Genomic DNA, 288,358 nt, shown 5'->3' with positions numbered 1-288,358 from the left:
TATCTTGGAAACAATGGAATAACTGCACAATTGTAGTTCCAGATTAATGCTTGGCTTGCAAAGAAACTTTAAAGAAATTATTAGAAAGTGAATTAGAGCCAACATTGGGACCCTAAGAAATGAAAAAGTTATTGAAGTTAGGAAATAAGTTTTACATAACATTTGAGAGTGGTTCCTAGATAAGAAAGTATAGAATATATAAAATTATATACTAGTAAACTAAGTCAAAATTCTGGGACTGTTATGAGAGTTATGGTGTGCAAGGAACAGAAAGCTAGCAGAACCACTGAGGTAAGGTTAACTTGATTCTTTATGGCCACTGCCTGACAGCTTTGCCTATGTCATTTATCAGTAGAGCTTCACAGGAAATGCAAGTAGCTGACCTCAGAGCTTTGAGCTCTGAAGTATAATAAGTCAAAAGTTAAAGTTAAAGATCCCATTTGAACAACAATGCCAACCAACCAGAGCTTCCAGGGACTTAGCCACTACTGAAAGACTATGCATGGACTGACCCTGGGCTCCAACCTCATAGGTAGCAATGGATAGTCTAGTAAGAGCACCAGTGGAAGGGGAAGCCCTTGGTCCTGCCAAGACTGAACCCTCAGTGAATGTGATTGTTGGGGGGAGGGCGGTAATGGGGGGAGGATGGGAAGAGGAAGCCCATATAGAAGGGGAGGGGTAGGTGTGAGGGGGATGTTGGCCTGGAACCGGGAAGAGGAATAACAATTGAAATGTAAATAAGAAATACTCAAGTTAATAAAGATGGGAAAAAAAAAAAAAAAAAGAAGTGCACTCAGACAGGAACAGAATGTAGATCTCTCCTGAGAGACACAGCCAGAACACAGAAAATACATAAGCGAATGCCATCATTAAACCACTGAACTGAGATCGGGACCCCCACTGAAGGAATCAGAGAAAGGACTGGAATATCTTGAAGGGGCTTGAGATCCCATATGAACAACAATGCCCACCAACCAGAGCTTCCAGGGACTAAGACACTACCCAAAGATTATACATGGACCGACCCTGGGCTCCAACCTCATAGGTAGCAATGAATAGCCTAGTAAGAGCACGAGTGGAAGGGGAAGCCCTTGGTCCTGGCAAGACTGAACCCCCCAGTGAACGGGATTGTTGTGGGGAGGGCGGTAATGGGGGGAGGATGGGAAGGGGAACACCCATAGAGAAGGGGAGGGGGATGTTGGCCCGGAAACCGGGAAAAGGAATAACAATCGAAATGTAAATAAGAAATACCCGTTAATAAAGATAGAAAAAAAAAACAACTTAAATTTTAGACAAATGACTTTAGTATATAAATTTGATTTTGTTTTTATACAGAATATAAAGATTTTCCTCATTAATCTCTCATGTGAATTGGATTACAGGCCAGAAGGAAGACACATTTGGCGCACAAAATACACCTCCTATGTGTGGCACTGGTGACAAATGGTGTCCTGCCCTGCATGTAGATTAAAGGGCTGCCCCCACTGTCTGCGGTTTGGTCACGTGAACCTTAAGGAATTTGCTGGGCGGGTAGGCTTCATTCTGGTTCTGGGACTTGGCTATGAGCCTCCTTCATCCTCTAAGGATTTCACCCTTTACCTACTTCAGTTGTAGGCGTGGGCTTCTCTTTACCTTTGATACCTTCTCCACCTCAGCCGCAGCCACTTTCTGTCCGCTGCTTCAGGCCGCCGCTGTCGACCTTCACTCTGGACTGGTCATTTTGTTTCTTTACCCTGTGCCCAAGGAACCCTGAGGGCGCAGCTGCAGGTGAGTGAGATGAAGGGGTGGCCAATGCGAAAGTCCTGAAAAAGTAGGCTTAGTATTCAGGTCACAGTAGCAAACTCCACGGGACCTCGGGGACCTCAGGGACCTCTGCATGTGCGACTGAGGACCAGAGCTACCAGGTCCTATAGGGATTCCCAGAAACAAGTAGGAAAAGGTGCACTAGGAGCCTGCAAGGCTGGAGCATGGAAAGCCCAGAGTTCACAGTCCAGGTGCCTGGAACTTTCCCAGTTCTGTGCGCTGGGTCCTGTGCGGTGCGGTACTGAGGATTCCTGATTTTCTCAGCAGCTCTGGTCACACCCTAGGTCGCCTGGGCTCAGAAAGGACCATGGCAAAGAGAGTCACCACCAAGTGCAATCTTTCTCTGAGTCTGGGCCTTTTTGTGCTCCTGAATTTTCTGGGGACCGCGATGCTAGAAGGTGAGTTCCTAGGGTCTACACGGAGGGGGTCTACGTGGAGGGGGTTGGGGCACTGAACAAGGACCTGGCTAAGTCAGGAAGTTCCCTCAGTCCTGAGCTACCAGGAATCTCCTAGGCTTCTTCTCCACTTCATCAACTCAGCAACTGGGGACCCTGGTTCTGCCTGCCTCTACTCCCCTCCCCCACGCTGCACATAGAAGTTCTGAAAAAAAAAAAAACGTTATGGCAGGAGGGCATAGCGGGACTACAGGGTTGAAGGTTACATCTGACAGAAAAGAGTACTTGGTGATGTCCTCAGCACCACTGGGGTCCTTAGGAAGGAAGTCTAAAAACCGGTCTCTGGGACTGGATATGCTGGGCACAGTGCTGAGCCCTCCAAGGGAAAGGCTCAGACAGCTGACCTGGATCTAAGGCAGGCTGTGCTCTGAAGACTGCCTTCCTGGGGATTCCTCACAAGCTCTGCACCATTTCAGAATCTGTTTGTACTTGAGCTTTCTTTCCTACCTTCCCATCCACTGTCTCATGGTATCTCCCAGAATAGTGGGAAAGAAAGGTTTAAGGAGATACATTGGGCCTTCACCAGACAGACAGGTATCTCTCCTTGTGAATGGATTAGGTGTGTGGTTTAATGTGGGGGAATCTGAGTTCTGATGGCCAACAGTGCTGTGTGACAGAGCCCAGTGGGAGCAGGGATGAGCACTGAAGTCATAGCTGGCAGCTGCCCTCTCCAGGACAACTGGGGCATTGCCTCAGGAGCTTCCCTCAACACCAGGCTCCATGTTGAATTTCCATGTGTTCTATGATGCCTCCCTTCCCCCTGTGTGTTCAGATAGATTTTCATCCCCAGGAACATGGATGTTATCTGACAGATTTTATACTTCAGTATTGATGTAGACAATAAATGAACTTGCAAGATAAATCTCCCTGGTGACATGTATGCCTTTGAGGAGTTCTAAGACAGTTAACTATGGCATAGAATTAGTATCCAGAAGCTGCTGAAACTCTTGATTAGAGGCTTCTCCCCCTGATCCATCAGAGAGATTCTGAGTGCTAGAAAAGCATGACTCCTATGGACCCCTGCTCCTACTGTGGACCTCACCTGCCTGTTTCTCTCACAGGTACAGACTCTCTAAGTTGTACCTTCACTGTCAAGTACAGATCCTCACCTGGACAGTGCTCAGTGAATGGAAAGACTCTCCTTCTTTTTGATGATGAAAGACAGAATTCACCTGTGGGTAAACCTGAAAAGAAGGGAAATGCCACTAAGGTGTGCAATGATTTGAACCAAAGCCTGAAAGACATTTTTCAGAAGATGACGAACCTGGTGTCAGGGCTGTTTGATCAGTCCAAGGGTGAGTATGAGACAGAATGCAAAGACAGAGATTATGAATGAGGAAGAGGAAGAACAGAGCATATGCAGGAAGGGGCTGTGGATGTGTCTGCATGTAAGAGCTGAATATTGACCCAACCTTCAGGTACATGGCACCCAATGTGTAAGAAACAGCAAGTCAGTGAGGAAAGAATACAGACCCCTAAGCATGTACAGAGCGACGGGACCACTGAGGGAGGATGATTGTATAAAGGGTGGAAGATGATGGTGTTTGGTGTCATTTGCAGGTAATCACACCTTGCAGGTCACTGTACAATCTCAATATAATCAAGGAATATTCATGGATGGATGCTGGGCCTTCACGATTGATAGACAGTATCCCTTCTACTTTTACCCAAAAAACCTGATCTGGAGAGAGAGTCATCCTGATGCCAGCAGGACCATGAGTCAATGGCAGAATAACAGGCAAGTAGCCCAGAGTCTCAGGACGTGCTCCATGGGGGATTTCAGCCAGTGCCTCAGGAAATTGTTGACAGACTCCAGAGAAGTGCCAAGTAAGTAGTTATGTAGATGATCACGAGGAAACACCCACAGAGTGGGGAAGGCAAGACTATTCTCCTGAAAACTGTGATGATTTCCCTGTATGGATATCAGAATATGTGTATGATCAGCCTAAAGCTTTTCTCATTTTTCTCAGGATCAACAATAACGACCTTGGATACCACCCAGCCTTCATCTGCCATCCAGATTCCACCCACAGTGGACAGTGCCTCATCTGTGTTCACCACCTGGAGTCAATATATATTTGTATTGATTCTATGTTTAGCAATATTAATCATCAATGCATTGATGCCTTAGGTGCCTTTGTGGTTGCTACGATGGTAAAGAAAAAAGTAAGGAAGGGGCTGGGCTCACTCTTCTTCTTGGTATATTAATCAGGTAAGGACACAGGAGAGGGGTCCCAATGGTCTAACGCAAGCCACTCTCTATCTGAGTACTAGAATGAAGTCTCAGTTTAGTCTTCAACCTCCTCTCCAGAGTAATGTTGGAGATGATGATTGTTGGGCACAGGAGGAAGGCAGAGTCAGCATAACTCTACAGTCAGCAGAGGATGAACCAGGAATGTCCTCGTGAGGGGACAGAGAATCCATAGTCCAAGGTTCCAAATGAGATACAAGGAAACCCTAAATGAGATGCTCCCTCCTCATAACAAACAAAAGTTACCATTAGACTGTGATTAAAGGTCTGTTTTTTTTTTTCTGGGGTGGACATGATCCAGTGCAGTAATTCTTATGCCCAGGGCCACGTGTGTACATCAACAGCTCCTGATTTAGGCCAGCCCTTAATACAGAAGGATCAGATTGAGCAGAGCATTCAAGAAGTCGGTTGACCTGTAATCTGAGCACTCAGGCAGCTCAGTGAGAACGACCACCAAATTCAGGGCCAGCCTGGGCTGCATAGTTGAATCTTGTCCAAAGAATGAAGAAAACTGCAAAGTCCACTCATTTAACTTGGTCCCTCTACCTAGGCACAATTCCATGCAGGTGAAACTGTGACTCCAAGTCTCTGTCCTCTGAAGTTGAAGCCAAGTTCAGTCAGGGAATGTGGGCCGAGTGCTCACCACTGACATTCTTGGCTTTTTCCAAATACATAAGAAAGTAAACATATAATTTGTGTAGAAAATGTCAATGTTCTTAGTATTTTAATGTGTTCTAAAAATTTTTCCATATACTCATAGGTTGATAATTCAATGTCAGGTGATCTTTCACATATTTAAGTCAATATAATTATTTTTAATAACTTATGTTGCATAAAAATTTTAAATTCACTTGTATACATCTGCAGACCTACATTTCCTTTGTGTGGGAACCTGAGGCAGGAGGATTGCCACAAGATTTCAAGCTTGTTGTCAATTACATTCTAAGCTTGGGTTTGGCTTGAGGGATATAGAGAAGCCTTGACTCCTAAGAATTAAAAAAAAAGATAGAAAGAAGGAAAGAAAAGTAAAAGTCCAGCAAATACAGACAGAGTTATATTTTGCTGGCTTCCTATATTTTCTGATATTTCATGTTTCCTGACTTTTTTTATATTTCCTTTTTATTCACAATTTTTGGTGTATTCGACTTTCAGCTCCAGAAAATCTTAAGCCCCATCTTACCTGAGCTTGTGGTGGGAAAAAATATCTAGAAAAAAAATAACGGAGAAAAGGATTGGGAACTGAGTCTGGTCTGTGATGAGGGCGAGTGTCTGGGAGAGGGACGTAGAGTGGGTGCTGCAGCTGATGCCCAGGAACTCACTGTAAGCCTTATCCCTTTTTGTCACAGGTGCTCCCTGCTGTAGTCTGATCCGCAGTCTTCATCATCAGCTGTGTCAGGTGACACTTGAACATTGCCTGTGGCTTCTTCCTCAAAGTCTCAAACATAAGTATGTCTGATGGCATCTCTGAAATCTGTGCTGTTGACTTTGGACCAAACTGTTGGGAACCCAGGAGACTGATGGCGGTCAGTGCCTCACTCCCCAGAGCATCAGGGTGCCCTAGGCCATCGCTTTAAGCACTTTCTCTTGCTCTGTTCATTCTGCTTTCTTATTCTTGGATGGAGGCGTCATGGAGATCAAGGCAGCTCTAGCTCTAAATTATTGGTTGCTGTACAGAACAGGGGCTTGCCCTGGTGATTTCATTTTACCAGGAGAAGTTGGCTCCCTTCTGAGTGCAGAGCAGATGTTGGGTGACAGGACACCTTCCTGTTAGCACAGACACATGCCAGGCAAATACCACCCACGAGGCAAAGGCTGGTAGTTAATGTAATCCTAAAGGTAAAAGTGCGTCACCTCTACTCTTATCAAAATTGGTTGGAAGCAGTGAGCACAAGTGCATCTCAATCTACATCAGAGAATCAGGTCTGAGGATTTATCCCACCCTCACGTGGAGCCCTACAGGGTCACCTAACCCTGCAATAGTTATGTCACCACAGGCTTGCCCCCTGGCTGTTTGTGTCAGGGAACCTGCAGGCTGGGAACTCCTGGCCATATTAAGCCCTCAGCTCTGTCCACACTGCTAATGTCTCCTCCTTGAATCACTGTCTGACAGCTCATCTGCTGCTCATGCAAATGTGGGTCTGCATCTCACCTGCTGGATCCTCAGTCCTGCACCTCACCTGTGCAGTTCACTCAGTGCTGAGGCCTGGTGCAGCCCTGCAGCCCTGCAGCTCTCCATGAGCTTCGTTCGTAGCTCCTCTAACCACCTGCATTGAGTCTGTCTGTGTGTCTGTTATCCCTCTGTCTCTGCCTCCAGTCTGGTCTCTTTAAACTCCAATGGCAACTCTTTCACTCTTCTGCAGTCATTCTGTGACCTAAGGCCATAAGAAAACTGTGTGGTGTTCAATGTGTGATGTGAGAGTCTACCTCATAATTAAGACTGGAATAAGAGCGCTAGGGGCTGGCTAGTTGCCAGTGGTAAATAGGACTACCTGGCAATTACAGCCAGCGAATTGGATGGAGCTGGTAAATTAAGACATAGATGTGAACACCTATTTTTCCTGGCATAGCTCACTCTTGATTTCCTCACAATATTATAAACATCCAGTGAATAAACAGACCATTGGCAAAGAAATTGGAAACACACAACCTTTGTTCAAAGAAATGCATTGTCTGGTGATAGAAATCAAATTCAGCATCCCTACCAAACCCTGGCCAACAGAGACTAAGCTTGCTCCACTGATCCAATGCCTGCCTCACAGTTCAGTGCAACCTCACACTGTTCAGGGTGAGATCTGACCAAGGTAAGTGGATTAGGGGCGCCTTCCATCAGCTTCTCAGGATGAACGGGTTAGCAAAAATAAATAAATAAACAGTAAGAGAAGTGAGCAAACCTCAGATCACACATGTATGACCATTTATATCTAGGGTGGTCATAAAATTTTATGATATTATGAATTTATGGTGTGTAAAAGAAAACTAAGAAAATTGGTAGCTAGGGTAAGAAACATGAGTATCAGAGTAAAGGAAGATAAATCCCCAAGCAGTGTTGGGTCCAGGGCCGCACAGGGCCACAGATGATGGTCACAGTCTTAGACTATATGGCTCTACCATGCCAGGAACTCAGAGGGGCCTGGCACAGGCATCCAAATGTTTCAACCACAGTGGACAAGGATATAAACATTTTAGTGAGGAACAAGGGACAATGAGACAGCTTAGTCCTACAGTCCTTACAAACATGAGGACCTGAGATTCCTCCTCAGAACCCATGCACTCTGTGATGGCACATGCTTGTAATCCCAGTGTAGGGAACAGAGAGAGACAAGTGCATCTCTGGGGATTCCTCCTCAGCCAGAGTAGTTGAATTGGTGAGTTTCAGTAGAGAAGAGCGCAAGATACAGTGTGCATGGCATCCTGGGAACTGACATCCTAAGGTAATGAGTATTCTCTGAAGTATGAGTATATGAACAAGCATAGGCACATGTGTATACACACACACAGACACACACACACACACTCACACAGAGAGAGAGAGAGAGAGAGACAGACAGACAGACAGACAGACACACACACACACACACACACACAGAGAGAGAGAGAGAGAGAGAGAGAGAGAGAGAGAGAGAGAGAGAGATACAGATTCTGAACTCAAACACAGGTAGTCACTTCTACAGAGGCAATATCCTGACGAGAAAGAAGTGTTTTCATACTAGTTATGAGATATCACCTGGGCTTGTCTTCTTGGCCATTTGTATGTTTGTATTTGAATACATAAGAAGGGAATCGGTCTGGTCTTCTTAAATAGCAAGTTTCATAGAACCTTTTTCAACCACTGATCTTTGTTTCCTGGGGTGGGCAGGATTTACCTTTTAATTGTGTAAGGAATCAGGAAGAACTGAATCAGAGTCCAAACATTGGAATGTGGTTATTAAAAGAGAATATTTTGATTTTATTTTTGAGGGAGGGACACTTTGTCTGCATAGCTGCCCTGACAATGGGTAGATCATGCCATGAAAATGAGGCAGACCACTTTTTATTGGAAGGGCTGTATTGCTGAGAACAGTGCATTGAGAGCCCTGTGTGGGGTCGCTGAGCTCTCAAGGGGTCCTAGGACCATAAATCTTAAGAAGGGATTGACCTACGTTTTGCAGAGGGAAAGGTTGGTTGTTGCATGAGTTTGAAGGCCAGACTCTGACATCACTCAGAGATCCAGTGGTCCTTGCTGCTGACAGTAGGTGTTGGCGCAGACGGTAGTGATGTATGGCACTATCTACATTTTAGTGACTTCTAATCTAGACGACAGACACCATACTGGAGGGTTAAGTGAGACCAGCCAAAGTCAGCACAGAGTCAAAGACACCACAGACATAGACTGTGAGAAGGAATAGTGAACTGTCACGGAAAGAATGTGTAAACATGTCCACAACACTCCCAGGAACCCAATTGATTGCAGGTGGGGAGCTCTTTCCTCAGCGGATCCCTCAGGGGCAGGCCTTATCATGACTACAGTTGGAGGGATGAGCAGGACCTGACAGGAGCTGGTTCAGACATCTCCCATGGTCTTGCACCTCATGGGAGAAATTTCAGAGAAATTTAACACACTACTTTAATTTAAACTGGAGAATACTGGGCAAATATGGGGTCAGAGTGTGAACTGCACTTTTCGTAGTATTCAGTGTCAGGCGTGGGCATCTGTCCCAAACATTATTGACACTCAAGGGTCTCATCATCTAGGGAGAGGTGGGTGTGGAGGAAATGTATATTGTGCAAACATCAAATGGGTGATAGACTTAGAATTGGGAATAATTTAGGATTGTAGAAGAGGATAAATTAGAAGGGGAGGGAGTTAAGATCTTCAGTTCTCTCAGTTGAACCAGGTCCTGGTGAGAATCCGGGATGCAGCTGGTACACTTTTAAGTTTATATTATTTGTAGCTGTAGTTTTGGACAAGTCTATGAGACCATGTAGATAGCACCAGCTTCGTTGTGTAGTTCACAGATGTATTTTTATAGTGGTTACTTTCAGGGGTGTAGGAGAGTTTCAAGGAAACTTTGTCCTTATTTCTCATCCACAGATCCTATTCTGGATAATGGTATTTCTCTGTGAAATGACCCTAAAATTGAACGCTGGGATCTCCACATCCTCTCTGTAGTTCTCATATCCTTTTAGAGCTATCCCCCTGTCAGCTATGCTGGGACATAGACAACCTGGTGGTGAAGGTGAAAATCACTGCTGTCAGCCCAGCCCTTGATCCTCATTGCTTTAGGCCTCTAGCTGTGGCCATTGCAAACTCAGAAAGTCAGTTACACCAGACTTGAAGAACAGGTAGTGGTTTTAGTCTGTTGCATAGCTTTTAGGAGTGACCAGCTCACAGCTCAAGACACCTATGAATGTGGCCAAATTAAATGCAGAGACTTCTAAAAGTTATTTTGAGGCAGTTTTGCAAATATATTTTGGGAACTGGATTGTCTCTTCCTCAAGCCTGAATTAGGACATCACTTTGTGTTACAACATTGAAAGATTAGACCCTTCTGAGGAATAATTATGAACAAAATCAGATTCTAAATCAATGTTGACTATGACAAAATTGTATTGTGAATTTGAATGCCCGATAAACTGAGAAAAAAATTACAAGCAATAATTTTGCCACACTATAAATGTAATTAAAGATGTTTTACTTTTTAAATCATACAGTTTGGAATAAACTGCAACAAGCCCACAGACCTACTTTTTTACAGTCCCTTAGAAGGGCTTTATTATAAACTTACCTTCCAAATCTTTCATAGCAATAAGCACATTCTATTCATCAGAAATTTGTACTCTCACTAGGATTATTTTTTGTGGTAGGTGGGGGTCTGATTCCTTCTTTGTAAGTTGTAATTTAGTCTTCTCTTCCTAGAGATATAAACCCTGAACACAGCAAACCTCCCCATGTTTTGCCTTTTACAAATTGGTCTTAGATGCACAGTGCTACCAAGTATTCCATTGTCATTGGTTAATATGCATTTTTGCACCAAGGTTCAAAACCTGGTGGCATTGCTTGTGTAATGCTGATGTTTCCTTTTTTCTTCACAAACTGAAAATAATCTAGTGTGTTAGATTTGTTTGTATCATATGCATTAAAAGAAATTTGAACTAAGCTTGTGTATTCCATTGCTTCCTTAGCAGCCACTTTAAGTTATACCCTTTGAGGGACATTATCATGTAAAGACATCTCACAACACCTACCTGTAGGTGGAGAAGAGTTATAACAAATCAGAGACACAGACACACAGCTAGGCCTGGCCTAGAAACGATGGAAAGCCTTGCATGTGTGGACAGGAGTTCCTGGACAGACATGAACCCACAAAAGCTAACTGAGCAATCCTCAGTGATGTGAGATGCTGAGGAGCCCAGATCCTGAGACATATTTTCAAGGGCCATCTTCAGTCCCCTTAGGAACCAATTACTGTCTATGTCCTTTTGTGTCCTAACTTTTTTGTGACTCTTAGAAATGTCTTTAAAATACACGGAGAAACGCTCTTATTTCACCAACCTAAAAGCTTAGAATTTTATCAGACGTGATATGGGCACAGAGCTGAGGTTCGACAAAATTGATACAACACATCTTCCTGCTGTGTATACAGATTCATTTGAGAGATTATTGATTCATGACTTTCCTTGTCTCTTCACTACAGAAAGTTCATAAATAGAGAAGTATCATGTAAAAATATGGGTAACCTAAATCTGTGGTCACTTTGGCAACCACATGATGGTCATGGTCTTTCATATTTGTCTCCAGAATAAAGTGGCTCTTACCCTTTGAAAGAAGGGTTCTTTTTCTAAGACATGGACGTTATTGGCTATTTTGCCTCTCAAGTGTAGTGGAAATCTTTCCCTGGGTTCGACTCTGCTTGTAAGCTTGGTGTATGTTGTAAACTTTGGACTACTTCATATCTTTGTAAATCTTTAGGGCCAGAAACTGCCCCGGCCCCCTTCTGAGGAGCTCCAGCAGCCAGATCCCTCCCCCCAGACCTCCCTAATTGTTGTAAGGGTGCTCCAGCCTCTATAAGAGTCACAGAGTTTATCTCTAGCTCCTCAACATGAGAGTACCCAGGTTACGCTCACTTTAGGAGGAAAATTTGAACAAAGGACAATTCCTGAATAGAAAAACACATGAATCCCTGAACCTCCCACAGAATCAGACAATTCATGCATAATCCCTGAGCTTTCCCAAGATCAGGACTTGAAATCCCTCCAATCTTCACCCTGGACACCTCCAACCTAGGAAGCTCTGTCCTCAGGCAACCATATATAACCCCTTCCCTTGGTCAAACCAGGCTGCCCACTCCCTCTCAGGAGCTGTGGCAGCCACTCCTGGAATTGTAACTCAGTGCCCTGGATTGCTAATAAATCTCTTTCATGAAATTTGCTGCCTGTGACTCTATTGTCAGAGGATGGCAAGAACCAATGAAGACAAGAAGGGAAGAATTGAGGAAGAGGAGAAGGCTGAGGCTTTGTGTGGAAATTTAATGTTTCCAACTTTTATTTTTAATGCTGGTTCCTAAATGTTTTAATCTCTCTTGCACCCTATGACCTACTGGAGGTAGTGGGAAAGAAATGATATGGGGGACATGGGGGGGAAGTAGACCTGTTTAGAAAGGTTCTTTAGAGCAACTCCTGTCTGTGTTGTCTGGAAGTCATCAGTTCTGTTCACAGGTTAGGGCAGCAGCCTGATGCACTCGCAAACACTTTACAGATGCACCAGCAGTCTAGTTCCATAGAGCCAGGAGAGCAAACAGGAATTAGCAGCAGTGGCACTACCTAGCAGAGACAACCAGGCCTCAGCCTTGGCTCAAGCAGGAGGATGGACCAGGAGGGACGCCAGGAGATGTTTTGGCTGTGACTCTCTTGGGGAATGGAAAATCAGTGAAGGTGTGAGACGCAAACATTATATAGCTAGCTGTACCAGCAAGCCAAGGTTTGTCCCCTTCACTCTGTCACATGTCCTGTATGTGTCTTGCTTTAGCACAGCTCTTGTCTTAGTATGTGATCTAATCAGCCCAAGTTGACAGTGTCAACAAATTGGAGCTCAACTATGGATGCTGTAAGGATAACCAATCCATGTGTGTTGTTAGTAAAGACTCTTTTACCATGTGTCCTGTCATGTGTGTGCTATAGCAGAGCATCTACTCTCCTTTGTCTGCCCTAGAGAAATGTTTCTTTATGAGTCTGTCTTGGTCTTTCACCTGAGTTCACTTCGGGATACTCCACTCCTTCAAGTGTTTGCCCCAGCAAAACAGCACCTAACACAATTGACTTTCCAAAGAAGCGTTAAGTTTCCACTTCACCTGAGATCCTCAGCTATTGGGGGATATCCTCCACTGGGAGCTGCAATGCCTCTGCTGAGGAGGCTTCATCTCGAAGCTGTGTGGTTCCTGAGCTCCAGTGTCTCAGGATATCCTTCTGTTAGGACACTGTGCCACCTCAGAGCTATGTGCTGCCTTGGCTCCCCTATCTCAGGATACCTTTCCATTGGGTACCTTCTCCTTTCAGAGCTGTGTGGTTCTTGAACTTCTGAGTCTGAAGACATCATCCCATCCAAGCAGAAACTCCAACAGAAGAAATGCCCAGCACTGTAATAGCAATCACAAAGAGCATGTACCAGAATCAGTTTTCATCAAAGTGCATACTTACTAGACACAAAGGTGCCTCAGGAACAGAGCTCATGCAGCACCTGGATAGGTACCCAGAGAAGTCAGGAATGAACAGTAAAGCCTCGTAGGGAGCCTTAGGTTAGAAACAAAAGCTTCTGTAGCTTAAGGAAATGTTTTGAGGGAGAGGGGCAGCTCCCTAATGTTCTGGTTAAATGTTCTGCAGCAAGAGTGAGGGAAAGGCCACACTTAGGTAAAAGAAGTGCATGAGAGAACCCTGCAGGCTGAGACAGGGGAGAAAAACAAAGGGAGGTCAGAGGGTGGGAAAGTGGAAAGCAGTGTCAGGCAGAGGGAGACTGGTGGCGAAAGAGCCAGAGTTTGAGCAGGGTTTAGTGAGAGGATTTGCTGGGGTGCACAGGGCAACTCTCTCACACATGAGGATCCTGTCACATAGCCATGAAGGCTTAGCTATAGTAATCACAGAATGCTTGTCTGAATCATCACCAGAGAGGTGATTGAGAATAGAGCTGATATGCCATCAGTAAGGTAGTGCTCTCTGTTAGAGAATGTGTCCTAAGGAACAATGGTTACAATGAAATAAGTGTTTTCTTTGGGAAGTACTGAACATCAGATCTAGCCAGATTTTGAGAATACTTCATAGAGTGAATTGGAAGGCACTATGCCTAAGAGACAGCGTTAGTCCTACCTAACACAACACTGAGTCTGAAAGTGCCCACTAGGTTGTCAGACCCAAGCTCTCCACAGTTACTCACAAGCCATGTCTCCTTTCTGGACATCCTAAGAGAAGAACTCTTCTGAAATGTGGGGCTGGAACTTAGCTTCATGGCAGAGAAACTGCACAGATAGTTTTCCTAGATCAACCCCAAAGAGAGAGTCTGAACACTTGCAACCTGAAACTGACTTCAAGTCAGCTCTGAGAGTGTGCTGGCTATTTATATGTGGACTTCACACAGCATGGAGTTATCATAGTGTAAGGGGTCCCCACAAGACTGGACTGTAGGCAATTCTCCACGACATTTATTACTTTAATGATTCATAGGGGAGGGCTCTAACCCTTGTGGGTGCGGCCACCCTTGGGCTGGTAGTCCTATGTTCAACAAGTAGGCAGAATGAGCAAGCCATGGGGAGCAAGCATTAAGCAGTTCCCTCCACAGCATCTGATTCACTTCCTGCTAAGGACGGTGTCCTGAGTTCCTTCAGTGACAGACTAAGATGTACAACTCTAAGCCAAATAAACCTTTTCATCACAAATAGGATTTCCTCATGGTCACACAGCAGTAGTAACCCTAACTAAGACAGAAATTGGTACAGGATTATAGAGGACTGCTGTCAAGACCTCATGATGCATTGTGGGAAGGACTTGTTATATATATATATATATGGTCTAGAAATGTCACCAAGTGTAGAGAGCTCAGTGGGCTGCTCTATAATAGGATGGATGGGAAAATATTAAGAGCAATGCAGATGATGGAGGCCTCACTTGCCAATTTTCAAAGGGAAGCAAAGACCCAACCAAGCCATTAGTGCTAACAGTCTGTGGTGTCTGCTCAGCTATAGCTCAAGAACCTGGATTTTCTTGAAGAGGTCCAGGATTCAAGTCATTCCCAGCCCCCACAGGTGGCTCACAACCACACGTAATGACAGCACAGAGGATCCTCTCTACTTGATGGGCACCAGCCTTTAAGACACAAGCTAATCACCTGGTAACACTGTTTGTTTGTAAGACTTGTATTAGGTCAAGGTTGCATAACATCACATTTATAATAACCAATTTGAGGCATTTTTAAATGTCTCATGAATTGAAAGCAGAAACAAACTTACATAGTCTCTTGTTTGCATACAATCAACTTAAATGAACTCTCTTTGGGGGACTTTATCATGTAAACATGTATAGCACAATATTGAATGCAAAAGAGGAAGACAAACGTATCAATTCATAGTCAGGGGTCACAGCTGCACCCGAAGACCAAATGGCACACGAGCAATTTCCTGAAAACACTTATGAGAACTCTACTGTGATACTCACAGGACACAGGGATGGTATTGTTTAATAGTTGTTTGACTGGAGAAAAAACCAAGACAATATTCAAAGCACACACCAGAACTTGATAGGACATGGGAGGGGAGTCACATTTAGATTTTTTCTGAGTTCCAGGCAGCAGGTTTCCAAGCCAGTGTGTAATGAGAGGGCCCTGGGGTGACTCAGATGCCACAAACACTAGGTGTGACATTTCACTGCTGCAAACTCTAAGCACCATTTGGCATCAAGCAGTAGGACAGTGGGGAGAGGAAGGATGCGTGAGGGATCCACACACCTTGTATTATCTTTCGTCTATGGAACCTTGTTGCATGGAGCAGGCATCCCTTACTCTTTGTCTTTTTCTATTTACACTTCTGTCCTCCTTCAGAAGGGACAAATATCTTACAAACTCTACAAGGCCATAGATACCACCACAGAGTACTATAACCACCAAAACTTTCCTTCAGCGCATGTCGAAAATACAAGCTATCCCATGACTAAGTGAACTTTCAAAATAATTGATCCAGAAACCAAAGGTATAATAGATATTACAATTAATCCTCAAACAACATGAGGTTAACTACACCCATGAAAACGCATGAAATAAATAATCTCACTACAGGAAATCAAAAGATAGGAAACACACACACACAAACACACACACACACACACACACACACACACAACAAAATAACAGGAATTAGCAAGCATTGGTGTTTACTGTCTCTAAATATCAATGGACTAAACTCCCCAATAAAATGACGCAGGCTAACAGAATGGATGTGAAAACACTCTTCTGCTGTATACCTCAACATTAAAGAGAGACTTTACCTCAGAGTAAAGTGTTGGAAGTAGATATTCTCAGAAAATGGATCTAAGAAGCCAGCTGGTATTAAACAAAATAGACTTTCAACCAAAATGAATCAACAGAGATGAGGAAGGACGCTTCATATTCACCACAGCAAAAATCCACCAAGTTGGCATTTTGATTTTTAACATGGTCCTATGTGAAGAAATGCACATCTGTAAAAGAAACATGACTATACAGCTTAAACCACATAATGAACCTCGCATGTGAATAGTGGGAGACTTCAACACTCCATTCTCACCAATGGACAGTTCTAAACTATAGACAGAAATAATGGAGCTAACAGATGTTATGAAACAACTGGACCTAACAGATATCTACAGAACAGTTCATCCAAACACAAACAAAAACACCTTCTTCTCACCACCTCACAGAACCTTCTGCAAAAGTGTATACATATTAAGTCAGAAAGCAAGTCTCAACAGATACAAGGAAAATGAAGTAACACCCTCTGTCCTATCAGACCACCACTGATTAAAGCTGGTTTTCAACAACAGTAACAACAGAAGGCCTACCAACTCATGAACACTGGCCACCTCTCTGCTGAATGAACATTGGGTCAAGGCAAAAATGAGGAAATTTAACTTTCTAGAATTCAATATAAATGAACTTGCAACATACCCAGACTTCTGGGAGTCAAAGAAAGTGACGACATCAAAGTTCCACCATTCTTGGCTCTCCTGGAGACAGCCCGACATGAGGGCACAACAATTACAGCACAACTGCTCACTGTCCATGGGACCGAAGAGACGACAGCATACTTTGGTCCTGTGTGGAACAGGTCAGACATCACCAGGACTGGACATGGTACTTGTGGCTGAAACACAAGATAGACCCAGGTCAGTATGGAAACGACAACATCCATCACAATCTTCCAGCTCCCTCTGGTCCTCCTCCTAGGTGCTTTTCCACCACACCAAGAGACTAAGGTGGGTGTTGAGTTCAGATACACTGCCCCCTAGGTCACAGCTGATGTCTGCAGAAGCCAATATGTTGAAGAAGGTAGGGTCACAGCCCTGTTTACACTAAGAATATTACCAACTAACATCAATGATCTGTGCTAAAGTGTCCTTCATGGGTGTGAACATCCGGAATGCGTGTGAATTGCCTAGGTCCAGGTGTTTCCCACCAGTCCCCTGTTCTGTTGTCCTTGGGTGTAACTCCATCCTGCCAATTAGAAGTACCCTGGACTTCAGGATACGACACATACTCTATAGCCTTGGTGTTGCACGAGCTTTTAAAAAATGGATCCATGCCTCTGGTCTCAATTTCTTAGCCAGTGTGGCTATGGTAGCATACTCGGGCATCTGGCATGGTGTCTGGGGGAGAGAGGAGAACAGCAGAGCTAGGCTGCCTAAATCAGAATCAAGGCTTTGCTGGGTGACCCCTCATATGTACCTTAACATCTCTGAGCTCCCTATTTAAGGATAAAATAAATTAGTGTAGGGGACCCTGGGAAATGGGAGCTGTAGGCATGCCTGTCTGCCACCAATTCTGACAGAGCCTCCTTCCCCCCCTCCTCTGCAAGACTCCCACTGACAGGTACTACATGCTGGAGGTCCTTCTTAAGGATGCCAGTAGGCAGGAGCCTGGGAGGAAAGGAAAGCCTGAAGGGGTGGAGCAGGGTTGTGGCTCTCCCAGGGCTAAGAGGAAAAGTCACAGCACTCAGGGCTTTCATGAAGAAACTGGAGAGATCTCCTACTAGTGACTTGACAGCACAACTGAAAGTTCTAGAACATCTCCTGTAGCCAGGCAAGACTTCTAATGGAGGTATTGGGACACCATCCCAGACACAAAGCCTGTGACCTGTAATTTGTTTTTCCTACGAGATAGGCTGGGGAGAAGATGGAGCAGAAATTGAGGGAGTGGCCAGCCCATGCCTGTACCAGCTTGAGACCCATACCCTGATAGGGCATCCACCCCTGAGACCTCTCATGATCGTTGGCTGTACTTGCAGACAAGAGCCTTGCATTACCATCAGCAGAGAGGCCTCAGCCAGCAATTGATGGAAAGAGATGCAGAAACTCACAGCCAAATATTAGGCAGGCCTTGGGCGATCCTGTGGAAGAGTGAGGAATGAGTGCATGGTCCAGGGATGTGAAGGACACAAGAAAACCCACAGAATCAACTACTCAGGTCTTACAGGGGGACATCGAAACAATCACGGAGCATGTGCTCATATGACATAAGGCAACACCAGCTGATTAATATACACCCAGTAATCCCAGTGCTTGGTTACAGTTGACATATTCTTAGAATCACAGGTTTGGATTTGCCTTTTCTTTAATGAATGTTTGTACTATGGAAATAATAGCTGGTGTGGATTAAACCAACTTTCCCTAGTCCATGTGGATCTGTTCCTCAGGAGAAGATGATCTCCCATTGGCTTTATCTCCCACCCAAAGGTTGGATAGAAGCTTATGCATGATTTTAATTCATGTTTTGTGACATTATGTATAAGTACCGCATTTACATCAGTTTCTCCTGATCTCTTCTGTCCATGTACTTCCTTATCCTCCTGCTCTTTCCTCTCAAATCCGAGATTTCCTTTGCTTCACTTTAGTTGGATAATGTATAATGGATATCTACACACGTCATATGTACATTTCTGCTCCCAAGTTTAACCATTTAAGCATGACTGCTTGGACCTAGATAATCTTTCGGGTGATGACACCCCTGAAAAGACTGATTGGACATTTCTCTGCAACCATTGCTTGCCTGTAACTCCTCATCTAGGGATGGATTCTTCTGAGATTCCTGCTGAGATTTGAATAAGCTTGATGATACTACAACAATGTAACCCTGAGCAGACCTCTCTACAGCATGGCATATCAATATTTTTTCCAGCAACCAATACTTACACTCCAATTCTGAGGATATCTGTGTACCTCACACAGTATGTGGCTGCGTTCTTGTGTATTTCCCCCTTTCCATTACTTAGCACGAGTTTCTCACTAAATACCCCGGCTTAAAGAATAAGGATACACAATAAGCAATATGTAGTCCTGAAGTTTAATATGGGAGAGTGATTCAGTCACTCTTCTGTTAGACGCACCAATATGAAGACCTGAATATTATCCAGAAATCCCACATAACTAATGTCCAGGATGGGGGATTGTACCCGGAATCCTAGTGCTGGTGAGACAGTCGAGTCCCTGGGGTCACTAGGCAGCCAGCCAATCCTGATTAGTAAGCCCCAGAGCAGAAGGAGATTGTCTCAAAAATAAAATGAGCAGAATATGAGTAACATCATTCCCCTGCCTCAGCCTCTGACATGGCATTGAATGAATGGCCAAAGTAGTTAGGGGTTGTTTTTTTTATTGTTTTTTTTTTTTTGAGTTTGTCCCTCTGGAATAAACCACCTAGAGGTGTTTCTGCTACATCCCATTCTGCCTGTCCTTACTGAATTGCTTCATGCAGCTGCTGTCCTGTATTTGGATTTCTTAGGTAATGTCTCAGCTTCCTATGGCTTATTTAACAACTGACTAAAAGCAGCCTGGCTTAAAACAGCAGAAATGAATTCTCTTACTGTTCTGGAGGCAGGGACCTGAAATCCAGGAGTCAGCAGGAACATGGTCCTTTAAGGCTTCGGGAAATACTGGCTTGCCTTTGCCTCTTTCCAGGGGTAGCAAGCAATCCTTGGCATGTCTCCGTTTATAGCCACCAAACTCACATCTTTGTTGTTTTAAGATACATGTGTGCTGCTTTTCTCTCTCTTCAAAGGACATGTCTCTCACCCTGGTTTTTGATCACCTCTTCAAATATCAGAATCATAATTCCAGAGCCTGATTTCCATACAAAGAAACATTCTGATACTCTAGGGAGTACTTCAATGTATTTTTAAGGGTACACAACTATGAAAGTAGCCAGAAAGTATTAACACATGTGTGTATGTGTGTATTAGTAAGGAGAGTATATAGTTAGTACTATGTAGTCCTGTATTTGAGAAATGTGCAGAAAAAATGATAACTTGAAGTTTAACAAGAAGGATCACAACAACAACAGTCAAGTGAAACAAAAAATCAGACAGCAAAATTAATCACACCCAAAGTCTACAAACATTCTAATCAAACACTCAAAAGACGTATGAAAAAAACTTAGTCCTCTACACAGTTAGAAGATCCATCCTGATTAATAATTTCTTAATGTAGTTAACAAATGCTGTTACCAGTTTATTCATTTCACCTGGTAACTTAGGGGCTGGAGAGATGGCTCAGCACTTAAGGGCACTGACTGCTCTTGCAGAGGACCAGGATTCAATGAGTTGCCAGTGCCCACAGGTGGCTCCCAACACCACAGGTGGTAACTGCAGGTGCAGAGTATTGCCTGGACTTGGGGGGCACCTGCATTTAACATGAACTTAAGTCATCCAGGGACAATGTATGTATGAGTTTTGTGTTGGGTGAAGGTTGTATAAGGTCCAATTTATAGTAACAATTTTGTGACATTCGTTAATGTCTTATGAATTCATTAATGTCTTAATGTCTAATGAACAAAATTCAGGTGGTCTGCTGTTTTCATATACTCTGTTTAAATTAACCCCTTTGGGAAATTTTATCATGCGAACATATATTACACAGCACAAAATTGTCTCCAAAGGGGGAAGACAAATCTCTCATATCATAGTTGCAACTAACAGCTGGACCTGAAGCCTGAAGGACACACAAGCAATTACTCAAAAACAATCAGGACAACTCTAGCAGCAAACTCAAAGGACACAGGAGACGATTGTGCTTACGTGGTGTTTGGGGACATGACGAAAACAAAGAACCAAAACTTTACTTTCACTAGGATTTCATGAAGCTGGAGAAGCAAGGGCACCAGAGAAACTCAGAGCCAACAAACTTTAGGCTATCATTTCACTGCATTCAAGCTGTGTTTCATCTGAAACTGGAAGACCGGATGCAGGGAATGAATTCACGCAACCTCCCTTATCTCCTCTCTGCTTGGGCACAGGACTTGTGCAGCAGCCATCCTCTTCTAAGCATTTCAGGTGTCTTTATACATTTGTCCTGCTCCAGGCCTGAGCGTGAGTGCAGAGAAATGACCACGGCAGAAAGAAGACCAGGGTCTCACTGAATGGGTACCAGAGACAGGTGGAGAGCAGTGGCCTTGTTAGAGTTAGAAAGACAAACTGAAACTCCTGCTAGGGATGCCAAGGACATTGTTTGGGGCAGAAGTGGGGAGTGTCTAGGTGGAAATGGGTGTGTGTGGAGGTGGGGTCTGTTGTGGGACAAGCCAAATACTTTGAATGGGCAGAAAGTTTCTCTTTGAGTCTGAGCTATTTGATCCTTGCTCTCTCTTGGTAGCTCAAGTCAGCTCAGATGTCAGTGCAAGCTGTAGAGAAGAGCCATGGCCTGGGCAGGAGGCCCCAAACTCAGACATTACCTCAGGCTGTGCTACTCCACTTAGTTGTTCTCCTGTTTGGCCTGCGTGGATGCCTGGCAGTGAACAGAGGTGATCTGACTCTGGGAGCCTGAACACAGGGACCAGAAAGGATGAACCTGATTCCTGCTTGGTCATAATGGTCCCAATTACAGCCCTTTCCCCCCAGGGCAGAGGTCTATGTATAGAATGCCTCTGGGCAATAGACAATAGCCTGCATTTCCCCTCCTTGGGCAGTCAGAGGTAAACACACAGAAAAAAATCATCCCTGTAGAATATGCAGGATCTAGAGAAAAGCAGGTCATTATAGTAGGCTTGGATCCTAGACTACTGTACAGGTATCTAACCCTTCCCACCCTGCAGATCCACAACCTCTCCTGCTCTCCCTGATGACTCAGCCCCTAACTTCCCTTTCCATCTTCCAGAGGGTCTACACACACACAGACACACAGACACACACACAATACATGCTGGCTTTTAAATTCTTTTCAGTTGCTATGACTGAATGACTGACTCAGTGGAAGGATCACATTCTGTAACCCAGGCTGGCTTTAAATCTCACCTGGTGCTTCTTGATAGATTTTTATATTTCAACACTCGGTAAAGGTGCCTAAAAGTCCTTATATGGTAAATCATCCTGCTAACGCAGGTAGAATCTATGGCATCCTACAAACTTAGGACAGTCAGAGATGACACAGAATTGAGGATGCAGAGCTGGGGGACATCTTGAATAGAGACTTGTCTTCCTGTCCTTTTGCGTGTCAGATAGATACATGGGTGGGGCAGAAACATGGTCTGCTCCCATGTTGGAACTTGCCTGCATGTTTCTCTCACAGATTCACATGCTCTTAGTTACATCTTCATTGTCAGGCTCATAGAACCCCTGGCCATCCTTGGTGTGAAGGACAGTGCTCAGTGCTCAGACGCAATGCCCTTTTAGGTCGATAATGAAAACAAGGCGACACACACCTTTGGGTAACCTGGGAAAGATGGTAAATGCCACATAAGTGTGCATGTTTAGCCCAATGTTTAGCTGGAACACTTGTGGCAGGAGTTCAGAAAGAAGCTGGCTAACATCCAAGTGGGCATTTTCAAGACTAGTGGGAAGGATGCGATAGATTACAGTAGGAAGAGACAGTTGGCAAGAGAGAGAAAAGGGAGAGCGCATGTAGGCATGCGATGGTGAATGTCTTTGTGTGAAGGAGCTGAGCATTTGTGGTACTGAGCAGACCCAGGGTACACAATGGATAACAACAGCAAGTTGTGTGTCAACAAGATTGACAACCAAACCTGGAGAGAAAGTCTTGACCTTTGAGGAGGTGACAGATGGATCAGAAGTGAAGGATGACTGAGTTGTATGTGACTTGCAGGTCATTCCACTTTACAGACCGCCATGCTTTCTCAGCACAGCAAAGGACCAATCGTTGGTACCTCCTGGCTATTCCATATCAGGGGAAATTATACTTCATCTTGAACACTATGACTTTGACCCATTCTTCTCTACATTTACAAAGCATCTTTTATTTTTTAAGATTTATTTATTTATTATACATTACATTGTAGCTGTCTTCAGACACACCAGAAGAGGGCATCAGATCTCATTACAGATGGTTGTGAGCCACCATGTGGTTGCTGGTATTTGAACTCAGGACCTCTGTAAGAGCATTCAGTGCTCTTAAACACTGAGCCATCACTCGAGCCCACGGAGCATCTTTTAAAAAGCCAGCATCCACACACCAGAGGTCAACAGCCATGCAGACAATGCCTCTCATACACTTCCACTCTCTCTGAGAGCAAAACTAACACACACACACACACACACACACACACACACACACACACACACACAAACACACACACCAGAAGTAGAACTTATGACATCTGAAAGTACCGATTACAGAAACATCCAATTTCAGGATTCACTGAGAGTTTTTGGGCTTGCTAATAAGAGTGGGGTGAGGAGTTACTCACATGAGCTGGGGTGACTTCAAAACAGCTGTGCCACTGCACATACCGCCTCAACACATGACTCTAGAAACAGCACAGCAGTAACCTCAGGGACAGTTTGGAGTTTTCTCTGTAGCTGGTTTGGCCAGAGTCTCCTCAGCAGCTTGGAGGGTCTCCTTTCTTAGACCCAGGAAGTTTGTTCATTTCCTGAGGGCGAGAACCCTCCCCCATCCTCTCACAGAGTGCTGCAGTCAGAGTTAAGCAGGTAAAAACATCAAATGACATTTACATGAAGGCAGAGCACTTTGTCTCACAGACAGATCAATGCTTACAGCAAGCCCAAAGGGACAATCTGCAGAGGACCCAGGCTAGCTGATTTCCAGCCCCGTTCTTGTCTGTAATACACTGAGATCCTAGTTCAGGTCTCAGAGAAGCAACAGGTAAAAGCTTTACTAATGCTTTAAGATGTCTTCTCTTTCCTTAGGAGGGTGTTCCTCAGCAAAAACCACATGAGAACTTAACAGTAACATTACTGTCTGCAACCAATAAAAAGGGCAGAAAGTAGGGTGGGGTTATGTTTAGAAAGTATCAATTTCAGTCATCTCTGATATCAGTCAGAAGTCATGTGGGGTGTTCCAGAGTAACCTCGGTGCTTCAGACACATGGGAGCTTCATACATTCAAATCTCAGAACTAAAATCAAGTTCTGCTTCTTAAGGCTCTGAGGAGTAGTGGTTCTCAGCTTGTCTAATTCTGTGACCCTTAAACACAGATCCTCATTGAGGTGAATCACAACTATAAAATTTATTCCACCCAACTTAAACAATTACTAGAAAACAGCTGTGAGCAGTCTAGCAAGCTCAAAGGACAGAGAAGCTGAGTGGCTGTGATTCATCAGAGTGTTCCACAGGAGAGACCTGCACACCTCAGCCAGGGAGATCAGCCTCAGCACCCAGGAGAGGCAGCTGTTCTGAGTTCCCTCCACTGAAGCTCCCAAGCCAGTGTGAGGGAGACTCAGTGCACAGAGGGTCTGTCAGACTCAACAGTGAGTGTCATTAGCTGTGGCTTATCTCACACAGACAAGCACTGAGCACCTCAAGTTCTTTATCTCAGTAACCCACAGGTTGGAGGTACCAGTGAATCTTCACCTAAACTTAATCTCTGTCCTGTATATACATTCACTCACTGACAACCCCCTATGCACATACCAGCACCTTCTAAATATACAATGCACCTGCAAACACACACACACACAAACACACACACACACACACACACACACACACACACACACACACACACACAGATTTGTCCCCAGCTGCCTCATGTAACACTGGTGAAGAAATGCATGGGACTGATGTGAGACCTGTGGAAAAATGTGTGTGCAAATGATTTCAAAGTCTGGAAAGAAGAACTTCTCAGGGAAAAGAAACCTCTTGGGAAATGGTTTCAGAATGAGGTCAAGCACATTTAGGATTCAGAGCCGGGCAGAGCTGGTGGTCTCTGGGAAGACATGTGGAGCCTGTAAATCCACACACAAGGTTAATCTCGGTCCTGTGAACACACACACACACACACACACACACACACACACACACTCACACACACACACACACACACACACACAGACACACACACACAAAAGCCCCTTAACAAACATGTAGTTCCCAGCCAAAAACACACTAAAAAATCGATTCATATGTAGTCTGTCAGGGATTTGGACATTTCTTATGCAGAAGCCTGTTCTACAACAGAAAGAAAAGGGTTCATTCATTTTTGACTCATTTACATGAATGTTTTACCAGTGTGTGACCACATTATGGTTGTGCAGTAACCATGATGAAGAGAAATGTGAATCTAATTCCCTGCAGCCACAGTTATAGAAGGTTTTGATCAGCCAGACATTGTGGCACAAGCTTTTAATCCCAGCACTCGAGAGGCACAGGCAGGAAATCTGTGATTTTGAGGCCACCTTGATCTACAGAGAATGTTCCAGAACAGCCAGGGCTATACAGAGAAACCAAACAAAAGAGAAGAAAACCTGAGGAGGGGAGCTGTTGTGTGAGTGCTGGGAATCCAGTCTGGGTACCCGAAAAGAGCAGCAGGTTCTCTTAACCTCTGGGTATCTGTTCACCCCCCAGAAGATGCTTTTAATTAGAAAACAGTTTTTGATTGCAGAACTTCCCAGAAGCTCTTTAGTTCTAGTGTCACAGAGCTAAGGGGAAAGCTCAACCATCCTTCCCCACACCATTGTAATTGTCTTCAGTACAGAGAAAGTAGAAGGAAGGAAATGAGGCCGTGAAGGGGGCGATGACCATGGAGCATCATGGAGGGGCGACAGTGACAAGCAGTGGGACAGGAAAGAACTTGTACCTGAGCCAGGGGATGATGCTGAAGGGACCTGGAGGGGCAAAGAAGGAGTCTGAGATGGAGAGGAAAAGAGGAAGTGAGGGAGAGGAGGCCGGAAGCCTGAGGGAGACTGAGGGAAGGTCTCAAGCTAGAGGAGAAGCACAGGAAACCAGTACAGCCAATATTTAGGCCCACCTACTTTAATGATCTCATGTGGAGGACCGCCCAGAGTGACACTGCATGTGTGCATGGGCGTGCCACCTCACTGGGTAGGGACTGGCCCGGTATAAATTTCTCTGACTCTGGTGGCAGGCTGCATCAGATCAAGGTGAAGGTACCGATTTTATTCTGTTTCTTTACTCTGTTCCCAAGGGACTCTGGGGACCCAGTTACTGGTGAGTGGGATGAAGGGACTGGGAGAAGAGTGGGGTGTGGGAGCCCTGAAAAAAGTGTCAAGGCCTCCAGGCACCCAGGAGTGACATGGATCTTGGTCCTTGGGAGGGATGATCAGAGCCACAGGGCCCTGGAGGGATTTCCTTAGATAAGGACTAGGAACTTGCATGACTGGACCAGGAAAAGTCCTGAATTCACAGACTGAATTTATTCTGAGCGGTGTCCTCTGTGTACTGGGGTTTTGGAGGGGTTTGGGGGTGAAGGCAGGGGTGGTGGTTGGGGTAATACAGCAGATTTTCTCATTCTCTCTGCAGCTCCTGTCACACCATAGGCAGCAGGGTCTCAGGAAGGTCCATGGCAAAGGGAGCAACCAGCAAGTGCAATCATTCTCTCACTCTGAGCCTTTTGGTTCTGCTGAGCTCTCTGGGCACCATGCAGGTAGATGGTGAGTTCTCGGGGTCTGCATGGAGTGGGGTTGGGTTACAGAATATGGACATGGTTTAAGTCAGGAAGCTCACAACTGGGTTATGGGGAGGGAAGCTACAGGGCTTCTCTTTCTCTCCTTCAAGGACCAGGGGTCTTGGGCTCTCCCTGGCTGCACTCCACCCAGCCTTCACTGGTTTGAAGAAGTCAGGAAAAAGTTATGGTGGGGAGGGTGTGGGACAAGCTACATGGACAAATAGCACATCAGGCAGAAGGGAACATCTGGTAATGCCCTCAGCATCATTGCAGTCTTCAGGGAGCCTAAAACCAATCACCAGGCTGGCTATGCTGGGAACATTTCTGGGTTAAACATTTTGAGATGTGTGGGTGGCCCCACCCATCAACTGGGGGCCATGCTTCTCTACTGGTGGGGGTCACTACAGGTTGTATCTCCCCTTTGTTGGATATTTCGGCTAAAGTCATCACCATTTGGTCCTGGGAGCCTCTTGCTTCCCTGGAGTCTGGGACTTTCTTGTGGCTACACCTAGTTCCCCATCCTCCACTGCTCCGTGTGTCTACTCAATTTCCTGACCCTCTGTACTTCTCTCCTGTCCCTTCCATTGCCTGCTCCTGCTCCCTGTTTTCCCTCCCTCTCTGCTCTCTCTCCCAGACCCCTCCCTCCCTCTCCCTCCAGTTATTGTTTTGTTCCCTGTTCTATGTAGGAGTGAAACAGTTATACTTTGGTCTTCTTACTTCTTAAGCTCTGGGAGTTTTCTTTAAACTACCACTATACACATTCACAGTGGCACCGAGGCATTGTTCCTGAGTGACAGTCAATAATGAAGCTAGAGAGAAAGAATCACACTGCCCTTGCCGTGGTGATGAGTGGTCTCTACTTGTTGTGACCTGATTGACCCTCCTAGGAAGTCAATCTGGGTCTGTCTTTGAGCTGGCTCAGTTTTAAATTGTTTTAGGTATATTTTGATTTTATGTGCATAATATCTTAACTTCATTATGCATGTGTACCATGTGTTTGCTTCTTGCCCTTGGAAACTACAACAGGGCACAGGACCCCCCCCCAAAATAGAGTTACAGGCAGTTGTGAACAATCACGTGGTTTCAGGGAATAAATCTAGATCTTTGTCAAGAGCAACCAGTGCCCCATCCTCTGTGCCATCTCTCTAGCCTCACTGGTCTGGCTTTACAAGCTGGGACATTGCCTCAGGAGCTTCCCTGAACATCAGGCTCCATGTCGAATTTCCATGTGTACTATGATGCCTCCCTTCCCCCTGTGTGCTCAGATAGATTTTCATCCCAGGAACATGGATGCTATCTGACACACTTTATTCTTTACTACCTGATAATAGTCACTAAAAGTACTTCCAAGACAAATCACATTGGTAACATATATGCCTTTCAGGAATAATAAGACAGTTAAATATGGGGTAGAATTAAGATACAGAAGCTGCTGGACTTCTTCATTAGAGGCTTCTTTTCCTGATCCATCAGAGAGATTCGGAGTACAAGGAAACTGTGACTCCTATGGACCTCTGCTCCCACTTTGGACCTCACCTGCATGTTTCTCTCACAGGTGCAGACTCTCTAAGTTGTAACTTTACTGTCAAGTACAGATCCTCACCTGGACAGTGCTCAGTGAATGGAAAGATTGTCCTTTTTTTTGATGATGTAAGACAGAACTCACCTGTGTGTAAACCTGAAAAGAAGGGAAATGGCACTAAGGTGTGTGCTGATTTGAACCAAAGACTGAAAGACATTTTTCAGAAGATGACGAACCTGGAGTCAGGGCTATTTGATCAGTCCAAGGGTGAGTATGAGACAGAATGCAAAGATAGAGATTATGAATAAGGAAGAGGAAGAACAGAGCTTATGCAGGAAGAGATTGTGTATGCATCTGCATGTAAGAGCTGAATATTGACCAAACCTTCAGGTACATGGCACCGAATGTGTAAGAAGCAGCAAGCCAGGAAGGAAAGAATACAGACCCTAAGCATGCAGAGAGCGACTGGACCACTGAGGGAGGATGATTCTGTAAAGGGTGGAAGATGATGGTGTTTGGTGTCATTTGCAGGTAATCACACCTTGCAGATCAATGTACAATGTCAATATAATCAAGGAGAATTCATGGATGGATGCTTGACCTTCATGATTGATAGACAGTATCCCTTCTACTTTTATCCAAAAAATATGACCTGGAAAGGAAATCAGTCTAATGTCAGCAAGACCATGAGTCAATGGGGGAATAACAGGGAACTAGGCCAAAGTCTCAAGTTCCTCTCCACGGGAGATTTCAGTCAGTGCCTCAAGAAATTGTTGACAGACTCCAGAGAGTTGACAAGTACGTAATTAATAAGATGACAACAAGGAAGCATCCACATGGGGATTGGGGTATATGAAAATTCTAATGACTTCTCTATTTACTTGTAAGGATTTATGCACAATGGAAAGTTTGATAGTCTGCATGAGTCATTTCAGGTGGTCTTCCTCTGTAGGGAGTCAGTGATGGCCACTAGGATTTCTCTTCCCCATCTCACCTCCCTGTAGTAGGAAATTTAAATCCTGGCCTGAGTCTTCCACTCTGACTTGATCATAGTATTATCACAGAGACACACTGAAAGGCTTTATCGTTTTAACTACCCTCATGTAGCACAATAGCTGGGCAGCTGCCTACCCTCCAGGCTGTTAGAATCTGTTTCATATCGATAACCCCGAGCTATTGCTTACTATTTAATATGTTCCTTCTGGTCTCCAAATGTGCATGCTCTTTTGACCATTATCCCATCGCTGCTTCTCCTTACTCCCTCTAGCACTTTCCTCTAGCCCAGGGTAGCTTCTTCTTTTTAACTCCTCCTTGTAATCCTCTCTCTTCAAGGTCCTCAAAACCTCTACCCCACCTATGTCTCTTCTGCCCAGCTATTGGTTGTTGGTATCTTTATTTATCAATCACAATTAACTGGGGGTAGAGTGCAATTAATCAGTTTCGGGGTCTCAAATTAACATTTGAATACAAGCAGCTTCAAGCCCATCCACTACACCCCTCAATGTTTCTCCTTCCCAGTTGAGCAGTGGCCCAGGCTCTAAATGGCCTGCTAGTGAGCTCCCACGTCTGTGTGCATCACTGTAAACTTCCAGCCTTTTCTTGCTTCAGAATAGCTGCCCTTCCACCAGCTTTAACATCACTTTTGAAGGTTTCATTATTTTTCTCGGCACAATTAAACACCCCCAATTATGCCATCAACCAGAAAGTTCTAACCACAGGAAAAATGTTACATTTTTGATGATTCAGTAGACATTTGCTTTCTTTGATAATGGAACAAACTCTGTAAGGACATCTTAAATACACACTCTACTCCAGGGTTTGGGAAAATATTTACCGCATTTGAATTCTCTGGGCTGCCCAGAGAGAAGTTACTGATCCAGGGGTGTTTTTAGCTTCGTTACTATTTTTTCCTGATGTTTTTTTAGGACCAACAATAAAGGTACCAGATACCACCCAACCTACATCTACCAACCAGAGTACATCTACAGGGAATAGCACCCAGCCTACAGCTACCACCCATTATCTAATTATATTTGGGATTCCAGCAATCTTCCTTGCATTGATCGTGGTTGCTATGAAAAAAAAAAGGTAAGGAAAGGGCTGTGTTCTCACTCTTCTTGATTTATAAATCAGGTAAGCACTTTGGAGACAGGTCCCAGTGGTTTGTTTAATCCAAGCCACTAACTATTTCAGTGTCTGTCTGTCTATTAGAATGAAGTCTCAGCTTAGTCTTCAGCCCCTACTTCATGGTAATGTTGGAGATGATGATGGTTGGGTACAGGAGGCAACAGAGTCAGTTTAACTCTGCAGTCAGAGGAGGATGAAACAGTAAAGTCCTGCTGAGGGAACAGAAAATCCAAGGATCCAAATAAGATTCAAGGAAAACGGAAATGAGGGGATTTCTCTTCATATCCAAGAAATGGTTCTCTCAAGACTGTGAATAAAGTCTGTTTGCTTTCTGTGGATGACAGGATCCAACATCACACAATAATTCTAATAAGTAGGGCCAAGTCTATACCTTAATAGCTCCTAGCTTAGGCCAACATTTAAGACAGAAGGATCCCAATGAGCAGATCTTTTTTTTTTTTTTTTTTTTTTTTTTTTTTTTTTTTTTTTTATTAACTTGAGTATTTCTTATATACATTTCGAATGTTATTCCCTTTCCCGGTTTCCGGGCAAACATCCCCCTCCCCCCTCCCCTTCCTTATGGGTGTTCCCCTCCCAACCCTCCCCCCATTGCCGCCCTCCCCCCATAGACTAGTTCACTGGGGGTTCAGTCTTAGCAGGACCCAGGGCTTCCCCTTCCACTGGTGCTCTTACTAGGATATTCATTGCTACCTATGGGGTCAGAGTCCAGGGTCAGTCCATGTATAGTCTTTAGGTAGTGGCTTAGTCCCTGGAAGCTCTGGTTGCTTGGCATTGTTGTACTTTTGGGGTCTCGAGCCCCTTCAAGCTCTTCCAGTTCTTTCTCTGATTCCTTCAATAGGGGACCTATTCTCAGTTCAGTGGTTTGCTGCTGGCATTCGCCTCTATATTTGCTGTATTCTGGCTGTGTCTCTCAGGAGCGATCTACATCCAGCTCCTGTCGGTCTGCACTTCTTTGCTTCATCCATCTTGTCTAATTGGGTGGCTGTATATGTATGGGCCACATGTGGGGCAGGCTCTGAATGGGTGTTCCTTCAGTCTCTGTTTTAATCTTTGCCTCTCCCTTCCCTGCCAAGGGTATTCTTTTTCCTCATTTAAAGAAGGAGTGAAGCATTCACATTTTGATCATCCGTCTTGAGTTTCGTTTGTTCTAGGGATCTAGGGTAATTCAAGCATTTGGGCTAATAGCCACTTATCAATGAGTGCATACCATGTATGTCTTTCTGTGATTGGGTTAGCTCACTCAGGATGATATTTTCCAGTTCCAACCATTTGCCTACGAATTTCATAAACTCGTTGTTTTTGATAGCTGAGTAATATTCCATTGTGTAGATGTACCACATTTTCTGTATCCATTCCTCTGTTGAAGGGCATCTGGGTTCTTTCCATTTTCTGGCTATTATAAATAAGGCTGCGATGAACATAGTGGAGCACGTGTCTCTTTTATATGTTGAGGCATCTTTTGGGTATATGCCCAAGAGAGGTATAGCTGGATCCTCAGGCAGTTCAATGTCCAATTTTCTGAGGAACCTCCAGACTGATTTCCAGAATGGTTTTACCAGTCTGCAATCCCACCAACAATGGAGGAGTGTTCCTCTTTCTCCACATCCTCGCCAGCATCTGCTGTCACCTGAGTTTTTGATCTTAGCCAATCGCACTGGTGTGAGGTGAAATCTCAGGGTTGTTTTGATTTGCATTTCCCTTATGACTAAAGATGTTGAACATTTCTTTAGGTGTTTCTCAGCCATTCGGCATTCCTCAGCTGTGAATTCTTTGTTTAGCTCTGAACCCCATTTTTTAATAGGGTTATTTGTTTCCCTGCGGTCTAACCTCTTGAGTTCTTTGTATATTTTGGAAATAAGGCCTCTATCTGTTGTAGGATTGGTAAAGATCTTTTCCCAATCTGTTGGTTGCCGTTTTGTCCTAACCACAGTGTCCTTTGCCTTACAGAAGCCTTGCAGTTTTATGAGATCCCATTTGTCGATTCTTGATCTTAGAGCATAAGCCATTGGTGTTTTGTTCAGGAAATTTTTTCCAGTGCCCATGTGTTCCAGATGCTTCCCTAGTTTTTCTTCTATTAGTTTGAGTGTGTCTGGTTTGATGTGGAGGTCCTTGATCCACTTGGACTTAAGCTTTGTACAGGGTGATAAGGATGGATCGATCTGCATTCTTCTACATGTTGCCCTCCAGTTGAACCAGCACCATTTGCTGAAAATGCTATCTTTTTTCCATTGGATGGTTTTGGCTCCTTTGTCAAAAATCAAGTGACCATAGGTGTGTGGGTTCATTTCTGGGTCTTCAATTCTATTCCATTGGTCTATCTGTCTGTCTCTGTACCAATACCATGCAGTTTTTATCACTATTGCTCTGTAATACTGCTTGAGTTCAGGGATAGTGATTCCCCCTGAAGTCCTTTTATTGTTGAGGATAGCTTTAGCTATCCTGGGTTTTTTGTTATTCCAGATGAATTTGCAAATTGTTCTGTCTAACTCTTTGAAGAATTGGATTGGTATTTTGATGGGGATTGCATTGAATCTGTAGATTGCTTTTGGTAAAATGGCCATTTTTACCATATTAATCCTGCCAATCCATGAGCATGGGAGATCTTTCCATCTTCTGAGGTCTTCTTCAATTTCTTTCCTCAGTGTCTTGAAGTTCTTATTGTACAGATCTTTTACTTGCTTGGTTAAAGTCACACCGAGGTACTTTATATTATTTGGGTCTATTATGAAGGGTGTCGTTTCCCTAATTTCTTTCTCGGCTTGTTTCTCTTTTGTATAGAGGAAGGCAACTGATTTATTTGAGTTAATTTTATACCCAGCCACTTTGCTGAAGTTGTTTATCAGCTTTAGTAGTTCTCTGGTGGAACTTTTGGGATCACTTAAATATACTATCATGTCATCTGCAAATAGTGATATTTTGACCTCTTCTTTTCCGATCTGTATCCCTTTGATCTCCTTTTGTTGTCTGATTGCTCTGGCTAGAACTTCAAGAACTATATTGAATAAGTAGGGAGAGAGTGGGCAGCCTTGTCTAGTCCCTGATTTTAGTGGGATTGCTTCAAGTTTCTCTCCATTTAGTTTAATGTTAGCAACTGGTTTGCTGTATATGGCTTTTACTATGTTTAGGTATGGGCCTTGAATTCCTATTCTTTCCAGGACTTTTATCATGAAGGGGTGTTGAATTTTGTCAGATGCTTTCTCAGCATCTAATGAAATGATCATGTGGTTCTGTTCTTTCAGTTTGTTTATATAATGGATCACGTTGATGGTTTTCCGTATATTAAACCATCCCTGCATGCCTGGGATGAAGCCTACTTGATCATGGTGGATGATTGTTTTGATGTGCTCTTGAATTCGGTTTGCCAGAATTTTATTGTGTATTTTTGCGTCGATATTCATAAGGGAAATTGGTCTGAAGTTCTCTTTCTTTGTTGTGTCTTTGTGTGGTTTAGGTATAAGAGTAATTGTGGCTTCATAGAAGGAATTCGGTAGGGCTCCATCTGTTTCCATTTTGTGGAATAGTTTGGATAATATTGGTATGAGGTCTTCTATGAAGGTTTGATAGAATTCTGCACTAAACCCGTCTGGACCTGGGCTCTTTTTGGTTGGGAGACCTTTAATGACTGCTTCTATTTCCTTAGGAGTTATGGGGTTGTTTAACTGGTTTATCTGTTCCTGATTTAACTTCGATACCTGGTATCTGTCTAGGAAATTGTCCATTTCCTGAAGATTTTCAAATTTTGTTGAATATAGGTTTTTATAGTAAGATCTGATGATTTTTTGAATTTCCTCCGAATCTGTAGTTATGTCTCCCTTTTCATTTCTGATTTTGTTAATTTGGACACACTCTCTGTGTCCTCTCGTTAGTCTGGCTAAGGGTTTATCTATCTTGTTGATTTTCTCAAAGAACCAACTTTTGGTTCTGTTGATTCTTTCTATGGTCCTTTTTGTTTCTACTTGGTTGATTTCAGCTCTGAGTTTGATTATTTCCTGCCTTCTACTCCTCCTGGGTGTATTTGCTTCTTTTTGTTCTAGAGCTTTTAGGTGTGCTGTCAAGCTGCTGACATATGCTCTTTCCTGTTTCTTTCTGCAGGCACTCAGCGCTATGAGTTTTCCTCTTAGCACAGCTTTCATTGTGTCCCATAAGTTTGAGTATGTTGTATCTTCATTTTCATTAAATTCTAAAAAGTTTTTAATTTCTTTCTTTATTTCTTCCTTGACCAGGTTATCATTGAGTAGAGCATTGTTCAATTTCCACGTATATGTGGGCATTCTTCCCTTATTGTTATTGAAGACCAGTTTTAGGCCGTGGTGGTCCGATAGCACGCATGGGATTATTTCTATCTTTCTGTACCTGTTGAGGCCCGTTTTTTGACCAATTATATGGTCAATTTTGGAGAAAGTACCATGAGGAGCTGAGAAGAAGGTATATCCTTTTGCTTTAGGATAGAATGTTCTACAAATATCCGTTAAGTCCATTTGGCTCATGACTTCTCTTAGTCTGTCTACATCACTGTTTAATTTCTGTTTCCATGATCTGTCCATTGATGAGAGTGGGGTGTTGAAATCTCCCACTATTATTGTGTGAGGTGCAATGTGTGTTTTGAGCTTTAGTAAGGTTTCTTTTACAAATGTAGGTGCCCTTGTATTTGGGGCATAGATATTTAGGATTGAGAGTTCATCTTGGTTGATTTTTCCTTTGATGAATATGAAGTGTCCTTCCTTATCTTTTTTGATGACTTTTAGTTGGAAATTGATTTTATTTGATATTAGAATGGCTACTCCAGCTTGCTTCTTCTGACCATTTGCTTGGAAAGTTGTTTTCCAGCCTTTCACTCTGAGATAGTGTCTGTCTTTGTCTCTGAGGTGTGTTTCCTGTAGGCAGCAGAATGCAGGGTCCTCGTTGCGTATCCAGTTTGTTAATCTATGTCTTTTTATTGGGGAGTTGAGGCCATTGATATTGAGAGATATTAAGGAATAGTGATTATTGCTTCCCGTTATATTCATATTTGATGTGAGGTTATGTTTGTGTGCTTTCATTCTCTTTGTTTTGTTGCCAAGACGATTAGTTTCTTGCTTCTTCTAGGGTATAGCTTGCCTCCTTATGTTGGGCTTTACCATTTATTATCCTTTGTAGTGCTGGATTTGTAGAAAGATATTGTGTAAATTTGGTTTTGTCATGGAATATCTTGGTTTCTCCATCAATGTTAATTGAGAGTTTTGCTGGATACAGTAATCTGGGCTGGCATTTGTGTTCTCTTAGGGTCTGTATAATATCAGTCCAGGATCTTCTGGCCTTCATAGTTTCTGGCGAGAAGTCTGGTGTGATTCTGATAGGTCTCCCTTTATATGTTACTTGACCTTTTTCCCTTACTGCTTTTAATATTCTTTCTTTATTTTGTGCGTTTGGTGTTTTGACAATTATGTGACGGGAGGTGTTTCTTTTCTGGTCCAATCTATTTGGAGTTCTGTAGGCTTCCTGTATGTCTATGGGTATCTCTTTTTTTAGGTTAGGGAAGTTTTCTTCTATGATTTTGTTGAAGATATTTACTGGTCCTTTGAGCTGGGAGTCTTCACTCTCTTCTATACCTATTATCCTTAGGTTTGATCTTCTCATTGAGTCCTGGATTTCCTGTATGTTTTGGACCAGTAGCTTTTTCCGCTTTACATTATCTTTGACAGTTGAGTCAATGATTTCTATGGAATCTTCTGCTCCTGAGATTCTCTCTTCCATCTCTTGTATTCTGTTGGTGAAGCTTGTATCTACAGCTCCTTGTCTCTTCTTTTGGTTTTCTATATCCAGGGTTGTTTCCATGTGTTCTTTCTTGATTGCTTCTATTTCCATTTTTAATTCCTTCAACTGTTTGATTGTGTTTTCCTGGAATTCTTTCAGGGATTTTTGCGATTCCTCTCTGTAGGCTTTTACTTGTTTATTAATGTTTTCCTGTGCTTCCCTAAGTGTGTTCATGTCTTTCTTGAAGTCCTCCAGCATCATGATCAAATATGATTTTGAAACTAGATCTTGCTTTTCTAGTGTGTTTGGATATTCCATGTTTGTTTTGGTGGGAGAATTGGGCTCCGATGATGGCATGTAGTCTTGGTTTCTGTTGCTTGGGTTCCTGCGCTTGCCTCTCGCCATCAGATTATCTCTAGTGTTACTTTGTTCTGCTATTTCTGACAGTGGCTAGACTGTCCTATAAGCCTGTGTGTCAGGAGTGCTGTAGACCTGTTTTCCTCTCTTTCAGTCAGTTATGGGGACAGAGTGTTCTGCTTTCGGCCGTGTAGTTTTTCCTCTCTACAGGTCTTCAGCTGTTCCTGTGGGCCTGTGTCTTGAGTTCACCAGGCAGCTTTCTTGCAGCAGAAAATTTGGTCTTACCTGTGGTCCCGAGGCTCAGGTTTGCTCGTGGGGTGCTGTCCAGGGGCTCTCTGCAGCGGCAGTAACCAGGAAGACCTGTGCCGCCCCTTCCGGGAGCTTCAGTGCACCAGGGTTCCAGATGGTCTTTGGCTTTTTCCTCTGGCGTCCGAGATGTGTGTGCAGGGAGCAGTCTCTTCTGGTTTCCCAGGCCTGTCTGCCTCTCTGAAGGTTTAGCTCTCCCTCCCACGGGATTTGGGTGCAGAGAACTGTTTATCCGGTCTGTTTCCTTCAGGGTCCGGCGGTGTCTGTGGCAGGGGTCCTGCCGCTCCTGGGCCCTCCCCCACGGGAGCCCAGAGGCCTTATACAGTTTCCTCTTGGGCCAGGGATGTGGGCAGGGGTGAGCAGTGTTGGTGGTCTCTTCCGCTCTGCAGCCTCAGGAGTGCCCACCTGACCAGGCGGTTGGGTCTCTCTCTCACCGGGTCTGGGAGCAGAGAGCTGCTGCGGGCCGGGATCCGCGGGTGTGGGGAGCAGATCTTTTAAGGAGTTGACATTGTGGGACAGACCTGTAATCCCTGCACTCAGGAGGCCCACAAAGAGGTCACCAAGTTCAAGGCCAACCTGGGCTGCTTGGTTACATCTGTATTAAGAACAAAGAGAACAAGAAAACCAATTCATTTATTTAACTTGGCCACTCTACTTAGCCACAGTTCAGTGCACATGGTACCATGATTCCAATGTCTCTGTCCTCTGAAGTTGAAGTCACCGGTGTTTATGCAGTTAATGTGAATCAAGTGTCCACCACTGTTGTTGTTAGCCTCTGCCACACAGTCTAGAGCTGATGTACAGGATTGTGATGAAGATTCCAATGTTCTAATTATTCGATATGATCTAAAATATTTTCCCTATAGGCATATGGAGGTAAAAGATTTACATCTAACATCAGGTGACATCCCATATTTAAGTCAATATAATTATTTTTGAATAACATGTTGTCTGAAAATTTTTACCTCAAATGTATATATTTGGTCAGTCTTACAATTCCCATATGTGGAAAGCTGAGACAGGAGGATTGCCACAAGAATCCAGGAATGTAGTAGATTGTGCACTAAGCTCAAGTCCAGCTTGGGGGATAAAGTGAAGCTTTTTCAACATCTAACGTGAAATTAAAAAGACCAGCAAACACAAAATCTCTGCTATATTTTGCAGACCTTTCATATTTGCTGAGTTTTTCATATTTCTTTTTATTTTGTTTTATTTACTATCTTTGTTTCACTACACTTACAACTCCAGAAACATCTGCAGTCTTATCATAGTGGAGCTCACAGTGGCAGAAAGTTCTAGAAGGAAAAGTGAGAGAGAGAAGGATTGGGTAACTGATTCCCTGGTCTGTGATGTGGGGGAGTAGAGTGGGGGCTGCAGCTGATGCCCAGGCTCACACTCTAAGCCACACCCCTTTTGTCCTAGGTGCTTCCTGCTGCTCCCCTTCCTCTTCAGTATGAACTTCAGTCCCCATCACCAGCTGTATTGGAGGAATCTTGAACATATTTCTGTGGCTTCTCCAGCAAAGGCACATATTTCTCATGACATCTCAGAAAACCTTGCTGCTGACTTTGAACCAGACTGGTAGGAACTCAGGTGACTGATGGCTGTCAGAGCCTCACCAACCAGGGCATCAGGGTGCACTAGGCTGTTGCTATGATGACTTTCTCTTGCTCTGATCTTCTTCTGTCTGACACTCACCTGATAGCACTGCAGAGATAAAGCTCGGCTCAGCTCTCAATTACTCCTCACTGCCTAAAGCAAGGGCTTGCCCTGGGTGACTCCATTTTACAAGCTGCAGGTGGCTCCCTCCTGAGTGCAACGCAGACATTGGAGGACATGACACCTCACTGTACACAGAGACACATGCCCACCCAGTTCCCTCTCTGGTGCAGAGGCTGATAATTTCCTTACTCCACAAAGTAAAAATATGTCACCTCCACAGCTATCAAAATAGGTGGGAAGCAGTGCGCACAAGTGCTTCTCAAACCACATCAGAAACCAGCTCTGAGGATTTATCTCACCCTCGCCTGGAGCCCTGAGGAGGCCACCTGATCCTGCAATAGTTATGTCACCACAAACTTGTCCCCTGGCTGTCTGTGTGTCAGGGAACCTGCAGGCAGAGAACTCCTGACCATCTTAAGCCCTCAGCTCCAACCACACTGCTAATGTCTCCTCCTTGAATCACTGTCTGACAGCTCATCTGCTGCTCATGCTAATGTGGGTCTGCATCTCACCTGCTGTATCCTCAGTCCTGCACCTCACCTGTGCAGTTCACTCAGTGCTGAGGCCTGGTGCAGCCCTGCAGCTCTCCATGAGCTCCCTTCACAGCTCCTCTAACCTTCTGCATTGAGTCTGTCTGTGTGTCTGTTATTCCTCTGTCTCTGCCTCCTGTCTGGTCACTTTACACTCTAATGGCTAATCGTTCACTCTTTAAAGTAATTCTGTGACCTAAGTCCATAAGAAAACTGTGTGGTGTTCAATGTGTGATCTGAGAGTTTATATTAGTAATTTTCTCTGCAGTCAAAAAGCCCATGTGGCCAGGAGCCAGTTGTCAAAGATAATTAGGACTTCTTGGCAATCACAGCCAGCGAATTGGATGGAGCTGGTAAATTAAGACATAGATGTGAGTACCTGTTTTCCTACCATAACTCACTTATTCCGGATTTCATTCATAATATTATAACCATTTAATGAGTAAATTGTCCATTGGGAGAGAAATTAGGAATACCCAACATTTTCAAACAAATGAAATGCTCAAAGGAATTCATCATCCCTTTGAAACCCTCGTCAACAGGGACTAAGCTTGCTCCCCTGACCCAGTGCCTGCCTCACAGCACAGTGAAAACTCACACTGTGCAGCGTGAGATCTGATCTGTGTTTAAGAACAGAGGTGCATTCCCTCAGCCTCTCAGGAGGAGTGTGTCAGCAAAAATAAAAAACAAAGTGGAAAAGAAAGTAAGCAAACCTCAGATCACACATCAACGATAATTAATGTATATGATGGGCATATCGATATACTGTACTTAGAATTTATACTGTGTGAAAGGAAGCAAGGGGAAATGCTCACATCTGTAAGAAAGATGAATAACAGACCACGAGATGCTAAATCCTCAAATAGTGACGTCTCTAGGGACACATAGGACCACAGACTGGAGTACGAGCACATGACTATAACCGTCCTAGGCTAGACTGCACTGACATGCCAGGAACTACCAGGGGACATGGAATAGGCATAACAGTGTCACATTCAGTGACTGAACATTCTACACACGTTTTACTAGGGAACAAGGGACAAAGAGCGAACTCAGTCATTTAGTTCTTGCTCTTTCCACCCATGAGGACCTGGGTTCCCACCTCAGAACTCATGCACACTGTGGTGGCACATGCTTCTAATCACAGTGCAGGGGACAGCAAGAGAGAAATGCATCTCTGGGGCTTCCTCCTCAGCCAGTGTAGTTGAATTGGTGAGTTCCAGTAGGACTGACTCAAAACACAGTACATTGCATCCCTGGCATTCTGAGAAGTGATGTCCAGAGGTAAAGTGTAGTCTCCGTGAGTATATGACCGAGCATGCCCACATGTGTATATACACATGCGAAAATGATGGACACTGTGGACACAAATACAGCTAGAGACTTCTCCAGAGTCAATTCTCCGGAGAGGGAATGGGTGTTTTATATACTAGTTATGCGATATTACCTGGCCTTTTTATAAGAGGCAAACAGCTGATAATTTCTTTGGTAATAATTTTCATAGACTATCATTCAACTACTGGCCTTTGGTTCTAGGGTTGGGTAGGATTCACCCTCTCGTTGTATGAGGTATCATGAGAAACTGAGTCAGAATCTAAGCATTAGACTCTGGTTATTAAAAGAGGATGTTATAATTTTACTTTTGACGGGAGAACTCTTTGCATCTGCATTGCTGTCCTGAAAGCTGGGCAGATCATGTCATGAATAGATGATACAGATGCTTTTGGAAGGGGCGTATGCTGAGAATGGTATATTGAGAGCCTGGTCTGGGGTTGTTGAACTCTCCTGGGTTCATACGACCATAAAACTTATGAAGGATAACCCTACATTTAGGAGAGGGGATGGGTGATTGTTACATGATGTTAACATCACTCAGAGGTCAAGTGGTCCTCGGTGCTTACTGTAGGTGTCGGTGTAGATGGTGGTGATGGACAGCCCTGCCACAGCACTAACTCCATCGCAGTGACTTCTAATCTAGACGGTGGAGGGTTAAGTGAGACCGGACAAAGTCACCAAAGAGTTAAAACCAGAAATAGGCTGTGAGCAGGAATAAATAATTGTAACCCACAGTGATCAAAGGGGCAACTACCTTTTTTTTTGGTTTCAAGACAGGCAGGAAGTATGACAATAGAAACTGACAAGGAGCAGAAATCCCAGAAATGGAGAAATAAGGGCTTCATAACCTGATATAAGGGCCTCGGATTATATCCTGTTGTAATTTTGGCTTCTTCTTTTTCTGGAAGGTTTAAAACTCTGCACACAGAAAACCAGTCCATGCTTTGTGTTTTGCAAAATAGGTTTAGATGCACAACATTATCAAGTCTCACACTGTCGTTGGTTAATGTGCCTTTTCACACCCAGCTTCAAAACCCTGGTGACATATATATGGTGGTTGTATAATGCAATATTTCCTGTTTTCCCCACAAATTTAAATTATGTAATGTGTCAAATTTGCTTGCATTTGATGAATTAAAAAAAGTGAACTAAGTTTGTATATTCTCTAGCTTTTTTATCAGTCAATTTTCATTAAACACTTTGGGGGAAGGACATTATATCATGTAAACATTTCCACATACCATCTATTTGAAGGCAGAAAACAGATACTTCAAATCACATACTCAGGGGTCAACTCTGCCACACCACAAAACAACACACACACACACACACACACACACACACACACACACACACACACACACACTAGATTACATATGTGAACAGGAGTTCACAGAAAAACCTCGACATACACAAGTTAGTCAACTAAGTCATCCTCAAAGATGTGAAATGCTGGAATGCCACAGGTCCCAAGTTATATTGTCTTGGGCCACCTTTAGTCTGCTTAGGTCCCTTGTGGCTATTAGATACAGCCTTAGAATTTATGAATGACCCTCAAGATTTTACCAATGCAGTAGCTAAGAATTTTATCAGACAGACATGTTATAGTATGACTAGGACTCTGACTGTGGGCCTCAGATATTCCCACCTATGTACTTTAAAGATAATTGATTTGTGACTTCCATGTTTCTTTCTATATAAAGTTTATAAAATTGTTGGCAGGTAAAATTGAGGGTAACCTAAATCTGTGGTCACCCTGATAGGTTGGCCATGATCTTTTAATTTTGTCTCCAGAAAAAGTACCTTTTACCCATTTGAGGGATGGTTTTCCGTTTTTACACATGGAAGCAACTCTCGGCAGTGTAATAGGAAACATGAAGACCATATACCATGATTAGATATATTAGAGTGCACCCTGAGTATGGATAAGGTGGAAGATGGGGGACTTGGGCCCATAGGTCATGCAGAACCTTGAAAAGGGGCACAGTGGAGCCAAGGAATGAAGTGAAGCCTCTTAGGGTAACTTGGGTTGGAGACAGAAGCTTCATTTGGAGGGAGTTGTTTGAGGGAGGAAGGACAGTTTCTAACTGTCCCATAAATTCCTGTACAATGTTCTGCAGGGGAATGCCTACATCTAAGCAAGGGAAGGAGTATATGAGGCAGCCTAGTATTCTGAGGTTGAGAGGGAGGGAAGGGGAGAAGGAAAAACAAAGGGAGCTCAGAGGGAAGAAATGTCAAGCCAAGGGATGCTGGTGTCAAAGAAGCCAGAGTTTGAGCAGGGTTTAGTGAGAGGATCTGCTGGGGTACATGGGGCAACTCTCTCAAACATGAGGATCCTGTCACACAGCCGTGATGGCTTAGCTATAGTGATCACAGAATGCTTGTCTGAATCATCACAGAGAGGTGATTGAGAATAGAGCTGATATGCCATCAGTAAGGTAGTGCTCTCTGTTAGAGAATGTGTCCTAAGGAACAATGGTTACAAATGAAATAAGTGTTTTCTTTGGGAAGTACTGAACATCAGATCTAGCCAGATTTTGAGAATACTTCATAGAGTGAATTGGAAGGCACTATGCCTAAGAGACAGCGTTAGTCCTACCTAACACGACACTGAGTCTGAAAGTGCCCATTAGGTTGCCAGACCCAGGCTCTCCACTGTTACTCACAAGCCTCCTTTCTGGACTTTCAAAGAGAACTCTTCTGAACCATGGGGCTAGAGCTTAGCTTCGTGGCAGAGAAACTGCACAGATAGTTTTCCTAGATCAACCCCAAAGAGAAAGTCTGAACACTTGCAACCTGAAACTGACTGCAAGTCAGCTCTGAGTGTATGCTGGTTATTTATATGTGAATTTCACACAGCATGGAGTTATCATAGTGTAAGGGGTCCCCACCAGACTGGACTGTAGGCAATTCTCCACGACATTTATTACTTTAATGATTCATAGGGGAGGGCTCTAACCCTTGTGGGTGGGGCCACCCTTGGGCTGGTAGTCCTATGTTCAACAAGTAGGCAGACTGAGCAAGCCATGGGGAGCAAGCATTAAGCAGTTCCCTCCAGAGCATCTGATTCAGTTCCTGCTAAGGACGGTGTCCTGAGTCCTTCAGTGATAGACTAAGATGTACAACTCTAAGCCAAATAAACCTTTTCATCACAAATAGGATTTCCTCATGGTCACACAGCAGTAGTAACCCTAACTAAGACAGAAATTGGTACAGGATTATAGAGGATTGCTGCCAAGACCTCATGATGCATTGTGGGAAGGACTTGTTATATATACATGGTGTAGACATGTCACTGAGTGTAGAGAGCTCAGTGGGCGACTCTATAATAGGATGGAAGGGAAATTATTAAGAGCAATGCAGATGATGGAGGCCTCACTTGCCAATTTTCAAAGGGAAGCAAAGACCCAACCAAGCCATTAGTGCTAAGAGTCTGTGGTGTCTGCTCATCTATAGCTCAAGAACCTGGATTCTCTTGCAGAGGTCCAGGATTCAAGTCATTCCCAGCCCCCACAGGTGGCTCACAACCACATGTAATGACAGCACAGAGGATCCTCTCTACTTGATGGGCACCTGCCTTTAAGACACAAGCTAATCACCTGGTAACACTGTTTGTTTGTAAGACTTGTATTAGGTCAAGGTTGCATAACATCACATTTATAATGACCAATTTGTGGCATTTGTTAAATGTCTCATGAATTGAAAGCAGAAACAATCTTACATAGTCTCTTGTTTTCATACAATCAACTTAAATGAACTCTCTTTGGGGGACTTCATCATGTAAACACGTATAGCACAATATTGAATGCAAAAGAGGAAGACAAACATCTCAATTCATAGTCATGGGTCACAGCTGCACCCGAAGACCAAATGGCACACGAGCAATTTCCTGAAAACACATATGAGAACTCGACTGTGAGACTCACAGGACACAGGGATGGTAGTGTTTAATAGTTGTTTTGCTGGAGAAAAAACCAAGATAATATTCAAAGCACACACCAGAACGTGATAGAACATGGGAGGGGAGTCACATTTAGCTTTTTTCTGAGTCCCAGGCAGCAAGTTTCCAAGCCAGTTTTTAATGAGAGTGCCCTGGGGTGACTCAGATGCCACAAACACTAGGTGTGACATTTCACTGCTGCAAATTCTAAGCACCATTTGGCATCAAGCAATAGGACAGTGGGGAGAGGAAGGATGTGTGAGGGCTCCACACACCCTATATTATCTTTCGTCTATGGAACCTTGTTGCATGGAGTAGGCATCCCCTTACTCTTTGTCTTTTTGTATTGACACTTCTGTCCTCCTTGAGAAGGGACAGATATCTTACAATCTCTACAAGGCCATAGACACCACCACAGAGTACTACACCCACCAAAACTTTCCTTCAGCGCATGTCGAAAATACAAGCTATCCCATGACTAAGTGAACTTTCAAAATAATTGATCCAGAAACCAAAGGTACAATAGATATTACAAAAAATCCTCCAAGAACATGAGGTTAACTGCACCCATGAAAACGCATGAAATAAATAATCTCATTACAGGAAATCAAAAGATAGGAAACACACACACACACACACACACACACACACACACACACACACAACCAAAATAACAGGAATTAGCAATCATTGGTGTTTACTGTCTCTAAATATCAGTGGACTAAACTCCCCAATAAAAAGACACAGGCTAACAGAATGGATGTGAAAACAGTCTTCTGCTGTATACCTCAACATTAAAGAGAGACATTACCTCAGAGTAAAGTGTTGGAAGTAGATATTCTCAGGAAATGGATCTATTAAGCCAGCTGGTATTATATAAAATGGACTTCCAACCAAAATTAATCAACTGAGATGACAAAGGACACTTCATATTCACCACAGGAAAAATCCACCAAGTTGGAATTTTGATTTTTAACATGCTCCTGTATGAAGAAATGCACATCTGTAAAAGAAACATGACTATAAAGCTTAAACCACACAATGATCCTTGCATGTGAATAGTGGGAGACTTAAACACTGTAGTCTCACCAATGGACAGTTCTAAACTATACAGAGAAATAACGGAGCTAACAGATGTTATGAAACATCTGGACCTAACGGATACCTACAGAACAGCTCAACCAAACACAAACAAAATCACCTTCTTCTCAGCACTTCACAGAATCTTCTGAAACAGTGTCTACATATTAAGTCACAAAGCAAGTCTCAACAGACACAAGAAAAATGGAGTAACACCCTCTATCCTATCAGACCACCACTAATTAAAGCTGGTTTTCAACAACAGTAACAACAGAAGGACTACCAACTCATCAACACTGACCAACTCTCTGCTGAATGAACATTGGGTCAAGGCAAAAATGAGGAAATTAAAGTTTCTAGAACTCAATGAAAATGAACACACTACATACCCAGACTTCTGGGAGTCAAAGAAAGTGATGAAGTCAAAGTTCCACCATTCTCGGGGCTCCTGGAGACAGCCCCACATGAGGGCACCACAACACAGCACAACTGCTCACTGTCCATGCGTCTGAAGAGACGACAGCATACTTTACTCCTGTGTGGAACAGGTCAGACATCACCAGGATTGGACATGGTGCCTGTGACTGAAACACAAATGGACCCAGGTCAATACAGAAATGACAACATTCGTCCCAATCTTCCAGCTCCCTCTGGTTCTCCTAGGGCTTTTCCACCACACCAAGAGACTAAGGTGGGTGTTGAGTTCAGATGCCCTGCACCCTAGGTCACAGCCGATGTCTGCAGAAGCCAATATATTGCAGAAGGTAGGGTCACAGCCCTGTTTACACCAAGAATATTATCAGCTAACATCAATGATTTGTGCTAAAGTGTCCTTCATGGGTGTGAACATCCGGAATGAGTGTGAATTGCCAAGGTCCAGATGTGAATTCCCATCAGTCCCCTGTTTTGCTGTCCTTGGGTGTACCTCCATCCTGCCAATCAGAGTGCCCTGGTCTTCAGGATAAGACACATAATCTATAGCCTTGGTGTTGCACGAGTTTTTAAAAGTGACTCCATGCCTCTGATCTCAATTTATTAGCCAGTGTGGCTATGGTAGCATACTCGGGCAGCTGTCATGGTGTCTGGGGGAGAGAGGAGAACAGCAGAGCCAGGCTGCCTAGATCAGAATCAAGGCTTTGCTGGGTGACCCCTCATATGTACCTTAACATCTCTGTGCTCCCTACTTGAGGATGAACTAAATTAGTGTAGGGGACCGTGGAAAATGGGAGCTGTGAGCATGCCTGTCTGCCACTAATTCTGACAGAGCCTCCTTCCTGCCCCTCCCTCCAGACTGCCACTGACAGGTACTACATGCTGGAGGCCTTTCTTTAGGATGCCAGTAGGCAGGAGCCTGGGAGGAAAGGAGAGTCTGAAGGGGTGGAGCAGGGTTGTGGCTCTCCCAGGGCTAAGAGGAAAAGTCACAGCACTAAGTGCTGTCATGAAGAAACTGGAGAGATCTCCTACTAGTGACTTGACAGCACACCTGAAAGTTCTAGAACATCACCTGTAGCCAGGCAAGACTTCTAGTTAAGGTATTGGGACATCATCCCAGCCACAAAGCCTGTGACCTGTAATTTGTTTTGCCTACAGGGACACTCAGGATAAGATGGAGCAGAAATTGAGGGAGTGGCCAGCCCATGCCTGGACCAGCTTGACATCCATGCCCTGAGAGGGCGTCCACCCCTGAGACTTCTGGTCATAGTCGGCTGTACTTGCAGACAAGAGCCTTGCATTATCATCAGCAGAGAGCCTGTAATTGGTGGAAAGAGATGCAGAGACTCACAGCCAAATATTAGGCAGGCCTTGGGCGATCCTGTGGAAGAGTGAGGAATGAGTGCATGGTCCAGCGATGTGAAGGACACAAGAAAACCCACAGAATCAACTACTCAGGTCTTACAGGGGCTCATTGAGACAATCACGGAGCATGTGCTCATATGACATAAGGCAACACCAGCTGATTAATATACACCCAGTAATCCCAGTGCTTGGTTACAGTTGACATATTCTTAGAAACACAGGTTTGGATTTGCCTTTTCTTAAATGAATGTTTATACTATGGAAATAATAGCTGGTGTGGAATAAAGCAACTTTCCCTAGTCCATGTGGATCTGATCCTCAAGAGAAGATGATCTCCCATTGACTGTTATCTCCCAACCAAAGGTTGAATAGAAGCTTATGCATGATTTTAATTCATGCTTTGGACGTTATTTATAAGTACCACATTTACATCAGTTTCTTCTTATCTAGACTGTCCACGTACTTCTTTATCCTCCTGCTCCTTCCTCTCAAATCCATGATTTCCTTCTCTTTACTTTAGTTGGTGTATGTGTGTGTGTGTGTGTGTGTGTGTGTGTGTGTGTGTGTGTATTATAGATATCTACACACATCATATATATATATATATATATATATATATATATATATATATATATATATATATATATTTGTTCCCAAGTGTAACCATTTAAGCATGACTGCTTGGAACTAGATAATCTTTCAGGTGCTGACACCCCTGAGAAGACTGATTGGACATTTCTCTGCAACCATTGCTTGCCTGTAACTCCTCATCTAGGGATGGGTTCTTCTGAGATTCCTGCTGAGATTTGAATAACCTTGATGACACTACAACAATGTAACACTGAGCAGACCTCTCTACAGCATGGCGTTTCACTTTTTTTTTCCAGCAACCAATATTTATGCTCCAATTCTGAGGACATCTGTGTACCTCACACACTATGTGACTGCTTTCTTGTGTATTTCCCCCTTTCCATTTCTTAGCACGAGTTTCTCATAAATACCCCCATCTTAAAGGCTAAGGATACACAATAAGCAATACGTAGTCCTGAGGTTTAAGATGGGAGGGTGACTCAGTCACTATTCTGTTTCTTATCTGTAAAATCAGGTGAAGGGCAGCGCAGGCAGCACTGGAGCGGTTTGTGATGTTGGACGGTCTGGGGCTGGTTGCTTTGGAGCTGCCTAGGATGGAGATTCTGAAGGAACATCTGGGGCTGGCAAGTTGCTGGAGCATTTTTTAGTTGATTTGAGGCTCATGGTCCTGGCACTTGGGGAAGGGGAGTTCAAAGACCAGGGAAAGGGGGAGAGGATCAGGGAGAGGGGGAGAGATCCCAGGGAAAGGAGGAGAATTCCCTCCCATAGGAATGGACAGGTAGGGGAGTTCAGGATGTTGGGGAGCAAGGTTTACACAGCAAAAGATAGTGTATGTGAGAATTCTCTCACTGGAAACAACCAGATCTTGCGGTTCAGAATTTAGGATTTGTAAACGCAACACCAGACCAACCCCCAACAAGAGAGTTAATGGTGGAGTGTGGAGGGGTTTGGAACACTGGCCGTGTATTCTGACTGTGGGTGAGGGAAAGGAGTGAGTGGGGGAGAGTGACCGGTGTGTGCTTAGGGTGGTCAGTCAATATCATCAGAGATCTGGGGATGAATTATAGGAGGAGGTGTCATCTAAATGGCCTCTGTATCAGTTAAAATAGCATAGACTTTTTCATTACCTAGACAATATCCCTAGGTTCCTGTGGTCTTGACGGCCGGGCAGCAATGGTAAGCCTTCAGCTGTCATCAGGGCAGTGGCCTTGAGCTGTCAGATCCACATCTGAGATGTATTTTTATTACTGAACTTGGGAAATTGACATCAGTTTGACAAGGCAGTGCAATTAACCCAAAAGTGTTTTCAAGTGGAGCAGAGTCCTGGCAGTGTGTGAGGCCTGGGCAATTTCCCCAGTGGTTAGTGTTACCACAGTCCAGGTGGAGTCACTGTCATCATTGTGCTCTGTCTGTCTCCATTAAAGAAAGCAGGGTTTATGCTCATCGTGAATATGTCTGGAAGGACATGTCTAATAGTCACAAGAACGCTAGCTCACATTCTGAGACAGGCAGTAAGTGGATCCTAAGCAAGCTAAACATGGACCAAGACAATATGTCTTAGGACCTGTGGCATTCCAGCATCTCACATCTTGAGGATCTACCCAGTCAGTTACATTTCGTGGGTGAGCATCTTTCTGGGAACTCCTGTTCCCATAAGCAATGCTTCTTATTTCATTCTGTGGCCTGATCCAGGTGCTGCCTGCATCTTCCATTCAATGTATCTGTTCTACACCTTCAGATATATGCTAAGTGGTTATCTTTATATGACAGCATCCTTCCCTCAAAGGCTTAACATAAATTGATGGATAAGCAAACAAGAAAATGCAATATGCAAACTTAGTTCAAATTTCCTTTAATTCATGAAATACAAGCAAATCTAACATCCTGAATTATTTTAAATTTGTTAAGCAAAAGGAGATATCAGCATTTAACAAAGAATGTCACATGGTTATTAAAGCCAGATAGTAAAAAGCACATTAACAAGTAACAGTGTAACACTTGATAATAATGTGGATCTAATTCCATTTTGTAAAAGACAAAACATGATATTTGCTGTTTCATGGTTTTATACCTTCCAGGAAAACAAGACACCTGAAGTACATCTGGATTTAACAAAGGAAGGAAGCAGCCCATAAACAGATGCAAGCAAAGAAATGCATTTCTGATGGCGAGAATAAGCTCATGGGAAGAGGGATTCATACAAAAAGTTCATTTCACTCTACACGATGGGTAAGAGATGTTGAAAATGCAGACGTTTTTGTATGTCACAAGGCTTAGGACACTCAATGTAAAGTGGTATGGGTTTCTAAAACAGCTTTTTAATTACATGTTTGGTTTACTAAGATAACTGAGTGGGTCACAACTTTAACTTCCTAACAATGGAGTCTTCTCAGAGTTAAGATTGATTTAATATGTGTTTTTACGATATGTATTCATCTGAAGTATCTAACCTTTTGATGTTATGATACAAAGTGATCTTCTAATTCATGCTTGAGGACCACACAATCAAGTTCCTAAAATATATTTGCAAAACTCCCTCCTGATGTTTTAAGGAAATCCTTGAATTTAATTTGGTGATATTCATATGTATCCTTGGCTGTGAACTGGTCACACATGAAGCTATGAAACAGATTAAAACCACTATTTGTTCTTCAAGTCTGGTGTAACTGTCTTTCTGAGATTGCAATGGCTACCACTAGAGGGCTAAAGCAATGAGAATGAAAGGGCTAGGCTGAGGGCAAGGATTTTTCACCTTCACCTCCAGGTTGGCCATGTCCTAGCATCGAGGACAGTGGGGTAGCTCTAAAACAATATGACAGCTTCAGAGAGGATATGGAGACCCCAGAGTCCCAGATTCACAGAGAAATATCCTTGTCCAGAAAATGATGAGTATAAGAAACTAAAGAGAAAGGGCCCCCAAATGTCTCCAACACCCCTGAAAATAACCTTCAAAGAGAAACTGCCAGCAACAAAAGAAAGCTGTTGGCATCTACATGGTCTTAAAATCCCAGCAGAGTACAGACAGGAATAATATAAAATTATAAATCTACCAGCTACAACCAGGATTCTCAAGAGTACCAGGTTCAACTGGAAGAACTGAAGTTCCAATGCCCTCATGTTCTAATTAATTCTCATCTATGATCTTGAATTATTCCAAACTCTGTATCAACCCTTTTGCAGCAACTAGTCGTCATTTAATTGTAAATTATTCCCATCTCTATGTCTGTCAACACCCATGATGTCTGTACAGAAGATTTTTCTCCACACTGAGCTCTCCCTAAGGGAAGAGACTCTTGTGTTTTTGTATATGACTGGACAGCTACTCAAGACTGCCACGGAACAATAGGATAAGCACAGCTCAAACTGTGACTCCACGATTTTAGGATAATCTCCAGTTATTAAACCAGTGCATTAAGTTTATCTTAAATTTGTTCCACAGGTCACAAAGGAAGCCATGGGTGATGTCTGAAACAGTCCTAACAGGTCCTGCTCGTCTCTCCAACTGTAGTTGTTACAAGGCCTGTCACTGAGGGTTCATCTGAAGAGTTAATAGGACTCAACCTGCAAAGGCTCAACCAGCTAGTTCCTGGGAGCATCGTGGAGACTCGTGTTCATTATTTCAGTGAAGGTTTGGTACAATATACATCAAACACCCCCTGACTCTAATTTGCAACAATAACCTGAGGACTGTATGTCAAGTTATGAACCCCTTATCTCTGCATTTCTAGGATTTCTCCTCCTCAGTCACAATGGTCATACCTCCTGCCTATGCTGAAAGCACCAAAGGTAGTTCCCCCTTTAATCACTGTGGGCTACAATTATTTATTCCTGCTCACAGCCTATTTCTGGTTTTAACTCTTTGGTGACTTTGGCTGGTCTCACTTAACCCTCCAGTATGATGTCTATGGTCTAGATTAGAAGTCACTGTGATGGAGTTAGTGCTGTGGCAGGGCTGTCCATCACGGCCATCTACACCGACACCTACAGTAAGCACCGAGGACCACTTGACCTCTGAGTGATGTTACAGTCTGACCTTCAACTCAGGCAACAACAGTCCTTTCCCTCTCCAAAATGTTGGTCGATCACTCTTAAGTTCTATGGTCTTAGGACCCGATAAGAGCTCAGCATCCCCACATAGGGCTCTCAATGTCCTATCCTCAGCAGTAAAGCCCTTCCAAGAGAAAGTGGTCTGCATCATTTGTCCACAATATAATCTGCTCATCTTTCAGGGCAGCAATGCAGATTCAAAGAGTTCCTCTGTCAAAAATAAAATCAAAATACACTCTCTTAATAATCAGGGTCTAGTGCTTGGAGTCTAAGTTTCCCATGATACCTCCTACGATTAGAGGGTGAATCCTACCCCCTCCGGCACCTTGAGCCAGTGGTTGAACAATGGTGTGACGACCCTTATCATCTAAGAAGACACAAGCAGGGCCCCTTTTATCTATTATAATACAAATATGAAATGGCCCAGAAACCAAGAATGGGTAAGATCTTGTGACTAGTTTTAAAAAGCCCCATTCCATCTCCCAAGTAATGCATATCGGGAAGTCATCAGCTGTGTTTTGGTCCATAGTGTGTATCTTTTCCTGTGTGTATGTTTGTTCATATACTAGTACATGTGGGTACTACACATTACCTTTTGCTGTCACTACTCAGGACGCCATGTGCACGGTGTCTTGAGGCAGTGTGTACTGGAACTCACCAAACTCACCAATTGAACTATTCCTTCTGATGACGAAGCCCCAGAGATGCAATATTCTACCCCCACCCCCTCTGTCCCACTTTCTCTCTCTCTTTCCCTCTGTCCTCTATGCTGAGATTGCAAGCATGTATCACGACAGTGTTCACGTATTCTGGGGAGGGAACTCAGGTTCTCAAAAAGCATGAGCGCTGTATGACTGAGTTGTCTCTTTGTCCCTCATTCCTCACTGAAACGTATGTATAATTTTCAGTTGCTGAATGTAACGTGTCTATGCCTTTGCTATGCTCCCGTATGCTACTGTCAAGATAGTGACAATTAGTCTAGGACTGTTACTGTCACATGTTTATTCGTGCTCTGTAGATCGATGATGCTGCATCAGAGGCAGCATCGTCTGAGGATTTGTCTATTACGTAGTCTGTTACCCATCTTTCTCACCGACACTAATATTTCTCTTAGTTTTCTTTCGAACAGTATGAATTCGTAGTATGGTATACTTCTATATCCATCGTATACATTAATAATCATAGATGTGTGAGCTGAGGTTTGCTCACTTCTATTTCTGCTTCGTTATTTATTTTGCTAACGCACTCCTCTTGGGAGACAGATGCAAGGCTCTCCCCTTCCTAACACACCATTCAGATGTCACACTGAAGAGGGCGAAGTTTCACTGGGCTGTGAGGCAGGCATTGGGTCAATGGAGCAAGTTTAGTCTCTGTTGACCAGGGTTTGGTAGGGATGCTGAAGTTTCTGAATCAGATACTACATTCATTTGAAAAGAAATGTATTTCTAATTTCTTTGCTAATGGACTATTTACTCACTGGATTGTTATACTATGAAGTATGAAATCCCAAATCAGTGAGCTATGCCAGGAAAATATATGTGCCTTAACTTACAACCTCCATCCAATTCACAGCCTGTAATTAACAAGTAGTCCTAATTACCTTTGACAACTGGCTCCTGGCCATCCTGGGCTCTCTGTCCAGTCGTAATTACTAATACAAACTCTCAGATCACACATTGAACACCACAGAGTTATCTTATGGCCTTAGATCACAGAATGGCTGCAGAAGAGTGAACAAGTTGCCATTGGAGTTTAAAGAGACCAGAGTAGAGCCTGAGACAGAGGGATAACAGACACACAGACAGATTGAATGCAGGTGGTTAGAGGAGCTGTGAAGGAAGCTCATGGAGAGCTGCAGGGCTGCACCAGGCCTCAGCACTGAGTGAACTGCACAGGTGAGGTGCAAGACTGAGGATCCAGCAGGTGAGATGCAGACCCACATTAGCATGAGCAGCAGATGAGCTGTCAGACAGTGATTCAAGGAGGAGACATTAGCAGGGTGGGTGGAGCTGAGGGCTTCTTAAGATGGACAAGACTTCTGGGCCTGCAGGTTCCCTGACACCAGCTAGCCAGGTGGCAAGTCTGTGTTGACATAACCATTGCGAGTTAGGTGGCTTCTTCTAGGGTCTAGGTGAGGGTGAGATAAATCCTTGAGCTGGTTCTCTGATATAATTTGATATGTACATGTGATTCTCACTGCTTCCAACTCATTTTGATAAGTGTACAGGTGACTTATTCTTACTTTTGAGATTATGGTAATTTTCACTTTCTCAGTCATCAATGGCCCTGGGCTGAAATGTGTCTGAGTATAAAGTGAGGTGTCATGTCCTCCGTTGTCTGCGTTGCACTCAGGAGACAGCCACCCGCAGCTTGTAAAATGGAGTCACTTAGGGCAAGCCCTGTTTTGCAGAGTGAGGTGTAATTTAGAGCCATGCCCAGTTTTATCCCCACAATGATAAGGCAAGAGTGAGAAAGGAAAAGGATTAGAGCAAGAGGAAGGCGCCAATGGCAACAGCCTAGTGCACCCTGATGCCCTCATGCATGAGGCTCTGACAGCCACCAGTCTCCTGGGATCCCACCAGTTTGGTCCGTAGTCAACAGGTCAGATTTCGGAGATGCCATCAGAAATGTGTTTGCTTCCTTTGCTGAAGAAGTCACAGTCAATGTTCAAGTGTCACCCGACAGCTGGTGATGAAGATCAGACTGCAGAGGAAGAGGAGCAGCAGGGAGCACCTATGACAAAAGCAGGTGTGGATTACAGTGAGCTCCTGGGCATCAGCTGCAGCACCCACTCTCCTTCCTCTCTCAGACACTCGCCCACACCACAGACCACAGAGTCAGTGGACCAATTCTTTTCTCTTTCCTCTTTCCTTCTAGACCTTTCTGCCATTCTAACCTCTGATATGCTAAGACCTCAGATGCTGCTGGAGTTGTAAGTGTACTGAAACAATCATTGTGAATAAAAATATTAAAATAATTTAGGAAACATGAAAAAATCAGCCTACATGAAAGGCTAGAAAATTATACCAGTGTTTCTGTCTTTTCTGGGCTTTTAGCTTTCATCTTTTGGGGGTGGGCCAAGGCTTCACTTTATTGCCTAGGCTGGCCTTCAGCTTAGTATATAGTCCACAACAGGCTTGAATTCTTCCAGCAACCCTCCTGCCTCAGCCTTCCAGCTACTGGAATTGTAGGTCGAACCAAATATACAGGTGGATTTAAGTTTTTTGTGGAATAAAAGTTATTCAAAATAATTATATTGGCTGAAGTATCTGAGGGACCTGATATTAGATGTAAATGTTCTACCAGCCTGTGCATATAGTAAACGTTTTGAGTTCATATTAAAATAGTTAGACCATTTGCTTTTTCATCACTGGCCTCTATTTTGACTCTAGACAATATTTGGCAAATCTAACAATGACAGCAGTGAGCACTTGGTTCATGTTACCTGCATGGACACAGTGACTTCAACTTCAGAGGACAGGGACCTTGAAATCTTAATTCCACATGCACGGAATTGTGGCTCAGTAGAGTGAGCAAGATAAATGAATGGATTTTCTTTTCTTTGTTCTTTTGACAAGGATTGACTATGCAGCCTAGGCTTATCTTGAACTTGGTGATCCTTATACCTTGGCCTCTTGAGTGGTGGAATTACAGGTTGGTCCCCCAATACCAACTCCTTGAATAGTCTGCTCATTCTGATCACTTGTTATCCCTTAATAAGCTGGGTGCTACTAATGTACAGACTTGGCCCTAGGTATAAGAATTATTGCGTTGGAGCACATCATGCTCAGAAGAAAAACAGACTTTAATCACAGTCTTAGGGGAACCTCTTTTGATTTTGAGGAGGGAATACCTCATTTCAGTTTTTCTTGATCTTATATGGATATTTGGTTCTCGGGTTCTCTGTCCACTCAGGAGGACTTTCATGTTTCATTCTCTTCTGACTGCAGAGTTATGCTGACCCTGAGAGCCTCCTGTACCCAACAATTTTTATCTCCAACACTACTGTGGAGTAGGGTCTGAAGACTAAGCTGAGATTTCATTCTAGTAGACAGGGATCCACTGTGATGGAGAGTGACTTTGATGAAACCCCTGGACACCTTTTCTATGTTGTTACCCGACAAATATGACCAAGAAAAAGAGTGAGGACCTAGTATGTTCCTTACCCGTATTTTTGTCCAGTCTCTTGGCCAACTAGATGATAAAACGAATTAATATCAATAATATAAACAGACTCCAGTTTGCCTTTAAATGCTGACTGTCAGATACAGAAGAGGTACCATTCCCTGTAATTGAAGTGGTGTTGGCAGATGTAAGCTGGGCTATATCCTGGGCTGTTATTGTTGATCCTGTTAAAAGAAATCAGAAAACATATGCATGAAGATTAAAACCACACCTCCATCTGTAACTTTCCCCTCTAGGAGGTCCAAGGAACTCCTGTGCGACAACTATTTTCCATACCCTGGATAAAAAGATGACTAGGACGTGTGTGTAAGAGGTCCTTAGAGTTTGTTTCACTATCAAAGAAAGCGAATGTCTACTGAACCATCAAGCAATGTGACATATTTACTGTGGTTGACACAACTGGTGGTGCTTAATTGTGCCAGACAAAAACAGTGACACCTTCAAAAGTGATGCTGGGGCTGATGGAAGGGCAGCTATAACGGAGGATGAGAAAAACCTGGATGTTTAGAGTGATGCATACAGACTGTTGGTCCAGGAGAGTCCATTTAATGTCATGTCATTGGTTAATAGGGAATGAGAAACGGTGAGAAATGAGATGGGAAAGAGGAACCCTGGTGATCACCAGGAATCTCCAGAGAAGAAGACCACCAGATAATCACTGCCAAAGTCTATCAGATTTTTCCATTATGCACACATACTGGCATCCACACAGGAAGTCATCAGACTTTTCCGCAGAACTGCCATGCCTTTCCCACCCTGTGGACATTTCCTCATGGTAATCTACCTAAAGACTTACTTGGCACTTCCTTCCAGAGTTTTAAGAACATATTGTGACAGTTATTGAAATCTCCCATGGAGAACATAGAGAGATGGTCTTCAAGATCAATGCTATTCTCAAATTCCCTTATGATACTGTTGGCTTTATGTTGAGGTGGGTCCCATAACTTGTTTGTTGGATAAAAGTAGAAAGAATGTTGTCTATCAATGGTGAAGGTCCAGAAGCTATCACTGAGTCTTCCTTGTTCATATTGGAGTACCAGGGTGCCTTCTAGGATATGATTACCTGAAAATGACACACAACACCATCATTTCCCAAACGTTACAGAGTCATCACCCTCTGAATTGTCAAGTCTTCCCCTACACATTCTTTTCTTTCCTCCATGGGTTGCCATTTCTTACAGCTGAGGAGCCCTGTACTTCCAGGTTCAATCAATATTCAGGTTTTTTTTTATACAAATACATGTATAACCTTCTCTCTGCACCTGCTTATTCCTCTTTTTTCTTTCTTTTTTCTTTTTCTTTTCTTTTCAAGTCATGGTTTCTCAGTGTATCCCTATCTGTACTGGAACCTTCTCTGTAGACCAGCCTGACCTGGATTTCAGAGATCTGCCTGGCTCTGCCTCCTGGGTTCTGGGATTAAAAGGGCATTCCACCACCACCCAGCATGTTCTTCCTGTTTCTTGTTGATAGCCTCTGTCTTTGCTTCATGTCCTGGTCTTACCCTTGGTCTTGACTGGCCATGATTTCATGTTATGTAGATTTTTATTCAGCTCTTCTAAAAGGCCTTTTACGGTTTGGGTCAAATCTTCCCAAGCTTTGGTGGCATTGACCTCCATTCCCAGATTATCCAAAGGCTTGGTCTGGTTGTCTTTGTACTGAAGGAAAGGTTTTCCATTCACTGAACACAGTCCTTCATACCAGTGTAAAGAAAGATCCTTGACAGTGAAGTTGAAACGGATATAGTATGTATCTGTGAGAAAAATATGTAGATGAGTTACAAACAGGGAGAAGTACGTAGGATTCATGTTCTGTGAACTCAGCACTCTATGGATATACTGGTGGGGACAACTAGATCCTTAGCCTTGGGCTACCTTCACTGCCTTAGTCTGGTAAAACCCTCCGAGGCTACTCTAGAGCCTAGATCCTTAGCCTTGGGCTACCTTCACTGCCTTAGTCTGGTAAAACCCTCCGAGGCTACTCTAGAGCCCTCAGATTCACACAATGTTACCAGGAGGACCTACCTGGCAAACACTTGAAGTGACTTTTTCTCAAGTGTCTTTTTCTAAGTATGTAGGTAGAAAATGCCATCTATGCAACTGGTACTTCTACTCTTGCTGATGAGAGAACACCTTTTATAGAAAGGAAGATATCTCAAGGACGCATGGCAAATTTGCCTTGAGTCCTAAGTGTGCCAGAGAAGTTTTCTGGAGAAAACTGCAATTTGACACATATGTGAAGCTGCTGGCTATGGTCATATTACCTAGTGCCAATCCTGGTGATCCTAATCTGGGCACTGGATAAATAGGATCCTCTCTAGTTAAATCACAACTTTAAGAGATATGCATTTGGCTATTGAGCAGAAAATGTAGTAGAATTGTATATCTTCCACTGTTTACTGGAAGTATGTGATTTGCTTTTCTATTTCTAGTCTACATAGGATTACAGTAAAGAGATTGCATGAATCTCAGAGGAGACTTTTAACTTTTCACTTTTCGATAAGTTTGAGAGTGTTGGAGACTTTGGGGACTGTTAAAGTTGGACTGAATCTATTTCCATATTATGACATGGCTAAAAACCCTTTGAACGCCAGGACATGGAATTTAGTGGTTCAAAAGAAGATGGCCGCCATAGGCTCATAGAGAGCAGCACTATTAGGAGGTGGCCTTGTTGGAGAAAGTGTGTTTCATTCTTTTCCTGCTGCCTGCCAGTCAGGATATAGAAATCTCAGCTACATTTTTAGAACCCTGTCTGCTGTGCATTTCCATGCTTCCAGCCATGATGACATTCACCCAAACCTCTGAACCATTAGCCAGACCAACATGAATGCTTCCCTTTATAAGAGTTGCTGTGGTCATATTATCATATCAATAAAATTCTAAGACAGGCTATAACCTGCACAAGGACATCAGCACACAAGCCAGTTCTCATATCTCAGAACACTTATGGTCTGTGGTCTTTCAGCAGCAAGAGAAGACATACAGTACAATATGAAGGGGGCATTTGTACTAAGCAGAGTGAAGAGTGGCAAGCAGTAGCAAAATGCATCTGTACACATGCTCCCATGGATGGTTTAACACTGAGCCAAATCTACCACATGAAACTGAGAACCAGTCTACTAAAGGGACTTCTTAAAGGAGCGTTTATCCATAATGCAGTATACTTATTCATCATAAAATATAAAAGGAGGTATCAGAACAGAATCTCTCTAAGCCCTGCCTTCCCTGCTGAATATATACAGGCTCAACCACCTTTCACTCTGCTTCTCCCCACTGCTTCCCCTTCCTTTTCTAATTCTCATCTTCACATTTTCTTTCAACTCCTACACCTGAACTTTTGAGTTCATCCCTTTTGATTGCCTGAGGTTCTTGGTCACTTCATTAAAAAGATTGATGGACGTGAAAATGAACCCTCTGCAGCCCCAGAACTCTCAATTTGTTTGTGAACAAAAAGCGAACAAGGCCCCCACATTAAAGTAGATACGATAAGAAGAAGCACAAGTTTTCTCTAAGAAAAACTGCATTTAGGAGCTGGGTCAATAGATGGACTGCGTGTGGCTGAAGAAGAAGCAATGGACCATGAAGACGGTCCATCTAAAGCAACACTGGCAGCTTCAGATAACTTCTCCTTGGAGGGAGATGGAAGTCGAGCACAGTGATTGGGAGAAACTCTCTCGAGCCTTGAAAAGGGATTTGTGCCTAAAGATGACACCAGGTTCCACCAAGAAGAGAGAACCCAGTGCTGCAAATGAGGGTGGAGAAGGGAAGAACGGAGATCTGAAGGGCCCAGCCTAACATTTCAACAGCAGTGACTTTCCTAAGAACAGACACTTTACCCTTGGTAACAGACAATCGGCTCCTGAGAGGAAAACCTAATGTTCTAGAGGTTTTGAAATTGATTACTTAAGTTACTCATAATTGCTCATAGCAAGGTAAAATCATTAATAGCCCATTGGAATGCTCCAAGCTACAATTTTCAAATGTTAACAAATCCCAAAACTGGAAAGCATCTACACTGCTGTAACTGTGATAAAAAGGCAAGGCTTCCCCAGCTTGGGAACTCCCACACCCATGCACTATATTGGAGAGATTGGAGGGTACAAGCTCAAGCTTGAATAAAGACTCTTTGCTTCCGCATGTGAGTTGAATTCATGGTGGACTCTGGTGGTCTATGGGAACCTTGTGTTCTGGGCATAGCATCTGGGGACACGTTTGATACTTCCATGACCCCTACACAGGGTCTCCGACCTGTAAATCAAAGACTAGTTGGGAACTATTCTCTGGATATTGTTTCTCTGACTATCTGGCTATTTTCTCTCCAGCAAATCTGTAAACAGGTGAGTTAGCACAGCCACAGGAGACTAGAGAATATTGCTTGATACCCCTTTACCAAGATTCAGCAGCACTGAGAGACTTCCTAGACCCATTAGTAAGGAATTGGATCCCCTAATTTCTTTAGATAGACATTTCAGGTTGTACCCACTTCATCATCATCTAACTTTGCTTTTACTATTGTATACTAATTGGCATTCATACCTCTGTGTTCTTTGGCTATCTGTATTGTTTCTGATTTATTTTCTTGTGTTCAAGGTTAGAAGGATGGGACAGACCCAGATGCTCTGCCTCCCTGTAATGTTTTTCCTGGACAGGTATAAGGACTTTAGAACTAGGGTTAGAAGGTACAATGGAAAGACTAAACACTATTCGCAGGTTGGGAATTACCAGCATTCCATGTTGGCTGGGCACATGAAGGAACCTGGGACCCCTTATGTTAAGAAAGTCAAGGATGTCATCTATAGTCAGACCAGCCACTCAGAACAAGTCTGCTACATCACCACCTGGCAGGAACTCATATACCCCTGACCCATGCACCTGACAGAAACACATCCTAGTGGTTAGGAAGAAAAGACAGAAAACTAAACCAACTGCACCACTCTACCTTGTTTTGCAGGATAGTGAAGATGCAGATTTGCTTCTCTCCTCTTCTGCCCTCTACCAGTACTAGTGACTGGACCCACAACCCTACAACCAGTACTGCTCCACACAGGGACAGGTTGCTAGGGAACATGCTAGTCACAAGACACCAAACACCACTGTGACCCTCACTCCCCCTTAGGGCCACAGGGACCCCACATAATCAGAGTAAACTGATCCTTACAATAAGGCCTTTCTCTACTAGTTATCTGTATATTAGGAAGATCAGCACCTGAAATTTTCAGAGAGGCCAGGGCCCTTACAGAACTGCTGGATATGGTAATCTTTACCCACCAATCTACATGGGATGATTGTCAGCATCTGAGACAGATTCTCTTCACCACAGAAAAGAGGGAAAGATTTACCAGTGAGTCTCAGGAAGTAGTTCCAGGTGAAAACTAATCCATTGATAATTGACACATCTTTACCTTTGGCCAGGCACAACCTGGACTTACTTCACCATTGCTGAAGGTAAGGGAAAACTACAGATCTATCCTCAGACTCTAAGTATGGGGTGTGTCTCCTAGCAGTTGCTGGTCATTCCACTATGTTGGCTTGAATAGGTGATGTTAGACAAGAAGATAGGGAGTCCCCTGCAGCCTTTCTAGAGAGAATTATGGCAGCATTCCAGATCTACACATCAGTGAACACAGAGTCAACAGAGAACACATCAGCAGTGATGATGGCTTCCATCAATCAAGTAGCACCATAAATCATAATGTACACAAAGAAGATAGGATGAAGGAAAAGTCTGTACAGGAACTGTTAGCAATCTTAGAGAAACTGTACAATAACTCAGAGCCTCAAAGACAAACAGGCCTACTCCAATGCCCAACAAACACAGAACACGGCCAAAATCCTGCTGAAAGCCACAGTTGTCGCTCAGGAGGAAAAACAACAGCAGTTGCTACACCAGGCAGTAAACAATGGTAAGAGACTATCAACAAGGCACAAGCCCGGACTCCAAAAGAGCCAACATGCCTCGTGTAAGAAGATAGGGCATTGGATCAAGGATTGCCCCAAACAAATCCCCTTCCCCAAAATTACCAGAAGTGGGTCAAACCAAATTGGTGTAATTAGAATATTTGAGCAATTAGGAGAGACGGTGGTTGAACCACCTCCCTGAATCTTGAGTAACCATTAAAGTGGAGGGGTAACCCATCAAGTTTCAAGTAGATACAGGAACCCAACATTCAGTCCCCTCAACGGGTTATGGAAAACCAACAAGCAAAAAGTCATGGATACAGGAGGCCACAGGCATCAAATCAATATACACGGACTATTCAAAGTATAGTAGACCTCGGGATGGGATGGGTATCCCACCTTATCCTAGTCATGCCTGGATGCCCCTACCCCAACTAGGAAGTGACTTGCCATACATTATCCAGGCCCAAATCAAGTTCTACCCAGATTAGGATTCCTTCACAGGTCAAGATGGACCACCAATACAGGCCTCACATTATCTTTAGTAGATGACTGTAAACACACAAAACTAAAGCCTACTTGAGAAGGAGTCTCCACATGGCTGTCACAGTTCCCAGTCAGGGACTGGGGAAATGGGACAAGCAGGACACTGAGCCCCTATTAGGATAGAATTTAAACCAGGGTCCACCCCACCTCAGGTTAAACAATATCCAATGCCACAGAAAGCCCAGAAGGATGCTTTCTTCAGTCTCCCCCCAGCACCTAACAGCAAGCTGCTATTTATTTTAAATAGCATGCATGATCTTGATGAAGGATTCAATGGACAACTTTTGTGGACCTGGCTACCCAGTGATTAAGAATTTGCCCACTATCTTCAACAAGGCCCTACATGAGGACTGGGAATGGATACAGGCAAACATTAGTACCTGTAGATACTTTCTCAGAATGGACTGAGGCCTTTCTTCCGACACAAGAAAGGGCAAAACAGTGATCAAAATGTATTGGAAGATATCCTTCCTGGGTATGGTATGCCTTCAATGTTGAGCTCTGATAATGGCCCTGCCTTCGCATTTAGTGGCCTGTGTTCTTGGCTAATTATGTTGATCAAACCCTGTTTGCAGTGTCACACAGGTAGGCTAAAGGAAGCCTGACCTCAGTTGGCTCTGATTGGGAAATAAAGTTGCCATTAGTGAAGGGATCAGCAGGGTAACAGAGACAGGACATTCAGGATTTCTAGGCAAAAAAATGCAGGAGAGAGAGAGAGAAAGAGAGAGGGAGAGAGAGAGAGAGAGAGAGAGAGAGAGAGAGAGAGAGAGAGAGAGAAGAGACGAGTCCTCCAGGAGAGGGGTGTAGGATGGACCACACAGGGAAGGTTGAATTGAAGAAGATGAGACTGCCGAAATGTTGTTGTCAAGGGAAAAAGGCCCCATGGGAGGGCGGCCCAGATGGAACCAGGACAGGAAAGGTGAAATATAGACTTAGTAAGTGCTAACTTAGAAATATCAGAGAGAAGTGTGTTAGCCATGTGGAGGTTTGGGAGTGGCCCTGCCATTGAGCTAGCTAAGACATTGTAAAAATAAGTTAGTGTGCGTGTGTGTGTGTGTGTGTGTGCGTGTGTGTGTGTGTGTGTGTGTGTGTGTGTGTGTGTGTGAGAGAGAGAGAGAGAGAGAGAGAGAGAGAGAGAGAGAGAGAGAGAGATATTCATTTTTAAATGCAAAACACTTGGGTGGGTGGTGAACAGCAAGCACACATCCATGTCTGCATATATACATCAGTTTCAATATTTACTGCATCATTCATTACTTAGGTAACACAGGAAGTAGCTTGTACGTTTAGGCCACAAAGTTCAAAACAGTTATAAAGGATGAGTAGAACACTGAAGGAGACCCTTGCCAAATTAACAATGGAGACTGGCAGGGACTTGGTGGCTCTCCGTCGTCCATGATCCATACAGTCAGGAACACACCCTATATCTTGGGACTGACTGCAAGGTATGTATGGGAGAAACCTCCCTGCCCCCCATGATTCCTCAGCTCAAATCAGATGTATTAGCTGAAGTCACTTATATACATATATTTGACTCGCTCAGTGCCCCAGCTTATATCCCGAAGGAAATCTGGCATTAAGTGAGAGCCATCTCTCAGGCTGCTCTTCCACCTACTGCTCATAATGAATTACAGGCAACTGGGTGCTCTTCAATAGACATCAGAACCTGAGTCTTGAACCCTCCCGTAAAGGACCTTACAGATTTGTGCTGATTATACCCACCACACTTAAGGCAGACAGAATTGCCACCTCAATTATCCACATCCACTATTGCCTCACAAATCTTTCTTCAGACCCAGAGGACATCACAGGCAGATAGCAGGTCTTCAAGCACAAAGACAATCCCTTGAAACCGAACTGCAAATCTTAGAGTTCTAATAGCCTTGCTTTTAACCAATCACTGCTCCTCCTCTTACAACCCTCACCAGCCTTATAACCTGACTTGAATCATCTAAAATGCCACCACGGGAAACATCCTTCAGCAGGTACATAGGGTGGCCCCCAGAGGCACCTGGTATCACTACCCCATCTTTGACCTCCATGACTTTTAGTGGGTACCTGGCCTAGCGCCCACCTAAAGAAACATTAATTTTATGTTTGTCCACGCCATAAAAATGGAATCAAGAATTGGAGACCTCAGTGGGGAGGTGCTCGCTATTCCTATTGTGGATCATGGTAGTGCGTGAGTATGGGGGATAGTTGGTGGGCAAATCCAGTCAAGAACAATTTTATTCAGGTAACTAGACAGGACAACCATCCCAAACTTCACTTATGGATGGATTTGGCCTGGTAAGAAACTTGTTCATCCCACAATATCATAAACAACATAATGTAATCCCATCTTTATAAAATTTACCCAATCAGGAAAGCAGCTATGGCATAGGGACAAGAAAACACCTGGGTGCTAAGGACCCATTTTAACTCACTTTTAGGACCAGGGGACCTATTTTCCATGTGTCTTGTCAGAGAACCATTGTTCCTCCTAGACCATTGGGACCAAAACTAGCATTGTCCCCACACTAAGCCACACCACAAATGTGACCTCACCATCACCATAGGGTCTACCTGAATACCCAACAGGATTGCACACTCTGAGGTCCAGACACAGAACCTTCAGACTAGCAAGGACCTAGTCCCCTTCCCCTATTGGAACTCACATATGAGGTTTGAATGTTAGCCATAATGACCTCACTCGTGATTATTGGCTCTGCCTAATGTTAAACCCTCTTAATATGAAGGCATTTCTCTCAATGCTTCAGTCTCTTAATACACAAAAGCAAGCCACTGCAGATGGCAACAGACACAACCTACCTGGATCAGTTACAGTGCTAGGGCTATGTGTATGCCGAGAAATACCAGGGGAATACTCCCACAACCATTGTAACCAGACTAATCCCTGAGATAAAGTAATGGGTACTTCTTAGTCCTGCCAGATGTCTGGCAGGCCTGCTCTACTGGCCTAACTCCATGCATTCACACAGAAACACAAAAGGCTCCTCTGAGTTTTGGGTTCTGGTTCAATTGGTGACTTACTATTCAGGAAAAGATGTTCTCACCCACCTCACCCATGACCCTTGAAGAAATTTAACCAAGAACCCATTACCAACATCATTCTGTCTTCCCTCCTGGGCATCAGGAGAGCAGGAGCAATGGAAACAAGCCATATGAATAGCATTACAAGTCGCCCAGTACTGCACTACAATTTCAAAGGTTAACCAATCATGTAACTGCTAAGTTGGAAAGCACCCTGCTGTAATTGTGATACAAAGGCAATACTTCAACAACTATGGACCTCAGACACCCATCCACTGCATTAGAGGGGTTGGAAGGTCTGAGCTTCAGTTTGAATAAAGATTGTGCTTCTTCATATGAGCTGGATACCTGGTGGACTCTGGTTGTCTGTGGTACCTTGTGATTTTGGCTGTGGTGGTTTTCATATGCTTGGGCCAGCAAGTGGCACTATTAGGAGGTGTGGACTTATTGGAATAGGTGTGTCACTGTGGGTGTGGACTTTAATACCCTAGTCCTCTCTGCTTAGAGGTGACTCTTCCATTAGCCGCCTTCAGATGAAGATGTAAAACTCCTAGCTCTGCCTGTACTATGACTGCCTAGATGCTGCCATGCTCTCACTTTGGTGATAATGGACTGAATCTCTGAACGTATAAGCCAGCCCCAATTAAATGTTGCCTGCTATAAGACTTACGATGGTCATGGTGTGTGTTCAGAGCAGTAAAACCCTAACTAAGACAGAAGATCACACAGGAAGTAGGTTACTGCTGTGATAGAACTGACCATGCTATTGTTTGGAAGGATGGGTATTTGGGGTCTTTGGATTTGGAAAGCAGTGGAAAGTTTTAAATGGGGCTTAATGGGCCATCCTAGTAGGAATACGGAAGACTTTCTTGCTGAGAGTAATTTGAACTGTGCAGACCTGGCTCAAGTGGTTTCAAAGGAGAAGAATTTCAGTGTGTGGCCCAGAGAATGTGGGTGCCTTTTGCCCTTATCTGAAAAGTGTATGTTAGGCTAAGGAAAGAGATTTATATTAATTGCATTGACAAAGGAAGTCTCAGTCCCATCATAGAATTTGTTCTCTGGTTTAGTCTCATGCAGAACATTTTGAACAAGTGTAGAAAGCTTAGAAAAAAATATAAAATATATAAAATATATGATTAGAGTATTAATGGGGCACCAGGATGTGACATAGAGCCAATCAATTACTGTTTTCTAGGAAATAGATTAAGGGAATGAGATTTTGGAGCAGGGTCCTACCCAGCAGTGGTACACCCTTTTATCCCAAGGAGACAGGCAGACACATCTGAGTTCCAGGTCAATGTACAGAGCCAGAACCCGGACAACGAAGCATAGACAATGAAGAATTTGAAAAAGAGGAAGTTAATGATAATGCAGTAAGAATAAGAGGGCCATGTTTGAGCCCCTACAAGCAGTACAACTCAGCAGCTTTGCCCATGTGGCTCTGACTTTACAGTCAAGGGGAAACAGAGACCACTGGGACAATTGATGCTGATTAGCTGGAGCTAAGAAATTAGTAGTGATTAAGGAGAGACCAGCATCACTGAGTTGAAATCTTCTGGAAAGTGTTTTCTGGGAGTACAAAGAAGCTGTTTCCAGACATAGCCAAGCTTGCACTTTGTGCTGCAGCTGGACTTGGCAATGTGTAAGAGTCATGCAGGAGGTACTGGTTTTGAAAGCATGAAGGGGTCATGCGGAGCATCTGAGGTTTGTCACTGGGAGAGGCCATGGAAGGACACTGGGGAAGGTACAGCTTTAAATGCAGTTTATAACATCGGAATGACAGGGTCATGAAAAGTAGTTGAGGCTTGGCACCATAAAGAGAGCCTGAGAGAGGCTATTGGTGAAGCCTACTTGTAGAGGAAGACCACAATGCATTGGTGATGTCAGTACTATAGAATTATCACCAAGAAAACCAGCAGTGGCAGTGAGGGCATCAGCCTGAGCTTAGAGTGGTACAGAGGGCCTAGCTGGGGAAGTGATGCCAGCCATTTGGAGGAGCCCAGAGGATCATGTGTGGATCCCAGACACTGAAACAAGAAGCTGATAAAGTTGCCTTGGAGACCCTGAGGAATTTGAGATGCAGAGCCATGGACTGTCTGCTGGGGGAAGCTGCTAACCAGTAGTGGAACAAACTCAGGAGAAAGAGGATTGTTGCAGTCAAAAAAGGTGAAGAAGGAGTCAGATATCTAAGACTGCTTTGACATCAGACATGGAGATACAGAGTTTGGAATTTGCCCAGCTGGTCTCCTGTCTTGCTTTGGGAATTACAGCTAAGTGATTGGATGAATCTCAGAACAGACTTTTAACTTTGGACTTTTAACATGGTTGAGACCGCTATAGACTATGGGGATGCTGGAAGTTAGACTAACTGTATTTTGCATTATGCTATGTTTAGATGTGACTCCCTTAGACTCATATGCTTGAACAAGCTTAGGGTGGACAGGGAGTAGAATGTGATGATGTGTAAATGTTTGGGCTCTATAAGGTGTAGTCTGGCTGGAGTAGGTTTGTCACTGTGGGTCTGGGCCTTAACACTATATTCCTAGCTGACTGCAAGTGAATCATCCACTAGCAGCCTTCAGATGAAGATGTAGAACTCTCTGCCCTGTCTGCATCAAGTTTACCTAGATGCTGCCAAGTTCCCACATTGATGATAGTGAACTGGACATTTGAACTTGCAAGCCAGCCCCACGTAAATGTTGTCCTTTATGAGACCTGCCATGGTCAGGGTGTCTGTTCACAGCAGTAAAACCTGAAGACATGGACCTATCAAGTCCCAGTCAGTACATCAATAGGAGACATCTATAATGAGAACATTTACAGGAGACATTTACAGTGAGGACATTTACAGCCTGAAAGGCAGAGGTCACTAGCACAGGAAATACTAACAGTTCAACCTCAATTTAAGGTCATCAAAACTGCTCTGAGTGTAGGAGAGCAACCACAACTCACCAAAGGGACCCAAATCTTTAGAGGACATCAATGACAAAATGGAAGCAATAAACAAAAACGGTGCTTGTTTACCCAAAGTGAAGTTCATCAATTTTGAATATTTACAATTTCTTCCTGATGACAACTAAGATCCTACCTTTGGACAAAGCCTCTTTGTGAAAACAACATTGACAGGCCACACCTGCCAAAAGCGAGGTATGGAACTTACCTGCAGATTTCTCTCCCCTGTGTGTACCCTATGTCCAATACCCTGGTCACCTCCCTGGCTCTTTCTTTAGAACATCATTGGCAGCTCTCCCTTTCCCAACCACCGGCTCTCATCTCCAGTTGATCCCACAGTTGATCCCGGCTGACTACCTTACCCTATTAGTTGTTTATTTACAACCCCCAGCTCCATCAGTGCCCATGACCCTGCTAACATAAAGATCACTTTTCCTGGGGCAAGAAGTAGGGTGAAGGTGGACCTACCTTTCTCCTTTGCTCCTGACATCCAATCCCACACTCTCATTTCAACCTCTGTGGCTGGACACCAGCTCTGACCTCCCTTTCCTCTCTCACCCTATCCCCAAGGGATCAAAAAAGACATTCTCTTCCAACCCTTTTTTCTTCAGCTCCATCCACTATCCCACCTCCAATACCAGTAATCATTCATTGTGAACACACCAGATGAGCAGACCAGGGAAACAGACAATACACAAGTATCATACTCTCCAAAAATCCAGAGAGAAAAGAGAAACCTAGGAACAAAACACCCACTGGAAAAAACAGTCCAGACATCAGCACCTCCTCCTATAATTAATTATCCCACACCCAGATGCCAGGGCAACAACACGATCACTGAGAGCCAGTGCAATCAGTCGGTCTCCATGAGAGCCCAGCTACTGCACCACACCAGGTGCTGAACATCCCAGCACAGTTCACAGTGAAAGCACAAGACAAAGCCCTGAAAATCAACCCTGTGAGGATGACAGAGGTCCTTAAAGTGGACATAGATAAATTCCTTAAAGAGAATCAAGAAAACACAAATGGTTGGAGGAAACAAATAAAACTGTTCAAGACTCAAACATGGAAATATAACAATACAGAAAACAAAACCTGAAGGAATTCTGTGAGTGAAAAATTTAGGAATGTGAACAGAGGTAGCTTCACACACAGAATTCAAGCAATGGAAGGGAGATTCTCATGAGGGGCAATACCACAGAAGAGATGGATACATTGGGCGCAGAAAACATTAAATCCAAAAATTCCCAGACACAGAACATTCATAATTTTTCTCTCCAAAAAAAACTGAAGGGAAAAAATGGAGAAGAGCGAGGAAAAGGAGGTCCAGTGACAGGCCCACATTGGGATCCAGCTCAAGGGGAGGCCCCAAGGCCTGACACTATTACTGAGGCTGGAAAAAAAGGGGCCTATCATGACTGCCTGCTGAAACTCCCAACAAGCAGCTGAAAGAGTCAGATGCAGATATTTACACCCATCCAATGGATGGAAGCTGCTGACCCCTTGTGGTTGAATTAGGGAAAAGCTGGAAGAAGCTAAGGAAAAGGGCAACCCTGTAGGAGGACCAGCAGTCTCTATTAACCTGGACCTGCGAGATCTCCCAGATACTGGGCCACCAAACAGGCAGTGTACATAGGGTGACATGAGGCTCACAACACATATACAGCAGAGAACTGCTGGGTCTGGGTTCAGACAAGAGACAAGAGGCCCCAGGAAGTGAGGAGGTCTGGTTGGGTGAAGGGTGGGAGGTGGGGACCTCCTCCCGGGCTCGGTGCCAAGGACAGGGGAGGATGTGGGACAGAGAACACTCAGAGGGTGGACCAGGAGCAGGATAAAATCTGGAGTATAAAATAAGATTAACTAAAATTTTAAAACTGATAACACTATTTTACATATTATAATATAAATTAAGTTGCACAAATGGACATGTATTCTTGTCTAATAAGTGTTTGGGAACTGGAGGCCATCATCAGTGTTATGAAAGTAAAACATATGTTAATCTTTAAAAAAAGGAAAGAAAATCTGGCCTCCTAGTCATCGACTGAGTATCTGATACAGAGACACATATAATATGCTTGCCAATTTGGAAGTATTCCTGACCTGCCTTTTCCAGAAAAACTGACTTCTGTCTAAACAGACACCATTCTCTGACCTGCACCCAGTGGAAGGAGTCTAGACAGGCCCAGGGGCAGGGGCAGAAGCATCCTTATGCCCCACTAAGCACCATTTAACTGTGCTGTCACTCAGTGAAGGCAGGGCCTACAGCCCTCTGTGAGTGGGACAGTGGTGTGTGAATTTGGGGAGCAGCTGCTGGTTGCTTGTGCTGGGATCTAGCAAAGCACACTGAGAAGTTCAAAAGCAAAGGGGCCAGAGAACTCCTGAGGAGAGAGACAGTCTTGGTAGAGAGGGGGAGGGGTGGGGTGAGGACCTGAAGGAACTTGGGTCCTAGATTCTTCTGGAAAGAGGCTCTGGGCTGAGGAGGTCCTGTCCTCCCACACTGTGTCCCAGGATTCCCCTCAGGTTCCTGTCCCAGGAAGTCACTCACTGGCTAGCTCAAGACAGAGGCAGCTGTGCTCCCCAACCCCCACTCCAGGCTTTGGAAATTCACAGGGTAGCCTTGAACACTGACAAACTGTGTTTCCCCCTCCTCCCCATCGCTGCAGCCCTCCTATCTCCCCTCTCCCTCCAAGGGATCCCCGGAACTCACCTTCTGTCCCTGAACACAGACAGACAGACAGCAGGCACAGCAGGGCCAAGTAGCAGGAAAGGACTTTGGCAGCAGCAGCAGCAGCAGCAGCAGCAGCAGCAGCAGCAGCCCGCCTCATAGCTCCTCCTCTAGATGCTGGTGGCCCAAGGGAGGGAAAGACTTGATCACTTCCTGCTGATGGCCCGGACCACAGAAAGATTTGAAACTTGGCTATGTGTTCAAGACAATTCCTTCTCCTCCCTCCTTTGTCCTTAGTCCTTCAAAACCGGTTTCTAGTTTCCCTCTCTCCAGATCTTTTCACAGCCTAGCTGCAGCCCTGCAGGCTGGTCCCTGTGCCCAGCAGACTGAGATGTGGGCCAGTGCTTATCTCAAGTCTCAGCGCTTTGTAGGGTGGGGTCACGAAGGAGCACAGCTGCGCATGGCTTGTGTGAACTAGCATGTGACCTCCTGAGTCACCAGAAGAAGAAAAGCGCGGGAAGAGAACAGGAAAAGGAAAAGAGCGGGAACTGTCACTAAGTGACAGGAAGCTTTTGGTTGGCTGGCAGGTGGGGCGGGGTGAGTGACGTGAGCCAGGGTGGGGTGTAAGGGCAGAGTGTGCAGTAGGTAGGAGGGTGTGGTGAGCTACAGAGCAGCAGGATCTCCGGGCTTCTGAGTTCATTGTACAAAGATTCTTCAGCGAGCAACTCAGCAGCCTTAGTCCTCAGAGATCCTCAGCAGCAAACCTGGACAGAAGGCTCAGAAAGTCGCCACAGGGAGGTGCACCCAGAGAGTCAGTAACCCTGGATACAATATGCATAATTTTGTGGTGCCCCCTACAGGCACCCCAACATCTCTCATGCCTCCAGCTTCCTGCTGCCCTCTAGGGGTCTTCCAGCACTGATCTGGCTATAGCTATCCATCTCCCCACCCCCACTTCCTCTCTCTTCCCATCTGCACCTCTTAAAACTGTCCTAAAATGCCTGACAAGTTATGCCCCACCCTGGAAATCAGAGTTGTTCTCTGCCCAGCTTGCAAGCTGTGTTTTATTTATTTTTCTGCCTCCCCAAAGTCCTTGCCTTTTGAGGCCAGAGTGTCCAAAGGTCTCGAGGTGACCCTAGTTTTCTGAGGCAGGGTCTGCTATGAAGTTAGGAGTTCCTGGATTTGGCTAGACTGACCAGCTTTCAAAATCTTCCTGTGTCTGGGATTGCAGCACAGTCTGTTATGTCTAGAGTTCTTTGTGGGTTTATGGAGGATGAAATGTAGTTCCTTGTGATAATTAGGATGGAGTTTCAAAATGAAAGCAACTATTTAGATGATTGTGGTGGCACTTGCATTCCTCCCCAGCACTTTGGAGGTAGAGGTTGACAGGCAGATCCATGTTGAGTTAAAGGCCAGGCAGAGTTAAATGATGAGATACTGTCTCAAGAAACACACACACACACACACACACACACACACACACACACACAGGCAAACAACAGTTTCAGAGGAAATGTTACCACATGCAGGCGGTGGTTCTTTGCCTGTGCTGACATAGGTCCTTCTGTGTTCTTTTTTTGTGTATGGTGAAGGGGAGGGGTGACTGCTCATGGGTAGGGGTAGTGCGCACCCACAATGTGCTCAAGTCCCTGAAGGGCTGACAGAGAACTTACAATGCTGTGGTTCCTCAGCAGATGTGGAACTTTTGTTTGAGGCAGAGGGATTCACTGACTTAGGGAGTAGCAAGTCTGCAGACAAGGCTGGCTGAGCAGTGAGCCACAAGAATCCACTCGTCTCCATTTACCTCCACAGAGCTGAGATTTCCAGCATGCTCTACCACACCTCACTCTAAAACTTGGTCCTAGGGGTCAAACTGGACCTTCATGGAATGTCCAAGGCAAGCACTTTGTGACTCAGCTCTCTGTCTCTCTCCTCAGATTTTTTCCCACAAGGACTTTCTTCTTGGTCTGTGTCTCAATTGTAGCATCCATTCACTCACTCATGCAGCAACCCACCCACTGGCCAGCACCCTTTAGACCGCTCAAGGGAAGGCTTGAGGCTTCTGTGGAGATGAGCCAGAACGAGCAGTTCAATCTGAGACACTGCCCACCCAGTGCTCTCTCTACTCACACCGTCCTGGGAATCTCCTGCAGGGAGCACAGAGGAGAATTAAAGACGTGTGCACGTGCTGTTTGGGTTGAGGTCTACATGACTGAGATTTGAATGTCCACTATGGAAACAGTCTGTTGAATCATGGTCATCCACATGCTACTGATCCTTTCAGTTTCTATGTAGAGTTTTTGTAGTTGTTCTGAGTAGTGGCTTATGTGCCCTTTGCTATGTGGGTCCTGCTACCCACAGTGCTTGTTCATTGCCTTTGCACACATAGTGACACATGTTTTAATGTTGAGTTCCTCCTCCAGTGGGATTAATATACCCACGCCATATATGCCAATTTAGTCCTAAATCCTTTTAATTCACTGCATGTGAGTAAATGCAACAAATTAGTTACTTTAACTTTGATCTTACAAAGCCTATAAGACTATGCAATGCCAGCAGAAAGTTGAAGTTAGGCGCTGACACAATCAAGGGCACATCACCCTTTGATGCTGTCCTCTAGCTACATGTGTGCTGAGAGAACGTAGTGAGATGTAGCCTGTATCCAGGCTCTCAAGACTCCAAGAGAAGAGACATCCAAAATGTGAAGATTTATAGAAAGGAAAGTAAAAAAGAAGCAACCCAGTCACCATGAGAAAAGAACATGGAGTATTTACATATATAAACACAGGCACAGTAAAAACCAAATGCTTCTGGGTAAGAAAAGATTTCCATTTGTACGTACATTTGTTTGATCAACAACCCAGAAGGTAACTCTTTCTCCCGGTAACATTTGCTAAATTTAAAAACTGTTTTAGTTACAGCTTTAAATTGGGCTCTTATTTGGCTTTCGGTCTCAGAGGGTTAGAGGCCATAACTGCAGAGTCAAACCTCAGAGAGATCGCGTCCTAATCCTTATGTAGGAGGCATGGGAGGAATAGACTGGAAGTGGTGGAAGTCTTTTGAAGTACAGTGTTTGTCTTCAGTGACACATCTCCTTCAACAAGGACAGATGTCCCAATCCTTTCAAAACAGTTCCCCCAGCAGAGGACCAAGTACTAAAACTTGTGAGCCTATGGGGGCCATTTTCCTTTAAATCAACACAGAGGCCTGCAGATCCTTGTGGTTGGCCTCTAATCAATATGCTTCCAGCATCATAAGGGGAATGTCCTCTGTGCTACCAAGAGAAGACACGTGGACAGCAAGATCTTTCCTCATTAGAGCAGGTGACACAACTAAGATTGAAAAGTAAATGCAGTCTTTCCGAGGCCCTAAAATTAACTGTTGGGACCTTTAGCTGATCATAACAACACAACGTTAACTTGTGGTACTTTCATTCTCTTAAACATCTAGTCAGACCGTGGTGTTGAAGCAACAGAATAATCTCAGAACATAAATTCTACCATTTAGCACGGGGAGCCTGCTTCTCCTGGTTCCCTTGGAAACATGGTACTTTATGTTCTAAGAAGAGATTTAAGCACAAGTAAAACTTTACCAGGCCCTTAAAGCTCTCCCGTGAAAGGCCATCTAGCGGGTATCAGGGATCATAATCAGTGAGTAATAGATCCTTTCCTTCCAAACCACAAAGATTGCTCTAGACCTTGCCCATCTTCACATCCTGCTGCCTACAGGTAGACCCTCATGCTGGAAGTTATTTTATGGGGACATAACAGAAGATCTAGGGGAAGCCCTCACAGAAGTTATGGAATATATACCTCATTGTTATAACTTAAGCTCATCCCCTATGGAACCATTGCCCTCTGTAAGGCTCTCCAGCAGGTATGTATGGAAGAGGGAGTCATCTTCATGAACAGCAGGTATGTTCGCCAACCACTCCTGATTCTTGTCTTGTGTTCTGCACCCCAACTGCAGGTTTCTGGGAAAAAATATCAGATAAACCCAAAGTTCTTTTGCAGGATCTCAGCAAGCTACAATCTGCGATGTCTGTAAAGCCCTAATGGCGAGTCTTTAGAAGACACACAAGACAGGATTTCAAGCTAGAGAACATCAGCTGTGAAAATAAGTCTTCTCACTGAGCCCTACTACCATTATCATAGTAGTTAATGCAACCAGCCTTTTAAAACCTGCTGGGCTTGCCTGGAAATCCATGGCATTGAGATTGACCTGACTGGGGTCACAGGTCATGAACAAAGTACAGAAATGTGTTCAGAAAAGCTGGGATCTGGTAGGAGGTGGGCCCTTATGTCTGTGCACTTGCAGCATTCAGTAATCTCAGCGGGTTTTTTTCTATGCATCAGGATAAGCAGGCACCTTAGCTAATGTTGGTATGGGTGTCTGTAGAGAATTAGATGTCAGTCTGCATTCATCTGGGGTGAGGGGGACACTTTCTTTACACATTGAAAAAATCAATTGCTCAGATCAGGGGGATGGACTTGCCACATCTGAGTCCCACCCAAGGAGGATGGACACTTGGGAAAGGGCACACCAGGTGCAGAGTCACCTATTTATGCAACCCAGGAAACTGTATCTTCAAATCCACCCACAGGCCAAAACCACACTAAGCCCTGGAGCAGATCCACTAAACCCTGCCTGGTCATGATGCTCTGTCACCAGGGGTCCACCTGTCCAGAGTTAGAGTGTTCCACGACCAAAGCTCTAGTGTCCTATCTTCAAACACATCTCCCAACTGGTAGCCATAGTGTGGGGACTTACATTGAGCTAAGACCCCTATGTTTCATTCCTTACTCTAGTGTTGCTGGGACATAGACTCAGGTAAGATTCCTTTCCCTCTTCACAGTCACTATGATCACTGTTCTTGAAGTCACTCTGTGGTGGCTTCCAACCACTGTGACTCATTGTTTTCTTGCTCCCACTCACTGACTCAGTCTTTTTTTTAATCTACTATGTGTTTTTGGCCCAGTCTTACTTAGCTTTCCTTTATGATATCTTGTAGATGCTATTAAGATACAGATAGTATTATGACAGAGATATCAATACCAACATCTTTACCGACTTCCCACCACCGAGGACATTGCAACCCCTGAGTGACACGTCAATCTGGCCTTCAGCTTTCTGTAAGTGTATCCCCACCCTCCTATTCTGTGGCTCAATCTTTACACTGTGGGGTCACTTGACCCTGTGACAGACTGGCAATGTCAAAGAGCCCAACACTATTTCGAAGCAATGAATTAAGTCCAAAGGAAATGGAACTTTGTCAATTGTTAATGATTTGATTTTGTGGGTTTAGTCCGGGGGACGTAAAGAAAAATATGCCAAAAATAAAAATAAATTCCCCTAATCTAATAGACAGACCTGAATATCTTAGAATCGTTATTTGTGATGACTTGCACAAACAACTAGATGGTGACTCCTAATGAAGCCTGGCACCATATGTTTATGCTCAGGATGAGGGATCAATAATGTTTACAATGTACCACCTACTAAGATGCTCCCCACATCTTGTCCAGGCTAAAACAACTCCTTAAAATGTATCTTAAAATAATGCAAGTTAATTTCTTTAGGTATAAAAGACCCTATTTTAGCCTAAGGGTACAAGTTTGTTCAATAATTCATCTGCTTTAACATTGTCCGCAGAACATATTTTTACAAATATTTGTGTGTATGTGTGGCCATGTGCATGTGGGATGTGGATGAAAGAGACCTACCTTGGGGATACACTCCTCAGGTGGTCCTCCATCTTGGTTTCTATGTCTATTTCTTAGTCAGTCCCTCACTGTCCTGGAAATCACACATTAGGCCATACTGGCTGGTCAAAAGCTCTAAGGTGCGGCCTGAGTGCTCTTTGCTGAAATTTCATGAATGTGCCTCCACCCCATGCCTTGTCTCTTTTCAACATTGGTTGTCAAGTTTGAACTCAGATCTCCCTGTTTTTGTATGACAGGTACCTTAATATCTGTCCTATTTTTCTTCCCAGGCTTTATTGTTTAATAAAACTAAATTTTTCTTATTATATGTATTGATATATGTATATCTAGCTATATATGTATCTCTTAATGTAGATTCAGATGTAGATGTAGATGTATCTGTATCTGTATCTGCATCTGCGTCTGTAACTGTATCTGTATCTGTATCTGCATCTGTATTCTGTGTCTGTATCTGTATCTGTATCTATATCTGCATCTGCATCTGTATCTGTGTCTGTGTCTGTATCTGTATCTGCATCTGTATCTGTATCTGTATCTATATCTGCATCTGCATCTGTATCTGTGTCTGTGTCTGTGTTTGTATCTGCATCTGCATCTGCATCTGTATCTGCATCTGTATTCTGTGTCTGTGTTTGTATCTGTATCTGTGTCTATATCTGCATCTGCATCTGTATCTGTATCTGCATCAGTATCTGTATCTGTATCTGTATCTGTATCTGTATCTGTATCTGTATCTGTATCTGTATCTGTATCTGTATCTGCATCTGCATCTGCATCTGCATCTGCATCTGTATCTGTATCTGTATCTGTATCTGTATCTGTATCTGTATCTGTATCTGTATCTGTATCTGTATCTGTATCTGTATCTGTGGATGTCACTGATGCTATACCTGTAGATCTAGGCACATGGGTGATGCCCTGGTTAGAATTAAGGGTTCTCAACTGCATGGTATTTAGTGGGAGAACCAGAGATGAGAAATAAAGAGGATAAGAAATAAAGAAGGAAAAAGCAGTCTCTGGGTTCTGCAGGACTTGTGTAAGCTGATGACTTGTGCCAAGCACATTTATGAAGAACTATAGTGCTGGGGGCCAGCCCCGACATTAGTCTTCTTTCTCATGTTGGTTCTTTTTGAGGTATTGGAGGGGGAAGAGGGTCGGCGGAGGGTAAGACTTTGTCTTACAAGATACTTAGTGTTGCTATATAATAATAAGTTTACTTATCTACGTCTAAGTTACTGTGTTACTGTAGCTGATTTACTTATCTATGTCTAAGTCACTGTGCTCTGCTACTGTAACTGACCTGCCTTCTGTGTTCCTCTGAGGCCAGAAACTGCAGTCTCTGGCACTTAGCACCTCATTCTAAAACAGCAGGAGATAAAGTAGAGGATTACTTGCTGGAGCCTTTTCCCTTTTGTTCCTATGCCTCTGGCTTGTTGGGCTAGGGGGAAGTTTGGAGCAATAAATTTCTATTGAACCAAGAGAAGTGAATAGGGCTTGCAGAAGGAAAAGCTTCTACATAGCCAAATATGCATAAACATATATAATTTCACACACGGATTCAATAAATGTGCATTTATACATTTCCACTCAAAATCAGTTGGGCCAGCTCACAGGCATTCTCACAATTACATTCTTACACACATGCATGCATAAATTCTCATCATTACATATTTACACATACATCCATACTTACATATGCATATGGAGCAAAAGACCAAGCCACAGTGCAGAAAGAACTCATTCTGGATGAAAGATGAGCTCCAATCTTTATTACATAGAGAAAGAAATCGCTTCTATTCTTTTAATGCTAAGTGAATTAATCCCAAGTTTGTAAGAGAAAAGACTTGTTCCTTCTAATAAGACTAAGCCTGTGTTGCTATTGAGAAATGACCTATTCTGTCCCATGGTAAGGAGAAACCTGCCTGCTCCTTCTGCTCTCTCCATCTTCTTTTTTCCTCTACATTCTGCACATTGTTTTCTTATGTTTTCTATAGTCTCTAAGTTATTCCTCTCTGCATTTCTTCTCAGCCCAGCTCTTTTTAGCTCAGTTCTACTTAGCTCTGTTCTCCTTAGCTCAAACCTGACTCTTCAGCTCAATCCCTCTCCAGCTCAGTCCTTCTGTGTCTGTCCTTCTGTGTGTCTTCTCTTTGTCCTCAGCCCTTAACCATCTTTCAGAATACATGATCACGTGTTACAAAGTTCATCACAAGTTCATACGAAAGATCAAAGCATAAATTGAACTAGAAGTTTACAACCGAGAATGTTTACATGAATATCCATCAGGAGTACTTATCTGGCTAAACATTCATCTCCAGTGTCAGCTCTACAGGTTCACTGAAGGTCTAAAACCATAGTTGTTAGTGAAGTTTTGTATAGATAAACCCAGTCGATATCTTATCCTCTGTCCTTGCACCTGTAATAAATTGTTCTCTTTTTATGACCCTTGATACTTGTTTACAGCCTCTTGGAATGTACTCTGAGGAGGAGAAAATCTGTTACTCTCTAAGAGCAATTAATGGTGACACCTGGAGACTGCAGAGCTCTCACTGCAGTTTTGACTATTAGATAAGTGGCTATTAGCCCAAATGCTTGAATTACCCTAGATGCCTAGAACAAATGAAACTCAAGACGGATGATCAAAATGTGAATGCTTCACTCCTTCTTTAAAAGGGGAACAAGAATACCCTTGGCAGGGAAGAGAGAGGCAAAGATTAAAACAGAGACTGAAGGAACACCCATTCAGAGCCTGCCCCACATGTGGCCCATACATATACAGCCACCCAATTAGACAAGATGGATGAAGCAAAAAAGTGCAGGCCGACAGGAGCCGGATGTAGATCGCTCCTGAGAGACACAGCCAGAATACAGCAAACACAGAGGCGAATGCCAGCAGCAAACCACTGAACTGAGAACGGGACCCCCGTTGAAGGAATCAGAGAAAGAACTGGAAGAGCTTGAAGGAGCTCGAGACCCCTTATGAACAACAATGCCAAGCAACCAGAGCTTCCAGGGACTAAGCCACTACCTAAAGACTATACATGGACTGACCCTGGACTCTGACCTCATAGGTAGCAATGAATATTCTAGTAAGATCACCAGTGGAAGGGGAAGACCTTGGTCCTGCTAAGACTGAACCCCCAGTGAATGTGATTGTTGGGGGGAGGGCAGCAATGGGGGGAGGATGGGGAGGGGAACACTTATAAAGAAGGGGAGGGTGTGGGATTAGGGGGATGTTTGCCCGGAAACCCGGAAAGGGAATAACACTCAAAATGTAAATAAGAAATACTCAAGTTAATAATTAAAAAAAAAAAGAGAGAGAGAGACTTAATAGCAGTCCCACTATAAGAGCTTAATAATCATTGACATAACTTTAGGAATTCTTATAGGATCATCATTAAGACTTAAGGAGTCATCTATTTGTCTGTATAGCATCGCTATGAGATAGTACATCTTCGTAGATCTGCAGAGATCAGCTCCAAAGGGGTGTGCTATTATTTAATGATTGATATGTGTTTAGTCATAACAGGAAAAGCCTTTTAATAGCAGGAATCTTTCCTAAAATGAATCCCTTCCAGCTTTGCTTAATAAGGGTGAACCAGTCGCAGATTATATAATATTCCAAGGCTGGCCATCTCAGGAAGGTCACCCTCTAGTTATCAGCTTGTCCTGTTATGGCTCCTGACACTATAGCTTTTGATATGATATTTAGAGGGACAGGGAGGGAAGGGTGAAGGTCAGCAGAGAGCTAAATCAGAAAATGTTGGCAAAGATTACACAGTGTACCTCAGACATGTCTGCCTCAAGATGATAACCAGAGCCAGTGGGGCTGAGGTGTTTCCCCTGAAACCTCAACCATGACTGCTATGAGGCCCTGGCTCCAACTTCAGACCGGCAATGGAAAGTCTGCTCCTGACATGAGCTCAGAACTAAGGTTCCCCACTGTCCTTTCATCATAGATCTGAGAAAATCTTGGGTCTGCCTGGCTCCCCACAGGGTTTGGGAATGGAAACCACATCAGATTTGGCAGCAAGTGGCTTTCCTTGCTGAGTCATCTCACCAGGCATGTTAACACTTTCATATCAGTTCTGTTCTGAGAAATGTGTAACTTTCAGCTCTGGGCTTTGATATCCTTGTATTTCCTATATGAGGTCATCCTCCAGAACTGTTAACTGATCTTATGGTATTTTCTTAAATCATTGTGTTGTAACTTTTTACTCTATGGATGCCATGGATCCCAAGAGGTTTGCTCTAATTCAAGATACATGTCTTCCTCTAGTCTGTCCCTCATTTTCTTTCCTGATCTAATATGTCTACCAAGATTCTTTATTACTTTGTTGCTTATTATTTATATTTGTGTGATGACGTGCATATGGGTGACCACAAATCCATGAAGAGGGCTTCAGATATCTTGGAGCTGCAGTCCCAGGCACATGTGACCTACCTGATGAAGTGGAAACTTAAGAGTTTTTTTTTTGGAAGGCTGGAGAGATGGCTCAATGGTTAAGAGCACTGGCTGCTCTTCAGAGGTCCTGAGTTCAAGGCTCCTCATCCACATGGTTGCTCAGATCCATCTATAATGGGATCTGATGCCCTCTTCTGTCATGCAGGTGTACATGCAGATAGAGCACTCATTCATACAATAATTCTTAAGGGAAAAAGAAGATTTCCTCCTAGATGAAGCCAAGAGCCTTTAAAGCCTTCCTGCTCTTGTTTTATCCTCTCTTCCCTTCTCCTTCTCTCCCCATTTCCTTCCCCCCTCTCTCTACCGGTGCTCATGTCCTCTACTTCTCAGCTCCTGTATTTCTCTACTCCAATCCTTCTCTGCTCCTCTACTTCCCTACTGTCTTTCTCTGCCTTTCTCTGTCTCTGCTGCCCTCACAACTCACCTACCCCTGCCTTGAATAAGCTATATTTTATACTAAAAAAGGTGTTTTTCTTTTTTCGAAAGTCGGTTGGATAGTGCTTTGCTGGGTCAAACACATAAAGGAACATTTTGTTAAGTTGGAGACAGTTGGGAAAGGTAAGGCAGGCTCATGATGGAATGTCTCACTGAAGCAGACACAGGAGAGAGGATGTTCGGCTAAAACAAGCAAGTGAAAGGAAAGGTGATGACGGATTCATAGCTAAAGACATGCATGTATTGGCTCCTATACAGTTTGTAGTTGAGCTGCATTTGTCAAGACTCCATAGAAAGAAATGCACCGAAATACTTCTGATATACTGCAGTTTCTTGCTATTGTCATGAATTTTGGTTAATTGGATGCATGGCATATCCTGGGTACTTTATCTCAGTCAGCCAGACTCAGCAGATTCTCTGGCCCAGAACTCTCAAAATATCTCCACTGAACTCCATAATTTCCCCAATTCCATCTCATGCTGCCTCTTGCTACTATCTGTCCCTGGCAGTCTTTCCGCCTCCATGGCTAGCCCCACGCAGTGTCTGCCCATCTCTCGGCTTTCTTGTTATGGACTCTGTTCATATTACCAACAAATCAAAACTCTAGAGGCTTGTAATTTATCAATCAGATTTATATCAGTAAATTCTCATGCTACAAAATAGCCACTCAATAAACTCAGAGGCAACTGACATTGATATTAACTCCCTACCTAGATGAGACAAACTGTCCTGGAACAATGCATCCCCTATCAGATATTCATAGCTACCTGTGGCTACTTAAAGCCACATGAGCATGGGTCATCCTCCTCTTCTCCTATCTCTCTCACCTATCAAAAACTCTGCCCCCTTTCTTTTTCTTTTTAATATTTTATACTATGTTTAGGTGAAAGTGAAATGGCATAGATAACCAACACCATCAGAAGGTGTGTGTGTGTGTGTGTGTGTGTGTGTGTGTGTGTGTGTGTTTGTGTGTATGTGTTGCAGAAAAATTTGGGCACTGTCAGACCACAATCCATAAATGAAGTTGTGTGTGGAGAATTCTGAGTCCTTTTGAGAAAACTAAGTAAAGAAGACAACCCTTGTATACTAAGTTCCTCTTCATCCTAGATTTGTTCTTGGAATGAACGTTCATGCCCATCCCAGGAGTAAATCGGCATGGATTTGGTCCAGATTACACAAGGTTCCTTATTTGTGTAGCTAAGAAGTGTTTCCGAGCATGGTGTCCTTGTGACTATGTAAAGTCCTGTGAACTTTGCTCATATGACATTGTGTGATATCCCAATTGTCTGATGCTTTGAATAAAGTTGGCTATTGCTTGAGACTTCAGTCTGCTTCAGCGTATCCTCTGCTCTCCCTGGTTAAGGCCAACACCTAGAGTAGTAGCAAGTTCCACCTCCATGGGAACCTGATATCCCCTCTAAGATAGGAGAGTGAGGACCCCACAGAAGCATAGAGAGTGGCACTGTTAGGAAGTGTGGCTTTATTGGAGGAGTGGGGCCTTGTTTGGGAAAGTGTGTCACTGTGGACGTGGGCTTTGGAAGTCAACTAGTATGGTCAGGCTCTACTCAGTGCTTAAGACACCCTCCTGGCTGCCTGCAGAAGAGAGAATCTCCTCTGGATGCACTAAGATCAAAATGGAGAACTCGCAGTTCCTTCTCCAGCACCATGTCTGCCTGGAGTCTTCCATGATTCCTGCATGATGATGATAAACTGAACCTCTGAAGCTGTAGGTCAGCCCCAATGAAATGTTTCCCTTTATAAGAGTTGCCCAGGTCATGGTGTCTTCTCACAGCAATGGCTATCCTAATATCTACCTTCTGGTTCTTTAGGGCAACAGCAATAGCCTGGATGTTTTGGAAATCACTTCTTTAGCACTGACCAAAAACAGAATACAAGAAATAGAAGAGAGAATGTCAGGGGGAGAAGATACAACAGAAAACACTGTCAGAACAGTCAAAGAAAATGCAAAACACAAAAAATCCTAACCCAATATGTCCAGGAAATCCAGAGAAAAAATGAGACACATCTAAGCTAAGGATAGTAGGTATAGAAGAGAGAGAAATTCCCATCATAAAGGGCCAGTAAATATCTTCAACAAAATTAGAGAAGAAAACTTCTTTAACCTAAAGAAAGAGATGCCCATAAGCATACAAGAAGCCTACTGAACGCCAAATAGATGGACCAGAAAAGAAATTCCTCCTGTCCCATAATAGTCAATACATCAAATGCACTAAACAAAGAAACAATATTAAAAGCAGTAAGGGATAAATGTCAAGTAACAGACAAAGGCAGACCTATCACAATTACACCAGACTTCTCCACAAAGAATATGAAACCTAGGACGCCTTGGGCAGATGTCATAGAGACCCTAAGAGAACACAAATGCCAGCCCAGGCTACTATATCCAGCAAAACTCTCAATTACCATAGATGGAAAAAGCAAGATATTCTATGACAAAACCAAATTTTCACAATATCTTTCCACAATTCCAACCCTAGAAAGGGTAATAGATGGAAAACTCCAACACGAGGAGGGGAGCTACATCCTAGAAAAAGGAAGAAAGTAATCTTTCAACTGACCCCCCCCCATAAAGATAGTCATACAAACATAATTCCACCTCTAAAAACAAATATAATAGGAAGTAACAATCATTGGTCTCTAATTAATCTTTCAACACTGGTGGACTCAATTCTCCAATAAAAGACAGAGACTAACAGACTGAATATATAAACAGGACCCAGCATTTTGCTGCATACAGGAAATGCACCTCACTGACAAAGACAAACACCTCCTCATAGTAAAAGGCTTGGGAAAAATTTTCCAAGCATATGGACACAAGCTGGAGTAGCCTTCTAATATAAAGTAAAATTAGCGCACAGGTTCTCATGTGTAATTCTCTACAGCATGCTGATAGTTAACTACTTTTGAGAAAATACCTCTATAAGATCATATTCTGAGCTGTGGACAAGCCTGGATGGTACTCACTCTCTAATGGAATCTGTCAATAAACTAGACAGTGTGGCCAATCAGGACTCAGGCCCCTCAGTGGTGGTCCTTGTGTCTAGGCTTCCCGAGTCAGATCATCTGAACTGACCTCCAGGACTCCACACAGGCAGAGCAGGAGAACAATTCAGTGGAGCAGCAGTGCCTGGGTGTAATGAAAGAGCTTGGGGCCTCCTGCCCAGGTCTTGGCTCTTTTCTTCAGAATCTGCAGGAATCTGGGGTGACTTTAGCTGCCAAGAGAAAACACAGCCCACGGTGCTCTTTCAGGGTGCTGACTGCTAACTACCATGGAACAGAAACCTGGGCTGTGTGTTCAGAGCCATCCTGAGCCCTGTCTACCCACATGTGACCCTCAGTTTCTACATACACATTTTAAGTTCACACTGTCTTTCTAAATCTGTCCTAGGACACTTCAGTTCACCTGCCTTTGGTTTCCACTTTGAGATTCCGCAGTATAAATGCCATGTAGCATCACGAAGGAAAGGTATTGGAAAGTGTGTGCAGTCTGCCTTAGTCCTTCCCTTCCCTGTGACTGCCAGCTGTTTTGCATAAACAGCTAGAGCTTGCAGCAGTGAAGTGACACACCTAATGTTTGTTGCTTGAGTTACCACAGTGCCTTCCCCTCAGGCACTGGCTTGGAACCTTGCTGCAAGGAACTCAGAGAACAGTTAAGGCTGACTACTCAGCCTTGTGTGGGTTAAGTTCTGTTTCATGGTGTCAATGCCCCCTCCACCCACCCCCTCATCCGCGGTGAACCACAGTCATACACAATCATCTCTGATGTCCTTGGAGGGTTTTCAAGTGTTTTGCTTTCAGGTAATACCTCATGTGCCGTTTGGTCTTCAGGTCTACCTGTTAGCTGAGACTGTGATTTAATATCCTTGTCTTCTTTACAATAGGAGTTTGTTTATTTAATGCATGATTATACAAGAAAGATCCCCAAAGCAGTTTAATTTAAATTGATTTTATGTGAACAAGAAGGTATGTGATTTCTGTTCATAAATTCACAAAATTGTTATTATAAATTTGAATTTTGGATAGCCTTGACCTAACACATCTCATACCTACAAACAATGTCACCAATGATTTAAGTTGTGTGTTAAATTCAAGGCCTAGCGACAGCAGAGAGTCCTCTGCAGTTTCAGTTGTAGGCAGTGGTGAGCCACAGGTGGGTGCTGGGTATGAATGAATCTGGGAGTTCTGTATGAGCAGTCAGTGCTCTTAAAACAATGAGTCAACTCTCCAGGCCTGTTACAGGTTGAAATGAATTAAGTGACAATAATATGAACTTCAACAGCATTCTTTTACTAAATTCAAGTGTGACTACTCAGAATACCTATTCTAACTGCAAGAAGTGTACTAAAACTATGTAATATATGTTTGAATTTTGCGTTATAATGATGTTGGGCTTTGGATCTGAATAATTCTATTATTTGGTTTTTATGAAATCTGGAAATTCTTATAAAATCTTTTATTAGTGTTATTTCACAAGACAGTCTGTGTAGCCCTGTCTTCTCTGAACTTAGCTCTGTAGACCATGCTAGTATAGAATTTGCCTGCCTCTACCTCCCAGGAGCTGGGATTAAAGATGTGCATGACCAAGCCCAGCATATGAAAGTTCTTTAAAATTAATTGTTAATAAATTTACATCTATTTTTAAAGGACAAAAAGAGATCAGATGTGTCCTCTGTCAAGACCTTCTGACTGTGAGCAAATCCTAACTCGTGTCAAGGATTCTATATATGAAAGTGAGACAGATAGTAACTGTAGAAAGAAACACAGAAGGTCGTAGGTGTGTGTGTAAAACAGTTCATTGACAGAAAGACAAGGCTTTGTGATAAGAAAGGTTTTTGAATAATGTGTGTCCTAATGTAAAGGTACTGAAAACATGAGAAAGAGATCAGGAATAACCCACAACTTTAAAATAGGGCACAGGAATGTTGTAACAGGACCTAGACCTTAGCAGACCCCCAGACCTTAGCACAACTGGCTCCACGATGGAATTGTCTTTAAGGCTGTAGAACTCAAGACTTAGACAGCATCATCTGTTCATCCTAATACCAAGGTCTCATCCACCCAAGGCCATAGTCAAGAACAGCCTTTCACAACATTCCACCCGATCTTGCTCTCGAACCCTTTCTTTCCCCTCCTATCTGGTGATTCTTGACTCTTGGATGGGGGAAATACATGTTTGATTTGGGAGATGTGTTTGCCCACGCTTCCAGTTCATCCCTGTGAAGTAAATCTATGGTCGTTTGTCTGGAAACTCCCTTCCTGTCTTCCTCTTTTCCTCTTTTGCTTGAGGTTGTTGTTGAATCTGTGCACAGCTGAAGACTTCTGTCTCAGGGGACTTTGTAGGGAGATTCAACGTCTCTAGGTTCAAATCTTCGCCACTGTATTTGTCAGCTTATATCAGGGTATAAGCCCATTGTCTCAAAGTTCTTCAACAATCCTCTCCACAGCACATCATCAGGTCAATGGTAGCAATACCCTACATTCTTGTACCGATTTCTGTACTAGTTGGAGTTGCTATTGCTGTGATGAAACAGCAAAGGTAGTTGTGGATGAAAAGTTATGTTTGGCTTACACTTCCACATCAGTGTATTACTGAAGGAAGTCAGGACAGGACCTCAAGCAGAAACTGAAAAAGAGGTCATGGGATCTGGGGGAACTGCTTACTCCCTTGGTCCCCATTGCTAACTCAGTCTGCTTTCATACAGAGTCCAGGATTACACTTTCAGAGGGTGCGATATGATGACATTTCCACACCAATCACTAAGTTAGGATATGCTCTGTAGGATTGCCTCCAACTCAGTATTATAAAGGAATTTCCTCAGTTGAAGCTCTATGCAGTCTGATAGGACCATACTGTGTGAGGTGCATAAAAAAATGAGTCAGCACACACTCAGAGCTGACTTATACCTAGTCTCAGAAGTGTCCAGAGTACCTCATTGTTATCAATCTACTCATTTGACTTCTGGAGTGAAAATTGGTTTCAGCCCTATTGTCCAGGAAGCTACATCCTTTGGATGCTCACAAAGAAGACATGTTGTGTGAGCAACAGCGGAGACCCTAGGTCTGACAGGCTAATGGGCACTTTCAGACTCAGTGTTGTATCTTGGATAGGAGCAACTCTGACCCTTGGCTAATGTGCCTTCTTACTTTCCTGGAGTGTATTCTCAAAAATTGCCTATATTTGATGTTCAGACTATTCTGCACAAAACACATTTTCTTTGTAATATCAGTGGCTAACTGATGGCATATCAGCTGTATCCTGTAAGTTATACCTCTAAGGTCACAAGTCAGACAAGGATTCTGTGATGTTTACAGATGGCCCTCATGGCTTGTGACAGCATCCTCAGGTATGAGAGTTCTGCCCTGTGAACCTCAGCAGATCCTCTTCTTTTCAATCTCCCACCCGCTGACCTCCCTTTGTTTCTGCCCTGTCCTTTCTCTGCCTCACCTTACAGGTCCCTCTCAGATCATCCTTCCTCTGCCTGTATGTGGGATTTCCTTCATCCTTGCTGCAGAACATTTTACAGAAACTTAGGGAACAATTAGAAGCTGACCTCTCTCCATCAAACATTTCCTGCCAATACTAGAGAAGCTTTCTTCTCCAACCCAAGTCTCCCCAAGTGACTTCACTTTTCATTCCTTGAATTCACTGTGCCCCTTTCAAGGTTCTGCATGACCTGTGTACCTGAGGCCCCATCTTCCACCTTGTCCCTACATAGGGTCCAGTCTGATGAAAACTATCCATGGTACATGATCTTCACATCTCTGATTACAGCTCTGAGAGTTGCTTCACTGTGGAAACAGGGGAAACCTTCACTCAAACGTATAAGAACCTTTTATTCTGGAGGTAAATATTAAAGACCTTGGCTACAAGAATGAGCCCAAATTTGGATAACCTACAATTGTATGTGATAGCAATTTTATGAACTTTTTATACTAAAGACATAATGAAAGTCATAATTTTCTAATATATTTGGTGCATAAGGCAGATGGCTGATACCATGTCTTAGAAATCTTGACTCTGATCCTCAGATGCTATTTGCTCAAATTTTGGCTTGCAGGCTGGAAGAATCCAGAGGGACTGTTCACACATACTTGGGACATAGGAAATAGTCACAATAAAGTGACAACACTAACTAGGGTAGGCAACAAATGGGTGCTGAGTGGGCTAAAGATGACCCAAGGCAATATATCTTGGGACCTGTGTTGTTCCAGCATCTTACATCCCTGAGATCTTCTCAGTCAATTAGCTTTTGTGAGTCTAGACCTTTCTGTGAACCCCATTCACAGGTAAAATGTTTTTGTCATTTTGTGGTCTTGCTCAGCTCTAGTCTGTATGTTTGATTTGATTTATTTGTTCACTGCCTTCAGATAGATGCTGTGCACTAATGTTTGCCTAAGTCAAAGGGTTTAACTCAAATAGACTGATAAATAAGAGAGCACACAAGGTCGTGGGAATGTGTTTTAGTTCATGAGATAAAACCAAATATAACACGGTATATAGTTTTAAATTTGTGAAGAAAAAAGGAAATATCAGAATTATACCATGTCAGCAGGTTATTGAACCTAGCTGTCAAAAAGCACATTAACTAATAACAATGTTGATAATATTGTACATCTAAACCCATTTTATAACTCACATATATGATGAAGTTTGCTGTGTTCAGAGCTTTAAACCTTCCAGAAAAAAAAAGCCCAAATTACCTCAAGAATCTGTCAAAGGAAGGAAGCACGAAAAAAATCATGCCAAGGGGTAAATGTACACAAAGCAATGATTTCTGATAAAGAGAATAAACTTCTTGGCAAGAAGGATTTCAATCATGAATTAATTTCAGCCTGAATGATTGCTAAAAGACAGTGAAAAGCAAAAGGTTCTGTATGTCACAGGCTTTACCACTTCCTTAAAATGGTATAGATTAAAATATATAGCTATTTAATTACACATATGATTTGTCATTCCTTCTGTTTGTAAAAACTTTAACTTTTTAACAATGAAGTCTTATCTTAGTCAAGGTTGATTTGAAATCTTTTATTATTATTACTTTTTTACCATTTCTTCATCAGCAGTGTCTAACCTTTTGGTCTTGAGACACAGTCATCTCCTAAGTCATACAACCACACAGCACATTTACCTAAAAATATTTGCAAAACTGCATTATAATATTTATCGAACTCCCTGACTTTCAGTTGGCCACATACATTTGGGTCTAGGGCTGTGAACTGGTCATTGATGAATGCTATGATACAGATTAAAACCAATATTTGTTCTTCAAGTCTGATATATCTGACTTTCTGGTTCTCCACAGCCACCACTAGAGGCCAGAGTGAGGATCACGGGCCAGCTGACAGTAAAGATTTTCACCTTCACCTCCATGTTAAGCATGTCCCGTGAAGAGGACAGTGGGGTAGCTCCAAAATGATATGACAACTTCAGAGAGGATATGGAGACTCCAGAGTTCCAGCTTTAATATTTCACAGAGAAATACCCTTGTCCAGAAGATGACAAGTGGAGGAAAATCACAGACAAATGGTCCTTAAAACTCTCCAACACCCCTGAAAATGACCGCTAACAAGATACAAATGCCAACAAGACAAGGACGCTATTAGCCATCTACATGGTCTTAAAGACGAGCCCAAAGATACAGATTCAAATCATATGAAATTAAAAATCTATTAGTTTAACCAGGATTCCAGGATTCTCATCAGGACCCGGTTCAACTTGAGAACTCAAGGTGTTAAAGCTTCTACATCCTAATAAAGCCACTTTATGTTCCTGAATTATGCCTTACTCTGTGTCATCAGCCCGTGAAGCAATCACTCCTCATTTATGATCCTATTATTCCTAACTCTACGTCTATCAACCTGTGTGAAGCCTGTACAGTGGTCTTCTCCTCCACACCGACCTCTTATGGGATGCAGAGTCTTGGGTCTCACTATATGATTGGAAGAGATGCTCAAGGTTGACACTGAATACCACCATAAACACAGACCAAACTATGACTCTACCTTTTCAGGATAATCCCCAGCTATTAAAACAACACATTTAGTTTATCTTAAATTTCTTCATCAGGATGCAAGACAATGGGAGATGTCAGGATCAGCTCCTGTGAGGACCTGCTCATCCCTCAACTGTAGTCATTGCAAGGCCTGTCACTGGGATCATCTGAGCAAAGTTAGAGCACTCAACCTATAAGCTCAGAGCCACTTCCTGGGAGCCTTGGAGAACTTTTGTTCATTCTTTGAATAAAAGTTTGTACAACATACACCAAACACGCCTTGACTCTAGAGGGAAACCACAATCAGAGGTTCTTACATCATGTTATGACCCCCTTACTTTTACATTTCTGTCATTTCATCTTGTCCTCAGGCACTATTGTCATACTTCCTGCCTGTCCTCAAACATCCTAATTGTGGTTTCCCCTTTTAACCCTTGGGGCTTTAAATTCTTTATTCCTGCTCACAACCTATTTCTGCTTTTTAACCTGTGGTGACTTTGGCTGGTCTCACTTAACCCTCCAGTCTGATGTGTGTCGTCTAGATTAGAAGTCACTGAGGTGGAGGTAGTGCTGTGGCAGGGCTGTCCATCACCGCCATCTACACCAACACTACTGTCAGCACTGAGGACCACTGGATCTCTGAGTGACCTCAGAGTCTGGACTTCAACCTCATGCAACCACCGACCTTCCCTTCTGCAAAATGTAGGTCAATCCATTCTTAGGTTTGAGATCTTATGACCCTTTGACAGCTAAGTAACCCCAGAGTGGACTCTCAATGTCCTATTCCCAGGACTAAAATCCTTCCAGTAGAAAGTGGTCTGCATCATTTATCCACAACATGATCTGCTCATCTTTCAGGATGGCAATGAAAAATCATATTCTCCCTCCTGGAAAATAAAATCAATGTTGTACATTGAATTTAAGTGCATCCCTGACAAGCCGATAAGTGAGACTCAGACTAAGGTTATTTTATTTGGCTTTGACAATTACGGGAAGTTTAACCCTTGTCTACTCTTCTACCTGCTGACTTGGCTACATCTCCAGTGATGTACCCCAGACACTTGCTCTTTCTCCTGCTGTCTGTCTTCCCTCATGGCAGCTTCCTCTCTCTTCCTTCTTCCTTCTTTCCCTCCCATGTCACTCCAAACCCACCTATCTCTAATCCCTCCAGTAATTGGCTGTAGTCCATTTTATTTAACCAGTAGTTTTAAATCAAGGTACGAAGTTTGCACAAGGAAAGAGTATAAATTTGAGAAGTCGGGGTTGGAGATTTAGCTCAGTGGTAGAGCGCTTGCCTAGCAAGTGCAAGGCCCTGGGTTCGGTCCTCAGCTCCGAAAAAAAGAAAAAAGAGGAAAAAAAATTGAGAAGTCAGTCATAGGCTCAGACATTCTAGTATGGCATTAACATTACAATACAACAGCAACACACCAAACCTCAACGAAAATATTGTCTTATAACCAACAGATTCGAATACTTAGAGTCTGCCCTAGTTCCCCATGATATCTCCTAAAATTAGATTGCGGCTCTACTCAGTGTTAGCACCTCAGGTCAGTGGTTGACCAATGGTTCTACGATAGTTATTACCTAAAAAGACACGAGTTGGGGTTGGGGATTTAGCTCAGTGGTAGAGTGCTTGCCTAGCAAGCGCAAGGCCCTGGGTTCAGTCCCCAGCTCCGAAAAAAGAAAAAAAAAAGACACGAGTTGTCTCTCTCTTATCCAAATACAAACATTAAAATGGCCAGAGAGAAGGCTAGGAAATATCTCGTACGTAGTACTGAAATTTCCCATATGCCCCTCAGAAATACTGTCTTTAGCAAACTCACTAGCTATGTCTGAGGGAACAGTGTCTATTTGTTTCACGTGTATATATACATATATGTGTGTTTGTTCATATATGTATGCAGACTACACATTTCCTTTTGACATCACTCAGGATGCTATGCAGAGTGTGTTTTTGGTCAATGTGTACTAGAACTCACCACTTCAACTATGAGGGCAGAGGAAGAAGCTCCAGAGTGCTCTCTCTCTCTCTCTCTCTCTCTCTCTCTCTCTCTCTGTCTCTCTGTCTCTCTGTCTCTCTCTCTCTCTCTCTCTCTCTCTCTCTCTCTCTCTCTCTCTCTCTCTCTCTGTAATCTTGGGATTCCAAGCATGTGCCACAGCAGTGTACATGAGTTTTAGGGAGGGAAGTCAGGTCCTCATGCTTGTGACAGGAAAACACTATATGACTGAGCGTTGTTATTATTATACATCACTCAATGTGACATTTCTATGCTTATGCCATGCCCACTGGTAGTTCCTGGCATGGCACTGACCACTAGTCGATGACTGTTACTGTCCTCTCTTTCTAAATGGATTCTGTGGTTTGAGATGCACATGTGTTCATGACTTCAAACCTCTTTTCATAAATGTGTAGGAGGCATATTTTTGCTTTGGGATTAAGTTAGTTATCAAGATCTGCATCATGGATGGTACTTGGCTGACATGTGTGTGTGTTTAAAGTGAGGTTTCCTGTCCTCCAATGTCTGCATTGCACTCAGAAGGGAACCAAGTGCTGTTGGTAAAATGGAGTCACCCAGGGCAAGACATTGTTATTACATAGTGAGGAGTAATTTTAGGGCCATGCCCACTTTGATCTCCACAGCGCTATCTGGTAAGAATGAGAAAGGAAAGGAACAGAGCTAGAGGAAGGGCCTGATGGCAACAGCCTAGTGCACCCTGATGCCCTGGTGTGGGAGGCTCTGTCGGCCATCAGCCTCCTGGGTTCCCAGCAGTCTGGTCCGAAGTCAACAGCACAGAATTCTGGGATGCTGTCAGCCATTCATTTGCTTCCTTTGCTGAACTCGTCTCAAGCAATGTCAAAGAGTCACCCAACAGAGATGGTGATGAGGACTGCAGGTCAATCTGGAGAGCAAGAGGACAAAAGGAGTGTGGATTACAGTGTGTTCCTGGGTTACAACTCTACTACCCACTCTCCTTCATTCCTCAGACAAGCGCACGCATCACAGATCACAGAGCTCAGTTCACAATCCTTTTCTCTGTCATTCTTTATTCTAGATCCTTTGGCCACAGGAAACTCTAGTATGATAAGATGTCAGATGTTTCTAGAGTTGTAAGTACAACACAATATTGTGAATGAAAAACATTTTAAAAAATCAGGAAAACGAAAAAATTAAGTAAATATGAAAGACTAGAAAAATACTGTGTGTTTCTTGGCTGGCCTTTTACCTTTCATTTTTAGGTTTTTGGTAAAGGATTCTCCTTAGCTCCCAAGCTGGACTTGAGCTTAGTATATTAACCACAACAGGCTTGAAATGTTATGGCAATCCTCCTGCCTCAGCTTCCCACATACTGGTATTGTAGGTCTGACCAAACATCCAGGTAGATTTAAAAGATTTTAAGCAATAAATGTTATTCCAAAATAATTATATTGACGTAAAAATATATGTCCCACAATGCCAACCAACCAGAGCTTCCAGAGACTAAACCACTACCCAAAGACTATACATGGACTGATCCAGGGCTCCAACTGCACATGTAGCAGAGAATAGACTTGTTGGGGCACCAGTGGAAGGGGAAGCCCTTGGTCCTGCCAAGGTTGGACCCCCATTGTAGGGGACTGTTGTAGGGGGTGGTAAGTGGGGTGGATGGGGAGGGAACACCCATAGAGAAGGGGGGGTGGGAGGGGCTATGGGGCTGAGAGACAGGAAACCGGAAAAGGCAATAACATTTAAAATGTAAATAAGAAATACCCAATTTAAAAAAATGGGATAAATAAATAAATAAATAACTAGAAAAAGATATATATTCCCTAATATTAGGTACAAACCTTTTATCAGCCTATGCTTATAGGGAAATTTTAGATCAATTTAAAATAGAACAACTCTGTGTTTTGACTCCACCCTGTGTTTGGCATAACCTGACAATGATGCAGTGGGTCCTCACCCCCTTTACCTGCATAAACCCAGGTGACTTCAAGATCAGAGGACAAACATTTGAATCATACTTTCCATAGGCACTAAACTATGGCAAAGTACAGTAACCAAGTGAAAAGAATGGATTTTATTTTGTATCCTTTGTTTGTTCTTTTGAGACAATGTGACTATGAAGCCAGGCTGACTCTGAATTTAGTTATCCCTCTGCCTCAGGCTCCTGAGGACTGGGATTACAGGTTGGTCCCACAAGACCAACCCCTTGAATGCTCTGATCATTTTGATCATTCTGTACTAAGGGCTGTCCTAAGCCAGGAGCCACAGATATCCAGACTTAGCCCTGGTATGAGAGTCACTGTAGGGTTCGGTTTAGGGTTAGGATTAGGTTAGGGTTAGGGCTAGGGTCTGGGTTCCATTTCGGGTTAGGACTACGTTACAGTTAGGGTTCGGGTAAGGATTAGGGTTAGGGTTCGGGTTAAAGTTTAGGGTCAGGGTTAGGGTTAGGGTTAGGGGGGTTGAGGGAGAGACTCTTTGAGTCTGCATAGCTGCCCTGACAATGGGCAGATCATGACATGAAAATGATGCAGAAGACTTCCTTTTGGAAGGGCTGTATTGCTGAGAACAGTGCATTGAGAGCCCTGTGTGGGGTCACTGAGCTCTCATAGGGTCATAAGGTCATAAAACTTAAGAAGGGATTGACCTACATTTTGCAGAAGGGAAGGTTGGTTGTTGCATGAGGTTGAAGTACAGACTCTGAGGTCACTCAGAGATCCAGTGGTCCTTGGGGCTGACAGTAGTGTTGGTGTAGATGGCGGTGATGGACAGCCCTGCCACAGCACTAACTCCACCTCAGTGACTTCTAATCTAGACGACACACACCATACTGGAGGGTTAAGTGAGAACAGTGAAAGTCACCACAGAGTTAAAGATACCACAGACATAGACTGTGAGAATGAATAGTGAACTGTCACGGAAAGAATGTGTAACTGTCTCCACAACACTCCCAGGAACCTGATTGATTGCAGGTGGAGAGCTCTTCCCTCAGTGGATCCCTCAGGGGCAGGCCTTATCATGACTACAGTTGGAGGGATGAGCAGGATCTGACAGGAGCTGGTTCAGACATCTCCCATGGCCTTGCCTCTTATGGGAGAAATGTAAGAGAAATTGAACACCCTGCTTTAATAACTGGAGAATGTCCTGCCAATGTGGAGCCAGGATGTGGGCTGTGCTTTTCCTTGTTTCAGTGAGAGCCATGGGCATCTGTCCCAATCATTACTGACACTCAAGGGTCTCTTCATCTAAGGAGAGGTGGGTGTGGAGGAAAGGTATAGTGTCCAAACATCCTAGGGGTGATAGACCTAGAATCAGGAATAATAAAGATCACAGATAAGGATTAATTAGAGTGTGGAGGGAGTCAGGATCTTCAGTTCTCCCAGTTGAACCAGGTCCTGGTGAGAATCCTGGTTGCAGCTGGTAGACTTTTAAGTGAATATTATTTGTAGCTATTGTCTTGGACAGGTCTGTAAGACCCTGTAAATAGCACAGGTTCCTTGTGTGGTTGACAGATGTATCTTTACAGTGGTTACTTTCAGGGGTGTAGGAGAGTTTCAGTGAACCATTGTCTTTACGTTTCATCCAGAAATCCTGTTCTGGAAGGGCACTTCTCTGTGAAATGACCCAAAACTTGAATCTGGGATCCCACATCCTCTCTGAGGCTGTCATGTTCTTTTAGAGTTATGCCCCTGTCCTCTATGCTGGGACAGGGCCAACCTGGAGGTGAAGGTTAAAATCACTGCTGTCAGCCCAGCCCTTGATCCTCATTGCTTTAGGCCTCTAGTGGTGGCCATTGCAAACTCAGAAAGTCAGTTACAGTGGACTTGAAGAACAGAGAGTGGTTTAGTCTGTTACATAGCTTCATGAGTGAGCAGCTCTCAGTCCAAGACACCAATCAATGTGGCCAAATCTAATACAGAAACTTATACAAAATGCTTTAAGGCAGTTTGCAAATATAGTTTGGGAAGTGAACTGTACAGTCCTCAGGCCTGAATTAGGAGATCACTTTGTGTCACAACATCGAAATATTAGACCCTTCTGATGAATAAATACGGACAAAAACAGATTCTCAATGTCGACTGTGACAAGACTCTATTGTTGTGAAGTTGAATGCGTGACAAACTCACAAAAAATCAAGGTATAATCTTGCAAAACTAAATTCAATTAAACAAGTTTCTTTTTGTGGTTTTTCCAATATACAGTTTTAAATTTACCTCCACAAGCCTATAGAATCTTCTGTGTTTCCTTGTTTTGTTTTGTTCTGTTCTAACAGTCCTTTAGCAATCTGTTAGGGTGAAATTACTTTATCCTACAAATCTTTCTTACAGGTAAACACAGTCTATTGTGAAATTCATAGTCATTTGGATGTTTTTGGGTGGTGGCTGCTTCCTTCTTTTGTTAAGTTGTAATTTAGTCTTCTTCTTTCCTAGAGATATAAAACCCTGGACACAGCAAACCTCCCCATGCTTGGTCTTTAACAAATTGGGCGTAATTGCTTAATATTATCAAGTGTTGTATTGTCACTCATTAATGTGTTATTTCACACCTAGCTTCAATATCATTGTGGCATTGTTTGATTAATATTGATATTTACTTTTCTCTTCACGAATTTAACACATTGGATACAATGTGTTAGATTTTCTTGCATATCATGAATTAAAAGAAATTTGAACTAAGCTTGCATATTCCATTGTTTCCTTGTCAGCCACTTTAAGTTATACCCTTTGAGGGACATTATCATGTAAAGACACCACACATCACCCATCTGTAGGAGGAGAAGAGTTATAACAAATCAGAGACACAGACACAAAGCTGGGCCTGGCCTAGAAACGATAGAAAAGCCTTGCATGTGTGAACAGGAGCTCCTAGACAGACAAGAAACTATGAAAGCTAACTGAGCAATCCTCAGTGATGTGAGATGCTGAGGGGCCCAGGTCCTGAGACATATTTTCTAGGGCCATCTTCAGTCCCCTTAGGAACCAATTACTGTCTATGTCCTTTTGTGACCTAACTTTCTTGCGACTTTTAGATATGTCCTTAAAATACATGAAGAGACCCTCTAGTTCCACCAACCCAAAAGCTAAGAATTTTGTCAGACACGATCTGGGCCAGTTGTGTTTCTACACAATTGATGTAAGATCCCTTCCCCATGTCTCTACTGATTCATTTGAGAGATTTTTGATTTATGACTTCCGTGTCTCTACACTACAGAAAATTCATAAACAGAGAAATATCACATAAAAATAAGGGTAACCAAAATCTGTGGTCACTCTGGTGGCCTGGTCTTTCATATTTGTCTCCAGAATAAAGTGTCTCTTACCCTTTGAAGGAAGGGTTCTTTCTTTAAGACATGGAAGATGTTGGCTATTTTGCCACTCAAGTGTAGAGAAATCTTTCCCTGGGGGGGACTCCTTTTGTAGGCTCTGTGTATGTTGGAAACTTTGTAATACTTCGTATTGTTTGTCAACCTTTAAGTCAGGAGAGTGCTCAGGCCCCTTTCTGAGGAGCTCCAGTAGCCAGATCCCCCCCCCCCCCAGACTTCCCTCATTGTCATAAGGGCACTCCAGCCTCTATAAGGGTCATAGAAGTTATCTTTCGCCCCTCAAAAGGACAGTACCCAGGTTAGGCTCACTTTAGGTGAAGAGTGTACATAAACGCAGACATTTAATTGGGGCTGGCTTACAGTCTCAGAGGTTCAGTGCATTATCATCATGGCAGTAAGCCTGGCAGCATGCAGGCAGATGTGGTGCTAGAGAGTTAGAAGTTCTACAGTGTGATCAAGAGGCAGCCAGGAGAAAACTCCTTTCTGCAGGGAGCTAGGAGGGTCTCATTCCACACTGGATGGAGCCTGGACAGAGGAGGAGACCTCCAAAGGCCACCCCCACAGGACAAACTTTCTCCAACATGGCCACACCTTCTCCCATAAGGCCAGAGTTCCTAATAATATCACTTCCTTTGGACCAAGCATATTGAAAGCAGCATAGAGGGGAACACTTGTGGGGTAGGCCTTTGAGAGGGAGACTAATGGTATGGCTGATGAACTCAGGACAGAAGCTCTTTAGGATAAAGTGACCCAATTGCCCTGGGCCTGAGCACTGCCTGAGCCTGGGACATTTAATTAGTTGCACAAGTGTCATTCTATCTGCGACCTTTAGCGCCACCTACTGGAGGCCAGCAGGTTGTGTTCCTGTGCACGTGCAAGTGCCCAGGAATGCTAAACAGTGGGAGGGGAATGATCCACCAACAGGGGCTGGTTGGTTGATTGGTTTAGAAGTGGGCGGGACAATGAAATCAGCGCATCCTTACTCATATGGAGGGTGGAGTTCAGGCTCCCAGTTTGGCAGGACGGCCTTCCCGCGTGGCTGTGATCCTCACGGAGGGACAAGCAAGCTACAAAGTTCCTGACAATTGCTGGAGTTACAGCGTTGGTGACCAGCATTTTCGTGAATCTCTGAGCGGGATCCTCTGCGGGGCGGCACAGAATCCTCACCGCTTCTCACAGCTCCAGTCACACCTGTTGCTCATGGCGGGTATGGCAAAGAACACAGGCGCTGAGCATCCTCTATTCACAGGAGCTTCATGCGTTTTGGTTTTTCTGAGCTGTCTGGGGTCTACGCTGTGCGCTGGTGAGTTGCAATGTCCTGACTGAAGTGGCTGTCGTGGGGGGCGGGGAGGTTGTCGGGGTGGCGGGAGGGAAGCATGTTTGTTGAAAAACAGGGTAGGGGACGCCCTTGTCCACTCTCTCAAAGGCTCCTCCTGTACATGGTTCCTCCTTCCTGCCTGAAAGATGAGCATCAACAGTTACTCTAAGGCCCTGGCCCGGTCTGTAGAACAACCACCCAGGCCTGTAGAACAAATAAGGAAGGAAGGGAAGATCCTAATCAATCTGTGGTGAGGCTCACAGTTTTCAGCCACCGGGCTGATTGTATGGGCAAAGTGCCAGACCCTGCAGGCAGGATGTCTCAGACAGTTCCCATGGACTTTGCTCTGAAGACTGCCTTCCCCTGGTATTCTTAGCATGCCCAGAGCCATTCTGTGAAGTCTTGTCCTCGAACTTTCTTTCCTTCATTTCATGGTATTTTTCCATCAGATCGCAATAGGAACTTCCAGGGACAAGGCAGTCACAACCACTCATGTTGTGACCTGTTTTACCCCTTTGTTATTGTTTTTTTTTTCAATTTAATTTATATATTTTTATTTTTTTAATTTTTTTATTTTATTTTTATTATATTTATTTTTTTATTTTATTTTTAAAAATGTTCCCAACAGGCTAACTGCTAGACAAGTAGCATCTGGAAAACCTAATGGGAATTTTTCTTTATGGTCATGTCCACAGCAAATGAGAAACGGCATTCTAAAAGCCTTGGTAATGACCATTTGTTCTTGTTTTCTTTTAAGGCAGGATTTCACACCATTTCCTAAACTACAGAATTTGCAACAATCCCTTCTCCCCCGGGTCAATCTGCTGGCAGAGAGAAAATCGGTTTTCTTCAGGGAATGACACTAGAAAGATCAAGCCATCCTGGGAAGAACTTGTTCAGGAGTAGTTGACCAACAAATAAGTCATGAAATAGCCTCTCTCTGTGTGTGTGTTTGTGTGTTTGTGTGTGTGTGTGTGTGCGTGTGTGTGTGTGTGTGTGTGTGTGTGTGTGTGTGTGTTGGGGTGTATGTGGTGTTCTTTTGGGCCGATGTTGTATTTTATTTTGCATCTTTTAGTGTAAATATATTACAAACTTGTTAAAAGTTTCTACAATGAAATATTATTGAATTTTACATTCTAGTGCTCCCACAAGCATGTGACAGCAAACTTGCCCAGGCTTCTCTGTCTTGCTTGCTTCCTTTTGTAGTCTCCTTCACAGAATAGCTGTAAGGCATTGTGTCTCTTAAGCTGTTAGTGAAAGTCTGGGACATCAGGGGCCATAAGCATGCTGGGAAGCAAAGACTTAAGGAGAGAGATTGGGGCTTCAAGCAGATCACAGACAGACAGAGATCTCTCCTTGTGAATGGAATAGGTGTGTGGTTTAATGTGGGGGAAGCTGAGCTCTGAAGGCCAACAGTGCTGTGTGACAGAGCCCAGTGGGAGCAGGGATGAGCACTGAGCTCACAGCTGGCAGCTTCCCTCTCCAGGACACCTGGGGCATTGCCTCAGGAGCTTCTCTCAACACCAGGTACAATGTTGAATTTTCAAGTGCTCCATGATGCCCCCCTTCCCCCTGAGTGTTCAGATAGATTTTCATGCCCAGGAATATGGATGTTATCTGACATACTTTATATTCAGTACATGATAGTAGACAATAAGTGTACTTTTGAGATAATCCTGCTGATAACATGGTATGCATTGGGGTGAGAGGAGGGGTCCGACCAATGTGACCCAGCCACTGTTCTCACAGAACAGAAGATGCAGAGATGGTGGGCCTCTTGAATAGAGTCACCTCCTCCTGACCTTTGCCCTTCAGAAGAATGCTTGGGGTCACAGGAACATGTGTCCTATGGCTTTGTGCTCCCAATTTGGAACTCACCTTCATGTTTCTCTCACAGATGTACACTCTCTTAGTTGCAACTTGATCATCAGGTCTCCTACCGAAGCAGAACCTCTCTGGTATGAAGAACAGTGTTCAATGGATGGAAATGTTTTCCTTTCTTCTAATAACGTGAACAAGACCATGCCTTTGGGTAACCAGGAGAAGATGGCAAATGCCACCGAAGTGTGGACATGTTTGACCCAGTGGATAGACCGATGTAAACAGGACTTAAGGGACAAGGTGTCTGAAATCAAAGGGGACACTACCAAGACCAGTGGTAAGTGTGAGTCTGAGCACAGAGGCAGAGATGGTTGGCACGAGAGGAGGGGCAGAGCACATGGAGGAATGGGATGTGAGTGTCTTTGTGTGAAGGAGCTGAGCGCTTGTGGTATTGTGCAGGCCCAGGGTACACAGTGGATAAAAAGAGAAAGTCGTGTGGAAAAGATACTGACACCTAAGCTTGTAGAGAAGGACTTGACCTTGAGGGGTAACGAATGGATCAGAAGGGAAGAATGACGGTGTTGTATGTGACTTGCAGGTCACCCCACTTTATGGGTCACCATGCTTTCTAACCACAGCCACGGACAAATCATTAGTGCTTCCTGTGTATTCAACATCAGTGAGAATTATTCCTTCATCTTGGACCTAAAGACTATGAAGTGGAAAGTGATTAATCCTGTACCAGAGGACATCAAGAAAGAATGGAAAGATGATAAGACATTAATGAAACATCTGAGTTTGTTCATAGTAGAATGCAGTCCGAAATTCAATGAATTCTTAAATCAGCACGAGGAAAGAACAAGTAGGTATTACCTGGATTGTCAGAAGGCTCTTCTTCTAATTTCATAGACTGAGTGAGTGAGTGAGTTCTGGGGAGTGTTCCTGGCTGGGGAGACAGTGATGACCACAGGGATTCCTCAGTCCATCTCACACCCCAGTGTTCCTCACTCCCTGTTAACCAGTGGTCCAGACTCTGCATGGCCTGCTAATGAGCCCTAAGTCTGTGTGCATCACTGTACACTTCCCGCCCTCTCATCCTCAGGTAGCTGCCCTTCCACCAGCTCCACCACCACTTTTTAAAGGATTTACCATCTTACTCTGGCACAGTTATACACCAGCAATTTCTTCAACATCCAGTGATATCCACAGTTCATTTGTCAAATTTTGGGATGGTTTGATAGATATTAACTTTCCTTTGTAATGAAATAAACTCTGCTGAGACATCATTTATACAACTCCCACTCCTCTGTCTACTCAGGACTTTGTAAATAGGTCTGGCATGGGAGTCCCTCTGGCTGCCTTGGGAGAGAAGGTGCTAATGGAGTGGTGTATTTAACTTTATGGAGAACTTTCCTATGTTTTTTTTTTTTTTAAGGATCAACAACAAGGGCCCCAGATATCACCCAGCCTCCACCTACCAGCCAGGTTCCTTATAAGGAAGTATTGATCCCTGTAGGACTCATCATTTCCATCATCTTTATTATTTTCATTTGCATATGTGTGAAGAGGATGTGTTGTCCCCAAGGAGGTGAGGAGCAGGCTGGGGTCTCATCCTGTCCTTGGTAGTGTTGTTTGTCAGGGGACTTGCAATAGCTGTCTCACTGGTTATTAGGGATGGGAATGCTGGTCCTCATACTTGCATAGCAAGTGCCTTTACCCACTGAGCCATCTTACCAGTAACCAACATTGACCTTTTGGGAAACTGATTTCCAGTTCAATAAGTTTCCTTCTGCTCAGACCATGAGAATGGAATGAAACAAGCTTGTGAGCGCCTCACTTGCAGGCACTCTTATCATGACCCATGCAGGGACACTGACTCTACATTCATTCCCAGAACAATTGGAAAGCTGTTTCCACACAGCCAGTTAGGACTGCCCATGAACTCTCTCTGTCTTACTTCCCTTTACGCTACATGCAGTAATGGCTGTTGACCCCAGAAATGGGTCTGTCTGAGAAGAGGATTGGTGACCTGGATCTCTAAACCATCTTTGTTAGTCAGGGGTCATGACATATCAGGGTACAAGCTAAGAAGTGACTTCCAGACTTCTGTGCTGGGATCAAGGATGTATTACTTTCACAATCAAAGTGTGTCTCTCACTTCAAACCTCCCTAGGTAGAGAACTTCAGCTGCTCAAGGACTACTGCATCAACTGCCACAAGCCACAGAGGAATGAGGGGCTAGAGGAGACAAAAGGAGAGGTTCCCAACCAGAGAACCAAAATGTTGTCCCAGGAGGAAGATCCCAAGACATTGGGGTAAAAGCATTTACTCAACCAAACATCCAAATTATCCCATCCAAGATTCAGGGAATACCTTATAACATAGGGAAGAATAGGTGCAGGAGAACACAGTTCCCAGGCATGACCTCACTGCTGTGTCTTTGAGCTCAGGAATTCTGAGAAATTGCATGATCCCTGCACAAGAGCAGGCCTGTCAACCATCCCTTCATGGAGCCACAGGGCCTCATAAGCTTCCTCACTCACTGAGAATTTTTCTGCATTTAATGATGCCAGAGCTTATTGTGTTTATTGGTGTGGTCACTACTAAGGAGCCCGTATTCCTGCAAATAACTCCTTGCCCACACTCCTTCAAATTAAGTCTTTTTATCAATTATTATTACTTTTTAATTTAAAGAAACTTCCCTTGAAAGTAGAGGGGGCATTTGGAAGAGGAAACCTATGCAGGAACTGGGTAAGGGACATGAGAGGTGATTAAAGGGTTGTCGTCACCAGATTATCTTACACACATATATGAACACATCATAGTGAATCCAACTGTGATGCATTACTTATGTGAAATACATTGTTAGATGTTTGTGTATGTTTTACTCTTACTGTGTATCAGTGTTTTGCCTGTCTGTCTGTCTGTAACATGTGTACCTGGTACTTGCAGAGGCCCAAGGAGGGCATCAGAATCTGTGGAACTGGAGTTACAGATGTTTTCAAGTACTGGGAGCTGAACCGAGGACATCTCCAAGAACAGCAAGGGATCTTAACTACTGAGCCTTCACGCCAAACGATAAATGAATTTTTCCTTTAAAAATTATTTTTATTTTGTTTATGTATATGAGTACACTGTCTCTGTCTTCACACACACCAGAAGAGGGCATCAGATCCCATCACAGATCGCTCTGAACCACTATGTGTTGCTGAGAGTTGAACTCAGGACCTCTGGAGAGTGAGCAGTTCTCTTAACTGCCCAGCCACCTCTTCAGATTAATAAATTTCTTAAAAAGAAAATATGGCCTTAATATTATTCAATACAGGGGAAGGCCTTAACCAAACTTCACAATAAAAGTTGAATGTTTCAGATTCACTCACAGTAAAATGACCATGGAGTGTAATGGCCAGTTATGACGTCATTTGTAGCATTGGAGCATAAAGGTTTGGTCAGAGGGGCTCACAGTTGCTCTAAGAGAAATGCCAAGTAATACCACCATATCTAATGAAACCTGTAAATATAAGGTATGTGCTTCACAGTTTTATGTGAGTTTGACATATTATAAAGCGGTATGAGAGGAGAGAAACTCGGTTTTAAAATGCTTCCTTCAGATCAGGCTGGAGGGAACCCTGTAGGGCATTTTCTTCACAGTAATAACATGCAGCTCACAGCCCATTTCGGTGGTCCTTTCCTATAAGGCTGATGGCTTGTGTATGAGACTGTATGGCTGAGCAAGCCATGAGGAGAAATCTAGTAAACAGCACCCATGCATGGCCTGTGCATCAGCTCCTGCCTCCAAGTCCCTGCCCTCTTTGAATCCTGTCCTGACTTCTTTCAAAGGACAGTGATTTGGAAGTGTAAGCCACATAAACTCTTTCCTTCCCAAGTCTCTATGGTCATGATGTTTCACCACAGGAAAAGTAAACCTCATGAAGACAGATTGGTACCAAGACAGTGTGTGGTTTTGTTGCAGCAGACCTGGGCATGTATTTTGGGGAAGTCTAGAAGGCCTTTGGACCTCTTGGCTAGAAAATCCATGAGTGTTAAGAGGTACCTGGTCCATGCTTCAGGACCTTAGATGACAGGCATGTTGAAAGCAGTGTAGACAATGGAGGCCTGACTTGTGATGTTCAGGGAAGCAAATGCTACCAAGTCATTTGAATTAAGAATGGATGGCTCTATGTTGCTGGGGCTGAAGAATTGGCTGTGATTAACAAGAGTCCAGAACTACTTCAGTGGAACCTTTGCTTTGCTGGGATACTGGATGCTGTTCAGCTGGACCTGAGAACTTAACAGTCATCAGGAGAGAGCAGCACCACTGAAGTGAGATCATCTGGGAAGGGATTCCTGAGAGTCAGTACACAAGCTGTGTTCAAGACCAGGCCAGTTTGGGCCTTGTGAGGTACCTGAAGTAGTCAGTGTAAGAGCTAGCCTGGTGTTCCTGGTTTTGAAGATGTGAAGGGGTCATGGAGAACAGCTGAGGCTTGGCACTGTGTGACAGAATTGGAGTCCATGAGTAGAGCTCTTCACAAGACACTACTAAAAGTGTGGCTAGAGCAGAAGACTCTAGCTCTTTGGAAATGCCAGTGCCATGAATGAACATCGAGGAAAGCATCAGTGGCAATGGAGTGGAGCAAGCCAGAACTTAGAAGACAGGCTGTCTGTACTCTAGTGGGTGAGCTGGTGATGAAACTCACATGGTGATGGGGAGTCGGGTCTAGGCCCACCTTGGACCCTGTGTATAGTTTTCTATTTATGGCATTCATTGGAGACTCCATAACTGGTCCTATCCTCAATCACGGCTTTCTGTTCAAGCCAGACTCCTCAAGACCTGATTAAGACCTAATTTTAAGAAAAGGGAAAATTAGGAAAGTCCCCTGAGACACAAATAGTGGAAGTTATCCTCCAAGAACAACATATTTGTAACACACACACATACACACACACACACACACACACACACACACAGGCACACACACACACACGCACACACCATAAGTAGAACTTAATGACAGATCGAAGTACAAATTGTGCAGACATTTTGAAGCTCCACTGAGTTTTCTTTGGGGTTGCTAAAAGGAGTCTAGTCAGAGGCTAATTATAGGATCTGGGGTGACTTCTCCAAAGCTGTTTCATTGCAGAGCTCACCTCAACACAGGCAGTGACTCCTGATGAGAAAATTAGAACAGATTTTAATATATCCAAAATGACCAGCCAGTTTTAAAACCACAGTGAAAAACGTAGTCCTATCTCAACTGGGTAGAACAACTGAGGAGATGTCTTACAGCTTCTGCTAAGCCAGGCCTTTAGCAAATACACAAGAATGAAGTGACTGCAACAGTGGAAGTCATTACCTTGAAAATTTTGCAACCTGATATTACAGCTAGAACCCACCTATATGTTCTGACGACTCCCCCTTCAGTGGATGTCAACAAGCAGGAGGGCACAGAGCCAGGAGCCTTCTACTTCAGCGTGACACCTCTGCAGCCACAGAGACATTTTAGGAAGCTCAGGGAGCACTTTCTACATCTGATAATTGTGTTTCTGCAGGAAGTGGCACTAATGTGGAAAGGTAAAGTTAAGGAAATCATAGAGTCCAGAGCCCACAGTTAGTGTCAATGAGTATCTGAAGCTCATGATTGGAGTCTGGGAGACTCAGAAGAAGTGTGCACTAAGTTGTAGGGAAAGACCACACCCAACTGAGATGCCTGATAGAGAAACAACTGTAAAATATTATAGCAGCAGGTGAAGGTACCATGGAAAAAGACTCCATGCACATACCCTGAAAGACAATGAATTAAGCAGAGGCCCCAGTGGTAGACAGACACATGGTCCCCATGCAGTAACTGAGTACTAAGTTCCAGGAGCATGAGCCATGACTGAAGGGTGTTCATGGAAATTTGGAGATTCTGTTAGGATGAGGCCCATTCTCTTCCCATGTTCTTCCTTGGTACAAAGTGAATATCTCCAACAGGGGCCCTGTGGGATTGCTAGATAGCACAAGCCACAGAAACATGTGAGGCATTCTGAAAGTTCACATGTCAGTGTCTGGGAGGGATCAGGTCAGATACAGAGATGACAGGGTTCTTTCTAATGATTCAACAGGGGAAAGGTGAAGTCATCTTTTCAGTTTCTGTGTACTTCTGTCTGTCTGTCAGACTGAATTGATTGTTTCTTTGTTTGTTAGACACAGAGCTGACAAGCACACAGTCCTGATGGTGAGTTGTCCTCTCTGGAAACAGCATTAAACTCTGGAGTGCCCTTTACCTGTGCACGGAAAACATTCCTTCTTTATTTTATTTTTTAGACATGTTTTCTCTTGGTAGCCCTGCTTGTCCTGGAACTCATGTACAGAATAGTGGCTGTGAAGGCCAAGATTAGCATCCCTCTGCTTCTCTAGTGCTGGGAGCAAATGCTGGCACATCCACTACCTGGCAAACATACTCTTTAAACATTTATCTGTTTCATGAATCAAGGCATGAAAACCAGACCACTCAGCAATGTGTGATGTCATTTTCAAATCAGCAATGTGTCCATTGTTAATTTCAAACATGAATGGGCACTCAGAGGCTTTCATTCATCTCCTGGGTCTGCTAGAATGTGAAATCAAAGAGTGACATCTGCTGGCCAAGCTAAGAATCTCCTGGATGATGACAGTAAACATGGGATAACAAAAAACCCAGGATCACAAAAACTATTCCCAACAATATCAGAAATTCTGGGGGGATCACCATCCCTGATCTTAAGGTGTATTACAGAGCAATAGTGATAAAATCTGTATGGTATTGGTACAGAGACAGGCAGGTAGATCCATGGAATAGAATTGAAGACACTGAAATAAACTCACCCTTCTACGGTCACTGATCTTTGAAGAAGAAGCCAAAACTATCCAGTGGGCAAAACAAAGCATTTTCAACAAATGGTGGTGGATCAATTGGTGTTTGGGATGCAGAAAATGCGAGTGATTCATTTATATCTATTAAGACTCCAGTCCAAGTGGATCAATGACCTCCACATAAAACCAGATACACCGAATGTAATAGAACAGTAAGTGGGAAGGAGCCTTGAACACATTGGCACAAGGGAAATTTCCTGAACAGAATATCAATGGCTCAGGCTCCAAGATCAGCAATGGGCAAATGGGACCTCTTGAAAATGAAAGCTTCTTTAAAGCAAAGTATACTGTAAGTAGGACAAAAATGTCAATCTATAGATTGGGAAACGGTCTTTACCAACATGAAATCAGATAGAGGACTAATATCCTAAATATACAAAGAACTCAAAAAGTTAGACACCAGAGAACCAAATAACCCTGCTAAAAGTGGGGTACAGAGCTAATTGATGAATTCTCAAATGAGGAATATCGAATGTCTGAGAAGCACCTGAAGAAATATCCAACATCCTTAGTTGTCAGGGAAAGTAAATCAAAACATCCCTAAGCCTCCCAGTGAAACCTGTCAGTATGGGTTGAGATAAAAAATTCAGGCAACAGAGGATGGTGGGTAAGATGTGAAGAAAAAGGAACATTCCTTCATTGCTGGTGGGATTGCAAGCTGGTAGAAACACGCTGGAAGTCAATCTGGTGTTTCCTCAGAAAACTGGAAATAGTTTTACCTGAAGTCCCAGGTTTACCACTACTGGGCATATACCCAAAAAGGGCTCCTGCACATAATAAAGACATCTGTTCTACTATGTTCATAGCTTCCTTATTTATAGTAACCAGAAGGAGGGATCAACCCAGCTGCCCAATGATGAAAGAATGGATACAGAAAGTGTGATACATTTACAGAAGGGAGTACTACGCAGCTATTAAAAATGATAACTTCATGAAACAATTAGGGAAATGGGTGGAACTAGAAAATACCATCCTGAGTGAGGGAACCCAGACCCAAGAAAACACACATGCTATGAACCCACCGGTAAGTGGATATTAGCTCAAAATCTTGGAATACCCAAGTTACAATTCACAAACTCATATGGAGCTAAACAAGAAGGAAGACCAAACTGTAGATGCTTCAATCCTCCGTGGAAGAGGGGACAAAATGGTCAGTTGAGGAGGGACTAACGTCCTGACAGAGAGAGGAGGGAAGACGTTCAAGACGGAGCAGGTATGTGAAGAGACAGGAGAGCAGTTCAGGGCGACAGGGAAAGGAATAGAAATATGTAGCTTCGTGGGGTATAGAACAAGAGGGTACCACTAGAAAGTTCCAGACACCAGGGAAGCTGGAGGTTCCCAGGACCCAGTGTGGATGGCATTAGTAGAAATACCCAACAGAGAGGAGACAGAACCTGAAGAGACCCCGTTGATTAGGTAGACATGGTGCCAGTCGAGGGACGGGGCCTCCCACCCATCTCAAGGTTTTCAACCCAGAATTGTTCCTGCCTAAAGAAAATGCAGGGACAAAATGTGGAGCAGAGAGTGAGGGAAAGGCCATCCAGAGACTGTCCCACCTTGGGATCCATCCCAAACCCATACATTATTACTGATACCAAGAAGAGCTTCCTACAGGAGCCTAGTATAACTGTCCTCTGAGAGGCTCTGCCAGCACCTGACTAATACAGAAACAGATACAGCCAACCATCAGCCTGAGGAGAGGGACTCCAATGGAAGAGCCTGGGAAAGGACTAAAGGAGTTGAAGGGGATTGCAACCCCATAGGAAGAATAACAATATCAACTCACTGGACACACAGAGCTCCCAGGGACTCAACCATTATCCAAAGAGTGCACATGAATGGGTCCATGACTCCAGCTACATATGTAGAAGACAACTGCATATCTGGCATCAATGGGATCAGGAAACCCTTGGTCCTGTGCAGGCCTGATGCCCCAGCACAGGAGGTTTCAGGGGTGAGATAGATGTGTGTAGATGGGCGGATGTGTGGGTGAAGGAGCACCCTCATAGAAGCCGGTGGAGGGTGGATAAGATAGGGAGGTTGCAGAAGGGGAGCCAGGGAAAGTAGGTAACATTTGACATGTAATTAAATAAAACAACCAATAATAAAAAAACCCCCAGCAAATCCAACTTCAAAAAAAATTTAAGAGTACTGCTCACTCTTCCAGAGGTCCTAAATTAACTCCCAGCAACCACATGGTGGCTCAGAGTGATCTTTAAAGGGATCTGATGCCCTCTTCTGGTGCCCGTGAAGACAGCGACACTGTACTCACATACATAAATAAAATAAAAATCTTTTTTAAGAAAAAAAATATTCGAGGGTTTGAGAGAAGGCTCAGAATTTCCCTTGCTGTTCTTGGAGAGGTTCTGCGTTCAGCTCCCAGTACTCGAAACCATCTGTAACTCAGTGAGACACCTATTGCAAGTCCCCTGACAAACAAAACTACCAAGGACAGGATGAGACCCCACGCTGCTCCTCACCTCCTTGGGTACAACACATCCTCTTCACACATAAGCAAATGAAAATAATAAAGATGATGGAGATGATGAGTCCCACAGGGATCAATACTTCCTTATAAGGAACCTGGCTGGCAGGTGGAGGCTGGGTGATATCTGGGGCCCTTGTTGATCTGTAAAAACATAGGAAAGTTCTCCATAAAGTGAAATACACACCTCCATTAGCACCTTCTCTCCCAAGGCAGTCAGAGGGACTCACATGCCAGACCTATTTACAAAGTCCTGAGTAGACAGAGGAGTGGGAGTTGTATAAATGATGTCTCAGCAGAGTTTATTTTATTACAAAGGAAAGTTAATGTCTATCAAACCATCCCAAAAGTTGATAAATGAACTGTGGATATCACTGGATGTTGGGTAAATTGCTGGTGTATAACTGTGCCAGAGTAAGATGGTAAATTCCTTAAAAAGTGATGGTGGAGCTGGTGGAGGGGCAGCTACCTGAGGATGAGAGGGCGGGAAGTGTACAGTGATGCACACAGAGCTGGGGCTCATCAGCAGGCCATGCAGAGCCTGGACCACTGGTTAACAGGGAGTGAGGAACACTGGGGTGTGAGATGGACTGAGGAATCCCTGTGGTCATCACTGTCTCAGGAACACTCCCCAGAAATCACTCACTCAGTCTATGAAATGAGAAGAAGTGCCTTCTGACAATCCAGGTAATACCTACTTGTTCTTTCCTCGTGCTGATTTAAGAATTCATTGAATTTTTTACTTCATTCTGCTATGGACAAATTCAGATGTTTCATTAATGTCTCATCATCTTTCCATTCTTTCATGATGTCGCCTGGTACAGGATTAATCAGTTTCCACTTCATAGTCTTTAGGTCCAAGATGAAGGAATAATTCTCACTGATGTTGAATTCCCAGGAAGCACTAATGATTTGTCCGTGGCTGTACTTAGAAAGCATGGTGACCCATAAAGTGGGGTGACCTGCAAGTCACATACAACACCGTCATTCTTCCCTTCTGATCCATTCATTCGTTACCCCTCAAGGTCAAGTCCTTCTCTACAAGCTTAGGTGTCAGTATCTTTTCCACACGACTTTCTCTTTTTATCCACTGTGTACCCGGGGCCTGCACAGTACCACAAGCGCTCAGCTCCTTCACACAAAGACACTCACATCCCACTCCTCCATGTGCTCTGCCCCTCCTCTCTTGCCAACCATCTCTGCCTCTGTGCTCAGTCCCACACTTACCACTGGTCTTGGTAGTGTCCCCTTTGATTTCAGACACCTTGTCCCTTAAGTCCTGTTTACATCGGTCTATCCACTGGGTCAAACATGTGCACACTTCGGTGGCATTTGCCATCTTCTCCTGGTTACCCAAAGGCCTGGACTTGTTCACGTTATTAGAAGAAAGGAAATCAATTCCATCCACTGAACACTGTCCTTCATACCAGAGAGGTTCTCCCTTGGTAGGAGACCTGATGATCAAGTTGCAACTAAGGGAGTGTACATCTGTGAGAGAAACATGAAGGTGAGTTCCAAACTGGGAGCACAAAGCCATAGGACACATGTTCCTGTGACCCCAAGCATTCTTCTGAAGGGCAAAGGTCAGGAAGAGGTGACTCTATTCAAGAGGCCCACCATCTCTGCATCTTCTGTTCTGTGAGAACAGTCGCTGGGTCACATTGGTCGGACCCCTCCTCTCACCCCAATGCATACCATGTTATCAGCAGGATTATCTCAAAAGTACACTTATTGTCTACTATCAAGGATTGAAGTATAAAGTATGTCAGATAACATATATGTTCCTGGGGATGAAAATCTATCTGAGCACACAGGGGGAAGGGAGGCATCATGGAACACATGGAAATTCAACATGGAGCCTGGTGTTGAGGGAAGCTCCTGAAGCAATGCCCCAGCTTGTCATGAGAGGGAAGCTGCCAGCTGTGAGCTCAGTGCTCATCCCTGCTCCCACTGGGCTCTGTCACACAGCTCTGTTGGCCATCAGTCCTCAGCTTGTCCCACTTTAATCCACATACCTATTCCATTTTCAGGAAGAGATCTCTGTCTGTCTGGTGAAGTCCCAATATATCTCCTTTCTTTCCCACCAGTCTGGAGGTACCATGAGACAGTGGATGGGAAGGTAGGAAGGAAAGCTCAAGAACAAACAGATTCTGAAGTGGTGCAGAGCTTGTGAGGAATCCCCAGGAAGGCAGTCTTCAGAGCACAGCCTGCCTTAGGTTCAGGTCAGCTGTCTGAGTCTTTCTCCAGTAGGGGTCAGCACTGTGCCCAGCATATCCAGTCCCAGAGACTGGTTTTTAGACTTCCTTCCTAAGGACCCCACTGGTGCTGAGGACATCACCAGGTATTCTTTTCTGTCTGCTGTAACCTTCAACCCTGTATCCCCTCTATGCTGTCCTGCCATAACTTTTTTTTTTCAGAACTTCTATATGCAGCGTGGGGGAGGAGAGTAGAGGCAGGCAGAGGCAGGGTCCCCAGTTGCTGAGGTGGTGAAGTAGAGAGGAAGCCTGGGAGCTTCCTGGGAGCTCAGGACTGAGAGAACTTCCTGACTTAGCCAATTCCTTGCTCAGTGCCCTAACCACCTCCATGTAGACCCCTCCGTGTAGACCCCTCCATGTAGACCCTGGGAACTCACCTTCTAGAAAATTCAGCAGCACCAAAAGGCCCAGATTCAGAGAAAGATTGCACTTGGTGGTGGCTCTCTTTGCCATGGTCCTTTCTGAGCCCAGGCAGCCTAGGGTGCGACCAGAGCTGCTGAGAAAATCAGGAATCCTCAGTACCACTCCACACAGGACCCAGTGCAGAGAACTGAGAAAGTCCCAGGCACCTGGACTTTGAATTCTGGGGTTTTCGCGCTCCAGCCTTGCAGGTTCCTAGTATCCCTTTTCCTACTTGTTTCTGTGAATCCCTACGGGACCTGGTGGCTCTGGTCCTCAGTCCCACATGCAGAGGTCCCTGAGGTCCCGGAGGGCCCGTGGAGTTTGCTACTGTGACCTGAATACTGAGCCTACTTTTTCAGGACTCTCTCATTGGCCACCCCTTCATCTCACTCACCTGCAGTTGGGCCCTCAGGGTTCCTTGGAATCAGGGTAAAGAAACAAAATAACCAAGTCTCCAGTGGCAGTCCGCAGTAGATGTGTGATGCAGCCAGTTGCCCCTGTGGAAAGTAGAGAGAACCCTGTGGTGCCTACAAGTGGGAGAGTGAAAGGGGTGGAGTCCTTAGCAGACACCAGGAGGCTCAAAGCCAAGCCCCAGAACCAGAAGGAAGCCTACCAGCCCAGCAAATTCCTCAAGGTCAACATGAACAAACCACAGACAGTGATGGCAGCCCTTTGATGTGTAAAGTCACCACTTGGTCCTAATGTATGTGCAGGAGCAGGACACCATTTGTCACCAGTGCCACACAAACTACGTGTACTTTGTGTGCAGAATGTGTCTTTCTTCGGGCCTGTAATACCCTTCACATGAGAGATTAATGAGGGAAATCTTTATATTCTGTATAAAAAAATCAAATTTATATACTAAAATCATTTGTCTAAAATTTAAGTTGTTTTCAAATAAAAGTTGAAATACAAAAAAAAAAGAAAGAAAGAAAAGAAAGAAACAAAGAAGAGAAAAGAAAGGAAAAAGAAAAAGATTGGCGTGGTCAGCACATCCTCTGCAAAAAGTGCAGTCAGAATCAAGGAAATTTACAGCCGGAGCTCCAGTTTCTGCCCACTCCCATGCATGCAGCACTCACAGAGTCACTGGTTTGTTCTCACCCAGTAGGGGCCCCAATGATTGTTCTAGCAGTTTCCACTGCTGCTTCTTCTCCTGGAGACACAGCCTCAGGCTCCCTCAGACTCAGTCTGCTCTTCTCACTTCCTCCATCTTTTCTCCACACCACACTCTGTCTTTCCAGCTCCCTACCCCATCATCCCCTGGTGCAGGCTCTGCTTCTTTGCTGCCCTGCTGTTAGCCACTGTCCCCCCTCCACTAGTGCTTCCCAGTGACCTCCTTTCCACCCCTCCCCCGTTTCCTTCCTTCTACTCTCCCCAGTGAAGACAATTACCACCTTTGTTTAAAAAAAAAATAAAATCATGTGTTTATTATATATAAACAAAGAACACAGGAGCTGTCTTCAGACACACCAGAAGAGGGCATCAGATCTCATTACAGATGGTTGTGAGCCACCATGTGGTTGCTGGGATTGGAACTCAGGACCTCAGGAAGAGTAGTCGATGCTCTTAACCAGTCAACCATCTCTCCAGCCTGACAATTTCTATCTTGTGTTGAAGAGAGACTATGCTTTCCTTTTCCACTTAGCTCTGTGACACTTAGAGACAGTGTTTCTATTTGTAGCCCTGGCTGTCCTGGAACTCACTCTGTAGACCAGGCTGCCCTCAGTGAACAACCTGCATCTGTCTATAGAGTGCTGGGATTAAAGCCATGTGTCACCATGCCTGGTATTGAAAACCTGTAAATGTTGTCAGGGAATTAGATGCAGGCTCTCCCCTCCTTGGACACTGACCGCATTCACATGCTGCACACACACACATACACACACACACACACACACACACACACACACACACAGAGGCACACAGAGAGAGTGGGGGACAGAGAGAGACGAGAGAGAGAGAGAGAGAGAGAGAGAGAGAGAGAGAGAGAGAGAGAGAGAGAGAGAGAGATGAGATGATATGATGAGATACATGTGAAACAAAAATGAATGAAAATTTTTCAGTAACCACCACTGTTATATCAGGGCCCTTGGGAGCAAATTTGTGAATCTGCTCATCTGTCTGTCTGTGTGTGTGGGTGGGAGGCCCCATCCCTCAACTGGGACCATGCCTGTCTAATCCAGGGAGTCTCTTCAGGTTCTGTCTCCTCTCTGTTGGGTATTTCAACTAATGTCATCCACACTGCATCCTGGGAACCTCTAGCTTCCCTGGTACCTGGGACTTTCTAGCGGTCTCTGCCCATTCCACACCCCAGACAGCCTCGTATTTCTATTTCTTTCCCTGTTGCTCTGAACTTCTCTTCTGTCTCTTCCCATACCTGCTCCTTCTCGACCTTTTTTCCCCCACCTTCTCCTCCTATCTCTCCTCTCTCTCTTCCATTGATTATTTTGTTCCGTCTTCTAAGGAGGATTGAAACATCTACATTTTATATATGTAGGAATCTCTTTTGGGGTATATGCCCAGTAGTGGTATAGCTGGGTCTTCAGGTAAAACTCTCTCCAATTTTCTCAGGAAACACCAGATTGGCTTCCAGAGTGTTTTTGCCAGCTTGCAATACCACCAGCAAAAGGGACGTTCCTTTTTCTCCACATCCTCGTCAGCATCTCCTGTTTCCTGAGTTTTTGATCTTAGCCATTCTGACAGGTTTGAGGAGGAATATCAGGGTTGTTTTAATTTGCTTTCCCTGACAACTAAGGATGTTGGACATTTCTTTAGGTACTTCTCAAACATTTGATATTCCTCATTTGAGAATTCATCATTTAGCTCTGTACCCCATTTTCAACTCTAAAAGGTCTGCTCATTCTGATCCTTCTGGGTCTTACGGGTTGGCCTAAGATAGGAGCTATTAATGTACAGACTTGGCCCGAGTTGTTAGAATTATTGTGTGGTGTTGGATCATGTCATCCACAGAGAGCATGCAGACTTTAATCACAGTCCTGGGAGAACCTTTTGTTCGATATGAGAAGAAATCCTCTCATTTCCATTTTCCGTGTATCTTCTTTGGATCCTTGGGTTCTCTGTTCCCTCAGCAGGACTTTACTGTTTTATCCTCCTCTGACTGCAGAGTTAAACTGACTCTGGTGCCTCCTGTACCCAACCATCATCATCTCCAACATTACCGTGGAGTGAGGGCTGAAGACTAAGCTGAGACTTCATTCTAACAGACAGAGAGACACTGAAATAGCTAGTGGCTTGGATTAAACAAACCACTGGGACCTGTCTCCAAAGTGCTTACCTGATTTATAAACCAAGAAGAAGAGTGAGAACACAGCCCTTTCCTTTTATTTGCATCAATAAAGGATGATGATGATGATGATGATGATGATGACGACGACGACAACGACGACGACGATGGTGGTGGTGGTGAAGAGGAGGAGGAGGAGGAAGAGGAGGCAGAGGAGGAAGAAGGTAGCAGCAAATTGTCTTAGAATGCTATTACTTTTAGTAATTGTAAACTTCTAGTAAGAAAAATATTTTAATAATGTCTTACAAAAATGTCATAGTAATTCTGATTAGACAAGGTCTCTAACAGGCTTGGGATTCACAAAGTAGACTTGAAAGTCTCGCCAGGGACTCAGATCTTACTTATTTTTATTTTATATATATATATATATATATATATATATATATATATATCAATATTTGCCTGTGGTTCTGGGTACCATGTGCATGCAGTGTCTGTGAAGGCCTACAGAGTCCAAAGAGCTTCAGAGAGCAATGAAGTTATAGATATTTGCCTCTGCCTTGCTAGTCCTGACAAGGAAAGCACACAGCACCATGTCCAGCCCTTTTACAGGAGGTCCAACAATTAGCTCAGGTTCTCATGGCTGGGAAACACGCAGTTTAAACTCAGGCTTCTCCTCATTCTTTGGATACAGGACTTTTAGTCATCAGCAAACCACCAGAATTCTCTGGAGCTAATGCCCATGTGTCATAGAAATGTCTGGCAGGAATCTGGTCAGAGGCTAGTCCGTACTACATGTAAAACAGAATCTAGAACCTCTAAAACTTGTAGTGAAGTGTGTGTAAAAAGACGCAAAGAAGTACACATGTCAAGAGAGATGAGTAATGAAATCAGTAGTATGGCTTTGTTGTAGCCAAAGAAGAGGAAGTGGGTCACTGGAGCTAGCCTGAAGTTTGAAACACCAGTTCATAACCCAGAGTCTCTGTCTTCTGTGGCCTTTAGGTAGGGATGTAGAACTCTCAGCTACCATATATTCCTGTGTGCTGCCATGCTCCCCAACCTGAGAAAAAAGAACTGAACCTGTCCAATGGTAAACAAGCCCCAATAAAATGGTCACTGTGCCTTAGTCAGGACACTGACTTTCTTTGTTAGGGTTTGACTTCTGTGAACAGACACCATGACCAACGCACCTTGATAAAGGACAACATTTAATTGGAGCTGGCTTATAAGTTTAGACGTTCAGTCCATTATCATGAAGGTCGTGTATGACAGTGTCCAGGCAGGCGTGGTGCAGGAGGTGCTGAGAGATCTATGTCTTTACCCAAAACAAGCCAGGAACAGACTTTCCTAAGGCAGCTAGGAGAAGGGTCTTAAAGCCCACCATCACAGTGATATACTTCCTTCAACCAGGTCATACCTGCTGCAAAAAGGCCATACCTCCTAACAGTGCCACTCCCTAGGCCAAGTATATTCAAACTAACACACTAACCAAGATAAAATTTGGTCCCTAGGAGTGGGGTAATGCTGTCACAAGCCTGACCAAGCTGTTCATGGGCAGAATGTGGACTTTTGAACCTTGAATTAGCAAAGAAGTTGATCATTTTTTGGAGGGCGTGTTGGTCCATAGGAGCAAGTCCATGGACAACAGTGATGCCTTGAGAAATATGGATCAGGACAGCTTGATATAATTGGTTTCAGAGGAGAAGTGTTCTAGAAAATGACTTTGTAATATTGTTTTGAAGAATGTGTTTATACTTTGTGCTCTGCCCTCCTTCCCTCCACCCGATGAAAAAACTGTCTAAACAAAATTGAAGAGTTTAGGATTAATGGCTTTGGCAGAAGATATTTCAAGACATCTTGGTATTGAATACGTCTTGTGGTTGTTAGAGGTTACTCTTATGCAGAATGAAAAGTAGAAAGCTGGGTAAGGAAAAGTACAAAAGGTATAGTTTGAGAAGAAAAGGAGCACCAGGAAGTATAATGAAGAAAATTCATTACACATGAAAAGATATCTAAAATCTGCCTTCCCAAGGCTCCTCTGTCAACTGTGTCAACCAGACCACTGAGGATAGAGAGATGGCACTGGTTGTTGTTGCAAAAGATGTAGATTTATTCCCAGAAGCCACGTGGTTGTTCACAACTGCATAGAACTCCATTTCAGGAGGGATCCTATGCCCTACTGTAGTTTCCAAGAGCAACAAGCAAACACATGACATGGTACACATGCATAATGAAGGTAAGATATTATGCACATAAAATCAAAATATACCTAAAACAATTTAAAAGTGAGCCAGCTCAAAGACAGACCCAGATGGACTTCCTAGTAGGGTCAATCAGGTCACAACAAGTAGAGACCACTCATCTCCACAGCAAGGGCAGTGATTATTTCTCTCTAGCTTCATTATTGCCCTGTCACTCAGGAACAATGCCTCGGTGCTACTGTGAATGTGTAGAGTGGAAGTTTAAAGGAAACTCTCAGAGCTTAAAAAGAAGAAAGGCCAAAGTGTTGCTTCAATCCTACATAGAATGGGGAACAAAACAATCACAGGAGGTAGACAGAGGGAGATGTCTGGGAGATAGAACAGAGGCAATGGAAGGGACAGGAGAGAAGTACAGAGGGTCAGAAAATTTTATAGAAACATGGAGCAGTAGGGGATGGGGAAATGGGGGTAACCACTAGAAAGTCCCAGACTCCAGAGAAGCAAGAGGCTCCCTGGAATCAATGGTGATAACTTTAGCCGAAATACCCAACAAAATGGAGATATAACCTGTAGTGACCACCACCAGTAGAGAAGCATGGCCTCCACTTGATGGGTGGGGCCAGCCAGACATCTCAAAACTTTTAACCCAGAAATGTTCCCAGCATAGCCAGCCTGGTGATTGGTTTTAGGCTCTCTGAAGACCCCAGTGGTACTGAGGGCATCAGCAGATGCTCCCTTCTGACTGCAGTTCTATTCATCCATGTAGCTCATCTTACACACCCCACCCCTAACTTTTTCCTGACTTCCAAAACCAACTGAAGGCTTGGTGGAGTGGAGCCAGGCAGAGCCAAGGCCCCTAGTCCTTGAAGGAGGGAAAGAGAAGCCCAGCAGCTTCCCTCCCCATAACCCAGTTGTGAGCTTCCTCACTTAAACCAGGTCCATGTTCTGTAACAAAACCTCCCTCCATGTAGACCCTGAGATCTCAGTGTCTAGCAGCATGGTCCCCAGATAGCTCAGCAGAACCAAAGGGCTCAGAGTCAGCGAATGATTTCACTTGCCGGTTGCTCCTTTTGCCATGATCCTGCCATGGTGTGATTGGAGCTGCAGAGACAATGTTGAAATCTACCATATCACCTCCACTCTTAACTCCAACCCCAGCACACAGAGGACACAGCACAAAAAAAAATCCAGGCTGTGAATTCAGGACTTTTCAAGCTAGAGTCATGCAGGTTCCTTGTCCTTGTCTCAGGTAATCCTTCCAGGGCCTGTGACTCTGATCATCCCTCCCAAGGAACAAGGTGCATGTCACTCCAAGGTGCCTGGAGGCCTTGACACTTTTTCAGGGCTCCCACACCCCACTCATCTCCCAGTCCATTCATCTCACTCACCAGCATCTATACCCTCAGAGTCTCTTGGGAAAAGAGTAAGGAAACAGAGAATGAAGTTGGTGCCTTCACCTTGATCTGATGCAGCCTGCCACCAGAGTCAGAGACATTTATACCAGGCCAGTCCCTACCCAGTGAGGTGGCACGCCCATGCACACATGCAGTGTCACTCTGGGCGGTCCACATGAGATCATCAAAGTAGGTGGCCCTAAATATTAGCTGTACTGGTTTCCTGTGCTTCTCCTCTAGCTTGAGACCTTCCCTCAGTCTCCCTCAGGCTTCCGGCCTCCTCTCCCTCACTTCCTCTTTTCCTCTCCATCTCAGACTCATTCTTTGCCTTTCCAGGTCCCTTCAGCATCATCCCCTGGCTCAGGTACAAGCTCTTTCCTGTCCCACTGCTTGTCACTGTTGCCCCTCCACTGATGCTCCATGGTCATCGACCCCATCACAGCCTTGTTTCCTTCCTTCTACTTTCTCTGTACTGAAGACAATTACTATCGTGTGGGGAAGGATGGTTGAGCTTTCCTCTTAGCTCTGTGACACTAGAACTTAAGAGCTTCTGGGAAGTTCTGCAAAAAAAAACTTTTTTCTAATTAAAAGCATCTTCTGGGGCCTTAACAGATATCCAGAGGTTAAGAGAACCTGCTGCTCTTTTTGGGTACCCAGACTGGGTTCCCAGCACTCACACAACAGCTCCCCTCCTCAGGTTTTTTTTATTTTTTTTGCCTGTTTTTTTTTTTTTTTTTTTTTTTTTGTGTAGCCCTAGCTGTTCTGGAACTTCCTCTGTAGACTAAGGTGGTCTCAAAATCAGAGATTTCCTGCCTGTCCCTCTTAAGTGCTGGGATTAAAAGCTTGTGCCACAATGCCTGGCTAATCAAAACATTCTATAATGGTGGCTGCAGGGAATTAGATTCACGTTTCTCTTCATCATGGTCATTGCACAAACATAATATATTCACACACTGGTAAAACACTCATGTACATGAGTCAAAATTGAATGAACACTTTTCTTTCTGTTGTAGAACAGGCTTTTACATAAGAAATGTCCAAATCCCTGACAGATTACATATGAATCACTTTTTTAACATGCTTTTGGCTGTGAACTATAGATTTTTTTAAAGGGGCATGTGTGTGTGTGTGTGTGTGTGTGTGTGTGTGTGTGTGTGTACAGGACAGAGATTAACATTGTGTGTGGATCCACAGGTTCCATGGACCCTGCTTTAGGACACAGTGTTTCACTAGCCCCAGAAGTCTGCCTTGGTGATCATGTTTGCCCAGAGATCCCAGCTCTGCCCAACTCTGAATCCAAATGTCCTTAACCTCATCCTGGAGCCGTTTCCCAAGAGGTTTCTTTCCCCTGAGGAGTTCCTCTCTGCTGACTTGTGAAATCATTTGCACACACATTTGTCCCCAGCTGTCACATCAGGCCCTTGCATTTATTCACCAGTGTCACATGAGGCAGTTGGGAACAAATCTGTGAATCTCCTGGTGTGTGTGCCTGTGTGTGAGTGTGGCAGGGGAGTTTTGGATGAGTCAATATACAAGACAGAGATTAACCTTGGGTGAAGATTCACTGGTGCCATATAACTTCTGATTATTCCAGGTGAAGAACTTGAGATGCTCAGTGTTTGTCTGTGTGGGAGTAGCCACAGCTAATGACACTCACTGTTGAGTCTGACAGACCCTCTGTGCACTGAGTCTCCCTCACACTGGCTTGGGAGCTTCAGTGGAGGGAACTCAGAGCAGCTGTCTCTCCTGGGTGCTGAGGCTGATCTCCCTGGCTGAGGTGTGCATTTCTCTCCTATGAGACACTCTGATGAATCACAGCCACTCAGCTTCTCTGTCCTTTGAGTTTCTTGCTAGACTGCTCACAACTGTTTTCTAGTAATTGTTTCTGTGCTATTTGGTTTGTGGGTCCAGCTGTCAGCTCACAAACATCCACAACACATTGTTGAGCAGTTAGATCTGCATATGAACAAAATAGTCATAAGCATACAGTAAAATACATAAATCTAAAATTTAATAACTATGTTTAGTCTTTGAAGATTGTCATATTTCAGTATGAACTTGAGTTTACCCCCCCTATTGAGAATACTATTAGGAATTTATATGCCTAGCAGAACGCCTCCTGGAAGTTGTATCTCCCTGGCTGGTAGCAGGGAGTGGACCAGGCTAGCCTTAACCTCTTATAGGAAGGCACGCCGCTGCTTAAGGGTAGGATTAAGCATGCTCCAGATCCAGTAGTATTTGCTTTTCAGAACTGTCTTTCACTACATTATTTAAAAACCCTTTTCTTTTGTTAGGCCTCTTAATAGCAATGGCTCCATATTTGGAAACTAAAGCAAGGCAACTTGTTTACAAAGGAATCACAAGAAAGTGTCTTCTGAATGAAGACTTGAAGAGGAGGCTGTCTGCCTCAAAAACTAGTTTTCTGTGCAATACACCTCATCTTGTAGTCAGACATTAACCTTCTGCAGTCTAGAGCAGGGGTTCTCAACCTGTAAGTTGTGACCCCTTTGGGTGGTTTGCCTATTAGATATAAAATTCTATTTTCTAACAGTAGAAAAATTAGAAATATGAAAGATTAGAGTAGCAATGGAATACATTTTTCAGTTGGGGTTCATGACACTGAGGATCTGTGTTTAAGGGTCACAGCATTAGGGCAGTTGAGAATCACTACTCTTCAGAGCCTTAAGAAGCAGGACTTGATTTCAGTTCTCAGATTTGAATGTATGAAGTTCCCATGTGTCTGAAGCACCCAGGTTACTCTGGAACATCCCACGTGATTTCTGACTGATATCAGAGAAGACTGAAATTGATACTTTATAAACACAGCCCCACACTACTTTCTGCCCTTTTTATTGGTTGCAGACAGCAGTGTTAAGGTCTGAAGTTTTTTGCTGAGGAACACCCTCCTAGGAAAGAGAAGACATCTTAAAGCATTAGCAAAACTTTTGCCTGCTACTTTTTTGAGACATGACCTAGGATCTCAGTGTATTAGAGACAAGAATGGGGCTGGAAATCAGCTAGCCTGGGTTCTCTGTAGATTGTCTCTTTGGGCTTGCTTTAAGCATTGATTTGTCTGTGAGACAAAGTGCTTTGCCTTCATGTAAATGTCATTTGCTGTTTTTACCTGCTTAACTCTGACTCTCTTCAGAGGATGGGGGAGGGTTCTCAACCCTCAGGAAACATGCAAACTTCCTGGGTATAAGAAAAAAGAACTTAGTAGTTTCAGTTGACTCTCCAAGCTACTGAGGAGACTCTGGCCAAACCAGCTTCAGAGAAAATTCCAAATCTGTCCCTGAGGTTTCTGCTGTGCTGTTTCTGGAGTCATGTGTTGAGGTGGGCTCTGCAGTGGCACAGCTGTTTTGAAGTCACCCCAGCTCCTGTAAGTAACCCCTCACCTCACTCTTATTAGCAAGCTCAAAAAAATCTCAGTGGATCCTGAAATTGGACATTTGTGTAATTGGTACTTTGGAATGTCGTAAGTTCTACTTCTGGGTTGTGTGTGTGTGTGTGTGTGTGTGTGTGTGTGTGTGTGTGTGTGTGTGTGTGCATATCCCACGGTAAAAACTCTGATACAAGCCCATTTTTCATAAGACACAATTGGTTTGTGTGATCACATATTTCTGTGCTCTCAGAAATAGTTAAAGTGTATGAGAGTTGTTGACATCTGGTGTGTGGATGCTGGCTTTTTAAAAGATGCTCCCTAAATGTAGAGAAGAATGGTTACTAAAAAAACAACTCTTGATCTGGCCAGCAGTCTGTCTGGCAAGGAGGTGTAGAACACAGGAGGGAATCAGAAATGGTGATCTCATGTCCCGCTTTGAAGAATGGCACTCAGAGGCTCATATGTTTGAACACTAAACCATCAGGAAGTAGTGCCACTTAGAAGATGAGGAGTTGTGTTCTTGTTGGAAGAGGTGCGGCCTAGTTGAGGAAGTGTATCACTGAGTGTGGGATGTGAAACTTCAAACTTCCCTTTCTGTGCCTGTGGATTCTGATATAGAACTCTCAGCAACTTCTCTAGCACCATGTCTGCTGAATGCGGCCATATATTCCCTGCAAAATTCACAATAAACTAAAGCTCTCGAATTGCAAGCTAGACCCTATTAAATGCCTTCCTTTATAATTTTGCCATGGTTCTATATAGACACATGACCATAATCACAACACTCATACACATTGGAAGTAAAAATTAGTCCATCTTTTAAGAGTGCATTGGCAAGGCGATTATGCATCATAATTGGTTTCATTGTGATGTTTTCATATACGTGTGCATTTGGACACATAACCCTTCAACCCCTTCTCATGCTGTAGGCCCATTCTATCCACCTCTTTCCTCTTCCCGAACTCTGCCTCTACTTTCATGGATGCTTTTCTGAGAACCATTGGCTTCATTTGGAGTTATTAATAGAAGCATGAGTGAAGAGTTATTTACAGAAACATGGACTCCTTACTAGTGACAGCATCAGTGAGCACAATGTCTCCTCAGGTACTGGACTATTAATTAATTAATTAATTAATTAACTAATGCAGGTAGATTCCCAGGGACTGAAGAGCCTCATAACGCCTTCTGGGTTCATGAAGAGATTATCGACAGCCTTGCTCTCTTGCAGGGATCATGAGAGATCTCAGAGTCCTGAGAGTTCAACAGAGCAACAGGGAGGTTATGGATGGAGAACTGCATTTCCTATCATTCCACTCTTCCTTTCTTCCCCATCTTGTGAACTGTTTCCTGACTCTTGCACGGAGTGATAAATACATTTGGTATGTGCTTTTATCCCCATGTCTTGGGCTCATTCTCCTCAGACAACATTTTTGTGCCTTTGGTGGGGAACTCTCCTGTGTCTACTTTGGCCTCTCCTCTGCGGCTTGTGGGATTAGATGGAATATTCCATGGGTAGCTTAAGATTCTTGGGGTGACATCCCAAGGCCTCCAGACTTCCACTCTGAAAGTATTTAACTCATAACTCCAGCAGAAAATCTCAAAGTCATTGCTCAGCTTGTACACTGACATATCATGAACCTGACTAACGAAGGTGATTTAGAGCTCCAGGCCTCAAAACCTCTTCTCAGACAGACCCATTTCTGGGGTCAACAGCTGTTATTGCATATATCATAGATAGTAGTAAGACAGAGAGAGTTCATGGGCAGTCCTAACCGGCTGTGTGAAACACCTTTGTAATTGTTCTGGGAATGAATGTAGAGTCAGTGTCCCTGCATGGGTCATGATAGGAGTGCCTGCAAGTGAGGTGCTCACAATCTTGTTTCAGTTGGTTCTCATGATCTGAACAGAAGATAGTTTATTGAACTGGAAGTCACACCCTCAACAGGTCAGTTTTGGATGCTGGTAAGATGGTTCAGTGTGTAAAGGCACTTGTTATTTATTTTAAAATAAAACCAGAAATTCCATCCTCAGTACCCAATGATACACCTATTGCAAGTCCCCTGCAGAACAACCCTAAAAATGACAGAATGAGACCTCAGCCTGCTCCTTACCTCCTTGGGTACAACACTTCCTCTTCACACATATGCAAACAAAAGTAATAAAGAGTATGAAGATGGAGATGAATACCACACAGATAAATATTTCCTCATAATGAAAGTGGTTGGGAGGTGGAAGCTGGGTGTAAGTTGGGTGATATCTGGGGCCCTTGATGTTGACCCTTTTTAAAAAAACATCACAATCTCTGGATAAAGTTAAACACTTCTTCATCACACCTTCTCTGCCCAGGCAGCCAGAGAATCTCATACATAATAAATGTGTTACAAACTCTTGAGCAGAGAGAGGATTGTCAGTTGTGTATGCGATGTCTTTGCAGAGTTTATTTCATTACAAAGAAAAGCTTACTAAATATTTTGATTTCTGTCCTGTGGATAGAAAATTGGTGGTGTTTAATTGTGCTAGAGAAAGATAATAAAGACCTTCAATGTGATAATGGAGCTGGTGGAAGGACAGCTATACCTGAGGATGAGAGGCCTGGAAGTGTACAGTGATGCACACATACTTGGGGCTCATTAGCAGGCCATGCAGAGCCTGGATCACTGGTTAACAGGGAGTGGGAAACAATGGATTGTGACATAGAATGAGGAATCCTCGTGGTCATCACTGTCTCCCCAGCCAGGAACACTACCCAGAAATCATTCGCTCAGTCTATCGAATTAGATGAAGTGCCTTCTGATAATCTAGGTTATACCTAATAGGCCTTTCCTTGTGTTACCTGAAGAAATCAGTGACTGAATTCTTCTATGGAGATCTTCAGATCTCCATTGGTTCATCATCTTACCTCCATTCCTTCATGCTACTACCTGGTACAGGATTAATCAGTGTCCAGGTCATAGACATTGTGTTCAAGATAAAGAAGTAATTTCCACTGATGTGGAATAGCCAGGAGGTACCAATGATTTGTCCTTGACTGTGCTGAGAAAGCATGGTGGCCTGTAAAGTGGGGAGACCTACAAGTCACATAAAACAACATCATTCTCCCCTTCTGATCCATCCATCACTTCCTCAAAGGTCAAGTCTTTCTCTACAGGTGTAGGTGTCAGTGTCATTTCCACACGGCTTGCTCTTGTTATCCATTGTGTACCCTGGACCTACACCGTACCAAAAGTGCTCAGGTACTTCACACAAAGACATTCACCATCTCATGACTACATGTGCTCTAACTTTTCTCTCTATTGCCAACTGCCTCTTTTTTCCGTACTCTATCACATACTTCACACTGGTCTTGAAGATGCCCACTTTGATGTTAACCAGCGTCTTCTTGAACTCCTGCCACAAGTGTTCCAGCCATTGGGTCAAACATGCACACTTAAGAGGCATTTCCCATATTTCCCAGGTTACTCAAAGGTGTGTGTGGCCTTGTGTTCATTATCAAACCTAATGAAGTGTATTGCATCTGAGCACTGAGCACTGTCCTTCACACCAGGAATGTCCAGGGGTGGTATGAGAGTGACAATAAAGATGCAACTAAGAGCATATGCATCTGTGAGAGAAACATTCAGGTAAGTTCCAAAGTGGGAGCAGACGATGCTTCTGCCACCCCAAGAGTCTTTCTGGCATGCAAAAGGACATGTTCATAAAATACAATCTCCCGAAAGGGGTTAATTTAAATAGATTATATGAAAACAGCAGACAACCTGAATTTTGTTCTGCTTTCAATTCATAAGACAATAACAGTTGTCACAAAACTGTTACTATAAATTGGACCTTATACTACCTTGACCTAACACAAATCTCATACATACATTGTCCCTGGATGACTTAAGTTCATGTTAAATGCAGGTGCCCCCCAAGTCCAGGCAATCCTCTGCACCTGCAGTTACCCGCTGTGGTGTTGGGAGCCACCTGTGGGCACTGGCAACTCATTGAATCCTGGTCCTCTGGAAGAGCAGTCAGTGCCCTTAAGTGCTGAGCCATCTCTCCAGCCCCTAAGTTACCAGGTGAAATGAAGTAACTGGTAACAGCATTTGTTAACTAAGTTAAGAAATTATTAATCAGGGTGGCTAGTCTAACTGTGTAGAGGACTTACTTTATGTCATTAGTCTTTTGAGCTTTCTATTAGAATGTTTGGAGACTTTGAGTGTGATTAATTTTGCTGTCTGATTATTTTTTACTTGACAGTTTGTTGTTGTGATCCTTCTGGTTAAACTTATTAAAAGTTAGTTAAAGTTATTTTTTCTGCACATTTCTCAAATACAGGACTACATAATACTAATTATATACTCTCCTTACTAATACACACACACACATTTGATAATACTTTCTGGCTACTTTCATAGTCGTGTACCTTTAAAAATACATTGAAGTACTCCCTAGAGTATCAGAATGTTTCTTTGTATGGAAATCAGGCTCTGGTATTATGATTATGATCTATGAAGAAGTGATCAAAAACCAGGGTGAGAGACATGTCCTTTGAAGAGAGAGAAAAACAGCACACATGTATCTTAAAACAACAAAGCTGTGAGTTTGGTGGCTATAAACGGAGACATGCCAAGGATTGCTCGCTACCACTGGAAAGAGGCAAAGGCAAGCCAGTATTTCCCGAAGCCTTAAAGGACCATGTTCCTGCTGACTCCTGGATTTCAGGTCCCTGCCTCCAGAACAGTGAGAGAATTCATTTCTGCTGTTTTAAGCCAGGCTGCTTTTAGTCAGTTGTTAAATAAGCCGTAGGGAGCTGAGACATTACCTAAGAAATCCAAATACAGGACAGCAGCTGTATGAAGCAATTCAATAAGAACAAGCAGAATGGGATGTAACAGAAACACCTCTAGGTGGTTTATTCCAGAGGGACAAATTCAAAAAAAAAAAAACAAAAACCCAACAACAACAACAATAAAAACAACAACCCCAACTACCTTGGCCATTCATTCAATGCCATGTCAGAGGCTGAGGCAGGGGCATGATGTTACTCATATCCTGCTCATTTTGTTTTTGAGACAATCTCCTTGGTTTAATCCACACCAGCTATTATTTCCACAGTACACACATTCATTTAAGAAAAGGCAAATCCGGGGTTGGGGATTTAGCTCAGTAGTAGAGCACTTGCGTAGCAAGCACAAGGCCCTGGGTTTGGTCCCCAGCTCCGGGAAAAAAAAAAAAAACAAAAAACAAAACAAAAACAAACAAACAAACAAAAAAAAGAAAAGGCAAATCCAAACCTGTGATTCTAAGAATATGTCAACTGTAACCAAGCACTGGGATTACTGGGTGTATATTAATCAGCTGGTGTTGCCTTATGTCATATGAGCACATGCTCCGTGATTGTTTCGATGTCCCCCTGTAAGACCTGAGTAGTTGATTCTGTGGGTTTTCTTGTGTCCTTCACATCCCTGGACCATGCACTCATTCCTCACTCTTCCACAGGATCGCCCAAGGCCTGCCTAATATTTGGCTGTGAGTCTCTGCATCTCTTTCCATCAATTGTTGGCTGAGGCCTCTCTGCTGATGGTAATGCAAGGCTCTTGTCTGCAAGTACAGCCGACGATCATAAGAAGTCTCAGGGGTGGATGCCCTCTCAGGGCATGGATGTCAAGCTGGTCCAGGCATGGGTTGGCCACTCCCTCAATTTCTGCTCCATCTTCTTCCCAGCATGTCTTGTAGACAAAACAAATTATAGGTCAAATGCATTTTGGCTGGGATGGTTTCCCAATACCTCCATTAGAAGTCTTACCTGGCTATGGGTGATGTTCTAGAACTTTCAGGTGTGCTGTCAAGTCACTAGTAGGAGATCTCTCCAGTTTCTTCATGACAGCACTTAGTGCTGTGACTTTTCCTCTTAGCCCTGGGAGAGCCACAACCCTGCTCCACCCCTTCAGGCTCTCCTTTCCTCCCAGGCTCCTGCCTACTGGCATCCTAAAGAAAGGCCTCCAGCATGTAGTACCTGTCAGTGGCAGTCTGGAGGGGTGGGGTGGGGGGAAGGAGGCTCTGTCAGAACCAGCAGCAGAGAGGCATGCTTACAGCTCCTATTTCCCAGGATCCCCTACACTAATTTAGGTCATCCTCAAGTAGGGAGCTCAGAGATGTTAAGGTACATATGAGGGGTCACCCTGCAAAGCCTTGATTCTGATCTAGGCAGCCTGGCTCTGGTGATCTCATGTCTCTCCCAGACACCATGACAGCTGCCTAAGTATGCTATTTTAGCCATATTCTCTAAGAAATTTAGTCCAGAGGCATGGAGCCATTTTTATAAGCTCGTGCAACACCAAGCGTATAGATTATGTGTCTTATCCTGAATTCCAGGGCACTTCTGATTGGCAGGATGGAGTTACACCCAAGGACAGCAGAAAAGGGGACTGATGGGAAACCACTGATCTTGGCAATTCACACGCATTCCGGATGTTCACACCCATGAAGGACACTTTAGCACAAATCATTAATGCTAGCTGATAATGTTTTGGTGTAAACAGGGCCATGACCCTACCTTCGGCAATATATTGGCTTCTGCAGACATCAGCTGTGACCTTTGGTACAGGGCATCTGAATTCAAGATTTACCTTAGTCTCTTGTGGTGATGAAAAAGCACCTAGGTGGAGGACCAGAGGGAGCTGAAGATTGTGACAGATTTTGTCGTTTCCATACTGACCATGGATTCATGTTGTGTATCAGCCATGGGCACCATGTCTGATCCTGGTGATGTCTGACCTGTTCCATACAGGAGCAAAGTATGCTGTCATCTCTTCAGTCCCATGGACAGTGAGCAGTTGTGCTGTGTTGTGGTGCCCTCATGGCTGGCTGTCTCCAGGAGCCCCGAGAATGGTAGAACTTTGACTTTGTCACTTTCTTTGACTCCCAGAAGTCTGGGTATGTAGTGTGTTCATTTTCATTGAGTTCTAGAAACTTTAATTTCCTTATTTTGCCTTGACCCAGTGTTCATTCAGCAGAGAGTTGGTCAGTGTTCATGAGTTGGTAGGTCTTCCCTTGATACTGTTGTTAAAAACCAGCTTTAATCAGTGGTGGTCTGATAGGATAGAGGGTGTTACTTCATTTTTCTTGTATCTGTTGGGAATTGCTTTGTGACTTAATATTGAAAGACCACCGGGGTGGGGAAAACCCCCACTCAGGTCTCGAGACGATGCAACCCCCCAAGAACTCACGAGAAACCAGTCTTGATGTAATAAACAAGAGGTGTATTTGAGGAACCAGAGCACTGGGGACGACATGTATCTCACACGGGAGACAGAGGAGTCGAACCCGAGCGCAATTAGGGGAAGGGATTTATAGGGAAAATTACATAGGTAGTTGGCAACAGTCACACAAAGCAATTTCATTGGTTTGTAGCTTGGGCTCAGTTCAACTCTAGGCCACCCTCTTTCTGGGGCAAGCTGACCCTAATTCTCGTTTTTCTCAGGACTGTTGAGTCAGGCCTTATCAAGGCCAGATGGTTTGTGGTGACTATAGCCAGGCTGCATCCCCAAAACATGTTATGTTATTCTTTGTTGTGAGGTGCACTTGTCCTCACAGCAGGGTCAGTGGGGAATAGTTTATTCTTTCAATATGTAGACACTTTTGCAGAAGATTCTGTGAGGTACTGTTTGTGTTTAGATGAACTGTTCTGTAGTTATCTCTTAGGTCCATTTGTTTTATAACATCTGTTAGCTCCGTTATTTCTCTGTATAGTTTAGAACTGTCCATTTCTGACACTGGAGTGTTGAAGTCTCCCATTATTAACATGTGAGGTTCATTGTGTGGTTTAAGCTTTATAGTCATGTTTCTTTTACAAATGTGCATTCCTTCGCATAGAAGCATTAGATATTAAAAATCAAAATGCCACATTTTCCAGCCCACAGCTCCTCTGACCTGGGAGGTTCCAGAGTCTCCGTGCTGTGGTTACCGCCGCTGTGCAGCTGACTACTGTCTCTCTCAGGGCTACAGACAGGAAACTAAGACTGAGGAGTTTCTCGGGGTCCAGAGAGACCTAGGACACGGGTTCTTTCTATGAAACTAGCCCACCGTTTGGGACCACGTACCTCACTCACTTAGGAAGGTCTCAAAAACCTCAGGACAGAATCGGCACACACATCTTGGACGCCAGAGGAAAACACCAAATGCCATCTGGAACCCTGGTGCACTGAAGCTCCTGGAAAGGGCGGCGCAGATCTTCCTGGTTGCTGCCGCCGCAGAGAGCCCATGGGCAGCACCCCGCTAGCAAACTTGAGCCTCGGGACCACAGGTAAGACCAACTTTTCTGCTGCAAGTGACCTGCCTGGTGAACTTAAGATACAGGCCCACAGGAACAGCTGAAGACCTGTAGAGAGGAAAAACTACACGCCCGAAAGCAGAACACTCTGTCCCCACAACTGGCTGAAAGAAAACAGGAAAACAGGTCTACAGCACTCCTGACACACAGGCTTATAGGACAGTCTAGCCACTGTCAGAAATAGCAGAACAAAGTAACACTAGAGATAATCTGATTTCGAGAGGCAAGCGCAGGAACCCAAGCAACAGAAACCAAGACTACATGGCATCATCGGAGCCCAATTCTCCCACCAAAACAAACATGGAATATCCAAACACACCAGAAAAGCAAGATCTAGTTTCAAAATCATATTTGACCATGATGCTGGAGGACTTCAAGAAAAATGTGAAGAACTCCCTTAGAGAACAAGTAGAAGCCTACAGAGAGGAATCACAAAAATGCCTGAAAGAATTCCAGGAAAACACAATCAAGCAGTTGAAGGAATTAAAAATGGAAATAGAAGCAATCAAGAAAGAACACATGGAAATAACCCTGGATATAGAAAACCAAAAGAAGAGACAAGGAGCTGTAGATACAAGCTTCGCCAACAGAATACAAGAGATGGAAGAGAGAATCTCAGGAGCAGAAGATTCCACAGAAATCATTGACTCAACTGTCAAAGATAATGTAAAGTGGAAAAAGCTACTGGTCCAAAACATACATGAAATCCAGGACTCAATGAGAAGATCAAACCTAAGGATAATAGGTATAGAAGAGAGTGAAGACTCCCAGCTCAAAGGACCAGTAAATATCTTCAACAAAATCATAGAAGAAAACTTCCCTAACCTAAAAAAAGAGATACCCATAGGCATACAAGAAGCCTACAGAACTCCAAATAGATTGGACCAGAAAAGAAACACCTCCTGTCACATAATAGTCAAAACACCAAACGCACAAAATAAAGAAAGAATATTAAAAGCAGTAAGGGAAAAAGTAACTTATAAAGGCAGACCTATCAGAATCACACCAGACTTCTCGCCAGAAACTATGAAGGCCAGAAGATCCTGGACTGATGTCATACAGACCCTAAGAGAACACAAATGCCAGCCCAGGTTGCTGTATCCTGCAAAACTCTCAATTAACATAGAAGGAGAAACCAAGATATTCCATGACAAAACCAAATTTACACAATATCTTTCTACAAATCCAGCAGTACAAAGGATAATAAATGGTAAAGCCCAACATAAGGGCTAGAAGAAGCAAGAAACTAATCGTTTTGGCAACAAAACAAAGAGAATGAAAGCACACAAACATAACCTCACATCCAAATATGAATATAACAGGAAGCAATAATCACTATTCCTTAATATCTCTCAACATCAATGGCCTCAACTCCCCAATAAAAAGACATAGATTAACAAACTGGATACGCAACGAGGACCCTGCATTCTGCTGCCTACAGGAAACACACCTCAGAGACAAAGACAGACACTACCTCAGAGTGAAAGGCTGGAAAACAACTTTCCAAGCAAATGGTCTGAAGAAGCAAGCTGGAGTAGCCATTCTAATATCAAATAAAATCAATTTTCAACTAAAATTCATCAAAAAAGATAAGGAAGGACACTTCATATTCATCAAAGGAAAAATCCACCAAGATGAACTCTCAATCCTAAATATCTATGCCCCAAATACAAGGGCACCTATTGAAAACTGGTCTTCAATAACAATAACGGAAGAATGCCCACATATACATGGAAATTGAACAATGCTCTACTCAATGATAACCTGGTCAAGGAAGAAATAAAGAAAGAAATTAAAGACTTTTTAGAATTTAATGAAAATGAAGGTACAACATACCCAAACTTATGGGACACAATGAAAGCTGTGCTAAGAGGAAAAGTCATAGCGCTGAGTGCCTGCAGAAAGAAACAGGAGAGAGCATATGTCACCAGCTTGACAGCACACCTAAAAGCTCTAGAACAAAAAGAAGCAAATACACCCAGGAGGAGTAGAAGGCAGGAAATAATCAAACTCAGAGCAGAAATCAACCAAGTAGAAACAAAAAGGACCATAGAAAGAATCAACAGAACCAAAAGTTGGTTCTTTGAGAAAATCAACAAGATAGATAAACCCTTAGCCAGACTAATCAGAGGACACAGACAGTGTGTCCAAATTAACAAAATCAGAAATGAAAAGGGAGACATAACTACAGATTCAGAGGAAATTCAAAAAATCATCAGATCTTACTATAAAAGCCTATATTCAACAAAACTTGAAAATCTTCAGGAAATGGACAATTTCCTAGACAGATACCAGGTACCGAAGTTAAATCAGGAACAGATAAACCAGTTAAACAACCCCATAACTCCTAAGGAAATAGAAGCAGTCATTAAAGGTCTCCCAACCAAAAAGAGCCCAGGTCCAGACGGGTTTAGTGCAGAATTCTATCAAACCTTCATAGAAGACCTCATACCAATATTAACCAAACTATTCCACAAAATTGAAACAGATGGATCACTCCCAAATTCCTTCTATGAAGCCACAATTACTCTTATACCTAAACCACACAAAGACCCAACAAAGAAAGAGAACTTCAGACCAATTTCCCTTATGAATATCGACGCAAAAATATTCAATAAAATTCTGGCTAACCGAATCCAAGAGCACATCAAAACAATCATCCACCATGACCAAGTAGGCTTCATCCCAGGCATGCAGGGATGGTTTAATATACGGAAAACCATCAACGTGATCCATTATATAAACAAACTGAAAGAACAAAACCACATGATCATTTCATTAGATGCTGAGAAAGCATTTGACAGAATTCAACACCCCTTCATGATAAAAGTCCTGGAAACAATAGGAATTCAAGGCCCATACCTAAACATAGTAAAAGCCATATACAGCAAACCAGTTGCTAACATTAAACTAAATGGAGAGAAACTTGAAGCAATCCCACTAAAATCAGGGACTAGACAAGGCTGCCCACTCTCTCCCTACTTATTCAATATAGTTTTTGAAGTTCTAGCTAGAGCAATCAGACAACAAAAGGAGGTCAAGGGGATACAGATCGGAAAAGAAGAAGTCAAAATATCACTATTTGCAGATGATATGATAGTATATTTAAGTGATCCCAAAAGTTCCACCAGAGAACTACTAAAGCAGATAAACAACTTCAGCAAAGTGGCTGGGTATAAAATTAACTCAAATAAATCAGTAGCCTTCCTCTACACAAAAGAGAAACAAGCTGAGAAAGAAATTAGGGAAGCGACACCCTTCATAATAGACCCAAATAATATAAAGTACCTCGGTGTGACTTTAACCAAGCAAGTAAAAGATCTGTACAATAAGAACTTCAAGACACAGAAGAAAGAAATTGAAGAAGACCTCAGAAGATGGAAAGATCTCCCATGCTCATGGATTGGCAGGATTAATATAGTAAAAATGGCCATTTTACCAAAAGCAATCTACAGATTCAATGCAATCCCCATCAAAATACCAATCCAATTCTTCAAAGAGTTAGACAGAACAATTTGCAAATTCATCTGGAATAACAAAAAACCCAGGATAGCTAAAGCTATCCTCAACAATAAAAGGACTTCAGGGGGAATCACTATCCCTGAACTCAAGCAGTATTACAGAGCAATAGTGATAAAAACTGCATGGTATTGGTACAGAGACAGACAGATAGACCAATGGAATAGAATTGAAGACCCAGAAATGAACCCACACACCTATGGGCACTTGATTTTTGACAAAGGAGCCAAAACCATCCAATGGAAAAAAGATAGCATTTTCAGCAAATGGTGCTGGTTCAACTGGAGGTCAACATGTAGAAGAATGCAGATCGATCCATGCTTATCACCCTGTACAAAGCTTAAGTCCAAGTGGATCAAGGACCTCCACATCAAACCAGACACACTCAAACTAATAGAAGAAAAACTAGGGAAGCATCTGGAACACATGGGCACTGGAAAAAATTTCCTGAACAAAACACCAATGGCTTATGCTCTAAGATCAAGAATCGACAAATGGGATCTCATAAAACTGCAAAGCTTCTGTAAGGCAAAGGACACTGTGGTTAGGACAAAATGGCAACCAACAGATTGGGAAAAGATCTTTACCAATCCTACAACAGATAGAGGCCTTATATACAAAATATACAAAGAACTCAAGAAGTTAGACCGCAGGGAAACAAATAACCCTATTAAAAATGGGGTTCAGAGCTAAACAAAGAATTCACAGCTGAGGAATGCCGAATGGCTGAGAAACACCTAAAGAAATGTTCAACATCTTTAGTCATAAGGGAAATGCAAATCAAAACAACCCTGAGATTTCACCTCACAGCAGTGAGAATGGCTAAGATCAAAAACTCAGGTGACAACAGATGCTGGCGAGGATGCGGAGAAAGAGTAACACTCCTCCATTGTTGGTGGGATTGCAGACTGGTACAACCATTCTGGAAATCAGTCTGGAGGTTCCTCAGAAAATTGGACATTGAACTGCCTGAGGATCCAGCTATACCTCTCTTGGGCATATACCCAAAAGATGCCCCAACATATAAAAAAGACACGTGCTCCACTATGTTCATAGCAGCCTTATTTATAATAGGCAGAAACTGGAAAGAACCCAGATGCCCTTCAACAGGGGAATGGATACAGAAAATGTGGTACATCTACACAATGGAATATTACCCAGCTTTCAAAAACAACGAGTTTATGAAATTTGTAGGCAAATGGTTGGAACTGGAAAATATCATCCTGAGTGAGCTAACCCAATCACAGAAAGACATACATGGTATGCACTCATTGATAAGTGGCTATTAGTCCAAATGCTTGAATTACCCTAGATGCCTCGGGCAAGTGAAACTCAGGACGGATGATCAGGGTGTGGATGCTTCACTCCTTCTTTAAAAGGGGAAAAAGAATACCCTTGGCAGGGAAGAGAGAGGGAAAGATTAAAACAGGGACTGAGGGAGCACCCATTTGGAGTCTGCCCCACATGTGGCCCATGCATATACAGCCACCCAATTGGACAGGATGGATGAAGCAAAGAAGTGCAGACCGACAGGAGCCGGATGTAGATCGCTCCTGAGAGACACAGCCAGAATACAGCAAATACAGAGGCGAATGCCAGCAGCAAACCACTGAACTGAGAATAGGTCCCCCGTTGAAGGAATCAGAGAAAGAACTGGAAGAGCTTGAAGGGGCTCGAGACCCCATATGTACAACAATGCCAAGCAACCAGAGCTTCCAGAGACTAAGCCACTACCTAAAGACTATACGTGGACTGACCCTGGACTCTGACCTCATAGGTAGCAATGAATAGCCTAGTAAGAGCACCAGTGGAAGGGGAAGCCCTGGGTCCTGCTAAGACTGAACCCCCAGTGAACTAGACTGTTGGTGGGAGGGGGACAATGGGGGGAGGGTTGGGAGGGGAACACCCATATGGAAGGGGAGGGGGGAGGGGGATGTTTGCCCGGAAACCGGGAAAGGGAATAACACTCGAAATGTATATAAGAAATACTCAAGTTAAAAAAAAAAAGAAAAAAAATCAAAGAATGAAAATGAAAAAAAAAAAAAAAAACACCTCAGGACAAATGGCTCAGGAGATTACTGCTATATTAAAGTAGACATCTTTGGCTAGGTGCTTGCTTCTGGTTCCTCTCTTGGCCTTCTCCTCTCCCTTCCTTTTTCCATATATCCCTCTACCTATCTTCTCATAGTTTAGTTCAGTCTGATCCCTTGCAGATGCCTTTTGCTGTATTCTCCCTCATACGGTAAAGCCCAAAATTAACCTGTTAAGTAGTATCTCCTCAAGAACGAATAACTTCCTTGAATGCTGGGAGGTTTAGTTCTTGGAAAATTAACAAACCTGCATGGCAAAGTAGAGTGGCCAATAAATTAGTCTTCATAAACTCGTATAGCACATGCAAAAGTTTCTCTCTTAGTCAGTATTTAATATTTAATAACACTTACCCAAAGGATTGTATTGGTTTTTCCAAGGCAAATCTAAGGATTAACATAAAATACAATAAACCTTCTCTTCAACCATAAAAAAAAAATCAAAGTGCCAACTTGGTGGATTTTTGCTGTGGTGAATATGAAGCCTCCTTCCTCATCTCTGTAGATTCGTTTTGGTTGGAAGTCTATTTTCTTTAATACCAGCTGGCTTCTTAGATCCCTTTCCTGAGAATACCTATTTCAATCACTTTACTCTGAGGTAACGTCTCTCTTTAATGTTGAGGTATACAGCAGAAGAGTGTTTTCACATCCATTCTGTTAGCCTGCGTCATTTTATTGGGGAGATTAGTCCATTGATATTTAGAGACAGTAAATACCAATGCTTGCTAATTCCGGTTATTTTGTTGGTTGTGTGTGTGTGTGTGTGTGTGTGTGTGTGTGTGTGTGTGTGTGTGTGTGTATGTGTGTGTCCTATCTTTTGGTTTCCTGTAGTGAGATTATTTATTTCCTGCATTTTCATGGGTGTAGTCAACTTCATGTTGTTGCAGGATGTCTTTGGAATATCTCTTGTACCTTTGGCTTCTGGATCAATATTTTTGAAAGTTCACTTAATCATGGCATAGCTTGTATTTTCGAAATGTGGTGATGGAAAATTTTGGTGGGTATAGTAGTCCCTGGTGGTATCTATGGTCTTGTAGAGTTGTTGTTGTAAAAATATACAAAATACAAAAGTATAGTTGTTTTTTTCCTGTGAGGTCTGGCACCTCTGTGTCCCAAGATATCTGCTATGTATCTTGGAAGAACACATCCCAACTCCTTGGCTGCCCAGTGTCTCTTGCCACCGCACACTTTCCTACAGTCAAACCATCACATGAAAGAACATACAACAGAATAATGTTTGACCCAATTGATAAGATATAATTGCCCACCTAAACATACAAAGCCCAGTACCTTCCATCCATTAAGAACATTTGTAACAACCTCTAAAGGTAGAGCGTGGAATCTTAAGGTCACCCACCATGGCTTCTCACCCTCTCCTCTCTCCTGTCTCTTCCTTTCTCCTCTAGTCTCCTCCTCTTCCTTCAAACTTCTCTCCAGCACATCCTTCCTTCTCCTCCAATGACAGGCCTCCTTCTATCCTGTACATGCCCCTCACATGTACTTTACAAATTCATGGGCAGGTTCTGGTGAAGTCACCTGATTCCTAAGTGACTAGGCAGCTGTCCTTGGGGCAGTGGAATTAGCATCAAAAAACAGATAACTTCAGGGCAAACCACAACATAGTGTTTGTAAGATATTTGTCCCTTCTAAATCGGGACAGAAGTGTAAATACAAAAAGACAGAAAGTAAGGGAATGCCTGCTCAATGCCACAGGGTTCCATAGAGGAAAGATAATACAGGGTGCATGGAGACTTCACACATTCTTCCTCTCCCCACTGTCCTACTGCTTGATGCAACATGTTGCTTAGAATTTGCAGCAGTGAAATGTCACACCTAGTATTTGTGGCATCTGAATCACCCCAGGGCCCTCTCCTTACACACTGGCTTGGAAACTTGCTGCCTGGAACTCAGAAAGAAGCTAAATTTGACCCCCCCTCCCATGTTCTATCAAGTTCTGGTGTGTGCTTTGAATATTATCTTTGTTTTCTCTCCAGTGAAACAACTAGTAAACACTACCATCCCTGTGTCCTGTGAGTCTCACAGTCGAGTTCTCATAAGTGTTTTCAGGAAATTGCTCGTGTGCCATTTGGTCTTCAGGTGCAGCTGTGACCCCTGACTATGAATTGATACGTTTGTCTTCCACTTTTGCATTCAATATTGTGCTATACGTGTTTACATGATAAAGTCCCCCAAAGAGAGTTTATTTAAGTTGATTATATGCAAACAAGAGACTATGTAACTTTGTTTCTGCTTTCAATTCATGAGACATTTAACAAATGCCACAAATTGGTTATTATAAATGTGATGTTATGCAACCTTGACCTAATACAAGTCTTACAAACAAACACTGTTACCAGGTGATTAGCTTGTGTCTTAAAGGCTGGTGCCCATCAAGTAGAGAGGATCCTCTGTGCTGTCATTACATGTGGTTGTGAGCCACCTGCTGGGACTGGGAATGAATTGAATCCTGGACCTCTGCAAGAGAATCCAGGTTCTTGAGCTATAGCTGAGCAGACACCACAGACTCTTAGCACTAATGGCTTGGTTGGGTCTTTGCTTCCCTTTGAAAATTGGCAAGTGAGGCCTCCATCGTCTGCATTGCTCTTAATAATTTTCCCTTCCATCCTATTATAGAGCAGCCCACTGAGCTCTCTACACTCGGTGACATTTCTAGACCATGTATATATAACAAGTCCTTCCCACAATGCATCATGAGGTCTTGGCAGCAATCCTCTATAATCCTGTACCAATTTCTGTCTTAGTTAGGGTTACTACTGCTGTGTGACCATGAGGAAATCCTATTTGTGATGAAAAGGTTTATTTGGCTTAGAGTTGTACATCTTAGTCTATCAGCGAAGGAGCTCAGGACACTGTCCTTAGCAGGAACTGAATCAGAAGCTGTGGAGGGAACTGCTTAATGCTTGCTCCCTATGGCTTGCTCAGTCTGCCTACTTGTTGAACATAGGATTACCAGCCCAAGGGTGGCCCCACACTCACAATGGGTAGGGCCCTCCCCTATGAATCTTAAAGTAATAAATGTCGTGGAGAATTGCCTACAGTCCAGTCTTGTGGGGGCCCCTTACACTATGATAACTCCTGCTGTGTGAAGTCCACACTCAGAGCTGACTTGCAGACAGTTTCAGGTTGCAAGTTTTCAGACTCTTTCTTTGGGGTTGATCTAGGAAAACTATCTGTGCAGTTTCTCTGCCACGAAGCTAAGTTCTAGCCCCATGGTTCAGAAGAGTTCTCTTTGAAAGTCCAGAAAGGAGGCATGGCTTGTGAGTAACAGTGGAGAGCCTGGGTCTGGCAACCTAATGGGCACTTTCAGACTCAGTGTTGTGTTAGGTAGGACTAACGCTGTCTCTTAGGCATAGTGCCTTCCATTTCACTCTATGAAGTATTCTCAAAACCTGGCTAGATCTGATGTTCAGTACTTCCCAAAGAAAACTCTTATTTCATTGTAACCATTGTTCCTTAGGACACATTCTCAAATGGAGAACACTGGCTTACAGATAGTATATCAACTGTATTCTCAATCACACCTCTCTGGTGATGGATCAGACAAGCATTCTGTGATCACTATAGCTAAGCCATCACGGCTGTGTGACAGGATCCTCAGGTGTGAGAGACCTGCCCTGTGTACCCCAGCAGATCCTCTCACTAAACCCTGCTCAAACTCTGGTTTCTTTGACACCAGCATCCCTTGGCTTGACATTTCTTCCCTCTGAGCTCCCTTTGTTTTTCCTTCTCCCCTTCCCTCCCTCTCAACCTCAGAATACTAAGCCGCCTCATACACTCCTTCCCTTGCTTAGATGTAGGCATTCCCCTGCAGAACATTGTACAGGAATTTATGGGACAGTTAGAAACTGTCCTTCCTCCCTCAAACAACTCCCTCCAAATGAAGCTTCCGTCTCCAACCCAAGTTACCCTAAGAGAATTCACTTCATTCCTTGGCTCCACTGTGCCCCTTTTCAAGGGTCTGCATAAGCTGTGGGCCCAAGTTCCCCATCTTCCACCTTATCCATACTCAGGGTGCACTCTAATAAAACTAATCATGGTATATGGCCTTCATGTTTCCTACTACACTGCCGAGAGTTGCTTCCATGTGTAAAAACAGAAAACCATCCCTCAGATGGGTAAAAGGTACTTTTTTTCCTGGAGACAAAATTAAAAGATTATGGCCAACCTATCAGGGTGACCACAGATTTAGGTTACCCTCATTTTTACCACCAACAATTTTATAAACTTTATATAGAAAGAAACATGGAAGTCATGAATCAATTATCTTTAAAGTACATAGGTGGGAATATCTGAGGCCCACAGTCAGAGTTTCCTAGTCATGCTCTAATATGTCTGTCTGATAAAATTCTTAGCTACTGCATTGGTAAAATCTTGAGGGTCATTCATGAATTCTAAGGCTGTATCTAATAGCCACAAGGGACCTAAGCAGACTAAAGGTGGCCCAAGACAATATAACTTGGGACCTGTGGCATTCCAGCATTTCACATCTTTGAGGATGACTTAGTTGACTAACTTGTGTATGTCGAGGTTTTTGTGTGAACTCCTGTTCACATATGTAATCTAGTGTGTGTGTGTGTGTGTGTCTGTGTGTGTCTCTGTGTGTGTGTGTGTGTGTGTGTCTGTGTGTGTGTGTGTGTGTGTGTGTGTGTTGTTTTGTGGTGTGGCAAAGTTGACCCCTGAGTATGTGATTTGAAGTATCTGTTTTCTGCCTTCAAATAGATGGTATGTGGAAATGTTTACATGATAATGTCCTTCCCCCAAAGTGTTTAGTGAAAATTGACTGATAAGAAAGCAAGAGAATACACAAACTTATTTCCAATTTTTTATTTCATCAGATGCAAGCAAAGTAACACATTACATAATTTAAATTTGTGGGAAAACAGGAAATATTGCATTATACAACCACCATATATATGTCACCAGAGTATTGAAGCTGGGTGTGAAAAGGCACATTAACCAACGACAGTGTGAGACTTGATAATGTTGTGCATCTAAACCTATTTTGCAAAACACAAAGCATGGAGGGGTTTTCTCTGTTCAGTGTTTAAACCTTCCAGAAAAACATGAAGCCAAAATTACAACAGGATTTAATCTGAGGCCCTTATATCAGGTTATGAAGCCCTTATTTCTCCATTTCTGGGATTTCTGCTCCTTGTCAGTCTCTATTGTCATACTTCCTGCCTCTCTTGAACCAAAAAAGGGTAGTTGCCCCTTTGATCACTGTGGGTTACAATTATTTATTCCTGCTCACAGCCTATTTCTGGTTTTAACTCTTTGGTGACTTTGACCGGTCTCACTTAACCCTCCACCGTCTAGATTAGAAGTCACTGCGATGGAGTTAGTGCTGTGGCAGGGCTGTCCATCACCACCATCTACACCGACACCTACAGTAAGCACCGAGGACCACTTGACCTCTGAGTGATGTTAACATCATGTAACAATCACCCTTCCCCTCTCCTAAATGTAGGGTTATCCTTCATAAGTTTTATGGTCTTATGGACCCAGGAGAGCTCAGCAGCCCCAGACCAGGCTCTCAATGTACCATTCTCAGCATACGCCCCTTCCAAAAGGAAGCATTTGTATCATCTATTCATGACATGATCTGCCCAGCTTTCAGGACAGCAATGCAGATGCAAAGAGTTCTCCCGTCAAAAGTAAAATCATAACATCCTCTTTTAATAACCAGAGTCTAATGCTTAGATTCTGATTCCGTTTCTCATGATACCTCGTACAATGAGAGGGTGAATCCTACCCAACCCTAGAACCAAAGCCAGTACTTGAACGATAGTCTATGAAAATTATCACCAAAGAAGTTATCAGCTGTTTGCCTCTTATAAAAAGGCCAGGTAATGTCGCATAACTAGTATATAAAACACCCATTCCCTCTCTGGAGAATTGACTCTGGAGAAGTCTCTAGCTGTGTTTGTGTCCACAGTGTCCATCATTTTCGCGTGTGTATATACACATGTGGTTGTGCTCGGTCATATACTCACGGAGACTACACTTTACCTCTGATGTCACTTCTCAGAATGCCATGGATGCAATGTACACTGTGTTTTGAGTCAGTCCTACTGGAACTCACCAATTCAACTACACTGGCTGAGGAGGAAGCCCCAGAGATGCACTTCTCTCTTGCTGTCCCCTGCACTGTGATTACAAGCATGTGTCACCACAGTGTGCATGGGTTCTGAGGAGGGAACCCAGGTCCTCATGGGTAGAAGGAGCAAGCACTAAATGACTGAGTTGTCTCTTTGTCCCTTGTTCCCTAGTAAAACGTATGTAGAATTTTCAGTCACTGAATGTGACATTGTTATGCCTATTCCACGTCCCCTGGTAGTTCCTGGCATGTCAGTGCACTCTAGCCTAGGACGGTTATTGTCATGTGCTCACACTCCAGTCTGTGGTCCTATGTGTCCCTAGAGGCGTCACTGTTTGAGGATTTAACATCCCATTGTCTGTCATTCAATTTTCTTATGTATGTGAGCATTTCCCCTTGCTTTCTTTCACACAGTATAAATTCGAAGTACAGTATATCGATATGCCCATCATATACATTAATTATCGTTGATGTGTGATCTGAGGTTTGCTTACTTCCTTTTCCACTTTGTTTTTTATTTTTGCTGACACACTCCTCCTGAGAGGCTGAGGGAATGCACCTCTGTTCTTAAACACAGATCTGATCTTTCGCTGCACAGTGTGAGGTTTCACTGTGGTGTGAGGCAGGCACTGGGTCAGTGGAGCAAGCTTAGTCCCTGTTGACGAGAGTTTCAAAGGGATGATGAATTTCTTTCAGCATTTCATTTGTTTGAAAATGTTGGGTATTCCTAATCTCTTTCCCAGTGGACAGTTTACTCATTAAATGGTTAAAGTATTACGAATGAAATCCGGAATAAGTGAGTTATGCCAGGAAAACAGGTACTCGCATCTATGTCTTAATTTACCAGCTCCATCCAATTTGCTGACTGTAATTGCCAAGACGTCCTAATTATCTTTGACAAATGGCTCTTGGCCGCATGGGCTTTTTGACTACAGAGAAAATTACTAATATAAACTCTCAGATCACACATTGAACACCACACAGTTATCTTATGAACTTAGATCACAGAATGGCTGCAGAAGAGAGAACGATTAGCTATTAGAGTGTAAAGTGACCAGACAGGAGGCAGAGACAGAGGGATAACAGACACACAGACAGACTCAATGCAGGAGGTTAGAGGAGCTGTGAAGGGAGCTCATGGAGAGCTGCAGGGCTGCACCAGGCCTCAGCACTGAGTGAACTGCACAGGTGAGGTTCAGGACTGAGGATCCAGCAGGTAAGATGCAGACCCACATTAGCATGAGCAGCAGATGAACTGTCAGACAGTGATTCAAGGAGGAGACATTAGCAGTGTGGATGGAGCTGAGGGCTTAAGATGGCCAGGAGTTAGTTCTCTGCCTGCAGGTTCCCTGACACAAACAGCCAGGGGACAAGTTTGTTGTGACATAACTATTGCAGGGTCAGGTGGCCTCCTCAGGGCTCCAGGCGAGGGTGAGATAAATCCTCAGAGCCAGTTTCTGATGTGGTTTGAGATGCACTTGTGGGCACTGCTTCCCACCTATTTTGATAAGTGTAGAGGTGACATATTTTTACTTTGTGGAGTAAGGTAATTATCAGCCTCTGCACCAGAGAGGGAAATGGGTGGGCATGTGTCTCTGTGTAAAGTGAGGTGTCATGTCCTCCAATGTCTGCATTGCACTCAGGAGGGAGCCAACTGCAGCTTGTAAAATGGAGTCACCCAGGGCAAGTCCTTGTTTTACGCAGTGAGGAGTAATTTAGAGCCATGCTGAGCTTGATCTCTGCAGTGCTATCAGGTAAGTGTCAGACAGAAGAATGATCAGAACAAGACAAAGTCATCATAGCAACAGCCTAATGCACCCTGATGCCCTGGTTGGTGAGGCTCTGACAGCGATCAGTCTCCTGCGTTCCTACCAATCTGGTTCAAAGTCAGCAGCAAGGTTTTCTGAGATGTCATGAGAAATATTTTCCTTCGCTGGAGAAGCCACAGAAATATGTTCAAGATTCCTCCAATACAGCTGGTGATGGGGACTGAAGTTCATACTGAAGAGGAAGGGGAGCAGCAGGAAGCACCTAGGACAAAAGGGGTGTGGCTTAGAGTGTGAGCCTGGGCATCAGCTGCAGCCCCCACTCTACTCCCCCACATCACAGACCACGGAATCAGTTACCCAATCCTTCTCTCTTTCACTTTTCCTTCTAGAACTTTCTGCCACTGTGAGCTCCACTATGATAAGACTGCAGATGTTTCTGGAGTTGTAAGTGTAGTGAAACAAAGATAGTAAATAAAACAAAATAAAAAGAAATATGAAAAACTCAGCAAATATGAAAGGTCTGCAAAATATAGCAGAGATTTTGTGTTTGCTCGTCTTTTTAATTTCACGTTAGATGTGGAAAAAGCTTCACTTTATCCCCCAAGCTGGACTTGAGCTTAGTGCACAATCTACTGCATTCCTGGATTCCTGTGGCAATCCTCCTGTCTCAGCTTTCCACATATGGGAATTGTAAGACTGACCAAATATATACATTTGAGGTAAAAATTTTCAGACAACATGTTATTCAAAAATAATTATATTGACTTAAATATGGGATGTCACCTGATGTTAGATGTAAATCTTTTACCTCCATATGCCTATAGGGAAAATATTTTAGATCATATTCGAATAATTAGAACATTGGAATCTTCATCACAATCCTGTACATCAGCTCTAGACTGTGTGGCAAAGGCTAACAACAACAGTGGTGGACACTCGGTTCACATTAACTGCATAAACACCGGTGACTTCAACTTCAGAGGACAGAGACATTGGAATCATGGTACCATGTGCACTGAACTGTGGCCAAGTTAAATAAATGAATGGGTTTTATTGTTCTCTTTGTTCTTAATACAGATGTAACCAAGCAGCCCAGGTTGACCTTGAACTTGGTGACCTCTTCGTGGGCCTCCTGAGTGCAGGGATTACAGGTCTGTCCCACAATGTCAACTCCTTAAAAGATCTGCTCATAGGGATCCTTCTGTCTTAAATGGTGGCCTAAGCTAGGAGCTGTTAAGGTATAGACTTGGCCCTACTTATTAGAATTATTGTGTGATGTTGGATCATGTCATCCACAGAAAGCAAACAGACTTTACTCACAGTCTTGAGAGAACCATTTCTTGGATATGAGGAGAAATCCCCTCATTTCCATTTTCCTTGAATCTTATTTGGATCCTTGGATTCTCTGTTCCCTCAGCAGGACTTTACTGTTTCATCCTCCTCTGACTGCAGAGTTAAACTGACTCTGTTGCCTCCTGTACCCAACCATCATCATCTCCAACATTACCGTGGAGTGAGGGCTGAAGACTAAGCTGAGACTTCATTCTAACAGACAGACAGACTCTGAAATAGCTAGTGGCTTGGATTAAACAAACCACTGGGACCTGTCTCCAAAGTGCTTACCTGATTTATAAACCAAGAAAAAGAGTGAGAACACAGACCTTTCCTTACCTTTTTTTTTTTTCATAGCAACCACGATCAATGCAAGGAAGATTGCTGGAAACTCAAATATAATTAGATAATCAGTCGTAGATGTAGGTTGGGTGCTATTCCCTGTTGACGGACTCTGGGTGGAAGACATGGCTGGGGTACTAGTCCCTGTAGATGGACTCAGGGTGGTAGATGTAGGTTGGGTGGTATCTGGTGCCTTTATTGTCAATCCTAAAAAAGAAAAATCAGGAAAAATACGAATGAAGCTAAAAACACACCTCGATCAGCAACTTCTCTCTGGGCAGCCCAGGGACTTCAAATGCAGTAACTATTTTCCCAAACCCTGGATATAAAGATGAGTAGAATGTGTATGTAAGGTGTCCTTACAGAGTTTGTTTCACTATCAAAGAAAGGAAATGTATACTGAAACATCAAACAATGTGACATTTTTCTTGTGGTTAGAACTTTCTGGTTGATGGCATAATTAGGGGTGTTTAATTGTGCCGAGAAAAATAATGAAACCTTCAAAAGTGATGTTAAAGCTGATGGGAAGGCAGCTATACTGAAGCAAGAAAAGGCTGGAAATTTACAGTGATGCACACAGACTTGGGGCTCACTGGCAGGCCATTTAGAGCCTGGGCCACTGCTTAACAGGGAAGGAGAAACATTGAGAGGTGTAGTGGATGGGCCTGAAGCTGCTTGTATTCTTATGCTAATTTGAGCCCCTAAAACTGATTAATTGCATTCTACCCCCAGGTAATTGTGATGTATAAATAAAGATAACAACAACCAATAGCTGGGCAGAAGAGACATAGATGGGGTTGAGGTTTTGAGGACTTTGAAGAGAGAGGATCACTAGGAGGAGGAAAAACGAAGAAGCTACCATGGACTAGAGGAAGGTGCAGGAGGGAGAAAGGAGAAGCATCCATGGGATAATGGTCAAAAGAGCATGCACAATGGAGACCAGAAGGAACATGTTAAATAGTAAACAATAGCTTGGGGTTATCAATACAAAGCAGATTCTAACAGCCTGGAGGGTAGGCAGCTGCCCAGCTATTGTACTACATGAGGGTTGTTAAAACGATAAAGCCTTTCAGTGGGTCTTTGTCTGAAAATGTTATGATTAAGTCAGAGTCGAAGACCCAGGCCAGGATTTAAATTTCCTACTACAGGGAGGTGAGATGGGGAAGAGAAATCCTTGAGGCCATCACTGATTCCCCACAGAGGAAGACCACCTGAAATGACTCATGCAGACTATCAAACTTTCCATTGTGCGCACATGCTTACATGTATATAGAGAAGTCATTAGAATTTTCGTATCCCCCTGCCCACATGTGGATGCTTCCTTGTTGTCATCTAATTAACTACTTACTTGTCAATTCTCTGGAGTCCTTCAACAATTTCTTGAGGCACTGACTGAAATCTCCCGTGGAGAGGAACGTGAGACTTTGGAATAGTTCCCTGTTATTCTCCCATTGACTCATGGTCTTGATAGCATTAGGCTGATTTTCTTTCCAGGTCATATTTTTTGGATAAAAGTAGAGGGGATACTGTCTATCAATCATGAAGGTCCAGCATCCATCCATGAATTCTCCTTGATTATATTGAGATTATATAGTGACCTGCAAGGTGTGATTACCTGCAAATGACACCAAACACCATCATCTTCCACCCTTTATAGAATCATCCTCCCTCAGTGGTCCAGTCATTCTCTTCATGCTTAGGGGTCTGTATTCTTTCCTTCTGGCTTGCTGTTTCTTACACATTGGGTACCATGTACCTGAAGGTTGGGTCAATATTCAGCTCTTACATGCAGACACATCCACAGCCCCTTCCTGCATACGCTCTGTTCTTCCTCTTTCTTATTTATAGCCTCTGTCTTTGGATTCTGTCTCATACTCACCCTTGGATTCGAATAGCCCTGACTCCAGGTTCATGATCTCATAAAAACTGTAACTCAGGCTTTGGTTCAAATCATTGCACACCTTAGTAGCATTTCCCTTCTTTTCAGGTTTACACACAGGTGAGTTCTGTCTTACATCGTCAAAACAAAGGACAGTCGTTCCATTCACTGAGCATTGTCCAAGTGAGACTTTATACTGGACAGTGAAGTTACAACTTAGAGAGTCTGTACCTGTGAGAGAAACAGGCAGGTGAGGTCCAAAGTGGGGCAGGGGTCCATAGGAGTCACAGTTTTCTTGCACTCAGAATCTCTCTGATGGATCAGGAGGAGAAGCCTCTAATCAAGAAGTCCAGCAGCTTCTGGATCTTAATTCTACCCCATATTTAACTGTCTTATTATTCCTCAAAGGTGTTTATGTCACCTAGGTGATTTGTCTTGGAAGTACTTTTAGTGACTATTATCAGGTAGTAAAGAATAAAATATGTCAGATAGCATCCATGTTCCTGGGATGAAAATCTATCTGAGCACACAGGGGCAAGGGAGGCATCATAGGACACATGGAAATTCGACATGGAGCCTGATGTTGAGGGAAGCTCCTGAAGAAATGTACAAGTTTATCTTGGAGAGGGGAGCTGCCAGCTGTGAGCTCACGGCTCATCCCTGCTCCCACTGTGCTCTGTCACACAGCACTGCTGGTCACCAGATCTCAGCTTCTCCCACATTAAACCACACACCTAATCCATTTGCAAGGAGGGATCTGAACTCTCCAGTGTAGGGGAATGTCAGGGCAGGTAGGCAGGAAGGGGTGGGAAGTTGGGGAGGGTGAATACCCTCATAAAAGAAGGGGAAGGTGGGATGAAATAGGGGGTTTAGGAACTGGGAAATGGGAAAGCATTTAAAATGTAAATTTAAAAATACCCAATAAAAATATATCTAACATAAAAAAGAAATCTAAATAAAAATATCCAATAAAAAACAAAATCCACTTAGAAGTTTAATTAAAGGAAACTGTTTTGCTAATTGAGGAGCTGTGAATAATGAAGGTGACTTAAAGAAAGCATTCCTGACTTCAAATATTTGCATCAATAAAAGATGATGATGATGGTGGTGATGATGATGATGATGATGATGAAGGTGAGGAGGAGGAGGAGAGATGGAGGAGCAGGAGGGCAGCAAGTTGTCCTAGAATGGTATTAACAGCAAACTTTTAGTAAGAATAACATTTTAATAATGTTTTACAAAAATACCACAGTAATGCTGATTACACAAGGCCTCTTAACATGCTTGGGATTCACAAAGTAGATTGAAACTCTCGCCAGGGACTCAGATCTTACTTATTTTTATTTTATGTGTATCAATATTTGCCTGTGTTTCTGTGTACCATGCGCATGCAGTGTCTGTGAGAGCCTACAGGAGCCAAAGATCTTCAGAGAGCAACGAAGTTATAGATAGTTGCCTCTGCCTTGCTAGTCCTGACAATGAGGGCACACAGCACCATGCCCAGCCCTTTTACAGGAGGTCCAACGATCAGCTCAGGTTCTCATGGTTGGGAAGCACACAGTTTAAACTCAGCCTTCTCATGCTTTGGACACCGGACTTTTAGTCATCAGCAAACCACCAGAATTCTCTGGAGCTAATGCCCACGTGTCATAGAAATGTCTGGCAGGAATCTGGTCAGAGGCTAGTCCGTACTACATGTAAAACAGAATCTAGAACCTCTAAAACTTGTAGTGAAGTGTGTGTAAAAAGACGCAAAGAAGTACACATGTCAAGAGAGATGAGTAATGAAATCAGTAGTATGGCTTTGTTGTAGCCAAAGAAGAGGAAGTGGGTCCTGGAGCTAGCCTGAAGTTTGAAACACCAGTTCATAACCCAGAGTCTCTGTCTTCTGTGGCCTTTAGGTAAGGACGTAGAACTCTCAGCTACCATATATTGCTGTGTGCTGCCATGCTCCCCACCCTGAGAAAAAAGAACTGAACCTGTCCAATGGTAAGCAAGCCCCAATAAAATGGTCACTGTGCTTTAGTCAGGACACTGACTGTCTTTGTTAAGGTTTTACTGCTGTGAACAGACACCATGACCAAGGCAACTTTATAAAGGACAACATGTAGTTGGAGCTGGCTTATAGGTTCAGATATTCAGTTTATTATCATCAAGGTGGTTGTATGGCAGCATCCAGTCAGGCACAGTGCTGGAGGTCCTGAGAGATTTACATCTTTACCCAAAATAAGTGAGGAGCAGACTATCCTAAGGCAGCTAGGAGAAGGGTCTCACAGCCCGCCCGCACAGTGACACACTTCCTCCAACCAGGTCATACCTGCTGCAACAAGGCCAAATATCCTAAAAGTGCCACCTCCTAGGCCAAGCATATTCAAACCACCTCACTAACCTTGATAAAAGTAGGTACCTGGGAGTGGGGTATAGGCGTGAGAAGCCTGACCAAGCTGCTCGTAGGCAAAGTGTGGACTTTTGAACCTTGAATTAGCAAAGAAGTTGATCATTTTAGCAGAGCGTAATGGGCCATAGGAGCAAAACCATGGACAACAATGATTCCTTGAGAAATATAGATCAGGACAGCCTGGTATAATTGGTTTCAGAGGAGAAGTGTCCTTGAAAATGACCTTGCAATATTGTTTTGAAGTATGTGTTTGCTTTGGGACTCTGCCCTTCCACCCTGCACCACCACCACCACCCCCAGAAAAAACCTGCCTAAGGCATAATTAAAAAGTTTAGAATGAAGGGCTTTGGCAGAAGATATTTCAAGACATCTTGTTTTGTGATTGTTAGAGGTTACTCTTATGCAGAATGAAAAGTAGAAAGCTGGGAAAGGAAAAATACAAAAGGTATAGTTTGAGGAGAAAAGGAGCACCAGAAAGTGTAATGAAGAAAATCCATTATAGATGAACAGGTATCTAAAAGCTGCCTTCCCAAGACTCCTCTGTCAACTATGTAAAACCAGACCAGTGAGGCTAGAGAGATGGCACAGAGGTTAGGGGCACTGGTTGCTCTTGCCAAATATCTAGATTTATTCCCAGAAACTAGTAGGTAGTTCATAACTGCCTGTAACTCTATTTTACCGGGGTCCTATGCCCTGTTTTAGTTTCCAAGGGCAACAAGCAAACACATGGTACACAGGCATAATGAAGTTAAGATATTATGCACATAAAATCAAAATATACCTAAAACAATTTAAAAGTGAGCCACCTCAAAGACAGACCCAGATGGACTTCCTAGGAGGGTCAATCAGGTCACAACAAGTAGAGACCACTCATTGCCCCAGGAAGTGCAGTGATTATTTCTCTCTGGCTTCATTATTGCCCTGTCACTCAGGAACAATGCCTCAGTGCTACTGTGAATGTGTACAGTGGTAGTTTAAAGAAAACTCTCAGAGCTCAAGAAGTAGGAAGACAAAATAATAATCGTTTCACTCCTACATAGAACAGGGAACAAAACAATAACTGGAGGCAGAGGGAGGGAGGGGTCTGGGAGAGAGAGCAGAGAGGGAGGGAAAACGGGGAGCAGGAGCAGGCAATGGAAGGGACGGGAGAGAAGTACAGAGGGTCAGGAAATTGAGTAGACACACGGAGCAGTGGAGGATGGGGAACTAGGGGTAACCACTAGAAAGTCCCAGACTCCAGGGAAGCAAGAGGCTCCCAGGACCAAATGGTGATGACTTTAGCGGAAATATCCAACAGAGGGGAGATACAACCTGTAGTGACCCCCACCAGTAGAGAAGCATGGCCCCCAGTTGATGGGCGCGGCCACCCACACATCTCAAAATGTTTAACCCAGAAATGTTCCCAGCATAGCCAGCCTGGTGATTGGTTTTAGGCTCCCTGCAGACCCCAATGGTGCTGAGGGCATTACCAGATGTTGCCTTCTGCCTGATGTGCTATTCATCCATGTAGCTTGTCCCACACCCTCCACACCATAACTTTTTCCTGACTTCTTCAATCCAGTGAAGGCTGGGTGGAGTGGAGCCAGGGAGAGCCCAAGGCCCCTAGTCCTTGAAGGAGAGAAAGAGAAGCCCTGTAGCTTCCCTCCCCATAACCTAGTTGTAAGCTTCCTGACTTAAACCACGTCCATATTCTGTAACCCAACCCCACTCCATGTAGACCTCGAGAACTCACCATCTACCTGCATGGTGCCAAGAGAGCTCAGCAGAACCAAAAGGCTGAGAGTGAGAGAATGATTGCACTTGCTGGTTGCTCCCTTTGCCATGGCCCTTCCTGAGACCCTGCTGCCTATGGTGTGACACGAGCTGCAGAGAGAATGAGAAAATCTGCTGTATTACCCCAACTGCCACCCCTGCCTTCACCCCCCAACCCTTCCACAACCCCAGCACACAGAGGACACCGCTCAGAATAAATCCAGGCTGTGAATTCAGGACTTTTCCTGGTCCAGTCATGCAAGTTCCTAGTCCTTATCTAAGGAAATCCCTCCAGGGCCCTGTGGCTCTGATCATCTCTCCCAAGGACCAAGATCCATGTCACTCCTGGGTGCCTGGAGGCCTTGACACTTTTTCAGGGCTCCCACACCTCACTCATCTCCCAGTCCCTTCATCCCACTCACCAGTAACTGGGTCCTCAGAGTCCCTTGGGAACAGAGTAAAGAAACAGAATAAAATTGGTGCCTTCACCTTGATCTGATGCAGCCTGCCACCAGAGTCAGAGAAATTTATACCGGGCCAGTCCCTACCCAGTGAGGTGGCGCGCCCATGCACACATGCAGTGTCACTTCTGGGCGGTCCACATGAGATCATCAAAGTAGGTGGCCCTAAATATTGGCTGTACTGGTTTCCTGTGCTTCTCCTCTAGCTTGAGACCTTCCCTCAGTCTCCCTCAGGCTTCCGGCCTCCTCTCCCTCACTTCCTCTTTTCCTCTCCATCTCAGACTCATTCTTGCCCCTCCAGGTCCCTTCAGCATCATCCCCTGGCACAGGTACAAGTTCTTTCCTGTCCCACTGCTTGTCACTGTCGCCCCTCCATGATGCTCCATGGTCATCGCCCCCTTCACGGCCTCATTTCCTTCCGTCTACTTTCTCTGTACTGAAGACAATTACTATCGTGTGGGGAAGGATGGTTGAGCTTTTCCCCTCTCTGTGACACTAGAACCTAAGAACTTGTGGAAAGTTCTGCAATCAAAAACTTTTTTCTAATTAAAGCATCTTCTGAGGGGTGAACAGATACCCAGAGGTTAAGAGAACCTGCTGCTCTTTTTGGGTACCCAGATTGGGTTCCCAGCACTCACACAACAGCTCCCCTCCTCAGGTTTTCTTCTCTTTTGTTTGGTTTCTCTGTATAGCCCTGATTGTTCTGGGACATTCTCTGTAGATCAAGGTGGCCTCAAAATCACAGATTTCCTCCCTGTGCCTCTCGAGTGCTGGGATTAAAAGCTTGTGCCACACTGTCTGGCTGATCAAAACCTTCTATAACTGTGGCTGCAGGGAATTAGATTCACATTTCTCTTCATCATGGTTACTGCACAACCATAATGTGGTCACACACTGGTAAAACATTCATGTAAATGAGTCAAAAATGAATGAACCCTTTTCTTTCTCTTGTAGAACAGGCTTCTGCATAAGAAATGTCCAAATCCCTGACAGAGTACATATGGATCGATTTTTTAGTGTTCTTTTGGATGAACTACATGTTCCTTAAGGGACTTGTGTGTGTGTGTGTGTGTGTGTGTGTGTGTGTGTGTGTGTGTGTGTTCACAGGACAGAGATTAACCTTGTGTGTGGATTTACAGGCTCCACATGTCTTCCCAGAGACCACCATCTCTGCCCGGCTCTGAATCCTAAATGTGCTTGACCTCATTCTGAAACCATTTCCCAAGAGGTTTCTTTTCCCTGAGACGTTCCTCTTTGCAGACTTTGAAACCATTTGCACACACATTTTCCCACAGGTCTCACATCAGGCCCATGCATTTCTTCACCAGTGTTACATGAGGCAGCTGGGGACAAATCTGTGAATCTCCTTGTGTGTGTGTGTGTGTGTGTGTGTGTGTGTGTGTGTGTGTCTGTGTGTGTGTGTGTTTGTGTGTGTGTGTGTGTGTGTGTGTTTGCAGGTGCATTGTATATTTAGAAGGTGCTGGTATGTGCATAGGGGGTTGTCAGTGAGTGAATGTATATACAGGACAGAGATTAAGTTTAGGTGAAGATTCACTGGTACCTCCAACCTGTGGGTTACTGAGATAAAGAACTTGAGGTGCTCAGTGCTTGTCTGTGTGAGATAAACCACAGCTAATGACACTCACTGTTGAGTCTGACAGACCCTCTGTGCACTGAGTCTCCCACACACTGGCTTAGGAGCTTCAGTGGAGGGAACTCAGAACAGCTGTCTCTCCTGGGTGCTGAGGCTGATCTCCCTGGCTGAGGTGTGCAGGTCTCTCCTGTGGAAACACTCTGATGAATCACAGCCACTCAGCTTCTCTGTGCTAGACTGCTCACAGCTGTTTTCTAGTAATTGTTTAAGTTGGGTGGAATAAATTTTATAGTTGTGATTCACCTCAATGAGGATCTGTGTTTAAGGGTCACAGAATTAGACAAGTTGAGAACCACTACTCCTCAGAGCCTTAAGAAGCAGAACTTGATTTTAGTTCTGAGATTTGAATGTATGAAGCTTCCATGTATCTGAAGCACCGAGGTTACTCTGGAACACCCTACGTGACTTCTGACTGATATCAGAGATGACTGAAATTGATACTTGCTAAACATAGCCCCACCTTACTTTCTGCCCTTTTCATTGGTTGCAGACAGTAATGTTAGTGTTAAGTTCTCATGTGGTTTTTGCTGAGGAACACCCTCCTAGGAAAGAGAAGACATCTTAAAGCATTAGTAAAGATTTTACCTGCTGCTTCTTTGAGACCTGAACTAGGATCTCAGTGTATTACAGACAAGAAAGGGGCTGGAAATCAGCTAGCCTGGGTCCTCTGCAGATTGTCCCTTTGGGCTTGCTGTAAGCATTGATCTGTCTGTGAGACAAAGTGCTCTGCCTTCATGTAAATGTCATTTGATGTTTTTACCTGCTTAACTCTGACTGCAGCACTCTCTTCAGAGGGTGGGGGAGGGTTCTCGCCCTCAGGAAATGAGCAAACTTCCTGGGTCTAAGAAAGGAGACCCTCCAAGCTGCTGAGGAGACTCTGGCCAAACCAGCTACAGAGAAAACTCCAAACCTGTCCCTGAGGTTTCTGCTGTGCTGTTTCTGGAGTCATGTGTTGAGGTGGGCTCTGCAGTGGCACAGCTGTTTTGAAGTAACCCCAGCTCATGTGAGTAACCCCTCACCCCACTCTTATTAGCAAACCCAAAAACTCTCAGTGAATCCTGAAATTGGATGTTTGTGTAATCGGTACTTTCGGATGTCATAAGTTCTACTTCTGGGGTATGTGTGTGTGTGTGTGTGTGTGTGTGTGTGTGTGTGTGTTAGTTTTGCTCTCAGAGAGAGTGGAAGTGTATGAGAGGCATTTTCTGCATGGCTGTTGATATCTGGTGTGTGGATGCTGACTTTTTGAAAGATGCTCCGTGGGCTCGAGAGATGGCTCAGTGGTTAAGAGCATTGACTGCTCTTCCAGAGGTCCTGAGTTCAAATACCAGCAACCACATGGTGGCTCACAACCATCTGTAATGAGATCTGATGCCCTTTTTCTGGTGTGTCTGAAGACAGCTACAGTGTACTGTATAATAAATAAATAAATCTTAAAAAATAAAAGATGCTTCGTAAATGTAGAGAAGAATGGGTCAAAGTCATAGTGTTCAAGATGAAGTATAATTTCCCCTGATGTGGAATAGCCAGGAGGTACCAACGATTGGTCCTTGGCTGTGCTGAGAAAGCATGGCGGTCTGTAAAGTGGAGTGACCTGCAAGTCACATACAACACAGTCATCCTTCACTTCTGATCCATCCGTCACCTCCTCAAAGGTCAAGACTTTCTCTCCAGGCTTGGGTGTCAGTCTTGTTGACACACAACTTGCTGTTGTTATCCATTGTGTACCCTTGGTCTGCTCAGTACCACAAATGTTCAGCTCCTTCACACAAAGACATTCACCATCGCATGCCTACATGTGCTCTCCCATTTCTCTCTCTTGCCAACTGTCTCTTCCTACTGTAATCTATCGCATACTTCCCACTAGTATTGAAGATGCCCAGTTGGATGTTAGCCAGCTTCTTTCTGAACTCTTACCACAAGTGTTCCAGCCATTGGGTCAAATGTGCACACTTAAGTGGCATTTCCCATCTTTCCGAGTTTACCCAAAGGTGCGTGTGGCCTTGTGTTCATTATCGACCTATAAGAGCATTGCGTCTGAGCACTGAGCACTGTCCTTCACACCAAGGATGGCCAGGGGTGCTATGAGCCTGACAATGACAATGTAACTAAGAGCATGTGCATCTGTGAGAGAAACATGCGGGCAAGTTCCAACGTGGGAGCAGACCATGTTTCTGCCACCCAAGAATCTATCTGACATGCAAAAGGACAGGAAGACAAGTCTCTATTCAAGATGTCTGCCAGCTCTGCATCCTCAATTCTGTGTCATCTCTGACTGTCTTAAGTTTGTAGGATGCCATAGATTCTACCCGCGTTAGCAGGATGATGTACCATACAAGGACTTTTAGGCACCTTTACCGAGGTGCCTAAATATAAATCTATATAAATATAAAAATCTATCAAGAAGCACCAGGTGAGATTTAAAGCCAGCCTGGGTTACACAATGTGATCCTTCCACTGAGTCAGTCATTCAGTCATAGCAACTGAAAAGAATTTAAAGGCAGCATGTATAGTGTGTGTGTATGTGAGGCTGTGTGTCTGTGTGTCTGTGTGTCTGTGTGTGTGTAGACCCTCTGGAAGATGGAAAGGGAAGTTAGGGGCTGAGTCATCAGGAAGAGCAGGAGAGGTTGTTGATCTGCAGGGTGGGAAGGGTTAGACACCTGTACAGTAGTCTAGGATCCAAGCCTACCATAATGACCCACTTTGCTCTAGATCCTGCATATTCTACAGGGATGATTTTTTTATTCTGTGTGTTCACCTCTGAGTGGCCAGGGAGGGGAAATGGCAGGCTATTGTCTATTGCCCAGAGGCATTCTAGACATAGACCTCTGCCCTGGGGGGAAAGGGCTCTAATTGGGACCATTATGACCAAGCAGGAATCAGGTTCATCCTTCTGGTCCCTGAGTTCAGGCTCCCAGAGTCAGATCACCTCTGCTCACTGCCAGGCATTCACGCAGGACAAACAGGAGAACAACTGAGTGGAGTAGCACAGCCTGAGGTAATGTCTGAGTTTGGGGCCTCCTGCCCAGTCCATAGGTCATTTCTTCAGCCTGCACTGACATCTGAGCTGACTTGAGCTACCAAGAGAAAGCAAGACTCAAATAGCTCTGACTCAAAGAGAAACTTTCTGCCCGTTCAGAGTATGGCTTGTCCCACAACAGACCCCACCTCCACACACCCCAACTTCCGCCTTGACGCTCCCCACTTCTGCCCCAAACAAAGTCCTTGGCATCCCTATCAGGAGTTTCAGTTTGTCTTTCTAACTCTAACCAAGGCCACTGCTCTCCACCTGTCTCTGGTACACATTCAGTGAGAACCTGGTCTTCTTTCTTCCCACACTGCCGTGGTCAATTCTCTGCACTCACACTCAGGCCTGGAACAGGACAAATGTATAAAGACACCTGAAATGCTTAGAAGAGGATGGCTGCTGCACAAGTCCTGTGCCCAAGCAGAGAGGAGATAAGGGAGGTTGTGTGAATTCATTCCCTGCATCCGGTCTTCCAGTTTCAGATGAAACACAGCTTGAATGCAGTGAAATGATAACCTAATGTTTGTTGCCTCTGAGTTTTTCTGGTGCCCTTGCTTCTCCAGCTTCATTAAACCCTAGAGAAAGTAAAGTTTTGGTTCTTTGTTTTGGGCATGTCCCCAAACACCACGTAAGCACAGTAGTCTCCTGTGTCCTTTGAGTTTGCTGATAGAGTTGTCCTGATTGTTTTTGAGTAATTGCTTGTGTGCCCTTCAGTCTTCAGGTCCAGCTGTTAGTTGCAACTATGATATGAGAGATTGGTCTTCCCCCTTTGGATACAATTTTGTGCTGTGTAATATATGTTCACATGATAAAATTTCCCAAAGGGGTTAATTTAAACAGAGTATATGAAAACAGCAGACCACCTGAATTTTGTTCTGCTTTCAATTCATAATACATTAACGAATGTCACAAAATTGTTACTATAAATTGGACCTTATACAACTTTCACCCAACACAAACCTCATACATACATTGTCCCTGGATGACTTAAGTTCATGTTAAATGCAGGTGCCCCCCAAGTCCAGGCAATCCTCTGCACCTGCAGTTACCCGCTGTGGTGTTGGGAGCCACCTGTGGGCACTGGCAACTCATTGAATCCTGGTCCTCTGCAAGAGCAGTCAGTGCACTTAAGTGCTGAGCCATCTCTCCAGCCCCTAAGTTACCAGGTGAAATGAATTAACTGGTAACAGCATTTGTTAACTACATTAAGAAATTATTAATCAGGATGGCTCTTCTAACTGTGTAGAGGACTAAGTTTATTTCATACGTCTTTTGGGTGTTTGATTAGAATGTTTGTAGACTTTGGTTTGCTCTCTGATTTTTTGTTTCACTTGACTGTTGTTGTTGTGATCCTTTTTGTTAAACTTCAAGTTTTCATTTTTTCTGCACATTTCTCAAATACAGGACTACATAGTACTAACTATATACTCTCCTTACTAATACACACATACACACATTTGATAATACTTTCTGGCTACTTTCATAGTTGTGTACCCTTAAAAATACATTGAAGTACTCCCTAGAGTATCAGAATGTTTCTTTGTATAGAAATCAGGCTCTGGAATTATGATTATGATATTTGAAGAGGTGATCAAAAACCAGGGTGAGAGACTTTTCCTTTTAAGAGAGAGAAAAACAGCACACACGTATCTTAAAACAACAAAGCTGTGAGTTAGGCGGCTATAAACGGAGACATGCCAAGGATTGTTTGCTACCCCTGGAGAGAGGCAAAGGCAAGCCAGTATTTCCCGAAGCCTTAAAGGACCATGTTCCTGCTGATTCCTGGATTTCAAGTCCCTGCCTCCAGAACAGTGAGAGAATTCATTTCTGCTGTTTTAAGGCTGCTTTTAGTCAGTTGTTAAATAAGCCACAGGGAGCTGAGACATTACCTAAGAAATCTAAAAAGAGGACAGCAGCTGCATGAAGAAATTCAGTAAGGACAGGCAGAATGGGATGTAGCAGAAACACCTCTAAGTGGTTTATTCCAGAGGGACAAACTCAAAAAAAAAAAAAACCAACAACAACAATAATAAAAAAACAACCCCCAACTACTTTGGCCATTCATTCAATGCCATGTCAGAGGCTGAGGCAGGGGAATGATGTTACTCATATTCTGCTCATTTTATTTTTGAGACAATCTCCTTCTGCTCTGGGGCTTACTAATCAGGGTTGGCTGGCTGCCTAGTGACCCCAGGGACTCGACTGTCTCACCAGCACTAGGATTCCAGGTACAATCTCTCATCCTGGACATTAGTTATGTGGGATTTCTGGATAATATTCAGGTCTTCATATTGGTGCGTCTAACAGAATAGTGACTGAATCACTCTCCCATATTAAACTTCAGGACTACATACTGTTTATTGTGTATCCTTATTCTTTAAGCCAGGGTATTTAGTGAGAAACTAGAGCTAAGTAATGGAAAGGGGGAAATACACAAGAACGCAGCCACATACTGTGTGAGGTACACAGATATCCTCAGAATTGGAGTGTAAGTATTGGTTGCTGGAAAAAATATTGATATGCCATGCTGTAGAGAGGTCTGCTCAGTGTTACATTGTTGTAGTATCATCAAGCTTATTCAAATCTCAGCAGGAATCTCGGAAGAATCCATCCCTAGATGAGGAGTTACAGGCAAGCAATGGTTGCAGAGAAATGTCCAATCAGTCTTTTTAGGGGTGTCATCACCCGAAAGATTATCTAGGTCCAAGCAGTCATGCTTAAATGGTTAAACTTGGGAGCAGAAATGTACATATGATGTGTGTAGATATCCATTATACATTATCCAACTAAAGTGAAGCAAAGGAAATCTTGGATTTGAGAGGAAAGAGCAGGAGGATAAGGAAGTACATGGGCAGAAGAGATAAGGAGAAACTGATTAAATGCGGTACTTATACATAATGTCACAAAACATGAATTAAAATCATGCATAAGCTTCTATTCAACCTTTGGGTGGGAGATAAAGCCAATGGCAGATCATCTTCTCCTGAGGAACAGATCCACATGGACTAGGGAAAGTTGGTTTAATCCACACCAGCTATTATTTCCACAGTACAAACATTCAATAAAGAAAAGGCAAATCCATATCTGTGATTCTAAGAATATGTCAACTGTAACCAAGCACTGGGATTACTGGGTGTATATTAATCAGCTGGTGTTGCCTTATGTCATATGAGCACATGCTCCATGATTATCTCAATGAGCCCCTGTAAGAACTGAGTAGTTGATTCTGTGGGTTTTCTTGTGTCCTTCACATCCTTGGACCATGCACTCATTCCTCACTCTTCCACAGGATCCCCCAAGGTCTGCCTAATACTTGGCTGTGAGTCTCTGCATCCCTTTCCATCAATTGTTGGCTGAGGCCTCTCTGCTGATGGTAATGCAAGGCTCTTGTCTGCAAGTACAGCCAACGATCATGAGAGGTCTCAGGGGTGGATGCCCTCTCAGGGCATGGATGTCAAGCTGGTACAGGCATGGGCTGGCCACTCCCTCAATTTCTGCTCCATCTTCTTCCCAGCATGTCTCGTAGACAAAACAAATTATAGGTCACAGGCTTTGTGTCTGGGATGGTTTCCCAATACCTCCATTAGAAGTCTTACCTGGCTACGGGTGATGTTCTAGAACTTTCAGGTGTGCTGTCAAGTCACTAGTAGGAGATCTCTCCAGTTTCTTCATGACAGCACTTAGTGCTGTGACTTTTCCTCTTAGCCCTGGGAGAGCCACAACCCTGCTCCACCCCTTCAGGCTCTCCTTTCCTCCCAGGCTACTGCCTACTGGCATCCTTGTGAAAGGCCTCCAGTACCTAGAACCTGTCAGTGTCAGTCTGGAGGGGTGGGGTGGGGGGAAGGAGGCTCTGTCACAACCGGCAGCAGAGAGGCATGCTTACAGCTCCTATTTCCCAGGATCCCCTACACTAATTTAGGTCATCCTCAAGTAGGGAGCTCAGAGATGTTAAGGTACATATGAGGGGTCACCCAGCAAAGCCTTGATTCTGATCTAGGCAGCCTGTCTCTGGTGATCTCATGTCTCTCCCAGACACCATGACAGCTGCCCAAGTATGCTACTTTAGCCATATTCTCTAAGAAATTTAGACCAGAGGCATGGAGCCATTTTTATAAACTCATGCAACACCAAGGCTGTAGATTATGTGTCTTATCCTGAAGTCCAGGGCACTTCTGATTAGCAGGATGGAGTTACACCCAAGGACAGCAGAATAGGGGATCCTCAGGTAGTTCAATGTCCAATTTTCTGAGGAACCTCCAGACTGATTTCCAGAATGGTTGTACCAGTCTGCAATCCCACCAACAATGGAGGAGTGTTCCTCTTTCTCCACATCCTTGCCAGCATTTGCTGTCACCTGAGTTTTTGATCTTAGCCATTCTCACTGGTGTGAGGTGAAATCTCAGGGTTGTTTTGATTTGCATTTCCCTTATGACTAAAGATGTTGAACATTTCTTTAGGTGTTTCTCAGCCATTCGGCATTCCTCAGCTGTGAATTCTTTGTTTAGCTCTGAACCCCATTTTTAATAGGGTTATTTGTCTCCCTGCGGTCTAACTTCTTGAGTTCTTTGTATATTTTGGATATAAGCCCTCTCTCAGTTGTAGGATTGGAAATTATGTTTTCCCAATCTGTTGGTTGCCATTTTGTCCTAACCACAGTGTCCTTTGGCAGAAGCTTTGCAGTTTTATGAGATCCCATTTGTTGATTCTTGATCTTAGAGCATAAGCCATTGGTGTTTTGTTCAGGAATTTTTTTCCAGTGCCCATGTGTTCGAGATGCTGCCCTAGTTTTTCTTCACATCCCTGGACCATGCACTCATTCCTCACTCTCTTCCACAGGATCCCCCAAGGTCTGCCTAATATTTGGCTGTGAGTCTCTGCATCTCTTTCCATCAATTGTTGGCTGAGGCCTCTCTGCTGATGATAACGCAAGGCTCTTGTCTGCAAGTACAGCAGATTATCATCAGAAGTCTCAGGGGTGGATGCCCTATCAGGGTATGGGTCTCAAGCTGGTCCAGGCATGGGTTGGCCACTCCCTCAATTTCTGCTCCATCTTCTCCCCAGCCTATCTCGTAGGAAAAATAAATTATAAGTCAAAGGCTTTGTGTCTGGGATGGTGTCCCAATACCTCCATTAGAAGTCTTGCCTGGCTACAGGAGATGTTCTAGAACTTTCAGTTGTGCTTTCAAGTCACTTGTAGGAGATCTCTCCAGTTTCTTCATGATAGCACTTAGTGCTGTGACTTTTCCTCTTAGCCTTGGGAGAGCCACAACCCTGATCCACCCCTTCAGGCTCTCCTTTCCTCCCAGGTTACTGCCTACTGGAATCCTTAAGAAAGGCCTCCAGCCTGTAGTACCTGTCAGTGGGAGTCTTGCAGGGGATGGGGGGAAGGAGGCTCTGTCAGAATTGGTGGCAGAGAGGCATGCCTACAGCTCCCATTTCCCAGGGTCCCCTACACTAATTTATTTTATCCTTAAATAGGGAGCTCAGAGATGTTAAGGTACATATGAGGGGTCACCCAGCAAAGCCTTGATTCTGATCTAGGCAGCCTGGCTCTGCTGTTCTCCTCTCTCTCCCAGACACCATGCCAGCTGCCCAAGTATGCTACCATAGCCACACTGGCTAGGAAATTGAGACCAGAGGCATGGATCCATTTTTAAAAACTCGTGCAACACCAAGGCTATAGAGTATGTGTCGTATCCTGAAGTCCAGGGTACTTCTGATTGGCAGGATGGAGTTACAACCAAGGACAGCAGAACAGGGGATTGATGGGAAACCACTGGACCTTGGCAATTCACATGCATTCCGGATGTTCACACCCATGAAGGACACTTGAGCACAGATCATTGATGTTAGTTGGTAATATTCTTAGTGTAAACAGGGCTGTGACCCTACCTTCTTCAACATATTGGCTTCTGCAGACATCAGCTGTGACCTAGGGTGCAGTGTATCTGAACTCAACACCCACCTTAGTCTATTGTTGTGGTGGAAAAGCATCTAGGAGGAGGACCAGAGGGAGCTGGAAGATTGTGACGGATGTTGTCGTTTCCATGCTGACCTGGGTCTATCTTGTGTTTCAGCCACAAGTACCATGTCCAATCCTGGTGATGTCTGACCTGTTCCACACAGGAGCAAAGTATGCTGTCGTCTCTTCAGTCCCATGGACAGTGAGCAGTTGTGCTGTAATTGTTGTGCCCTCATGTCGGGCTGTCTCCAGGAGAGTCAAGAATGGTGGAACTTTGATGTTGTCACTTTCTTTGACTCCCAAAAATCTGGGTATGTTGCGCGTTCATTTATATTGAATTCTAGAAACTTAAATTTCCTCATTTTTGCCTTGACCCAGTGTTCATTCAGCAGAGAGTTGGTCAGTGTTCATGAGTTGGTAGGCCTTCTGTTGTTACTGTTGTTGAAAACCAGCTTTAATCAGCGGTGGTCTGATAGGACAGAGGGTGTTACTTCATTTTCCTTGTATCTGTTGAGACTTGCTTTCTGACTTAATATGTAGACTTTTGCAGAAGGTTCTGTGAGGTGGTGAGAAGAAGGTGTTTTTGTTTGTGTTTGGATGAACTGTTCTGTAGATATCTGTTAGGTCCAGTTGTTTCATAACATCTGTTAGCTCCATTATTTCTCTCTATAGTTTAGAACTGTCCATTGGTGAGAATGGAGTGTTGAAGTCTCCCACTATTCACATGCAAGGTTCATTATGTGGTTTAAGCTGTATAGTCATGTTTCTTTTACAGATGTGCATTTCTTCACATAGGACCATGTTAAAAATCAAAATGCCAACTTGGTGGATTTTTGCTGTGGTGAATATGAAGCGTCCTTCCTCATCTCTGTTGATTCATTTTGGTTGAAAGTCTATTTTGTTTAATACCAGCTGGCTTCTTAGATCCATTTTCTGAGAATATCTATTTCTAACACTTTACTCTGAGGTAAAGTCTCTCTTTAATGTTGAGGTATACAGCAGAAGAGTGTTTTCACATCCATTCTGTTAGCCTGTGTCATTTTATTGGGGAGTTTAGTCCATTGATATTTAGAGACAGTAAACACCAATGATTGCTAATTCCTGTTATTTTGTTGGGTGTGTGTGTGTGAGTGTGGTGTGTGTGTGTGTGTGTGTGTGTGTGTGTGTGTGTGTGTGTGTATGTGTTTGTGTGTGTGTTTCTCCTATCTTTTGATTTCCTGTAGTGAGATTATTTATTTCATGCATTTTCATGGGTGTAGTTTACCTCATGTTGTTGGAGGATTTTTTGTAATATCTCTTATAACTTTGGTTTCTGGATCAATACTTTGAAAGTTCACTTAGTCATAGGATAGCTTGTATTTTCGACATGTGGTGAAGGAAAGTTTTGGTGGGTGTAGTACTCTGTGATGGTATCTATGGCCTTGTAGAATTTGTAAGATATCTGTCCCTTCTAAAGCAGGACAGAAGTGTAAATAGAAAAAGACAAAGAGTAAGGGGATGCCTGCTCAATGCCACAATGTTCCATAGAGTAATGGTAATACAAGGTGCATGGAGCCCTCACACATCCTTCCTCTCCCCACTGTCCTACTGCATAATGCCACATGTTGCTTAGAGTTTGCAGCAGTGAAATGTCATACCTAGTGTTTGTGGCATTTGAGTCACCCCAGGGCACTCTCATTAAAAACTGGCTTGGAAACTTTCTGCCTGGAACTCAGAAAAAAGCTAATTGTGAACCCCTCCCATGTTATATCAAGTTCTTGTGTGTGCTTTGAATATTATCTGTTTGTTTTCTCTCCAGTGAAACAACTATTAAACACTACCATCCCTGTGTCCTGTGAGTCTCACAGTAGAGTTCTCATAAGTGTTTTCAGGAAATTGCTCGTGTGCCATTTGGTCTTCAGGTGCAGCTGTGACCCCTGACTATGAATTGATACGTTTGTCTTCCACTTTTGCATTCAATATTGTGCTATACATGTTTACATGATAAAGTCCCCCAAAGAGAGTTCATTTAAGTTGATTGTATGAAAACAAGAGACTATGTAAGTTTGTTTCTGCTTTCAATTCATGAGACATTTAACAAATGCCACAAATTGGTTATTATAAATGTGATGTTATGCAACCTTGACCTAATACAAGTCTTACAAACAAACACTGTTACCAGGTTATTAATTTGTGTCTTAACGGCAGGTGCCCATCAAGTAGAGAGGATCCTCTGTGCTGTCATTACATGTGGTTGTGAGCTACCTGCTGGGGCTGGGAATGAATTGAATCCTGGATTCAAGAGAATCCAGGTTCTTGAGCTATAGCTGAGCAGACACCACAGACTCTTAGCACTAATGGCTTGGTTGGGTCTTTGCTTCCCTTTGAAAATTGGCAAGTGAGGCCTCCATCATCTGCATTGCTCTTAATAATTTTCCCTTCCATCCTATTATAGAGCAGTCTACACTCGGTGACATGTCTAGACCATATATATATATAACAAGTCCTTCCCACAATGCATCATGAGGTCTTGGCAGCAATACTCTATAATCCTGTACCAATTTCTGTCTTAGTTAGGGTTACTACTGCTGTGTGACCATGAGGAAATCCTATTTGTGATGAAAATATTTGTTTGGCTTAGAGTTGTACATCTTAGTCTATCAGTGAAGGAACTCAGGACACCGTTCTTAGCAGGAACTGAATCAGAAGCTGTGGAGGGAACTGCTTAATGCTTGCTCCCTATGGCTTGCTCAGTCTGCCTACTTGTCCAACATAGGATTACCAGCCCAAGGGTTGCCCCACACTCACAATGGGCCCTTCCATATGTATCATTAAAGTAATAAATGTCATGTAGAATTGCCTACAGTCCAGTCTCATGGGGGGCCCCTTATACTATGAAAACTCCATGCTGTGTGAAGTTTACATATAAATAGCCAGCATACACTCAAAGCTGACTTGCAGTCAGTTTCAGGTTGCAAGAGTTCAGACTATGTCTTTGATGTTGATCTAGGAAAACTATCTGTGCAGTTTCTCTGCCATGAAGCTAAGTTCCAGCCCCATGGTTCAGAAGAGTTCTTCTCTTAGGAAGTCCAGAAAGGAGGCATGGCTTGTGAGTAACTGTGGAGATCCTGGTTCTGACAACCTAATGGACACATTCAGACTCAGTGTTTTCTTAGGTAGGACTAACTCTGTCCCTTAGCCACAGTACCTTCCAATTCACTCTATGACGTATTCTCAAAAACTGGCTGTTCAGTACTTCCAAAAGAAAATACTTATTTCATTTGTAACCATTTTTCCTTAGGACCCATTCTCAAATGGAGAGCACTACCTTAGTGATGGCATATCAGCTCTATTCTCAATCACACCTCTCTGTGATGATTCAGACAAGCATTCTGTGATCACTATAGCTAAGCCTTCATGGCTATGTGACAGGATGCTCATGTGTGAGAGAGCTTCCCTGTGAACTTCAGCAGATCCTCTCACTAAACCCTTCTCAAACTCTGGCTCTTTCGCCATCAGTCTCCCTCTCCTTGACACTGCTTTCCACTTTCCCACCCTCTGACCTCCCTTTGTTTTTCTCCACTGTCTCAGCCTGCAGGGTTCTCTCATGTACTTCATTTAACTAGGTGTGGCCTTTCCCTCACCCTTGCTGCAGAACATTCAACCAGAACATTAGGGAGAAACCAGAAGCTGTCCCCTCTCCCTCAAAACATTTCCTTAAGCTACAGAAGCTTTTGTTTCTAACCTAAGGCTCCCTAAGAGGCTTTACTGTTCATTCCTGACTTCTCTGGGTACCTATCCAGGTGCTGCATGAGCTCTGTATCTGAGACACCTTTGTGTCTAGTAAGTGTGCACTTTGATGAAAACTGATTCTGGTACATGTTCTTTGCGATTCCTATTACAGTGCTGGGCATTTCTTCTGTTGGAGTTTCTGCTTGGATGGGATGGTGTCTTCAGACTCAGGAGCTCATGAACTACACAGCTCTGAGAGGAGAAGGTACCCAATGGAAAGGTATCCTGAGACAGGGGAGCCAAGGGATCACACAGCTCTGAGGTGGGACAGTGTCCTAACAGAAGGACATCCCGAGACACTGGAGTTCAGGAACCACAGAGCTGCAAGATGAATCCTCCTCAGCTGAGGCACTGCAGCTCCCAGGGGAGGATATCTCCCAATAGCTGCGGAGCTCACATGAAGTGGAAACTTAACGGTTCTATGGAAAGTCAATTGTGTTAGATGCTGTTTTGCTGGGGCAAACACTTGAAGGCGTGGAGTGTCCTGAAGAGAACTCAGGGGAAAGATCCAGACAGACTCATAAAGAAACATTTCTCTAAGGCAGACAAAGGAGAGTAGATTCTCTGCTATAGCAAACACATGACAGGACACATGGTAAAAGAGTCTTTACTAACAACACACATGTATTAGTCATCCTTACAACATCCATAGTTGAGCTCCATTTGTTGTCACTCTGTCGACTCGGGCTGATTAGATCACATACTGAGACAAGACCTGTGCTAAAGCACGACACATACAGGACATGTGACAGAGCAAAGGGACAAACCTTGGCTTGCTGGTACACATAGCTGTACAATGTTTGTGTCTCGCATCTTCACTGATCTTCCATTCCCCAAGAGAGTTACAGCCAAAAACATCTCCTGGCGTCCCTCCGGGTGCCTCCTCCTGATTGAGCGAAGGCTGAGGCCTGGCTGTCTCTGCTAAGTAGTGCCACTGCTGCTAATTCCTGTTTGCTCTCCTGGCTCTATGGAACTAGACTGCTGGTGCATCTTTAAAGTGTTTGCGAGTGGATCAGGCTGCTGCTGCTAACCTGTGAACAGAACTGATGATTTCCAGGCAGCACAGACAGGAGTTGCTCCAAAGAACCTTTTAAACAGGTCAACTTTCCCCCACGTCCCCCATATCATTTCTTTCCCACTACCTCCAGTAGGTCATGGGGTGGAAGAGAGGTTAAAACGTTTAGGAACCAGCATTAAAAATAAAGGTTGGAAACATTAAATTTCCACACAAAGCCTCAGCCTGCTCCTTCTCCTCAATTCTTCCCTTCTTGTCTTCATTGGTTCTTGCCATCCTCTGAAAATAGAGTCACAGACAGCCAATTTCATAAAAGAGATTTATTAGGAAGATGCAGGGCACTGAGGAACAAATCCAGGAGTGGCTGCCACTGCTCCTGGGAGCGAGTGGGCCCCCTGGTTGGACCAAGGGAAGGGCTTATATATAGTTGCCTGAGGACTGAGCTTTCTTCATCTTCTTCTTCTTTTTTTTTTTCATTTTTTGCCCCATCTTTATTAACTTGAGTATTTCTTATTTACATTTCGATTGTTATCTCCCTTCCCAGTTTCCAGGCCAACATCCCCCTAACCCCTCCCACTCCACTTCTATATGGGTGTTCCCCTCTCCATCCTCCCCACAACAATCACGTTCACTGGGGGTTCAGTCTTGGCAGGACCAAGGGCTTCCCCGTCCACTGGTGCTCTTACTAGGCTATTCAATGCTACCTATGCAGTTGGAGCCCAGGGTCAGTCCATGTATAGTCTTTGGGTAGTGGCTTAGGCCTGGAAGCTGTGGTTGGTTGGCATTGTTGTTCATATGGGGTCTCGGGCCCCTTCAAGCTCTTCCAGTCCTTTCTAAGATTCCTTCAACGTGGGTCCCATTCTAAGTTCTGTGGCATTGGCCTATGTATTTGCTATAGACTGGCTGTGTCTCTCAGGAGAGATCTACATCCAGTTCTTGTCAGCCTGCACTTCTTTGCTTCATCCATCTTATCTAATTGAGTGACTGTATATGTATGGGCCACATGTGAGGTATGCTGTGAATGGGTGTTCCTTCTACCTCTGTTCTAAACTTTGCCTCCCTATTCCCTGCCAAGGGTATTCTTGTTCCCCTTTTAAAGAAGGAGTGAAGCATTCACATTTTGGTCACCCTTCTTGAGTTTCATGTGTTCTGTGCATCTAGGGAAATTTGAGCATTTGGGCTAATCTACACTTATCAATGAGTACATACCATGTGTGCTTTCTGTGATTGGGTTACCTCACTTAGGATGATATTTTCCAGTTCCATGTATTTGCCTATGAATTTCGTAAAGTCATTGTTTTTGAAAGCTCAGTAATACTCCATTGTGCAGATGTACCACATTTTCTGTATCCATTCCTCTGTTGAAGGGCATCTGGGTTCTTTCCAGCTTCTGGCTATTATAAATAAGGCTGCTTTGAACATAGTGGAGCACGTGTCTTCTTTATATGTTGGGGCATCTTTTGGGTATATGCCCAAGAGTGGTATAGCTGGGTCCTCAGGTAGTTCAATAGGACTGAGCTTTCTAGGTTGGAGGTGTGCAGGGTGAAGATTGGAGGCATTTCAAGTCCTGATCTTGGGAGAGTTCAGGGATTATGCAGGAATTTGTGTGATTCTGTGGGAGGTTCAGGGATTTGTGTGTTTTTCTATTCAGGAATTGTCCTTTGTTCAAATTTTTCACCTAAAGTGAGCTTAACCTGGATACTGTCCTGTTGAGGGACTAGAGATAAATTCTATGACCCTTATAAAGGCTGGAGCACCCTTATGACAATTAGGGAGGTCTGGGCAGAGGGCTCTGGCTGCTGGAGCTCCTCAGAAGCGGGTCTGGGCAGTTTCTGGCCTTACATGTTTCCAAAGAATTGAAGTATTACAAAGTTTACAACATACATCAAGCTTACAAACACAGGTTAACCCATTTGAGAGGCAAAATAGCCAACAACTTCCATGTCTTAAATAAAGAATCCTTCTTTCAAAGGGTAAGAGACACTTTATTCTGGAGACAAATATGAAAGACCATGACCATCATGTGGTTCCCAAAGTGACCACAGATTTAGGTTACCCATATTTTCTTTTTTTTTTTCTTTTTTCTTTTTTTTTCGGAGCTGGGGACTGAACCCAGGGCCATGTGCTTGCTAGGCAAGCGCTGTACCACTGAGCTAAATCCACAACCCCTGTTTACCTATATTTTTATGTGATATTTCTGTTTATGAACTTTCTGTAGTGAAGAGACAAGGAAAGTCTTAAATCAACAATCTCTCAAATGAATCTGTATAGATATCAGGAAGTCCTGTGATATCAATTTTGCCGAATCTCGATTCTGGCCCAGATCATGTCTGATAAAATTCTTAGCTTTTGGGTTGTTGGAATTAGAGGGTCTCTTCATCTATTTTAAGGACATATCTAAGAGTCACAAAAAAGTTAGGTCACCAAAGGACATAGACAGTAATTGGTTCGTAAGGGGACTGAAGATGGCCCAAGAAAATATGTCTCAGGACCTGGGCCCCTCAGCATCTCACATCACTGAGGATTGCTCAGTTAGCTTTTGTGGGTTCATGTCTGTCTAGGAACTCCTGTCCACACATGCAAGGCTTTTCCTTCGTTTCTAGGCCAGGCCCAGCTGTGTGTCTGTGTCTCTGATTTGTTGTAACTCTTCTCCCCCTACAGATGGGTGATGTGTGGTGTCTTTACATGATAATGTCCCTCAAAGCGTATAACTTAAAGTGGCTGCTAAGGAAGCAATGGAATACGCACGCTTAGTTCAAATTTCTTTTAATGCATATGATACAAACAAATCTAACACCCTAGATTATTTTCAGTTTGTGAAGAAACAAGGAAACATCAGCATTACACAAGCAACACCTTCAGATTCTGAACCATGGTGCATATTAACCAATGACAATGGAATACTTGATAGTACTGTGCATTTAAGACCAGGTTGAAAAAGACAAAACATGGGGAGGTTTGCTGTGTTCAGGGTTCATATCTCTAGGAAGAGAAGACTAAATTACAACTTAACAAAGAAGGAATCAGACCCCCATCTACCACAAAAAATAATCCTAGTGAGAGTACAAATTTCTGATGATTAGAATATGCTTATTGTTATGAAAGATTTGGAAGATAAGTTCATAATAAAGGGTTTCTAAAGGACTGTAAAAAAGCAGGTCTGGGGTTTGCTGCAGTTTATTCAAAACTGTATGATTAAAAAAATCTTTAATTACATTTATAGTGTGCAAAATTATTGCTTGTAATTTTTTCTCAGTTTATCGGGCATTCAAATTCACAATAGAATCTTGTCACAGTCAACACTGATTTAGAATCTGATTTTGTCCCTAATTATTCTTCAGAGCCATCTTTCAAAGTTGTGACACAAAGTGATGTCCCAATTCAGGCCTAAAGAGCATATAATCCAGGTTCCAAAATATATTTGCAAAACTGCCTCAAATTAACTTTTAGAGGTTTCTGTATTTAATTATGCCCCATTCATAGGTGTCTTGAGCTGTGAGCTGGTTGCTCCTGAAAGCTATGAAACAGAGTAAAACCACTACCTGTTCTTCAAGTCTGGTGTAACTGACTTTCTGAGTTTGCAATGGCCAGAGCTAGAGGCCTAAAGCAATGAGGATCAAGGGCTGGGTGGACAGCAGTGATTTTCACCTTCACCACCAGGTTGTCTATGGCCCAGCATAGAGGACAGGGGGGAATAGCTCTAAAAGGATATGAGAGCTACAGAGAGGATGTGGAGATCCCAGAGTTCAATTTTGGGGTCATTTCACAGAATAATACCATTGTCCAGAATAGGATCTGTGGATGAGAAATAAGGACAAAGTTTCCCTGAAACTCTCCTGTATCCCTGAAAGTAACCACTATAAAAATACATCTGTGAACTGTACAACGAAGCTGGTGCTATCTACATGGTTTTAAAGACTTGACCAAAACTATAGCTACAAATAATATAAATTCTCAGACCTGGTTCTCTGATGTGGTTTGAGATGCACTTGTGCTCACTGCTTCCAACCAATTTTGATAAGAGTAGAGGTGACACACTTTTACCTTTAGGATTACATTAACTACCAGCCTTTGCCTCGTGGGTGGTATTTGCCTGCCATGTGTCTGTGCTAAGAGGAAGGTGTCGTGTCACCCAACATCTGCTCTGCACTCAGAAGGGAGCCAACTTCTCCTGGTAAAATGAAATCACCAGGTCAAGCCCCTGTTCTGTACAGCAATCAATAATTTAGAGCTAGAGGTGCCTTGATCTCCATGATGCCTCCATCCAAGAATAAGAAAGCAGAATGAACAGAGCAAGAGAAAGTGCTTATAGCGATGGCCCAGGGCACCCTGATGCCCTGGGGAGTGAAGCTCTGACAGCCATCAGTCTCCTGGGTTCCCAACAGTTTGGTCCAAAGTCAACAGCACAGATTTCAGAGATGCCATCAGACATACTTATGTTTGTGACTTTGAGGAAGAAGCCACAGGCAATGTTCAAGTGTCACCTGACAAGGCTGATGATGAAGACTGCAGATCAGACTACAGCAGGGAGCATCTGTGACAAAAAGGGGTGAGGCTTACAGTGAGTTCCTGGGCATCAGCTGCAGCACCCACTCTAATTCCCTGTCCCAGACACTCGCCCACATCACAGACCACAGACTCAGTTACCCAATCCTTTTCTCGGTTTTTTCTAGATATTTTTTCCCACCACAAGCTCAGGTAAGATGGGATGTTTCTGGAGCTGGAAGTTGAATACAGTAAAAAATTGTGAATAGAAAGGAAATATAAAAAAATCAGGAAACATGAAAATATCAGAATATATAAAAGGCCAGCAAAATATAACTCTTTCTTTATTTGCTGGCCTTTTACTTTTCTTTCCTTCCTTCTTTCTTTCTTTCTTTCTTTCTTTCTTTCTTTCTTTCTTTCTTTCTTTCCTTCCTTCCTTCCTTCCTTCTTCCTTCCTTCCTTCCTTCCTTTCTTTCTTTCTTTCTTTCTTTCTTCCTTTCTTTCTAATTCTTAGGAGTCAAGGCTTCTTTTTATCACTCCGGTGGGCCCCAAGCTTAGAATGTAATTGACAACAAGTTTGAATACTTGTGACAATCCTCTTGCCTCAGCTTCCCACACAGAGGAAATGTAGGTCTGCAGATAGATTTCAAACTTTTTATGCAATATAAGTCATTAAAATAATTATGTTGATTTAAATATGTGAAATGTCACCTGACATTAAAACACCAACCTATGATTATATGGAAAAATTTTTTAGAACACATTAAAATGCTAAGAACATTGACATTTTCTACACAAATTTTATGTTTACTTTCTTATTTTTTTGGAAAAAGCCAAGAATGTCAGTGGTGAGCACTCAGCCCACATTCCCTGACTAAACTCGGCTTCAACCTCAGAGGACAGACACATTGGAGTCATAGTTTCACATGCATGGAATTGTGCCTAGGTAGAGGGACCAAGTTAAATAAGTGGACTTTGCAGTTTTCTTCATTCTTTGGAGAAGATTCAATTATGCAGCCCAGGCTGGCCCTGAATTTGGTGGTCGTTCTCACTGAGCCACCTGAATGCTCAGATTACAGGTCAGCCGACTTCTTGAATGCTCTACTCATTCTGATCCTTCTGTCTTAAGGGCTGGCCTAAGTCAGGAGCTATTGATGTACACACATGGCCCTGGGCATAAGAATTACTGCACTGGATCATGTCGTCCCCAGAAAAAAAATAGAATTTTAATCACAGTCTAATGGTAACTTTTGTTTGTTATGAGGAGGGAGCATCTCATTTAGGGTTTCCTTGTATCTCATTTGGAACCTTGGACTATGGATTCTCTGTCCCCTCACGAGGACATTCCTGGTTCATCCTCTGCTGACTGTAGAGTTATGCTGACTCTGCCTTCCTCCTGTGCCCAACAATCATCATCTCCAACATTACTCTGGAGAGGAGGTTGAAGACTAAACTGAGACTTCATTCTAGTACACAGATAGAGAGTGGCTTGCGTTAGACCATTGGGACCCCTCTCCTGTGTCCTTACCTGATTAATATACCAAGAAGAAGAGTGAGCCCAGCCCCTTCCTTACTTTTTTCTTTACCATCGTAGCAACCACAAAGGCACCTAAGGCATCAATGCATTGATGATTAATATTGCTAAACATAGAATCAATACAAATATATTTTGACTGCAGGTGGTAAACACAGATGAGGCACTGTCCACTGTGGGTGGAATCTGGGTGGCAGAGGAAGGCTGGGTGGGATCCAAGGTCGTTATTGTTGATCCTGAGAAAAATGAGAAAAGCTTTGAGGCTCATGATACACACATTCTGATATCCATACAGGGAAGTCATCACATATTTCAGGAGAATAGTCTTGCCTTCCCCACTCTCTGGATGTTTCCTAGTGTTCATCTACTTAACTACTTACTTGGCACTTCTCTGGAGTCTGTCAACAATTTCCTGAGGCACTGGCTGAAATCCCCCATGGAGCTCGTCCTGAGACTCTGGGCTACTTGCCTGTTGTTCTGCCATTGACTCACGGTCCTGCTGGCATCAGGATGACTCTCTCTCCAGGTCAGGTTTTTTGGATAAAAGTAGAAGGGATACTGTCTATCAATCGTGAAGACCCAGCATCCATCCATGAATATTCCTTGATTATATTGAGATTGTACAGTGACCTGCAAGGTGTGATTACCTGCAAATGACACCAAACACCATCGTCTTCCACCCTTTATACAATCATCCTCCCTCAGTGGTCCATTCGCTCTCTTCATGCTTAGGGGTCTGTATTCTTTCCTCCCTGGCGTGCTGCTTCTTACACATTGGGTGCCATGTACCTCAAGGTTGGGTCAATATTCAGCTCTTACATGCAGACACATCCACAACCCCTTCCTGCATATGCTCTGTTCTTCCTCTTCCTCATTCATAATCTCTATCTTTGCATTCTGTCTCATACTCACCCTTGGACTGATCAAACAGCCCTGACACCAGGTTCGTCATCTTCTGAAAAATGTCTTTCAGGCTTTGGTTCAAATCATTGCACACCTTAGTGGCATTTCCCTTCTTTTCAGGTTTACCCACAGGTGAATTCTGTCTTTCATCATCAAAAAGAAGGAGAGTCTTTCCATTCACTGAGCACTGTCCAGGTGAGGATCTGTACTTGACAGTGAAGGTACAACTTAGAGAGTCTGTACCTGTGAGAGAAACAGGCAGGTGAGGTCCACAGTAGGAGCAGGGGTCCATAGGAGCCATGCTTTTCTAGCACTCAGAATCTCTCTGATGGACCAGGAGGAGAAGCCTCTAATCAAGAGTTCCACCAGCTTCTGGATACTAATTCTATGCCCTAGTTAACTGTCTTAGAACTCCTGAAAGGCATACATGTCACCCAGGATATTTGTCTTGCAAGTACATTTATTGTCTACTATCAATATTGAAGTATAAAATCTGTCAGACAACATCCATGTTCCTGGGGATGAAAATCTATCTGAACACTCAGGGGGAAGGGAGGCATCATAGAACACATGGAAATTCAACATGGATCCTGGTGTTGAGGGAAGCTCCTGAGGCAATGACCCAGTTGTCCTGGAGAGGGGAGCTGCTAGCTGTGAGGTCAGTGCTGATCCCTGCTCCCACTGGGCTCTGTCACACAGCACTGTTGGCCATCAGAGCTCAGCTTCCCCCACATTAAACCACACACCTAATCCATTGTCATGAAGAGATCTCTGTCTGTCTGTGACCTGCTTCAAGCCCCAAAGTATCTCCTTAAACCTTTCTTTTCCACCAGTCTGGGAGGTACCATAAGACAGTGGATGGGAAGGTAGGAAAGAAAGCTCAAGAATAAAAAGATGTTGAAATGGTCCAGAGCTTGTGAGGAATCCCCAGGGAGGCAGTCTTCAGAGCACAGCCTACCTTAGCTCCAGGTCAGCTGTCTGAGCCTTTCTCCAGTAGGGGTAAGCACTGTGCCCAGCATATCCAGTCCCATAGACTGGTTTTTAGACTTCCTTCCCCAGTGGTGCTGAGGACATAACAGGTACTCTTTTTTTGTCCTCTGTTACCTTCAACCCTGTAGCCCCTCTATGTCCTCCTGCCATAACTTTTTTTTCAGAACTTCTATGCGCAGCGTGGGGGAGGGGAATACAGGCAGGAAGAGGCAGGGTCCCCAGTTGCTGGGGTGGTGAAGTAGAGAGGAAGCCTGGGAGCTTCCTGGTAGCTCAGGACTGAGGGAACTTCCTGACTTAGCCAGGTCCTTGCTCAGTGCCCCAACCCCCTCCACGTAGACCCCTCCATGTAGACCCTGGGAACTCACCTTCTAGTATCGCGGTCCCCAGAAAATTCAGCAGCACGAAAAGGCCCAGATTCAGAGAAAGATTGGACTTGGTGGTGACTCTCTTTGCCATGGTCCTTTTTGAGTCCAGGCTGCTTAAGGTGCGCCCAGAGCTGCTGAGAAAATCAGAAATCCTCAGTTCCGCCCCGCACAGGACCCAGTGCAGAGAACTGAGAAAGTTCCAGGCACCTGGACTGTGAATTCTGGGCTTTCCGCGCTCCAGCCTTGCAGGTTCCTAGTGCCCCTTTTCCTACTTGTTTCTGGGAATCCCTACAGGACCTGGTGGCTCTGGTCCTCAGTCCCACAAGCAGAGGTCCCTGAGGTCCCCGAGGGCCCGTGGAGTTTGCTACTGTGACCTGAATACTGAACCTACTTTTCCAGGACTCTCACATTGGCAGCCCCTTCATCTCACTCACCTGCAGTTGCGCCCTCAGGGTTCCTTGGGAACAGGGTAAAGAAACAAAATAACCAGTCCCTCGAGGCGGTCCGCAGCGGCTGCTGGAGGTGGCGGGCAAAACCTGCTTCCTGAGGCCGGGGCGGAGGTGGCGGCGGCGGCTTTGAATGTAGAGAGAAGTCCGCGCTTCAACTGAGAGAGTGAAAGGGCGGAGTCCTTAGCGGACAGCAGGAGGCTCACATCCAAGCTCCAGAACCAGAGTGAAGGGTACCCGCCCAGCAAATTCCTTAAAGTCAAAGTGAGCAAACCACAGGCAGTGGGGGCAGCCCTTTGATGTGTGATGTTGCCACTTGGTCCTAATGTATGTGCAGGAGCAGGACACCATTTGTCACCAGTGCCACACATACGAAGTGTACTTTGTGTGCAGAATATGTCTTCCTTCGTGTGTCTAATCCTCTTCACATGAAACATTAACAAGGGAGATCTTTATATTCTGTATAAAAAAATCAAATTTATATACTAAAAAAATTTGTCTAAAATTTAAGTTGTTTTCAAAAAAAGTCGAAATGCAAAAAAAAAAAAAAAAGAAAGAAAGAAAGAAAAGAAAAGAAATAGAAAAAGAAAGGAAAAAGAAAAAGATCGATGTGGTCAACACATCCTCTGCAAAAAGCATAGTCAGAATCAAGGAAATTTACAGCCAGAGCACCAGTTTCTGCCCACTCCCATGCATGCAGCACTCACAGAGTCACTGGTTTGTTCTCACCCAGTAGGGGCCCCAATGATTGTTCTAGCAGTTTCCACTGCTGCTTCTTCTCCTGGAGACACAGCCTCAGGCTCCCTCAGACTCAGTCTGCTCTTCTCACTTCCTCCATCTTCTCTCCACACCACACTCTGTCTTTCCAGCTCCCTACCCCATCATCCCCTTTGCTGCCCTGCTGTTAGCCACTGTTCCCCCTCCACCAGTTCTTCCCAGTCACCTCCTTTCCTCCTCTCCCCTGTTTCCTTCCTTCTACTCTCCCCAGTGAAGACTATTACCACCTTTGTTTAAAAAATAAAATAAAATCATGTGTTTATTATATATAAACAAAGAACACAGGAGCTGTCTTCAGACACACCAGAAGAGGGCATCAGATCTCATTACAGATGGTTGGGAGCCACCCTGTGGTTGCTGGGATTGGAACTCAGGACCTCAGGAAGTGTAGTCGTTGCTCTTAACCACTCAACCACCTCTCCAGCCTGACAATTTCTATCTTGTGTTGAAGAGAGACTAGGCTTTTCCTTTTCCACTTAGCTCTGTGAGACTTAGAGACAGTGTTTCTATTTGTAGCCCTGGCTGTCCTGGAACTCATTCTGTAGACCAGGCTGGCCTCAGTGAACAGTCTGCATCTGTCTATAGAGTGCTGGGATTAAAGCCATGTGTCACCATGCCTGTTATTGAAAACCTGTAAATGTTGTCAGGGAATTAGATGCAGGCTCTCCCCTCCTTGGACACTGACTGAACTCACATGCTGAACACACACACACACACACACACACACACACACACACACACACACAGAGAGAGAGAGAGAGAGAGAGAGAGAGAGAGAGAGAGAGAGAGAGAGAGGAGGTAGTGAGAGAGGGGAGGAGAGAGATATGAGATGAGATGATGAGATACATGTGAAACAAAAATGAATGAAAATGATGTTTCATTAACCACCACTGTTATATCAGGGCCCTTGAGAGCAAATTTGTGAATCTGCCCATCTGTGTGTGTGTGTGTGTGTGTGTGTGTGTGTGTGTGTGTGTGTGTGTTTGCAGGTGCATTGTATATTTAGAAGGTGCTGGTATGTGCATAGGGGGTTGTCAGTGAGTGAATGTATATACAGGACAGAGATTAAGTTTAGGTGAAGAGTCACTGGTACCTCCAACCTGTGGGTTACTGAGATAAAGAACTTGAGGTGCTCAGTGCTTGTCTGTGTGAGATAAGCCACAGCTAATGACACTCACTGTTGAGTCTGACAGACCCTCTGTGCACTGAGTCTCCCACACACTGGCTTGGGAGCTTCAGTGGAGGGAACTCAGAACAGCTGTCTCTCCTGGGTGCTGAGGCTGATCTCCCTGGCTGAGGTGTGCAGGTCTCTCCTATGAAACACTCTGATGAATCACAGCCACTCAGCTTCTCTGTCCTTTGAGCTTCTTGCTAGACTGCTCACAGCTGTTTTCTAGTAATTCTTTCTGTGCCATTTGGTTTGTGGGTCCCACTGTCAGCTCACAAACATCCACAACACAGTGGTGAGCAGATTTACATGGGAGCCCAACACTCATACACCTATGCTAGGGTCCAGCCTTGACACAGGATCCGAGTTCTCAACTGGAAGCAGGGATATCTGGAAGGCGCATAATAAATATGCACAGACTACTCTTTGTGTACAAACTGACAGGCAATTTCAAGGCTTAAATTCTCTCTCTCTCTCTCTCTCTCTCTCTCTCTCTCTCTCCCAGCTTGGTTCTGCACACACTGCATTCTCTTGCACACACTGCTTTTTTTTTATTATGGTTTTCTTTTCTCAATCTCCCTCACTCATGCACACCTCTGTTCACTACCCTTTCACTCTCACACACACTCTTCATACACACCTCACACATATCTCCCACACACCACATGCACTCTCCTTTCACTCTCACACAATCTTCATACACACCTCACACATATCTCACACACAGCACACGCACTCTCCTTTCACGCACACACACACACTCTTCATACACACCTCACACATATCTCACACACACCACATGCACTCTCCTTTCATTCTCACACACACTCTTCATACACACCTCACACATATCTCACACACACCACATGCACTCTCCTTTCACTCACACACACTCTTCATACACAACTCACACATATCTCACACACAGCACACGCACTCTCCTTTCACTCACACACACTCTTCATACACACCTCACATTCCCTCATTCACTCTTCACATTCTCTCTTCACTCACTCTTCACATGCTCTCTCACTCGCTCTCACCCTTGTTCTCAGACTTGCTCTCTCATTCACCCTTCACATTCTCTCTCTCATGCTCTCTTCTTATGCTCTCTCTCATTCACTCTTCACATGTTCTCTCTCATTCACTCCAGTCTTTCTCTTGCCCCAGTCTTTTATTGATAATTCAAAAGCAGGTAGAAAGAAGACATTGTACAATCATTGCCAAACCAAATTCAAAAGAATAGCCAAATGTCACATAGAACTAAGAATTACAATTGTTCCCCAAAGTTTCAAGCTTCCCCTATTCCCAGGCCTGTGGGCAAAATAATAATAATTGCAAACTTATCATTATTTAAACTTTAACTTTTGACTTATTATACTTCAGACCCCAAAGCTCTGAGGTCAGCTACTTGCCTTTTCCTGTGAATCTCTACTGATAAATGACATAGGCAAAGCTGCCAGAAAGAATCAAGTTAACCCTTAACTCAGTGGTTCTGCTAACTTTCTGTTCCTTGCACACAATTACTCTCGTAAGAGTCCCAGTATTTTGACTTACTTTACCAGTATATAATTTTATATATTCTATACTTCTGTATCAAGGAACAACTCTCAAATATTATGTAAACTTATTTCCTAACTTCAATAACTTTTTCCCTTCTTATGGTCCCAATGTTGACTGTGATTCATTTTTCTAATAATTTCTTTAAAGTTTCTTTGCAAGTCAAGCATTAATCTGAAAGTACTATTGTGCAGTTATTCCATTGTTTCCGAGATGAGAACACAGGACATGCACCTGAGCCATTAGGACTGTGCTATACTGTGCCCCTGTGCCTCAATTTCCAATTGTTTAAGAATCATAACATCAAGGAACATCTAGTTTCACAGAATTCACCAGAGCAGAAGGAGAAAGAAGTAGGAAAGTCAGATATAATAGAATAACTATGCACACCAAGGCCAACTGAAAGGCAGTCACACACAAATGAAATCTATACAGCCATGGTCCAGGGCTAAGGATAGGAGAAATGGGAACAGCCAGTTTTTACAAAGAGCTGCTGTGGGCTACTGAGATGTTTCCATCATGGCTACTGCAGGCAGCTTCTTTTTTCAGATGGCGCATCCTCTGGAGGGATCTGTATCCTGCTTCTTAGGGTCCCAGATGCCACCCTACTTTACAAGGAGCTGCTGTGGGCTTCTGAGATGTCTCCATCCCGGCCTACTGCTGGCTGTCCCTGTTATCATTTCTTGTTCCGCTAAATGTAAAAATTAAGAAATATGATGTCTCTTTGGAGATTGTTATATTTCTGTATGAACTTCCTAGTTTTCTCCTATGGAAAGTATTTTTAGGAACTTAATAGCGATTGCATAAAGTCTGTGGGCCACTGTGGTTACCATGAACTTTATGATAATTTTCCTTCTAATCCCTGGACACTGGATGCCTCCCCTTCAACTTCTGTCCTCTGTCCCCAGGTGTTTTACTCATTTCGCTAAGTTGATTTATAAGTATTCAATTCTTCTTACTGTTACTGACCGGGAAGCAGTCCTTTAAATTATGTTTCCCATCATACTTAGTGTATGTACGTACACCAGATTTTTTTGTTTGCTGATTTTTTAAAAATTTTACGCCATTGTACTTGATTACTTCTAAGTTCTTATTTTGTTTGTTTTGTTTTGCATGCTGGGTGCTCAGTACCTGCACAGGCCTACATCAAGCTAAATACTTATGGTTTTAAAGCTGTACCATGATTTGGAATTAACTGAAGGTTCTCTGCACCTTCCTTCTCCGTACTTGAATCCTTCACTTTTATCCCGAGATTGTTCCATCTTCTTTAGTATTTGGACTAATGATGTCTTAAGGTCATGTTCTCCTGAGCCCCTGAGGACGGCTGGGACAGTCAGCATCACGGAAGAGCCTGGGCCTGTGAGATGGAAGGTTTCCTCACAGCTTGATGATGTAGCTTGTGTGAAGCCTTTATACCTCTGCTTTTCGGTCCCACCCTCTGTAAAAATAAGTGTATTCATAAAATCATTGTTTTTGATAGCTGTGTAATATTCCAATGTGTAGATGTACCACATTTTCTATATCTATTCCTCTGTTGAAGGGTATCTGGGTTCTTTCCAGCTTCTGGCTATTATAAATAAGGCTGCTATGAACATAGTGGAGCACGTGTCTCTGTTATTTTTTGGAGCATCTTGTGGGTATATGCCCAAGAGAGGTATAGCTGGGTCCTCAGGTAGTGCAATGTCCAATTTTCTGAAGAACCCTTAGACTGATTTATAGAATGGTTGTACCAGTCTGCAATCCCACCAACAATGGAGGAGTGTTCTTCTTTCTCCACAACCTTGTCAGCATCTGCTGTTGCCGGAGTTTTTGATCTTAGCCATTCTCACTGGTGTGAGGTGGAATCTCAGGGTTGTTTTGATTTGCATTTCCCTTGTTACTAAAGATGTTGAACATTACTTTACGGGATTCTTGATCTAAAACAATGACTTTATGAAATTCATAGGCAAATGGATGGAACTGGAAAATATCATCCTGAATGAGGTAACCCAATCACAGAAAAACACACATGGTATGCACTCATTGATAAGTGGATATTAGCCCAAATGTTCAAATTATCCTAGATGCGTAGAACACATGAAACTCAAGAAGGATGACCAGAATGCAAATGTTTCACCTCTTCTTTAGAAGGGGAACAAGAATACCCTTGGGAGCGAATAGGGAGGCAAAGTTTAGAACAGAGGCAGAAGGAACACCCATTCAGAGCCTGTCCCACATGTGGCCCATACATTTACAGCTACCAAACTAGATAAGATGGATGAAGCAAAGAAGTGCAGGCTGACAGGAACCGGATGTAGATCTCTCCTGAGAGACACAGCCAGAATATGGCAAATACATAGGTGAATTCCAGCAGCAAACCACTGAACTGAGAATGGGACCCCCGTTGAAAGAATCAGAGAAAGGGCTAAAAGAGCTTGAAGGGACTTGATAACCCATAAGAACAACAATGCCAACCAACCAGAGCTTCCAGGGACTAAGCCACTACCCAAAGACTATACAGGGGCTGACTCTGGGCTCCAACTGGATAGGGAGCAATGAATAGCCTAGTAAGGGCACCAGTGGAAGGGGAAGCCCTTGGTCCTGGCAAGACTGAACCCCCAGTGAATGTGAGTGTTGGGGGGAGGGTGGTAATGGAGGAGGATGGGGAGGGGAACACCCATATAGAAAGGGGAGGGAGAGGGGTTAGGGGGATGTTGGCCCGGAAAACGGGAAAGGGAATAATAATTGTAATGTAAATAAGAAATACCCAATTTAATAAAGATGGAGGAAAAAATGATGACTTCTTGAAATTTTTAGGCAAATGAATGGAACTAGAAAATACCATCCTGAGTGAGGGAACCCAGACCCAAAAAGACACACATGGTATGTACTCACCTGAGAAGTGGATATTAGCCCAAAAACTTGGATTACCCAAGTTACAATTCACAAATTCATATGGAGCTAAACAGGAAGGAAGACCAAAATGCAGATGCTTCAATCCTAGTTAGAAGATGGAACAAAATAATCGATTGAGGAGGGAGGAACCTCAGAGAGAGAGAGAGAGGAGGAAAAAAAAAGGTCAAGGAGGATCAGGTATGTGAAGAGATAGGAGAGAAGTTCAGAGGGTCAGAGAAAGGAATAGAAATATGAGGCTGTCTGCGGTGTGGGACAGGCAGAGACCACTAGAAAGTTCCAGACACCAGGGAAGCTAGAGGTTCCTAATGCTAGACCTCCTAATGTGGTTGACATTAGTTGAAATACACAACAGAGAGGAGACAGAACCTGAAGAGACCCCTGGAGTAGATAGATAAGGTACCAGTTGAGGGATGGGGCCTCCCACCCATCTCAAGATTTTGAACCCAGAATTGTTCCTGCCTAAAGAAAAGGCAGGGACAAAAATGTGGAGCAGAGAGTGAGGGAAAAGCCATCCAGAGACCACCCCACCTTGGGATCCATCCCAAACCCATACATTATTACTGATGCCAAGGAGTGCTTCCTGACAGGGGTGAATTTCAGTAGATAAAAATGAGTCATTTTGCATTCTTCTGCATCCCAAAGACCAATTGATCCACCACCATTTGTTGAAAATGCTTTGTTTTTCCCACTGGATGGTTTTGGCTTCTTCTTCAAAGATCAAGTGACCATAGAAGGGTGAGTTTATTTCAGTGTCTTCAATTCTATTCCATAGATCTACCTGCCTGTCTTTGTACCAATACCATACAGGCTTTATCACTATTGCTCTGAAATATGTTTTGAGGTCAGGGATGGTGATCCCCAAAAAGTTCTGATGTTGTTGAGAATAGTTTTTGATATCCTGGGTTTTTTGTTATCCCATGTTTACTGTCACCGTCCAGGAGATTCTTACCTAGGCCAGAAGATGTCACTCTTCGATTTCACATTCTAGCAGACCCAGGAGATGAATGTAAGCCTCTGAGTGGCCATTCATCTTTGAATTGAACAGTGGTCACATTGCTGATTTGAAAATGACATCACATATTACTGAGTGGTCTGGTTTTTAGGCCATTCCTTGATTCATGAAACAGATAAATGTTTAAAGAGTATTTTTGCCAGGCAGTGGACGGGTCAGGCTTTGCTCCCAGCACTAGAGAAACAGAGGGATGCTAATCTCTGCCTTCAGAGCCACTATTCTGTACATGAGTTTCAGGACAACCAGGGCTACCAAGAGAAAACATGTCTAAAAAATAAAATAAATAAGGAATGTTTACAGTGCATGGGTAAAGGGCACGCCAGAACTGAATGATCTTTCCAGAGAGGGATGTAGATCGCTCCTGAGAGACACAGCCAGAATACAGCAAATACAGAGGCGAATGCCTGCAGCAAACCACTGAACTGAGAATAGGACCCCCGTTGAAGGAATCAGAGAAAGATCTGGAAGAGCTTGAAGGGGCTCGAGACCCCATATGTACAACAATGCCAAGCAACCAGAACTTCCAGGGACTAAGCCACTACCTAAAGACTATACATGGACTGACCCTGGACTCTGACCTCATAGGTAGCAATGAATATCCTAGTAAGAGCACCAGTGGAAGGGGAAACACTGGTTCCTGCTAAGTGAACCCCCAGTGAACTAGACTGTTGGGGGGAGGGAGGCAATGGGGGGAGGGTGGGGAGGGGAACACCCATAAGGGAGGGGAGGGGGGAGGGGGATGTTTGCCCTCCTAATAACAGTTTATATTGCATTCTAGAAAAAGATAACTTATTGCATTTGATCCCATAATATTTCATTGTGTTTTATCCCAAGTACATGCAAATAAATGGTCATAAACTTTGCTGACAGTCCTGTCAGTGTGCTGTTCCAAGATCATATGCTGGTTCCAGTAATATTTCTGGCACACATTGTAATCAAGAACTTATATACACACAAACTTACTCTCTCAAAATCATTACATGCAGTCACTTATTGCCTTCTAAACTTCATCAAGTTTGCAATGAGTAGTTCTTTACACTGAGAAATTCATACTTCCTATGAATGCCTAGATAGATATTTTTGTATGTATATGAGCAAGGAATATTTAGGCCATTATAAAAATAAGCATATTCTAGACAATTTACACCAAAAGTGTCTTTTATAAACATATAATACTGGCACACACAAATACCACTGCAATTTACTTATTTTCCTAGTTCCCAGTAGGATGCTAGTATTATTTTTGTGTGACTGTAAAGGATCAAAGATGTTTCCTAGAACCTAATTTATAATGATGAGAAGTACCGAAAATGAATATACCACATTACTTTGTAAATAGAAAGTAGGTGAATGATATTTTGGTGGTGGGACAAGCCTTTAATCTGTGCACTGAGTATGTAGTACAAGTATATACCTGCTCACTTGAAGCAAGGGTAGTCTACATCAAAGTATCCTATACAACATTTGGATGTATTGCCCTCTTATGACCTAAATGATTCTTGCTCAAATAATGCAAATATACGTGTAGGCATGTATTATTTACCAAAAGAATGTTGGATATTTAAATTTATTTAAAAATAAACCTTTAGATAAAACTTTCCTCCATCAAAACATTGAAAGAAAAAATTTACAATAGAAGAATAGATATGAGGGGAAATATTAAGAATATTGGCCACTAAATATAAGTGATTGTAAGTACAGGAACCAAATGTTGCTTCAGAAAGACGATTATTCACTGATAAATCATATTTACACTTCCTTAACTGATTAAGTTAACTTCCAAAAAAAATATCATGAACTCAATGACTCTCATGGATTTTTATATTGCTCAATAATTTCAAAATGAAGACATGATCAAAATTACTGTTTTGTCAATATATGTAGTTTTCTCTTTACCTTCTGATCAAGTACTCAAAAACAGACATAGAAATGCTCCCTGTGGATGAGATCAATACCCTACCTTATTTATGGGAGACATAGTCATGAACTTTTAAGGTGTTTGGTATTTTCCAGGTTCTCATATCAATCCAATTTCACAAAAAGTCATTTGTTTCCATCAAATGATATAAGAATCAAAACTTTCCAGTATAGAATAGTGCTTCTATTGAGTACTAATGATTATGTAAACATCTGTTCATAATACACACTGTACTCTTTTACAGAAGAACAACTACAAACCACAAATTTGCCTTGGCATTGGCCTTTACAGTGGATGAAATCAATAGGAATCCTGATCTTTTACCAAATATGTCTCTGATTATAAAATACAATTTGGGCCATTGTGATGGAGAAACTGTAACACTTCCACCCGATTGATTTTATCCAAATAATCATCTCCGTCTCCCCAATTATTCCTGTAATGAAGAGATTATTTGTTTGATTCTGCTTGCAGGACCACATTGGAGTGCATCTTTATATCTCTGGATATCTGTGTATGTCTACTTATCTCCATATGTGAGTTATCATAATCCAGAAATTCTTAACCTCATATTTCTGTGGGGGACTTTAATAGATATAAAGAAAGTTAATGAATGAGATTTGACCTATGTTTATGTCAATCTATGTAGTTCCAGGGCACTTACTAATCATAGATATTCTAGGCCTTCTGCTGGGAGCCACCACCAGAAGTTGACAGTTTCTAGAATGGAGAAATAGAGGAGGTTATGAAGAATTGAGTCTGGCATGGTGGTAGAGAAAACCGTGAAGCCTTGATTAACTGAAACTGAGAGTGTTCCTTTATAAAAATCTCAGTAAGCAGAGACTAATTCACGTTGTTTCACATCATAGAAAATATTATTTTGTCCTCAGATATGTTTTATCTTCATCTTCATCATAAATTTAGATCATCATTGCTAAACTATGAAATAAAAGACCTATCATTTGCAATCATGGAGGTGTTTGGTCATCAGTGATGAACTGTGATGGAACAGAATAATATTTTACAAACATCTTTCTCAATGATCCAATTTTAATTATCTGTTGTATTTTTTGCAAAGGTATGTCAGACCATTCTTAGCCTGGCAGCTTGTGATATTTCAGTGGCATTAGACAGCAAGAAAACCTCCAGATTTGGGGATTAAGCTCAGTGGTAGAGCTCATGTCTAGCAAGCACAAGGCCCTGGGTTTGGTCCTCAGCTCCGAAAACAAAACAAAAACCTCCAATCCAGTCTGTGGAGTTAGCCATTTTACTACCAGTGAGTGTATGACCAACCATAAAGGTCAGTGTGCCAATTGCCATTATATCCTGTGGCAAAAATTTTAGCAACATACTGCTATAGTTACTGTAAGTCATTTTCTTTAATAATATAATGGTTATGTCATACTTTTGTGGAACTTATACATATATCTTATCTTGTTTTGCTTTTGATTCTTTGCCTAAAACACAAGAGGGGATCTGCACAAGTGCACTTTTGTAAGAGGGATTACAGGGTTCTGATTACTTGTTCTTTCATATTTTTCAATGTGATTATTTTTCTATAAGACACTTTGTGTGAAGGACATATTTCCATGCAATGTAACTCTGTTTCTGTACATTTTCTTCACGAGGCACAACTTATGAGTCCTATATGTTTTGCACTATAACTGCCTAGGTATTTAGTATTATGAATTTTTTTAATCTAATCTGGTGCTAAAATTTTTTTCACTGCCAAATCTTGCCTATATTTTTAAATTCACTTTTTCTGATTAACTGTTTCCTGGGGAAGCACAGAGGTATATATTCCCAGAGTATTTTGTAGCCTTGCCCTAAAAAGTTGATCCCTGGAATCTTTATATGAGTCATAACCTCTAGGATACAAGGAATAGCTTCAAGTAATATAAAATGTATATATTTCTGAATGCTAAAGCAGTATCATGTATAGAAATTTCCTGTCAAATCATAGAAGTATTTCTGGATTATGGCATGAATGTCTTTTCTAAAAATAAAATTACTCATATATCTACAAGTTGTACATATATTAAAATCCCTAAAAACATTGAAAACAAAAATATTGAGACTAAAACTGAAAGAAAGAATGGAAGTCATTATAACATGCAAATATATTTTATTACATCTTTGTCAAACAGCTATTCCTGCTGTTCCCACTAGATGTGCATGTACAAGGCTTCCACATTTGCTCATTTGAATCAGAGGTGAGAGGAAAAGTCATAGGTAATCAACTGTTTGCAGGCAAAGTTGATTACAAGTTTTTTTAATGTACTTTTCCTCATGCTCTGTGTGTTGCAGTTCCTTCAGCTTTCCTATGGACCTTTCTACTCCATCTTCAGTGATAATGAACAATAACCATATCTCTATCAGATGGGCCCAAAGGACTCATCACTAGCATTGGCAATGGTCTCCTTCATACTTTCCTTCAAGTAGAACTGGGTTGGACTATTTGTCTCAGATGATGATCTAGGCAATTTCTCTCAGAGTTGAAAAAAGAGAGCCAAACCAAGGAAATTTGCTTTGCCTTTGTGAACATGGTATCAATCAGAGAAATTTCATTCTATCCTACAACTGAAATGTACTACAACAAAATTGTCATGTCATCCACAAAGGTTATTATCATTTATGGAGAAACAAACAGTATTATTGAATTGAGCTTCAGAATGTGGTCATCTTCAGTTAAACAGAGAATATGGGTCACCACAAAACAATTTGATTGCCCTACCAGTAAGAGAGACTTAACTCATGGCACATTCTATGGGACCCTTACATTTCAACACCACTATGGTGAGATTTCTGGCTTTAAAAATTCTGTACAGACATGGTACAATCTCAGAAGCACAGATATATATCTCAGAATACCAGAGTGGAAGTATTTTAACTATGAAGCCTCAGAATCTAACTGTAAAATACTGAGAAATTATTTATCCAATGTCTCACTGGAATAGCTAATGGAACAGAAATGTGACATGTCATTTAGTGATTATAGTCACAACATATACAATGCTGTATATGCTATTTCATATTCACTTCATAAGAAGAATCTGCAAGAAGTTGAAAATCAGGCCATAAACAATGGGAAAGGAGAAAATACTCACTGCTTGAAGGTAGAGTTTCTTCTTTATTTTTATTGGATATTTTACATATTTTCATTTCCCCAAACCTTAAACACCCTTCCCCTGCTTCTATGAGGATGCTCTTATTACCACACACCCACCCTCACATCAACATCCTGGCATTGCCTTACATTGTCTATCTCATTCAGATTTTCTAGTTTTGTTGAGTTTAGGCTTTTGTAGTAGGATCTGATGATTTTTTTTATTTCTTCAGTTTCTGCTATGTCTTTCTTTTCATTTCTGATTTTAATTTGGATACTCCCTCTGTGACCTCTGTCTGGCTAAGGTTTTATCTGTCTTGCTGATTTTCTCAAAGAACAGACTCCTTGTCTTGTTGACTCTTTGTATAGTTCTCCTTGTTTTCAGCCGTGTGTTTGATTATTTCCTGCTATCTTGTCCTCTTGGGTGTTTATGCTCCTTTTTATTCTTTAATGTGTGCTGTCAATCTGCTAGGGTATGCTTTCTTGAGTTTCTTCTTGGAAATATTCAGAGCTATGGGTATTCCTTCTAGTACTGCAGTTATAGTGTCATATAAGTTTGGGTATGTTGTGCTTCATTTTCATTGAATTCTTCAGAATCCTTAATTTCCTTCTTTATTTCTTCTTTGACCAAGTTATTATTGAGTATGGCATTGTACAACTTCCATATTCATGTGATCTTTTTTTCATTGTTGTTGTTATTTTTGAACACCGGCCTTAGCCCATGGTGATCCAAAAAGATGCCTATTATTTCAATCTTCTTGTACCTGTTTTTGACCAATTATATGGTCAATTTTAGAGCAAACCATCTGGTTCTGAGAAGAATGTATATTCTTCTCTTTTAGGATAAAATGTTCTATAGGTATGTGTTAAATCCATTTGATTCATAATTTCTGTTACTTTCATTGTGTCTCTGTTTCCATGATCTTTCCATTGATGAGAGTGGGAAGTTAAAGTCTCCCACTATTATTGTGTGTGGTGCAATGCATGCTTTCAGAATTAGTAAATTTTCTTTAATGAATGTGGGTTCATTTGCATTTAGAGCATAGATGTTCAGAATAGAGAGTTCATCTTGGTAGATTTTTCCTTTGATGAGTATGAAATGTTCCTCATTAGCTTTTCTGATAATTTTTTGCTGGAAAGTCTATTATATTCAATATTAGAATGGTTACTCCAGCTTGTTTCATGAGAACATTTGCTTGAGAAAAAAATTTCCAGCCTAGAATTCTGAGGTAGTGTCTGTCTTTGTCACTGAGGTATGGTTCTGGTATGTATCAAAATGCTGGGTCTTTTTCGTATATTCATTCTCTTAGTCTAGGTCTTTTTACTGGGGAATTAAGTTCAATGATGTTAAGCGATATGAAGGAATATTGGCTGTTGCTTTGTGTTATTTTTGTTGTTTGTGGTGGAACTATGTTTCTGTGGCTGCTATCTTTTTTGGGTTTTTTGAAAAAAGATTACTTTCCAGCTTTTTCTAGTATGGAGTACCCTGTCTTTTACTGGAGTTTTTCATCTATTTTCCTTTGTAGGGCCGGATTTGTAGAAACACATTGAATAAATTTGGTTTTGTCATGGAATATCTTGGTTTCTCCATCTATGTTAATTGAGAGTATTGCTGGATATAGTAACCTGGGCTGGCATTTGTGTTCTCTTAGAGTTTGTATGACAACTGTCCAGGATCTTCTGGCTTCCATAGTCTCTGGTGAGAAGTCTGTTGTAATTCTTATAGTTCTGCCTTTATATGTCAATTGAACTTTTTCCCTTACTGCTTTCAATATTCTTTTTTTGTGCACTTGCTGTTTTAACTATTATGTGATGGGAGGAGTTTCTTTTCTGGTACAATCTATTTGGAGTTCTATAGGCTTCTTGTGTGTTTATTAGCATCTTTTTCTTTTGGTTAGGGAAGTTTTCTTCTATAACTTTGTTGCAGATATTTACTGGCCCTTTAAGTTGGGAATCTTCACTTTCTTCTATACCTATTATCCTTCGGTTTGATCTTCTCATTGTGTCCTGGATGTTCTGTAGGTTTTGGGCTAGTACCTTTTCACGTTTTACATTGTCTTTGACAGTTGTGTTGATGTTTTCTATGGTATCTTCTGCCTCAGAGATTCTCAGAAGTATCTCTTGTATTCTGTTGGTGATGCTTGTATCTACAGGTCCTTGTCTCTTCCTTTGCTTTTCTATATCCATTGTTGTCTCCCTTTGTGATTTCTTTATTGTTTCTATTTCCATTTTCAATTCCTTCACCTGTTTGGTTGTGTTTTCCTGTAATTATTTCAGGCATTTTTGTGTTTCCTCTCTAAGGACTTCTACTTGTTTACTTGTGTTTTCCTGAATTTCTCTAAGGGAGTTTTTTATGTCTTTCTTAAAGTCCCTCATCATTATTAAAAATGTGAATTCAAATCTAAATCTTGCTTTTCAAACACAGTTGTGTTTGGATATCCACTATTTTCTTTGGTGGGAGAACTGGGCTCTTATGATGCCAAGTAGTCTTGGTTTCTGTTGCTTAGGTTCCTGCCTCTAACGATTGGGTTGTCTCTGGTGTTTGCTTGTCTTTCTGTTTCTGGGAGTGACTTGACCCTGCTGTATTCCTCTGTGTCAGCACTCCTGTAGAACTGATTTCATGTTTTGTTTCAGCCTTTCCTGAGAAGAGGTGCTCTGATTTCAGGTGTGTCTGTGCTCCTGGGGGCTCTTCCAGCTGTACAGGCAGGTAGGAATCAGAGGGTCCTGCCCCTGATTGCTCATGTAGGTGCTTACACCATTTGGCCACAGTTGGCACTATGCAATTCTCTCTTGGGTCTGGACTGTGGGCAGAGAAGAATCTCCTCTGACTTTTCAGGAGTATCCACATTTCTCCATGTCCAGCTCTCTCACCCACGGGATTTGGGTGCAGGGAGCAGTTTGGCTAGTTCCGTTTGGGTACCAGTGGCTGTGTGTTCCTATATCCCTGTGTCCAGAGGCACTGTGCAGTTTCCCCTTGGACTAGGGAGGTGGGCTGTGGAGTGAAGACATGGCAGTCTGTCCTCCAGCCCCAGGATGTCTGCACTCCTGGGTGGCCCCCTCTCTTCCCCACAGGATTTAGGATCATCTTTCGTTCATATCATTCTTGGTAAGTCTAGTGTAATTCTGACAGGTCTGCTTTTATACATTATTAGACCATTTTCTTGTATTATGTTGGTGACGCTTTCATCTGTTTCCTGATCTCTTTCCTAGGTTTTCTTTCTCTAGGATTGTCTTTCGTTATGATTTCTTTATTATCTCTATGTCCATTTTTAGATTCTATAAGGTTTTGTTTAATTCCTTCACCTGTTGGATGTGTATTTTCTTTAAGGGATTCTATTTGTTTGCCTGTGTTCTCCTGTATTTCTTTAAGGAAGTTCTTTATGTCTTTCTTAAAGTCCTCTATCATCATCATAAAATATGATTTTAAATAAGAATATTGCTTTTCCCTTATGTTGGGTTATCTGGAACTTGCTCTTGTGGGAGAACTGGGTCCAGATGATGCCAAGTAGCCTTGGTTTCTATTGCTTCATTTGTTGACCTTGCCTCTTACGTTCTAGTAATCTCTGATGTTAGTTGGTCTTGCTGTCTCTGACTGGGGATTGTCCCTCCTGTGGGTCTGTGAGCTTAGGTTCTTAGGAGTGAAAGCACTTCACGGAGACCAGATCTCTCTGGGCAGAATATGGGTTCAGAGGGCAGCGGGACAGCTTTAGCTCTGGGTAAAGATGCAGACCAGGTATGTCCTGTCCCAGATGGCTGGGATGTTCATGTGCCCTGTGTGCTCCTAGTAGGTCCCTCTTTGAACAGTTATTGCAGCAAAAGTGGGGACTCATGTGGGTTTATGGGTAAAAGCACTCCTGGGATACCAGCTTTCTCAGGGCAGGAAGTGTTCTGGAGGCTGTAGAAGAGCCTTAGCTCTGGGTGCAGGGGAGACTGGAAGAATCTGTAGAGTTTCTTCTAATGGACGATGCTTGGTGTCTTCAATTGCCTAGATATTTAGATTCTCTCAGATGCCCACATCTAATGAAATGAGAAATATTGTTCAATATAGATTGGTTTCTGGACCTTTTTTTTCTAAAGAAAATGAAATCTCATGACTATTTAAAATGTGAATGGAAAAAGAAGGCACAGTTCATCAATTGAAATTTTTAGTTTCATACAGAGTACTCGAATTTCCATCAGCATACCCCTTCTAATATTTGGTATAAACAGTTCATCCTCATGAATTTTCTCCATGATGAGAAGATGAGTTTTTATTTATAGTCATCCATTATATGGAAATATTTTTAAGAAATGGTTTTCATTAGGGTCCTCCAGGGATTCTGCTCCAGTGTTGGTTCTTGGTAACTTACTTTGTATTCTGAAAGTAATTTAACAGAAGTGGTAAAATTCAGTTCCAGCTATAAAATTTGTTCAAATGTGTGAGTGCACCTTTGTTACCATGTGTAGTTATATCTTTTATTCTGTGTATCTATGTTTATATTTGTTTTGCTTTGTACATAATGTTTATCTCTCAGTATGACTATGGACATGTGCAACTATTTTTCTATGTATTAGTTCCCTTTTATAAGTGTGTTTTTGTATGTGTGTGTTTCTTTGTGTTTTTTGGCAGAGTATGGGTCTTTGTGAACCATTGAATGTATTTTGCAATTTTTTGCATGAGCTTACACATATTTGTATCTGCTTTACTGTTATGTGTCTGCCCATTTCTTTGTGGTTATCTTGGGCATTGCCTGCCTTTTTGTTATTATGTGTGAGTAAAAAATTCTTTGTGTGCCAATACTATTCTGGGCTGGAACATATATTTGTGCCTCTCCTTGTATGTTGCTCTCAAGCTGTCTGTGTGTGTGTGTGTGTGTGTCACTGTGTGTAGGTATGTGCATGTACATGTGTGTGTGTGTTTGTGTGTGTGTGTGAGTGTTGTATGTGTGTCACTGCATGTATTTTGTGTGATTTCATATCTAGGTTTTTAGTTGAGTGCATATGTATGTCTTTTTTGTGCCTGAATTTTTACATATGTGTGTCTACATATATGTATATTTCTGTGGAAATAAGTTTATGGGTGTATTTTGTGTGGGCTTCAGAAAAGACCTGAGTCTCTGTGTGTGTAAATGTATGTGTGTGTGTGTGTGTGTGTGTGTGTGTGTGTTACCTACCTTTTTTTTCTGGATTTTTGTCTGGTAGTCTCATCTGAGAGAACTGAATTTCTTGGAATATTATGATAATTTCAATTATTCCATTGCTTTTATACTGATTTTCCTTTTCATTTTTTAAATGACATTGCCTTTGCTATGAAATTAGAATACGTTTTATGACTTTAAGGAATGGTATATACATTACAATGAAATGCTTGTCTTTTAGATAAACTCATTTCTGAGAAAGACCCACTTCACTAATTCTCTTGGGAACAGAGTAATTATGAAACAGAGAGAAATGGTGCATGAAAACTATGATATTGTTCACATGTGGAATTTCTCACAACACCTTGGAATTAAGGTGAAGATAGGACAATTCAGCCCACATTTTCCACAGGGTCAACAGTTACACTTATATGTAGACATGACTGAGTTGACTACAGGAAGTAGAAAGGTAGATGTGTACTAGTTTATTGATTTATAATACAGAGAAATAAACACTTTCATGTGAATACATCGCAACATATTGAAATGAAATATTTTGTCACATCAGGAACCAATTTCTAGGTTCTTGTATTTTGTTTCTTTTTTTAGTTTTGACATATATTTACTAATATTTTGAAGATTTTCTACAAGCATAAAATATACCTTTTTCATCTCAGAAAAATTTTCTGAAATTTAATGAATATAAAAATTTTTTCACCACAGTTTGATACTCTTTCCTTAAATTTGAATAATATTCTCTTCATACCATTGTTATTATTACACAGTTATCTCATCCATTACATTAAACATCTGGAACACAAGTTGATAGGAGTGAGACTAATATTACAGTAATGAAACCCTAAGATTCATAATTGCCAACACTTGTCATTATATCCAAAAATGTTTTCCCATACCATAGGAAGACATTTACCAAGATCACTAATGAACACAGTTACAGAAATTCTATTCAAAGAAACATCATATTTTACAAAACTTGAAGAACCCCTTCACACTTTTAAGTAAGATGGACAAAATTTCAAAGGAGCATGTAGACAGCATTAGAACAACTGGCAAAGAAATGGCTATTAAACACATCAAATACAGCAATAACAGCAACCAGCCAAATGTGAAAAAAGTTCAGTTATGGTTGAATATTTTTAATACATTTCCTAAATGTAACCAATGACAAGAAGACTTGTTTATTTTTTTAAGACATTTCTTGGTTGCCTGCAGAGGCTGTGGAGACTCATTCACATACAAGTGGAGAACTTTCCTTTCATTTGTAAAAGTAGAGGAAACACATAATGTGTAATAAGGGAAAAAAGAAATTAGAGAGCAAAGCCTTTGATGGATATGTATGGAATAATTGTTGACTAAAACACCTACCAAAAGAACATAACACACAACAGAAAGATCATTGTCTGAGAATAGGGAGAATTTAATCCAGTGATGCATGTATGATTCAACATATGCAGATTATTGAGTGTAATATACAACAAAATATAGAATTATTTACTTTCCGTGAATGTCCAGAAATGGCTGTTAAGCAAGTGCAAAATTTAATCAGAGTTAAATAAACAAACACGTTATAGAACAGAAGGAATACATATTGATATGACAACATTTACTTTCACAAACCTATTGACAGTACTATAATGCATGAAGATAAAAATTAATATCCATGAAAGTCAGAAATAATGACAGGTTTTGTTGGTTCATGTTCTTATCCAAGGACTTTAGAGACAGAGGTATAAGAATCACTGTTTAGGGAAGTCCCACACCCGCGGATCCCGGCCCACAGCAGCTCTCTGCTCCCAGACCCGGTGAGAGAGAGACCCAACCGCCTGGTCAGGTGGGCACTCCTGAGGCTGCAGAGCAGAAGAGACCACCAACTCTGCTCACCCCTGCCCACATCCCTGGCCCAAGAGGAAACTGTATAAGGCCTCTGGGCTCCCGTGGGGGAGGGCCCAGGAGCGGCAGGACCCCTGTCCCTGAGACACCGCCAGAACCTGAAAGAAACAGACCGGATAAACAGTTCTCTGCACCCAAATCCCGTGGGAGGGAGAGCTAAACCTTCAGAGAGGCAGACAAGCCTGGGAAACCAGAAGTGACTGCTCCCTGCACACACATCTCGGACGCCAGAGGAAAAAGCCAAAGACCATCTGGAACCCTGGTGCACTGAAGCTCCCGGAAGGGGCGGCACAGGTCTTCCTGGTTGCTGCCGCTGCAGAGAGCCCGTGGGGAGCACCCCACGAGCGAACCTGAGCTTCGGGACCACATGTAAGACCAAATTTTCAGCTGCAAGAAAGCTGCCTGGTGAGCTTGGGACACAGGAAAGCAGAATTTCTCTAGGACCGGGCACGTTCTGTGTTTACCGGAAGTCCCACACCCGCGGATCCCGGCCCGCAGCAGCTCTCTGCTCCCAGACCCGGTGAGAGAGAGACCCAACCGCCTGGTCAGGTGGGCACTCCTGAGGCTGCAGAGCGGAAGAGACCACCAACTCTGCTCACCCCTGCCCACATCCCTGGCCCAAGAGGAAACTGTATAAGGCCTCTGGGCTCCCGTGGGGAAGGGCCCAGGAGCGGCAGGACCCCTGTGCCTGAGACACCGCCGGAACCTGAAAGAAACAGACCGGATAAACAGTTCTCTGCACCCAAATCCCATGGGAGGGAGAGCTAAACCTTCAGAGAGGCAGACAAGCCTGGGAAACCAGAAGTGACTGCTCCCTGCACACACATCTCGGACGCCAGAGGAAAAAGCCAAAGACCATCTGGAACCCTGGTGCACTGAAGCTCCCAGAAGGGGCGGCACAGGTCTTCCTGGTTGCTGCCGCTGCAGAGAGCCCGTGGGCAGCACCCCACGAGCGAACCTGAGCCTCGGGACCACAGGTAAGACCAAATTTTCTGCTGCAAGAAAGCTGCCTGGTGAACTCAAGACACAGGCCCACAGGAACAGCTGAAGACCTGTAGAGAGGAAAAACTACACGCCAGAAAGCAGAACACTCTGTCCCCATAACTGACTGAAAGAGAGGAAAACAGGTCTACAGCACTCCTGTCACACAGGCTTATAGGACAGTCTAGCCACTGTCAGAAATAGCAGAACAAAGTAACACTAGAGATAATCTGATGGCGAGAGGCAAGCGCAGGAACCCAAGCAACAGAAACCAAGACTACATGCCATCATCGGAGCCCAATTCTCCCACCAAAACAAACATGGAATATCCAAACACACCAGAAAAGCAAGATCTAGTTACAAAATCATATTTGATCATGATGCTGGAGGACTTCAAGAAAGACATGAACACACTTAGGGAAGCACAGGAAAACATTAATAAACAAGTAAAAGCCTACAGAGAGGAATCGCAAAAATCCCTGAAAGAATTCCAGGAAAACACAATCAAACAGTTGAAGGAATTAAAAATGGAAATAGAAGCAATCAAGAAAGAACACATGGAAACAACCCTGGATATAGAAAACCAAAAGAAGAGACAAGGAGCTGTAGATACAAGCCTCACCAACAGAATTCAAGAGATGGAAGAGAGAATCTCAGGAGCAGAAGATTCCATAGAAATCATTGACTCAACTGTCAAAGATAATGTAAAGCGGAAAAAGCTACTGGTCCAAAACATACAGGAAATCCAGGACTCAATGAGAAGATCAAACCTAAGGATAATAGGTATAGAAGAGAGTGAAGACTCCCAGCTCAAAGGACCAGTAAATATCTTCAACAAAATCATAGAAGAAAACTTCCCTAACCTAAAAAAAGAGATACCCATAGACATACAAGAAGCCTACAGAACTCCAAATAGATTGGACCAGAAAAGAAACACCTCCCGTCACATAATTGTCAAAACACCAAACGCACAAAATAAAGAAAGAATATTAAAAGCAGTAAGGGAAAAAGGTCAAGTAACATATAAAGGGAGACCTATCAGAATCACACCAGACTTCTCGCCAGAAACTATGAAGGCCAGAAGATCCTGGACTGATGTCATACAGACCCTAAGAGAACACAAATGCCAGCCCAGGTTACTGTATCCAGCAAAACTCTCAATTAACATTGATGGAGAAACCAAGATATTCCATGACAAAACAAAATTTACACAATATCTTTCTACAAATCCAGCACTACAAAGGATAATAAATGGTAAAGCCCAACATAAGGAGGCAAGCTATACCCTAGAAGAAGCAAGAAACTAATCGTCTTGGCAACAAAACAAAGAGAATGAAAGCACACAAACATAACCTCACATCCAAATATGAATATAAAGGGAAGCAATAATCACTATTCCTTAATATCTCTCAATATCAATGGCCTCAACTCCCCAATAAAAAGACATAGATTAACAAACTGGATACACAGTGAGGACCCTGCATTCTGCTGCCTACAGGAAACACACCTCAGAGACAAAGACAGACACTACCTCAGAGTGAAAGGCTGGAAAACAACTTTCCAAGCAAATGGTCAGAAGAAGCAAGCTGGAGTAGCCATTCTAATATCAAATAAAATCAATTTCCAACTAAAAGTCATCAAAAAAGATAAGGAAGGACACTTCATATTCATCAAAGGAAAAATCCACCAAGATGAACTCTCAATCCTAAATATCTATGCCCCAAATACAAGGGCACCTACATACGTAAAAGAAACCTTACTAAAGCTCAAAACACACATTGCACCTCACACAATAATAGTGGGAGATTTCAACACCCCACTCTCACCAATGGACAGATCATGGAAACAGAAATTAAACAGTGATGTTGACAGACTAAGAGAAGTCATGAGCCAAATGGACTTAACGGATATTTATAGAACATTCTATCCTAAATCAAAAGGATATACCTTCTTCTCAGCTCCTCATGGTACTTTCTCCAAAATTGACCATATAATTGGTCAAAAAACGGGCCTCAACAGGTACAGAAAGATAGAGATAATCCCATGCGTGCTATCGGACCACCACGGCCTAAAACTGGTCTTCAATAACAATAAGGGAAGAATGCCCACATATACGTGGAAATTGAACAATGCTCTACTCAATGATAACCTGGTCAAGGAAGAAATAAAGAAAGAAATTAAAAACTTTTTAGAATTTAATGAAAATGAAGATACAACATACCCAAACTTATGGGACACAATGAAAGCTGTGCTAAGAGGAAAACTCATAGCGCTGAGTGCCTGCAGAAAGAAACAGGAAAGAGCATATGTCAGCAGCTTGACAGCACACCTAAAAGCTCTAGAACAAAAAGAAGCAAATACACCCAGGAGGAGTAGAAGGCAGGAAATAATCAAACTCAGAGCTGAAATCAACCAAGTAGAAACAAAAAGGACCATAGAAAGAATCAACAGAACCAAAAGTTGGTTCTTTGAGAAAATCAACAAGATAGATAAACCCTTAGCCAGACTAACGAGAGGACACAGAGAGTGCGTCCAAATTAACAAAATTAGAAATGAAAAGGGAGACATAACTACAGATTCAGAGGAAATTCAAAAAATCATCAGATCTTACTATAAAAACCTATATTCAACAAAATTTGAAAATCTTCAGGAAATGGACAATTTCCTAGACAGATACCAGGTATCGAAGTTAAATCAGGAACAGATAAACCAGTTAAACAACCCCATAACTCCTAAGGAAATAGAAGCAGTCATTAAAGGTCTTCCAACCAAAAAGAGCCCAGGTCCAGACGGGTTTAGTGCAGAATTCTATCAAACCTTCATAGAAGACCTCATACCAATATTATCCAAACTATTCCACAAAATTGAAACAGATGGAGCACTACCGAATTCCTTCTATGAAGCCACAATTACTCTTATACCTAAACCACACAAAGACACAACAAAGAAAGAGAACTTCAGACCTATTTCCCTTATGAATATCGACGCAAAAATACTCAATAAAATTCTGGCAAACCGAATTCAAGAGCACATCAAAACAATCATCCACCATGATCAAGTAGGCTTCATCCCAGGCATGCAGGGATGGTTTAATATACGGAAAACCATCAACGTGATCCATCATATAAACAAACTGAAAGAACAAAACCACATGATCATTTCATTAGATGCTGAGAAAGCATTTGACAAAATTCAACACCCCTTCATGATAAAAGTCTTGGAAAGAATAGGAATTCAAGGCCCATACCTAAACATAGTAAAAGCCATATACAGCAAACCAGTTGCTAACATTAAACTAAATGGAGAGAAACTCGAAGCAATCCCACTAAAATCAGGGACTAGACAAGGCTGCCCACTCTCTCCCTACTTATTCAATATAGTTCTTGAAGTTCTAGCCAGAGCAATCAGACAACAAAAGGAGATCAAGGGGATACAGATCGGAAAAGAAGAAGTCAAAATATCACTATTTGCAGATGACATGATAGTATATTTAAGTGATCCCAAAAGTTCCACTAGAGAACTACTAAAGCTGATAAACAACTTCAGCAAAGTGGCTGGGTATAAAATTAACTCAAATAAATCAGTTGCCTTCCTCTATACAAAAGAGAAACAAGCCGAGAAAGAAATTAGGGAAACGACACCATTCATAATAGACCCAAATAATATAAAGTACCTCGGTGTGACTTTAACCAAGCAAGTAAAAGATCTGTACAATAAGAACTTCAAGACACTGAGGAAAGAAATTGAAGAAGACCTCAGAAGATGGAAAGATCTCCCATGCTCATGGATTGGCAGGATTAATATAGTAAAAATGGCCATTTTACCAAAAGCAATCTACAGATTCAATGCAATCCCCATCAAAATACCAATCCAATTCTTCAAAGAGTTAGACAGAACAATTTGCAAATTCATCTGGAATAACAAAAAACCCAGGATAGCTAAAGCTATCCTCAACAATAAAAGGACTTCAGGGGGAATCACTATCCCTGAACTCAAGCAGTATTACAGAGCAATAGTGATAAAAACTGCATGGTATTGGTACAGAGACAGACAGATAGACCAATGGAATAGAATTGAAGACCCAGAAATGAACCCACACACCTATGGTCACTTGATTTTTGACAAAGGAGCCAAAACCATCCAATGGAAAAAAGATAGCATTTTCAGCAAATGGTGCTGGTTCAACTGGAGGGCAACATGTAGAAGAATGCAGATCGATCCATGCTTATCACCCTGTACAAAGCTTAAGTCCAAGTGGATCAAGGACCTCCACATCAAACCAGACACACTCAAACTAATAGAAGAAAAACTAGGGAAGCATCTGGAACACATGGGCACTGGAAAAAATTTCCTGAACAAAACACCAATGGCTTATGCTCTAAGATCAAGAATCGACAAATGGGATCTCATAAAACTGCAAAGCTTCTGTAAGGCAAAGGACACGGTGGTTAGGACAAAACGGCAACCAACAGATTGGGAAAAGATCTTTACCAATCCTACAACAGATAGAGGCCTTATATCCAAAATATACAAAGAACTCAAGAAGTTAGACCGCAGGGAAACAAATAACCCTATTAAAAAATGGGGTTCAGAGCTAAACAAAGAATTCACAGCTGAGGAATGCCGAATGGCTGAGAAACACCTAAAGAAATGTTCAACATCTTTAGTCATAAGGGAAATGCAAATCAAAACAACCCTGAGATTTCACCTCACACCAGTGAGAATGGCTAAGATCAAAAACTCAGGTGACAGCAGATGCTGGCGAGGATGTGGAGAAAGAGGAACACTCCTCCATTGTTGGTGGGATTGCAGACTGGTAAAACCATTCTGGAAATCAGTCTGGAGGTTCCTCAGAAAATTGGACATTGAACTGCCTGAGGATCCAGCTATACCTCTCTTGGGCATATACCCAAAAGATGCCTCAACATATAAAAGAGACACGTGCTCCACTATGTTCATCGCAGCCTTATTTATAATAGCCAGAAAATGGAAAGAACCGAGATGCCCTTCAACAGAGGAATGGATACAGAAAATGTGGTACATCTACACAATGGAATATTACTCAGCTATCAAAAACAACGAGTCTATGAAATTGGTAGGCAAATGGTTGGAACTGGAAAATATCATCCTGAGTGAGCTAACCCAATCACAGAAAGACATACATGGTATGCACTCATTGATAAGTGGCTATTAGCCCAAATGCTTGAATTACCCTAGATCCCTAGAACAAACGAAACTCAAGACGGATGATCAAAATGTGAATGCTTCACTCCTTCTTTAAATGAGGAAAAAGAATACCCTTGGCTGGGAAGGGAGAGGCAAAGATTAAAACAGAGACTGAAGGAACACCCATTCAGAGCCTGCCCCACAGGTGGCCCATACATATACAGCCACCCAATTGGACAAGATGGATGAAGCAAAGAAGTGCAGACCGACAGGAGCCGGATGTAGATCGCTCCTGAGAGACACAGCCAGAATACAGCAAATACAGAGGCGAATGCCAGCAGCAAACCACTGAGCTGAGAATAGGTCCCCCGTTGAAGGAATCAGAGAAAGAACTGGAAGAGCTTGAAGGGGCTCGAGACCCCAAAAGTACAACAATGTCAAGCAACCAGAGCTTCCAGGGACTAAGCCACTACCTAAAGACTATATATGGACTGACCCTGGACTCTGACCCCATAGGTAGCAATGAATATCCTAGTAAGAGCACCAGTGGAAGGGGAAGCCCTGGGTCCTGCTAAGACTGAACCCCCAGTGAATAGACTATGGGGGGAGGGCGGCAATGGGGGGAGGGTTGGGAGGGGAACACCCATAAGGAAGGGGAGGGGGGAGGGGGATTTTGCCCGGAAACCGGGAAAGGGAATAACACTTGAAATGTATATAAGAAATACTCAAGTTAATAAAAAAAACATGACACAAAAAAAAAAAAAAAGAATCACTGTTTATGGGGTTGGGGATTTAGCTCAGTGGTAGAGCGCTTGCCTAGGAAGCGCAAGGCCCTGGGTTTGGTCCCCAGCTCCGAAAAAAAGAACCAAAAAACAAAAAAAAAAAAAAAAGAATCACTGTTTGTTTATGATAGTCTGCCCTATATTGTGAGTGCAAACCTGCCATGTGTGATATGGAAACTCTACACTACTTTAAAGCAAATTAACATGAAGCACAAAAGTATGCCCATTTTCCTTCTCTAACTCTAACTGTAATAGTCATTAAAATATGACAGAGTGTTAACATCAATTTAAAGAAAATGATGGAGAAAATCGGAAAATATGTTCTGATCTTCTTTGTGCATATTAATTCATTGATATTTCATTATAAGAAACTATTTCAAAACTTTCAAAACATAGGAACAATTCTTCAAAATTTCAATTAACTTTAAACAATCTAAGTTTTATCCAGCCTTTTCCAGTATATGCAATCAATGTAGAGCATTTTCACCTCATGAAATATTCCATATTCAAGGTCACTACACATCACGTTATCATTTCCAACCATATTTCACCAATGTCAGCATATTCCACTGTTTTTATATACAGTTTCTCATGCTTTGCTGTGCTATTTTATTTGTGGTGATATTTGTTTCTCTGTGACTTAAGGGTATATTGTACCTGTTTCAAATGTCTTCAAATACTAACTTGCTTCTTGGTTGCATTAATTAAACTTTGACCATAAGGAAAGTGAGGAGGAAGAGATAATTTGACATATAGCTTATAGTCATAGAAAGATAAGTGTGAATATCTAGAGACTGGAACTAAAGAATATATCTTAAAAGAACACTGCTTACTGGCTCTACTGCCCACAGTAAGATGGACACTCCTATATCATTTACCAATTGAAAAGGCTTCAAAGGACAGGCTAGTGTTGGCTCAGAAAATAACCTCATTAAAGTTCCCTCTGTCTGTTCATAGTACTTAGTGCCACATTGAAAATTATTACTTGAAAAACATCAGGTTGTGATCTCTGTAGGTTTTACACACAGGTAACTATCAGCTCCTTTTTTTTAATTACTAGCCATTCAGAATTTACCCAACATTTCTTCAATGTATTTTCAATATTCATTGCTGGTCATTAAAAAATGGACAGAGTGAAATGGCAATCACTTAATATACATAAAATAAGCTCATTGAAATATTATCGTACTAATACAAAACATAAAAGAAATAGCAAAAACGTTTATCAATATGTGTTTTCTTTTCTCAGATGCCATCCTCATTGTGCACTGCAGATTGTCATCCTGGATTCAGAAGAATCTGGAAGGAGGAAATGGCAGCCTGCTGTTTTGTTTGCAGCCCCTGCCCTGAAAATGAAATTCCTAATGAAACAAGTGAGTGTTTGCTGCTCTGATAATTCCTGAAAATATATATTCCTCTTGCGCCCCACTGGGATTATGATGTCTACGAAAGTCAATTGAAAATACAGAGTTATTACTTTTTAATTTAATAGCTGTAGATATAAGAATAATTAACAAAATCCTGCCACAAACAAACAAACAAACACATATCCCTTATGCCTTGACTCACATATTGACTCATTGCAAATTCGGGGCACATTATATTTTCACAAGCAATTACTTAGGAAATAAAACTGCAATATGAGCGAATTCTACACAAGATTGTTATAATAATTAATCTATTGTAAAACTACCTACATTAGAATTTATTCACAATTTTAAAAGAATTAAATTAGTCATATTTTATCAATATATCTGTCATACGTATGATTATCCAAACCATGTGCATATAGGAGCCCATGAAGAAAACCACATAATATCAAATCTACTTGACTAGGTCATGAGACTGCTATATATAAAATCCATGTTCTGTATAAGATTAATATACAAAACAAAAGTATTTTCAAATTTATGACAAACTGTTAAGTATGTAAAATTCTGAGAGAAATGTTCAAGCACAGATGTTGTGTGAATCCAGGATGTAGTGGGTAAGTGTTAACCTATGATGTAGAATATATGACAGTACTCATATTGAGTATATTTCAAACCAGACCCATTATTAAGATAACTATCTAGGACTGGCAAAATGCAAAAAGTTTATGGTTAGCTTTTCAATTATTATGACTCATTTTATATAATGAATTAAAGTTCTTAAAAGGCATACCATGTCTGTGATTTGGTTCAACAGTTAAATCATTTGTTGCTAAGGATTACAATCTGAGTTTATTTCCATGATGCATATAGAAGAACCAAGCAACCTATTCAGAAGATCTCTTTGAAGTCATGCATTCCAACAATACACTATGCTTGAAAATAATTATCAAAATTACACAGAAATTGTTTCAAATGTAAAAACAAAAAGAATTAATAACTCTATCTATGAATTCCATTACATTAATTGTTTATGTGTGTGGGATGGGTAATACATGTACAGGTACATATAAGAGCAAATAATACCCCTGTAGTTACATTTACGTGAAATTTAAGACATCTGACATGGGTGCTGTGATCTGAACTCATGTTCTCTGGTAGAGCAACATATCTTTATATCTAAATCAATTTCTTAGTCTTTTAGGCAACTTATGAAATAGTAGCTTTCCAAAAAATCATTCTTCTGGATAAGAATACTCTAAACCCAGGAATACATATCAACATTCTTTGAAATGACATAAAAATTAAGTGGAATTAAAATCACAGCTAATATTCTAGAAATGATGGGAATTGCAATTTAGGAATGAGATACCATTGCTTAAGACAAACCATATGGGTAATAACTCTTGCTCAAGATTTTCTCTGTTACAGTGCTTACTCTGTTTTTCATGCTTGAGTATATGCACAGACACTGAGACACATAGGAATGGAGATGAGGCAAGGATGAAAGTGCTCAACATTCCAAAAACAAAAAAGAGCTCACATACACATGGAAGCTGAACAGCTCTCTACTTAATGATAAATTGGTCAAGGAAGAAGTAATGAAATTGAAGACATTTTAGAATTTAATGAAAATGAAAAGAAACCATACCCAAACTTATAGGACACAATGAGAGCAGTGCTAAGAGGAAAACTCATAACTCTTGGCGCCTCTGAAAGGAAACTGGGGAAAGCATACATTATCAGCTTGACAACACACCTAAAAGCTGTAGAACTAAAAGAAGCAAATACATATATAAGGAGTGGATGGTAGGAAATAATCAAACTTCAGGGCTGAAATCAAACAAGTAGAAACAAAAAGCACTATACAAAAAAAATCAACAAAACTTTGAGCTGGTTCTTTAAGAAAATCAAAAAGATAGATAAACCCATTCTAAACAAAGAGAGTATCAAAATTAAGAGCATTAGAAATGAACAGTCAGACATAACAACAGAACCTGAGGAAATTAAAAAATCAACAGTTCCTACTACAAAAGGTTATATCCAGCAAAACTGGAAAAACTGGATGAAACAGACAATTTTCTAGACAGATATCAAGTCTCAAATTTAAATCCGAATCAGAGAACCATCCAAACAGTCCCACAACTCCTAAAGAAATAGAAGCAGTCATTAAAAGACTCCCAACAAAAATATGTACAGGTACAGATGGGTTTAGTGCAGAATTCTATCAGATATTCATAGAAGGCTTAATACCAATACTGTCTAAATTATTCAAAAATGGAAACAGAAAGAACATTATCCAATTCCTTCTATGAAGCTACAATTACACTTATCCCTAAAGCACACAAAGACCCAACAAAGAAAGAGAACTTCAGACCAATTTCCCTTATAAATATCGATGCAAAAATACTCAATAAAATTCTTGCAAACCAAAACCAAGAACCTATCAAAATGATCATGATCAAGTAGGCCTCATCCCAGGGATGCAAGGGTGTTTCAATATATGGAAATCCTCCAATGTAATCCACTGTATAAACAAGCTCAAATAAAATAAAATAAAACAAATGATCATCTCCTTAGATGCCGAGAAAGCATTTGACAAAATTAAATACCTCTTCATCATAAAAGTCTTGGAAAGATAAAGAATTCATGGCTCACACCTAAACATAGTAAAAGCAATATATACCAAACCAGTAACCAACATCAAACTTCATGGAGAGAAATTTGAAGCAATCCCACAAAAATCAGGGACTAGACAAGGATGACCACTCTCTCCTCACCTATTCAATATAGTGCTCAAATCCTAGCCATAGAAATCTGAGAAAAAAAAGAGCTCAAAGGGATACAAATTGGAAAAGAAAAAGTCAAAACATCACTATATGCAGATCATCTGGCAGTATAATTAAGTGACCCCAAAAATTCTACCAGAGAATTGGAAGCCTTATAAACAAGTTCAATAAAGCGGCTGGATATAAAAATAATTCAAACAAATAAGTAGCCTTGTTCTACTCAAAGGATAAACAGGCTGAGATAGAAATTAGGGAAACAACACCCTTCACAATAGTCACAAATATTACAAAATACACATGTGTGATTCTAACCAAGAACTGAAAGATCTATATGACAAGAACATCAAGTCTCTGAAGAATGAAATTGAGGAAGATTTCAGAAAATAGAAAGATCTCCCATTCTCATGGACTGGCAGGATTAATATAGTAAAAATGGCCATTTTGCAAAAATCGATCTACCGATTCAATACGACCCCCATCAAAATTCCAACTCAATTCTTCATAGAGTTAGAAAAAGCAATTTGCAAATTAATTTAGAGTAACAATAAAACCAAGAACTTGAAAACTGCCCTCAACAATAAAACCACTTCTGGAGGCATCACCATCCCTGACCTCAAGCTGTATTACAGAGGAATGGTGATAAAAACTTTATGGTATTGGTAAAGAGACAGGCAGGTAGATCAACGGAATATACTTGAAGACCCAGAAATGGACCTACACAACTATTGTCACTTGATCTTTGACAAAGGTACTAAAACAATCAAGTACAAAATGGACAGCATTTTCAGCAAATGGTTGTAACTGGTGGTCCGCATGTAGAAGAATGGAAATGGATCCACTCCTACTGCCCTGTACAAAGCTCAAGTCCAAGTGGATTTTGGACCTCCACATAAAACCAGATACACTCAAACTAATAGAAGAAAAAGTGGGGAAGAACCTGAAACACATGGGCACAGGGAAAATTTCCTTAACAGAATACCAATGGCTTATGCTCTAAGTTCAAGAATCAGCAAATGGAACTTCATGAAATTGCAAAACTTCTTCCGTAAGGCAAAGGACACTGTCATTAGGACCAAACTGCAATCAACATATTGGGAAAAGATCTTTACCAATCCTAAATTCAATAAAAGGCTAATATCTAAAATATTCTAAGAACTCATGAAGTTAGACTCCATAGAATCATATAACTCTAATGAAAAATGGGGTACAGAGCTAAACAAAGAATTCTCAGCTGAGGAACATTGAATGGTTGAGAAGCACCTAAAGAACTGTTCAAAATACTCAGTTATCAGGGAAATGCAAATCAGAGCAACCCTGAGATTCCACCTCATACCAATCAGAATGGCTAAGAAAAATCTCAGGTGACAGCAGATGCTGGTTAGTATGTGGAAAAAGAGGAAAACTCCTCCAGTGTTTGTAGGATTGCAAACTGGTACCAACACTCTGGAAATCAGTCTGGAGGTTCTTCAGAAAACTGGCCGTAGTACTATCTGAAGACCCAGCTATACCACTCCTTGGCATATACCCAAAAGATGCTCCAAAATTTAACAAAGATACATGCTCTACTATGTTCATAGCAACCTTATTTATAATAGCCAGAAGCTGGAAGGAACGCAAATGTCCTTCAACAGAGGAATTCATACAGAAATGATGGTAATTCTACAAAATGGAGTGCTACTCAGCTATCAAAAATGACTTCATGAAATTCATAGGAAAATGGATGAAAGTAGAAAATATCATCCTGAATGAGGTAACACAATCACGAAATAAGACACAGGGTATTCACTCACTGACAAATGGATATTACCCCAAAAACTCGAATTGTCCAAGATGCAATCCACATATCAAAGGAAGCTCAAGAAGAAGGATGATTAAAGTGCATATTCTTCAGTCCTTCTTCGAAGGGGGATCAAAAATATTCATAGGAGAAAATATGGAGACAAAGTTTGGAGCAGAAAATGAAAAAAAGCCATCCAGAGCTTGCCCCACCTGGTAATTCTAGCCCCTATACATACAGCCCCCAAACACAAACAATATTGCTGATGCCAAGAAGTGCATGTTGACAGGAGTCTGATATAGTTGTCTCCTGAGAGTCTCTGCCACAGCATGACCAATACAGAGGTGGACACTCATAGCCAACCATTGAACTGAGAATTGGCCCTCAATGGAGGAGTTACAGAAAGGATTGAAGGAGTTAAAGGGTTTGAAAACCCATAAGAACAACAATACCAACCAAAAAGAACTCCCAGGAATTAAACCACCATCAAAAGAGTACGCATGGAAAGACCCATGACTCGAGCTGCATATGTATCAGAGGATGGCCTTGCTGGGCACCAGTGGGAGGAGAAGTCCTTGGTCCTGCCAAGGGTCCACCTCCCAACATAGGGAAATATCAGTGATGGTAAGCTGAAAAGGGTGGGTGAATTGGCAAGGGACCAAGCTCATAGAAGTGGGATTTGAATGGGATAGGGGTTTTATGGAAGGGAAATTGAGATGGGATAACATTTGAAATGTAAATTAATTAAACAATATCCAATAAAAATGGGGAAAAGAGAAGCGATCAAGATGAAGTACTTCTTAGTACAAAGTATCTCCACAGTTTTTTCAGTGCTAATATTAGTGCATCCCATGAATAATAATCAGAACTTTCGTTTACTTATTGCCAGATGATGATACATCTCATGGCTTATTTCTTTAACGTTTTCTACTTTTCAAACATTGATGTTATATTACCTCTCCTTCTCCACCTTCTTCTTATTTATGTCTTATAACAGGAATCACTTAAATCCAACAATGCTATTGTTACAAATACACGAATATATACTTATAAATGTGTACACTTACAGACAGCTTACCTGGTCAATTTAGTGTTCTTTCTATGTCAGTGACTTTGAGATAATGAATTCTCGAGTACCTACTATAGGTATTGTCCCAGTAAAGTCAGAATCTCAATGTATTATTGGGAGCAAATCCATAAGAAGAGTCAATGATCTCAGAAAACTATGAGTGTTTGGTTTTGTATTTTAAAAAATATACCCAACAACATTGGGGTTTATAAAGGTATCTTTTATGAATTCAATAAACTACTTGATATTAACATAGAACCAAAAGATGGCTTTTTAAATATTTGCTTTCTGATAACATTAAAAATGAAACAATAACAACATTAAGTAGATAAAGAAATAATTTCATGACTTTATTTTTCATATATCTTTATGGATGTTTAGTATTGAGAGCAATGCTGAGCATCAACTTCCTTCAAATTACATTATCTGCATCAAAGGCAGCCTTACAATGCTTCTTTCAACAGCCTTACTTGAAATAACTTGTCAACAAAATTTCCAAAGTAGCACTAACTAAACTTTTCTTTGGACATCAGATATGGATCAGTGTGTGAACTGTCCAGAATACCAGTATGCCAACATAGAAAAGAACAAATGCATTCAGAAAAGTATCATCATTCTAAGCTATGAAGACCTCTTGGGGATGGCTCTTGCCTTAATAGCATTCTGTTTCTCTGTATTCACAGTGGTGGTATTTTGGGTCTTCACGAAGCACTATGACACTCCTATTGTGAAGGCCAATAACAGAATCCTTAGCTACCTATTAATCGTGTCACTCATGTTGTTTTCTGTGCTCCTATTTCTTCATTGGCTATCCTAACAGATTAACCTGTAGCTTACAGCAAATAACATTTGGAATTGTCTTTACTGTGGCTATTTCCACAGTTCTGGCCAAAACAATCACTGTGGTTCTGGCTTTCAAAATCACAGACCCAGAAAGACGATTAACTTTTGGTATTGGGGACACCCAACTACATTATTCCCATATGTTCCCTATTGCAATGTATTCTGTGTGCAATCTGGCTAGCAGTTTCTCCTCCCTTTGTCGATATTGATGAACACTCTGAGCATGGCCACATCATCATTGTGTGCAACAAGGGCTCTATTATTGCATTCTACTGTGTCCTGGGATATTTGGCCTGCCTGGCCTTTGGAGGCTTCACTATAGCTTTCTTGGCAAAGAACCTGCCTGACACATTCAACGAAGCCAAGTTGTTGACCTTCAGCATGCTAGTGTTCTGCGCTGTCTGTGTCACCTTCCTCCCTGTCTACCATAGCACCAAGGGCAAGGTCATGGTTGCTGTGGAGATCTTCTCCATCTTGGCATCTAGTGCAGGGATGCTGGGATGCATCTTTGCACCTAAAGTCTACATCATTTTAATGAGACCAGACAGAAATTCGATCCACAAAATCAGGAAGAAATCATATCTCTGAAAAGGTATTTCAGGAATTCTTTCAAATGTAAAGTTGATACATACACCCCAAATATTTAGTTACAGAGCATGTATCTAGTTTTAGAGTCACTCTCACTGGTTCCTCTACTTATGTATAGAAGTACCATATCTTCTGATCTTGCATACATTGCCTATAAAATCTTACAATCATTCATTTGCTTAATATCTTCTGAAAAAATTGAAATTTTCAAATAATTAGTACAATTTTATTCATTATTTTGCTTTCATGACGATTTCCCCCTGGTAACTTCAAATAAATTTGATACATCAGTTGAATCTATAACCTTATAAAGAAAGTGAGTTCTAGGACAGACAGGGATTATACATAGAAACAAACTAACTAAAAACCAACAAAGATGAAATCAGAACACATTTTCTTATTTTTAGTAAGAACACATACTTGACAAAATACTATCTTTTTTTCAGCTGCTCTTTAAGATATTGGCCAATAGTCTAAGCTGAAAATGTTCTCTATCTACTCTCAAATACAAAAATATTATATCCAACAATGGACAGAATCTGGGGACTCCTGTGGTTGAGTTAGGGAATAGGTGGAAGATACTGAGAAGGAGGGTGAGCCATAGGAATGCAAGCAGTCTCAACTAGCCTGGACAACCAAGACACCGAGTCACTAACAAGTCAGCATACTCCAGCTGTTATGAGGCCCCCAACACAAATGCGACATAGGATTGCCTGATCCAGTCTCACCAAGAGAATACACACCTAAACACGGAGAGACTTCCCCCAAGGGATTGGGGAGGTCTGGGGTTGGGAGAGTTGTGGATTGCCCCTTGATGATTGGCAGGAGTTATTGGATGAGAATGAATCAGGGGGAAGACTAGGAAAGGGATAATGATGGAACTGTAAAAAAAATTAAAGAATACAAAACCAAAACAAAACGAAATAAAGTAAGCTTGTAGATATATCAACATGATATTATATTGCAATTATGGAAAGGATTGGTAAAACTCCTGATATTGGTTTGTACCTAATTTTTCTCAGTCTGTTCTTGGTGTGAAGTAATGATTTGGATCCTGGACTCAGAAAATTCTAGAAGGATCAAACGGGGGCCAGATGGTTTCTCTGTGCTGCTTTCTAGAAAATGAATTTTTAAAAGAGAATTGAGTGTTTGCAGTTGCAATAAATCCTTCACATTCATCATTCTCCTGCAACAATGGGAGGCTGAATGGGTGTATAATGCATCAGAATTATCAAAAAATTACTTCCCTGAGTTACTCTTCACAGAAATATGATCATTAGCAATGTCCCTTTAAAGAATACATTCTGCTTTTACAGTGACATTTTACTCATTGAAAATTTATGGAAAGTGGCCTTTTCACAATGAAATTTGATATTTAAACTGTGGATTAATGGAATTCTACACAAATTTATTATAATAACAGATCTCTAAATTTTCTTTTATATTATATTACCATCTTGAATAATATCATATTAACTTATTCTTTTTATATCTATATGTATCCCTATATATTTTCTTTTCACCATGTAAGTTCAGGAGCCAGTAGAGAACAGAAAATGTCAAAAGATCAACTGTACTGTAAATCTTGGATGCTGGTAATCAAGATTTAAGAACCCTGTTAGTTAATGAAGAAAATAAATGAATAATTGAAACATTGAAATAACTGCTAAGGAAGAGACTAGTGACTTTATTCATGAACTAGACACCCCCATTTCAAAAATTCACGTTTTAATACCTACAGTTTTGTAGATAACTTTTGATACACGATATACAGAATATGAGGAATCTTATATTTTATATTTCATAAATACCAAGCTTATTGTGCTGCATTATAATGGGTTAAAATGTTATTGCACAGTTAGCCACAATTATTCAAATTGTTTTGTCAACTGCAGAACGAATACTATTCAAAAATTATTTGTTTAGTGTTGCCTACATAAAAATTGGAGACTGGTATATTTAGCCTGTAGTAATTTAAAAGGAAATCAATATCTTTAAATGACATTTGTGGCCTGAATGATGGCTAAGCAATTAAATCCCTTGACACTAAATATGATAAACTGAGTCTTCCTCAGGACTATTTAATAGCATGAGAATACCTAACCCTAGGGGGTGTCCGAAATACATGAATTCTTAAATAATACATACTCAGAATTATTATACAATGTAATATAAAACTATTTCTAATAAAATAATAACACGATTTAGAGAAATAAGTACAACAAAATTTTAACAAAAATCGTTTTTATTATTTTTCTTATGTGTATGTGTGTGCGATACATTCACAAGTGCAGCTTCAAATGAGAGGCATACAGTGATCCTGGATTTAGACAGAGAGAAAGATGTAAAAACCCTGACATGGAAGGAGGAAGAGAAATCAGATATTCAGCATGGGCAGAACATTCTCTGCACAGATGCTCCAAATGTCCAGACCCATAAAAACATTAACTAATAATTGCTTTCCATAAACGTATTTTATATATAAAAATAATAAATGAAACCCTGGAAGCACATCATCCCTCTCTCCAAATATTCCAACATTCAGTGCAATTGCAATTAATGTTTCTCTTATTTCCTTTCTTTTTGTAACATTTTTTAGTTTGTTTAATATTTTTTTAAAAATTCCTAATTTTATCCTCCTCTCAGTCTACCCTCTGTTCCACATCTGATACACAATCACCTTTCTCCACTAGGATGTCCCCACCCCACATCCTCACTTCACCAGACTTCTTCACTTCCTGGGGGCTCCAGTCTCTTAAGGGTCAGGTGCATCATTTATGACTGAGTCAGACCCAGCAGTCCTCTGCTGTATATGTGTTGGGGACCTCACATCAGATGGTTATGCTGCACGGTTGGTCGTCCAACATCTGAAAGATCTCGGGGTCCAGGATAATTGAGATCACTGGTTCCCATATCCTGCCTCCTCAGCTTCTTTCAAATTTTCACTAATTCAACCACATGAGTCAGTAGCTTCTATCCATCAGTTGGGTATAAATATCTGAATCTGAATGCTTGTTGTGTCTTTCAGAGGGCAACCATGATAGACCCCTTTTTGTGAAAACATCATAGCCTTTGTAATAGTTTCAGATCTTGGGGTTTCCCCTTGAGCTGGATCCCACTTTGGACCTGTGGCTGGACCATGTTTTCCTCAAGCTCCTCCTCATTTTTTTCACTGCAGTTCTTTCAGTCAGGAAAAATTATGGGTCAATTATTGTCTGTGGAATGGCAACCCCATACCTCATTTGATGCCCTGTCTTTCTGCTTGACCTGGGATCTACAGTTTCCTTCTCCCTGCTGTCAGGCATTTGACCTTAGGTCCCCCCTTTAATTTCCTTTGAGCCTCACCTCCCAGGCCCCTTGGACAATCTGGAGGGTCCCCCAACCTCCTACCGCCCAATGTTGCCTGTTATCATTCTTTCTTCTGCCCCTCAGGGCTTCATTCCTTTTGCCCCACCCATTAGTTTATTGAGTTTCCCCACATTCTCTTTCACACCCAGGTCCTTCCCTTCCTCCTTCCTCCTGTGATACTTTTATTCTTTCTACCAAGTTGGATTGAGGCATCCAACTTTGGACAATCGGTTTGTTAATCTTTTTAAGTTATATGAACTATATCCTGGTTGTTCTGTACTATTTGGTATTTTGGCTAATATACAATTATCAGTAACTACATACTGTGCATGTCCTTTTTGGTCTGAGTTACCTCACTCACGATCATATTTTCACGTTCTATCCAATTGCCTGTTAATAGGTGGGTAGTATTCCATTGTGTAAATGAACCACATTTTCTGAACTCATCATTCTGTTTTAGGACATGTGGGTTGTTTCCACCTTCTATCACAAACAAAGCTACTGTGAACATTGTTGAGTAAGTATCCCACCTGTGGGATCTTTCAGTTTTATGCCCAAGAGTCGAATCACTGGATCATCAGGTATTTCTACTTCCAATTTTCTGAGGAATCTCCAGTTTGATTTCTAGGGTGGTTGTAGCAGTTTGCAATTCCATCAGGAATGGAGGAGTGTTCCTCTTTCTCCACATCCTTGACACCATTTGGTGCTGCCTGAGGTTTTGATCTTAGCTATTTTGATTGGTGTCAGATGGAATCTCAGGGTCATTTGATTTGCATTTCTATGATCACTTAGGACTTTGAACATTTCTTTAAATGGCTCCCAACCATTCTCCATTTCTCTGTTGTGAATTCTCTATTTTGCTGTGTATGAAATTATCCCCAGAGCCAGTGAGCTCAAGGTATTTCCCCCACTTTCTTTTCTATTAGATTCAGTGAATCTGGTTTATATGGAGATCTTTGATCCACGTGGACTAGAGCTTTGTACAAGGTGACAAATATGGATCTACTTTCATTTTGCTACACAGAGACTTCCAGTTGGCCCAGCACTCTTAATTGAAGATGCTTTCTTTTTTCCATTGTATATTTTTTGCTTCTTTGACAAAAATCTATTGTCCCTAAGCATGTGTGTTCATTTTTGGGTCTTCTAATTTTATTCCATTGATCAATGTGTCTCTCTCCAGCAATACTATGAAGGTTGGATAACTATTGCTTTTTAGTATAGATTCAGGTCAGGGGTTGTGATTCCTCCAGCAATTCTTTGATTTCTTTCTTGAGAGACTTGAAGTTATTATCATACAGGTTTTTCACTTGATTGTTTTAAGTGACCCAAGATACTTTTTGTTATTTGTGGCTATATTAAGGGGAGTTGTTTCCCTAATTTCTTTCTCAGCCTATTTTTTGTTGTTGTTGTTTTTATTTTTATTTTTGTAATTAAAAGATCCTGATTTTTATCTTTGTGTTTGTTCATATAGTAAATTATGGTCATTGAATTTGTATATGGAACCAACCTTGCATCACTTAAATGAAGCCTACTTGACCATGGCAAATGATGGTTTTGATTTGCAGGAATGTTACTGAGTATTTTTACATTGATATTCTTAAGCAAAGTTGGTCTGAAGTTCTTTTTCTTTGTTGTGTCCTTGTGTGGTTAGGGAATAGAGTAATTATGACTTCATAGAATGAATTAGGTAGTGTTCCTTCTGTTGGTATTTTATGAATTAATTTGAGGAATATTAATATTAGGTATTCTTTGAAGATCTGGTAGAATTTTGCATTTCAGAATTTTTGTTAACGGCTGAGGAAGACACAGATTTATATGTATGACAGAATACAAGTCATTTTATTGCTCTATCTTTTTTTATGATAGCAGCATTTACTTTTGTAGGTACAGAAACTAATCAATTATTTTTGGTATTCCAAATACTGTCTTGGTGTGCTCAGTCCCATGTAGGGTTTATTCACACAAATCAGACAACTTTGCTTCCCTTCCCTACACAATTTGTGCCACCAATGCCCTAGCTATCCTGTAAGAAAAACATCATTTTTTGTCATAATATTTTCAAGGAGTACAGGAGCTTCCTGTACTAGAGACAGTTGAGTATTGTCAATACTCTGTGATGGCACCAGCTCAAAATCTAATATATGTTGCCCAGTAACATAGTGCAGAGACCACACTGACATCATAACTTCACAGTTCTCAGTAACTTTATTGAGTTCTAGTTTTTAAGCAATTCAACTCATTGTGCATCCATTTTCTTCACTGTAATCCTATGCAATTATTTATGTCTCAGCAGAACAGTAAATAAAGGGATACAAATAATAAATGGAAAATCCAAAATTTCCAATACATATTTCAACTTAAGCTTGCATAATTTAAATAAGCGGTCAGTTTGTGTTTTTTATATTTTTATTAAGTATTTTATCATTTATATTTCAAATTGATCCTCTTTCCCTCCTCTCCCACCCCCCTTCCCCTGCTTCTTTGAAGATGCTCCCATTACCACCCACCCACTAACAACTCAACACACTGGCATTACCCTACACTGGGGAAACGAGTCTTCCCAGAAACAAGGTCTTCTCCTCCTATTGATGCCACGCACTGCCATCCTCTCATACATATGTGGCTGGAGCCATGGATCCCTCCATGCATGCTCTTTGGTTGGTGGTTGAGTCTCAAGGAGATCTCGATGGTCTGGTTGATTGATACTGTTGTTCTTCCTATGGTGTTGCAAACCCCTTCAGCTCCTTCAATCATTTCTCTAACACCTCCGCTGGGGTCCCAGGGCTCAACTGTATGATTAGTTGCAAGCATCCTCCTTTGTGTCAGTAACGCTCTGGCAGAGCCTCTCAGGAGACATTCATATCAGCCTCCTGACAGCAAGTACTTCTTGGTGTCAGCAATAGTGACTGGGTCTGGTGGTAGCATGTGCAAAGAATCATCAGGTGGGGCAGTCTCTGGAGGGCCCTTCCTTCCATTTCTGCTCTAGTCTTTGTTCCTGTTTTTCCTCCCATGATTATTTAATTACCCTTCTAAGAAGGACTGAAGCATCTATATGTTGGTCTTCCTTCTTCTTGAGCTTCATCTGGTCTGTGGATTATATCTTGGGTATTCTGAGCTTATGGGCAAATATTCACTTATCATTGAACACATTCCATGTATATTATTTTGTGACTGGGTTACCTCACTAAGGATGATATTTTTTAGTTCTGTCCATTTGCCTAAGCATTTCACGAAGTCATTGTTTTTAATAGCTGAGTAGTACTCCTTTGTATAAATGTACCACATTTTCTGTATCCATTCCTCTGCTGAAGGACTTCTGGGTTTATTCTAGCTTCTGGCTATTATAAATAATGCTGCTATAAACATAATGGAGCATGTGTCCTTGTTATATGATGTTACACAACAGAGCATGTTTTGGGTATATGCCTAGGAGTGCTATGTCCAATTTTCTGAGGAACAAAGAGACTGATTTCCATAGAGGTTGTAACAGTTTGCAATGCCACCAGCAATGGAGTAGTGTTCCTCATTATCCACATCCTTGTCAACATGTGTTGTCACCTGAGGTTTTGATCTTAGCCAATCTGAGTTGTGGAAGGTAGAATCTCAGGGTCATTTTGATATGCTTTGCTCTGCTCACTAAGGACTTTGAACATTTCTTTAGGTGCTTCTCAACCATTCAAGATCCCTATGTTCTGAATTCTTGGTTTAATTTTAGAACCCCCTTTTTTTATTCAGTTTTTTATTTTTTTGGTTGGTTAGCTTCTTAAGTTCTTCTTATATTTTGGATAGAAGCTCTCTATTGGATGTGGGGTTAGTGAAGATTTTTTTTTCAATCTTCAGCATACTTATTTGTCTTATTGGCTATGTCCTTCGACTTACAGAAGCTTTCCAGTTTCATGAGGTCCCATTTATCAACTCTTGATTGTAAAGAATGAACCATTGGCATTCTGTTTAGGAAATTTCTACCTGTGTCAATGAGTTCAAGGTTCTTTCCCACTTTCTCTTTTATTAGATTCTGTGTATCTGGTTTTTTTTTCCATCTTTATTAACTTGAGTATTTATTATTTACATTTTGATTGTTATTCCCCTTCCCGGTTTCTGGAACAACATCCCCCAACCACCTCCCCTCACCTTCTGTATGGGTGTTCCCCTCCCCATACTCCCCCCAGTACCATCCTCCCCCTAACAATCACGTTCACTGGGGGTTTAGTCTTGGCAGGACCAAGGGCTTCCCCTTCCACTGGTACTCTTGCTAGGCTATTCATTGCTACCAATGAGGTTGGAGCCTAGGGTCAGTCCATGCATATCCTTTCGGTAGTGGCTTAGTCTTGGAAGCTCTGGTTGGTTGACATTGTTGTTCATATGAGGTCTTGAGCCCCTTCAAGCTCTTTCAGTCCTTTCTAAGATTCCTTCAACGGGGGTTCTGTTCTCAGTTCAGTGGTTTGCTGCTGGCAATCGCCTATGTATTTGCTGTATTCTGGCACTGTCTCTCAGGAAAGATCTACATCTGGTTCCTGTTGGCCTGCACTTCTTTGCTTCATCCATCTTATCTAATTGTGTGGCTCTGTATATGTATGGGCCACATGTAGGGCTGGCTATGAATGGGTGTTCCTTCTGCCTCTGTTCTAAACTTTGCCTCCCTATTCCCTCCCAAGGGTATTCTTGTTCCCCTTTTAAAGAAGGAGTGAAGCATTCAGCTGTTCCTATGTGCCTGTGTCCTGAGTCCACCAGGCATGTCGCTTGGAGAAGAAAAGTAAATCTTACCTCTGGTCCCAGGGCTCAAGTTCCTCGTGGGGGGCTTCTTTTGAGCTTTCCATGAAGGCTTCAACCAGGAGGGCCTGTGTCACCTTTTCCCTGAGCCGCAGTGCACTGGGGTCCCAGATGGCATTAGGTGTTTTCTTCTGGAGTCAGAAATGTGGGCAGAATGTAGTCTCTCCTGGCTTCCCAGGCATGTCTGCCTCTCTGAAGGTTTAGTTCTCCCTCCCATGGAATTTGGGTGCAGAGAACTGTTGATCCTGTCCCTTCAGTTCCGGGCGGTGTTTGGAGCACAGGGGACCTACAGCAACAGTGCCACTATCTTCCGGTTCCCAGAGGCCATATACAGTTTCCTCTTGGGCCAGGGATGTGGGCAGGGGTGGGCAGTATAGGTGGTCTCTCCTGCTCTGCAGTCTCAGGAATGCCCACCTGTCTGGGTGGTAAGCTCTCTCTCCCAAGGGGTTTGGGAGCAGGGAGCTGTGGGCCGGGATCAGTGAGGTTCAAGCCCCACCTAAAAACTCGAAGTGTCTGGTCCCAGAGGAATTTTGCCTCTCAGTGTCCTGAGTCCACCAGACAGGTCACTTGGAGCAGAAAAGTTGGTCTTACCTGTGGTCCTGGGGCTCAAGATGCTCTTGGGGGGCTGCTTTTGAGCTCTCCATGAGGGCTGCAACCAGGAGGGCCTGCACCACCTTTTCCCTGAGCCCCAGAGCACCAGGGTCCCAGATGGGGTTAGGTTTTTTCCTCTGGAGTCAGAAATGTGGGCAGAGTGTAATCTCTCCTGGCTTCCCAGTCATGTCTGCCCCTCTGAAGGTTTTGCTCTCCCTCCCACGCGATTTGGGTGCAGAGAACTGTTGACCGGGTACCTATAGGTCCAGGCGGTGTCTGTTCTTTATGTCATTCTTGAAGTCCTCCATCATCATGATCAAATGTGATTTTAAATCTAGATCTTGCTTTTATGGTGTGTTTAGGTAATCACTGTTTGCTTTTGTGGGAGAATTGGGCTCCAATGGTGCCATGTAGTCTTGGTTTCTGTTGCTTGGGTTCCTGCACTTGCCTCTTGCCATAACATTGTCTCTGCTGTTACCTTGTTTTGCTATTTCTGACAGTGGTTAGACCGTTCTATAGGCCTGTGTATCAGGAGTGCTGTACACCTGTTTTCCTGTTCTCTTTTGGCCAGTTATGGGAACAGAGTGTTCTGCTTTCATGTTTATTGTCCTTCCTGTCTACTGGTCCTCAGGTGCTCCTGTGGGCATGTGTCCTGAGTCCACCAGGCAGGTCACTTGGAGCAGAAGAGTTTGTCTTACCTCTAGTCTCAGGCCTGAAGTCGCTCCTCATTGCTGGGTTTCAGCTCTGGCTTCTGTCAGCAACCAGAAGGGCCTGCCCTGCCTTCTTTCAGGACCCTGTTCACAGGGGGGCCACATGGTGCTAGGAGTATCCCTTTAGAGTCAGAAATGTAGGCAAAGTGTAGTCTCTTTGGCTTCCCAGGCGTGTCTGGGCCTCTGGAGGTCTAGCTCTCCCTCCCACCGGATTTGAGTGCAGGGAGTTGTTTGACTGGATCTCTTCAGATCCAGAGGTGTCTGGATCCCAGTGTTGAGTGCCCCTATCTTCCTGTTCCCAGATGTCCTATATAATTTCCTCTTTGGCCATGGATGTGGGGAAGGGTGGGCTGTACTGGACGTCTCTCCTGCCCTGAAGTCTCAGGAGTGCCCACCTGTCTGGGACCTGAGCTCTCTCTCCCACAGGGTTTCGGAGTAGGGAGCTGTGAGCCAGATCAGCAAGGATCGGGACCCCAAGATGTTTAACATTTATCAAGTGCTTGTCAGATAGTCGATATTCCTCAGCTAATATTTCGTTTTTAGCTCTGTACCCCATTTTTAATAGGTTTATTTGACTCTGTGAACTCTACCTTCTTGAGTTCTTTTATGTATTGGATATTAACCCCCTATTGGATATAGGATTGTTAAAGATCTTTCCCCAATCTGTTTGTTGCTCCTTTATCCTAATGACAGTGTCCTTTGCCTTAGAGAAACTTTGTAATTTTTAGAGGTACAATTTGTCTTTTGTTGATTTAGGCATTAGCCATTGGTTTTCTGTTTAGGAAAATTCTTTTTTTGGAATTTTTTATCTATATTTCAAATGTTATCCCCATTCCAGGTTTTTGGTCTTAAACCAATTATTAATTCTCTCCTCCTCTTTCTTCTGTGAGATTGTTGCTCCACCTAACCACCCACTCCTTTCACCTACCCATCTTGACATTACCTTACACTCAGTGGTTCAGCCTCAGCAGGCCAGAGGGCTTTTTTCCCCATGGGTTCCCAAGAATGCCATCCACTGCTACATATGCAGCAGGAGTCAAGGTTTCATGAATTAGAATTTTGATAAGAATTGCATAGAATACGTATTTTGCTTTTGTAAGATGACCATTTTTACTATATTAACCCTGCAATAAACCCACCCCTATGATGACTTGAGTTTTGACAGAAAGCTAAAGCAATCCAGTGATAGAAAGAGTGCATGTTCTAGAAATGGTGCTGGCTTAAGTTGTAGTCAGCATGTAGAAGAACCAAACTTGACCCATTCTTATCTCCTTGTACAAAGCTCAAGTCCAAGTGGATCAAAGACTAACACATAAAACCAGATATACTGAATCTATTAGAAGATGAAATTGGGAAAAAACTTCAAAATCATAAGCACAGCAGAAAATTTCTTGAATAGAACAACAGTGGACCAGGATCAAAGATCAACTATAGATAATGGGAACCTCATAATTGCGTAGTTTCTAGAAGGCAAAGGACACTGTCAATAGGACAAAACAGCAAACAGATCTTTATCAATCCTACATCTCAATACAGGGCTAATGGCTAGTATATAAAGAGAACTCAAGAGGCTTGACTCAAGAGAACCAAATGACCCTATCAAAAATAGGATATAGAGCTAAACAAAGAATTCTCAACTGAGGTATTTTGAATGGCTAAGAACACTTAAAGAAATGTTCAACATGACTAGTCATCAGGGTCATGCAAATCAAAAGGAACATGTGATTCCACCTCATGCAAGTCGGGATTGCTAAGATCAAAAACACATATGATAATAGATACTAGTGAGGATATGGAGAAATAGGAGCACTCCTCCATTGTTGGTTAAATTGCAATTTAGTACAACCACTCTAGAAATCATTGTGATGGTTCCTCAGAAAATTGACATAGTAATACATGAGGACCCAGCTGTAACAATCCTGGGCATACAGCCAAAAGATGCTCCATTATGTTTATAGCAGCCTATTTATAATAGCAGAAGCTGGAAACAACTAAAATGTCCCTAAACAGAGGAAAGGGTTCAGAAACTGTGGTACAATTTCACAATGCAGTATTACTTAGCTATTAAATCCAATGACTTCATGAAATTCACATGCAAGTAGATGGAAGTAAAATATATCATCTTGAGTGAAGGAACCCAGTCACAAAAGAACACGCATGGTATGTACTCACTGTTAACTGGATTTTAGGGAAAAAAATGCTTGGAATACCCATAACACAACACAGAGAAAGTATGAAGTTCAAGAAGGAAGACCAATGTGTGAATGTTTCAGACATACTTAGTGGGTTGAACCAAATGCTCGGAAGTTAGAGGGTGGGACATATTAGGAGGAAGAGCAGAGGATAACAGGATACAGCAGGGCAGGATCAGGGGTGGGAAAACAAGAGGGAAAGTTTGAGAAGGTAAGGATTTTGAACAGAGGTGTATAGCAATAGTGAATGGGGAACTGAATGTAGTTACTGGAAAGTCCCAGATGCCAGGAAAACAAAAGGTTTCCAGGATGCAATAAGAACAACATTAGCTGAACTATTCAACAACGGGAGAGAGAACTTGTAAAGACCATTTGGAGAGATAAGGCACTTCCTCCTGTTGAGGAATGGGACCACCCACTCTTCTCAAAAATTTTACCAATATCACTCATGTGTAAAGATATATAGTGACAAAAATGGAGCAGAGATTGGAGCAAAGGACATCCAGAGACTGCTCCACCTTGGGATCCATGTCATTTGCAGCCACCGACCCAGTTTATCTTAGTGAAGTCAAGAAGTGCTTGCTGACAGGGACTGATGTAGCTGTCTTCTGAGGGTCTCTGCCAAAGCCTTATGATTACAGATGGAGATGCTTGTTCCCAAACATCAGATATAGCACAGCAACAGCAATGGAGGTGGTAGGGGAAGGACTGAAGGAACTGAAAGTATTTGCAAGTCCATAAAAAGAACAATATCATGCATCCTGAATACCCAGACTTACCAGGGACTAAAACACCTACCAAGGAATAAACATGGAGGAACCCATGGCTGCAGCTGCATTTGTAGAAGAGGATGCCCTCATCTGGCATCGAGGGAAAAGTAGGCCCTTGGTCCTGTTAAGTCTTGATGTCCTAGCATAGCAAAATTCTAGTGTGGTGTGGCAAGAGTTGGTGGATTGATGAGGGAGCACCTCATAGAAGTAGGTGGAATAAAGGGTTTTTGTAAGGGAGCATTGTTAGATGAATAACAATTGAATTGTAAATAAGTAAAATAACCAATATAAAAATAAAAAACAATATGTGTAAAAAATTAGAATTAGGTATACAAAATATTTTAATGTATGTACACTAACATAGTATTATTCAAAATATTTGTGTTATTTAGCTTTATAGCAATCTTCCAAGGTCCACCAATACTCTAATATGAATTTTAGTATCATGTAGGAGAAACTGTATTTCTAGAGATTGTATAGGGGAAGTGAAAATACTGTGAAAACTGTGTTATGGTCATTCATCTCAGTGCCTCCCAGTGCGGAATGATGTCACAGGTGAGGCAGGCGCAAGAGAGATTGAGGCCTGTCATTGGTTGAGAAGGAAGGAAGGGTGGGAGAAAATTTTGAAGGAAGAGGATGAGACTGTAACAGAAGAGAGTAGGAGACTGAGAGAAGCCACCAAAATAGAACATGAAGGCTGATGTTATGATTCCATGCTGTAACTTTACATGTAGTTATAAATGTGCACAGGGTTTTGAATGTATAGGTGGGCCATTATATCTTATCAATTGGATCAAAGGTTATTGTGTTGTGCATTCTTCATTGACTAGATTTAATTGTATGAAAGTGTGTGGCTGCTAGAGATGCTGGGTCGCCACAGAATTGGAATGTTTGTATCTGACATGGAGATCAGCCTTGGGATCTAGATAGGTAGAGAATTTGCTGCCAAGTTCAGAGAGAGGCCTTTGACAGTGTGATATAGGATGGAGCAAAGCGGATGAGGGGCGTTGCTCACTGAAACTTAAGATATCTAGCAGATATCTTGGGGTAAAACAGTTTCAGACATTGACTGGTTACAAGACAGCATTTTATTTTTTGTTTTTTTCCAACATCCCAAAATCTATGCCCTTTTCCTGAATGCACCTTATTCTTCAGCTGCAGAACCTAGAAGTACTAACCTGAATCTAACCAGGAAGTTTCCATTCCGAGGAAAATAATTCAGCTTAACTGAAGAGGTTATAAATCTTTCCAATAGTGAAATCAAGTCCAGGTCTTACCCAGTTGTAAAACCATACAACCACAAAGCCTAGAAAGAGTACAAATATTCTACTAGAGCTGTGGCAAATATAACTTCTAATATATTCTTAACTTTTGAGGGCTTAGAACCTAAAGGAGAACAAAATAATGCTATTTCTGTAAAGCAGACAAATTTTTAATACCTATCCTTATCCACACATAAGCATAGTATTGTTTACTAAGAATACAAGTTATTTTCAATTGGCTGATTAAAAATTAAACAATTTTTAATTTTCTGCATTGCAGAAAATCTCTACTTGTAAACAGGAAAAGACATCTAATTATGGGGTGTCCAACCCTATGTGATATATGCACAACATGAGCCCTATCCCTGGATTTCACAAGGAATTTCATGTGAAGGGACTGGAAGATGGTGAAATCTAGAACACTAGGGCTCCTGCTGAGAGGAAATGTCTTCTATGTAATAGTGGAGCTGCACCTTGATAACACAATAAGTGAATCACTTAAGGAAGACATACAAAATGACATTACCAGTTGGCAATCCATAGGGAGGGATTCATAGTCACATAACCACACAGCTAAGTGAAAAATGGCATGCATTCCACTGATGCTGAGAGATGGACTTTCAGTCGTCTTCTATGTTATATGACATCCTATGTATCCTTGGCATTAGGAAAACATGTGTTTCACATACATCTTTGAGGCTAACCATTAATATGGATAAGCAATAATCAAGCAAGCAGTAAACAAATCAATCAATTCTAAACAAAATTGCATATACGAAATTGTGAACTGTAAGATTTTATCCACTCTGTTCTCTAGGATAGTCCTGTCAGTATCAACTACATAAGTGACAATCACTTAAAAGATGCATTTAGGAGAAATCTAATTAAATTTTTAACAGGATATTTCATGTATTACATTTCAAATGTTATCTCATTTATCCCTATTATATGCCCCTTCCTCTCCACATTCTTCCATGAAGATTTTCCCATTCCCATGCACACAGTCCCAATTCAATGTCCTGACATTATTCTATATTGGAGAAATGAGCCTTCACAGGACCAAGGGCTTTTCCTCCTATTGATGCTGGACAATGCCACCCTGTGCCACATATTTGGCTGGAGTCATGGGTCCCTCCATGTACTTATTGGTTGGTGGTCCAGTCCCTGGTAACTGTGGATGGAGGTCTAGTTGACTGATATTTCTGTTCTTCCTATGAGGTTGAAAACCCCTTCAGCCCATTCAATCCTTTCTATAAGTCCTGCACTGTCTCAGACTGTGCTCAGTCTGCTGGTTGACTTCAAACCTTATTTCTATTAGTAAGGCTCTGGTAGAATCTCTCAGGAGACATCCAAATCAGGCTCTTGTCAGTAAGCACTTTTTGGCATCAGCAATAGTGACTGGGTTTGGTGGCTGCATATGGGATGGATTTGTAGGTAGTGGAGTCTCTTGATGACTTTTTGTTCAGTCTCGGCTCCACTCTTTGTTCCTGTATATCTTCCTGTGAGTATTTTGATTTCCCTTCAAAGAAAGACTGAAGCATCCACATTTTGATCTTCCTTCATCTTGAAGTTCATATGGTCTGTGAATTGTTCTTGGGTATTCAGAATGTTCGGCAAATATCAACTTATCAGTGAGTGCACAACATGTGTGTTCTTTTGTGAGTGGGTTAGGTAACTCAGGATGATACTTTCTAGTTCTACCCACTTGCTTAAATATTTTTTAGCCATTGTTTTTAATAGCTGAGTAATATTCCATTGTGTAAAGGTGTCACATTTTCTGTATTAAGTTTTCTGTTGAAGGGCATCTTGGTCCTTTGCAGTTTCTGGCTATTGTAAATAAGGCTGGAAGAACACAGAGAATATGTGTCTTTGTTACATGTTGGAGCACCTTTCCAGTATATATTCTGAGTTTTAGTATAGCTGGGTCCTCAGGTACTACTATGCCAAATTTTCTGGGGAACCACCAGAATGATTAACAGAGTGGTTGTAGCAACTTGCAATCCCACCTACACTGGAGGAGTGTTCCTTTATTCCCACATCCTTGTCAACAACTGCAGTTACCTGAGATTTAATCTTAGCCATTCTGTCTGTTGTGATGTGGAATCTCAAGGTTGTTTTATTTTGCATTTCCATATTGACTAAGGATGTTGAGCATTGCCATTCAATATTCCTTTGTTGAAAATTCTTTGTTTGGTTCCATACTCCATTTTTAATAGTGTTATTCAGCTCTCTGGTTGACAATTGGTGTTTTAAAGACTCTTCCCAAAATCTTGAATCCAATTTTACAGTATACAAGAGAATTGATAATTCTGAAATATGATACCAAGAAGAAAGTGAGAAACAAAAATACTAGAAGACGGAATTCATTAGAAAGATGTGTGTTTTTTTTTTCTTATCCCAGTATCCTCGACTGAGAGAATAAGTGATGGTGTTGGTTCCAGAAGATTCTACAATCCACCAAGTTTTCTAGTCAATATTCACCATAAGCAAATTAAACTTTTAAAGCTGGGAGAACCTTTGTTATTAAATGTAAGATGTTCTCTCCTCACTCATGTTCTCATAAGGGCACTGTGTAGAAGAAGATTCCTTTGATTAACTTATAGTCCTCCCATATACCTTCTTCTAAACAAGATTATAGGAATTTGCCTTCAACTCTCCACAGTTTCCCAGAGAACATTTATGTGATTGTGACTGCTGCTGTTTTACTTGTTATGTGGTTTATATGAGGAATTGCTTGTCCACATTAGGAAGCACATCTGTGAAATGTACAGTTGCATGCCATAATACCTTAGTGATGATTGAATTGAAAATTTGAATGTTCAGGACTACTTTGAGTTCTTGAATTTGAGCCTAAAATAGGTTAGGGCCAAATATCTTCAATTTGGAAAAAAATAAATCTGATAAAAATTTCAAAGTATTTTTTTGTCTTTTTATTTGTTTTGTATTCCCATTAATTTTAAATCGTATCTGTGTGATTGGAGAAATTCAAATGTCCATGAGTGCATGAGGACAAAAGAGGATAATGAAAACCAAAAGATGTATTCATAGGTGCTTGTGAGCCTGGGAACAAAATTCCCTTAATTAACAAACTATCTTCACAGTCTCAAAGAGAGAACATTTAATACTTCTATTCAAAGTGAAGGTACAGATGCTTACAAATACCAGATACGATCTATCACCACACAGCCTGATTTTGACTTTGTTTCTCTTAGTCTATTCTTGCTTCATCCTTCGTATTGATAATATTACTATGATGTGCCACCATGCCTGTCATTATGTTTTCATTAAAAAGCAATTACTTAAGAAACACTTCAATCATAGTGTTTTGTGCTTAAAACTCAGTCTTTGATTTATATCAAATTAGGCATCAACTTCCCATTCGATTTCTGTTGCTGTGCTAAAAGACTACTTTGGGAATTTTAGGGTTCATTTGGATTCGTACTTATAGTATTGCATTGGGAAAACTTAAGCATGAACTAAATGACTCCATGGAGGAATAAAAATTACTGACTTGCTAAGTTTGCTTTACAATACTGCACTTGACTGAAAGGCCAAGGATAGCATTGCTCACATTGCATTGTGTCCTGTTACCCTGATCATTAATCAAAGAAGTACCCTAAACTCATGTTCACATTACCTCCTCTCAAGTGATTCTAATTTTATCATGGTGATGAAAATTAACCAGTACAATATTTTGCATATGGTTTATTAAATGAACCTGTGGAGACATATGATGTGAAAGTTAAAAAGAAGAAATGAAAAGGTAAATGTTAAATTAAATTAAATAAAAAAAATTAAACTACCAAGTAACAGTAAAAAATCAAAAACCATTATTTTGAAAAACATGACACTGTTTCACAAACTATTGTTCAGAAATAGTAGTATGATTTTGTATCTGTGTCTTTGTGTATATAATTGAAACAATAATTTTTAGTTATTCCTGTTTTGAGAAATTGCGTGAGATTCTTCATCTAAAGTGTTTTTTATGTCTGCAGACTTCACTGACCAAATATTGAAAAAGTTATTTTGTATTACATTATTTTTCTTACCAGTTTTTCTCACTGAATGGGACACTCTTACATTTTGTAATGATATGGTATGTTTTCATATAAAGATCAAGTACAGCCAAAATCTGAACCCCAAAGTCCTTTTCATATAGTGTACTCTTCTTAGTATCTTATTTGATATTTTGAATATCTTCATAGTATATTATGAAGCTATTCCAATATCTCATACCTCTGTGGTGACCACTGACAATATTAAACTTTCTAACGATGCTCCACCCTCTAATAAGATTCAATCTTGTTTCTCTTTTCAAATCAATGCCTTTCATTGTATGCGTAATATATGCCATTCCAATTCCCACTCAAGGCAAGTTACCAATTAGCTGATGTTTCAGTTTATGTTGCTGTAACAAAACAACATGGTCAAAACATATATGAGAAAAGTGTTATTTCCCTATGTACCTGGGTCACGCTTAATTGAATGAAGCCAAGAAAAGAACATGGATGCAGTGATTCAACGAGTATTCCATTGAGTAATGCTCATCGCTGGTTTCATGTCCATCCTATGACAGTCTTCTTCCTTATAGCTCCCAGAACAACTTGCTTGGAGGTGGCACTGGCTACATGAAGCAGAGTCACCTTACACTAATCCTTAATTAAGAACGTTTCTTAAACACATGTCTACAAATCAAAGCACTTGTAGCCTTTCCTTAACAGATTTCCTGTTCTCAATATGTTTAGGTTTCTGAGAGCTCATTTGCCACCAAAACTTACTAATTTTATTGCTTTAGGCAGTGCTGTCTGATGGTAAAAGTACTTTCGCTAGATATTACTTAATTTTCATTGATGATTTATGAAAACTTTTGTTAAGACAAAGCAAAATAGATATGTTGATCATCACCTAATGTTTTAAAAGTATCAAAAGGTTGCTAAAGCAATTTATGTTTTTATTTCTGAAGAACATTTAAATCTGGGTGAACTAAAAGAACATAACACTTTTGGAAAAATATACACCCTAGCAACCCTGCACTGGAAGCCAAGATGGAGAAAACCTCCACAATAACCATAACCTTCCCCCTGGTGCTGTGGTAGACAGGGAGGAAGGTGATCCAAACACTGTAGAACACCAACATGCTGAATGTTAGGAACTGGCCTCATTAAATCTGTCAGGAAGGTTCCTAGCCAAGAAAGCCACAGTGAAGCTCCCCAGAGCCAAGGAGCCCAAATATCCCAAGACAAAGTGGAAGGCTATGACTGAGCCTTTGTTGCAAGTGATGATTATCTTCTCATGTTCAGATTGTATATCTCTGTCAATAAATGGAGGCGATGTCACCAACCAGATTGCACAGAGAACAAGTTGGATTAGTGTACAAATGGGAATGAGCAGGTTAGTTGCCCCTTTTATGATCATCTTTGTTATCCTTCTCCCTGGAGTAGTGAGCTTGAAAGCTGTGACCACAGTTATTGTTTTGGCCAACACACTAGAAATAGCAACAGTGAAAAATATTGCAAATGTAGTTTGCTGCAGGATGCAGGTGGCCTGGTTGGGATGTCCAATGTAGAGCAATGAGCACAGAAAACAGAAGACTAGAGATATGAGCAGGATGTAGCTGAGAATGCGGTTATTGGCTTTCACAATGGGAGTATCCCTGTACTTACCAAAAGTGACTAGTACTAGAATTGTGATGGCTAAAAAGGACAGGGCCATGCACCCTAGACCCATCCCCAATGAATCTTCATAAGCGAGAAATGTCACAGCTCTTTGGAGGCACTCGGTTTGTTCTAAGTTGGCATACGAATCATCTGGACACTTCACACACTGCTCCATATCTGCTGGCAAAGAACAATAATCCCTTATAAGTTATCATAATCATATAGTTAATAATTGTATATTTGTTTTATTCAGAAGATATATCAATAAATATTTTAGGGTTGAGAAAATATTTTGTTCATTATTGCTCTAGGAACTACTAACTTGAGTTTGCTATCTATTTACCTATGCTTTGTGATAGAACAAATCATCATCATAGAAAATGGAAAAGTTATCGCTTAAACAAAAATAAAATAAAAATATGATTACTAATATGTATAATCTCAGTTTATTTTATTTCTTAAACCATAATTTCACTATTCAGAGACAAGGGAAGTATACTGAGGTATTTATTGATGCCAGTTGATGAAAAACATTATGTATTTTGTTTGCTTTGTGAATTATTCACTTTTTTTGTATCTACACATAGGCTTGTGAGCACACAATTCCTCATTCAAATACTGTATGAGTAAAGGAATATTTTCATTCTTGAGGCCTTATGCCTCATAATCTTATGCATGTCCCTCTTGTTGTGGTACAATTTCCTTTCCCGCAACTACAATTTCCTTGGTTATGAGTATAGAAGGTTATGGCATGAAGATTATCGATATTGACATTCATCCCGCTTTCCTTAGTTAGGCTGTGATTAATGATAAGCACTCTCCTATCTCTTGTTGCATTCTTGAAATCATCACTCTTTTTCTAATTCTTTGATAGGAAATGTCTAATCCTTTATGCCATGTAAGCTCTAAAAATGTGTTTCACTAGAGAACACTTGTTGTTCTGAGCATCTTGTCTTTGTCAGGGACTAAGCCGGATGACAGAAAGATTGTGGACTGTACATGTAGTTAAGATTCTTTGTACAAAGAATCGAAGAAGAATAAACATCTGCTCAGGTTATGCCTAAAATTATTTTTTAAAAAATGTTACACATGTATGTCCCCCTAAACATTTTCTGCATAATATAAAACCATTAACCATTATATTGTGACATACATGAGTTGTTTGTAGAAGATATTGCAGGTAATTTACTGGGTCCAAGAGAAACTGATATTATTTAACTAATTAAATTCTGAAACATGGAGATTTTTGGACTGTAGTTTCCATCTAGGTCATATCATATTTCTAGTTTGTAAAGAGAAGATATTCAAATTCATCATCTTTTCTTCTGCATGCAAGCATGTACCTGTATCATTGGCAATCTCAATTTCTTGGCACTGGACACAATCAAAGCAGCATTTGGCTGTTTGTTTCTGATGAATTTTTCTGAATCCTGCAGTACATGTCACACTACACACTGAGGAGGGAACCTGAGGCAATACACATACAGACACACAGACAGACAAACACACAGACATCCAGACATACACAGACACACACACACACACATACACATATATGTATAAAATATATATACATAAACAATGCACGTTATATTTGATATACAAATATGTATTTAATGTGTATGTGTGTGTAGTTCATGAATACATCATATGTAAAATGATCCACAGATTAATATATGGGATATTACCAGATATATTCCTCTGATAATTTATTATTTTGTATTAACCTGCAATACACTGAATGTCATACAATAATTACTATGTCATGTAATATATATGTAACATTTCTGGTGTCAGAATTTAAATTTTGTCCTTGCTAAACTTGTTAATTCAAATGGAACATTTATGTGGCATCAGTATTTCTCTCAAGATTTTGAAATATAATAATAAGAACACTGAGTTGTAAGGAGAGAGAAGGTAGGATATATCAAGAAAGAATCGTTCATTGAGTAAGAACAAAGAATTTCATATAAGACTCTCATACAATTAATGATATTTGCCTAAGTGTAAAAGACAACCTTTAATCCCCATTCCATCCCTCCCCCTGCTTCTATTAGAGAGCTTCTCCAACAATTTGGCCACCCTGGTCTCACTGATCTAACATTCTCATAATCTGTGGCATGCACGCTCCACATAACCAAGGGCCTTTCTTTACTCTGATGCCAGATAAGGCAATACTCTGCAGAGGAGGGGAAACTGAGAAGGAGGATAATATTAAATGTAAATAAATAAAATTAATAATAAAAATCTATAAATTAGCAAAAGAAAAGTTTGAATCTGGAAAAATACTTCTCTTAATGAATCTATTCTATACTCAATTGGGCTACAACTATGTTCATATAAGCAGATAATTTCATGGTTTATGTGTAGGTACGTATATATGTATATATATATACATATATATATACACACATACACACACATATGTGTCTGTGTGTATGTATATTGCTATAAATTTAATAAATATATTTCTGTAGTATGGGGTAAATAGTCACATGGATACAGTTGGACATGGAATTCAGAGTCCTTTGATCCCTATGACCAGATTACATGAATTTCAGTGTTATTAAATTTTGGTGCTTGTAACTGAGAATGGTCATTTATGAGCATATTAATTGGTCTTAACCACATGGATATTATTTGAGTGCTTGCTATTTTAAAATTTAGATATCTTTAAAAAAGTAAAAATTGTAGTATACTTACCAATGTTTCTCCTGTGAATTTCAGTGTTATTAAATTTTGGTGCTTGTAACTGAGAATGGAAATTTATGAGCATATTAATTGGTCTTAACCACATGGATATTATTTGAGTGCTTGCTATTTTAAAATTTAGATATCTTTAAAAAAGTAAAAATTGTAGTATACTTACCAATGTTTCTCCTGTGAATTTCAGTGTTATTAAATTTTGGTGCTTGTAACTGAGAATGGTCATTTATGAGCATATTAATTGGTCTTAACCACATGGATATTATTTGAGTGCTTGCTATTTTAAAATTTAGATATCTTTAAAAAAGTAAAAATTGTAGTATACTTACCAATGTTTCTCCTGTGAATTTCAGTGTTATTAAATTTTGGTGCTTGTAACTGAGAATGGAAATTTATGAGCATATTAATTGGTCTTAACCACATGGATATTATTTGAGTGCTTGCTATTTTAAAATTTAGATATCTTTAAAAAAGTAAAAATTGTAGTATACTTACCAATGTTTCTCCTGTGAATTTCAGTGTTATTAAATTTTGGTGCTTGTAACTGAGAATGGTCATTTATGAGCATATTAATTGGTCTTAACCACATGGATATTATTTGAGTGCTTGCTATTTTAAAATTTAGATATCTTTAAAAAAGTAAAAATTGTAGTATACTTACCAATGTTTCTCCTGTGAATTTCAGTGTTATTAAATTTTGGTGCTTGTAACTGAGAATGGAAATTTATGAGCATATTAATTGGTCTTAACCACATGGATATTATTTGAGTGCTTGCTATTTTAAAATTTAGATATCTTTAAAAAAGTAAAAATTGTAGTATACTTACCAATGTTTCTCCTGTGAATTTCAGTGTTATTAAATTTTGGTGCTTGTAACTGAGAATGGTCATTTATGAGCATATTAATTGGTCTTAACCAAATGGATATTATTTGAGTGCTTGCTATTTTAAAATTTAGATATCTTTAAAAAAGTAAAAATTGTAGTATACTTACCAATGTTTCTCCTGTGACCCACGGCCAGTCTTCAGATATATGAAGTTGTTGACTCTGTGGTAAACAAGGAAAATAGCTTCCTATTTTCACTTTTAATCCAAGGCCTTGTGGAAAATTCCAAATCATGAAAATGTCATACATGGCACACTGATTTTCCTTATGATTCATGTTTACCAGTTCTCCAACAGGGTTAATAAATACCCTAGTTTTTAGCAAAGAAGCCACCGAAATGAGATTAATCATTAGAAGATTACATATGCATATCAATACAGAATATGCCAAATTGAGAATGTCCCATAATCTTTTAATGTCTTTCAGAAAAGACAGGTGTGTTAAATTAATCCCATGTAGTAAAGTATATGATACTGCATTATTACAAGTTATAATCACATGTTATAGTGTATAATTACAAGTTAATATACTTCAAATTAATGTTCGATGGTAAAAAAAAAAGCTAGAATAAATGATTACCACAGAACAAATCACATGGAATGTGTGTGTATGTGTACACATGTTTGTCAATAATAATATTTAAAAGCTGAAGCCACATATGTAAGAAATAAGGGGAAGTTAAAAAGTCTGGAAGTTTTGGAACTAAAGGATGGTAGTGGGTCAATCATGTACATACCGAATACATATATGACATAAACATAACCTTAATAAAATGTGCACTCTTCATCATTTGTTTTTTATAAATAATTATTAATTTAAATGAATAACTATTATCAGAGCACATGTACTTATTTTTGAGAAATTCTTCTTGAGAAAAATATTCCGGTCTAGTCATCACTTAAGAATTTTATGATAAAACTCTTGGCTCCTTTTAAATTTTGAACTCATTTGGTTAAATGTTGAAACACATTGTCACACAATTCACTGATATTTATAAAAATGTATTGTCTCCTATTAAAACTTATCACTGTGCAGGATATATATCCATGTAAAAAATTCATTTTGGAGTTTTGCAGTATAGAAAACTTTACACTGAGAGATAACCTGTAACAAATGTATGTGAACTTCTCAGGGGCCTGAAAGGTCACATTGTTAAATCTAAGCATAATGAAATGTAAGAAATGTTACCTGCTGACAGTCAGTGAATACTCCTTTGGGTTCTGCCATTTTCTGAGACTCTACTTGTTGAAAAATGAGTTCATGGTAGGTGTGGGCCACAGCATACACAGCATTATACAAATTGTAACCTTCTTCACTCAGGACCATGTCAAATGTGTGCTGTGTTAACCATTCCAATGGGTTGCTGAATGTAAAACAATCCATTTTCTTCTTGTTCTTTGAGATTGAACAGTTAAAATGATTCCATTCCAGCATAGACTGCGAAATGTCTACTGGATACATGGATGTGTTTATTGTTTGCATAAAATTCCTAAATACAGCAATGTCATTGTGGTGGTGGGCAAAAGTGACAGTCCCGTGGAAGAAATCAAGGCTGAAATCTTCTTTATGTGTGATGACATCCCATTGTGAGGTTGTGATCCAGATTCTCTGTGCACATAAATATGCCCATCTTCTAAAGCTGAGTTCTAGAGTGGAGTTCACTTCTCCATAAATGATAACAACCTTTGCTGAAGATGTCATAAGTTGTTGGTCATATATCTTAACTCTTGTCTTGTATATCTGCATGGTTTCTGGGATCATATTCACAAAAGCTAAACAGATTGCATGCCTTTGCATTTCTTCTCTCAAGTCTGAAAGAAACTGAATACCTTGGTCATCATCTGAGATGACCAGTCCTATCCAAGTCCATCCAAAATGAAACATCAAGGAGACCATGCCATGGAACAAATATGTGTCCTTGGTTGCTATCTGTTAGGTATAGGGAAACTGGTCATGGTCCCTCAGGTTAGGGTTAAATGATCCAGAGAAAATATGAATAGTATAGAAGAGAGGATGAATCATCCACGTGAGGAATATGATTGTTAGGAGGTTTGGACATAAATACAAGTAAAGTTACTCACCGTTCAGAACTCAGATTGTGGGTAGTAAAATTAAACTATAAATATCATATATTTTTCATATTCTAGAATATTCCTGACAATTCTGAATGTTCTAGAAAACAATTTTTCCTGTTTGCCCAGTAGAATTATACAATCCGATTATTTTAGTGTGTGTGTGTGTGTGTGTGTGTGTGTGTGTGTGTGTGGCAGCAGCATACCCACAACTGCACGGTGTCCAAGTTTTCTTGTAGGCCCATATAAATGGAATTTAAAAGTTGGTAATCTGTCCAGTGTCACATATCATTACCTTTGGTGTCTTTGAATGAATTGACATTTTTAAGGAAGTTATCCATGACGGTCCTATAAGGTCTACATCACAACTTTGCTTTCTTTCACAGTTATAATTAATTAGTTTGTAACTGTTGTTTTGATGTGAATATTCTTTATCCAGAACTCCCATTGTATCTTCACACAGAGCAGCAATGATGATAAACATCAATGACATGTTGTGTAAAAGATAAGGATTCTTGTTGATCTCATCGGTAGCAAAAAAACAGTACCAGAAAAAATTCATATTTTCTTGCTGGTATTCTAAAACCAAGCATAATGATGATTAACTGAGATGTTTGAAAAATAAAATTTCAATTGCAGTTAAATTTGTACCACAAGAAATTCTAAATCTCTGTCTAAATGTCATGAAATAAGTCTCATAAATTAGAGATCTTAAGATTTGAATACAATTTAAGAATTCATAGAACTAGGACACTAACATATGATAATTTTTTAATTGTGAAAGTCAATAAGGGGACTATTTTATCTCTGAATACCATCTTCAAACTACATTAGAGCCAAACTGAGTAAGACTGTTATAATATAATCGTGGAGATGTAATTCCACAAATACAAAATAAGAAGCATTACTTAAACTACACTTGAAATACATAACACATTTGCCTTATATTTTTAGTATTTAAATGTACTTTATATTCAAACATGTTAATAATATTTGATATTTTTCAATCATATACTACATCAAAAATTTTGTTCAACTTTTATATTCATATACTGTTACACCCTAAAATATCATTAATGCATATTTAATAATGTCTATTACTCATGATCCTAAACCTAATGTTGCATACTAACTTGTTTCAAAACTCAAAATATCCTTCAAGTATCAAGCAGAGTATCAAAAGAGCATAAAATATTAAAAAGTGAATCATTTATAAATATATTCAAAAGCCCATATATAATTCTACCTAATATAGAGTAAGTGTACGAAAAATGAATTATGTATCTGTGTAAATTATCTAACAATCAGTTTACTTCAAAAAGCAAATCAGTGTTTTTAGAAGAGAATTTATGGTATCAGTAAGAACATTTTTTAAATTTCAAATTAGGAAAAAATTTCAAGTTAAACATTATGAAAATGCTAATTTTATGCATAGTAAGAAGCATTACAAATAATATTTCCTTGTTCTTAGAACATGCTTTTAATAGTTTTATCTGTTAGTATTCATTTAACAATAAATATACAAGGATATATTCAACTTAAATTTATTTATTCATTTCAAGTTCAAAAAATGATGCAATATACTATGTAACCTGAATAATATCTTATAGGTTCCATTACACATCACCTTAAAGTTACCTTTTAGTGTGTTGTTACTATTTTCATTTTATAAAAGTGGTTTGAGATTTCTCTTAACACTTCAGTCTTCTTAATTCTTTAAGTTGTCTGAGCAGTAAGATTTTCTTTCACTTGGAATGTGTACCTCTGCCCAAGCACAGTTGGCAGTTCATATATTCATCTGTTATTATTAGCAATTACCTCTCATCAGAAGTAAAACAACAAACATGCTCTTTTGCTGAAATTAGCACATTTAAATTGACTGTTTGGAGCTAAGTTTTCCTTTCTAAACCGTAAAAGTGTATTGACGTAATTCACATATTTGTAAATTTAAATCTTACTATCGCTTATAGAAGTGTCAGTGAGAATGTTCACTATTTTTTCCAATGAGATCTGGGATGATATAGAATGCATCAGAAATGAAATTTCTACTGACCTCACACAGAATTACAATAATGTGAAGCCACCACTACTATCAAAGTGTACACAGTATACTGTGGCTAACAATTAGAAAATATTTTGTTGAAATCCCAAAGATACAAAAAAAATTAAGAAATGGGATGAGAGTGCAGGATAGAAAAGTGCAGGAAACTTCAGTTTATGAAAAAATGAAGTTCCAAGCACATTGGTTAGCTAAAATTTGAGTGATTTCAGCATCCCTTCTCTCGTGATCTGCAGCCACTAATGATAACATCTCACACTTGGAATCTAAGAAGTATGTAGCCACATTGAGAACTTCTTATCCACAAGAAGTACATTTATTCTCCTAGATCTTCACTAATGTTACACATTTTTAAAAATTAAATAAATATTGACTATCTATATAATGCAGATAATAATTCTAATATGTGCCTGAGTGTTTGCATCACTGGATGAAAAGATATTCTGGTAACAGTATAACAGTTCTGCAGGCTTTTTCCATATTCAGGGACAGCCCCAGAATGACAGGAGGGGCTCATTTAAAGACTATTTTATAATGCAAAGCACATATATGTGCTCATAATATATATGTAATAATATACATGTAATCATATATAGTAGACATCCTTCCACCACTACACCACACATATTTCAATGTATAAGTGTATGTCCAACTTTTAGAGGCCAAAATTATTTAACCATTTTAGTGAGTCCTTTAGATGCATGCTTATACAGGAATGCTTGGCAGAAAGCTGAAGAGAGACAGTGATGCAGTCACTTGCCCAAAGTGAGAATTATGAATTCAAGGTAAAGGTAAAAACATATGATATCAAAAAAGATTCAAGAGATAGAATCCAGTCTCTCTTATTTTCCAGCTTTGTGAACTAGAGCCAATGTAGTAAGGCTAAGGTAAACTGTGACACACTTGAAAATATTAAAATAGTGATTGAAGTTATAATTAATATTCTGTTGTTCCTAAAGTTACAAGGGGATAAACAGGACAGAATCTCACCGGTTGTGTACACAATTGCATATTTCTAATTCATAATATTGAAGCAAGAAATAAATTTAATAACTTACCTAAAATTAATAATGCAATTATAAAAATTTTCAATAGGGCTCTGGAGTGTAAAAAGGCCAAAACCACAGTCATTTCACAAATCTCCATCATTATCTTCACTCTTCCTTATCCTCCAAAAGCAATTGGGTTCAGTCAAGCTGCACAGGATGAGAGAAAACTTCAGGGGAAAAAAGACAATAATGAAAGCACACAGCTTCTTCATGTCTGCTAGGATCTAGGATGGAGCAGTTGTGAAACCTGATTCTTATGTAGGCAAACATAATACACACATTTACACCTATGTGTGTATTTTAAGGCTTCTGCTGTCTGGAGATCCACTTAATTATATTCAACAGTTCCTTTCCGTTCATCCTATGTTCTGCTCCCTGGATACAATGGGAACATTCTGGCCTCAAGCTCTACATCTGAGGCCTGAAAACTTTTTATCAAAACATTTCCAAAAACATGTTTTGAAGATAATGTTCTCCATCCACAGCTGCCATGATTTCATTAACATCCACGCCATAAATATTCCAAAGGGCAATTTTCTCTTGAACGGCCTTCAACAGACCATGTGTCAACAGCAATATATATGAACCCAATAGATTTCCTCAGAATTTTTATATTACATCAAGAGTTGCAAAGGCATAAATGTTCCATATCATTTGGACTTTGAGTTGAATAATGACACATTATATCTTTCATCCCCTGGTGTAGGGAAGGGAAGTTTCACATCCAACATTGAGCCAGGAATTGAGAATGTTTAAAAAATCTCCTCAGATTTCCCTTAATTCTTGTCATCTGGAGAATATGTCATTATGCTAAATCCAAAAATTCCTGGAATCATATAGATTCAACACTCATCCTGTCCAATAGCAGTTCCTATGCAGACATTTTATGAGCTGTAATGCTGTTAACTTGCTTGATAATCATTCCTTGACACTTAGAGACATTTGGTAAATATTTTTTTGTTTGATGTTTGTTCACACCTCATTAAGATGGTTGGGAACAATTTTCTATGTTTTATTTAAAGGAATGAAAGTATATAGCTGTTGTTTATGAGGGAGAATTTTATTGCTAATGTTAGCATATACCATTTATTTTTTATGTCTAGTTGGTATTTGTTTTGAAATGGTATTGTCTTGGTTTACATTGCAACAAGAGAGATGTATATCTGATATGTAGGTTGATGTCTATAGACAACAGAGGGCTGGTACCAGTTAGGTCAATGCCATGATTGTACAGTAAAAAAATGAGGTGGGAGACACTGCCTGGACCTGAAGGGAACAGATCAACAGTTCTCTGCACCCAAATTGCGTGGGAGGGAGAGCTAAACCTTCAGAGGGCAGACAAGCCTGGGAATCCAGAAGAGAATACACTCTGCCCACATTTCTGACTCCAGAGGAAAACACCTAATGCCATCTGGGACCCTGGTACACGGAGGCTCCGGGAAAAGGAAGCACAGGCCCTCCTGGTTGCTGCCCTCACGGAGAGCTCAAAAGAAGGCCCCCACAAGCAACTTGAGCTGCAGGACCACAGGTAAGACCATCTTTTCTGCTCCAAGCAAAATGCCTGGGAGACTCAGGACACAGGCCCACAGGAACAGCTGAAGACCAGTAGACAGGAAAGACTACCCACCCGAAAGCAGAACACTCTGTTCCCATAACTGGCTGAAAGAAAACAGGAAAACAGGTCTACAGCACTCCTGACACACAAGCCTATAGGACGGTCTAGCCACTGTCAGAAATAGCAGAACAAAGTAACACCAGAGACAACCTGATGGCAAGAGGCAAGCACAGGATCCCAAGCAACAGAAACCAAGACTACATGGCATCATGGAAGCTCAATTCTCCCAACAATGCAAACACTGAATATCTGAACACTCCAGAAATGCAAGATCTAGATTTAAAATCATATTTGATCATGATGCTGGAGGACTTCAAGAAAGTTATGAAGAACTAGCTTAGAGAAACGCAGGAAAACATAAATAAACAAGTAGAAGCCTATCGAGAGGAATCACAAAAATCCCTGAAAGAATTCCAGAAAAACACAATCAAACAGTTGAAGGAATTAAAAATGGAAATAGAAGCAATAAAGTAAGAACACAGGGAAACAACCCTGTATATAGAAAACCAAAGGAAGAGACAAGGAGCCGTAGATACAAGAATCGCCAACAGAATACAAGACATAGTACAGAGAATCTCAGGAGCAGAATATTCCACAGAAATCATCGAAACAACTGTAAAAGATAATGTAAAACGGAAAAAGCTACTGGTCCAAAACATACAATAAATCCAAGACAAAATGAGAAGATCAAACCAAAGGATAATAGGTATAGAAGAGAGTGAAGACTCCCAGCTCAAAAGACCAATAAATATCTTCAACAAAATCATAAAAGAAAACTTCTCTAACCTAAAAAAAGAGATGCCTATAAGCATACAAGAACCCTACAAAACTCCAAATACATTGGACCAGAAAAGAAACTCCTCCCGTCACATAATAGAAAAAACACCAAATGCAAAAATAAAGAAGGAATATTAAAGGCAGAAAGGGAAAAAGGTCAAGTAACATATAAAGGCAGACCTATCAGTATCACACTAGACTTTTCCCCAGAGACTATGAAAGCCAGAAGATCCGGGACAGATGTCATACAGACCCTGTATGAACACAAATGCCAGCCCAGGTTACTGTATCCTGCAAAAGTCTCAATTAACATAGATGGAGAAACCAAGATATTCCATGACAAAACCAAATTTACACAATATCTTTCTACAAATTCAGTGCTACAAAGGATATTAAATGTGCTGGGAAGAAAGGCTCGCACTTCCACTGCCTGAAAAAAAATACTCTTAAACATTTATCTGTTTCATGAATCAAGGCTTGGCCTAATAAGCAGATCACTCAGTAATGTGTGGTGTCATTTTCAAATCAACAATGTGTCCACTGTTCAATTCAAAGATGAATGGGCACTCAGAGGCTTGAATTCATCTCCTGGATCTGCTAGAATGTGAAATCAAGAGTGACATCTGCTGTCCCAGGTAGCAGTCTCCTGGATAATGAGCATAAACATGGGATAACAAAAAATTCAGGATATCAAAAAGTATTCTCAACAATATCAGAAATTCTGAGGGGATCACCATCCCTGATCTCAAGCTATACTACGATGCAATAGTGATAAAAACTGTATGGTATTGGTACAGAGAAAGGCAGGTAGATCCATGGAATAGAATTGAAGACACTGAAATATTCCGACGCAAAATCCACAAATCCAGTGCTACAAAGGATAATAAATGGTAAAGCCCAACATAAGGAGGCAAGCTACATCCTAGAAAAAGCAAGAAACTAATCGCCTTGGCAACAAAACAGAGAGAAGAAAAGCACACAAACATAACCTCACATCCAAATATAAATATAACAGGAAGCAACAATCACTATTCCTTAATATCTCTCAACATCAATGGACTCAACTCCCCAATAAAAAGACATAGATTAACAAACTGGATACGCAATGAGGACCCTGCATTCTGCTGCCTACAGGAGACACACCTCAGAGACAAAGACAGACACTACCTCAGAGTAAAAGGCTGGAAAACAAGTTTCCAAGGAAATGGTCTCAAGAAGCAAGCTGGAGTAGCCACTGTATTATCAAATAAAATTGATTTTCAACTAAAAGTCATCAAAAAAGATAAGGAAGGGCACTTCATATTCATCAAAGGAAAAATCCACCAAGATGAACCCTCAATCCTAAATATCTATGCTCCAAATACAAGGGCACCTACATACATAAAAAAACCTGACTACACCTCAAAGCACACATTGCACCTCACACAATAATAGTAGGAGATTTCAACACCCCACTCTCATCAATGGACAGATCATGCAAACAGAAATTAAACAGAGACATAGACAGACTAAGAGAAGTCATGAACCAAATGGACTTAACAGATATTTATAGAACATTGTATCCTAAAACAAAAGGATATACCTTCTTCTCACAACCTCATGGTACTTTCTCCAAAATTGAGCATATAATTGGTCATAAAACAGGCATCAATAGATACAGAAAGAAAGAGAAAATACCATGTGTCCTATCAGACCACCACAGGCAAAAGCTGGTCTTCAACGACAATAAGGGAAAAACACCCACATATACATGGAAGTTGAACAATGATCTACTCAATGATAACCTGGTCAAGGAAGAAAAAAAAAGAAAGAAATTAAAGACTTCTTAGAATTTAATGAAAATGAAGGGACAACATACCCAAACTTATGGGATACAATGAAAGCTGTGCTAGGAGGAACACACATAGCTCTGAGTGCCTGCAGAAAGAAACAGGAGAGAGCATATATCAGCAGCTTGACAGCACACCTAAAAGCTCTAGAACAAAAAGAAGCAAATACACCCAGGAGGAGTAGAAGGCAGGAAATAATCAAACTCAGAGCTGAAATCAACCAAGTAGAAACAAAAGGACTATACAAAGAATCAACAGAACCAAAAGTTCGTTCTTTGAGAAAATCAACAAGATAGATAAACCAATAGCCAGACTAAGGAGAGGACCCAGAGAGTGTGTCCAAATTAACAAAATCAGAAATGAAAAGGGAGACATCATTACAGAATGAGGGGAAATACAAAAAATCATCAGATCCTACTACAAAAGCCTATATTCAACAAAACTTCAAAATCTGGAGGAAATGGACAATTCCCTAGACAGATACGAGGTACCGAAGTTAAATCAGAAACAGATAAAACATTTAAACAACCCCATAACTCCTAAAGAAATAGAAGCAGTCATTAAAGGTCTCGCAACTAAAAAGAGGCCAGTTCCAGATGGGTTTAGTGCAGAATTCTATCAGACCTTCATAGAAGATCTCATACCAATACTATCCAAATTGTTCCACAAAATTGAAACAGACTGTATTCACAATACCGAATTCCTTCTATGAAGCCACAATTACTCTTATACTGAAACCACACAAAGACCCAACAAAGAAAGAGAACTTCAGACCAATTTCCCTTATGAATATCAACGAAAAGATGCTCAATAAAATTCTTGCAAGCCAAATCCAAGAGCACATCAAAACAATCATCCATCACGATCAAGTAGGCTTCATCCCAGGCATGCAGGGATGGTTTACTATAGGGAAAACCATCAACGTAATCCACTATATAAACAAACTGAAAGATAAAAAAAACATGATCAGTTCATTAGATGCTGAGAAAGCATTTGACAAAATTCAACACCACTTCATGATAAAAGTCCTGGAAACAATAGGAATTCAAGGACCATACCTAAACAAAGTAAAAGCCACATACAGCAAAACAGTAGCTAACATTAAACTAAATGGAGAAAAACTTGCAGCAATCCCAATAAAATCAGGGACTAGACAAGGCTGCCCACTCTCTCCCTACTTATTCAATATAGTTCTTGAAGTTCTATCCAGAGCAATCAGACAACAAAAGGAGATCAAAGGGATACAAATCGGAAAAGAAGTCAAAATATCACTATTTGCAGACAACATGATCGTATATTTAAGTGATCCCAAAAGTTCGACCAGAGAACTACTAAAGCTGATAAACACCTTCAGCAAAGTGGCTGGGTATAAAATTAACTCAAATAAATCAGTAGCCTTCCTCTACACAGAAGAGAAACAAGCCGAGAATGAAATTATGGAAACAACACCCTTCATAATACTCCTAAATGATGTAAAATACCTCGGTGTGACTCTAAGCAAGCAAGTCAAAGATCTGTATGATAAGAACTTCAAGCCTCTGAAGAAAGAAATTGAAGAAGATCTCAGTAGATGGAAAGATCTCCCATGCTCATGGATTGGCAGGATTAATATAGTAAAAATGGCCACTTTACCAAAAGCGATTTACAGATTCAATGCAATCAATCATCAAAATATCAATCCAATTCTTCAGTTAGAGAGAACAATTTGAAAATTCATCTGGAATAACAAAAAACCCAGGATAGCTAAAAACTATCCTAAACAATAAAAGGACTTCCCGGGGAGTCACTATCCCTGAACTCAAGCAGTATTACAGAGCAGTAGTGATAAAAAGTGTATGGTATTGATACAGAGACAGACAGATAGACCAATGGAATAGAATTGAAGACCCAGAAATGAACCCACACACCTATGGTCACTTGATTTTTGACAAAGGAGCAAAACCATCCAATGGAAAAAGGATAGCATTTTCAGCAAATGGTGCTGGCTCAACTGGAGGTCAAGATGTAGAAGAATGCAGATCGATTCATGCTTATCACCCTGTACAAATCTTAAGTCCAAGTGGATAAAAGACATCCACATCAAAACAGATAAATTCAAACGAATAGAAGCAAAAGTGGGGAAGCATCTTGAACACATGGGCACTGGAAAAAATTTCCTGAAGAAAACACCAATGGCTTACGCTCTAAGATCAAGAATCAACAAATGGGAACTCATAAAACTGCAAAGCTTCTGTAAGGCAAAGGACACTGTGGTTAGGACAAAACGGCAACCAACAGATTGGGAAAAGATCTTTACCAACCCTACAACAGATAGAGGCCTTATATCCATAATATACAAAGAACTCAAGAAGTTAGTCCACAGGGAGACAAATAATCCTATTAAAAAATGGAGTTCAGAGCTAAACAAAGAATTCACAGCTGAGGAATGCTGAATGGCTGAGAAACACATAAAGAAATGTTCAACATCTTTAGTCATAAGGGAAATGCAAATCAAAACAACCCTGAGATTTCACCTCACACCAGTGAGAATGGCTAAGATCAAAAACTCAGGTGACAGCAAATGCTGGCGAGGATGTGGAGAAATAGGAACACTCCTGCATTGTTTGTGGAATTGCAGACTGGTACAACCATTCTGGAAATCAGTTTGGAGGTTCCTCAGAAAATTGGACATTGAACTACCTGCGGACCCAGCTATACCTCTCTTGGGCATATACCCAAATGATGCCCCAACATATAAAATGACACATGCTCCACTATGTTCATAGCAACCTTATTTATAATAGCCAGAAGCTGGAAAGAACCCAGATGCCCTTCAAAAGAGGATTAGATATAGAAAATGTGGTACATCTACACATAGGAATATTTCACAGCTATCAAAAACAATGACTTTATGAGATTCATAGGCAAATGGATGGAAATGGCAAATATCATCCTGAATAAGGTAACCCAATCACAGAAAAATACACATGGTATGTACTCATTTATAAGTGAATAGTAGCCCAAATGCTTGAATTACCCTAGATGCACAGAACACATGAAACTCAAGAAGGATGATGGAAATGCGAATGCTTCACTCCTTCTTTAAAAGGGGAACAAGAATAACCTTGGGAGGGAATAGGGAAGCAAAGTTTACAACAGAGGCAAAAGGAACACCCATTCAGAGCCTGCCCCACATGTGGCCCATACATATACAGCCACCCAATTAGATAAGATGGATGAAGCAAAGAAGTGCAGACTGACAGGAACTGGATGTAGATCTCTCCTGAGAGACACAGCCAGAATACAGCAAATACATAGGACAATGCCAGCAGCAAACCACTGAATTGAGGACGGGACCCCGGTTGAAGCAATCTTAGAAAGGAGTGAAAGAGCTTGAAGGGGCTTGAGACCCCATATGAACAACAATGCCAACCAACCAGAGCTTCCAGGGAGTAAGCCACTCCCCAAAGACTATACATGGACTGACCCTGAGCTCCAACCTCATAGGTAGCAATGAATAGCCTAGTAAGAGCACCAGTGGAAGAGGAAGCCCTTGGTCCTTCCAAGACTGAACCCCCAGTGAACGTGATTGTTGGGGGGAGGGCGGTAATGGGGGGGGAGGATGGAGAGGGGAACACCAATATAGTAGGGGAGGGGAGGGGTTGCGGGGATGTTGGCCTTGAAACCGGGAAAGGGAATAACAATCGAAATGTAAATAAGAAATACCCAAGTTAATAAAGATGGGAAAAAAGGAAACAACTTAAATTTTAGACAAATGATTTTAGTATATAAATTTGATTTTGTGTTTATACAGAATATAAAGATTTCCCTCATTAATCTCTCATGTGAATTGGATTACAGGCCAGAAGGAAGACACATTCTGCGCACAAAATACACCTCGTATGTGTGCAACTGGTGACAAATGGTGTCCTGCTCCTGCATGTACATTAAAGGACTGCCTCCACTGTCTGTGGTTTGGTCACGTGGACCTTAAGGAATTTTCTGGGCAGGTAGGCTTCATTCTGGTTCTGGGACTTGAGCCTCCTTCATCCTCTAAGGATTTCACCCTTTACCTACTTCAGTTGTAGGCTTGGGCTTCTCTTTACCTTTGATACCTTCTCCACCTCAGTTACTGCCCGCTGCTTCAGGCCACCGCTGCGGACCTTCACCTGGGACTGGTTATTTTGTTTCTTTACCCTGGGCCCAAGGAACCCTGAGGGTGCAGCTGCAGGTGAGTGAGATGAAGGGGTGGCCAATGTGAGAGTCCTGGCCCTCGGGGACCTCGGGAATCTCTGCATGTGCGACTGAGGACCAGAGCTACCAGGTCCTGTAGGGATTCCCAGAAACAAGTAGGAAAAGGTGCACTAGGAACCTGCAAGAATGGAGCTCGGAAAGCCCAGAATTCAGAGTCCAGGTGCCTGGAACTTTCTCAGTTCTCTGTGCTGGATCCTGTGCGGGGAGGTACTGAGGATTCCTGATTTTCTCAGCAGCTCTGGTCACACCCTAGGCTGCCTGGGCTCAGAAAGGACCATGGCAAAGAGAGCCACCACCATGTACAAACTTTCTCTCAGTCTGGGCCTTTTGGTGCTGCTGAATTTTCTGAGAACCGCGATGCTAGATAGTGAGCTCCCAGGGTCTACATGGAGGGGGTCTACATGGAGGGGGTTGGGGCCCTGAACAAGGACCTAGCTAAGTCAGGAAGTTCTCTCAGTCCTGAGCTTCCAGGAATCTCCTAGGCTTCTTCTCCACTTCACCACCTTAGCAAATGGAGACCCTGGATATTCCTGCCTCTACTCCCCTCCTCCACGCTGCACATAGAAGTTCTGAAAAAAAAAGTTATGGCAGGAGGGCATAGAGGGGCTACAGGGTTGAAGGTTACAGCTGACAGAAAAGAGTACTTGGTGATGTCCTCAGCACCACTGGGGTCCTTAGGAAGGAAGTCTAAAAACCAGTCTCTGGGACTGGATATGCTGGGCACAGTGCTGAGCCCTCCAAGGGAAAGGCTCAGACAGCTGACCTGGATCTAAGGCAGGCTGTGCTCAGAAGACTGCCTTCCTGAGGATTCCTCACAAGCTCTGGACCATTTCAGAATCTGTTCTTGAGCTTTCCCTCCTACCTTCCCATCCACAGTCTCATGGTACCTCCCAGAAGGGTGGGAAAGAAAGGTTTAAGGAGATACTTTGGGCCTTCAAGCAGGTCACAGACAGACAGAGATCTCTTCGTGAGAATGCATTAGGTGTGTTGATTAAAGTGGGGGAAGCTGAGTTCTGATGGCCAACAGTGCTGTGTGACAGAGCACAGTGGGAGCAGGGATGAGCACTGACCTCACAGCTAGCAGCTGTCCTGTCCAGGACAACTGGGGCATTGCCTCAGGAGCTTCCCTCAACACCAGGATTCATGTTGAATTTCCATGTGTTCTATGTTGCCTCCCTTCCCCCTGAGTGTTCAGATAGATTTTCATCCCCAGGAACATGGATATTATCTGACAGATTTTATACTTCAGCACTTGATATTAGACAATAAAAGTACTTGCAAGACAAATTTCCCGGGTGACATATATGCCTTTGAGGAGTTCTAAGACAGTTAACTATGGCATAGAATTAAGATCCAGAAACTGCTGGAACTCTTGATTAGAGGCTTCTCCTCCTGATCCATCAGAGAGATTGTGAGTGCTAGAAAGCCATGACTCCTTTGGATCCCTGCTCCCACTTTGGACCTCACCTGCCTATTTCTCTCACAGGTACAGACTCTCTAAGTTGTACCTTCACTGTTAAGTACAGATCCTCACCTGGACAGTGCTCAGTGAATGGAAAGCCTCTCCTTCTTTTTAATGATGAAAGACAGAACTCACGGGGTAAACCTGAAAAGAAGGGAAATGCCACTAAGGTGTGTGCTGAATTGAACCAAAGACATTTTTCAGAAGATGATGAACCTGGAGTCATGGCTCTTTGAGTCCAAGGGTAAGTATGAGGCAGAATGCAAAGATAGAGATTATGAATGAGGAAGAGGAAGAACAGAGCATATGCAGGAAGGGGTTGTGGATGTGTCTGCATGTAAGAGCTGAATATTGACCCAACCTTGAGGTACATGGCACCCAATGTGTAAGAAGCAGCACGCCAGGGAGGAAAGAATACAGAGAATGCAGAGAACTAAAGGACCATTGAGGGAGGATGATTGTATAAAGGGTGGAAGACGATGGTGTTTGGTGTCATTTGCAGGTAATCACACCTTGCAGGTCACTGTACAATCTCAATATAATCAAGGAATATTCATGGATGGATGCTGGGCCTTCACGATTGATAGACAGTATCCCTTCTACTTTTATCCAAAAAACCTGACCTGGAGAGAGAGTCATCCTGATGCCAGCAGGACCGTGAGTCAATGGCAGAACAACAGGGAAATAGCCCAGAGTCTCAGGACGTGCTCCATGGGGGATTTCAGCCAGTGCCTCAGGAAATTGTTGACAGACTCCAGAGAAGTGCCAAGTAAGTAGTTATGTAGATGATCACGAGGAAACACCCACAGAGTGGGGAAGGCAAGACTATTCTCCTGAAATGGGTGACGATTTCCCTGTATGGATATCAGCATGAGTGTATGATCAGCCTAAAGCTTTTCTCATTTTTCTCAGGATCAACAATAACGACCTTGGATCCCACCCAGCCTTCATCTGCCACCCAGATTCCACCCACAGTGGACAGTGCCTCATCTGTGTTTACCACCTGCAGTCAAAATATATTTGTATTGATTCCTTGTTTAGCAATATTAATCATCAATGCATTGATCCGTTAGGTGCCTTTGTGGTTGCTACCATGATGAAGAAAAAGGTAAGGAAAGGGCTGGGCTCACTCTTCTTCTTGGTATATTAATCAGGTAAGAACATAGGAAAGGGGTCCCAATGGTCTAACGCAAGCCACTCTCTATCTGTGTACTAGAATGAAGTCTAAGCTTAGTCTTCAACCCCCTCTCCAGAGTAATGTTGGAGATGATGATTGTTGGGCACAGGAGGAAGGCAGAGTCAGCATAACTCTACAGTCAGCAGAGGATGAACCAGGAATGTCCTCGTGAGGGAACAGAGAATCCATAGTCCTAGGATCCAAATAAGATACAAGGAAAACCTAAATGAGGTGTTCACTCATCATAACAACAAAAGTTACCATAAGAATGTGATTAAAGGTCTGGTTTTTTTCTGGCGATGACATGATCCAGTGCAGTAATTCTTATGCCCAGGGCCACGTGTGTACATCAACAGCTCCTGACTTAGGCCAGCCCTTAATACAGAAGGATCAGATTGAGCAGAGTGTTCAAGAAGTCGGCTGACCTGTAATCTGAGCACTCAGGCAGCTCAGTGAGAACGACCACCAAATTCAGGGCCAGCCTGGGCTGCATAGTTGAATCTTGTCCAAAGAATGAAGAAAACTGCAAAGTCCACTCATTTAACTTGGTCCCTCTACCTAGGCACAGTTGCATGCATGTGAAACTGTGACTCCAAGTCTCTGTCCTCTGAAGTTGAAGCCGAGTTTAGTCAGGGAATGTGAGATGAGTGCTCACAACTGACATTCTTGGCTTTTTCCAAATACATAAGAAAGGAAAAATATAATTTGTGTAGAAAATGTCAATGTTCTTAGTATTTTAATGTGTTCTAAAAATGTTTCCATATAATCATAGGTTGGTATTTTAATGTCAAGTGACATTTCAGATATTTAGTCAATATCATTATTTTTAATAACTTATATTGCATAAAAGTTTTAAATCCACTTGTATACATCTGCAGACCTACATTTCCTCTGTGTGGGAAGCTGAGGCAGGAGGATTGCCACAAGATTTCAAGCTTGTTGTCAATTACATTCTAAGCTTGGGTTCGGCTTGAGGGATACAGAGAAGCCTTGACTCCTAAGAATTAAAAAAAAAAAAGAAAAGGTAGAAAGAAGGAAAGAAAAGTAAAAGGCCAGCAAATACAGACAGAGTTATATTTTGCTGGCTTCCTATATTTTCTGATATTTTCATGTTTCCTGATGTTTTTAATATTTCCTTTTTATTCACAATTTTTGGTGTATTCGACTTTCAGCTCCAGAAACATTTTAAGCCCCATCTTACCTGAGCTTGTGGTGGGAAAAAATATCTAGAAAAAAAATAACCGAGAAAAGGATTGGGTAACTGAGTCTGGTCTGTGATGTGGGCAAGTGTCTGGGAGAGGGAAGTAGAGTGGATGCTGAAGCTGATGCCCAGGAACTCACTGTAAGCCTCACCCCTTTTTGTCACAGGTGCTCCCTGCTGTAGTCTGATCTGCAGTCTTCCTCATCAGCTGTGTCTGGTGACACTTGAACATTGCCTGTGGCTTCTTCCTCAAAGTCTCAAACATAAGTATGTCTGACGGCATCTTCGAAATCTGTGCTGTTGACTTTGGACCAAACTGTTGGGAACCCAGCAGACTGATGGCTGTCAGAGCCTCACTCCCCAGGGCATCAGGGTGCCCTAGGCCATCGCTATAAGCACTTTCTCTTGCTCTGTTCCTTCTGCTTTCTTATTCTTGGATGGAGGCGTCATGGAGATCAAGGCAGCTCTAACTCTAAATTATTGATCGCTGTACAAAACAGGGGCTTGCCCTTGTGACTTCATTTTACCTGGAGAAGTTGGTTCCTTTCTGGATGCAAAGCAGATGTTGGGTGACAGGACACCTTCCTGTTAGCACAGACACATGCCAGGCAAATACCACCCACGAGGCAAAGGCTGGTAGTTAATGTAATCCTAAAGGTAAAAGTGCATCACCTCTACTCTTATCTAAGTTGGTTGGAACAAGTTAGCACAAATGAACCTCAAACCATACAAGAAAACCAGGTCTGAAGATTTATCCCACCCTCACCTGGAGCCTTAAAGGGTCACCTAACCCTACAATATTTATGTCACAACAAACTAGCCACCAGGATGTCTATGTGTCAGGGAACCTGCAGGCAGGGAACTCCTGGCCATATTAAGCCCTCAGCTCCATCCACACTGTTAATGTCTCCTCCTTGAATCACTGTCTGACAGCTCATCTGCTGCTCATGCTAATGTGGGTCTGCATCTCACCTGCTGGATCCTCAGTCCTGCACCTCACCTGTGCAGTTCACTCAGTGCTGAGGCCTGGTGCAGCCCTGCAGCTCTCCATGAGCTCCCTTCACAGCTCCTCTAACCACCTGTATTCAGTCTGTCTGTGTGTCTGTTATCCCTCTGTCTCTGCCTCCAGGCTGGTCTCTTTGAATTCCAATGGCAACTCTTTCACTCTTCTGCAGCCAATCTGTGATCTGAGGCCATAAGAAAACTGTGTGATGTTCAATGTGTGATCTGGGAGTTTATCTCATAATTAAGAGTGGAGTAAGAGAGCTAGGGACTGGCCAGTTGCCAGTGGTAATTAGGACTACCTGGCAATCACAGCCAGTGAATTGGATGGAGCTAGAAATTAAGACACATATGTGAGCACCTATTTTTCCTGGCATAGCTCACTCTGGATTTCCTCACAATATTCCTCACACATCCAGTGAATAAACAGACCATTGGCAAAGAAATTGGATACACACAACTTTTGTTCAAAGAAATGCATTGTCTGGTGATAGAAATAAAATTCTTCATCCCTACCAAACCCTGGCCAACAGAGACTAAGCTTGCTCCACTGATCCAATGCCTGCCTCACAGTTCAGTGCACCCTCACACTGTTCAGGGTGACATCTGACCAAGGTGTGCGGATCAGGGGAGCCTTCCATCAGCTTCTCATGATGAACGGGTTAGCAAAAATAAATAAAGAAACAGTAAGAGAAGTGAGCAAACCTCAGATCACACATGTATGACCATTTATATCTAAGGAGGTTATAAAATTATACTATATTATGAATTTATGGTGTGTAAAAGAAAACTAAGTAAATTGGTAGCTAAGGTAAGAAACATGAGTATCAGACTAAGAAAAGATAAATCCTCAAACAGTGTGGCGTCCAGGGCCGCACAGGGCCACAGATGATAATCACAGTCTTAGAGTATATGGCTCTACCATGCCAGGAACTCAGAGGGGCCTGGCACAGGCATCCAGATGTTTCAATCACAGCGGACAAGGATATAAATATTTTAGTGAGGAACAAGGGACAATGAGACAGTTTAGTCGTACAGTGCTTGCCCCTTACAAACACGAGGACCTGAGATTCCTCCTCAGAACCCGAGATTCCTCCTCAGAACCCATGCACTCTGTGATGGCACATGCTTGTAATCCCAGTGTAGGGAACAGAGAGACAAGTGCATCTCTGGGGATTCCTCCTCAGCCAGAATAGTTGAATTGGTGAGTTTCAGTAGAGATGAGCGCAAGACACAGTGTGCATGGCATCCTGGGAACTGACATCCTAAGGTAATGAGTATTCTCTGAAGTATGAGTATATGAACAAGCATAGGCACATGTGTATACACACACACCCAGACACACACACACACACTCACACAGAGAGAGAGAGAGAGAGAGAGAGAGACAGACAGACAGACAGACACACACACACACACACAGAGAGAGAGAGAGAGAGAGAGAGAGAGAGAGAGAGAGAGAGAGATACAGATTCTGAACTCAAACACAGGTAGTCACTTCTACAGAGGCAATATCCTGAGCAGAAAGAAGTGTTTTCATACTAGTTATGAGATGTCACACCTGGGCTTGTCTTCTTGGCCATTTGTATGTTTGTATTTGAATACATAAGAAGGGAATCGGTCTTGTCTTCTTAAATAGCAAGTTTCATAGAACCTTTTTCAACCACTGATCTTTGTTTCCTGGGGTGGGCAGGATTTACCTTTTAATTGTGTAAGGAAACAGGAAGAACTGAATCAGAGTCCAAACATTGGAATGTGGTTATTAAAAGAGAATATTTTGATTTTATTTTTGAGGGAGGGACACTTTGTCTGCATAGCTGCCCTGACAATGGGCAGATCATGACATGAAAATGATGCAGAAGACTTCCTTTTGGAAGGGCTGTATTGCTGAGAACAGTGCATTGAGAGCCCTGTGTGGGGTCGCTGAGCTCTCAAGGGGTCCTAGGACCATAAATCTTAAGAAGGGATTGACCTACGTTTTGCAGAGGGAAAGGTTGGTTGTTGCATGAGGTTGAAGGCCAGACTCTGACATCACTCAGAGATCCAGTGGTCCTTGCTGCTGACAGTAGGTGTTGGCACACACGGTAGTGATGTATGGCACTATCTACATTTTAGTGACTTCTAATCTAGACGACAGACACCATACTGGAGGGTTAAGTGAGACCAGCCAAAGTGAGCACAGAGTCAAAGACACCACAGACATAGACTGTGAGAACGAATAGTGAACTGTCACGGAAAGAATGTGTAAACATGTCCACAACACTCCCAGGAACCTGATTGATTGCAGGTGGGGAGCTCTTCCCTCAGCAGATCCCTCAGGGGCAGGCCTTATCATGACTACAGTTGGAGGGATGAGCAGGACCTGACAGGAGCTGGTTCAGACATCTCCCATGGCCTTGCACCTCATGGGAGAAATTTCAGAGAAATTTAACACACTACTTTAATTTAAACTGGAGAATACTGGGCAAATATGGGGTCAGAGTGTGAACTGCACTTTTCATAGTATTCAGTGTCAGGTGTGGGCATCTGTCCCAAACATTATTGACACTCAAGGGTCTCATCATCTAGGGAGAGGTGGGTGTGGAGGAAATGTATATTGTGCAAATATCAAATGGGTGATAGACTTAGAATTGGGAATAATTTAGGATTGTAGAAGAGGATAAATTAGAAGGGGAGGGAGTTAAGATCTTCAGTTCTCTCAGTTGAACCAGGTCCTGGTGAGAATCCTGGTTGCAGCTGGTACACTTTTAAGTTTATATTATTTGTAGCTGTAGTTTTGGACAAGTTTATGAGACCATGTAGACAGCACCAGCTTCGTTGTGTAGTTCACAGATGTATTTTTATAGTGGTTACTTTCAGGGGTGTAGGAGAGTTTCAAGGAAACTTTGTCCTTATTTCTCATCCACAGATCCTATTCTGGATAATGGTATTTCTCTGTGAAATGACCCTAAAATTGAATGCTGGGATCTCCACATCCTCTCTGTAGTTCTCATATCCTTTTAGAGCTATCCCCCTGTCAGCTATGCTGGGACATAGACAACCTGGTGGGGAAGGTGAAAATCACTGCTGTCAGCCCAGCCCTTGATGCTCATTGCTTTAGGCCTCTAGCTGTGGCCATTGCAAACTCAGAAAGTCAGTTACACGAGACTTGAAGAACAGGTTGTAGTTTTAGTCTGTTGCATAGCTTTTAGGAGTGACCAGCTCACAGCTCAAGACACCTATGAATGTGGCCAAATTAAATGCAGAAACTTCTAAAAGTTATTTAGACGCAGTTTTGCAAATATATTTTGGAAACTGGATTGTATGGTCCTCAAGCCTGAATTAGGACATCACTTTGTGTTACAACATTGAAAGATTAGACCCTTCTGAGGAATAATTATGAACAAAATCAGATTCTAAATCAATGTTGACTATGACAAAATTGTATTGTGAATTTGAATGCCCGATAAACTGAGAAAAAATTACAAGCAATAATTTTGCCACACTATAAATGTAATTAAAGATGTTTTATTTTTTAAATCATACAGTTTGGAATAAACTGCAACAAGCCCACAGACCTACTTTTTTACAGTCCCTTAGAAGGGCTTTATTATGAACTTATCTTCCAAATCTTTCATAGCAATAAGCACATTCTATTCATCAGAAATTTGTACTCTCACTAGGCTTATTTTTTGTGGTAGGTGGGGGTCTGATTCCTTCTTTGTAAGTTGTAATTTAGTCTTCTCTTCCTAGAGATATAAACCCCGAACACAGCAAACCTCCCCATGTTTTGTCTGTTACAAATTGGTCTTAGATGCACAGTGCTACCAAGTATTCCATTGTCATTGGTTAATATGCTTTTTTGCACCAAGGTTCAAAACCTGGTGGCATTGCTTGTGTAATGCTGATGTTTCCTTGTTTCTTCAGAAACTGGAAATAATCTAGTGTGTTAGATTTGTTTGTATCATATGCATTAAAAGAAATTTGAACTAAGCGTGCGTATTCCATTGTTTCCTTGTCAGCCACTTTAAGTTATACGCTTTGAGGGAATTATCATGTAAAGACACCACACATCACCCATCTGTAGGGGGAGAAGAGTTACAACAAATCAGAGACACAGACACACAGCTGGGCCTGGCCTAGAAACAATGGAAAAGCCTTGCATGTGTGGACAGGAGTTCCTGGACAGACATGAACCCACAAAAGCTAACTGAGCAATCCTCAGTGAACTGAGATGCTGAGGGGCCCAGGTCCTGAGACATATTTTCTAGGGCGATCTTCAGTCCCCTGAGGAACCAATTCCTGTCTATGTCCTTTTGTGTCCTAACTTTTTGTGACTCTTAGAAATGTCTTCAAAATATACGAAGAAATGCTCTAACTTCACCAACCCAAAAGGTTAGAATTTTATCAGATGCGATATGGGCACAGAGTTGAGATTCGACAAAATTGATACAACACATCTTCCTGCTGTGTATACCCATTCATTTGAGAGATTATTGATTTATGACTTTCCTTGTCTCTTCACTACAGAAAGTTCATAAACAGAGAAATATGACGTAAAAATATGGGTAACCTAAATCTGTGGTCACTTTGGCAACCGCATGATGGTCATGGTCTTTCATATTTGTCTCCAGACTAAAGTGGCTCTTACCCTTTGAAAGAAGGGTTCTTTTTCTAAGACATGGACGTTATTGGCTATTTTGCCTCTCAAGGGTAGTGGAAATCTTTCCCTGGGTTGGACTCTGTTTGTAAGCTTGGTGTATGTTGTGAACTTTGGACTACTTCATATTCTTTGTAAATCTTTAAGGCCACAAACTGTCCTGGCCCGCTTCTGAGGAGCTCCAGCAGCCTGATCCCTCCCCCCAGACCTCCCTAATTGTTGTAAGGGTGCTCCAGTCTCTATAAGGGTCATAGAGTTTATCTCTAGCCCCTCAGCAGGACAGTGCCCAGGTCAAGCTCACATTAGGTGAAAAGTTTGTACATAGGACAATTCCTGAATAGAAAAACACATGAATCCCTGAACCTCCCACAGAATCACACAAATTCCTGCATAGGAAAACCCATCAATCCCTGAGCTCTCCTAAGATCAGGACTTAAAATCCCACCAATCTTCACCCTGGACACCTCCAATCTAGGAAGCTCTGTCCCCAGAAAACCATATATAAGCCCTTCTCTTGGTCCAACCCGGCTGACCACTCCCTCTCATGAGCAGTGGCAGTCACTCCTGGATTTGTTCCTCAGTGCCCTGGATCTCCCTAATAAATCTCTTTTATGAAATTGGCTGTCTGTGACTCTATTGTCAGAGGATGGCAAGAACCAATGAAGACAAGAAGGGAAGAATTGAGGAGAAGGAGGTGGCTGAGGCTCTGTGTGGAACTTTAATGTTTTCAGACTTTATTTTTAATGCTGGTTCCTAAACGTTTTAATCTCTCTTGCACCTCATGACCTACTAGAGGTGGTGGCAAAGAAATGATGTGGGGGACGTGGGGGGAAGTAGACCTTTGGAGCAACTCTTGTCTGTGTTGTCTGGAAATTATCGGTTCTGTTCACAGGTTAGCAGCAGCAGCCTGATCCACTCGCAAACACTTTACAGATGCACCAGCAGTCTAGTTCCATAGAGCCAGGAGAGCAAACAGGAATTAGCAGCAGTGGCACTACCTAGCAGAGACAACCAGGCCTCAGCCTTGGCTCAATCAGGAGGATGGACCAGGAGGGACGCCAGGAGACGTTTTGGCTGTGACTCTCTTGGGGAATGGAAAATCAGTGAAGGTGTGAGACACAAACATTATATAGCTAGCTGTACCAGCAAGCCAAGGTTTGTCCCCTTCACTCTGTCACATGTCCTGTATGTGTCTTGCTTTAGCACAGCTCTTGTCTTAGTATGTGATCTAATCAGCCCAAGTTGACAGTGGCAACAAATTGGAGCTCAATTATAGATGCTGTAAGGATAACCAATCCATGTGTGTTGTTAGTAAAGACTCTTTTACCATGTGTCCTGTCATGTGTGTGCTATAGCAGAGCATCTACTCTCCTTTGTCTGCCCTAGAGAAATGTTTCTTTATGAGTCTGTCTTGGTCTTTCACCTGAGTTCACTTCGGGACACTCCACTCCTTCATGTGTTTGCCCCAGCAAAACAGCATCTAACACAATTGACTTTCCTTTTTTTTTCTTTTTTTTCTTTTTTTTTTTTTTTTTCGGAGCTGAGGACCGAACCCAGGGCCTTGCGCTTGCTAGGCAAGCACTCTACCACTGAGCTAAATCCCCAACCCCCACAATTGACTTTCCAAAGAAGCATTAAGTTTCCACTTCACCTGAGCTCCTCAGCTATTGGGGATATCCTCCCCTAGGAGCTGCAATGCCTCTGCTGAGGAGGCGTCATCTCAGAGCTGTGTGGTTCCTGAGCTCCAGTGTCTCAGGGTATCCTTCTGTTAGGACACTGTCCCGCCTCAGAGCTATGTGCTGCCTTGGCTCCCCTGTCTCAGGATACCTTAACATTGGGTACCTTCTCCTTTCAGAGCTGTGTGGTTCCTGAGCTCCTGAGTCTGAAGACATCATCCCATCCAAGCAGAAACTCCGACAGAAGCAATGCCCAGCACTGTAATAGCAATCACAAAGAACGTGTGCCAGAATCAGTTTTCATCAAAGTGCATACTTACTAGACACAAAGGTGCCTCAGGTACAGAGCTCATGCAGCACCTGGATAGGTACCCAGAGAAGTCAGGAATGAACAGTAAAGCCTCTTAGGGAGCCTTAGGTTAGAAACAAAAGCTTCTGTAGCTTAAGGAAATGTTTTGAGGGAGAGGGGCAGCTCCCTAATGTTCTGGTTAAATGTTCTGCAGCAAGAGTGAGGGAAAGGCCACACTTAGGTAAAAGAAGTGCATGAGAGAACCCTGCAGGCTGAGACAGGGGAGAAAAACAAAGGGAGGTCAGAGGGTGGGAAAGTGGAAAGCAGTGTCAGGCAGAGGGAGACTGATGGCCAAAGAGCCAGAGTTTGAGCAGGGTTTAGTGAGAGGATTTGCTGGGGTGCACAGGGCAACTCTCTCACACATGAGGATCCTGTCACATAGCCATGAAGGCATAGCTGTAGTGATCACAGAATGCTTGTCTGAATCATCACCAGAGAGGTGATTGAGAATAGAGCTGATATGCCATCAGTAAGGTAGTGCTCTCTGTTAGAGAATGTGTCCTAAGGAACAGTGGTTACAAATGAAATAAGTGTTTTCTTTGGGAAGTACTGAACATCGGATCTAGCCAGGTTTTGAGAATACTTCATAGAGTGAATTGGAAGGCACTATGCCTAAGAGACAGCGTTAGTCCTACCTAACACGACACTGAGTCTGAAAGTGCCCATTAGGTTGTCACACCCAAGCTCTCCACAGTTACTCACAAGCCATGCCTCCTTTCTGGACATCCTAAGAGAAGAACTCTTCTGAAATGTGGGGCTGGAACTTAGCTTCATGGCAGAGAAACTGCACAGATAGTTTTCCTAGATCAACCGCAAAGAGAGAGTCTGAAAACTTGCAACCTGAAACTGACTGCAAGTCAGCTCTGAGAGTGTGCTGGCTATTTACATGTGGGATTCACACAGGATGGAGTTATTATAGTGTAAGGTATCCCCCACGACAGAATTGAAGACCCAGAAATGAACCCACACACCTATGGGCACTTGATTTTTGACAAAGGAGCCAAAACCATCAAATGGAAAAAAGATAGCATTTTCAGCAAATGGTGCTGGTTCAACTGGAGGTCAACATGTAGAAGAATGCAGATCAATCCATGCTTATCACCCTGTACAAAGCTTAAGTCCCAGTGGATCAAGGACCTCCACATCAAACCAGATACACTCAAACCAATAGAAGAAAAAGTGGGGAAGAATCTCGAACACATGGGCACTGGAGAAAATTTCCTTTACAAAACACCAGTGGATTATGCTCTAAGATCAAGAATCGACAAATGGGATCACATAAAACTGCAAAGCTTCTGTAAGGCAAAGGACACTGTGGTTAGGACAAAATGGCAACCAACAGATTGGGAAAAGATCTTTACCAATCCTACAACAGATAGAGGACTTATATCCAAAATATACAAAGAACTCAAGAAGTTAGACTGCAGGGAAACAAATAACCCTATTAAAAAATGGGGTTCAGAGCTAAACAAAGAATTCACAGCTGAGAAATGCCGAATGGCTGAGAAACACCTAAAGAAATGTTCAACATCTTTAGTCATAAGGGAAATGCAAATCAAAACAACCCTGAGATTTCACCTCACACCAGTGAGAATGGCTAAGATAAAAAACTCAGGTGACAGCAGATGCTGGCGAGGATGTGGAGAAAGAGGAACACTCCTCCATTGTTGGTGGGCTTGCAGACTGGTACAACCATTCTGGAAATCAGTCTGGAGGTTCCTCAGAAAATTGGACATTGAACTGCCTGAGGATCCAGCTATACCTCTCTTGGGCATATATCCAAAAGATGCCCCAACATATAAAAAAGACACGTGTTCCACTATGTTCATAGCAGCCTTATTTATAATAGCCAGAAGCTGGAAAGAACCCAGATGCCCTTCAACAGAGGAATGGATATAGAAAATGGATATAGAAAATGTGGATATAGAAAGCTTTGTACAGGGTGATAAGCATGGATTGATCTGCATTCTTCTACATGTTGACCTCCAGTTGAACCAGCACCATTTGCTGAAAATGCTATCTTTTTTCCATTTGATGGTTTTGGCTCCTTTGTCAAAAATCAAGTGCCCATAGGTGTGTGGGTTCATTTCTGGGTCTTCAATTCTGTCGTGGGGGATACCTTACACTATAATAACTCCATCCTGTGTGAATCCCACATGTAAATAGCCAGCACACTCTCAGAGCTGACTTGCAGTCAGTTTCAGGTTGCAAGTTTTCAACCACATCTACACAATGGAATATTACTCAGCTATCAAAAACAATGACTTTATGAAATTCGTAGGCAAATGGTTGGAACTGGAAAATATCATCCTGAGTGAGGTAACCCAATCACAGAAAAACACACATGGTATGCACTCATTGATAAGTGGCTATTAGCCCAAATGCTTGAATTACCCTAGATGCCTAGAACAAATGATACTCAAGACGAATGATCAAAATGTGAATGCTTCACTCCTTCTTTAAAAGGGGAACAAGAATACCCTTGGCAGGGAATAGAGAGGCAAAGATTAAAACAGACACAGAAGGAACACCCATTCGGAGCCTGCCCCACAGGTGGCCCATACATATACAGCCATCCAATTAGACAAGATGGACGAAGCAAAGAAGTGCAGGCCGACAGGAGCCGGATGTAGATCTCTCCTGAGAGACACAGCCAGAATACAGCAAATACAGAGGCGAATGCCAGCAGCAAACCACTGAACTGAGAACAAGACCCCCGTTGAAGGAATCAGAGAAAGAACTGGAAGAGCTTGTAGGGGCTCGAGACCCCTTATGAACAACAATGCCAAGCAACCAGAGCTTCCAGGGACTAAGCCACTACCTAAAGACTATACATGGACTGACCCTGGACTCTGACCTCATAGGTAGCAATGAATATTCTAGTAAGATCACCAGTGGAAGGGGAAGCCCTTGGTCCTGCTAAGACTGAACACCCAGTGAACGTGATTGTTGGGGGGAGGTTGGCAATGGGGGGAGGATGGGGAGGGGAACATCTATAAAGAAGGGGAGGGGGAGGGATTAGGGGGATGTTTGCCTGGAAACCGAGAAAGGGAATAACACTCGAAATGTAAATAAGAAATACTCAAGTCAATAAAAAAAAAAAAGGTATCCCCCACGAGACTGGACTGTAGGCAATTCTCCATGACATTTATTACTTTATTGATTCATAGGGGAGGGCCCTACCCATTGTGGGTGGGGCCACCCTTGGGCTGGTAGTCCTATGTTCAACAAGTAGGCAGACTGAGCAAGCCATAGGGAGCAAGCATTAAGCAGTTCCCTCCACAGTATCTGATTCAGTTCCTGCTAAGGACAGTGTCCTGAGTTCCTTTGGTGACAGACTAAGATGTACAACTCTAAGCCAAATAAATTTTTTCATCACACATAGGATTTGCTCATGGTCACACAGCAGTAGTAACCCTAACTAAGACAGAAATTGGTACAGGATTATAGAGGATTGCTGCCAAGACCTCATGATGCATTGTGGGAAGGACTTGTTATATATATATGATCTAGACATGTCACCGAGTGTAGAGAGCGCAGTGGGCTGCTCTATAATAGGATGGAAGGGAAATTATTAAGAGCAATGCAGACGATGGAGGCCTCACTTGCCAATTTTCAAAGGGAAGCAAATCCCAACCAAGCCATTAGTGCTAAGAGTCTGTGGTGTCTGCTCAGCTATAGCTCAAGAACCTGGATTCTTTTGCAGCGGTCCAGGATTCAATTCATTCCCAGCCCCAGCAGGTGGCTCACAACCACATGTAATGACAGCACAGAGGATCCTCTCTACTTGATGGGCACCTGCCTTTAAGACACAAGCTAATCACCTGGTAACAGTGTTTGTTTGTAAGACTTATATTAGGTCAAGGTTGTATAACATCACATTTATAATGACCAATTTGTGGCATTTGTTAAATGTCTCATGAATTGAAAGCAGAAACAAACTTACATAGTCTCTTGGTTTCATACAATCAACTTAAATGAACTCTCTTTGGGGGACTTTATCATGTAAACATGTATAGCACAATATTGAATGCAAAAGTGGAAGACAAACGTATCAATTCATAGTCAGGGGTCACAGCTGCACCTGAAGACCAAATGGCACACGAGCAATTTCCTGAAAACACTTATGAGAACTCTACTGTGAGACTCACAGGACACAGGGATGGTAGTGTGTAATAGTTGTTTCACTGGAGAAAAAACCTAGATAATATTCAAAGCACACACCAGAACGTGATAGAACATGGGAGGGGAGTCACATTTAGCTTTTTTCTGAGTCCCAGGCAGCAGGTTTCCAAGCCAGTTTTTAATGAGAGTGCCCTGGGGTGACTCAGATGCCACAAACACTAGGTGTGACATTTCACTGCTGCAAACTCTAAGCACCATTTGGCATCAAGCAGTAGGACAGTGGGGAGAGGAAGGATGTGTGAGGGCTCCACACACCCTATATTATCTTTCCTCTATGGAACCTTGTTGCATGGAGCAGGCATCCCCTTACTCTTTGTCTTTTTCTATTTACACTTCTGTCCTCCTTGAGAAGGGACAAATATCTTACAAACTCTACAAGGCCATAGACACCACCACAGAGTACTATACCCACCAAAACTTTCCTTCAGCGCATGTCAAAAATACAAGCTATCCCATGACTAAGTGAACTTTCAAAATAATTGATCCAGAAACCAAAGGTACAATAGATATTACAATTAATCCTCAAACAACATGAGGTTAACTACACCCATGAAAACACATGAAATAAATAATCTCACTACAGGAAATCAAAAGATAGGAAACACACACACACACACTCACACACACACACACACACACACACACACACACACACACACACACCCAACAAAATAACAGGAATTAGCAATCATTGGTGTTTACTGTCTCTAAATATCAATGGACTAAACTCCCCAATAAAATGACGCAGGCTAACAGAATGGATGTGAAAACAGTCTTCTGCTGTATACCTCAACATTAAAGAGAGACTTTACCTCAGAGTAAAGTGTTGGAAATAGATATTCTCAGAAAATGGATCTAAGAAGCCAGCTGGTATTAAACAAAATAGACTTTCAACCAAAATGAATCAACAGAGATGAGGAAGGATGCTTCATATTCACCACAGCAAAAATCCACCAAGTTGGCATTTTGATTTTTAACATGGTCCTATGTGAAGAAATGCACATCTGTAAAAGAAACATGACTATACAGCTTAAACCACATAATGAACCTCGCATGTGAATAGTGGGATACTTCAACACTGTAGTCTCACCAATGGACAGTTCTAAACTATAGATAGAAATAATGGAGCTAACAGATGTTATGAAACAACTGGACCTAACAGATACCTACAGAACAGTTCATCCAAACACAAACAAAACACCTTCTTCTCAGCACCTCACAGAACCTTCTGCAAAAGTGTCTACATATTAAGTCAGAAAGCAAGTCTCAACAGATACAAGGAAAATGAAGTAACACCCTCTGTCCTACCAGACCACCACTGATTAAAGCTGGTTTTCAACAACAGAAGGCCTACCAACTCATGAACACTGGCCACCTCTCTGCTGAATGAACATTGGGTCAAGGCAAAAATGAGGAAATTTAAGTTTCTAGAATTCAATATAAATGAACGTGCAACATACCCAGACTTTTGGTAGTCAAAGAAAGTGACGACATCAAAGTTCCACCATTCTTGGCTCTCCTGGAGACAGCCCGACATGAGGGCACAACAATTACAGCACAACTGCTCACTGTCCACGGGACCGAAGAGACGACAGCATACTTTGGTCCTGTGTGGAACAGGTCAGACATCACCAGGATTGGACATGGTACTTGTGGCTGAAACACAAGATAGACCCAGGTCAGTATGGAAACAACAACATCCGTCACAATCTTCCAGCTCCCTCTGGTCCTCCTCCTAGGTGCTTTTCCACCACACCAAGAGACTAAGGTGGGTGTTGAGTTAAGATACACTGCACCCTAGGTCACAGCTGATGTCTGCAGAAGCCAATATATTGATGAAGGTAGGGTCACAGCCCTGTTTACACTAAGAATATTACCAACTAACATCAATGATCTGTGCTCAAGTGTCCTTCATGGGTGTGAACATCCGGAATGCGTGTGAATTGCCAAGGTCCAGTGGTTTCCCACCAGTCCCCTGTTCTGCTGTCCTTGGGTGTAACTCCATCCTGCCAATCAGAAGTACCCTGGACTTCAGGATACAATACATACTCTATAGCCTTGGTGTTGCACGAGCTTTTAAAAATGGATCCATGCCTCTGGTCTCAATTTCTTAGCCAGTGTGGCTATGGTAGCATACTCGTGCATCTGGCATGGTGTCTGGGGGAGAGAGGAGAACAGCAGAGCTAGGCTGCCTAAATCAGAATCAAGGCTTTGCTGGGTGACCCCTCATATGTACCTTAACATCTCTGAGCTCCCTATTTAAGGATAAAATAAATTAGTGTAGGGGACCCTGGGAAATGGGAGCTGTGAGCATGCCTGTCTGCCACTAACTCTTACAGAACCTCCTTCCTGCCCCTCTCTCCAGACTGACACTGACAGGTACTACATGCTGGAAGCCTTTCTTAAGGATGCCAGTAGGCAGGAGCCTGGGAGGAAAGGAGAGCCTGAAGGGGTGGAGCAGGGTTGTGGCTCTCCCAGGGCTAAGAGGAAAAGTCACAGCACTAAGTGCTGTCATGAAGAAACTGGAGAGATCTCCTACTAGTGACTTGACAGCACACCTGAAAGTTCTAGAACATCACCCGTAGCCAGGTAAGACTTCTAATGGAGGTATTGGGAAACCATCCCAGACACAAAGCCTGTGACCTATAATTTGTTTTGTCTATGAGACATGCTGGGAAGAAGATGGAGCAGAAATTGAGGGAGTGGCCAGCCCATGCCTGGACCAGCTTGACATCCATGCCCTGAGAGGGCGTCCACCCCTGAGACTTCTCATGATCGTCGGCTGTACTTGCAGACAAGAGCCTTGCATTATCATCAGTAGAGAGGCCTCAGCCAACAATTGATGGAAAGAGATGCAGAGACTCACAGCCAAATATTAGGCAGGCCTTGGGCGATCCTGTGGAAGAGTGAGGAATGAGTGCATGGTCCAGGGATGTGAAGGACACAAGAAAACCCACAGAATCAACCACTCAGGTCTTGCAGGGGGACATCGAAACAATCACAGAGAATGTGCTCATATGATATAAGGCAACACCAGCTGATTAATACACCCAGTAATCCCAGTGCTTGGTTACAGTGGACATATTCTTAGAATCACAGGTTTGGATTTGCCTTTTCTTTATTGAATGTTTGTACTGTGGAAATAATAGCTGGTGTGGATTAAACCAACTTTCCCTAGTCCATGTGGATCTGTTCCTCAGGAGAAGATGATCTGCCATTGACTGTTATCTCCCACCCAAAGGTTGAATAGAAGCTTATGCATGATTTTAATTCATGTTTTGTGACATTATGTATAAGTACCGCATTTACATCAGTTTCTCCTTATCTCTTCTGCCCATGTACTTCCTTATCCTCCTGCTCTTTCCTCTCAAATCCGAGATTTCCTTTGCTTCACTTTAGTTGGATAATGTATAATGGATATCTACACACGTCATATGTACATTTCTGCTCCCAAGTTTAACCATTTAAGCATGACTGCTTGGACCTAGATAAGCTTTCGGGTGATGACAACCCTAAAAAAACTGATTGGACATTTCTCTGCAACCATTGCTTGCCTGTAACTCCTCATCTAGGGATGGATTCTTCCGAGATTCCTGCTGAGATTTGAATAAGCTTGATGATACTACAACAGTGTAACACTGAGCAGACCTCTCTACAGCATGGCATATCAATATTTTTTCCAGCAACCAATACTTACACTCCAATTCTGAGGATATCTGTGTACCTCACACAGTATGTGGCTGCATTCTTGTGTATTTCCCCCTTTCCATTACTTAGCACGAGTTTCTCACTAAATACCCGGCTTAAAGAATAAGGATACACAATAAGCAATATGTAGTCCTGAAGTTTAATATGGGAGAGTGATTCAGTCACTATTCTGTTAGACGCACCAATATGAAGACCTGAATATTATCCAGAAATCCCACATAACTAATGTCCAGGATGGGGGATTGTACCCGGAATCCTAGTGCTGGTGAGACAGTTGAGTCCCTGGGGTCACTAGGCAGCCAGCCAATCCTGATTAGTAAGCCCCAGAGCAGAAGGCGATTGTCTCAAAAGTAAAATGAGCAGAATATGAGTAACATCATTCCCCTGCCTCAGCCTCTGACATGGCATTGAATGAATGGCCAAAGTAGTTAGGGGTTGTTTTTTTTTTTATTGTTTTTTTTTTTTTGAGTTTGTCCCTCTGAAATAAACCACCTAGAGGTGTTTCTGCTACATCCCATTCTGCCTGTCCTTACTGAATTGCTTCATGCAGCTGCTGTCCTGTATTTGGATTTCTTAGGTAATGTCTCAGCTCCCTATGGCTTATTTAACAACTGACTAAAAGCAGCCTGGCTTAAAACAGCAGAAATGAATTCTCTCACTGTTCTGGAGGCAGAGACCTGAAATCCAGGAGTCAGCAGGAACATGGATGGTCCTTTAAGGCTTCGGGAAATACTGGCTTGCCTTTGCCTCTTTCCAGGGGTAGCGAGCAATCCTTGGCATGTCTCCATTTATAGCCACCTAACTCACAGCTTTGTTGTTTTAAGATACGTGTGTGCTGTTTTTCTCTCTCTTAAAAGGAAAAGTCTCTCACCCTGGTTTTTGATCACCTCTTCATATATCATAATCATAATTCCAGGACCTGATTTCCATACAAAGAAGCATTCTGATACTCTAGGGAGTACTTCAATGTATTTTTAAGGGTACACAATATGAAAGCAGTCAGAAAATATTATTGAATGTGTGTGTATTAGTAAGGAGAGTATATAATTAGTATTATTTAGTCCTGTATTTGAGAAATGTGCAGAAAAAAGGATAACTTGAAGTTTAACAAAAAGGATCACAACAACAAACTATCAAGTAAAAAAAATTCAGACAGCAAAACTAATCATACCTAAAGTCTACAAACATTCTAATCAAACACTCAAAAGACTTATGACATAAACTTAGTCCTCTACACAGTTAGACTAGCCATCCTGAATAACAATTTCTTAATGTAGTTAACAAATTCTGTTACCAGTTAATTCATTTCACCTGGTAACTTAGGGGCTGGAGAGATGGCTCAGCACTTAAGGGCACTGACTGCTCTTGCAGAGGATCAGGATTCAATGAGTAGCCAGTGCCCACAGGTGGCTCCCAACACCACAGGTGGTAACTGCAGGTGCAGAGGATTGCCTGGACTTGGGGGGCACCTGCATTTAACATGAACTTAAGTCATCCAGGGACAATGTATGTATGAGGTTTGTGTTGGGTAAAGGTTGTATAAGGTCCAATTTATAGTAACAATTTTGTGACATTCGTTAATGTCTTATGAATTGAAAGAAGAACAAAATTCAGGTGGTCTGCTGTTTCATATACTCTATTTAAATTAACCAATTTTGGGAGATTTTATCGTGTGAACATATATTACACAGCACAAAATTGTATCCAAAGGGGGAAGACAAATATCAGAGTTGCAACTAACAGCTGGAGCTGAAGATTGAAGGGCACACAAGCAGTTACTCAAAAACAATCAGGACAACTCTAGCAGCAAACTCAAAGGACACAGGAGATGATTGTGCTTACGTGGTGTTTGGGGACATGACGAAAACAAAGAACCAAAACTTTACTTTCTCTAGGGTTTCATGAAGCTGGAGAAGCAAGGGCACCAGAAAAACTCAGAGCCAACAAGCATTAGGCTATCATTTCACTGCATTCAAGCTGTGTTTCATCTGAAACTGGAAGACCGGATGCAGGGAATGAATCCACACAACCTCCCTTATCTCCTCTCTGCTTGGGCACAGGACTTGTGCAGCAGCCATCCTCTTCTAAGCATTTCAGGATTCTTTATACATTTGTCCTGCTCCAGGCCTGAGCGTGAGTGCAGAGAAATGACCACGGCAGAAAGAAGACCAGGGTCTCACTGAATGGGTACCAGAGACAGGTGGAGAGCAGTGGCCTTGGTTAGAGTTAGAAAGACAAACTGAAACTCCTGATAGGGATGCCAAGGACTTTGTTTGGGGCAGAAGTGGGGAGTGTCAAGGCGGAAGTTGGTGTGTGTGGAGGTGGGGTCTGTTGTGGGACAAGCCAGATACTCTGAATGGGCAGAAAGTTTCTCTTTGAGTCAGAGCTATTTGAGCATTGCTCTCTCTTGGTAGCTCAAGTCAGCTCAGATGTCAGTGCAGGCTGAAGAGAAGAGCCATGGCCTGGGCAGGAGGCCCCAAACTCAGACATTACCTCAGGCTGTGCTACTCCACTCAGTTGTTCTCCTGTTTGGCCTGCGTGGATGTCTGGCAGTGAGCAGAGGTGATCTGACTCTGGGAGCCTGAACACAGGGACCAGAAGGATGAACCTGATTCCTGCTTGGCCATCATGGTCCCAATTAGAGCCCTTTCCCCCCAGGGCAGAGGTCTATGTCTAGAATGCCTCTGGGCAATAGACAATAGCCTGCCATTTCCCCTCCCTGGCCACTCAGAGGTAAACATACAGAATAAAAAAAATCATCCCTGTAGAATATGCAGGATCTAGAGCAAAGTGGGTCATTATGGTAGGCTTGGATCCTAGACTACTGTACAGGTGTCTAACCCTTCCCACCCTGCAGATCCACAACCTCTCCTGCTCTCCCTGATGACTCAGCCCCTAACTTCCCTTTCCATCTTCCAGAGGGTCTACACACACACAGACACACAGACACACAGACACACAGACACACAGACACACAGACACACAGACTCACAGACACACAGACACACAGACACACACAATACATGCTGGCTTTTAAATTCTTTTCAGTTGCTATGACTGAATGACTGACTCAGTGGAAGGATCATATTCTGTAATCCAGGCTGGCTTTAAATCTCACCTGGTGCTTCTTGATAGATTTTTATATTTCAACACTCGGTAAAGGTGCCTAAAAGTCCTTGTATGGTAAATCATCCTGCTAACGCAGGTAGAATCTATGGCATCCTACAAACTTAAGACAGTCAGAGATGACACAGAATTGAGAATGCAGAGCTGGGGGACATCTTGAATAGAGACTTGTCTTCCTGTCCTTTTGCGTGTCAGATAGATACATGGGTGGGGCAGAAACATGGTCTGCTCCCACGCTGGAACCTGCCTGCATGTTTCTCTCACAGATTCACACGCTCTTAGTTACATCTTCATTGTCAGGCTCATAGCACCCCTGGCCATCCTTGGTGTGAAGGACAGTGCTCAGTGCTCAGACGCAATGCCCTTTTAGGTCGATAATGAAAACAAGGCCACACACACCTTTGGGTAACCTGGGAAAGATGGTAAATGCCACTTAAGTGTGCATGTTTAGCCCAATGTTTAGCTGGAGCACTTGTGGCAGGAGTTCAGAAAGAAGCTGGCTAACATCCAACTGGGCATCTTCAAGACCAGTGGGAAGGATGCGATAGATTACAGTAGGAAGAGACAGTTGGCAAGAGAGAGAAAAGGGAGAGCGCATGTAGGCATGCGATGGTGAATGTCTTTGTGTGTAGGAGCTGAGCATTTGTGGTACTGAGCAGACCCAGGGTACACAATGGATAACAACAGCAAGTTGTGTGTCAACAAGACTGACACCCAAGCCTGGAGAGAAAGTCTTGACCTTTGAGGAGGTGACAGATGAATCAGAAGTGAAGGATGACTGAGTTGTATGTGACTTGCAGGTCACTCCACTTTACAGACCGCCATGCTTTCTCAGCACAGCCAAGGACCAATCGTTGGTACCTCCTGGCTATTCCACATCAGGGGAAATTATACTTCATCTTGAACACTATGACTTTGACCCATTCTTCTCTACATTTACGAAGCATCTTTTATTTTTTAAGATTTATTTATTTATTATACAGTACACTGTAGCTGTCTTCAGACACACCAGAAGAGGGCATCAGATCTCATTACAGATGGTTGGGAGCCACCATGTGGTTGCTGGGATTTGAACTCAGGACCTCTGGAAGAGCAGTCAGTGCTCTTAACCACTGAGCCATCTTGCCAGCACAGGAAGCATCTTTTAAAAAGTCAGCATCCACACACCAGATATCAACAGCCATGCAGAAAATGCCTCTCATACACTTCCACTTTCTCTGAGAGAAAAACTAACACACACACACACACACACACACACACACACACACACACACACACACACCAGAAGTAGAACTTATGACATTCCAAAGTACCAATTACACAAACGTCCAATTTCAAGATCCACTGAGAGTTTTTGGGCTTGCTAATAAGAGTGGGGTGAGGGGTTACTCACAGGAGCTGGGGTGACTTCAAAACAGCTGTGCCACTGCAGAGCCCACCTCAACACGTGACTCCAGAAACAGCACAGCAGCAACCTCAGGGACAGGTTTGGAGTTTTCTCTGTAGCTGGTTTGGCCAGAGTCTCCTCAGCAGCTTGGAGGGTCTCCTTTCTTAGACCCAGGAAGTTTGCTCATTTCCTGCAGGTGAGAACCCTCCCCCATCCTCTCAGAGAGTGCTGCAGTCAGAGTTAAGCAGGTAAAAACATCAAATGACATTTACATGAAGGCAGAGCACTTTGTCTCACAGACAGATCAATGCTTACAGTAAGCCCAAAGGGACAATCTGCAGAGGACCCAGGCTAGCTGATTTCCAGCCCCTTTCTTGTCTGTAATACACTGAGATCCTAGTTCAGTTCTCAAAGAAGCAGCAGGCAAAAGCATTACTAATGCTTTAAGATGTCTTCTCTTTCCTTAGGAGGGTGTTCCTCAGCAAAAACCACATCAGACCTTAACACTTCTGTCTGCAACCAATGAAAAGGGCAGAAAGTAGGGTGGGGCTATGTTTAAAAAGTATCAATTTCAGTCATCTCTGATATCAGTCAGAAGTCACGTGGGGTGTTCCAGAGTAACCTCGGTGCTTCAGACACATGGGAGCTTCATATATTCTAATCTCAGATATAAAATCAAGTTCTGCTTCTTAAGTCTCTGAGGAGTAGTGGTTCTCAACTTGTCTAATTCTGTGACCCTTAAACACAGATCCTCATTGAGGTGAATCACAACTATAAAATTTATTCCACCCAAGTTAAACAATTACTAGAAAACAGCTGTGAGCAGTCTAGCAAGAAGCTCAAAGGACAGAGAAGCTGAGTGGCTGTGATTCATCAGAGTGTTCCACAGGAGAGACCTGCACACCTCAGCCAGGGAGATTAGCCTCAGCACCCAGGAGAGACAGCTGTTCTGAGTTCCCTCCACTGAAGCTCCCAAGCCAGTGTGAGGGAGACTCAGTGCACAGAGGGTCTGTCAGACTCAACAGTGAGTGTCATTAGCTGTGGCTTATCTCACACAGACAAGCACTGAGCATCTCAAGTTCTTTATCTAAGTAACCCACAGGTTGGAGGTACCAGTGAATCTTCACCTAAACTTAATCTCTGTCCTGTATATACATTCACTCACTGACAACCCCCTATGCACATACCAGCACCTTCTAAATATACAATGCATGTGCAAGCACACACACACACACGCACACACACACACACACACACACACACACACACACACACACACACACACGAGGAGATTCACAGATTTGTCCCCAGCTGCGTCATGTAACACTGGTGAAGAAATTCATGGCCCTGATGTGAGACCTGTGGAAAAATGTGTGTGCAAATGACTTCAAAGTCTGCAACGAGGAACTCCTCTGGAAAAAGAAATGGTTCCCTCTTGGGAAATGGTTTCAGAATGAGGTCAAGCACATTTAGGATTCAGAGCCGGGCAGAGCTGGTGGTCTCTGGGAAGACATGTGGAGCCTGTAAATCCACACACAAGGTTAACCTCTGTCCTGTGAACACACACACACGCACACACACACACACACACACACACAAGCCCCTTAACAAACATGTAGTTCACAGCCAAAAGCACACTAAAAAATCGATTCATATGTAGTCTGTCAGGGATTTGGACATTTCTTATGCAGAAGCCTGTTCTACAACAGAAAGAAAAGGGTCAATTCATTTTTGACTCATTTACATGAATGTTTTACCAGTGTGTGACCACATTATGGTTGTGCAGTGACCACAATGAAGAGAAACGTGAATCTAATTCCCTGCAGCCACAGTTATAGAAGGTTTTGATCAACCAGACATTGTGGCATAAGCTTTTAATCCCAGCACTCGAGAGGCACAGGCAGGAAATCTGTGACTTTGAGGCCACCTTGGTCTACAGAGAATGTTCCAGAACAGCCAGGGCTATACAGAGAAACCAAACAAAAGAGAAGAAAACCTGAGGAGGGGAGCTGTTGTGTGAGTGCTGGGAACCCAGTCTGGGTACCTGAAAAGAGCAGCAGGTTCTCTTAATCTCTGGGTATCTGTTCACCCCTCAGAAGATGCTTTAATTAGAAAAAAGTTTTTGATTGCAGAACTTTCTTAAGTTCTAGTGTCACAGAGCTAAGGGGAAATGCTCAACCATCCTTCCCCACACGATAGTAATTGTCTTCAGTACAGAGAAAGTAGAAGGAAGGAAATGAGGCCGTGAAGGGGGGGTATCAGTGGAGTATCAGTGGAGAGACAATAGCAACAAGCAGTGGGACAGGAAAGAGCTTGTACCTGAGCCAGGGGATGATGCTGAAGGGACCTGGAGGGGCAAGAATGAGTCTGAGATGGAGAGGAAAAGAGGAAGTGAGGGAGAGGAGGCCGGAAGCCTGAGGGAGACTGAGGGAAGTTCTCAAGCTAGAGGAGAAGCACAGGAAACCAGTACAGCCAATATTTAGGGCCACCTACTTTGATGATCTCATGTGGACCGCCCAGAGTGACACTGCATGTGTGCATGGGCGTGCCACCTCCCTGGGTAGGGACTGGCCTGGTATAAATTTCTCTGACTCTGGTGGCAGGCTGCATCTGATCAAGGTGAAGGCACCAATTTTATTCTGTTTCTTTACTCTGTTCCCAAGGGACTCTGAGGACCCAGTTACTGCTGAGTGAGATGAAGGGACTGGGAGATGAGTGGGGTGTGGGAGCCCTGAAAAAGTGTCAAGGCCTCCAGGCACCCAGGAGTGATATGGATCTTGGGAGGGATGATCAGAGCCACAGGGCCCTGGAGGGATTTCCTTAGATAAGGACTAGGAACTTGCATGACTGGACCAGGAAAAGTCCTGAATTCACAGCCTGGATTTATTCTGAGCTGTGTCCTCTGTGTGCTGGGCTTTTGGAGGGGTTGAGGGGTGAAGGCAGGGGTGGTGGTTGGGGTAATACAGCAGATTTTCTCATTCTCTCTGCAGCTCCAGTCACACCATAGGCAGCAGGGTCTCAGGAAGGGCCATGGCAAAGGGAGCAACCAGCAAGTGCAATCATTCTCTCACTCTGAGCCTTTTGGTTCTGCTGAACTCTCTGGGCACCATGCAGGTAGATGGTGAGTTCTCAGGGTCTGCATGGAGTGGGGTTGGGTTACAGAATATGGACCTGGTTTAAGTCAGGAAGCTCACAACTGGGTTATGAGGAGGGAAGCTACAGGGCTTCTCTTTCTCTCCTTCAAGGACTAGGGGCCTTGGGCTCTCCCTAGCTCCACTCCACCCAGCCTTCACTGGTTTGAAGAAGTCAGGAAAAAGTTATGGTGTGGAGGGTGTGGGACAAGCTACATGGATGAATAGCACATCAGGCAGAAGGCAAAATCTGGTAATGCCCTCAGCACCATTGGGGTCTGCAGGGAGCCTAAAACCAATCTCCAGGCTGGCTATGCTGGGAACATTTCTGGGTTAAATGTTTTGAGATGTGTGGGTGGCCCCACCCATCAACTGGGGGCCATGCTTCTCTACTGGTGGTGGTCACTACAGGTTGTATCTCCCCTTTGTTGGATATTTCGGCTAAAGTCATGACCATTTGGTCCTGGGAGCCTCTTGCTTCCCTGGAGTCTGGGACTTTCTAGTGGCTACACCTAGTTCCCCATCCTCCACTGCTCCACGTGTCTACTCAATTTCCTGACCCTCTGTACTTCTCTCCTGTCCCTTCCATTGCCTGCTCCTGCTCACCCTTTTCCTTCCCTCTCTGCTCTCTCTCCCAGACCCCTCCCTCCCTCTGCCTCCTGTTATTGTTTTGTTCCCTGTTCTATGTAGGAGAGAAACAATTATACTTTGTCTTCCTACTTCTTAAGCTCTGAGAGTTTTCTTTAAACTAACACTATACACATTCACAGTAGCACCGAGGTATTGTTCCTGAGTGACAGGGCAATAATGAAGCTAGAGAGAAATAATCACTGCACTTCCTGGGGCAATCAGTGGTCTCTACTTGTTGTGACCTGATTGACCCTCCTAGGAAGTCAATCTGGGTCTGTCTTTGAGCTGGCTCACTTTTAAATTGTTTTAGGTATATTTTGATTTTATATGCATAATATCTTAACTTCATTATGCATGTGTACAATGTGTTTGCTTCTTGCCCTTGGAAACTACAACAGGGCATAGGACCCCCAGCCTAAAATAGAGTTACAGGCAGTTGTGAACAACCACGTGGTTTCAGGGAATAAATCTAGATCTTTGTCAAGAGCAACCAGTGCCCCATCCTCTGTGTCATCTATCTAACCTCACTGGTCTGGCTTTACATAGTTGACAGAGGATTTTTGGGGAGGACCCATTCATCTATAATGGATTTTCTTCATTACACTTTCTGGTTCTCCTTTTCTCCTCAAACTATACCTTTTGTATTTTTCCTTTCCCAGCTTTCTACTTTTCATTCCGCATAAGAGTAACTTCTAACAACCACAAGACAGGATGTGTTGAAATATCTTCTGCCAAAGCCATTAATCCTAAACTCTTTAATTTTGCCTTAGGCAATTGTTCCTGGGGGTTGTGATAGTGGTGCAGGATGGGAGGGCAGAGCCACAAAGCAAACACATTCTTTGAAACAATATTACAAGGTCATTTTCTAGGACACTTTTCCTCTGAAACCAATACTAGGTTGTTATTATCTACATTTTTCAAGGCATCACTGTTGTCCATGGTTTTGCTCCTATGGCCCATTACACTCCGCTAAAATGATCAACTTCTTTGCTAATTCAAGGTTCAAAATTCCACATTCTGCCCACGAGCAGCTTGGTCAGGCTTCTCACGGCTATACCCCACTCCCTGGTACCTACTTTTATCTTGGTAGTGTGGTGGTTTGAATATGTTTGGCCTAGGAGATGGCACTTTTAGGACTTTGGCATTGTTGCAGCAGGTATGACCTGTTTGGAGGAAGTGTGTCACTGAGGGGGCGGGCTGTGAGACCCTTCTCCTAGCTGCCTTAGGACAGTCTGCTCCTCACTTATTTTGGGTAAAGATGTAAACCTCTCAGGATCTCCTGCACTGTGCCTGACTGGATGCTGCCATACAACTACCTTGATATAATAGACTGAACATCTGAACCTATAAGCCAGCTCCAACTACATGTTGTCCTTTATAAAGTTGCCTTGGTCGTGGTGTCTGTTCACAGCAGTAAAACCTTAACAAAGACAGTCAGTGTCCTGACTAAGGCACAGTGACCATTTTATTGGGGCTTGCATACCATTGGTCAGGACCATTTCTTTTTTCTCAGGTTGGGGAGCATGGCAGCACACAGGAATATATGGTAGCTGAGAGTTCTACATCCTTACCTAAATGCCACAGAAGACAGAGACTCTGGGTTACGAACTGGTTTTTCAAACTTCAGGCTAGCTCCAGTGACCCACTTCCTCTTCTTTGGCTACAACAAAGCCATACTACTGATTTCATTACTCATCTCTCTTGACATGTGCACTTCTTTGAGTCTTATTACACACACTTCAGTACAAGTTTTAGCGGTTCTAGATTCTGTTTTACATGTAGTACGGACTAGCCTCTCAACAGATTCCTGCCAGACATTTCTATGACACCTGGGCATTAGCTCCAGAGAATTCTGGTGGTTTGCTGATGACTAAAAGTCCTGTGTCCAAAGCATGAGGAGAAGGCTGAGTTTAAACTGTGTGCTTCCCAACCATGAGAACCTGAGCTGATCATTGGACCTCCTGTAAAAGGGCTGGGCATGGTGCTGTGTGCTTTCATTGTCAGGACTAGCAAGGCAGAGGCAACTCTCTATAACTTCGTTGCTCTCTGAAGATCTTTGGCTCCTGTAGGCTTTCACAGACACTGCATGCACATGGTACATAGAAACACAGGCAAATATTGATACACATAAAATAAAAATAAGTAAGATCTGAGTCCCTGGCAAGACTTTCAATCTACTTTGTGAATCCCAAGCATGTTAGAGGCCTTGTGTAATCAGCATTACTGTGGTATTTTTGTAAGACATTATCAAAACGTTGTTCTTACTAAAAGTTTGCTGTTAATACCATTCTAAGACAACTTGCTGCCCTCCTGCTCCTCCATACCCTCCTCCTCATCACCTTCATCATCACCATCATCATCATCACCACCATCATCATCATCATCTTTTATTGATGCAAATATTTGAAGGCAGGAATGCTTTCTTTAAGTCACCTTCATTATTCACAGCTCCTCAATTAGCAAAACAGATTCCTTTAATTAAACTTCGAAGTGGATTTTGTTTTTTATTGGATATTTTTATTTAGATTTCTTTTTTATGTTAGATATATTTTTATTGGGTATTTTTAAATTTACATTTCAAATGCTTTCCCATATCCTAGTCCCTAAACCCCCTATTTCATCCCACCTTCCCTTTATTTTATGAGGGTATTCACCCTCCCCAACTTCCCACCCCTTCCTGCCTACCTGCCCTGACATTCCCCTACACTGGAGGGTTCAGATCCCTCCTTGCAAGTGGATTAGGTGTGTGGTATAATGTGGGAGAAGCTGAGACCTGGTGACCAACAGTGCTGTGTGACAGAGCCCAGTGGGAGCAGGGATGAGCCCTGAGCTCACAGCTGGCAGATCCCCTCTCCAAGATAAACTTGTACATTGCTTCAGGAGCTTCCCTCAACATCAGGCTCCATGTCGAATTTCCATGTGTACTATGATGCTTCCCTTACCCCTGTGTGCTCAGATAGATTTTCATCCCAGGAACATGGATGCTATCTGACATATTTTATTCTTTACTACCTGATAATAGTCACTAAAATTACTTCCAAGACAAATCACCTTGGTGACATAAACACCTTTGAGGAATAATAACAGTTAAATATGGGGTAGAATTAAGATCCAGAAGCTGCTGGACTTCTTGATTAGAGGCTTCTCCTCCTGATCCATCAGAGAGATTCTGAGTGCAAGAAAACTGTGACTTCTATGGACCCTTGCCCCACTTTGGACCTCACCTGCCTGTTTCTCTCACAGGTACAGACTCTCTAAGTTGTAACTTCACTGTCCAGTATAAAGTCTCACTTGGACAATGCTCAGTGAATGGAATGACTGTCCTTTGTTTTGACGATGTAAGGCAGAACTCACCTGTGTGTAAAACTGAAAAGAAGGGAAATGCTACTAAGCTGTGCAATGATTTGAACCAATGCCTGAGTTACAGTTTTTATGAAATGATGAAGCTGGAGTCAGGGCTATTCGAATCCAAGGGTGAGTATGAGACAGAATGCAAAGACAGAGGCTATAAATAAGAAAGAGGAAGAACAGAGCGTATGCAGGAAGGGGTTGCGGATGTTTCTGCATGTAAGAGCTGAATATTGACCCAACCTTGAGATACATGGTACCCAATGTGTGAGAAACAGCAAACCAAGGAGGAAAGTATACAGACCCTAAGCATGCAGAGAGTGACTGGATCACTGAGTGAGGATGATTCTATAAAGGGTGGAAGATGATGGTGTTGGGTGTCATTTGCAGGTAATCACACCTTGCGGGTCACTGTACAATCTCAATATAATCAAGGAGAATTCATGGATGGATGCTGGGCCTTCATGATTGATAGACAGTATCCCTTCTACTTTTATCCAAAAAATATGACCTGGAGAGAAAATCAGCCTAATGCTATCAAGACCATGAGTCAATGGGAGAATAACAGGGAACTATTCCAAAGTCTCAAGTTCCTCTCCACGGGAGATTTCAGTCTGTGCCTCAAGAAATTGTTGACAGACTCCAGAGAATTGACAAGTAAGTAGTTAATTAGATGACAACAAGGAAGCATCCACATGGGGGGGGTATGAAAATTCTAGTGACTTCCATATATACATGTAAGCATGTGTGCACAATGGAAAGTTTGATAGTCTGCCTGAGTCATTTCAGGTGGTCTTCCTCTGTAGGGAGTCAGTGATGGCCACTAGGATTTCTGTTCCCCATCTCACCTCCCTGTAGTAGGAAATTTAAATCCTGGCCTGGGTCTTCTACTCTGACTTAATCATAACATTTTTCAGACAGAGACACACTGAAAGGCTTTATCATTTTAACAACCCTCATGTAGTACAATAGCTGGGCAGCTGCCTACCCTCCAGGCTGTTAGAATCTGCTTCGTATCGATAATCCTGACCTATTGTTTACTATTTACCATGTTCCTTCTGGTCTCCAATTGTGCATGCTCTTTTGACCATTATCCCATGGATGCTTCTCCTTGCTCCCTCCTGCGCTTTCCTCTAGTCCATGGTAGCTTCTTCGTTTTTCGTCCTCCTAGTGATCCTGTCTCTTCTAAGTCCTCAAAACCTCAACCCCATCTATGTCTCTTCTGCCCAGCTATTGGTTGCTGTTATCTTTATTTATAGATCACAATTACCTGGGGGTAGAATGCAATTAATCAGTTTTAGGGGCTCAAATTAGCATAAGAATACAAGCAGCTTCAGGCCCATCCACTACACCTCTCAATGTTTCTCCTTCCCTGTTAAGCAGTGGCCCAGGCTCTAAATGGCCTGCCAGTGAGCCCCAAGTCTGTGTGCATCACTATAAACTTCCAGCCTTTTCTTGCTTCAGTATAGCTGCCTTCCCACCAGTTTTAACATCACTTTTGAAGGTTTCATTATTTTTCTCGGCACAATTAAACACCCCTAATTATGCCATCAACCAAAAAGTTCTAACCACAAGAAAAATGTCACATTGTTTGATGTTTCAGTAGACATTTGCTTTCTTTGATAGAGAAACAAACTCTGTAAGGACACTTTACATACACATTCTACTCATCTTTATATCCAGGGTTTGGGAAAATAGTTACTGCATTTGAAGTCCCTGGGCTGCACAGAGAGAAGTTGCTGATCGAGGTGTGTTTTTAGCTTCATTCGTATATTTTCTGATTTTTCTTTTTTAGGATCGACAATAAAGGCACCAGATACCACCCAACCTACATCTACCACCCAGAGTCCATCTACAGGGAATAGCACCCCAGCCATGTCTTCCAACCAGAGTCCATCTACAGGGAATAGCACCCAACCTACATCTACGACTGATTATCTAATTGTATTTGAGTTTACAGCAATCTTCCTTGCATTGATCGTGGTTTCTATGGAAAAAAAAAAGGTAAGGGAAGGGCTGTGTTCTCACTCTTCTTCTTGGTTTATAAATCAGGTAAGAACTTTGGAGACAGGTCCCAGTGGTTTGTTTAATCCAAGCCACTAGCTATTTCAGTGTCTCTCTGTCTGTTAGAATGAAGTCTCAGCTTAATCTTCAGCCCTCACTCCACGGTAATGTTGGAGATGATGATGGTTGGGTACAGGAGGCAACAGAGTCAGTTTAACTCTGCAGTCAGAGGAGGATGAAACAGTAAAGTCCTGCTGAGGGAACAGGGAATCCATGGATCCAAATAAGATTCAAGGAAAATGGAAATGAGGGGATTTCTCCTCATATCCAAGAAATGGTTCTCTCAAGACTGTGAGTAAAGTCTGTTTGCTTTCTGTGGATGACATGATCCAACATCACACAATAATTCTAATGAGTAGGGCCAAGTCTATACCTTAATAGCTCCTAGCTTAGGCCACCATTTAAGACAGAAGGATCCCAATGAGCAGATCTTTTAAGGAGTTGACATTGTGGGACAGACCTGTAATCCCTGCACTCAGGAGGCCCACGAAGAGGTCACCAAGTTCAAGGCCAACCTGGGCTGCTTGGTTACATCTGTATTAAGAACAAAGAGAACAATAAAACCCATTCATTTATTTAACTTGGCCACTCTACTTAGCCACAGTTCAGTGCACGTGGTACCATGATTCCAATGTCTCTGTCCTCTGAAGTTGAAGTCACCTGTGTTTATGCAGTTAATGTGAACCGAGTGTCCACCACTGTTGTTGTTAGCCTTTGCCACACAGTCTAGAGCTGATGTACAGGATTGTGATGAAGATTCCGATGTTCTAATTATTCGAATATGATCTAAAATATTTTCCCTATAGGCATATGGAGGTAAAAGATTTACATCTAACATCAGGTGACATCCCATATTTAAGTCAATATAATTATTTTTGAATAACATGTTGTCTGAAAATTTTTACCTCAAATGTATATATTTGGTCAGTCTTACAATTCCCATATCTGGAAAGCTGAGACAGGAGGATTGCCACAAGAATCCAGGAATGCAGTAGATTGTGCACTAAGCTGAAGTCCAGCTTGGGGGATAAAGTGAAGCTTTTTCAACATCTAACGTGAAATTAAAAAGACGAGCAAATACAAAATCTCTGCTATATTTTGCAGACCTTTCATATTTGCTGAGTTTTTCATATTTCTTTTTATTTTGTTTTATTTACTATCTTTGTTTCACTACACTTACAACTCCAGAAATATCTGAAGTCTTATCATAGTGGAGCTCACAGTGGCAGAAAGTTCTAGAAGGAAAAGTGAAAGAGAGAAGGATTGGGTAACTGGTTCCGTGGTCTGTGATATCGGGGAGTAGAGTGGGGGCTGCAGCTGATGCCCAGGCTCACACTCTAAGCCACACCCCTTTTGTCCTAGGTGCTTCCTGCTGCTCCCCTTCCTCTTCAGTATGAACTTCAGTCCCCATCAACAGCTGTATTGGAGGAATCTTGAACATATTTCTGTGGCTTCTCCAGCAAAGGAACATATTTCTGATGACATCTCAGAAAACCTTGCTGCTGACTTTGAACCAGACTGGTAGGAACTCAGGAGACTGATCGCTGTCAGAGCCTCACCAACCAGGGCATCAGGGTGCACTAGGCTGTTGCTGTGATGACTTACTCTTGCTCTGATATTCTTCTGTCTGACACTTACCTGATAGCACTGCAGAGCTGAAGCTCGGCATGGCTCTCAATTACTCCTCACTGCGTAAAACAAGGACTTGCCCTGGGTGACTCCATTTTACAAGCTGCAGTTGGCTCCCTCCTGAGTGCAATGCAGACATTGGAGGACATGACACCTCACTTTACACAGAGACACATGCCCACCCATTTCCCTCTCTGGTGCAGAGGCTGATAATTACCTTACTCCACAAAGTAAAAATATGTCGCCTCCACAGCTATCAAAATAGGTGGGAAGCAGTGCACACAAGTGCATCTCAAACCACATCAGCATCCAGCTCTGAGGATTTATCTCACCCTCGCCTGGAGCCCTGAAGAGGCCACCTGATCCTGCAAAAGTTATGTCACCCCAAACTTGTCCCCTGGCTGTTTGTGTCAGGGAACCTGCAGACAGAGAACTCCTGGCCATCTTAAGCCCTCAGCTCCACCCACACTGCTAATGTCTCCTCCTTGAATCACTGTCTCACAGCTCATCTGCTGCTCATGCTAATGTGGGTCTGCATCTCACCTGCTGGATCCTCAGTCCTGCACCTCACCTGTGTAGTTCACTCAGTGTTGAGGCCTGGTGCAGCCCTGCAGCTCTCCATGAGCTCCCTTCACAGCTCCTCTAACCTCCTGCATTGAGTCTGTCTGTGTGTCTGTTATCCCTCTGTCTCTGCCTCCTGTCTGGTCACTTTACACTCTAATGGCTAATTGTTCACTCTTCTGCAGCCATTCTGTGATCTAAGTCCATAAGATAACTGTGTGGTGTTCAATGTGTGATCTGAGAGTTTATATTAGTAATTTTCTCTGTAGTCAAAAAGCCCAGGTTGGCCAGGAGCCATTTGTCAAAGATAATTAGGACGTCTTGGCAATTACAGTCAGCGAATTGGATGGAGCTGGTAAATTAAGACATAGATGCGAGTACCTGTTTTCCTAGCATAACTCACTTATTCCGGATTTCATTCATAATACTTTAACCAATTAATGAGTAAACTGTCCATTGGGAGAGAAATTAGGAATACCCAACATTTTCAAACAAATGAAATGCTCAAAGAAATTCATCATCCCTTTGAAACCCTCGTCAACAGGGACTATGCTTGCTCCCCTGACCCAGTGCCTGCCTCACAGCACTGTGAAACCTCACACTGTGCAGCGTGAGATCTGATCTCTGTTTAAGAACAGAGGTGCATTCCCTCAGCCTCTCAAGAGGGGTGTGTCAGCAAAAATAAAAAACAAAGTGGAAAAGGAAGTAAGCAAACCTCAGATCACACATCAACGATAATTAATGTATATGATGGGCATATCAGTGTACTCTACTTCGAATTTATACTGTGTGAAAGAAAGCAAAGGGAAATGCTGACATCCATAAGGAAGATGAATGACAGACAATGGGATGTTAAATCCTCAAACAGTGACGCCTCTAGGGACACATAGGACCATAGACTGGAGTACGAACACACGACTATAACCGTCCTAGGCTAGAGTGCACTGACATGCCAGGAACTACCAGGGGCCATGGAATAGGCATAACAGTGTCACATTCAGTGACTGAAAATTCTATATACATTTTAGTAAGGAACAAGGGACAAAGAGCGAACTCAGTCATACAGTCCCTGCTCTTTCCATGTATGAGGACCTGACTTTTCTCCTCAGAACCCATGCACACTGTGGTGGCACATGCTTCTAATCACTGTGCAGGGGACAGCAAGAGAGACGTGCATCTCTGGGGCTTCCTCCTCAGCCAGTGTAGTTGAATTGGTGAGTTCCAGTAGGACTGACTCAAAACACAGTACATTGCATCCATGGCATTCTGAGAAGTGACATCCAGAGGTAAAGTGTAGTCTCCGTGAGTATATGACCGAGCATGCCCACATGTGTATATACACATGAGAAAATGATAGACACTGTGGACACAAACACAGCTAGAGACTTCTCCAGAGGCAATTCTCCAGAGAGGGAATGGGTGTTTTATATACTAGTTATGCAACATTACCTGGCCTTTTTATAAGAGGCAAACAGCTGATAATTTCTTTGGTAATAATTTTCATAGACTATCGTTCAACTACTGGCCTTTGGTTCTAGGGTTGGGTAGGATTCACCCTCTCGTTGTGTGAGGTATCATGAGAAACTGAGTCAGAATCTAAGCATTAGACTCTGGTTATTAAAAGAGGATGTTATGATTTTACTTTTGACGGGAGAACTCTTTGCATCTGCATTGCTGTCCTGAAAGCTGGGCAGATCATGTCATCAATGGATGATACAAATGCTTCCTTTTGGAAGGGGCGTATTGCTGAGAATGGTACATTGCGAGCCCGGTCTGGGGTTGTTGAACTCTCCTGGGTTCATACGACCATAAAACTTATGAAGGATAACCCTACATTTAGGAGAGGGGAAGGGTGATTGTTACATGATGTTGACATCACTCAGAGTTCAAGTGGTCCTCGGTGCTTACTGTAGGTGTCGGTGTAGATGGTAGTGATGGCTCATCCTGCCACAGCACTAACTCCATCACAGTGACTTCTAATCTAGACCATAGACATCATACTGGAGGGTTAAGTGAGACCAGACAAAGTCACCAAAGAGTTAAAACCAGAAATAGGCTGTGAGCAGGAATAAATAATTGTAACCCACAGTGATCAAAGGGGCAACTACCTTTTTTTTGGTTTCAAGACAGGCAGGAAGTATGACAATAGAAACTGACAAGCAGCAGAAATCCCAGAAATGGAGAAATAAGGGCTTCATAACCTGATATAAGGGCCTCGGATTAAATCCTGTTGTAATTTTGGCTTCTTCTTTTTCTGGAAGGTTTAAAACTCTGCACACAGAAAACCAGTCCATGCTTTGTGCTTTGCAAAATAGGTTTAGATGCACAACATTATCAAGTCTCACACTGTCGTTGGTTAATGTGCCTTTTCACACCCAGCTTCAATACCCTGGTGACATATATGTGGTGGTTGTATAATGCAATATTTCCTGTTTTCCCCACAAATTTAAATTATGTAATGTGTCAAATTTGCTTGCATTTGATGAATTAAAAAAAGTGAATTAAGTTTGTATATTCTCTAGCTTTTTTATCAGTCAATTTTCATTAAACACTTTGGGGGAAGGACATTATATCATGTAAACATTTCCACATACCATCTATTTGAAGGCAGAAAACAGATACTTCAAATCACATACTCAGGGGTCAACTCTGCCACACCACAAAACAACACACACACACACACGCACACACACACACACACACACACACACACACACACACACACACACACACTAGATTCCATATGTGAATAGGAGTTCACAGAAAAATGTCGACATACACAAGTTAGTCAACTAAGTCATCCTCAAAGATGTGAAATGCTGGAATGCCACAGGTCCCAAGTTATATTGTCTTCGGCCACCTTTAGTCTGCTTAGGTCCCTTGTGGCTATTAGATACAGCCTTAGAATTTATGAATGACCCTCAAGATTTTACCAATGTAGTAGCTAAGAATTTTATCAGACAGACATGTTATAGTATGACTAGGACTCTGACTGTGGGCCTCAGATATTCCCACCTATGTACTTTAAAGATAATTGATTTGTGACTTCCATGTTTCTTACTATATAAAGTTTATAAAATTGTTGGCAGATAAAATTGAGGGTAACCTAAATCTGTGGTCACCCTGATAGGTTGGCCATGATCTTTTAATTTTGTCTCCAGAAAAAGAGTACCTTTTACCCATTTGAGGGATGGTTTTCCGTTTTTACACATGGAAGCAACTCTCGGCAGTGTAGTAGGAAACATGAAGACCATATAGCATGATTAGATATATTAGAGTGCACCCTGAGTATGGATAAGGTGGAAGATGGGGGACTTGGGCCCATAGGTCATGCAGAACCTTGAAAAGGGGCACAGTGGAGCCAAGGAATGAAGTGAAGCCTCTTAGGGTAACTTGGGTTGGAGACAGAAGCTTCATTTGGCAGGAGTTGTTTGAAGGAGGAAGGACAGTTTCTAACTGTCCCATAAATTCCTGTACAATGTTCTGCAGGGGAATGCCTACATCTAAGCAAGGGAAGGAGTGTATGAGGCGGCCTAGTATTCTGAGGTTGAGAGGGAGGGAAGGGGAGAGAGGAAAAACAAAGGGAGCTCAGAGGGTGGAGACTGGGTTTGTGACAAGCCAGAGTTTGAGCAAGGTTTAGTGGGAGGATCTGCTGGGGTATACACCTGAGCATCCTGTCACACAGTCATGAAGGCTTAGCTATAAGGATTACAGAATGCTGGTCTGAATCATCACCAGATTGCAGATACAGCTGATGTGCCATCAGCAAGCCAGTGCTCTCCGTTTGAGAACGGGTCCTAAAGAAAAACTGTGTTACAAAAGACATACGTGTTTTCTGTAGGATAGTCTCAACTTCAAATCTAGCCAGTTTTTTAGGATAAATCCTGTGCTGAGTTAGAAGGCAGTGTAGCCAACAGACAGAGTTGGTTCAATCCAAGATGCAATACTTAACCTGAAAGTGCCCTCCCAGGAGAAGAACCCTCCTGGACCACAGTGCTGACCCTCAACTTCATTGCAGAGATGAACTGAGCAGATGGAGTGGCAGATTGGCATCAAGCACGTATTCTGGACACTTGCAACTTGAAACTGACAACAAGTCAGCTCTAAGAGTGTAGCGGTGAGTTTAATGTCAATTGCACACAAGATGGACTGATTAGAGCTGAGGGAGTGTCTAGTGAAAAAACTGCTGTTATAATATTGAGTTTTAGCCAATAGTATAGGGCATTTATTAGTTTAATGAGTCTTGTGGAAGGGCCCAGCATATTGTTGGTCAGGCCCGCACTCTTGAATGGTGGTCACGGGTTTTATA

At 42.4% G+C, this 288,358-nt stretch overlaps 7 protein-coding genes, 2 long non-coding RNA genes, 1 other non-coding gene and 1 pseudogene across 20 annotated transcripts in view; 5 read left to right on the top strand and 6 right to left on the bottom strand.

The window, feature by feature from the left end:
- LOC148006812 (uncharacterized) overlaps window positions 1-10,637 on the top strand; it is a 17,207-nt gene extending 6,570 nt beyond the window's left edge. The window contains exons 3-8 of the mRNA XM_087596753.1: window positions 1,585-1,767; window positions 2,088-2,201; window positions 3,320-3,553; window positions 3,819-3,996; window positions 4,229-4,470; window positions 5,856-10,637. Coding sequence (XP_087452879.1) covers window positions 1,585-1,767; window positions 2,088-2,201; window positions 3,320-3,553; window positions 3,819-3,996; window positions 4,229-4,466 — 947 coding nt within the window. The 3' untranslated portion in view covers window positions 4,467-4,470; window positions 5,856-10,637. The remainder of the gene's footprint in view (window positions 1-1,584; window positions 1,768-2,087; window positions 2,202-3,319; window positions 3,554-3,818; window positions 3,997-4,228; window positions 4,471-5,855) is intronic.
- A 38,843-nt stretch (window positions 10,638-49,480) lies between these two features.
- Window positions 49,481-71,351, bottom strand: Ulbp1 (UL16 binding protein 1). Of its 2 annotated transcripts, XM_087604550.1 has the most exons (5): window positions 71,006-71,351; window positions 57,375-57,623; window positions 56,670-56,936; window positions 55,855-56,037; window positions 49,481-54,421 (listed from the first exon to the last, which is right to left on the bottom strand). In XM_087604550.1, the coding sequence occupies exons 1-4, from the start codon at window positions 71,121-71,123 to the stop codon at window positions 55,883-55,885; spliced, it is 789 nt and encodes a 262-aa protein (XP_087460676.1). In that variant the 5' UTR covers window positions 71,124-71,351; the 3' UTR covers window positions 49,481-54,421; window positions 55,855-55,882. The 2 variants fall into 2 exon arrangements, 1 of the variants encoding a protein (XP_087460676.1); XR_015648962.1 differs by lacking the exon at window positions 57,375-57,623 and having other exon boundaries at window positions 71,006-71,142.
- Window positions 71,352-71,586: 235 nt separating this feature from the next.
- LOC148006811 (uncharacterized) lies at window positions 71,587-80,031 on the top strand. 3 transcript variants are annotated; one of them, XR_015648967.1, is made up of 4 exons: window positions 71,587-71,774; window positions 74,692-74,839; window positions 75,975-76,095; window positions 79,147-80,031. It is a non-coding gene; the product is annotated as an uncharacterized LOC148006811 (long non-coding RNA). The 3 variants fall into 3 exon arrangements; XR_015648968.1 differs by having other exon boundaries at window positions 74,692-74,877; XR_015648971.1 differs by having other exon boundaries at window positions 74,692-75,793.
- An 18,852-nt stretch (window positions 80,032-98,883) lies between these two features.
- Window positions 98,884-104,340, top strand: Raet1e (retinoic acid early transcript 1E). Its single transcript, XM_087604522.1, has 6 exons — window positions 98,884-99,205; window positions 101,118-101,378; window positions 101,640-101,903; window positions 102,477-102,629; window positions 103,215-103,356; window positions 103,994-104,340. Exons 1-6 carry the CDS (start codon window positions 98,890-98,892, stop codon window positions 104,058-104,060), a joined length of 1,203 nt encoding a protein of 400 aa, XP_087460648.1. The 5' UTR covers window positions 98,884-98,889; the 3' UTR covers window positions 104,061-104,340.
- Snora32 (small nucleolar RNA, H/ACA box 32) lies at window positions 99,834-99,955 on the bottom strand. The gene has a single exon (XR_015655771.1). It is a non-coding gene; the product is annotated as a small nucleolar RNA SNORA32 (small nucleolar RNA).
- A 6,038-nt stretch (window positions 104,341-110,378) lies between the features above and the next one.
- Window positions 110,379-113,129, bottom strand: LOC120097698 (retinoic acid early-inducible protein 1-gamma-like). Its single transcript, XM_087596749.1, is given in 4 exon segments — window positions 110,379-110,565; window positions 111,116-111,383; window positions 111,649-111,909; window positions 113,054-113,129. Coding segments are annotated over 4 exon segments (792 nt in total).
- Window positions 113,130-123,112: 9,983 nt separating this feature from the next.
- On the top strand, window positions 123,113-257,586 carry LOC120098766 (histocompatibility antigen 60b-like). 7 transcript variants are annotated; one of them, XM_087604469.1, is made up of 10 exons: window positions 123,146-123,296; window positions 150,561-150,648; window positions 164,027-164,222; window positions 183,722-183,787; window positions 187,225-187,286; window positions 205,063-205,186; window positions 248,382-248,530; window positions 250,261-250,480; window positions 250,739-251,005; window positions 251,149-252,419. In XM_087604469.1, the coding sequence occupies exons 4-8, from the start codon at window positions 183,730-183,732 to the stop codon at window positions 250,273-250,275; spliced, it is 408 nt and encodes a 135-aa protein (XP_087460595.1). In that variant the 5' UTR covers window positions 123,146-123,296; window positions 150,561-150,648; window positions 164,027-164,222; window positions 183,722-183,729; the 3' UTR covers window positions 250,276-250,480; window positions 250,739-251,005; window positions 251,149-252,419. The 7 variants fall into 7 exon arrangements, 5 of the variants coding, with proteins under 5 accessions (XP_087460598.1, XP_087460595.1, XP_087460603.1 ...); XM_087604467.1 differs by lacking the exons at window positions 123,146-123,296; window positions 150,561-150,648 and adding exons at window positions 155,451-155,927; window positions 248,650-248,751; XM_087604472.1 differs by lacking the exons at window positions 150,561-150,648; window positions 183,722-183,787; window positions 187,225-187,286 and adding exons at window positions 248,650-248,751; window positions 252,782-257,586 and having other exon boundaries at window positions 123,113-123,296; window positions 251,149-251,344.
- On the bottom strand, window positions 173,604-177,879 carry LOC148006810 (histocompatibility antigen 60b-like). Of its 2 annotated transcripts, none has more exons than XM_087604451.1 (5): window positions 177,409-177,879; window positions 176,975-177,108; window positions 175,629-175,862; window positions 175,186-175,363; window positions 173,604-174,952 (listed from the first exon to the last, which is right to left on the bottom strand). In XM_087604451.1, exons 2-5 carry the CDS (start codon window positions 177,063-177,065, stop codon window positions 174,715-174,717), a joined length of 741 nt encoding a protein of 246 aa, XP_087460577.1. In that variant the 5' UTR covers window positions 177,066-177,108; window positions 177,409-177,879; the 3' UTR covers window positions 173,604-174,714. The 2 variants fall into 2 exon arrangements, with proteins under 2 accessions (XP_087460577.1, XP_087460575.1); XM_087604449.1 differs by having other exon boundaries at window positions 173,608-174,952; window positions 176,975-177,105; window positions 177,409-177,525.
- Window positions 230,843-240,528, bottom strand: Vom2r-ps12 (vomeronasal 2 receptor, pseudogene 12; annotated as a pseudogene).
- Window positions 257,587-258,975: 1,389 nt separating the features above from the next.
- On the bottom strand, window positions 258,976-273,148 carry LOC148006809 (uncharacterized). The gene is made up of 4 exons (XR_015648941.1): window positions 272,693-273,148; window positions 265,926-266,121; window positions 260,098-260,190; window positions 258,976-259,339 (listed from the first exon to the last, which is right to left on the bottom strand). It is a non-coding gene; the product is annotated as an uncharacterized LOC148006809 (long non-coding RNA).
- A 2,136-nt stretch (window positions 273,149-275,284) lies between these two features.
- LOC108348301 (histocompatibility antigen 60b-like) lies at window positions 275,285-286,561 on the top strand. The gene is made up of 6 exons (XM_087604508.1): window positions 275,285-275,376; window positions 275,677-275,807; window positions 279,691-279,921; window positions 280,186-280,452; window positions 281,591-281,799; window positions 283,222-286,561. Exons 2-6 carry the CDS (start codon window positions 275,717-275,719, stop codon window positions 283,294-283,296), a joined length of 873 nt encoding a protein of 290 aa, XP_087460634.1. The 5' UTR covers window positions 275,285-275,376; window positions 275,677-275,716; the 3' UTR covers window positions 283,297-286,561.
- The last annotated feature ends 1,797 nt before the right edge of the window (window positions 286,562-288,358 follow it).

Source organism: Rattus norvegicus, chromosome 1, assembly GCF_021556685.1.
Source record: "Rattus norvegicus strain SHRSP/BbbUtx chromosome 1, alternate assembly SHRSP_T2T, whole genome shotgun sequence".
In the NCBI taxonomy this organism is placed as follows: Eukaryota; Metazoa; Chordata; class Mammalia; order Rodentia; family Muridae; genus Rattus; species Rattus norvegicus.
This window is presented reverse-complemented; position numbering and strand designations above follow the sequence as displayed.

Coding starts and splice junctions, on each gene's coding strand:
- Ulbp1 (XM_087604550.1), bottom strand. CDS start 71,123: ATGAGGCGGGCTGCTGCTGCTGCTGCTGCTGCTGCTGCTGCTGCTGCT. Junction 56,937..57,374: donor ATGGCCAGTCAAGACCAAGG/GTAAGACCAGGA, acceptor TGTCATTTTCAG/GTAATCATATCCTAGAAGGC. Junction 56,038..56,669: donor ACTCTGGAAGGAAGTGCCAA/GTAAGTCTTTAG, acceptor TTCTTTTAACAG/GATCAACAATAACAGCCCAG.
- Raet1e (XM_087604522.1), top strand. CDS start 98,890: ATGGAGGGTGGAGTTCAGGCTCCCAGTTTGGCAGGACGGCCTTCCCGC. Junction 99,206..101,117: donor GGGGTCTACGCTGTGCGCTG/GTGAGTTGCAAT, acceptor TTTCTCTCACAG/ATGTACACTCTCTTAGTTGC. Junction 103,357..103,993: donor GAAGATCCCAAGACATTGGG/GTAAAAGCATTT, acceptor TGGTACTTGCAG/AGGCCCAAGGAGGGCATCAG.
- LOC148006810 (XM_087604451.1), bottom strand. CDS start 177,065: ATGGCAAAGAGAGTCACCACCAAGTCCAATCTTTCTCTGAATCTGGGC. Junction 175,863..176,974: donor GGGGACCGCGATACTAGAAG/GTGAGTTCCCAG, acceptor TTTCTCTCACAG/GTACAGACTCTCTAAGTTGT. Junction 175,364..175,628: donor GCTGTTTGATCAGTCCAAGG/GTGAGTATGAGA, acceptor TGTCATTTGCAG/GTAATCACACCTTGCAGGTC.
- LOC120098766 (XM_087604467.1), top strand. CDS start 183,730: ATGGAACTAGAAAATACCATCCTGAGTGAGGGAACCCAGACCCAAAAA. Junction 183,788..187,224: donor GACCCAAAAAGACACACATG/GTATGTACTCAC, acceptor TTCTGCTTGCAG/GACCACATTGGAGTGCATCT. Junction 187,287..205,062: donor ATGTCTACTTATCTCCATAT/GTGAGTTATCAT, acceptor TTCTTTTCTCAG/ATGCCATCCTCATTGTGCAC.
- LOC108348301 (XM_087604508.1), top strand. CDS start 275,717: ATGGCAAAGGGAGCAACCAGCAAGTGCAATCATTCTCTCACTCTGAGC. Junction 280,453..281,590: donor AGACTCCAGAGAATTGACAA/GTAAGTAGTTAA, acceptor TTTCTTTTTTAG/GATCGACAATAAAGGCACCA. Junction 281,800..283,221: donor TTTCTATGGAAAAAAAAAAG/GTAAGGGAAGGG, acceptor CTTTTGTCCTAG/GTGCTTCCTGCTGCTCCCCT.